The sequence below is a fragment of the Strix uralensis genome, chromosome 13 (assembly GCF_047716275.1).
Source record: "Strix uralensis isolate ZFMK-TIS-50842 chromosome 13, bStrUra1, whole genome shotgun sequence".
Classification (NCBI taxonomy): Eukaryota; Metazoa; Chordata; class Aves; order Strigiformes; family Strigidae; genus Strix; species Strix uralensis.
This window is the reverse complement of record NC_133984.1, coordinates 11,774,667-12,018,459: the sequence shown is the minus strand read 5'-3', so window position 1 is coordinate 12,018,459 and position 243,793 is coordinate 11,774,667. Positions and strand designations below refer to the sequence as shown.

Genomic DNA, 243,793 nt, shown 5'->3' with positions numbered 1-243,793 from the left:
TCTTGTTGACTGACTTAGCATCACATGAGCAGGCTTTGGGGTATTTGCTCCAAAAGCAAGAGTTGGATTGCAGTTTGACTCTGCTTCTAAACTGCAACTCCTTTGATCTAATGCAAGACTAACAGGCAGAGGTAGCAATGAGATCTGGGATGTGTGCATTTGTACCTGGTCTGCTGTGAAGCTCTCAGACCCCCGCCCAAGTCTCCAAGAAGGCACTAGATGGAGGTACACGAATTCAAGCCCATCAAGTGTTATTTTCACTGAGTGTGTCCTCACTTTGACAAATGTCTGGAGCTCAGGAGCACCGGCATATCCCCAGCGAGACCCACCACACCTTCTGTCACAGGACACGCAGCAAAACAGGCTGGCTGGAGCAGAGAGATGAGAGGATGGATGAAGGGGTTGGGTTTGAGACAACCACCTGCAAGCTGCAGATGCTCTGGGGTTGTCTTGCCCTGCCAGGCTCTGGGTCAGGGAATGCCAGGTCTGGAAATGTAGGCTGTGACCCCTTGGGGCTGCAGCAAGAGCTTGTTGTGGGGCTCTGGATTAGTGGGGTCTTCATGCTAATGGTGCTGCATGGAAGAAGCAGAAGCATTAACGTCAGGCCCCAGCAAGGGGCTCATTACACTTGTGTTTGTCAGCAACACCACGCAGCAAGAGTAGAGATAATGCAAATGCCACAGATTTGTCCCAAAATGAAAGTAGCTACTCAATTTTGAGGCCAGTTTCCATGTGTTGGTGGTTAATGTTTAATGGGAAAAAGCCTAGAGCAAAGGAATAAAGTAAGAAATATTTAATTCTACAGTGCTGGTTTGCACCATATGTTTTCCACTTAATAAATATTTTACACACTTAATGCTCAACAAAGATGGGCTGTCTTCCATGGGCTTGTGTGTCTTTGCTTCCCTTTGGTGAGGCAGGTCCTGGGCTCCCCACCCTCTGCTGATTCCTCTTCTTCAGGCAACTTGGGGCAGATTTCTGCCCAGTGGCCCCATCTTAGCCTGCAGAGCCCCTGCAGAAGGTCCAGCTTTGTCTCAGGCCAGGAGAGGATGGAGCAATGCAGGGCTCCCAGGCCACCTGGGGCCAGTGTTGTTCGGTGGGCTCCAGGGGAGCCCCCAAGGGATATGCTTCTGGTTGGCCAACCCAGCTCTGCCTTCTCCCAGGGACCCAAGCCAAAGGGGGTTGGGGCAGTGGCTCAGTGCTGTTCAGGTCTGGTGAAGTTGGGAGCCCAGTGCTGGGGGCTGAGGGAAGGGGCTCGCTCTCATGTTTCTCCTTGCTGAGGCTGGTTGGACTCCTGCCTCTTGAAGCAGCTCTCTGGGACAGATCCAGCAGGATCAGACCCCATGGCCCACAGCCACAGCTTGTTTTACCCTAGCACAGTCCCACGCGTTGGCAGATCCTCCCCTCCAAGCAAAGGGAAGCAGAGATGGCACAGGGAGGATGGGTTTACAGCCAGGGTCAAGCTCTGGAGCTTCTGCTGGTGGCTTGAGGGGCTGTGCTGGGGCAGAGGGACACCAGGAACGCTGGCATGGCCCTCTCATGACAGAGACACAGACAGCAGAAAGGGAAACCAATACGCAATGAAGGAGATGAGCTGGCTGTCAGCCACACTGTGCTGGGGCAGGGGCTTCTTTGCAGAGGGGAGAGATGTCATGGCCCATGCTCAGCCCCACCATGAGCTCAGTCCAGCACCACAGTGAAGGATGGGGTTAATTCCCCCAACCCTCGGACAGCTCTTGAGGCACTTGGGGGGTGCGAGCGGGACTTAGGCTCAAGGGCAGCAGAAACAAGGCTCCAGCAGTACCTGGCTGGCACTCAGAGATTTCCAGTAGTCCCTGTGGCCATCAAAGGCTCAGGAAAGGGAAGGCCGGAGCACTTGGTGTCCTGATGACCTGGACAATGTGCCTTTGCATGACATCCTCTGGGGGCTGACAGCAGGGTGTGGAATATTTACATGTACGGACTTTTTTAGATGGGGCTTTAGCATCCCATGTGACCTGCCACCCCCACAGGCTCTTAAGTCTGGTTTGCAGTCCAGGACAAGAAACGCTGCCATTGGATGGTACCACGTATTCCCCTACTCCTGTGGATGCACAGCCATATGTTTGGCAGGTCCCCCTGAACAAGTGTGACATGTAGCATCATACCTGGGGAGAGCAAACCCTCCCACCATCTCCTGCTGAGCTGCCCCATGGAGCGTACTGTGCTCTCAGGGGCCCTGCCAGCCAGGACTCCTCATCCCCATCCTGGGTTATAGTAAGTAAAGGCCTTTTCTTTTGTGTTGCTGATTTATTGCTACCCCCATGACTCGGTAATCCTGAGGTTCATGGTCTGCATCTTGTCAGAAGTTTGAAGAACGCCAACAGTGATTGCCAAAGAGAGCATCCCAGGGCCAGGGGTGTCACACATTGCACAATCTCCGCCACACACAGACATATCCAGTAATGTATATATATTATATTATATTTTATATATATATATATATACACATTAACAAAGAAGTTGCAAAAAAAACCCCAACAAAAAAGGGAAAAATCGTTAACAGGAAGAACAACCCTCCCCCAAAACAAAACCGAAACAAGTATGTTACATATGGAAGAGGAGAGTCTGACGGGGTCGCACGGTAACCAGGAGTTCACCACATCCCAATCTATACAACGGAGTCACCAGGAGCAGAGGAGCCAGCAGCAGCACCCACCCCCGCGGGAAGCCCCGGACTCCCCCACGGCCCCTCCACCCGTGTTCTGCCCCCCCGCAGGGCCGTGGGAATTGTGTTCATTCATAACCCCGGGCTGCCGAGCCCGCCGAGGCTCGAATTGGCTGCAACTGCTGCTGCGTCATCATACACCAGGCGGTTTTAACCAATGGGATCGCTCGCTCATGGGCTGTGGGCAAAGGCCGCCAAGCAGCAGTGGAGCATCATGTACAGAGCAGGGACCAGGGATGGGGCTGCTCCTCCCACCCTCCTGGTGACACCCGGGTGGGTTTTGCTTTTCCAAACCCAGGAGAGGAACATGCGGGTGACTCGGAAAGGGCTCCCACGCCCAGAACTGCCTGCTCGGGGTGCGGGGCTCCCCTGGGCACACAGCCACGCGAGCTCCCCGCTTCGTCCTCCTGCCTGGCCTCGGGTATGAGAGAGACGTGTGCGGCGGGGTAGGGGCATCCCACCGCGATTAGTGCAATTTCATCAGGTGCAAATGTCACATTAATGGCTCGTGTGCTCTGAGTTAATGGATGCGCTGAGTCCTCTATCAATAAGCCAGTCAAAGCGGTGCCGGTGCCAGCGGAAAGCTTGGCACCTGGATTGCAAATGCTAAAATCCATCTCCAGTGCTTGGGCGTTTGTTTGAGGCTGACACATTACGAGTGGCCCCAGATGGGACCAGCACACGGGGAAAGGACTTTCATGATAGCCCCATGCGGCTTTGAAAAAACATCCAACTGAAAATGGCAACTTATCCTCTTAAAATTAATTGTGTTTGTGTGCTTAGCTGTGGGGAATGGCAGACGTGACCCTGCTGCATCCCCACCCAGCGCTCTCGCATGCTGGGGCTAGAAGTAGTAAATAAAACCACTCGGGAGGGATGCACCACCCACCGCCAAGCACCACGGGAAAGCAGCCTGGATCAGAGGCAAAATCACCCTTGGCTTGGCAGTGCAGGTGGCAGATCCCTTCCCCTCAGGTGACACCCACCTCCCTTCCCACAGCCTCAGGTAGCCACTTACCAAAAATGTCAGCCAGGTAAAGCAGAGGGATGCTGTGCTGAGAAATAGGCTCTTTTTATACCCACTCTCCCTTGACAAAGCTATCGGCCTTGCAGCTGCCATCACCAGACTTAATGACAAGTGTCTCCCAGGCCAGGTCACTGGCGGGGGGCACCCACTTCTGGACATGGCCAACTGGCTCCAGTCAAGTTCAACCAGCCTGTGGTGCAGCCCTTGTGGGACAAGCCTCCAAGTGCTGTTACCCTGTCTGAACCGGCCACCTACCCCTCTAAGGCTGGGCTTTGAGGTAGTTCCCTATCAGCAAGGTCCAAAAAATAAAGGAAAAGGCTGGCAGAGCTAGGAGGTCCCAGGCTGACCTGACGGTCCCCATGCCATGCCACCGAGGCATCTGACAGCACCACATCCAGAGGAGAAAAAGGGGTTTTCAAACACCACAGACCAAAGCTCAAGCACCAGCCCGCCTTGGGCCACGGTGCTGCCTGACCTCCTGGCTTCCCCCGGCATCCCCACCACACCATGCTGCCTGCTGCAGGTGTGACGTGGACATCCGTATGCCCACCTGCCCCAAATCGTGCCATGGACTCTGGTTGCAGGTGCCTGCACTGGGTCTTTGCTCCCTGCGACACAGGGGCTGGTGTGCCTGGCCCAGCTCCTCCTGGCTTTTAAGGAAATGTGGAAACTGAAGCTTGGCCAGGGGACTCAGCGCTTGTGGTTACTGGGAGCACTGGTGGCAGCCAAAGAGCTCCCAGTAACCGGGGGCTGGAGCCCCTGGGATGGATTCAGTCCTTTGCCACAGAGCAAACAGGACGGCTCCACGCTCACACCACCATGGTGGAGAATAAACCAAGAGCCAGGACTTGGGGTCATAAATTGGTCTTAGGGCAGGACTTGACCATCTGCTCAGCATGGGGACATGTGTCTTTTCTGCAGGGACATGAAACTAATGGAGGTCTACGTGGAGCTGCACGTGGTGGGGCAGAGCTGGCTGAACCTGGAATCTACCAAACCTCTGTGCCGGGGCGAGACGCTCCTCAGCTTGCTCCTTAAGGGTAGGGGCCTCCCTGACTCCTAGTGGGCTCCCAAAGGAGGAGACACAGTGGGGTTCGGGTCTGCAGCTGGCTGCCCTCCACCGTGGGACTGCAAGCCCAGCCAAGCACAGGGAACATGGCCAGCAGCAGCATGCATGTGGCCAGGAGAGGCAGCAGGACCGTCCTTCCCAGCGCTGCCTTCGTTCTCGCAGACCATCCACCACATAACCAACATCCACCACTCAACCAATGCCAGCGCTCACCAAGTGTGAGGGGTCCATGCAATTATCTACCACACCAGAGAAGCTGCCGAACTTCAGCCAAACAGAAAGTCCTCCCTGGAAAACGCTGCTCAGGTCCCACCCGACTCTCGAGACAAGCTACCAATTGGCTCCAGAAAGCCAATCCCTACTTTTCCAACCTGCGCTTTGCAGGGACACACGGGACATCCCCCTGACCACAGCAGCGCCTCAGAAGGTCACCTGAAAACCCACCCCAGCCTTTTCAGCCCCCAGGGGAAAAGAAAACCATCCAGGTGACAATCCGCTTCAGGAGAGATCGGAGCACACCACCAAGGAGTTGCACAAGCTGCACTCGCACACAAGCGGAGCTCGCCAACAGGAGTTTATTTTCAGCTGCGGTTAGAGGTTCTTCCTCTTTTCCCCTTAAAAAAAAATATTGAGCTGCGTGTGGGAAGGTGCTCACTCGCTGGAGCGTTACGGCTGCATGGTGGCTCTCCGGCACGCCGACTCCGACCGCCGGCACCCACCAGCATCGCTGGTGCCACCACGGGGCACGGGCAGGGCTAGGGCAACCTAGTGACAGGCTTTCATCCCTGATACGTACGGGGACTCCTGGGGCCTGCAGTTACACTCCTGCTGCTCTGGGTAATCTATGAAGTCCGGGGCGGGCAGACCCGAGAGGATCATCAAGGATTTGTTCCAGATGGTAAAGGTTGGACACACCGGTAGAATGAAGGAGACTTCAAATGTGTGGAGGTGGAGGGAGTTGGCTGGGTCGTAGAAGGAGAGCGTGTTGTTGTCATAATCCAGGAGGACGCCGAGGCGCTTCATCTGCGGGTGGACCTCCACCAGCATCTCCTTGTTGTTGTGCCTCACCACAAAGTTGTTGTTGCAGCGGGAGAAGACCCAAGACGAGGAGTTCTTCCCGATCCACTCGTTTTTGGGGGCCGACTTGTAAGCCACACCGATGGCGTACCTGCAAGAGAGCAGAAGCTTTGCTGAGCAGCGCCCAGCCTCAGCGCAGGACGAAATCAGCCCTGACAGCTGCTGGCACCCCATGCTTTGAAAGTCCATTTGACTGTGGAAGCAGCACGGCAACAGCTTTACATAAGAGAAAAGTCACTTGCAGAGGCTTGGCTGGGGAAAAGCATCACTCCCTCCCCATGCAACCTCCTGCTGCCAACAGGGCAAGAGGAAGAGGTGACACAGCTGGGTGCTTGCAGCAGGAACTGTCTATTTTAGCCCCATTGTGCTGCACAAGCACTTTAACAATGCAGCAGCTTGATAATGCTGCTGTAATGTCTTCTGGCTCAGCTCAGTAGCAGAGGTTTTCTGGGGATCTGCCTGGTAGGGGCTTTCTCATAATAAACCCCAATTGTTTCACTTCTAAGTGTGCCTTGTGTGAAGGCATTTTTCAGCCCGGGGGGTGGATGGGAGGCTCAGCCCGATGGGAGTGAGCACTGGGAATGGTTTCTGAGCCAGGGCTGCTGCTGTGTTTGCTCCTTGAGCCCCCCTTGCCCAACAGAGAGGGGAGACAGGCACCCCCAGAAACCAGAGCCAGCTCTCTGGTGCAGGGAGAGGGGTTTCCTCTGTTAAGGACCCCTGAGCATCAGTTCTGGTGTTCTGCCTCAGGCAGCAGCTGCAAGCACAGAGGTCAGGAAAAGGCAAGAAGTGACACCCCTCTCCTCCAAACTCCCAGGACAAAAAGCTCCAGATCTGCTCCCCCTGCCACTGCAGAGCAGAGCTGCCAGCCCACTGCGAGACCTTCCCTCCTGGCTATGCCTGAGGCCCCTGGGAGAAGAGCTTCATTTCCCTGTAGTCATGTGTTAGGAGGCATGAAGAGAGCGTGTGCTGTGGCTCTTTGGCTTTTGTCTGCTGCCACTCGCTGTTCTCAAAACCCCTCTGGTCAGTTGGAAGAACCAGCAAGCTTTGGTCAAGGGCAACCTTGCTGTGAACCTCACCAGGACACAGGGCTCCAGGCTCGCTCTGAGTCACAGCCACAGCCAACTCAATTAGCTGCCTTCCAGCACACAGCCGTGCTTGTTCTCCACCTGAACGCACCCCTTTCCACAGCCCGAGGAGCTGCTATATATTTGAAAGCTATTTCCTCCTCTGAAGGTCTTGCAGTATTTGGTCATCAGCAAAACAACACCTGGAACAGATCCATTTCTTAGAACAGCTCCAGATATAATTATTGCTTGAGAAACAACTCACAAATCAAGTTGCTAAAGTCAGAAACTGCCTTTTAACGAAAGGTGCACCAGCTTGCATCCCTGACTTGTCCCTTCCGCTGCTGCCCAGATGTGTTTTGCAGGCAGGGGCTTGGGCTTGAGGGCAAGTCTGGGCTGGGGGTGCCTGCTGAGATGTAGTAGGGAGGTGCTGTGGGGTCAAGGATGCTCCTTGCCACTACTGGGAGCGAGAAGCTGTACTTGGTGCCGTGCTCCTGTGCAAGCATCTCTGACAAGGGCGCTGGGGAGAAGTGAGGCAGCAGGCTGCTGGGGAGGAGTGGGGCTAAAGCAATCCCCATCCTTGTAGCCCGTGGGAATGCTGCCTTCATCTCCCATGAAGCACAGGGAGGCTGGGCTCTCGCCCTCCCACTCTCACAGCATTCACCCACAGAGCCTGGAAACCTCAGCTGAGAGCAATCACTGCAGAGGAGGGGCTGCATCCAGGGCTGCCATTGCTCCTGGTGCTCCACCAAGCCTGGTGGCCTTCAGCAGATGCCAAGGTGCTCCAAGGTGGGGACAAAGCCCTGCATTGCTGCTGATGGAAGGGAGACATGGACTTGTCCTCCCTCAAGAGAAGCAGCTTGTGGGAATGAAGGCAGCCTCTCTTGAGGCAGAGCAGGGAGCACAGGGTGATGGGAGAGCAAATGGTGAGTGAAGCATCACCCTCTGCTTTGCCCACCCAGCCCTTTGCTATCACAGAGCAGAGATGTACGTCCCTATGAGCTGGAGAACCTGCTGCTTGGGATGGTTTCTCCTGCCAGCCTGCAATGCTGGGGTATGAATATAGGGTGAAATATAGTGAAGCAGGCATGGGACAGGCTTCCCCTGAGCTCCCTGCCCTCACAGAGTATTCCAGTGGCTTGCCAGGCCTTTGCAAACTTCCCCTGGAGACATCCCTGTTTCCTCTGCTTAGTCATGGTCCCCCTCTGCTTAGCCTTCCACCTCAGACTTTATAACTACGTCTGGCCCAGCTAAGTGGGACCTTGCATGAGACAGTCCAGGGGAGGGCACTGCACATAGGAAAACCAGCAGATTTAAAGCTCTGTGGCACTTCTGCCCTGCCATAGAGGTGAGATTTGAGACCTGGCAGGCATTAGCAGGTTCAGCAGGTGAGGGAAATGAAGATACAAGCTTCCCCTTTGCAGCCTGACTGGATCAGACCCAAAGGATTCTGGCAGAGAGGAGAAACTCACAAACCTCTTGAAAGCCACAGCCACCCAGATTTAAGGTCTCAACCACCTCCCTGCTCATAAGCAGTCCTGCCAAAACCCTGGCCTTTAACCCTAGCGTGTCCCACAACATCTCTGGGGGAATCTGAGGGTCTCTAGGAGAGGGAGGAAAGACAACAGTGCTGCCTACCAGGTCGAGGATCCCACCACCACCTCCCAGTAGTGGCAGCCGCTGTCAATGAAGACGTTGCCTGCCGCACCATAGCATCCTGTCCCACTGAACCTCTCAGGCGTGTGGCTCTTCTTCAAGGAGCTCTCGTCCTTCTCCATCTGCAGCCCGTCATTGGAGATCTTCAACTTCTTGTGAGCCATCTTGGGGTCCAGCTTAAAAGGCTGACCTGTTAGAAGACAACACATGGATTAGGATTTATGTTTGTTACCATCATCGTGCAGGCAGAACATGGTGGTAAACGTCTGCCCCAGGCTCTCTGGAGATCCTTTGGGAGCCAAAGGTTCCCCCACCAGCCAAGGACACTGGATTATAGATGCCCAGCAAGATGCCAAGGCACATCCACATGCCTTCTGCATACATTGTCATGGGCTGATCCGTCAGCCATTGGTCCCTGTGCTGCTCCCATGCCCCCAGTGTGTGCAACAGCTTCCCCACTCCTGCTGGAAGTAGAAAGCAAGTCACTGCTGCCCATGTCTGCAAGCAAACCACCACCCCAGGCATCGCCAGTGAGACAGAGGGGAGCAGGGATGAGAGCAACGCCTGCACTTTGGGCTTCTTCCCCAGCTCAGGAATCACTCACATTCCCGGACCAAACAGAGGGAAAGGAGGTGAAACTTGAAAATGCAGAGAGAAATGAGCTGCAGGGAGTGAGGTCTCAGAGCAGCCAGGCTGGGCACCACAGCATGTCAGGCAGGGCCATGTTGTCCTGGCAGGGATCCTTAAGTGAGAGGCTGGGGAACGTCCAGGGTCCCCTATTGCACATTGCCCCCTTCCAGTGCCTCATTCCCCATCAGAGCAACTCCCTTTTGTCTTCTGTTAATGATGTAAAATGTGGCAGAAGCAGGGGGGATGTTTCCAGGTAATGGAAATGGCACTGAAGATGCCATCAAGATGCACTGCGAACCAAACCTAGGCAGGGCATGCAGCCTGAATTCCTGAACAGATCCATACTCTATTAGCAATAATGAGAGTTACATGAGCACAGGGAAGGGAGAACAGACCCTTAAGTGCTGGTATAACAATACTGAATCACAGAAGTAGTACTGCAGCATCAAGCATGTCCCCGAATCCCCATCAGCAGCTGATGCAGACTGCTCCCCGTAGCGCACAGGCTGCTATTACATGCTACAGGAAGCACGCCCGAGGATTTTCAGTGCTTCTCTGCTGCCAAACAAGGTCTCACCGCTTGGAGAAGAGAGTCTGGGCTGTGCACGCAGCAGTGGAAGCAAATCAAAGGCATCAGGTCCAGCCCGTGTTTAGCAGAGGCTGGAAGGGAGGTGTGAGCACAGGGCCAGCCAGCGAGTGCACGCCCCGGGGCTTCCTCTGCAATTAACAGAATTGAGTTTGATGGATTTTTCAGATCTTTAATGCTGGCTTGAAACCCAACTGCAAATCCTTTGTAACGTTACCAGCACACAGAAAGCTAAACTGTTTCCTAATTGACACACACTGGCTGTCCTGCTTGCTTTGATAAAACTCTCCTGAAGAGCCGCAAGGCCAGGGAACATCTGTCCTCCATTGCGTCAATAAACACCATCTCTTCTGGGCACCAGCTTCACAACACATTCAACAGTGAGCACTAAGGATTTCTCTGGAAGGCTCCAATTTTTGGTGCCATGCAGCCTCGCTGCAAAACCAGCCCTCACTGGCTCCTAAGTCCAGGTCTTGTGCATGCACGGACACAGGTGGGGATGGGGGTCAGAAAAACACTGGCAAACACACTTATTCAGTATGGAGGGTCAGGGGATTTGGTGCACCTCCTGCTTGGGCTGCTCATGGGCAGCCCTGCCAGCAATGCCCAGGTTGATGCCCAGCCCCTGAATCCCCCACTGCCCTGCCAGAGCGTCTCTTCTGAGACAGGTTTAGCTTTTGTGGGGGGCTGGAATTCACAGTCCCTTTTGCTTCAATGCTTTTTTTCCTCTTTTACTAATTTAGGGTCATTTTAAGACCAGGTGTGGAAAGGAGAAGCCAGAAGTTGCATTTTGAGAAGCCTGAAACAAAGGCCTCCATTTTGGGGCAGCAAAGGGAGAAGGGCAGCTCATTTGGGGAGCCTCTCTGCTCCCAGCTCCACCATTTTCCCGTCACTCTCTTTGCTCTTGGTTCAGGACAGACTTTGGCTTCTCTGTACAGCACCATTTTTTTGGTACAGCTATATGAGTTTGTTCAGCCCTGAGGATCTTCTGGTCCACCCTCACATGGTCACAAGCTTTGGGCACAGACTGTGCCTCAGTTTGCCCCTTTGTACAACACAGGAGCATCCCTGGGGGTGCTGAGGGCTGGTGATCGACCCTTTCTGGCTGCTGCTGCAAAAGAAAAGCTACTCTGGGAAACTGCTGCTCCATCCCTGCACCCTCCTATGGGGAGTACAGCACCCATCCCCAGGGGGGCGGCAGCAGGGAGCCCCACCAAGCCCACAGGGACCATGCCGTCAGGAAGGGGCTGAGTGGGGGACAGTGGGGTCCCACGAGAGCGGTGGGTTTTCCTACAGAGAGTATCAGCAGGGGTGGAAACACTGCACCAAACATCTCTGCAATAATCTGTCTGATAGCGTTGATGACAATGTGTGACTGATGAAGGCACCAGGTGGCTGTGGCAGGAGCCAGCTCTCCCAAGTCACCAAGCCCAGCCGGGGACACTGGCAAGCGGGTGTTCTGCTCCGCTGCAGCCCCTCACCGCTGGCACCAGTGTGGAGCCCGAGGGGGCGGGGGGCGTGGGACCGCACGTTAGCGACTGCTGCATAATGCAGAAAGAGCAGGCATAAAATTAAATTGCACATGCAAGTTAATTCTGGTGCTTTTTAAATCCTGTGCTCTTGGCTTTGCAAATCTAATGGTCGTTTGTTCTCTTTCTCCCCAGAGGTTTTTCCATCTGTAATTCCCTATTTTGTTCTTAAAGGGAACTGCAAAGAGGAGTCCCGATACATTATCAGCTGCATGTGAACCCACATAGAATCACAGAATCACAGAATGGTTTGGGTTGGAAAGGACCTTAAAGATCATCTAGTTCCAACCCCCCTGCCATGGGCAGGGACACATCAACAGCACAGCTGAGCTAAAGCAGCTGCTGAGCAGCAGTGACAGCAATCTCCTTTCCACAGGACAGAAAAAAATCCCCCATGCTCTGCCCAGCAGGTAACCCCGTGCGGGGCACACACTGGCTTTCTGCAGAGCAGGGCAGCTGGGACCGTCACACCAGGGCCCTCAGCGCAGCTCTGGTTATAGATCTACTGTCACAATGTATAGGTCCTCCTGCAGTGGGGGCTTGTTCGGGGGCCGGGCACGCTTCCCATGCTCACAGCATCGCTCACAGCCCTGCCTGTGCTCCTCTGGGCTGGCAGGGATGTGACAGCACTGGGACACAGGTTATGCAGAAGCTAGACCAAACCTGGGTGATCTCCCCAGTGCTCCCCTGTCACCTGCTTCCAAATTCCAAAGCACAGACTTCACCTGACCTCCTTATTTTTCAATTATTTCCCTCTAGAAGCTCCCAGACTATCCCTGTTCTTGCAAACAAAACCCCAAGATATTGCAAAGAAGCAAACTGAGTTCTAGTGGTTTTTGTCACTATGGGTTTTCATGCAAGATACACTAAAGGACATAGAGATACTGGATAGGATTTCTATAGGGATTCATCTACTTTAGCACAAAGCAAACCAAACAGGGCAGCTGCAGCAAACACTTTAAATAAGTGCAGACAACATAAAATCCAGGCTTTGGTACCTGGAGTGTCCCTGGCCTGGCTCAGGGGAAGGTGCTGTGGTGCACAACGAGCTGTGCCCTCCTGCAAGCTCCCGTTTTCAGCTACAGACACTGAGTCTCAGTGAGGAGAAATGCCCGTGCCAATGCTTTGTAGCGAGGGGGTTTCCAAGCCGGGGCTAGGAACCATTGCAAACAGCCAGCAGCATTAGCTACAGCAAGGCTGGAGAGCTTTCAAGTGTGACCCCATAATGGAGCTCATCCGTGCTGCTCTCTGATACCTGATGGTAGCTCGCGTTGATTCTCCTCAGAGCCCAATTTGCTAGATAATTGAGTTGAGAGGCCTGAAAGTAAAGCTGCAAATTGGGAGTGACCTGCCCCCTCCTTTCCTCTAGCTATTTTAATATTTCTGTAGCTATCTTTTTCCAGCAGTAATGCAAAGAGACAAGCTCTGAGGAAGTGAGGTATAAAAATACTCGACTCCTTCATAGGAGAGGCAGTCACAGCCCTTTTTACGAAGACGACCCCCTGTTAAGGTCAGTGTGAACTGGAGTCCAGCCCTTGTTGATGGTTTGTGCTGGCACATCCTGGCCCAAGGGCTAGAGTAATGTCTGCAGGCAGCATGCTGTGATGACCAAGATGAGACTTAAAAAGCACACAGGCTGGGTTGCAAAATCTTGCTCGGAACAGAGGACATTTCAGAGGACACAGTGGATGCCTGCTCCCATCTGACCCCCCTTCCCAAAATCCACCCTGGCACTGGGAAACAACACGGATTTCACAGACTCTCAATGGCCCCAACCTCAGCTGTCTCAAATCCCCGGCATGTGAGCCCAGCAGGGTCCCTGCACCATGCACCCCAAACGGTGCTGTGCTGGACAAGGGGGGCTGTGGGGAGATGCTGGAGGATTCATGACTTGAGGACAGCATGACTGGAAGAAGCAGAGGTCCCCTGCCATGGGGCAGCTGGTGGCAGCGGGGTCCAGCCACCACTGGAGAGCCCAGCCAGGTGAGGGGGCTGTCCCACAGCTGCGGGATGCTGCCAGCACCCCACCCACATCCCCATCCTGCAGGCAGCACAAAGCAGAGGTGAAGGGAGAGGAGAGCATTACATTTTTCACAGGCAAGGGAAGACAAATCAAGAGAAAATAATTGCTTGATGCTGCCAGGCTGTTGTCCAGGCTCCCCACCACGAGAGGGACACTGCTATGCAATGTTTTTGGGGTGTGGGGGGGGCTTCAACTGCACGAGATGGAGCACGGGCAGCGCAGCCTTCACCGACCCGCTCCCTGCCCAAAGCCTCCATCACCTTCCCCTTTGCTCTCAGGTTACTGCACCTCTTCAGCCCACCCCCAGCCCCCCCGGCAGAGAGCTGCGAGTGATGGTGGTTCCTCCCGTCAAGTTTTTATTAACGTATACATCCTGGGCCAGTCACTCAGATAACTTTTATCTCACAAATTCAGCTTGCTGGAATATTCCCTATAGCCTTTCACTGATTCATCCATGGCACCTGCATGGGGCTTGAGAGCTGTGGGAAACCAGTCAGCTCTGAGGCTGGACACAGCAAGCTGCACCCTCTGGGGTGTTTATCAGCTTAATTATACTTCCCTTCCGCGAAAAGTCTTGAGTGCTGCAGTAGCTGAGCAGAGAGGAGGAAATCCTGGCTGGCCTTGGGAGTGCAGGAGCAAAGAGGGAGGAGGGGGCAGCCAACATTGCCGCTAGGAAAATGTTCAAGGTTAATTAAGCAGGTCAGTGGTGTGCCGGGAATGGAGATGGGCAGAGGGGAGGTGCTGGCTGGTGGGAGCCTGCACTGCCGGCCTGCAGGACTCTCCCAGCATCTGCCCAGCACCCCTGGACCTCAGAGAGCTTCTGCCACCCATCGAGATGAGCAGATGCACCGGCTCTGGATGTTCCCCTTGCTCCCGGGAATAGGTGCATGAGGGAGGACGGTGCACAGGAGGCTCACTCATCCTGGCTGCATATATGAATACTTAGTTTTCTATCTACCTCAGCAGTAGTCTGTCTGCAGGACAAGAGCTGTTAATGGGGCAGCTACGCCGTCAGATTTTCTTTTCTTGATGCTTCATGGAAGGAATCAATTATGGCGAAGCCCAGCAGGTCCTGCTAACCATGCCAGCTCCAGCGTGTCAAAAAAGCCATCCACAGGGACAGCCAAGACAGGACTACGTGTTGGTTTACATAAAAGCTACAGAAATAAATGGACCAAGATCCCCCAGAAGCAAGAGAACACCTCCGACACCCAGCTGAACAGATGAGGAGCAGCAAGCCCGTGCTGTCAGGGGGGTCGGTGTCGCAGTACCGCTGGTGCAGCACCGGCCCAGCCTGTGCCCTGCTCCTCCCACTGTGAGGACAAGGCACAGGGCAGAGCAGAGCAGATAGTTTGGCTGAAAACATGCTGCAGAGAGAAAGGCAGGGATGGATATGCACTCCCGCTCTCAAGAAATGAGCTCTGTCCTCATTGCAGATGTTCACCACAGTCTGCCCAGCAAAAAAAAGCAAACCGAACCACAGTAACACACTGTCAGCCCTTCTTGCTCTTCTCTTCTTCCTCTCTGCCCACAGCAGCAATGTCCCTGCTCTGACCAGATACCTAAGATGCCACCTGTGGCTCATATGCGGAAGTATCCACGTACAAAACCTGGTGGGGACCTGTGACCGTGCAGCTGAACTATCAACCTGATCCATAAGCCCTCAGCCAGCTGCCCCGCGGTCAGAAGCAAACAAGCTGAAGGCGGCTGTGGGCCACAGGACACCTCGCAGAGTGAGCTTGACAGCAGTGATTACTGTCCTCCCATCAGACATCACCTCGAGGAAGAAAAGCTGCAGGACTGTAATGTTGAGTTGTCAAGTCACAGGAAAGCAATAAATTCATCCAACCCTATGAATCTTCCAGCAGACTCCCTGTTGCACCACTTGCTGAGGGATCATCCCGCTCCTTAGAAAGCATCTGCACTAACATGGTCTTGATGCTAACAGGGACCTCAGAGACTGTCACTCAGGCAGCAAACTTGTGCTGCAGCAAACCCAGCCCTCCGGATGAGATCCGACTGCTGTTTCAGATGAGATGCAGATGTGAGCCACCCCATACAACCCAGGAGGTCTCACCAAGAGATGCATAAAACAGGAAGAGACAGAAATGTGAGTGAGAACAAGACCAGTCTGCAATGGTCAAGGTAAGGACTGTAAAAACCACCTTCCCTGCACTTTATTTACTACCAGAGCTGGGACCTGTCCCTGTATTCTGGCACTTTCATCCACTTTTGGACACTTGTTAATAAATAAGACCTACTCAGGCCCAGACTCAGCAAAGGAAGGAAGGTTTTTCTCTGTTACTAAACCAAAACTATTCCTCCAAGCTCTTCTGTTCTGGCAGTTTGGGAACACAGATTTAGTGTGCACTGACAGCACTGATGCTGCAGAAATCAATACATGTCCTGACACTGATCTTCTGATGATGAAGGAATCTTTCCAAACATCACTTCAGGAGCAGAAAGAGGGCTGTGAAATATGCTAATTGGCCCATCTCCTTGTTGAGCTGCTGATATTTCCACCAAGGTTACAGCAGTTGAAAAGTGTGCACTATCTTCTAATCGCCCACTTGAAAAGGAGAAAACCCTGTTGCCACATAACAACAAATACAGACAGGAGAAACGGCCAGCGAGGATGTGCTGGGGATGCAGCACAAAGCGGTGGCACCTTCAGCCAGCACCACCCTGATGATGAGCAGTGAACACCCCAAAGGAGCCCTTGTACACTGAGACTGGCCACAGAAAGAAAACATATAAATAATATTCTATACATATATATTGCTAAATCAAACATTCAGAAGTTTCCCTAAACACTTTTCATGGGCTACAGATAAACACCGAACCAGCAGTGGAAAGGGATGCATGCCCATTAAAGCCATGTGCCTCTCCTTCCCATCGCCCAAGCATGAGGCACTGGGATAGGTTCCTCGGTCATTTGGTCGTGTGGAAGGAGATCCTGGCACATGCAAAACTATGGTCATCCATCATAATTTGTGCAGCGCTTCAGGTGAGGCTTGCTTGAGACTTTAAACATGCAAGAAGCTGCTGCAGACACATCCCTGCAACAAGGGGAGTTCAAAACTTGATTGGGTTTTTATTTAATCTACTAAATCGAGTTCATCTCCGAAGAGGAGCTCTTAGCAGCATGCTGGCATCTCTGATGACTGACAGTTAAAAAAACAAAAGAGCTAGCCCCATCCCCTGGGAGCAGCTACTGAAGCAAACCGCCCTCGCTCCCCCCTGCGCTGCTCTGTCACAGCATCGCTCTCGGCTTGTCAAGCCACTCATTTCTTATTTCCAGAGCGAGCACCTTTCAAAGCACGGGGAAGCACTTAAAAACAGCAACTGCAGGAGGGATACATTTTTAATAAACAAGGCAGAACTAGATAGGAGTTTGCTTCTCAGCAGCTTCCCTCCAGCCCCACTACTATACTGCCTTTACTTAATTTCATTTGGTTTAAAGTCGCACAGAGAAAATGAGGAGGCGGAGGCAATAAATCATCTCAAAAGCCTAGTCAAAGCAGGAGCAATTGCAATGTTGGGAAAGGAAACACAAGGGAGGGCTGCACTCTCCAGGGCTGGGCAGAGACAGCTCAATGAGCATCTGAGAGACACAGCCACGGACCAAGCAGCTGTGGGCAGAAGCCTGGGGAGCCAACTTACTTTCAAGAGGAAAAGGCTTCCCTCCTCCCACTGCAAACCCAGAAACCCCCTCCTTGCCAGGACGGCTCCAGCTCTGCTACTCTCTGATTTTTGATCGAAGCTCACTCTGATTTCCCTAAACATATTTATCCCTCCTTGGCCATCCCCGGGGTGATGTGAAGTGCAACTTCTTTTCTGCTTTGCTTGTGGCTGTAAAGCCCCATCTACTACCACACAGACACTTTTCAGTCTCCTTATGGTGCCCCAGAATTGCAGCCCTCTGTGAGCAAAGCCACGCACAAGCACACAATTGCCCTAGGACTCCATACATCAGCCCCAAAAAGCCCAGTGATGTAAAGTGACCAGAAAGATGGACCTTCATGATCTCCTAAAATTCCAGCTGCCCCAGGGACCCATAGGGATGGATGCTGACAGAAGCACAGAGCTGATAGGAGCCCCAGGGGTAATAGGGTAGCAGGACACCATCCCTTGAGGCAGGGAAGGAGCTGAGACACTGAGTAAGATGGGCATGTTAAATAATTTATATAACCCGGGCGTCTCCATCACCCTGCCAGCAACTGTGGGCTCACAGAGAGCGGCTCAGCTGTACCCCTTTGGGCTTGAGAGCTGATAAAGCTGCTCTCCCACCACCCACCAAGACAGGGCGAGCGCCCAGGCACGTACTGTTTGTCTTGAGCCTGGCGGGTTCGCTGTTTCGGCTGCCCGCCTGGTTTATGGCCTTGACGAGGAAGATGTAGCGGGTGCCGCTCTGGAGCCCGTGGACGGTGTAGTGGTTCTGCTTGATGTTGGGAACAATCATCCAGCTGTCCATGGAGTTGTAGAGACCTGCGGTACAGGAGAATTAGGGAAAGATTTATTCACAGGAAAGGACAGAACACAAAGACCACGTGCTGCAAACGCAGAGCTCACCGACCACTCATCCCCCAGGCTGATTTACTGCCTGCCTAGGAGTTAAGAGCACCTGTAGGAAAATTTCCATCCATGATAAACCCCAGCAACTCAAAGAGCCTTTTTTATTATCACATGAAGTCAGTGATTGGTGAGGCAAAGCCAGGGGTGGGGTGCTGGCACCTCAAGATGCCACCATGGGAAGTGATGGGGAAAGGGTGCAGAGGAAGAGGAATTAAATCGGTGGCACCTTCCAGCCAGGGCAGATGGCACAGGCAGCTGCCAGTGCCTAGGAGAAGGTGGTGCCTGCCATCATCCTCTCTCCTTTCTTTGCTCTTGCAGGACAACCTCCCTGCTGCTCTGGGAGCTGCAATATGCAATGCTGGCAGCAGGAAGGGACACATTTGTACCCTAATCTTTCTCCTGCACAGTGCTCAGTGCTCTGGGGTGGGAAGCAAAAATCCATCTCCAAGGGATGCTGATGCTTCAGCTCCCTGTGTAGACTGGTCTGCGAAGTGGTTCAAAGAAAATTACAGCTCCCAGTGAAGGGAGCAGGGTCCGGATGCTTGGAAAACATTCAGAAGCCTCAATTCTTTCTGGAAATGGAAAGAAATTAAGAACCCAAAGACCTTGGAGGTGCTAAGACCTAATGCTGCAGCGGTTTGTGCTGCCAGAGCTGCAGGGCCAAGCATGTACAGAAAATGTAGTGTTGTATCTAAGGTGGGATGGCACAGTGCTTCAAGCAAGGAGAAAAGCCCTACATGGTGCCACAGATGCTGTTACTGCCACTGGCACAGCTGGGGTGAGAATAACCTGCAGACTGCACAAGTACCTTGAGCAGCCAGTGCTGGGGGAAAAGGATGCTGCTGGTTTCAGGAGCAACCTCCAGCGCTGGCACCAACGGGCTGGGGGTAGCGAGTGCTCAGGACCACCCGTTGCAGCACACAGCAGCTCTGGGCTCTCAGAAAACAGCTTTAGGGCAGCTATCACAACACAGGACTCTTGCTTTAAACCCAAAGAAGAATAAGGAGGAAGCTCAGAAGCAGTAGCTGGAGGTTTCTCAGATCCAACGGGTCTGGAGGCGAAGGGCAAGACAATACGTGAGGAGTGGGTTGTGAATTAAGGGTGACTGGAGGAGGGATTTTAGCCTCCTATCACCAGCATATGTGTGCATGGCTGGAAGGCAGGAGCCTGGAAAACGCTCCACACCTTCTCTTTTAAGGCTTACATTGGGGTGTTTATTTATCTCCGGTGGCTTGCTCAGCCGGAGGACAAGGGCAGGTTGCAGTCATTGTCAGCCTGGATTTGGTTTAAAATATACGTGGAAATGGCCTAGGGGAGCAGAGCAATGTTATTTGAAGTAGAAAATAAAACAGATGTGATACCAATTGCATCCTACACGCAGAGCTGCTTTCATCAGCCAAGCACTGGTAGGTGTTATCTCCCTGCGGACAAGGACCAGCTTTGGATCCTTCATTGGAAAGGACAAGGTGGCTGAGAGACAACAGTCCAGGAATGATTTGGCTTCCCAAGCTGGTTTCTTTCCCAAACAAACCAAGAAGGGGTTGGCCTTGAAGACTGGGGGCTTCTATCCTTGCCAAACTTAAAGAAAATCCTTTTTATTGCAGCTTTTGTCATCCATAAAAATGTCTGACTCCAGCCAAGCTCTTGGCTTTAAAGAGAGCATGAAGGGGATGGTTTCCACAGGCCAACTGTGTGCTCTTTGAGAAGGTATTTCCTTTCATGGGAAGCCTCCTTGTGCTCCAGCTAGGTGAGCCCTAGCACACTATTTCCAGTGTCTCTTCATGCATGAGTTCAGCCAGGACTCAAACGCTCTCATCACCCAGACCTGACTGTGTTATTTCAAGTGACAATATATTATTCATTTTCTCCTCTGAGATGTTAACTGATGTTTTCTTTACTCCTTTTATGAAGAGCTACCAAAGACGGCCAAGGAAGGCATTCCTGACGTGTGCTCCTCTGGGCTTTCTTCCAGAGCTGCCCCTGCTGTTCATCACCCCTGCGGTTTCCATAGCCCCCACCTTCCTAATGCCTGTGCCAAACCCACACAGCCCCCCAAAGTGGGTAGGTGACTAATTCCCAGATCGGAGTCCAAGCCACGTGCCCAAAGTGGTGTATGGGCAGAGGTGGGAGCCAGACCCTTCCCAGAGGGGCGCCAGCACAGCCCCAGGGTAAGGGCACAAGTTGCAGCGGGGGAAATCCTGGTTAGATAAGGAAAAAATTATTCTAGCTGAGGGTGGGGAAGCACCAGAGCAGGACCCTGAAAGCTGGGGAGCCTCCATCCTTGGAGATGGTCAGTGCTCAAGAAGCAAGACCTGAGCAATCTGACCGAGCTCTAAGTCAGCCCGGCTTATGCAGAGTTGGTGCAGAGACCTTCAGGTGTCCCTCCCCAGCTGAACAATTCGGTGATACCAGCATGGGCCACGTTTGTTCCTCAGTTGGCAGGTGCAGGGGAGGTGGAGACTGGTGGCCATCTAAGAACAGAGCCAGAGAGGTTGCTGAGCTCTCCCAGGCTTTCAGAGAAGAACAGAACTCTGGAGACATGTTGTGGCTGGCGGAGCAGAGGAAAACTGAGCAGGGAAATCTAGCTGCTGTAGCACTGGGTACCCATAGTTAACCTCTGACTGAGAGGAAATAAATCCTCTTGTTTTCCAAAATGAGGGCAAAGGCTGGGGATGCAAGTTTAATCAGCTTTGAAAGTTGAAAGCAGTAACTTTCTCTGGCAGCTTCCTGCATATTTTACACTGCACTTAACAGCCTTCCTGTGCCATGACACTGTGCTTTCAGAACTGATGTCTTCCTGACCAGTGAGATAAACTGACAACAGCCAAAAAGTTCACTACGAAGCATTTTGTCAGCACTTCCTACAATGGTAAGTGCTACTAAGGAAAACCAGGAATAAAACTTTCTTGCACGAGCCATGCTGTGGGGATGCTGTGCTCTTCCAAAGCACTACTTCAGGACGGACAAGCTGGAAGCGCTATTTTTGTTCTCCCATTACAACATCCATATTTTTTTCTCATTTGAAACAAGCAGTTTCCCTGGACTCTCTCCCGTAACGGAGTCCACATTTCCTTCAGGATGCAAACCCCCTCTAATTTTTTAAAAAGGGCAGTGTTATGAGAAATAGTAACACGTAGGTATTTCTGATACCTCAAGGACTCACCAGGCACCGAAAGGAACAAACCAGTGCTGCTGAGACTGGCAAACACTCCTTGGTGTAATGGCTGAAGTGCTCCTCTCCTCCCTCTGTACCTCTGTGGAAACCTGAAGAACCCCCTTTCCTGTGAGGACAATCAAGCCAGCTTTTTCTTTTTTTTTCAAATAAACCTTCTTGACAACAAACAAGATGGAAGATGAAGTGGCTCCTGCAGATGTGACGAATCTGTCCTTGGCGGGGGTCACAGTTTCCAGCCCTGGCTTTTTCAACCTGCAGTTTACTAGCTCTCCCTAATGATAAGCCATGGTGCTAGAAAGCTCAGAGTCTGAGTCTCTTTTGATCAATTTAGATGCAGGGGGAGGAAATTAGACATTCGGCACATTCCTTTTGTTTTAATCCCCAGGCAATTTCTGGCTCATTTTATCTTCAAGCCTTCAGCTGATTCGGGATGTCTGATGAACTCTGCCTGGCTAATATTAGCGCAAAACTCCAGCCCTGCTGTCAGATGTGGCAGTTTGAAGGGGTAGGTACAACCACCTGAAGCCTCAGCACGGCTGCAGGCAGAGCCTGCCCCAGGCAGCCCAGCTTTGCTGGGCCCAGCATTGTTTTGCATCCTCAGACCACGTTTGGCCCTGGCTGGCACGGTGCTTCGAGGGGCTGGCAGGAATTCTCCTGGGCACAAACCCCTCAATTAACGGGGGTGCTGATGAGCAGTGGTACACCAGAGCCCCTGCACATGGCCAGGATGCCCTTGGAGGACAACTCTGGTTTTTAAGGTCCTGATATTTGGAAGAGTGGCAGGAGGTTGCTGGCACAAAACAATGCTTTGCCAGAGCTGCTCTACCTCCCCGCAATTTGCAACAGGTCTCTCCCACCACCTCCTTTTCCCTTTGTTGCTTCTGCTTCCTCATTGCATTCACTGCTTCTGTTTTCCGTCACACTCAGGCAGCAGGACCAGGGGCAGAGTGCATCCCTTCAAAGTCATCATAATCACAAGCTCACTTTCTCCTGCTCGCCCTGGTTGAACACACACCACGCCTCCAAGTGTGCCTTGCAAACAACCAGACACCCATTGCGCGGATGTCTCTGGATCCCATTACCTCCCTCTCCAAACAGTGAAGGCAGCTGTTAAATGCACTGTTAAAATATTTGTAATATTAAAAACCCCATAACTACCATAGTCTTCATCAAATAACAAATACCCAGGAGGAAGCTCTGCATCTAAGAGGTTGCTGTTCTGGCCTTGTGGCAAGCCTGAGGGCAGGTTCAGCCCTATAAAACTTTCCTGGTGCACTGGAACATATCATGGCATGGAAAATACGCTGAGCACCACACAGTCCATAAAGCCCAGGGTCTCCCAGAGGAGCTGGATGCTGCAACCTGAGCCGCAGGTTCCTTGCTGTCTGACCACAGTGCTTCCTAAGTGATTAGGTACCACCACAGACCCATCAGCAAGAGCCCTCCTCTGGCCTCAAATCCCATTCCTGTCAAGCAAATTTGTGGCGGTGTGGAAAAATTAGGTATTGGAGTTGCTTTCAGGAAAAATTACCTGGAGACGTGCCTCGGTATTGTTATGGAGGGTATATAAATCACATTTAATTATCAGCCCACAGAGCAGCCGGCGCTGCCCTGCCTGTACGATCCCAGGGTGTGTTGTGAGATGTGCGGATCTGGTAGCTGTGAGACAGATGAGACCCTCTTATGCACCAAACATTTCACCAAGCCAGAGGTGGCAGACACCAAGCGCAGGGCAAAACAATTCAGTTACGGACCCCCAGCATGGTGGGGTCCTCCATCATGTTGATTACAGCCCTAAGCAGTGTCCTCGGAGGATCCTTTGTTGCGGTTTTCTCCCCTAATTCCCAGCCTTTAAACTGCTGATTCTCCCAGAGAACCTTTTTCTTCCTGAAGTGGACCGTGGTCCCCCAAACTGAGCTAGCACACAGTGACTTACTGATGAAGTTGGCTTGGCCAGTGAAGATGGTGTACTGCAGCTCGTAGGAGCTGACGCTGAACTCGTCCTCCGAGATCCAGTGGACAGTGATCGTGTCGTGGGAGGCTGTGCAAAGCTCCTCTCGGACAGACGGCGGGTTCGGCGCTGCGGGAGATCACAGATAACATATTCGGTAAGTTTGTGCTTTCTTTTCTTAATATACCTAGGGCTTTTTTGCTCCCTTAAGGATAAAGATGGGCTCGTGCGGGGAGCAGAGTCTCTCGACATTGTCTCATTTTATCTGTCATTGTGTTTCTCACTTAACTAAACTTTTTACTGCAATAAACTTTGCAAAAAACCACACCAGTGTGTTTTCAGGTGTGTCAGAATGACAGGGTTTTGCTGCCACCTCCATCAGATCTGACATCCCCACCCTGAAACAAGCTGAGAAGCCACTTCAAAATCCACCTATTTCTTGGCACTGGTTGAGGGATAAGTATTTTGTCCCATAACTGTTCCAGACACATGCTTGTTGTTAATCTTTCATTGCAAGATGATCTGCTTCATGATGAAGAAAATCGGATTTGGATGAGTAACGATGCCCTCACTTCTCTGGAGCTTTCATCCCTCCCTCTGCTCTTCCAGCACACAGCATGGTCCAGCAGCGGTTGGTTGTGGCAGGGCTGCTCCCAGACACTCTGCATCACCCCGGACAAGGGCAGGAGCAGCATTTAGCCTGTGCTAAAGGCAGCACCAAGAGGCCCAGCAAGGTCTCTGCCCAGAGCAGATCATAATTTATGCATATGGTGCATTAGAAGTACAATAATTGGTTAATTCACTGTTCCCTCCCCATAATCTGCCCTGTCGGATCCTTATGGGCATCAGCCTCCTCCCCAGGTCATGGAGACCATCATTTTTGACCTGCTTTCTGAACTTTTCCACTTGCACTCCAGGAGAGGCAGAGTACAACACGAGGATGGGGACACATCACTCTCCTGGTGACAGCACGGCCTCTGCTCTGCCGCAGCTGACCAGGCACTTCTTATTGGTGAGGACAAGTGGCAACCTAGTTTGCTTTGAAATACACCTGCCAGCCCTCGGTGGGGCACAGGGGAGGATGGCTGCAGGGAAGATGAGGGGCACAGGCAGTGGGGAGAACGCCTGTGCACTCACCGGTTAGATAATCCAGCCCCTCCAGCAGCTTCTTCTCTCTGGAAAAATCTAAAGCAAAGTTTTCAAAGGCATCGTTAAAATTGATATCTGGTATCAGAACTTGAGAGGATGCAGTTGCCATGGCGACCCTGAAAGAAAAGAAGAGACCATCAATACGCATCAGGGTGCACGCTGCTCCCGACACCCAGCAGCGGCGAGGTGGGGGATTAAACGGGTGCAAGCAGCCTCATGGTGACATTACATGCCATCGGGAAAACAGCTTGCACCTACTAACCACTGCTCCTGCCCCAGGAGGGTGGCCGAGCCTGGGGACAGGTCCCCAGAGAGGTAGGAGGGCTCCATCCTTAGGGGGTCCCAGCCCCGACTGCCCCCTGAGTTCCCTTTGGATTGGCATTTCCACCACTTTCCCCCCAAGGGAATGATGTTTGCTCCCACAGTTCAGCTTTGTTAGGACCCGCCATGCAACTCCTGTCCTGCGAGGGATGGGAACCGGTGACACCCCTGACTGTGGTGTTTATTTGAGAGCAGCAGGCTGGAAGTCTGCAGGGAGGAGGATGGGGCATCCCTGGGCAGGGAGCTGCGACCAGCAACATCCCATTGGTGTCCTGAGCCACGCGTGCCAGCCCACCTCTCAGCCACGTTCCTGGCTGTCTGCAGGAACCGCGCGTGGTCGTTCTCCTTCAGGATGTGCTCTGCCTGGTTGATGAGGACCGTCGAGCGCTCAAGACACTGCCGGCAGTTAGCGACCTGCTGGGCCAGCTTCCGCAGCTTCATCACCTGCGAGAGGAGCAGAGGGAAGCAAAGGTGTTCAGGAGCCAGCAGTACATTGCAAAGCCCAGAAGAAACATTCTAAGCCAGGGGCTGCAAGGAGCAGTGAAACAGCACAGAAATGTCCCCAAAGGCTCTGGGAAGGGAGAGCAGCAATGGACTTTCCATATTTTGCTTGCAGATAGGAAAGACCCAGGGAAAAGCCTCCACACTGCTCTAAGGGTCCCACGCGTGATCAAAGCAGGAGAGAGATGCATCCTCTCTCTGCTCGTTCCCTGCAAATGCAATGTCATCCCGCCTGTGCTGGCTCTCGGTAGATTTGGCCAGGAGATGAACGCTCCTGCAAAGCAATTCAGCACAGGGAAAGGAAACCTCATGCTGGCTCAGCCCCACCAGAGCTGCTGGAAAACATCACATTTGCAGCCGCAAATCGTTTTGCAATTAAAGGTGAGGTGCTGCAGTAAGACGGGACAGTTACCCGCAACACAGGGAAGCAGGAGCTGAAAAACCAGCCGAGGCACCAGCTTGCCCCCCAAAATAGGGCACGTGGCTCAAATGGGCTCTGTTCTGTCCACACCAGTGTCCCATGAGCCCCATACAGCCTGTGCTTGGGTCCAGGGCTCAGGGCTCTGCCACGTCCAGTGGAAGCTCAGAACTGGCCCAGCCACTGTTCAGAAGGGGATGAGAAGTGACTCCAGGGAAAAGCACCTCTGACACTTTCCCTGCAAAGCTCTGTGAAAGATATTTACTGATGGCTTAAGACAGCACTGAACAAGCCATTAAAGAATAAACAAAGAGAAGAGGTCTGATGGCAACTCTTCTCTCTTCTGCAAAGTACTGGTGCTCAGCAGCAGTGAGGGGAGCAAAGAAATCATAAGACACATTATTTCTTAGGCAAAATCTCCATGTCTCAGGGCAACACTGTGCAGGAGCACAAGGGAAAGCCCCTTTGAACCTCTCACGTCCTCCATGCAGCCAGGGTGAAGCTGCTCATGGACTGCAATAGTCCTATTTCCATAGGGTCTACTGAATTAAGGCATATGGCTCTATCAACAAAATAATCACAAGATGTAACCCCCTTCTTTCCCTCCTGTCTCTACACGAACACACACACACTCCCATACAGCCACCCCTGGTGCCAACTCCACGTCAGACTGCACCCAGGTAAAATTCGGTCACCCTGGGGCTCAGCCCCTGCAGCATCCCTTCATCTCCCAAAGAGCACGGATGGCACTGGGCAGGGGGTGAAGGGCTGGAAACCCAGAAGCGATGGGGGCTTGTCAGAGACTGGACAGCTTCACGCTGGAAATGGGAAAACTCAAATGTGAGCCAGTTCAGAGGGAAAAGGGAGGTTACATAGGAGCCAACACAGATTTTTGGGGTAGTTCTCCCATTTAAGCTGGGAGCACAGGGGAGCTCTGGAAAGCCTGAAGCTGGAGGTGGCTGAGGTCAACACCATGTGTTTAAGACTTGTCGTACCACTGCTCTGGCTATCTGACACTTTGCTGGTGCCAGGGACAATATTTTGATTTGGGAGGAGCAGTCCTGGGTCCTACACTGGCACCAACAAAGACACAGAAGAAAGGAGGAAATCAGCACAGTGGGAATTGCATTGGCAGCCAAGCTGGAAGTAATTCTGTATCTGGAAAGGCATCTTGAGACAGGCAATGAGGCACTTGCTAATGAAATATAAATTCCCACTGCCCTGGTGCTGTGTGCATCTGCAGCGAAGGACCCTGCAGACACCTAGGGGAGGGGAAAGCAAATTTCAGCAGATGGAACTGGGCTGGGAGTACCTGAAACAGCAGATTCTGAAAGGATAAATCTCACTTCAGACCTCTGCCCTGCGCTCTGCAGCCGCATCCCACATGAGGCTCTTCTGAACGGCACTGCGCAAATGTATCTTAAAATGAAACAAGTGGTCCTCCAGGAGCACACCTGTGGCACCAACCACAGAACACCATGTCCTCTCACTTATTTAGCAGGCACTTGCAACCAAGCATCATGCTGGACTCATCCTGTGAGAATGCAGCGGCGGAGATTTAGCCGTGTCCTCTCTGCTCCATACAACCACGGACCGCTCTCCCAGCCCACCTCCAAAGGGAGCAGCCAGTACATGTGCTGCTAGTTTGCACACCTTCAGATTATTTCCTTGTTTCCTTTCTTTAACAAAGGAGTGGTGCATTTTTGCGAGCCTCGCGAAGCTGTCATGACAGTGGCTCCTGGAGCACCTCGCGTGGCAGCTCCTTGCTCCCCACCACTGCCCTGCAGCATGCTGTCAATCCACACACACATTCCCCCTCCACCATCTGCAGTTTGAAAATCCATCAGGAAGCAAGAGCAGGAGCTCCCGGAGGTGATGGGAGGCTGCTCCAGCTGCTCTTCCGAGGTGTCAGCACTGTTAGTGCATATACAAATAAGCAGTGTGCTAATCCCTGGGCTGACAGCAGGGCCCTGCTCCCCTTGCACGGCTGCGGGCGTCCTGCTGCAGCCCCTGGCACCTCTGCAGGAGCTCAAAATGGACAAGACCAAGGGTGAAAAGCCAATAGATGAGCTCTGAGCACCTTTAGTCAAGAAAAACCTATGACTTTGCATCCTCCCCGGACACCTAAGGGTTTCCATTGCACCCCACAACATGGCTGCGTGCCAGCTGATGGAGTCCTGCATGACCAGCACAGCACCCCCCTGGCTGCACCCACTCCAGCGCAGGCCATGGAGCAGCACACCAGGCGGCAGCAGGAGGGGACCTTGGGGTGAATTACCAGCAAGGTGAGGACACTTGGGCATCCTCCAGCCAATGTCGTGAGCTCTGCAAAGGCACCCAGGGTGAGACATCCCTTGGAAAGCTTTGCCAGCACAGGTGACGACATCACCCATCAGAGGTGAGGATGCCCTTGGTACCTGCCTGCTCTACCCATCTGGTAGAAACACGTACCAGACCCTGGCACCCATCCTGTGAGATTTACTGCCCCCAGCCAGCCCCATGCTGGCTCCATGCAAGCAGCAAGGAAGCTCAGGTTAAATCTGGGAGGTGACAATGTGTGACCAGGCCGCTGTCACCTGTCAGCAGAGGTAGCAGAGCTGTTAAGTGACCAAGGTACAAGGGAACCCTGTGCATTCTCCCTCTTCCTTCTCCCAGGCTTTTGGAGGACATTAGCTCCCAGCACCATGTCCCCACCGCATGATGCTGGGCTGCAGCATGTCCCTACACCCACTCCGGCACCCACAAAGATCCCAGATGGGGCTGACCATGCCACGGCCACGGGTTCCAGCGCAGAACCATGAGCCCAGAGGCAGCTGGACAATGGGAGCAGGCAGAGGAGAGGGGGAGAGGGAAGGAGGCAGCAGAGCACATTATCACAGTTTAATCGCTCCACTCTACCCGCAGAGGCTGCCCAGCCCCGAGGCGCACAGCCGTACACGTGTAGGGCTGGTGTGCTGGTGGCTGGGAGCAGAACTAGACGAAGCAGGTAGTGCTTGTTACACTGCATGACACTTGGATTTGTTATCAGAACCAGACATGCAGCCTGATTTCACTGCAGCAAGAAGTCACAGGCTCTGACTCGCTGTTGACTTAACGCTCACATGTAGTTTGAATTACAGCAATAGCTGATAATGTTGTGAATTCAAAAACACTCCCTCCAGGGCCCTGCAGGCTGCCACACACCCAACGCTCCTGGAGTTGTCCTGTGAAACCTGTTCTCGCACCCCACAGCCCTGGCAGCATCCCCCCACAACTCCCACGGAGCTTGACGTTGTGTGCAAACAGAATCACAGACGGGTTTGAGTTGGGAGGGACCTTTGAAGACCATCTAGTCCAGTCCTCCTGCCAGGGGCAGGGACATCTTTCACTAGTAGTTACTCAAAGCTCCATCCAACCTGACCTACAACACTTCCAGGGAGGGGGCATCCACAGCTTCTCTGTTCAACCTGTGCCAGTGTCTCACCACCCTCACCGTAAAGGATTTCCTCTTTATGTCCAACCTAACCCTACCCTCGTTCAGTTTAAAAATGTTGTCCCTTGTTCTGCCGCTACATGCCTTGGTAAAAAATCTCTCTCCATCTTTCCTAGGAGCCCCCTTTATATATTGAAAAGCTGCAATAAGGTCTCCCTGGAGCCTTCTCTTCTCCAGGTTGAACGACCCCAACTCTCTCAGCCTTTCTTCCTAGCAGAGGGGCTCAGCCCTTGGACCATTCCTGTGGCGTCCTCAGGACCCGCTCCAACAGGTCCATGTCCTCCTTGTGCTGGGGACCCCAGAGCTGGACACAGTGCTCCAGGGGGGGTCTCACCAGAGTGGTGTAGGGGGGGACAACCGCCTCCCTGACCTGCTGGCCACACTGCTGGTGATGCACCCAGGACATGGCTGGCTTTCTGGCTGTGAGCACACGTGGCCAACTGATGTCCAGTTTTCCATCCACTAGCATCCCCAAGTCCTTCTCCACAGGGCTGCTCTCAATCCCTTCATTCCCCAGCCTGTACTGATACCAGGGGTTGCCCCAAACCAGGTGCAGGACCTTGCACTTGGCCTTGTTGAACTTCATGAGGTCCACATGGGCCCAGTCCTCCAGCCTGCCCAGGTCTCCTCCCTCCAGCACAGACCTGGCTCTGAGGGTCTCCTGACCAGCAGACAACAGAGGGGAATTCAGTTTTGTTTAAGCCTCTCCCAGTTCCACTGGTCCTTTACCTGGCAGTAGGGGTGCTAAGAGCCCCAGTTCTCCTCTGTGCGTCCTGCTGAGGGTTTGCAGTCTCTGCTGCTAGACTTTTCTGTAATTAGGGCTAGCAGCCTGCTGAGCCTACAGGGCAGGTGCTCAGGGCACGTTGGTTTTTGAGATAAACCCAAAGCCCACAGTCTTAGTGGTGGGACCAAATATCTAACCTCTTGGGGCAGCAGAGCTGGCACCTGACTGTACCCAAGGGGCGCACCCTTCAAAGGGCCAAGGAAGCTGGGTGGTGCTTTTCCCTACTGATATGCAATAAGCAGCAATCACCCTTAAACCCAAACTCTCCTGGCCTCTTCCCAGCAAGGTAGGGCTGAAAGTGTGGCTGCCTTGGGATCCTGCCCCTCAGCAAGCTGCCCCGCTGCACTGCCCACCTCCGAGGAGAGCACCCCATGGAGACCCATCCTGTCCCCACGCCAGTGTCTGGGGAGGTCTGGGGGAAGCCATGCAAAGAGCAGGGGTTGGCTGGCTTACAAAAGAACATATGGATGAACAAAGCCAACAATACAGCATCTAAATGATGGTGTGGATCACTCCATAGCCACTGCCATTTGCTTCTCATGTCATTCTCACTTCCAGGTGCACCAGCAAACTTATTAGTGAGCAAGATGTTGGCTTGGATGAATGACATCCAGACAAGCGGGTTAGACAAGTGGCACAGACCTGGGACAGAAAACGCAACAAGGGACATGTCCACCCAGAGCCCTGCAGTCTGGAGGGATCCTCTCGGGCTGGTCGGGAGCTCTGCAACCCCCAGTGCCCCAGCACCAAGACTAGGGGATGGGGAGGGCTGCCACCCCAGGGAATGTCCCGGGGGATGGCGTAGGGGGGAGAGGGCAGGGAGCAGCAAGCTGTGCCCCGGCAGCATGTAGCGGGGAGGAGCATGGGCTCATCTTTGCTAGCAGCAGGCGGGCACAGCTCAAAATGTCTATTTGCACAAGGAAGCAATTCTCCTGCTGGGGCCTAATGGACCAATGGATGGTTCATTTTATGACCAGACTTGTCAGAAAAAATTATTAAAAGGAGAATAAAGAAGAGAAATAAGATGACTTTTGTTTCGAGGGAGGACTCGGTGAGCTCTGGAGTAGCTGTCAGCCTCAGGCAGGGAGAGGCAGGAGAGCCCCTGCCCTTGCCATGATCACTCCCAGGAGCTGCTGGTGTGTCCGGACCAAGCTCTCCTCAGCCACAACCCTGCAATGACCACGGCCTGCAGCATTAATCCCAGGCAAAGCCTCCGCTGTAGCTAAGGGAGAAGGAACTGCAGATGCCCTGGCCCGAGGCCAGTTGGGCTGGACTGTGACACCAGCAGCTGCAGTGCCCCAAGCAGGCGACACGGCTGCTGGCACCCGCTGGCCAGATCCACGCTGTGGCAGAGTGCTCTTCAGGGCAGCCCAGCTGCCTGCTTCCCTCCTGCTCCTCCTCTCACATCCTCCCTGATGATTTTCACTGCCTCCTGGGTCCTTCCCACATACCCCCACCACCTCGGTGCCATGTTCACCATGGGGTGCTGCCAAGCTTCATGGGTGGTCATACCCAAGCCCCAGCAGAGCACAAACCTGAGCCCTGCAAGGTGTGAGCCCAGCTCAGAGCTGCACGTGGGCTCCTCAGTATCTAATCTCTCATGGGTTTCCAAAGTCACGTGCATGACGCATCCAGGAAGAGCCCTTTTTTAGGATTACTGGAATAAAAGATACCTAAAGGCTGGGCCTGGTTTCCTTACATCAAAGGTGCATTGTCCAGGAGCATGGCAGGCATCATCCTCCACACACCCTCGCACGGCATCCCTCGCTCTCACCCACAACCAAGCACAAACCTCAGGCTGCTGCTCTGGTCCTTACATCTCTCTCGCTGCCTTGTGGAGGCAGAGGAGCTCCATCTCACAGCTACCAAAGCAGCCCTGGGACGGAGTAGCCGATTCCTCCAGAACTGCACTCTGGCTGGAGACAAACCGCTGCCTCAGCATTTTTGCATCCATAAACTTTCCTTCTCAGGCCCAGGGCTGCCAGTCTTTCCAACACCGTGTGCTACTGTGATCAGGCTGCTCCATGCATCCGTTGGGCCATTTGTCAGGAAAAGCAGCCCAGAACAAATGGAAAACCAAGTGGCAATTCAGCAGGAAAGCAGTATTTTTCACTCCACAGTCGGAGCGCTTCAAACCAGCCGCAGTCTCTGGCACATCCTCCTTTCTTTTGTGTTTGGAGCTTTTTAAACACTCCAATGTTTGCGGCTGGGGCTCCTCGGAAAGGCTGCTTCCTGTTCACACTTGGAAATTGTTGCTCAGAGGTGTCGAAAGCAATGGAGGAAACCTGCCCAGCCTTCCCACAGCCAGCGTTGGCAGCATAGGGGGCTACAGAAGGGCACTGCAGTGCTGCAAACCCACGTTTCAATCTCCAGCCTGATTCCACCAGCAAAGAGGCTTATTCCAGTTTCCAGGTAACTCTGGAAACCAAACCCAGTCCCCTCCCCAGTACTGCCAGTACTGTCCCCACATCCATCTTCCACTGGTTTTGGTGCGGATTTTGCAGCTACAAAGGCACAAGATTGCTGCTCCTACCCTGGCAATTTATAAGCAGCTGAGCGTTGCTTCTGCTGATGGTTTTGGGCACTAATCAGGGCCTCTCTCCTTTACCCAGCTGCCAGTTTGTAGGAAAATAACATCTTTGAGCCTTCCAGATCCCTGCCAAGTACGGCTGAAACTGGACAACATGGTCAAAAGATGTTAGGGGGAGAGGGTGGGAAGTGAGAGGCAGACAGACAGATGGACCAGCAGAAGGCACCGTTACATAAAATATGTTCCCTGAAATGGCTGGGATAAAACCAGGCATTTCAAAGCTTCCACTCCTGCCGAGGGTGTCCGAGAGTCATACTGGCTGGCTCTCTTGCATACACACACAGTGCAACCCGCTCCCAAACCTTTGCCTGCAAAAAAATCTGTATCTGGGGCGATGCTCCTCTCTGGCTTAGCTATTGGCACTGTGATGGATGCAGAACTGGACCTAATGCACGTTCAAGCTCAGTAAGAAAGGCAAAGGGCTTGTGCATGCACACTGAAAACTCCTGTGGGCACCGCTCAGAGCTACACCCAATCCCTCCAGCCTCTCCCCATCACACGGAAAACACTGGGAAAAGCCAGAACACCTGGAACTGATAGAGGAAGGGTCCAAACACCCAGCCAAAGAAGAGGGTGAGAAACCAGCTCACCTATGGCTATGCTGCAATGCAGAGTGTGTAGCCTCTCCTTTATCTGCAGTGCAGGGCTCAGATGGCCCTTCAATAATAATTCTACATTATTACATTAGCACCGCAGTGTTAGAAAAGCCCTGAGGAAGCTGTCTGGACTGATCCAACCAAATGCACCAATTTGCCATGCTAATCAACAAGCCTTCCCTCCTCCAGCCATGTCAAGCACATGCCTTGTCCTCAGTGGAAGAGCCCTAGGGAGAGCAGCAGCGAGGGACACAGTTTGGGGTGTCAGGGAGATGAAGCTGTGTGCACCGATGGCAATTCCTTCACGGGCAAGGCAACGCACGCCACTAGCAGCCCCTCTGCACGTGGCTGGGACATCCCAGCATCATGGTCTGCTGAACTGCTGGGCTGCTCCCAGAGAGGAAAGGCAGACCCTGCAGCAGCCACCCCCCGGGTGCAGGAGGGGACCCTCGAACTGCAGACACACAAGCTGGCCCTCCTTACCTTCGTCTCCTTGATCTTGACAGCGATGACCTGCTTGCGCTGGCGGATGATCTCCATGAGCTCATCGCACTCCTCCATCAGCTTGGCCTCGTGCATGGCTGTGTTCACCTGGCCAGGAACAGCAAAAGCACATGCCATTAGGAGGGACACACTCAGCCCTGAGCCTGGCAGCCCCACGGCTCTACCAGCTCAGACTGGGAGATATAGATTATATATCCTCCATGCTGGTCCCCGGCTCTGCCCTGCAACACAGACAGGAGCAGGCTGGCTCATCCACATCCATTGCCTCTCCAGCTGGAGGAAGGGAAAAGGCCTGAGAAGGGTGTGAAGCCCTCCTTGCTGTGCGTCCAAGGTTGGCGCTGGCTGGTAGGGCTGTGCTGGGTGGCTTGTGGGGCACACACCCCTCCATAGGTACTGCCCCCTTGCTGAGACCTGGGGCACAGGCTGCGGGGAGGTGGCAGCCTGGGAGCAGTGAGTCCTCGCTGCTGCACTGTCTGGCTCAGCCCTGCCAGGGTGCTGCACCCCACAGTCACAGCTGCAGCATTTTCCAACAAAGCTTGGCTACCACTGGACAGCGCTGACACCCAGCAGGGATGCTGAGGGATCTCTCCATCTCCCTTCCTGGGCAAGCTGTATGTTTTGGGGTGCTCTGCACAGCCATGGCTGCACTGCTTGGGCTGCTCTCAGCACTCCCGAGTGACCCCCATCCTGCCCTCGGCTATGGGGCAGCTGGAGGTTATCCTGCCCTAGACGTCCTGCTTCGAGTTGAGCAGCACAGACTTCTTGCAAAAGCACCAAGCTTTGCTGGCCTCTTGTCCTGAGCAAAACTCACAGCTCTCTCATGCACCTACACCGAGGCAGTGCCTGTGTGCTAGTCAGAGCAACAAGAGACTTAAAATTGAAAGACAGCATCCTGCTTGGAAGAGCAAGGGTGGCCGTGACTTCAAAGCATCTGCAAAAGCAAGACCGAAAGCAACGACTCGGCACAGGCAGAGGGAGGGAGCACAGGCAGAGCCATGGGGGGCTGCATGCCTGCAAAGGGCACATCGGGAAATGCCATGTGGGGTCTTAATGGAAGGGCTGAACCAGCTCAGGGCAGCAACAACTATGGCCAAGTCGGGCTGGTGTAGCCACCCCTCTCTGCTCTGGCCACTCACTGTGTCGGGCTGCAACCCCAAGCTCCACAGCATAGTTCAGGGCCCTGAGGAGGAAAGATCTTCCCCCTCCTGGTGCCATAGGATGTTCTTGGCAGGGCTCCAGCACCTCCTCAGAGGTGGCTTTCAGCCCACAGAGCAGGGAAGCTGGTCAGCCGCTGGGCACACCACGCCAGTGATGCCAACCTGGCAGGCAGGGCCAGGCAGGGTGGGTGGCAGCCCTGAGCTCCATGGACACCTCCATTACCCTCATTTTCAGCCACAGAACAGTGCTTACAGTGCCTGGTGGTCACCGAGCACTCCTCAGGTGCCTCTCTTTGAGCAGAGCTTTTTACAAATAGCCATCTTCCCCCTAAAAAAATTAAAAACAACCAGATGCTGCTGGCAGCACCTGCTGCTCTAAAAAGCCCCATTTCTTCATAATGCAAAGATTTGGCAGGATGCGTGCCCAGACCATAATAAATCTTTAAGCTTTCTCCAGCTCAAGGCAAATTTCTTACTGTGCTTGCAGTTTACTTCCTAAACTGAGGCACTGTCCCCTCATGGATTTTGCTCTGGGCTCACGATGAGGGGACCCTGGTGATGCTCAAACCCATAATCTCCTCCCTACACCATCCCCTCCTAACCATGGCTCCCAGTGCGGGACACGCAGCTTCAGCTGGACCAGCCCGCAGCAGAGTAACAGAGCGAGTATCAAACGGCACTTTCATGATCACGGCCATCTTCCAGGCTGCTGCTGATGTTCCTCCCTCCCTAACCTTATTCCTAGTATTTATGGTTCAGTGGTAAAGAAATACAATCCACTACACAGCACAACCAGTTCTTCTTTCCACCCTGCCCTCCAGAATTGCTGCACCAAGAGGAGGGACTTGAGCCAGGAGATGAGGAGACCTCATGTAGACCTGAGCACCTAAGTCAGTCCTGGTGGAGGGCTGAAGATGACACAATCAGACTGGCCAGAGCTTCCCAAAGTCACCTTCAGGTCTGATCAGCTATTGCAAACCACCTTGGACACAATCTGGCCTCTTCCAGACCAGGTCTGGTCTCTTTGTGGCCTCTGTCATGTGGGCGGTTGGCCAAGATGGATGACGAAACATGACCAAGGGGAGATCACATATGGTCTCCCTCTCCAGTTGACCAGGAAGATACCCATCAGCCAGGCAGGATATTGCCAGCAGGCTGGATGGCTCTCAATGTGCTTTTGGGGAAAGCAGCGAGGAGCTACTTGAGCTCCTTGGTCATGAGGGGATGGATGCTGCAAACAGGGGAGACCAGTACGTGTGGCTCCTCCATTTAGTTTGGACCCTTGAGCGACCAATTCTGAAGCTTTGCTTTGGAAGATGCTCCTCAAGATGGCCTTCTCATATTTGGAGAAGGCACCAGTAAACCCCCATCACCTTGGGCTACAGTGCCATGTTCCCTGGCTGAGACAACGGTGGGGCTAGCAAGAGAAGGCAGCAGGACACGGTGGCAGACTTGTCCTGTAAGAGTTCAAAGAGCAGAGAAGCCCAAGTAGGAGATGCATCGACAACTTCCTTCTTCATAGATCTCCCAAGACATTGTTCCTTCAGCACAGACGTCACTGCTGTGGGTTCAGAAGCTATCGGTGCCCAGCCAGGCTCTGCCACACGGGTGCCAGGTGTGTGCCAGGAGCACCGGGTAGAATACTGGTGACCTTGGGGAGCAAGAGCCCTCCCCAAGGTGGTCAGAGCTGAGATGTTGAAGGATCTGTCCAAATTGCAGCTCCTCCAAGTAAACCCAAGCTGGTACTGCTGGTAGGGTGGAGCGTGTGCCCTTCGGAGAGATGGGATGATTAGGATGCAGGTAGTGGGGGGTCAGCAAGCTGGGAACATGGGGTCTCCTACCCTGCCCTCGAATGAGCAGAGGTGAGCGTGGTGTCAGCTCCAGGAGGCAGTATCTTGTTTCTACAAAAAAAGCTGCATGTGTCCTGCTTAATTCAGGATAATTAATCCCCGATGGACCCCCTTTTCAGGCTTCAAATACACATTTTTTTAAATTTTATTTTAAAGCTGAAAGGAAGGCATGCAAAAAGTGCAGTGAAACCACAGGCAGAAGTTTCAGTCCTCTGTCTCCAGGAAAGACCGGTATCCTTGGGGGGATGGACAGGAAAGGTGGGATACACTTTATAGAAGGGGAATTGAGCCCTAACACTTAAACTAAACCATGTACTAGAGGACATAAATAGACTCTCAAAGCTATGTGAAACAGTGGAGAAGCCTGAAGGCAACCCAGAGTTAAACACATTTGATACAAGATCTTTTTTTAAACCTGGCCAGCAGATTATGCAACACTGAAGTGGGAGACAGCTGATGGTCTGCAAAGATAACTCCACTGAGAAAAAACAGCAGATAATCTTCCAAATCTGCTGCAAGGTAGCAGAGCAGGGAAATCAGACCTAAGGTTTGGAGCCTGCAGCAATCTGTGCTGGCGGCAGCAAAGGCGACAGTGCTGCCTTGCAGCCTAGGCCGTCACAGAGGATGCTGGCAGCACAGTCGCCCCTCGAGTGCTGACAGAGATGGCCATCACTCGAATTTCCCAGGAACACAAAATCAGGGCTGTTTGCAAGTGTTTGCAGCCCCGCTGCTTGCTATTGCTGGCAGGAGGGAGCCCTGGGTGCCAGGACTGCAAAAACAACAGCAGGAGGAGAATGGGGGGTGGGGGGATTGTCCTTCAGCAAGTACCACGCTCCCTCTCCAGCCCGGCATGCCAAGCAGAAATCCTGGGCTCCTGGTTAAATTAATACTAAATCTGAAAACCTACCCAGGGCAAGAAATCTGCAGCTCAACCAGTGTTCGTACTCTGGGAGTCTGAAGGCAGATGAAGCCACAGAGGCCACTGCAGTCCCCTTCCCCAGCTGCCTTCTGTCCAAAAAGGAGCGTTTTCAAGGCGAGGGTCCCACCCCCAACGTGCCAACTGAGCACAGAGGTGGGATTTCAGACCAACACAGCTCTGCTGGCAAAAGCCCTGGCTCAGGTACAGCTAGATACTGGCCAAACCACTTTCTATTAGGATGAACCAGTTCCCAGGTAAATGCTGCATTTGGGGGTGAAGACTCAGCAGGTGCTACAATTGTAGGAAATCTGGGTGTGGGGGAGAGCTTTTAGACATAAGAAGTGGGGGGAAAAATACTTGACCCTTCTAATGTGTGTGGAGAAATGTGCTAAGGACAATACAGCCCTACAATAAAAAGCAAATGGTAAAATTCAAACCTGGAAAGAACTCACGTTGCAGCTCGTGGAGGGATGAGGAACATCATCTCAGCCTGAGGCGTGATGCACGGATAGACAAACCTCCTCCTCCACACCCAGGCAGCAGGAACCCAGCCCTGAGATGAAGCAGAGGACCCTATCCCACCCCCACAGCACTGTCACCCCCAAAACCACCAACAGGTTTTTGACTATGGAGCAAGGCACCCACGCCCCATGAGACACGCACCAGTTGCACCAAGGCCAGCGCTGGGGCTGCCATGGCACAGAGGGCCACCACCCCACTGTGCCACTGCGGCTACAGGGGCAGCAACCCCTGCTGCCCTCCCTGAAGGGGACATCGGGGTGGGTACCATCCCTGCTACCCACCCTGGCATTTTACAAACTCAGCTTCTTTGTAGGGTAGTTACCTGCTCTCTTTGGTCTACGTTTCAACTACTGCCACAGGATTTGGTCCCTTCACCCTCTCCCAGCAGCAGCCTCCCACGCGCCATGAAGAAGAGAGTCACTCCTTGCAATGCCGACGGGCAGTGCGGGCTCAGTGGCTTGGGGACACTTGCAACCCTCTTCTGTGGAGTGCCTTCCTCTGCACCTCAGGGTGCTGGTGGCACAGTTTCCTGGACGTAAAGTGGGACTTGCACTGAACATGACTTGATCAGCAAAGTATGTTGGGATCGCACGTATCTGCCTATATGCAGTGTCCCACGAATAGCTCAAAAGCAAAATCCCCTGCTTTCAGACTTACAGGGAAGCATAGAGGGGCAGAGATATTTTCTACTTCACACTTTAATGCGCTCTCTGAAAAGTTGCCTCTGAAGGGCAAGACTGCATATTTAGTAAGGCTGAGAAATGTATTTCAACTGTTATTTTAAGCAGAATGACTGACAAAGCTGAAAACTCCTAAACTATGTAGAAAACGACAGCCTAGAGGCCTGAAACTTCCAGAATCAGAAAGAAATAGCAAATAGCTTTCAATTCATCACAGGTCAGTTCATTACAATGCTGGAGCTGGATTCAGAGGAGGAGGAGTTTGGAAGGACATCCAGATGCATCCCTGCCCCATCCCTTGTGGGGTCTTGGAGTCAAAGCATGACCTGTAAGATCAGTGAGTGCTGGTGACTGTCACCAGGGCTCTGCAAGGACGTTCTGGCTCCTTCTCTGCCTGCAAGACATCCATTTGCTATCTATTTTACCATAGTCACTCCAAATCCACTTAGACCTGGGGGAAGAGGCAGCCCAGGGAGAGACACCTCCAACAAAAGCCATTCCTACTGCAGAGTCAAAAATCCTTCTCCCTGCCACAATGCACCGGCAGAAAGAGAAGCAGGACAATGCGAGCGACAAGGGAGCATTGGTGCAACCACACTCGTGAAGGCCAGCAGTGCTGCAAAACCCAGTGTGATTTTTCTGCTCCTTATCTCAGGCGTGGAAACTCAGAGCGCGTCTCAGCTCCTTCCTCCTCGCACACTGAGCTGCATCCGACGGTGGCTCGCAGCTGCTGGCAGCACACACGGCACTGCTGGCACTCTCAGAAAGGGTTTTTGCACGCTTTTCCTCTCTCCAGATCATCAAGACAGCAACAAGGACCTTATTTAGTGAGTAAAGAACAAAACGCTGATGCTTGCCTGCAGGAAACTCAGGGGTTAGGAAGCACCTTCTTGGCCTGAGAGCCCCAGTCACTCTCTGAGATGCAGATGGTGAAGAACAAGCTGCAGCTCCCCATGCAAATGCATCCCTGGGTGCTTTGCTATGGGCTAATGACTCCAGTCAGCATCCCCGCATCCCTGCCGCCTGCTTGGCCCACGAGACAGCTCGGGGAAGTCGCATGGGAAGCCACAGCCCTTGCAGCCCCCCCAGCAAGGGCTGGAGTGACCAAGGGTGAAGCAAATAGCCGTCGTGTCTGCTCAGGCACTGGCAAACTCCCCCCAGATCCACGTCAGCGATCCCTGCAGCAGCTTGGTGTTTTTATTCTCCGGAAAGGTGATGGTTCAAGGAATTGCTGCTGAATTTAGCAACCAAAAAAATCAATAGCCCATTAAGAACAAACTAATTGTGACAACCTCTCTCCATGTATCACTTCAGTAAACAAAGCTGCAAATTAATTTGCTATTAATTGGTATGTGCACTTTGAAACAACAGTAAAGTATTAACTGCCGTCTTCCTCTCGAATGTTTTCCATGGGAGCGCATCGCTTGTGAACTCCTGACTCCGGAGCTGCAGCCAAGAGGCAGCGTCAGTGCTGGCACAGCCTCCCCTGCACACAGCTCGCACAAACACTTCCCTTGGTGATGCAAACAAAAGATGCCTGATTGCACACCGGGAACACAAAGAGTTTTATAGATCAAGTGGTCAAAGCGGCAAGGTCAGCAGAGTCCCTTTCTTCAGCAGGATTAAAGGTGATCTCCTCTCTTCCTCCGATGCTTTCTGTAATCCCCTCTACAAAGCCTTTCCCACTTGCTGCTGGCTTAAGCCTGAACGTTGCTATTCTGCTACAGAATTCAGGGCTCAGGCAGGAGAGATTGCAATCGCCATCTCTGACAGCAGGAAGGATGCAGGGAGGCAGAGTGCATGTGTTTGGGAGGAGGAAGGAAAGTGAGGAAGAAGACGAGCCACTGCAAACCAGGAGAAAGGCTGGGACCAGCCTTGCCCTGCAAGTGAAAGCTGCTGTGGTAGCAAGGATAGAGACAACATCCCCACCTGCACCAAGGGGCTGGGGACTAGTCACTCTGCCTATGCTGTCACAGGGAAAGGCTGGCCCTGAACAGAGAATGAATTAGAGAGGTGAGGAAAATGGCTTTAATGAGCAGGGTAAGGTTCAACAAGGACCAGCGCAGGGCCCTGTGCTGTCCTAAGGAACAGCAGCCAGGCAGCAGCCTGCAGAGAGGGTCTGAGGTGGGATGGCTCAAAAACTACGTGAGAGACACAGGTGTGAAAATTGCAGCCACTGCCCTGGGATAAAGAAATGGGACCATAGCCCAGAGAGAGCCAAAATAACCCCTTCCTCTCTTCTCAGAGCACTGGAAGAAGAGCAGAGTGTTGCTCCCTCTGGGGAACCACACCAGTTCAGAGCACTGCTTCCCCATGAAAGCATGGACAAAAAGGGGACAGTCTGGATTGTAGAGAAACTGAGAACTGTGTTGTGAAGAAACTTGAAAAAAACCCCAATAATGAAACTATTTCAGCCCAAAAAAGAGAAGAGAGGATGGGCTATCTGCAAGTATGTTATGAGATGCTGGAGGGATGAGTAAAATAACTTTCCCCATGTCCACAGTGGACAGGATGGGGCAGAGAGTTACAGGCTGAAACTGCAGCAGTAAAGTTTCAAGTTGGACCTAGTAAAACCTTCCTGGCACAGAAGTGCACAAGGTGCCGTGGGAAGATGCAGCATCTCCGTCGCATGTTCAGGACTGGGTGGGACAGCCATCATCACGATACGCCTTGGGACAGGCACCCACGGGGGACAATCCCTTCCAGTCCTCCTTGTCTGGGACTCTTTGCTTCCACATTCATGTCACGGAGCACTCGAGCAGCTCAGGGAAGAGCAGGATGAGAGAGGCTTTCTCAGGGTTTCTGCCCCAGGTAGCAGCAAATTACACAGCAAAATGGGAATACAGTGGCTGGAGGCAATGCCTGGAAATCCTCCTTTTACAGAAAAGATCAGAAAAACACTCTCATGCTAACAGAAAAAGTAAGGCTATACCAAAGTGCTTAGGAGGAAAGAGAGACCCGAATGAGCTTTGATTTAGCCAGCAGGCTCAACCTCATCAGCATTGCTCTGGGTGCCTCAACATGCAAAGGACTTTACTCCCAAAGGGCTTCCCCAAGTCACATATGACCCCTCCCTTTATTCCCTTGGGAAGAGTAGTCCCCATTACCAGCCCTGGTTCACCCAAGCCCTGCAGAAGATGTAGGCACACCTTTCTCCAGCATGAAAGACCTGCCTGCAAATGCAGCACACCCCAGGTCACCAATGAATGCAGCAGCCCTGAGGAGCATCAGTGCCTGGAATGACAGCCCTCATGCCCCAGAAGGGAAGGCTGCACTGGAAAGCACCTCCCTCAGCCCTGTAGAGGGGAGGACCATCTCACCCAGTGCACACCCAGACATTCCCAGTATCACTGCTGTGACTCTGTCCTCAGATGTCCAGGCTGACTCAAGCTCCGTAGCTTTACTCCTAGGATAGAGATCTGCTACAGCCAGAACACATCCCAGGTGAGGGCACACCCCCTTAAATGCTTGCAAGCAGCTGTGGGGATTTTATAGTGCTTCCTTGCCACCACCTGCAGACACCCATTGCTCCCCTCCTCCTCTCCATCAGGCTGTGGAGAGGACATCTGCTCAACCCACCCCAACATGGTGGGGTCCCACTCTCTCCTTCCCAAGAGGAAAGAGTTAAAACATAATTCACACAGTACAAGCACGCTGGAGGTGAGAAGGACCTCTTCAACAGCTTCCACACCTGCCTGGGCAGATGCAGTTTTGATACAAGCTGCAGTTATGTGACCATGACTCCCTTCTTGGGCTGGCCACAGCTGCTGCTCCAACGCTGCTCTGCAGGCACAACAAACAACCTCCTTCTGGGCTTTCCCCAAGCACTCGTCACTTTGATATCCAAGTGCTTTGCAAATATTAACTAGTTTACTTTAACAGCACCACCAGACAAGAAAGAGGAGGTGTAACTAGCCCAGAGTTTCATAGGGAATTTGAAGCACAGACGCATCACGGTCAAAAGGATTTGTTGTTTCTGGGAGCGCAGCTGGAGATGCCCCAGCCTTTGAAGGCAGGGTGCAGGCTATAGCACGCTGAGCATCCAAAGCAAACTCTCACTAATGCCTTCCAGCTGCAGATGAGGTTTTGCAATACTCAGCCCCAGCAGGTCCCACCTGTGCACCTGAGGAAACAGGAGCTGCTGGCAAAACTGCACCTGACCGCAGGAGGCAGCTGTGTGAGGGGTAACTCAGCCTCCCCCCTCCCTGAGCTGAGCTGTGTTTGCATGCTCAGTGTCACCCGAGCTTCAGCCAAAAGCACCCGCCGTCCCCTGTGCACAGAGCAGCCAGCAGGTCTTCCCTTCCTGAGCCAGCCCAGCAGCCTCTGTCTCTTCCCAGTGGCTCCCAGTCATGCCACTCTCCTTCAGACCCTACAGACCCCTGGGAACCACCCCCGCATCCTCCATTATTTGGGACTAAACTCTCCAAAACAATTCAGCCTCCCACCAGCCCCTCGGTGTCAGTGATGCTTCCCACCATACACTCAACTCTGTTCTCAGAGCAGCCCCTGGGGAAAGGACACCAGAGCAATGCCATGCACCCCATCACTCCAGCCGGGAACTTCCCCGTGCACCCTCCCCATCACCCCCCTGGTCCCCTGATTGCTCTCACCAACCTCCACTTGCTGGCAGATCTGGATCAGCTTGGCCATCTGGTTTTCCAGTTCACTGTTGCGTTTAACCAGGTTGGTGAGATTCGTCTCCAAGGTTTGCTGCAAGTCCAGAAATGGGAGAGGAGAAAGAGAAAAAACAAAAAGATCAGCAAAGTCAGAGGACTGTCCCCAGTCCCCTATTAGCAACCAAGACCATTTGCCACCCAACACTCTGCCTGAGGGAGCAATAACTTGAATAACTTTGGGCAAAGGTTCTTGGGTTTCTTGGAAGCTCCTGCCCATGCTGGTGGGTTGTGTGAGTGCTCGGCCTAAGACAGGGGAGCCACTGAGCTTGGCACCGTGGTGGCCCTGAGGAGGTCACCAGCTGGAGGTGGCAGCGTGGGTGTCTGCCCTTTGCTGCTCCTTTGGAGATGGCTTGAGAAGCCAGGCTGAGTTGTGTTCCCTGGAAAACTTTACAGGCAGCCAGAAAAACATCAGGAGTATCTTAAGTTTCTCAGAAATGTTCTCAAACCACTTGCTGCTGCTGAACCCTCTGACAAGGTGGGAGAGACTAAATGTGCTGCTCCCCACGTTTCTACCAGGAAAGAAGCCAGCATGGCTATTTTTGTCAACAGTTTTGTTTTGCATATGGTAAGGATGCCAAACAAGAGCCTGTTGAACCATCAGAGAGGGACTTCTCTCCTTTGCAAACCATCTCTGCTGGAGCAACACAGGCACAGGCAGGGAGAGCAACACAGCAGCTCCAGACCGAGTCACAGGGACAGCTCGCCTGGTACAGGCAGCCAGTGCTCGGCATCCTCTGCCAAGCAGTGGAGACAAAACCCTCCCCAGGTCCCGCCAGGCTGCCCACCACTGCCAAAACCTGGCCGTGTTCGGCCATTCCCTCCCACCACGTCCCACCTTTTCCAAGAGTATAAAAAGCTATTCTGCTTTGATAGCCAGCCAGCAAGCCTGCCCGCTCTGAATGAATCGCTACTATTTTGCATCTCTGCTCTCCCCTCCTCATCCTCTGATGGTACTGGAGATAAAAGGCCCCCAGGAGAAGGTTGTGGTCCCCACCACAAGCTGCCTGTGCTTCCCTTCCCAGCTCCCCAGCTTTCGCTTGTGGGAGCAGATTACTGCCAGCAGATCATAGCCCAAGCGCTGCAGGGATCCCTGGGGAGTGTGGTCTGTTTTGGCACCCACAGGCTGCAATATTCATGGAGCGGAACGGGATCCAACAGAGCACAGAGAAAGAGCCCATGTGAAAAGATTTTGTTATCTATGGACACACAGTGGACTGGTATTTTTTTGGATATCAATAATTTAAGTGACACCGCATTTCCATTAAAATATGTGGTTCCACTAAGAGGAAATGTTTTATAACAAAGTGCTCACTACCTGTTGCAACGCTTGTCGGGAAAATGATATCCTATTAATATTTTAAACTTCAGGGCTGGAAGAGGATCCCTGTGGTGTTTTATTCATCCTCAGCTAGAAACTGCAGTCCGAGGCTTTCATCAAGACTCCAGAAGACCCATAAACACGGCCTTTCTCTGCGCGCATGGATAATTTGGGGGCTAGTTAGCCAAGAGAACTTGAATCATAGTCATGAAGCACAGGCAAAGCATTCATTCCTGAAAAACCACTGGCTCCTAAAATACTCCGAGCTCGTTTGCAATCCTGCAAATTGCTAGCCAACGGCGGGTGAAGCAGAACATAGAAACAGGCTTGAAAAATGAAATAAAACCCAGGGTGCCTTCATTAAGTGGAAAGTACTTTGCACAACAATGCTATATCGATAATGAAAAAGCCAGCTGCTAACAGTTCCTGCCACCCTCTTTCCTTATAGCTCAATATTATTAAACATAATTTGACTAAAGCATTGAGCATTTAACTTGCTAATTATCTTCCTCCTCACCAACTTGGCTGCACTGAAGTTGCAGCTTTGAAATTGCAGCCGATCTGCTTTAATGTTCCAGGGCTGTTGATGGAGGGCAGGGAGGGGAGGGAGGGGAGGTGAGCTCGAGATACACTTTTTGAAGCACACGAGTCCAAAACACACTTGCAGCATCCCAAGTTTTCCGGGTGACAGCATCACTCCTCCCCATCCATAAACATGCACAAAACCTGCCCCCGAGCCCTCATCCCTTCATTAAGCGTACGCTGATATTCCTATTAATGATGGCTCAAACAGCAAGTACCCTCTCCTGTCCTTAGCGAGGCAGTTCTGAGTGCTGCAAACCCTTCTGCAGCACGTGAAAATGCAGATGGAACCATTTCCTTCTGTTTGATTTGCTGAAACAAATAAAATATACTAGAAGCTTTGATTACACCAGCTGGTTATTTTGTAGGTATATATAAATTACAGCAATTATAGGGGTCATTTTTTAATTGCATTATAACATGCTCATAATTTCCCCATTCACCTTCTGGCCTGAAGTAGAGATAGTTGATTTCTCTACAATTGGGAAGAGAAGTGAGAAAAAGAGATAAAAATGAAACACCACCATGTCCTTGAGCAAAAGTCATTGGCACTCAGTGAGATGAAGGGGCTGGGTCACCCAGGTGATGGAAACCCGCTCGCCCGGGGATGGCAGGACTGGAGAGCAAGAGAACACAGACACAGTACCTGTGGGAAAGCAGCCGAGCCTTTCCCAGCCTTCGCTGGCTGTGGCCGTACAGCTCACAAAATACCCTGCCAGGATCAAACCCTCTCCACCAGCTTTGACAAAGCAGCTCAGCGGCTGCACACTGTTTACCTGCAGGTGACCAGATGCAAAATAAATATATCTGGCACCCAACCGAAGGAGCTGAATAACATGGCACTGATGCACAAGCACTGGTGTTCATATTTTGTCATGTGCACAATGAGCAACAACTTCTCAGTTTTCCCTTTTCTCCAAATATCAAACAAGCAGTTGAACTAAACACAGATTTCTCTAGCCCTGTTTGAAGACAGCATCAAGGTTGGGGGTTCAAGACAACTTTAGGAATTATAAATATTAGGCTTCCTCCTGGTCCACTGTGCTTTGTCAAACATGACCCTGCCTGCACCTGGCCGGAGCACATCCTGCACTCCCTGCGCTGCTGACAGCCGTACTCCATGGCAGGTTCCCACCCCACCCACCAGTCTGGAAGCTGGTCCACACTGAGAAACGCAGTTGAACTCATGGCTTTAACCAGCTGGGAGATGGGCGCAGAGCAGCCTTTGAGCCCCGAGCAGGCTGGCAGGGGAAGGGGTCCCCACAGAGCTGATCAGGAGCATCGCACAGACCTGGCTTCGTTGGAGTGATGGGGGGGTCAATTCCCACAGGCTTTGAGCCACGCGAACTTCAGATCTTCCCCGCCAGCCCTGGAGAGCCCTGTAGCTGGGGAAAGCCTTAGACATGGTTCTGCAAAGGCCTCGGGTGGCATGAGGAGCTTTTGCTGCTGCTGGCCTATGCTGATGTTCACCTGCAACCTGCCCCAGTGCTGCTCTGATGGGCTAGAGGGCTCATCCCAGTGAGCCGGGTGAGATGGCACGGGAGGCTGGCATCTGGCTCTGCCTTATTACAGGACCACATTTATCTTCATGCAAAGGCAGCCAAAACTGCAGAGTGTTTACTTTCAGTGATTTATTTAGGACTTTTTTCATTGCTCTTGTTCATTTATAATTGCTTTCAATAAAGGACGCAGGTCCCTGCCCTGCTCCCTCCACATACCACAAACACAAACCATATGTGCATCCATAAACACACGTGCACACACACGCGCACAAAAGTCAAACCAGCTGCAAAATGCTTCCCTGCACACCCGCTGGCTGGCCCCAACCTCTGGGGCTGCAAAGCAGCAGGAAAATTGGTCCCCAGATACCCACCACCATTCACCAGCGGGCACCCGTGGCAGCTGGGTGGGATTTCTGCTGGGCTGAGGATGCACGGCCAAGCCCTCGGTGGCTGAGGATGTGCTGTCAGGTCTCCTGGCATGAGGAAGGTTTGCTGCTGAGTGTCCTCTGCCCAACTGGGAGCAGCACAGGAAAGTCAGATGCCACAGTACATTACCCAGGGTATCCAGAGTCTGCCACGATTGCTCCTGAGGGAGCTGGTCAGATTTTTAAAACCACAATCAAAGTTCTTGATGGTATCCTGCAGCTGCAATGCTGCTGGAGCTGTAGAAAACCCACACTCGTGTCCCTGCTCCGCCAATATGCTGCTTTGCACTGAGCTTCTGCCCCAGGCACCCAGTGGTTTTGTGGGGATGAGGGGCACTGAGGTGGCTCATCTCAGGAATACCAGCACAGCTTCTCCTCAGAAGCAGCAGCCGGCCTGGATTAGCTGCAGCAAGTTCCCACCAGAGTCAGTCCCGACCCCATTTGCCTCCCTCTGATGTACGTTTTGGGGAGGGAGGGTGACGGGGTGGTTGTGCAGCATCCTCTCAGCTTCACTACCGACAGCTGCCTCTGCACTGCTGAACCGAAAACCTGGGCATTGCTGAGCACAGCACGGACCAGGCTCTTCTCCGTGGCCACGGGAGGTCCAGAGCCCCGGCACCGCTCCCATGCCAGAGGATGCTCCTGCTCCTGCCCGCCATCCCAGCCAGGCAGTGAGAAGACTAGGCACGAGGCCCACCCACTATTTACCACTGTCAACCCTGGTAGCGACACATCCCTCTGAGATGATGTTTAGAATCAATTCCCAGCCCCCAGCCAAAAAAAAAAAATATCAGGGGTAAAATATGATAAGCAAGTCAGCTGCCTGCCTTTGCTAAAAGAATTTCCCCAGACAATAGGACAAGTGACAGAGAGACACGACTGAGCTGCCGAGCAGCTCCCGCGCAGCTCCCGCCTTGTGACACTAATGCATTTTAAGTCGCTTTGGAGCACAACATACTGAGTAAAAGCTGAAATAAACTGCCAGCTTTCAGTGCCTGGTATCACCCTAACTGACAGAGCTGACCTAGAAAATCAAGCGATTTGTTACGGTGAGGTTCTGACAGTGTTTCTAATTGTGCTGAAGAGAGTCTAGAGCAGGAGCCTTGCACCAGGCAAAGAGGCTCTGGTAGTTACCCACCAGTCAGCCACCTGCATGGAGGGGGACAGGGACCATAGGGAAGCACTTGGTGAACAGATGAAGATGCACCTGAGGGTGCAATTCGGTGCACTCTAAAGACAACTTGTAACATTCCCCTCCATGTCCCCTGCCCAGTCAGAGCAATTAAGTGGCTCTGAAACTGTTTATCAGGTTTAAACCCTGATGATTTATCAGGTTTAAACCCTGAGCAGCTCTTCCTATGCCCACCTTTATGCTGGCTTAGGGCTCAAGCAATGTCCCCTGCCCCTAATCTGGAGTCCTGGGGGGTTCCCAGCCCATCCTCTTCACCCCACACACAGGAAGCACAGAGTTATCTCAGCCCAGCAAGACCTGGGCCTGGATCCTGCTCTCAGTGGGGCAAATCCACCATTTCAGTGGCTGTGCTTCAATATGCAATGAGATAAAAGAGAGGGAGGAATCAGCCCGGGGTCCAGAGGGAAGCTTTGCTGGGCTGAGCAGGGACACGGGTGCAGAGAGAGGGCAGGCAGGATCAGAAATAAGTTCTCTTCCACACAGCATTTCAACGCAGACTGCATTAGCACACACTGTATCTAGTGTCTCCTTGGGAATTTACATTTAGGAGATAAAAATAAAAGAACAAAAAACCCAAGTAAACAGGGCTAACTGAATGAAAAATTTGCAGCTGTTTGCTGTGCCACTGCCTGATTAGTACATATTGGATTTGCGTCTCATTGGCTTTTCTCGAGCATCTTCTTTTGGACTGAGAAAACCAGCTCTGCTTGAACTCATCTGATTATGGGGAACAAACCCCTCTACTGTCTTGCCTCATGAGAGATAACAACACCCTGGGTTTGTAACACAAACCCTCCCCACGCTGGCTGGGCTTTGCACCTACCCCCACATCCATCCGCCACGGGAACCATTACAGGAGCGCAGGTTCCCAGCAGCTCTGGCGCTTAATTACTGGATGGTCCCAAAACCAGCCTAATGAGAGCAGACGAACCTGCGCAGAAATCTGCTCAACCACCAAAGCAGCAACACATTATTTACTCCTCCTTCCCATGGCAGCTCTGCCAAAGGGCTCATGTGTGGCTTCTTCCCTTCATCCCTCGGTGCATCCGCGGGGCTCCTGATCCCTCCATTGCTGCAAAGGATGAGGAAACAACACGCTGATCCTGGAGGCCATGAGGGTTCGAGCTTGACTTGTTTCCCCACGAAGCTCCTGACCAAACACTGGTGAGCATAGCTGGACTTGGCACAGCTCTCCTCCGCTGGCATGGCGGGCTGGGAGTCAGCACCTGGCTCTCATGGGCAGCTGTATCATGCCTTGTTTTCTTTTCATTTCTAGCAATACCTAACAAGCACTGCTTTGGCCACTGGCTCGTAACATCTAGAGCTTCTCGCCACAGAGGATGCAAGTCTGTTGCTGAAGGAGGGACAGGGAATTGCCACTCAGATGCTTGCTGGAGAAAGTGCCCAGAGGGCAATCAAATGTCCTGATGTCTCCAAAACAGGAGATGTCTCAGTTAACTGTGAGCTAAATACAACCAGTTGGAGTATGCAACCCAAGGGGCAACCCTCTGCCTGCTCACGTAGGCACTGCCCAGGCCATGCCTGGGGCATGGGGGGCAGGAGCCTGTGCTGGCAGGGACCTCCCCAGGATGCTCCTGCCCCTATCTCAAGCCCTTGTTTCCTTAAGAAAGGCTGCCAGGGACTTCTTTGCCAGGCTCCCTCTAAATGACAAATGCAGTTCCTCCAAGGGGAGGCAGCCAGGCTTCTCCAAACCCATCACCTAAGGAGACAGTAAGGTTGTTTTACCCTTCACATAATTGCTGTGGTTTTTACTGCTCTGGACGTCGGTGCTGCAGGTGATCTTCTCAGCAGCTTCCCCAGGGCCTGGCTACACATCAAGGTAAAAGTCTTCATTAGAGCCCAAATTCCCTTATCCCATTGGTAGGAAAGGAAGCGCTCCTTGCCCAACACATGCACGCAGGCACGCGATCACATGCCTGATGGAGCTTAAGAGCAGCAGCATCAAAAGGTCAGAGTGAAGAGGCACTTAAAACGGACATGTGGCACTTTCACTCACCCAGGTTCGTAGCACGGTCAGCTTTGCGTGAGGATGCTCAGTGGCACCACTGAAGCAGCCCAGTGCCACAATGGCTTTACACCTCGCAGGGAAAGCCATGTCCTGCAGCCGCTGTGCTGCAAACCTGCTGGGAAACCTCACCTCTTCCAAGATTTATAACAACACCCACTTCTGCAAGCGCATCTCATCCTTCTGGCAAACCCATGCTGTGCTAGAGAGGCCCACAGCTGGCCATGGGGCTGGGGCCAGTGCTACAAAAGGCACCTTTGGTTTTTCAGGGGGATGCTAGCAACAGCCAGTGCTTGCCCCAGATGGTGGCTGGGGATGCCAAGGGGAGTGTGCTCATGGTGAAAAACCTTTCATGAATTAAAAGAGCATTTTCCTTTTCTGTTGCTAAATCAAACCCTGCAGCCTGGCAGGACTACAGCACCCATGTTCACCATGCAAGTGAGGCAACCCAGGGCTGTGGACCCCTGCATGGGGTAATGCAGCGAGCAAACCTGGGCTCCTGGGTCTTCCCCTCAGGACCTGGCTCTGAGACACCATAACAAGGTGCAGAGGAGACATGCTTGGGATGGGGGCCAGATGTGCAAACACACGAGCAAGCTTCCCTCATCTGGCACCACGCTGACCTCCTCTCCCCCTTCGCCGGATCGCCCCTCATGTTGGCTGCCCCCACCCCTGCCACCGACCTCCCTGCAATAGGTGGGACACATCCATTGGCAGGATCACAGCTACCCTTCACAGCTCTTGGGGCTGGAAGCTCCTGGAGAAGAGACCTTAACAACCAGCATGACCCAGCATACTGCACTAGAAAGATTTGCGGGCTCCAAAACACCTCCTGGACCTTTCCCCCAAGGTGCAGCAACTTTGTCAGGGCCCCTCTCCTCCCTCTGCCAGCGACAGTCCTTGTCTGCCAAGGAGGACAGCACCTCCCATGATGTCCAGCTGCACAACTGCACCTGCATGTCTTTCTGAAGCCCACTGCACTCCTCCTAGAGCTCAGCCCTCTGAACATGGCAAACAGTCAGAGCTCTGCATGGTCTTACTGTCACTGGGTGTGGGACAGCTCCTGAGCATCACTCCGTCCCTGTGGCACACCCTCGCGTACCATGGGGACACAACTGAAGCACATCCTCAACTATGACGGACATTTCAACTTCTACCAATATGCACGTACACATGCAGAGCATTTGTCTTCTTAAGGTACATCTGGTTTCTCAACTAAAGAAATGAGGAAAGAAAAAAAATGGCTGTGGGTAAAATTCACTACCTGTCAATGGGAGCAACCCAGGGTCACGCTCGTCTCCTCCCAGAAACTTGCTCTTTGGCCTCATTTCCCCAGGAACATGACAGAATGTTTCTGCTCCTACAGAAAGGCAACCTGAGGAATGGGGTGGGGAGAGCGCACTAATTCTCCTATAAATCACGGCTGTCCTGCACAGTTCCAAGGCGGGGGAAAAATCAGATGATATAGTTTAATGTTGCCATTTCTCCAAAGCTGCTGATTAGTTGGAAACTCAGTCTGAAGCATCGTTTTGGCAAGTTTTGCCGTCTGGCTGCTTAGTGTGCATCTCAAGAACTTACATTTCCCGTTTACTCTTTTTGTCCCTGTGCTACCTAACAGAAACAGGGGCTTTGCTTCTGAAAATACTCCTTCAGGCAAAGATCCTGTAAGAGCCCTAACACCTGCAAGTCCTTGGAACGAGCGGACCTCCTCACCACAGAGAGAAGAGGAATGGCTCGCTGGTGATGGATAACCTCTTGCTGCTGGAGCTTGTTCACACAGCGCGTCTCCCAAGGAACGAGCTGTTCCCTGGCAAGCCACGTTGATCCATTTTCCTGGGTAAAATGAGAAAAAGGACAAGAACAAGCCAGCTGACACCCCTCCCTGTTATGGGGTGACTAGACTTTCTCCTAAGTCATCACAAGGTGTGAGGGCTCCAGCAGTAAGTCCACATGAGGGGAAAGCCATGGACAGCCTGCAGCTCCTGGGCTTGCACATGCCTTGTCCTGGGAGTCAGAGGAAAAAACCAGGAGCTGCCCAAAGGAAAGCTCAGCATTCACACTTCCACCAAATAAACTTCCAGCAGAGACTGGTTCCCTTCATCTCACTGACAAGTCAGTGCAGGGCACAGCCTAGCAGCTTTCTGGGTGGTCTCTCTTCAGCATCCTTCATCACTACTGAGACATCTTGGGACAGATCTTGTTATGACATCCACTTCCAGGCTGTGGAGAAGCAGGGACATCTGGCTGCTCACCTCTAAGACCTCAAATCCTCCAGCTGTCAGAGGGCACATGCTGAGGCACATGGCTGCCCAATGGATGTGGGAGCACTGCAGCATCTCTCCCTGTTAACCCGAGGCCAACCCCATGGGTGGGATAACTACCTCCTGCCAGCCAGAGTGACAGCAGGCCTTGCAGGAGATAGGATAGCCTGAGGAGCAGGTTTTAATGGTAACCTGCTTCCACAGTCAGCCCTCTGCTACATGCTGCCTTGATGGGTAAGACAGGCAGAGGACTCACAGCGGTACTCATCTACTCAAAGGCAGCTGTTTGCATCTGTGCTGGTAGCCCAATTCCCCCAACGCTCACCAGAAGTGATACTCAGAAGTGGTTGATCCCCAAGGTTTGCAGCTGGAACAAAGCAGTGGAGCCACCCTGGAGCATTTGCTCCTCTCTCTGGGATGGGATGCTGCCACTGTGGAGGGCTGACCTCAGCCGAGACAGGGCTCCTTTCCGGCCACCCCGATTTGGCAGTGTGACTGACCTCCAGAACATTAATACGTTACAAATAAATCAAGAAAGCAGAAGAACAAGAGTTATTGGTGATACCAAAAAAGCTTTGATTTCCAAGTCAGCTATGAAGAGAGAAGCACCTGGGGATCAGGCTGGACATGACACCTGGGGCAGCACCAAGCCACCCTGCAGTGCACATTGCTCGGAGAAGAGCCACGCTGCCAGCAGAGCCGAAGTGGTACGTAGGAGCGGTCCTGGGAGCATCCCTGCAGCGTTAACATGGGGCCAACACTGGCTGAAAACCCACCTGTGCAGCCACAGAAACATTGAGACCTTTGGCCCTGGTGCAGGCAGAGGGTCCCAGCACCCACAGCGGCCTCTCTGATCCACTTCTGGGCAGACCCTGACCACAGAGATGAGCCTGGAGGACAAGTGTCCGCAAAGGCTTTATTTGCCTTTTTTGCCCTGCAAGGTCCGAGAGGACAGGTTACATTCTAGGTTGTACCTTATCCCTTGACCCAGTGCCAGTTGCCTCTCTCACCTTCCAGCCTAAATCCATCCAGCTACAAAAAGGAGCTAATGAGGCACTGCTGAGCTCGCTTAACAAACACTTCTGCAAAAATATGGCAGAAATGCATACGGCTTATTTAGGTCCTTCAGTGTTTACTGCCTTTAATCTTTTCAAAGCAATTCTTCTACTATTGGATATTATCATGGTTTTCTGTATCATTGCAGCAGTGTTGAAAATTGTTTAAATATTTTCTTAAATTCATCCTGACTGTGACAAGCCAGCTTTTTATTCCTGAAGCCATCTAACCATTATCTGCTTGCTTGAGCTATCCTATTTAAATACTCCGAGACTTTACTCCCCAGTTCAGGCTGTGTGTTTTTCAGCTTAAAAGAATGTGATTCTCAGACATCTTATTAAATTTGCTGCATTTGATGTAAAAATTCCCAAACTACAGTGAGTCCTGAGCTTATTTGTGTATCTTCCACTACTTTTATTTATTCCTTTAAACAGACAGAGTGGAAGGAAAAGATTCCCACTGCTCCAAGCAATGCTTTTTTCCAGGAATTTTCCTCTAGTGAGTAATTTCTAGTTTCTTCCAAACCAGTACCAGAAGGTCTAGAAAGGTCATTTTATGATGCTCTGTTGTAGGTACCACAGGCAGCTGCATGTCCCAAGGGATGGAAGGGCTTCTGGGGAACAAACCTCCCCATCTTCCCCATCTCTGAGCCCATGCACAGGGATGGATTATGGTGTGCCAAAGGAGTTGGAGCCGGCAGCAGGCCCAGCAGTCCCTCCCTAACTCATGTCCACCCACGCCAGCCCCAGAAATCCCCGTGGCTCATCTCAGGCGAAACTCTGGAAGCAGCTCTGCTGTCCCCACGGGAACCAAGCATCGCCTGCATCCCTGCTTCACCAAGAAATCCCATCTGTCAGAAAAATAAGCCATTAGTAAGTATTCTGTTTTATTCTGCCACAGTTACAAAACCACGAAAATTGAGGAGACGGGAAAAAAAAGAAAGAAGATACTGCAAATGTCACCTGCTCCTTCAGCCCTAATTCTTCAGCCTTCAGTCCTTTCAGGTTTCTGTCTCTCCCATGCTGCAGAAGTGACTCTGCACCTCAGCATCCCGCCAGAGCGATTGCTGAGACATGGCGTGGATGTGGTTGTGGGGCTAGTTCCCATCAGCCGCCTCATCCCCTACATACATCTTCAGAAGAGCAGCCCCAAAGCTCTGGCCAAGCGCCTGCTTATAGCTCAGAGAGGTCTTATCAGACCCGGATGAGCACTAGAGACTTTGAAACCTTTCTGAAGCTTCCTGCAACCCTTTGTTTTCATTGGGGTTAGCTAAATTTATCATCCTTTCGGGTCATCGTGGCAGAAAGCGCAAGCAGCCTCTGCAGTGATGCTGAAAGCCCTCCCTGCGATGGGGCACAGGGACAGCATGCTTGAGATGAGAGTGTAAGAGAATATTTGGCCAAACCAAATGTTTTCCATAGACTGAAATGAAAATTTTATTTCAATTCTGACCCACTCTCTAACATGGGGGAAGGGTGGGAGTGAACTAACTGGACTTGGGCAGTTATAACATAACCTCTACAGCTGCATAAAGTGTTTGGGCCTCCCAAATTTTTAGTGGTGAGAAGCAGAAATCATTAATAAAAGACCAATCACCTGGTGTGAGAAATCAAAAAGGAGTTGAGTGAACTGTGCTTCAGAAGCATCTTTCTCTCCACTGATGAGAAAGGACATTCGATGGATTGGCTCAGATGCAGGCATCTCCAGCACATGTGACTCCAGGCTGGGAAGAGCAAACCCACCCAAAACTATTCAAAATTAGGAAAATTTCAAAGTTCTTCTTCCTTCTTAACAAGTCACAGTTAGGAAAATAACCCTGCAAAACGCTTCACTAGCAAAAAGGTAGGAACCTTCAAAATCAAGTGATTACCATGTGCCTTCTCTGTTCCAGCTCTCCCTGACCTCCGGGCACTGAAGCATGCGGCCACGGCACGCCAGCAAGCATCTGTCCCTTCCCTGCCCGCTCATGCAGGTGATCAGATGACAAATTTGACAGCTTGCTAGAAATCCCGCTTCATTTAACCAGAAAAGCAACGTCTTTTTTCTTGATCACTCTCTGGAGGTTGCAAGGGAACAAGTTCCTTTCACCTCTCAGAGATGCTGCTGCAGGTCCCCACATTGAAGAGGGAGGATTTGTGTGCTGGCAGCAGTGCAGGTTCCTTTCTGAGATACTCAGTGTTTTAAAGACACCTGAGGTGAACAAATTCTACTTTGCGGGGCCTGCTAGATGTCCTAGGGTCTGCGAGACGCCTGTGGAGTGGAAGGCTTACATGGTCCCATGCCCAGAGAGCTACACCAGCAGCATCTCATGAGCCAGACAAGGCAGAAACCCACCCAACACCCGGCTCAAGGTTAGGCAGAAGTTAACACACATGACCATTGGAAGGCAAAGACTTCAAAGGACTTGCAACAAATCACAGCCTATAATGCGGATTAACAACCTCAGACATGGAGAAAGGATTAGAAACCAGAATATAACTGAGCATCTGGAGGACCCCTTCTGAATGCAAAGGAATAACTAGAGGACAAAGCTAACAACAATGCAGCTTGACAATAAATCAGACCATGAGAAAACATACCCTGCAAAGCCACTCTGTTTTACAGCTGAGGAAGGACTGTCAGACATGAAATAGGAGCGGGATTGTAGCTAGCAGCACCCTGTTACCATTGGCTTTGAAGCCAAAAGTGAACAAAACTCCTTTCAAAATATAAAAGATAGACAATACAGCTTCGTTCCCATAAATATGTATATCCTCGTGGAAGAATCGACTGGTGGAACAGAAGATGCATCCTTTAAAGGATTTATATGAATACATGGTAGGCAAAGACAAAGAACAACATAAAAGTTGCCCTTGGAAGCTGCCCTGAAAAGGAAGGGAAGGGAAGGTGGGTGGAGACCAACTCCAGCAACCATGAGTCTTCATGGGTTCACTAACGATACTGCAATTATGTTAACTACCCTTGCTGCAGATAATGGTATGGCTATGAAGAGCCCTTAAGAATATTCCTATGGGTATGTAAGAATCTCATGCAGAGATGGGATTTCCAGGAAAAAAAGTCTGATAAATACTGATCTGAGGCACATGGGGAGCGTCAGAACAGCAGGAGACTAAATGTCACCGATAATGCTTGGGATCAGTAATTAAAGGCAGGATAGGACTAACTAAAAGAGCATCAACAAACATTTTTGCCATTAAAGTTTCCTAAGGAAAAAAAATAAAGACCATAAATATCTTTGAACGTGAAACACTTAAATGAATTTGGACTATGAGAAAGAACAATGTGGAGAACATCTAAGGAGGAACTGTAGGAAGTCTACAAAGGAACAAATGTAGTCAGTAAAGTGGGGTCCCAATCGCTTCAGTGGGCCAGAGGTGTGGGCAGGACAACACAAAAGGCCTGGGCTGAGCATCCCTCAGGAGTCTGTTCCTACAATGTTCAAACTCCTAACAGACCAGATGGAAAACATAAGCATAATGAAAGACATAACCATTATGGAAGACATGGAAGTTTTAACAGAAGATGTAGGAAGTCCTAATGTGAGTCACGAGCAATAGGAAAAATGTGTGCTTGACAAACAAAAACGAAAAAAAAAAAGAAAGAAGTGGTATGGGTTGTTAGAGCACCAGTATGTGATAAATTAAGAACTTTTTAAAACACTTGGAGAACTGAAGCTCCAAATCAGACAGAGCGCCAGATCCACCTCTTGGGCTACTCAGTCTTGTAAGGTCTTCCTTCCTCCCTGCCCTCCCTTGCTGCCCTCCCTTGGGCTCAGCCCTCCCGCTGGAAACTCCCTCAGGAATGTTTCATCGATGAACCATATGCATTCTACCAAAAGGGTCAAATGCTTTGCTGGTCATTTCCTGAGCTGCTCTGATTGAAGACACCCTTCACTCCTCACCTCCTGAAGCTCTCAATGTGATTTGCTACCAAGAAAGCTTCATTAGTCAAAAGCTTGCTTGCATTTACTCTCTCAAAATTGGAGAACACAGTTATATGGGAAGAAGAGTTATTAGTATACCTATTTCACTTTCATGACTGAATGATAAACAGCACAGCGCCTGTGGTTCCTTCCTCAGTAAAAACTGTAATAAGTAAGTATATAAAATCACAGTGGACTATATCAGCTCTTGTCAGCATTTTAAACACGGTCTGACAGCTGAAGTGACTGTGTGATGCATCCTAAGGAGCTACAAAATCATCCAGTGGGTCATTTGCAACACAAGGCTCGGTGCATGGCTTGAGTTTTGAAAGGTCTGATGGCCTTTCCAAATTAATGACATCATCTGAAGAGCTTACACATCCAATCTGATGCTGCAAAAAGGAAATTTGGAATTTGGCTCATAATGTACACAAATTTGTTTTTGCACTTAATAAACAATCAAGCTTCTGTTGCATAAATGAAGAGATGAAATTCAATGAGCACTCACTTAACAGAAAGTTTATGAAAGTGCTAGAGAGAAATTCATGGAAGATTCATACATTTCCGAGGAACATCTGGTTTCCATTCAACAATAAAAAGACGCTTTGTGATTTTCACCAGATAGATAATGGTTTTATCAAAGATTCACTAATTACTTCATTCAATTTCTATCACACCTCCCAAACCAAATTAGCAAAATTCAAGCAAAAAGTAATGAAAAATTGCAAGGAAGGTACCTGTTATACCCACTTCTCCTCACTGCCTGGTCTGCATATCAATATTTAGATTCAGCTGTTCCAAAACTGAATATGAAATGCATAAAATGAATTAGAAGTAGAATTCACGCCTAAACACCGGGGAGATATGCTTTGAATTACAAATACAAAATTAGCTTGAAAGTGAAGCTGATGCTCCAGCATTTCAAATTATTGCAGAAAATGTATTGAATTCTGCAGAGATCAGAAAGATACAACATCAGAGGTCGATGACAAATGATGGGGGAGAAATCAATTCAAGGGGAGCTTGACTTGTATTATGACCACGACCCAGAGTTTAGCTTTACTAAGCCAAAACACTGCAGAACATGATTTTAATCTAAAATATTAATTGGCAATAAAATGCATAAATCATATCTGCAAATGTCTCATCCTCCGGATTGCCTGTTAGTCCCACCTTGTGCATTTATTTGGTCTCTCACCCTCCTTGCACTGGTGGCTTTTATTGTTTTCATCACCACTTCACTTCTACCCACCATGGCACAGGCGTTCAACTCTTTTCCCTAGTTTATTTCTGCCAGTTCCTCTGGTCGGGAGCTGAATACAAGCAGAGTTGGATACAGGCAGAGCTGTATCGAACATCAGATGGGTCTGTGCTTGAAGGGAGCGAATGCTGGAGGTGGACGACAGGAGGAGGGTTTAGGAGGAGGACAGCGCTGGGAAAGGGTTGCAAGCACTTGGTTGACCATGACCAAGGATGGGGAGAGCAGCAGGTTCATGCTGAGGGGAAGAGCTCCATGAGAAACCCAAAAGGAAGGAAACCTCCCTGTCTGCACTAGAGGAAAGAGAAGATCCCAATGAAGCTCCCAAATTTTATCCCCTCACACGACCACAAAGCAGAGGCAGCTCTGGCACTGCACATGCTGCCCACCCCTCTTCTGCCACAACTCCTTGTTTCCAGGCAGACCAAAGGGGTAGCTGGTGGCTTGGCTGCAGTCCCCCATCACCTCAGCAGGCGTGGAGCCCCGCTTCCAACCCCAGGCTGCAGTGTCACACACACAGCTCCCTTGAGGTGGGAGTCTGGAGGGTGGATCTAACCCACACCAAGTCCCTGAAAATCTCTGCCCACAGCAAAGCCCCATCCCAGACACTGCAGCTAGAGAAGGGCTGTCATGCAGCTATGGTGGGGCAGGAGCTGCCCCCTCTGGGGGTGCAACACCCATCTCTAGGGCTGCGACACCCATCCCACCTCTGGGGCATGTCCCACCGATGGGGACCAGGGCTCAGCATCTCCAGGCTCGGCAGTCAGAAGCACCAGAACAACCTGCCCAAGGGAGCATCCGCTCGTGACAGGTCAGAGCCTGTCCCAGTACAGGACAGGAGAGACATCATGAAAGCTGTTTAAATATTTACTCCTCCAGCCCCGAGCTGCTCCTGTCCCCCGCCTTTCTCATAGCCTTCCACCCTCACACCCGCTCCCTCTTTCAGGGTTGCATGCTGGAGAGTGGGTACTGAGACGGCTGCAAATGAATGATAATTAAATACAGAGCCTACTATTTAGTGCCTTCCCTCTCCCAGCGTGCCCTAAAAAACTCAGCTCCCAGTTCTGAGGATCAAACAAAATGATCAAACACTCCAGCAGCTGGTTTTTAATTCCCCACTGCTCCAACTCCTGCGCACGCTCAAGAGCTTTTTTTTTTTTTTTTCTTTCCCCCATCTCTGCAGCAGAAGTAACGGGAGTTTGCAGTCGCGGGAGGAGAGCAGGCTGAGGCATGAATAGCAAGCACGAGGAAGTCAGAAATCACATGCATCTCTACCTGCCCTTATACTGAAGGATTTCTCTCAGTCTAAAACCTTCTCCGGGAGTCAGATAGGTGGACAATGTGGATGGGCCCCAGGCCAGGTAGAGATGCTTTTGGGACCCGGCTCTCAGGTCCTCAGCATTCAGATGAGGCTGTCTGCAGAGGAAAGAAAAGCCAAGGTTTCCCCAGGGGCCCTCCTGGCATATGGCTTCCCAAGAGGTAAAGACACAGAAGATGTACACAGGGCAAGGAAAAGGATTAGAAAGATCGTAGGGTCTTGCAATGAGCACTGTAGGGACCTCAAGTGTCTGTGCACACTGCAGCTGCGCATCGCTCCCACGGCACATCAGTGCCAGAGGATCCGCAGTGGGGAAAGGCTAGAAACCTACTCTGATATTTAGACCATTATTTTAGTCCCAGAATAGATGTATAGGCACCTCACTCCACATTTAGATTTGCAAAACCCTATTTCTAGCAATGGGAGAGGATCTTCAAAAATGGCAGGTGTTGATAGACCCCTCTGATGGAAGGCACACCAGGAGCAAGCAGCACCCTCAATGGCTTCAAACACCCACATCTGCCTTGCCTGTCCCCCTAAGGAAACATCCAGCGTTGGGAGGATGGTGTCTGCTTTACACAGCCTGGCCATTCAACACAACTGCCAGCTCCTGAGCCAGCTGTTCACTGGGAGAAAAGGAAAACCCTGCACCGTTGGTAGACAGTGCTGTAGGATAAAAGATAGGAAAGTTTCCTTATTTCTCCTCAAATTTGAAATATTTAAGCTCTTGGCAAGGGGAGAAGGGGAGACAAAAGAACAGAGAAGCTCCTATGGACCCCAGAGCAAAGATCTACTTCCTTTATCTTTTGGGGCAGGATTTTCGACGGGTTCCCTTCCTTCCAAGGGAGATCCTGATGGTCAGGAGACCCCAAAAATGGGCAATATTTCACAGGGAAACATCCCTAGGAAAACTGCACCACTTGGTGGCATCATTCTCAAAAGCTTGGGCAAGTGGGGACAGTTTGCCTAATGGGTATCGCAGCGATTAGAAGCATCAAATTATCTTCTGCAGCACACAACAAATAACACTAATGGTAGGGATAATGTCAAGCAGAATTACATTGGATTTTAAACAGCACTGATAGCACATGTTAAGCAGACATATAATTAGCACTGTGGCGCCTTGATAATATTAATAACGTAGCTAATTATACTGATATAAATAGCAAGATTAATTGTCACAAAACATCAGTATCAAGATTTGAAAGGCATCCCCAAACCTTGCCACTGTTTGTCAGCATTCAGGCACAGGGCAGTAAGAGACATCAGCAAAACATTCCCGAGGGCTTGATTTATCCCTCGCCAAGGCCTTGATTTATCCCTCATGAGGCTTCTTCCCGCCCAGGATGACAGCAGCTCCCCCTTGGCACCCCTGCACCACACATGCCAAGGGAGGGGGCCAGGGCTGCCCACCCTGCACAGTACAAAGATGGCATTCAGTGAGCAAGGCAGGGACACATCCATCCCCCTGGGAGTCGGGGCTGCTCATGGACAGGCCACCAGCCAAGCAGTCATCCCGTCCCCTCCGTGTCCCATGGCACTCGGCAGGGGAGCCCCGGCCAGGCGGCTGCCCCAGCCCTGCACCCGGCAGCACCCAGCCCCAGGCTCCGATGGAAGGAATCAGCACGGCACTGGCAACAGCGGCCGGAGAGCAAAGCCCAGTGCTGAGCAATGCATAGTGTGTCCGTCTGTCCCGTTCCCCCACCCCCCTCCCCGATCAAGAACATGTTTGAACACCCTGAGGACAGCCGGGATGTTCTTGGAGCCTGTCCCAGTCCAGCCCTTGCAGTCTGGTTTGCTTTAGATTCACATCGCTCTACTGAATGGCTTGTCTGAAGGAAATAAACCCAGCTACTTTCCCTTCTAATAACCTGAAGACGAATGAAGAGAGACGTTGTAAGCCATTGCAGGAAAACGTTTTTGCACCGGGGCATTTGCTACATGGGAGCAAAAAAAGACCCCGAGGCTAATTTAGAAACCCACATCCCAGCGCTGTGCGAAGGTAGAAGGGTGACAAATGGGAACGATTAAGTAAAACGTGCCCTTTGGGAGACTTAACCTCTCATCTGCAGTTGCCTCCTGCCGTTAGGCTGCTGTGTTGAGCAGAAGGGCTGGCAGGGAGCGCAGCACCACTACCAGCAAAGGAAGGGCTGGAGGGCGACCATCGCAGCCTAAGATCTCTCCTCCTCACCTCTCTTTGCAGAAGAGCAAATCTGGATGGAAAAACTAGGATAAGCTGAGCAGGAGGGGACAAATGTAAAGCCCATGGAGGCTGCTACCTAAATAACTTCCTCACAAATTCCTGCTTCATGCAGGACTTGCCTGTTCTGAACAAACTTTCCTACCTTTCTGGCACCAGCATGTGAAAGCCTCTGGGGGCACATTCAAGATCTCCATGTTTAGTTGGGCCATTCCACATCTGACAGGGAACTTGCCCTGAATTTTCTCCCTGTCTCACTCCAAGCCACGCCACGGGGAGAAGGACCCGTTCAGCTGTGCTAGCTTTGAGGATACTCCAGGCTCCCCCTATCCCAGCACCTGGCTGCGGGGGTAGAAGCCAGGGCCATGGGAAAGCTGAGTGCCGGTGCTGGGCTTGTTCCCCCACCCCCATCCACGTCAGCCAGCCCAGCCAAGCTTTTGCTGGCAGGGCACATCACAAGTGTTGCCAAAGCATGAAGAAGGACGCAAACCCTCAGGTTTCTCTTGGAAGCAGATACAACACGCCAACCAACTGCCTGGGATGGGGCTTATTTTGGCGGATTTGTTGCTTATGTTAAGCCATGGTGAGACTGTTAAATCAAGAGTTGGAGATGTTGAGATAGACCAGTACAAACTCAGCCTCAGGGTAAATGCACTGACTTCAGCAGGGTTATGCTGCAAGAAGACTTTAACTCCTTCTGCAGATGCAAGCACCAGAGAATCCCATGCCTTCTGCCTGCTTTTTCCCTTCACTGGTGTTTTGCTGCTGGAAAAACAAACAAAATGCCTAACCCACTAAAAGTCACCGAAAACATCACTAAGCAATGGGACAGACAGCACTTCTGGAGTTTCTTCTGCAGCCAGAGCCTTAGCAGTGCTTGGGGACCCCCTTCCCCCCTGAAACATGTGGGATAGTACAATGGACTTCGTCAGAGATGCGTAGGCAACATTGCACTTACAAAGTCTGTGCATCCAAGAGTTCCGTCACACCAGCCAGCATCATGGCTGCTACAGAAATCCTGGGCAAGAAAGCTCACCAGCAGCGCAGCTGGGGCAAGCAAAACCCGCGCACTTCCACGAGTGCCAGCCTGGGCTGCAGAGCACCTTTTTTTCAGCTTATCCAGCAGATCTCAGGCACCAGCCCCACAGATTACACAAGCTCCGACGTCTTACAGCAACGGGCACAAGGGAAAACGTCTGAACAGGTTTTCTTTCCTGGAGAAAACAGCCTTGCCTGCTGCAAGCTGCCTCCCCAGCCTGCCCGCTGCTCGAGGGCCAGGGACATGGTGCAGTGCTGGCAGATGCCCCAAAGTGCCTGAAGACAGCGTATTTGGGCAGCCCCGATAAAGTGACTGTGTGCCCAGCCCTGCCTTCAGCCAGCCCCTGGAACCCTGCTGATCTCTCCAAAACCAAGACCCCACACCAGCTGGCATGCCCAGGCAGTGCCAAGCACCCCAGGAACTCCCCACCCCACTCCATGCTGCTGAACAGACTCTGTTAAAGCCTCTCTGAAGGCCACCTTGAGGCGAAAGGCCAAAAACCAACCAAAGACAGACTTTTCAGAAAGTTACAACATCTGGAAAATGCAGAGGGGAGGGACTGCTGGAGCCTTCAAGCCAAGCGCAAGGGTAACTGCTCATGCCAAAACCTGTTTCAGCTGCTTTAAGCTTGGCTAAAACTTCACCCGGTGAAGTATAAAGCTCCCATCAGCCCTTGTTCCCTCCTCAAGAAAAAAACAGTCCATTTCTGATAATGAGAAAAGGAAAAATTCTCTTTCCTCCTCCACACTAGGAGGGAAAGCCCTAAAATTTCAGTTATTTCCCTAGAAAAGTCAAAGGATCAGTGCTCTCAGTCAAGGTTGAAGTTTGGAGGGCAGGGTTACCCGTTCTTCTGGAAAAAAAACAAATGTACCAAAGCACTGTGCTGCTGCAAGGCTTCGGTGCATGCCCCAGGGATTTTTGGTGAGCTGCCCCAGAGTCTTCATCTCTCAAATCCATCAGCGCAGGCTTTGCCATCCCAGTGCCACCACTGTCCTTGCCCCAGTCACTCTCAGCTCTCCCTGCTCCTCCTTCGCAGCTCAGCTCCTGCCTGCCTCTGCTCAAACCAGGCAGCAGACAGCAGGCAGGATGGCAAGGGCCAGCACGGGAGGTTGCAGACACCCACCTGCATTGCCCAGCACATCAGGGCATGGACCATCCCTGCAGCACCAGGCACCGTGAGGGAGCAGAGTGCCCAAAGAAAGGGACTTGAGGAGATTTGGGCGGGTGGGACCGTGGCAATCTCCAAGCACATGTCACTTCAGACCTCACAAAAGCCCAGGGATGGAGCAAGACAACAGCAGAAGGCTCACAAGACACAGGACCAAGTGAAAACTTTTGTAAAGCAGGAGGCTTGTCTATAGAAGAGGTGTCCAGATTTATTTTACTTGTACTCATAACTGCCTGTGATAATCTCTGTCTTTGTCCAGCCCTGTCCTCTGATACAACCAAATCATTTTGCAAAAATACTAAAAAAAAAAAAGACCAACAAAATCCAAACCCCAGAAATTGAAAAGCCCACACCCAATTTCAGCCTTTTACTGGAAAAATTCACCCTGAAGAATGGTGATTTGGCAAAGTTACTGAAAACACCATCTAATAAAAGAAAGAAGCAGCATTAGCAACTTGCCCAGCAGCACACACGGCTGCAGGCTGGATGCACGCTGAAAAGGCAAATGCCTTTGTACGGGAAGGCAAACGCCTCCTGTATGATGTACGGCTGTAACAGAGCTACAGCGCTACAATGCAAAGGCTTCAAATAAAGCTGCTGAAGCTGTGCAACACAGAGCAGTATTAACTGAGTAGCAGGTGAGCATCCGGAATAAACACAAACCGAATCCCTGGGCCTGGACCTGCAGCTGGGCTGACATAACGCATTAATGCAACGAATAGATCTTAAACTGCATAATAAAAGCCCTATAGAAAGCATCTCGCTGCTACGTGCAGCACTGGCTTTGAGAAGCACAAAATCTTGTCGAGTTTAGAATGGAAAAACCTGACGAATTTCACGTGCAGCTTAGGCGGCTCTAAAAGAATAAGCACTGATGCCAGCCCGCCAGCAGCATTCATCCCCCTGTACAAAGCCATCCACTGTGCTTCGTCTAAGCGAGCGCCAGCCCTTCACAGCCTCTGCTGTACGACACAGCAGCATTCTGCACTGAAATGGGATTAAGCGTTGCATTCTTTTACTCACCTCCTCCTACTGCCAGCCCATACACTTGATAACCATCAGCCAGGCATTCCCAAAACCATAAGATTTACAGAAACCTGGTGCTCTTCTTATCTGCTTCCTGTGTATTGAGTCTTTAAAAGTCACAAAACTGCCTATTTAAAAAGCAAGCGGAGCTTCTCCTACAGCCCCAGGATTCCCATGGCTGCAGACTTAAGAATAATATGGATAGTTAGAGATATGGGAAGCGGAGCATGATCCAGCAGACATCCTGCTTGGGAGAAGAGCCCCCCATCACCTACCAGGTTATTGTGGACTGTGCTGTTTTGGCTGTCACAGCTAGGTTTCATGATGCTTTGCGACCCTGTTTCTGGGCACTACAGGCAACGTGCCCACCAAAAGACACAGCTGAGCCTGGATAGCCACTGCAGACCTGCTCTGCTCCCTGCTGAAAACACCTCACTGGCAGCAGCGGCATTTCAGGCACAACTTCCCCCCATGGTACCCGGGAAGCCCTGAAGGTACGCAACAGGTCGTACCCCAAACCTGCCCAGGGCCAGCTTCCAGCTGGCAAGCAGCAGAAACCCACAGAAGGGTTTCTGACCCAGGCAAAGTCAGGGCAGGACCCTCTCGTCCCTGTCCCAGCCACTGCAGCACCCTCCCACCCAGCCCACGCCAGCGGCTGAGCCAGCTGCAACGCTCCTCTGCTGCAAGGAGCACAACAAATCACTAAATCACGCTTGTTCTGCGGGACACAGTAACTCCACAATATACTATTTTTATTGCCCAAGTCAGTGGCTTCAAGAACAATGTTTTTCCAACGCGGGCTGGCTCCTATAATTTAAATGAAAAACAGGCCTCAGTGGAAACTAATACAAAGGGAAAGAAAGCGACAGCACCTTCCTTTGGTTTTGCTGAACTGACACGTAGCTACACTTGGCGGCATTCAAATCACAGCTCAGCAAGCGTGGAGGGAGAGCGTGCACTTACCTCCCTGCTGTGTTTCTATTCGGGTGTTTATCAGCAGCCTGGCAGTTGGTGGGAGCAGCCCCAGGGAAGGCCAGCACTTCCAAACTGGGGTTCGCGAGTGATGGCAAATAAGGAGCGCTCACAGCATCAGTGGGCAGCACACTGGGAAGGGAAGTCCAGCTAGCCCTTGCGAGCAGAATAATTGGTTAATTTTTTTTTTGCTTTTAGTTTCTGGTGCCAAGGCAAGGGCTCAGCCACAGGTCCTGCCCCAGGGTACCACAGATCCAGGCTGCCAATGTCTCCCACATGTTTTCAAGCTTCGAGCAGTGGTCATGGCTTCCAGCTGTCTCACATGATGGGGCTCTGCCCAGCTCAGAGGGAGAGGTCCCCCCAAAGAGCAGCCTCTGTGCATTTTAATCGGTGGGAAAGGCCTCCAGCTAAGGCTTGCATGGCCAGCAGATCTGCTGTTCCTCTCACCTGTATCACTGATCCAGTAACGGCATTACCCCTCGCTGCAAACTTTGCCTTGCTTTACCTCAGAGACAGGCACGCTGCCCTCCCACACTCACTCCTGAAGGTTTCCCTTCAGTCTAGGCGCACTTTGCCAAAGTAATTTTTTTTTAAATGGTCTTCTGAGTGCTCTAGCAAATCACAGAGACCTGCCATCAGAAAAGCATTTATTTGCAAACCCACTACCCAGCCACAAAAGGCTGGGGCAGGCATTATAGCAAAGCCCCCTTGCAGGCAGCTGCCTTCTGCTCAGCTGCTAGTGCTGAAGTCGCAGCAAAGCTGGGGTCCAAAAGCTTATCGTTTCCCTTTGCAATTTAAATCCCAAAGTCCAGCTGGTTATTTCTCGGAGATACTTTGAAGCAGAAAGCAAACAGATCTGCTTTCTGGCACAGCTGGTACAGCGGAGCTCAAAGCACCACGGGCAGAGGCCCCAGGGCCACCCACTTACGCTCAGGATGGGCTGCCGAGGGGCGCAGCACCAGCATTGCCCCCTCCTCACACACTCAATCCCTCTCCCCGCGCACAAGGTTTTCCAGTGTGGACCAAGTGGTGCTTCGAGCCTGGGGCAGCCAGCTTTTTGCCTTTGTGAGCTAAAACCCAAACACCTCAGGGGCCAGAAAGCTGCTACAGCACACACATCGCCCAGCCATCAGTCTTGGTGAGTCAGAGCCTGAGTGAGTCACGAGACTGGCTGGAAAATCCCAAGAGCTTCAGAAAATAAACAAATACCTCGTGGGTACTCTTTATTTGCCTCCTAGTTGTTTTTGCAAGCCTTTGGAGTGGATTTGAGTCAGCTTTTAAGCCTCTCTCCGACATCTCAGAATAAAACACAAACCAGCCCTGTGATGCTTTATTTGACATGAAAGCTGAAGGTCTCATGTCCCCTCTCCTCCCCAGGGGTGGGCTTTCCAAAATCCCTCTGGTAACTGGGATAAGCACCTGCACCAGTGGCACCATTTACCCCAGCAGCAGTGCCACTGGGGATAGGGAAGGCTGGAGCTTTAGCTGGCTTTGGTGGGAAGCAGCTAAGCATTAGCGGCCGCAGAGCATCCTGGCTCCTCAGGTCACAGGCTTGCTCCCAAAACACAACGGGCATGGAGAGGGGGGTCAGGCAAGCCCAAAAGCTCCTGCAGCAGCTCCCAGAGGAAGGTCAGCAGCAGAGCAGTGACTTGGGAGGACTCCGCACGTGGAAGGAATAGGGGGAGTACTCACAGCCAGCAAAATTGCAGCCTTGCCTCTCTGCACCTTTGCCATGGTACCAGGAGCACAGGAGCTTGTCTGTCATCAGCCAAGGCACCCAAAATGTTTTCTGTAGCAGATCCATGCATTATTATAAGGAAACGCTGGCACAGTAAACATGCTCCCTCCCCACTCCCCCAGCCCCCTCCCTCTCCAGCAGCTTCTTTCCTGCACATTCACCAATGGGTCAAAAGACTCTTTCAAAATTTAACAGTGTCAAGGCACAAAAATAAAACGACCACATTGATCTTCCTGGCAGAGCCCTCCACAAAGAGGGTTACTCAGAAAACTTTTATCTAGTTTTCTTTTCTTTCCTTTATTTTTTTTCCCCTAGTCCCCTCATCTTTCTTTAAAAGCTAATCTTTGCTAACGGAACTTTTTGTTCCCTATGACACTACTAATGTATGTGTTGGCAAGCATGTCTGCGAGCATATATCTTCTGTAAGAGGCCTTGTCATGGGCTTTGAAACCAGCCCAATTAGCATTTTATTTCTATTTTTCGATTGCAGTGTTTTACAACAGTTTAAAAAGAAGATATTGAGCACTAAATAACTCTCACCAACAGATATTATTATAGGTGTAAGGGATCTTTTTGCTTACCCAAGAAGAATTATCCAAGGTGAAACAAAGCTCAGCTGTGGATAACTTGAAAGATGAACTCCCTGGTTGGGCATGACTTGGATTTAAATTATTTCAAAAGCCGTCACTTTTATTACTCTCTATTCTCCTTACTTTTCCCCACTTTCCTTGTGCCTCAGCCCAGCAGTGAATGAAGCTCGGAGACGAGGCTGACCTCTCCAGCAGGACTATCACCAAATGCCCATCATTAGGGAAAGACCCTGAAGTGTACAAACCCTTCTGCTGTTGCCACATCACCCCAAAAATAATCCATAAAATCTATAGACAGTAAATTACAGTGATTTTAGATGTAGCAGCCTCTCCACACAACCCCAGCAGTGGATGTGCGACTACCACAGCGATGGAGGAACCGCCCTTCAGCCGTGCTAAAACCAGCAAAATCTTTCCCAAACCAGGAGCTTTGCTGAGCTGAGCTCCTGAAGCCCGTCCTGCCCAGTGGGCTCTGCAACCTGCCCTGGCCAAGCCCAGCAGCCAGCGAGCCGGTGCTGGCAGTTGCCACAGGAGGCTCTTCCCAGCAGGACGGGGAGTTTTAAAAGACCTGCCAGGGAAGCCACTGTGACCCAACTGCCCAGCGAGAGGGAAACCCTGAGGTTCTCCTGCTTAGTTTATCTGGGGTTTGGCTCCATGCACAGAGCCCAGGTAGAGCTTTGGAAGAGCTCTTCTCTCCTGCAGGCATCCAGGAGCTGCTGCCTGCCCCTGCATCGCCTCTCCTCTGCAATAAGCCATACCTGGGGGTACGGCAGCGCCCATCTTCACTGAATTTCCCACCAAGCTCCATAAATCCAGAAGCCAACACGCACCCGCAGCTTTGCTGTGTTTACCTCCAGCACCATGCTGAACACTGGCTTCTCCTAGCAGCTCCACTACAAGCTTTCCACACATGGAGGCATCATGCTTTAAAAAAATTCACCCCATTTAAAAAAAAAAATAAAAAATGCACCAAAATGGGGGTTTTGATATAACAAGGATTTAATGGAAGCATGCACAGGTCGGGACAGTGTCTGGCTTTAGCTTCTGCCTTCCTCACTGCTCTCTGAGCGTGGCCAGCAGTGCCAGGGAGCATTCCCACAGGCTCCAGAGCAGCACAAATAGATCCAAGCACCAAATCACACCCAGATCCCGGTGCAAACTAATTTTTAATTCTCTTTCCTTCATTTTCCTCACCAGCAAACTCCCGGGGAGCCTGCAAGAACTGTTTGCAGTGGCTGGAAGCTGCCAGGCAAAGTCCCTTGCTGGAGCTCAGTGAGACGGGCTGTGTGCGAGTGGACCTCCAGCACACGCTGGCCTCAGAAGATTTTGATTCATCCCTTCCTTGTCCCGTTTTAGACAGGAAAAAAAGGACAAGTTTTGCACCGGAAATAACATCCCCCTCCCTCTAAATATCACGCATGGTCCATCTGTTACAGAAACACTATTTTGAGAGGGGTTGTGACACGCTGCCATGCGCTGGCTGCACTCTTTCCCTGCCCTCTGCTCCAGCCACAAGCAGAAAGGGAATAAACAGATAGATAGAGCTTCAAAACAGGTCCAAGCCTTTCATCGCCCAGGAAAGCTCCCTCTCCCAGGGAGGGAAAGCTTGGTCTGTCACCGCAGTGAAAGCTCATGCTATAGCCCCCCCCCCCCTCCATTTCCAACCCACTGCCAAATCATGCCCGCGTGCTGCTGCTGAGCAGAGGGTTTGATCTGCTTACTTCAATACCAAAAAAGCCAGGTTTTTCTATGCAGAAAAGAAACAAAGCCAAACGGCCACAGTATGCAGGGGGAGAAGAAACAGCTATATCCCGACAAATCTTCCCTTCTCCTCCTTAGCAATATGCAATTAAAATTGTTACAGCTTTCACAGCCACCCCCCCACCTCTCCACTGTAACGCTTCCCCAGACCCAGACTGCACCATGCGTCCCCCCCATCCTCGCCACTCCCAGCAAACACCTTCATCCCTTAATTATACACCAAGGGAAGACTCTGAATCACCTCCTTATCGAGGCCAACTCAGACAGGGAAAGGACCCCTAAGCTGTTTTTAAAGCGTCCATTGCAAATGCAAATGAACTCAGGCTAAGAACACCAATTCATTCATAAATGCCCAGAAACTGTTGCATGTCCAAGCAGCAATTCTCCACGAGACTTGTACTCCACACAACAGAGATGTGCCAATCCTCCCAGCAACAGCACATACTGCTCCAACAAGCTTCCTTGACAAAGCCCATTGGTAAAAACTAAAAAAAAAAACATTAACATGCAGGTGGTTCTAGACCCGGATCATAACTGCACTCCTTTGGGTGGGATATTTTGCTATGTTTCAAAAAATAACTGCATATTCATGTGAAAACCCCATGTTATCCTGCTGTTGAGGCTGGCCAAGCCTTGGCCACCCCATGGTGAAGCAGCTCTGCAGCAGAGCACCTTCCCACTCTGCTCAAACCTGAGTTTTGATGAAAGGGAGGAAAGAAACCCCATCCTGGCCCATGCCATCCAAGCTGGTGTCAGGTGCAGCTGGAGAAAGCTCAACTCCTACCTTTATGCTGCCAAGCCCCTTCCAAAGAGGATGGGGGGGAAGATGGATGGGAAAGGGGGTGGTTCCCACATCAGCTTTCCATCTTCCTTTCCCAAGGTTCTGGTCCAATATAAAAGAGGCTTTGTCCAGGCTGCTGTATTAAAACCACACGACTTCCTTTTTCGGGACACCACCAAGCGACACTAGAGCAGAGGAGCTGGTTTCATTGATAATTTATGAGACAATTTATTTCAATGATACGCTTGAGTGCATCACCTCACTGGGGGCTGCCCATTACCAGCAAGCTGAAGAAGCTCCAGGACTCATTCAAACCCTGCAGCAATGGATAAAACAAGGAAATAAGGGCTGCAAAGCAGCAGAGAGATGAGAAGGCAGCAGCACAGGCAGGCTTCAACATGTCAAAATGCGACATTTCAATGGTTCATTGGAAAATCTGGCCCACATTGACGTTCAGGGCAAGGGTTTGGGTTCTTATGTGAGGAGCCCACTGATTGCCAAGCATGTGTGTCCTCCAGCAAATCCCTCCTGGGATGCACAGAGATGCTCTAACTGAAGTCCCTCTTTGCGAGTGGTACAAATTCAGCATATTGAAACCCCATGCTCAGCATTTTGACTCAAAGGCATTGTCCACCTTGTGCTCCATCAGAGTAGCACCATCATGCCAACGTTTGCCATCATCCCAGAAGTCATGACCCAAGGGAGAGCTGATCCAGTGTTCTCCATGAGCAGAAATAAACATTTTTATTTCCATTTGTCCAGGGATACGTTCTGCTTAAGGATGCTCCTCTCTGAAGCCCAGGAAAAAGCCCAGAGGGCGAGTCTGGGCCCAAAATAACCCACACAACAATGCACGTGCCCCTATGACTCAACCAGCCACGCACCCAAAGCGGCTCCGGGGCAGTCTGGCATGTGCCACAGTGAAGGAGAGGCAGAGCCCGGCGCCTGGCAAGAACCCAAATGAAAATCCACCCTGAAACCACCTCCCAGGCAGTGCAAACAGGGACCTGGCCGGCGGCAAGAGCCACCCCACAGACGCGCTGCTTTGCCTTTTCATCCACTCTTCCCTCCACACAGAAAACAAAGCTGCCCTGATTTCCTCAGAGCCCGTTCTGGGGGATGTTCAAAGGCCTCCACGCTGGTGAAGATGCTCTCTCCAATGGCACCTGGCTTGCAATAGCAGTGCAGTGGATTTTCATTTACATCTGGGACAGCGCAGACGGCAGCTTCAGGAAAAGCCACCCCACACCAGGAACAAGAAGGAGAGACTGAGAACAACCTCATTCCCCACCCCCCCACCACCCCCCCGTCACACCTGGGAGCCACACAAGAGAGCAAAGCACACAATATTAAAAGAAGCAAAGAAACACTCCATGCTCTTGCTTCTGTGGCCCTGGGAAAGGGGACCAGGACCTCTGGCATGGCATGCACGCGCAGAAACGCACTCGGGCTTCAGTGCGAAATAGGGCTGCTTGTCCTTCCCTGCCCTCTGCAAGGCTTTCAGGGATGGCAGCAGCCGCCATGCACCAAGCCAAGCTCTCACAGCCTCCCAAAACACTTGGCCAGTTACTTTCTGGCACAGCACCATTTTTCTGCTCCCAGCCCGGCTTCACCCTGTTTGCAAGCAGCAGCTCTGAAGAGATGCTGAACTGCAGCACATCAGGTCAGCAGGGCAAGGGGAGAGTTTTGCTTGTTTGGGCATGGGGAGAGGTGATGCCACATGCCCTCAAATTACCAGGGCTGTCACAGGTTTTTGTGATCTCTCCATGGCCACCTGGTCCACTTTGTGAGGGAGCAGGCACCCCTATAAGAGCCCAGTGTGGCTCATCGGGATTTACCACCCCTGCAGTTCTTGGGGTAAAGGCTTCAAGGCTGGGAGGTTTCCTGACAGTTCAAAAAGATATGCTGGAAAAGTCACCCATGGGCAGATACATTTTAAGGGAGGTTGGCTGCAGTTGAAGGATACAGGCACATCACCAGAGATGCTTGCGCCCAGAGGGAGGGTCTGCAGCCCTGGGAACTGCAGGGAACCAGTGACCCCCACCAGTGCAGGGCAGGGAGCAGCTCCAAGGCACCTACAGCAGAGCCCATCCTGGCAGGCAGCTCAGCACCAGGAGTGCAAGTCCCTCTGGAGCTGCACTCAGCAGCACATCACATCCCTCCATCTGGCTGAGCACGGCGAGAGCGGAGCTGGGCGATGATGCCCACCAGCTCTGCAACCAGGCAGCAACCACTGCAAGAGCCTCACCCCCCTACTCCCCAAACAGGGATGATCTGCTGTTTTTGGCCTCCTCCCTTCCTTTTGGCCCTCCTGTTACAGCACACTCCCGCGGCCACAGTGGCACCAACACACTTCTGGATTGCGTTAATTAAGCCTGAGTGGAATATAAAATAACTCAGCATCTGTCTGATGCACAACTCCCAGCTAGCACGGCCTCAGACCAGAATTCAGAAAATGAAAGAGAAACAGAAAAAAGAAAGAAGGCAAAAAAAAAGAGGGGAAAATTCATTAAACTCCACCATTCAGTGAGTGACATGTTTAATTGCTGATGTGGGTTTGGGATTATTCATTTTTAAGATTTTTTTACCAGCCCAGCTGGTGTCATCCTCTAATACCCAGAGAGCAGCAAACAGATTGCAGGAGACTACTCATTCTCTCTCTGAGCTTTCCATTGAAAAAAAATAAATAAAAAAGATAGATCAAAGAAGTGAAAAAACCTTCTGGTAATTTTTTTTTTCCTGTTTCCCAACTGGTCCCAAACATATTTCCTGCTGGGACTAACACAGAACACTGTCAAATTAAAAATCACAGCTTTAACCATCAAGTGGCATTAAACAGAAAGGCTACTTTTTAAGCAAGGGATGGTGCAGAAGGGTTTGAGCAAATCTTGCTGCAGCTGGATGGTCTCCAAGGCAGGGGCAGTGCAGCAGCACAGGTGCGAAGGGAGTCCCAGCTGAGGATGGAGCCCTCCACCTCCCTGGGGACCTGCCCCAGGGCTGTGCCACCCTCCTTCACCTTCTTCCCAATCCTAAACTTTAATACGAAATTTTTCCAAGTGGCCAGGCAATCCCTGTGCATCCCCTGCAAATGTTTGTGGCTGGGGGTGTCAATGGGACAGGACTACCCCCATGCCACCGGGACCACATCCTGCACAACTGCTGCACAGAGCAGCACCCTGGGCACAGCCTGTGCCACATCCCTGCCGTGCCAGCTCGCAGAGCACAAGGCGTGAAGGCAGCACTGCTGTGTCAACCCGTAGCTGCAGGAAGATGCAACCAAAGGTGCAGGTGCTCCCTGCAACACCAGCGCCATCCCTGCTGCTGAAGATGATGGCACCTTGGAAGCAACGCAAAAATCAAGATCCTGATTTACTCCCTGTTGAGTGCATGAGCAACTACAGCACTACAGGCTAGCAGCAAGGAAAACTCGATGCATCTGCCTCACATTTCATCGGGAAGAACACACAAACAAGCTCATGAAAATAACTTGTTTCTCTTCTAGGAGGTAACAGCTACAGTACAACTGAGTTAGGTCTTGAGGCTCAGAGAGCTGGTGATGCGATAGTGAAAGAGAAACCAGGACGCCCAACCTGCAGGTCCTGGGAGCACTCGACACCCGCAAAACAGCCAGCACAGCCTGGCAGACCTGTGCGGACACACGCTGCGGGGTAAAAGCTGCACCATGGGGCTGGGCTCCCCCCGAGGGAGCAGACAGCCCGTGCACAGCATGGCAGATGTGTCTAAGAAAAGCCAAAAAAAGAGGTGAAGACCAAGAAATAAATAACCAGCCCTTTGTCTCCAACGGAAGCATCAGGCCAATGCACAGACAACGGGATTCCTCTCTGAGCACCGCTTCGGTCCCAAGCAACCAACGCTTGTTTGCATTAGCAGAGCTCCCACACAGACCCCAGCAACGCCCGCGTGCATGCCCCAATAGGAAGGATGAGCAATTTCCTATGGGAAAAGCTCTGACCCCTTTGGTGGACAAGCAGCACACGGCAGCTCATGCCTGGGGCTGGGGTTGAGAAAACTTCTGTGCACCCTTCAGCCTTGCACACATCACCTGTAGCCACAGTCTGCTGTCAAACTCCTAAAATTTACCCTTTCTTCTTACAACTTTTAAGATTAAAGCAAAAAACCCACACCCTTCCAGAGCTCCAGCACTAAAGGAGTAGCACCAGCCCCCTCACACCTAGTGCCATTGCAGAGATAATCGTAACGGATGCAAATCATCTTTGCTTATGATGCACTGTAAAGAGCTGGTGTTTAGATAGTGCGGGAAGCCTGCAAGCATCCAAAGAGTAATTCGTCACTGGGACCACATCAAAGCAGTGACTTGCCAAGCATCGCACCAGTGTGAAGCCCGTGAAGGAGCAGTGGTGCAGATAAACACATGCTCTGGCAGCAGGAGCAGGCAGAGCCCAGCCTCACCTTGTGAGTGGACTCGGGCATCTCGGGTCAGAGGAAGTGGAAGCGCTACTCCATGGCTCCTGAGAGACGGCCAAGTCCCTGGGCTTCCTGGCTTGCCTGCATCCCACAGCTTCCAGAGCGTCCAAACACAGAGGGGGTGGTGGAAGACTGCAGATGTTGTGACCCCTTGGCTTCTGTTGGCAGATCGATGCTTCCCGAGCCACAGCACGACCGCAGGGGCTGGGAAAAAAGCCTGGCTGTACAGGAGACCAAATCCCAGCAGAAGCAAAGTTCAAGCCAATGTAGCAGCACCCTCACCCACATGGGAGGGGACAGGGTGTTCTCTCCTCCTTCCAGCAGGAGCATCAGCTCCTCTGGAGACAGCTGAGGAAAAGTCATTGCTTCTTCAGGAGTGCAAAAACCCACAGAAGGGCCACAGAGGCACTACGAATGCCTGCCAAGCAAGTGCTGGGTTTCTCCGAGTTCCCCCCTGCTTGCTCTCCAAAAGCCATGCTAATGGCTGGCAGGAGCAGCCCAGGAGTGAACAGCAGAGACCCTCCCAGACCAGACTGCCAGGATGCGGCCAGATTTGGCCACGCTGCTCGAGGTGTGGCTGTGTACACACCCCATCTGACCCAAACTGCCCATTCACGGTTTCCAGACAGGTCTAATTCAGCCTCAATTTATAGATTGGACTTGAAATGGACAGGAGATGGAGTAAAAGATGTAACATGAGAAGGCAAGACTCTCTCTATATCTAATGAATGATGAATTAACTGAACTTGTCTCAACCCAGGAAGAGCAGATGGAACATCGTCAAGGGTGGGGACACATCCATACATGTGCTCATGGAGTACCTCCAACATGCCTCCTGGGTGCTGACTCTTACAGCTTCTCCTCTAGAAAGGTGAACAGCAAAACAAAAGTTGAGGCAGCAAATCATTAACAGCACATAACATTTAGTCGGAAAACTGACAACTCCATTCAAAAACAAGGTAAAGAAAAATCAATAGCTCTTCCCTTCATCAGCCAAGCTCTGAGCTCAGGAGATGGGGTTGCCCTTCAGAAGGAGCTCCTCTCAGCCATCTTCTCTCTTTCAAATGCCAATCTCACATAGCACTGTTTTAAAGATAGGAACTGAGGCAGGGCAATTATGAACTTGCCACAGGCAAGCAAAGAGTAGGAGGCTGAATTACCATAAGTTGTTTTGGGGCAGTTGCAGCCCAAAGTACAGCTGGCAGAGAACAGCCCATGCAGCTAGCGTGAGAAGGACCACACGGCCACAAGAGCAGGCTCACGGCCAGGGACAAGACACTAGGACAGCATCCACACCTATGATCTTAAGAAATTAATTTAATCAATCTTGGCAAAGATTAAGTTCTTCCTCCAACTCAAAAGGCTCTTCAAGGCAACAGGAGGCTTCAGGGGAATACAGAACTTCTCCAGTTCTGCAGTCCCAGAATATAGGTCATCTCCAGGAGCCCAGGACTGAGCAAGGACTGGCAGGACCCCCAGCAGCTGTCCCTGCTCTCAGCAGAAGCTCTGCTCGCTAAGGGGGGGGAATCAATTCCCAAATGAGAAGTAGACAAAGCCAAGTGCATGAAAAGCCCCGCCGAGAGGTGGTGCAGCACCCCTTGTCACAGCAGGCCTGGGGAGAGCAGGTTCTTGTAGCTTACACTTCATGCTCCAAACCACCTGGGTTTTACAAAAGCAAAGACCTTACAGCTAATTTTCTTAGTGAATGCTTGTCAGATCAAAGTGCAGCAAGAGTAAAAGGCTGAGCCAGCCGCTACTTTGTGAGAATGAATTTAAGCTGCTTGAATGGCTCCTGCTGACATATTTGCATGGCTGCTTTTCAGGTGGGCTGCAGAGATGGACAGGCACAGGCCAGAAGAGATCCTCCCCTCGCCCAGGCAGCACCAAAGCACACCTGCAAGCCCAGCACTGCCTCTCTGCAAGTCCTCTACCAATGCAAGTCATATGCCAGGCAAACCAGACAACTGGCATTTATGATTTTTTTTCCACAACAAAGCTTCAGCTGAGACTTAACGAGATTCATATGCAAAGGGATGGATGGCACTGGGATGATCTAATGGCCTCCAGAGCTGAGACAGGTGTCCCAGGAAAAATATAATTTCTTGCAACTCTTGATGTCACTCTGCCAGCAGCATCAGCAAAGCATGGGAAGAGGCCATTGCACAAGGTGCAAGTTTCAGCAGCCAAGCCAGCGGTGCTTAAGAAGTCAGGAAAGATAAATCACTTCTCCAGAAGCAGAGTGGGTGCAGGTTGCAGCCCATGGCTCAACAATTACCAGTAACTGCAGCTGTATCTCCTTCAGCAGCCCTACTTCTGGAGGACAACACCCACCATGGTCTCCACGCCAGTGCCTGAGAGCATCTGGGAGGAGAACGCTACAAAAGCTGTAATGCGTTTCCCACCTCCCATCTTCTCCCCTCAGATGCATAAATAACCTTCTGCATTCCTCCTCGCCTTGCACATTCAAAACAAAGTCAGTACATTCATGTTGCAAACAGCGTTCCTAAAATAGCTACCCCTTGGTCCAAGCTCCTTTCTCCATGACACCATCTCTAAGCATCTTTCAATTTTCCGGCCTGCTTGGCTTCCTGCCAAGGATCCAAGTGTCAGGAGTGAGAAAGGCATTCCTCTCAGAAGCTAGGTGTGGCTGAAAAGAAATTCGGACTTAAACTCTCACGGCTTTAACCTAGTGATTAGTCTCATAAAATATTAGCGTTCCCTGGACACAGCTACGGGGTTTACGGCTTCCTCGAGACCCTTGCCCAGTTTTACGCCTGCAGATACCATCAGAGAATATCCTGCTTTAAACTTTTGCACCCAATAAACCCACAAACCTCCATCCAGCATTAATAAAAAATGGTTCCCTGCACCAGTTATCTGGTAAGAATACCATTTTAAGCAGAATGGAAGTACTCAGGGTAAGTTGAGATAAACCTTTACAAATACACTTTAGAAAGAGCTTCCAATTTTGTTGACGCCACACTGCAGACCCCCATTAGCCTTGAACCACCATTCTTGGAAATGTCCCCTTCTTCATAGTACTGGGAGAGCTTCAGGCAGGACATAATTCCTTCCTGGAGAAGCCAAAGAGGGTTGCTTTTTTTTTGTTGATGCTTTACATTGTAGGCTGGATTTTTATGGATCACTCCACCACAAGCGTCAGACGATTGCCAGGATGTGGAGCTGCAGTGGGCGTATCCATCAGGCTCTTTCGCCTCATGACCTTTATTTTCCAGTCATCGTCATCATAAAAATAAATAAAGCCAAAGAGCACACGCTGAAAGACAACCCATGCACGTTTTCTCTTGGATGCCGGATGTTTGGTTCCCAAAAGCCCTTTAGAGAAACAAGGAAGGAATCTGGATTTATTGTTTTGGCATATCCTGCACGACACACGCCTTTTTGCACATTATTTTCTGAGCTTCTCCCATAAATCAGAGATGCCCTTAAGAGCAGAAAGGAGTTCAGCAGGCTCACAAGGATTCAGCTGCATATCATGCTGATTCTGAAAATTAAAATGCTCAAATCTCGGCCCCTCGCAACCAGACGTGCCTTGAAAATTGTAGCACCGGGTGCTCAGCTGGGGGACACCACGAAACCTCCCTCCTTGTCCTAGGGCCAGCTGGCCAAGGACGCAAGCAAGCTGCGTCACAAGAAGTGTGCTTCCTCCGAGCCACGCATTTTCCGTCCCCGAAGGGAGGGGTACTGGCACGTGGAGGACAAGCAGGAAGCCAGGCCAGTCGCTTTTCGGATCGCAGCATGGGTGAGGCTTCAGAGCCTCCCTCCAACGAGCACAGCCTGCCAAAGCTGCTCCGCACGCGGCTCCTTCCTCCCCTCAGCCAGCTGCGCTCGGACGGAGCTCTGAAAGGGCCGCGCTTGGAGGAGATGGCAGGATGCAGCTGATTAACCCAACAGCATTCACAGGTGGAAAAGGCATTTTATGCTAGGAGCACCCCAGCCGGCTCCCTGTCTGCCACAGCCACCTGCACCTCTGGCCACCGGGCAGGGGCCTGTCCTGCCCTCAACCACGCGGGTCCCTCCCCACGGGAGCCCGGGGGCTGTCTCCAGAGCACGCTTAGCGAAACACTGCTTGCACAAGGCTGACAGGATCGGGCACTGTGACCCACTGATTGGAGGTGTGTGGAGCAGCACAGGTGATGGTACTAGATATCCCACCCAAGAACACTTTTTAGGCAGGTTCCCGTCAAAGCAAAATACACTCCCAAACCAACCAAATAAAAGGAAAGCAACAGGCAGGAGCAGAAGAGACGCCTAATCCACACCTTAGGGAGAGATGATCAGAAATATCTCTGCTCTTCACATCTAAGACTCCTTTTGCTCCAAGCAGCAAAGACAAGGATGTCTATCTACAACCCAAAACTGGCACATCCACTCCCCAGCTGCCAAAGTCACACCGCTCACACAGACACTTCAAGCACTGAAGGCAGCTCTAATCCTGCTGCATACAGCCAGAGCCCCATCGCAAGAGAAAGGCAGGTCAGGAGGACTGACCACCTCGTTAGTTTAATTAGTAAGCAAGAATTCACTCTCAGTGCTAACCCAGTGCTGTCATCCAGCCCAGCTGCACAGCCCACAGCAGTGCTTCTGACATAGATGCTATACGTTAACACACCGGTAGCATAGAAGCTATATGCTTACATTGCACATTGTATAGCATTATACAGTCATGACATCCTGCAAGGACAGGGCTCTCCAACTTCTACAGACGTGGCCTCCTATGGACCACCCAGCCAGGAGCTCTGAAAAAGTATTAGAGGCACAAGACCTTGTTCCTCCGGAACACAGATCAGGAGATTTTGGGGACACACCTCTGCTTTCCTCATCACAGACATACCTGTTTAGAGATAAAGATCAAAACGAGGTGAGCTGATCTACCAGCCATTCACAGAATCATTTAGGTTGGAAAAGACCTTTAACATCAAGCAAATGGTCACAGCACCCATCATGAGCTGGAGCCTGCTAGCTATGTGGGAAGTGTTCAGCTCTGCAGCAGATTATGTGCACCTTCCCACAGTGGGATGGTCTCTCTGAAGCCAGCATGCTGAGAAGGAGAAAGCCCAAAGCAGGAGCCTGGACGTTCCAGGGACCAGCCTGCAGCTGGCTGGAAGAATAGAGCAGGTAACCCCACACATCTCTCAGCTCAAGGTCTCAAGATCCATTTCCACTCCCAATACAGGAGGATTTTTATCAGCAGATGCGCTGCTATTGTACATTAATTTCTATAAAAGGGCACATCAAACTACACTGATAGGATATTGAAAGTAGTTTTTTTTAAAAAGCATGTCAGCTGTCATTGTAAAATCACTTAATAACACCTGTAAGCCTATTTAAGGGTCTAATGTGATAATAATAGCAATATTCAGCATCTCTGAGCATGACTTTGAGCCTGCTAAGAAATTCATATGACGCTCGTCCCACTGTACGCAACCGATTCTCCAAATTACTTAAAGATACCGAACGTTGCTGGGACACGTTTTCCAAGTGAGAGTATGCGCCACAAATAGCTGAGCACAGGCCTAATGAGAGCCAGTGCCTTCCCGATTACACACAGAGCATAATTAACGGAGCTATGCTAATTCACGCTCTTGAATATTCATTATTCCCATAATGCAATATATCCTGAATATTAAACAACAGCTACTCAGAGCAGGAATATTAATCTTTTGGCAAAGCTGCCAGTTGTTTCGGCGAGTGGAGGGCTCTGGGTGCCAGGCAGGAGGGAGAGGGCCAGCGCTTCTCCCTAGAGAGAGGCGAGCCTGGTGGGCTGAGCTGGTGGCTTCTCAGCAGCAGCCCCGCGTCCGTCCCAGGAGCTGCAAGCTCACGCCGGGCAGGGAGCACGCACGCAGGCAGGAGCACAGCAGGCAAGCAGGCAGCGCGAGCCGTGACAATTATGGGGCAGCAGTGCCATCCAGCCTCACCACAAAAGAGAAAAGCAGGGCTACACTCCCCAAAACTGCCAAGTGTTTTGTTTTTTGGAAAAAAAAAAAAAGAGAGAAAATAGACTTTCTTTCCCTCAAATGAGCGTGTTCACAAGGCGCTGCCTTCCAGTGCAAGCAGCCTGAGACACCTCTCCCCTTCCCAATGAGGTCTGCCCACCGCAGTTTGATTTCAGACAGGGCTTCCCACCACACAGCTGAAGTCACTGCACACTGCTGGGAACAGAAAGAGAGAAAAATCCTAATAAAGGAGAAAATGCAGCAGCCATGACCTCTCCAGAAATGCAGCCATCAGACAGAGGAGTATCAAGACTCACACCTTTCTCAGCCCATGAACGCAAGAGGGTGACCTGCAAGGGAAGGTATTTCTGAATAGGACCAGGCCAGAGCACTGAACTACTTAATAACATACAGCTAAGGGAGGAAAAAGCAGGACAGATAATAAGACCCCGCTGAAGAAACATAAGGACATGCTGCCGAAAACATTTTGGGATATGAGTGTCACAAAGGAAATATACCTACAAGTCCAAAAAGAACAACTTCCCCCATCCCAAGACCCCTGTGATAGACCTGAAGCCATGGAGTCAAGGGTGCAGCAGGGAATGATTTGGGGCACCTCAGAGCGCTGGTGATGCAGGAATCAGGGACACGAAGCACGGGACTGCCAAGAAATGCTGCCGAGAGTTTAGAAGCCAAGGGAACACGGCAGAACGCAAGATGCACCAAGTGCAAGCTCCAAGGGACTGGGTGACCAAAGCCACAAAGCAAAGAGGAAAATTCAGAGTAAAAGCTCAGAAAAGTAAGAATTAAAAAAAACAAACAAACAAGAAAAAACCACCAACAACAAAAGGCATAGGTAGCATGAGCTTGCTGGAAGGAGAAGCACTGCAGAACAGCTGAGAATAAACAGTCTTAAACAGTGTCCTGCCCTTGAGCAGAATCTGCAAGGAACAAAACCATTTTACAGGAACTCAAGCAAAGGGAGCAAGAAGCAGAAAACGTACCCGAGCACCCCAAAGAAGAGCTCCCCAGGGGACGGGCCACAAGGCAACGCTGTGCAGCTGGTGGAGCATCACCTCCCATGCAGGTAATCCTTCACCGCTGGAGACTTTCCATGGGATCTGGAGTGGCACTAACTTTTTTTTTATTACTTTTAAAAAACCTATTCATGCAGAACTGAAAGAGCTGAAGTTCAGCTCGCACCCTTACAAACATCACAAAACAGAAGCCTTGAAAAGATGACAGTTTGCAGTTGTTTCAGGAAACAAAAGTACCTGTTCTGGGAAGGAAACTGTGCGCAAAGGGTAAGTTTTCCCTGAAAGAGTTTATATTGCAGAGAAACAGCGGGAGTACATGGAGAGAAGAATCAGGATTAAATGGAAATTTAGAAACTGCAAAAGATAACACACATTTGAGGCATCCAGAGAGATGCTATAAAGAAAACTATAACATAAAAGTATCTGTATTGTTAACAAGTCTGTTGACAGAGGGGAAAAAAAGTAATCTGTTAAGTCACATGACAAGGGATGACTAGAACAAAGATTAGGTTTGATGGGAACATAAATTGGCTTGAAAAACTACATGGCCATGGCTCAAGGACTGACATAGATTTGTTTATGCTGGAAAGTAGTATTAAGTATTAGATCTCAGAGATTATTCCCCTTCTCCAGAAATAGCACTGAAAACTCAACTGCTAAACCTGTCATCTCATGCATAAGCCTCTTTGATGGACACCACACCAGCTACAGAAGAGCCCAGTAAAAGCCACAGATGTTTAAGACCTCATTTTTGCAGTGTTTGAACACATCATTTCAGGTCCAGAGCAACCACCACCTGATAGAGTTGTGCAAAACAGCATTAAGAGTAAAACCCCTTGGCACACCAACAAGATGGCATCTCCCAAACTCAACATTGCTTTGAGGTTCAGATGATCAAGGCACTGGTACTGCCAACGGTCTTGGAGAGGTGGCCACGGACAGGCCAGAGGCAGCGATGAGGTCCCAGCGCAGACTGGGGCCACCACAAAAAGCCTGGCTCCCAAGCAGGTCGCATGCTGCTGTCTTAAAATTTTCCTGCTCATTTTCACACTTCCCTCCTCCCAGAGCCCAGGGATAGATCCCTCTGCAAGAAAGCAAGAACCAGAGACTTTTTTCTGGTCATCATTAATTTTCCCTGGCAGTCTTCAAGCCCCAAGGTCTAGGACATGAGCAAGAAAACATTCACAAAGGGCCATAAACCCGAGGTTCTGCCAGGTTCTTGCTGCATGGAGAATGATCCTTCCCCTGCAACGCACCCCAGTTCCTCCACAAGCCCTTTTGAGCAGGAAATTATGTACCTGCAGTGCCTGCATTTCCCTCCACGTCCTGCCCAGCACTGGCAGGACACACGAGCAGCACCTCCGCACAAATTATTCCCACCAAACTAACCATTACGTAAGAGTCAATCATCATAAGGTATAAAGTTAAGCAAGAATTTAATACATTATGATCTGGAGCTGCAGCACTCATACAATTTGATGCGCTCATAAGTTTTTCATTTCTGACTTACCGGTGCAACAACTTCTGCCAAAAGATTCCCTTGTCCCCCTTCAGTAATTTGGACGCATTTTCATTCCTGGTTGGCCCCCTGACGAAAGCACCACAGAGCTGCTGGGAGTGGAAATGCCACGTTTTGAGCTCTGTTTATTTACAGAGTAATGAAAAAATTACATCTTCAGAAGAGCATACTCAGACTGGGTACCCAGCATCATTGCAAGAAAGTGGTGCAAAACACACCCTTATCATCCAGGAAAGTGGCACTAGAGGCACGGCAGCCCCTGGACCAGCCGAATGGCCCTTGGCATTCCATACTGATGCTTTCAAAACCTTGTCTGACCACTGCCCACGCTGGCATCTTGCCAGCAGCCCAGAGGGCAGCAGCTAAATAAAATTAAAGCAAACCACCACTGCAAATACTACTTGTGAAGAGAGCAAGGGATGACATAGGGACATTAGCAGTGTTCCTGCAATAATGTAGACTAAGCATCTGGCCTCATCCTTAGGCATGAGTAGAAACGTGGCCCACTCAGGCTCATCGTGGGTCTGTTGCCTATGTTGATGGCAAAAGGTTCAGGGGCTTCTATTCCTCTTTGTGCTTTTGAAAGCGTATCTGATGCTTTGCTGTTGCCACACCGAAAGCCTGGAGGAGACCCTCAAGCTGGGAAGCTGCAGGTGAGGCTGCGGGCACCAGCTGGTTGCAAGATTACAGAGATGGGACATTCAAATCAGCTGCATCCTTTACCATCCTGAAAGCCAGCACACAGAAGACACTGTCTGAAACTCTTGGCAGGCCCTCTTCCATCAAAAGCTGGCAACTTTCCAAGCGAGACATTTCCAAAAGCAAGTTGCTGAAGGGCCGGGGCTGCTGCCTGGGTACCCCAACATCCCACATCTGCCCTTCCCTTGCTCCCCTGACCTTGGGCCACATTCCTTTACTGAGGGATCTGTACCAAGCGCCACCAGGCAGCGGGTCAATGGCACGTTCCTTGTTGCCTTCACCTTCCCAAAACAAGTCAACTGTCCAAGCCCACCAGCCCCCACAAGCATCTTCCCCAGCAGTGTCCCGTGCCTGCAGCCTCACGCACTCAACTTTCACACCCCACCATCTCTACACTCACGCAGCTGATAAGAACCATGAATTTTGGTTTACCAAGCTCAACAAGGGTGAAATTTATTCATATCCTTAACCATCACCTTCATCACTTCCTACTGCTTGAGGCTGATGCAACAGGTGAACAGACTGACCACCGGCCACTTCCTGAAATTAAGGCATTTTGGGGGAAGGGAGGGGACAACACTTTAATAAAAGAAGGTGACACCTGTTATTTAAAAATAATTTCGTCTGCTTAACATCTTGCTTCTTCCATAGACTTCAGTTCTGGCCTGCTATCTTGCAGGACACGAAGGCTGGAGATTAATCCCTTAGTCTCATCCCAAACACAGTGTTGTCAAATGATTTGTGCACAGCTTTGCACTTTCATTTTCCATCTTAAGCTGCTCGTGAGATAGTAACATTGAAATCAGCTTGGATGTGAATGTAGCTTTGGAAAAAGTGAGAGATTAATCTAGCCAACATAGCAGACCTGAGAAACTATCTCAAGACCTGTAATAGCTTAGGTTTTTAAAAAAAAAAAAAACACAACCACTAAAAAAAAAAATCCAAACCCTCCCCAAAAAGCAGATTTCTGGAAAAAAAAGAAAACCAAGGATCCCAGCATGCAGTGCTGATTTCTGGTCCCCATGACCTACAAAAAATATTTAAGCAGTTACCAACACTTGCGCTCTCCGTGCCAATGGAAAATTTAAACTGGGAGCTACGTCAGACACTGGGGCACATTTTGATCCCTCTCCTACTGCGGGGCAAAGCATCCAGGAAAATGTTGCATTTCTGTATGACTCATGCTCCATAGGTAAATGCTACAGCTGAAGCAGTGCTGTGCTCACACACGACGGGGTGACACGCTTCCGCCGTGTGCATCAAGCAGGTGTTTTCAGTAAAATCTGAGCAAAACAGTAAGGGCAGCCCAGGCTGCAGGGAGGTGACACCAGCCCCACACGTCCTTGTGAGCCTCCTCCTGCCTCTTGGGGCTTCTGCAACAGTAGGACACAGCTCAAAGGCAGACAGACCAACATGCAGACCACCCTGCATTGCTCATGTTTCCCTCTGGCATGCCAAAAAGGAAAAAAAACCCAACCAAACCAGGGCCACAGCTCCAAGCTTTATTTTCAGCCTTATTTATTACCAACCTTATTTCCATGGCTACAACTTCCAGTGCATGGAGCTTTCTCGCGTCCAAGCAGCCTCCACCTCCATGGGGAGAGCGTGCCAGTTCCTGGGAACTGTCCCCTCCACAGGACTGCATGCACCTTTGGCTCACGCAGATGTGATGGACCTCCCAGGACCTTTCACAATTTCCCATTAAGGGATGCTCAACTGGTTGCAATTTTGACATCCAAGCCATAGCAATGACTGACTCCCGCTGTGTGGCATCCAAAGGGCACGCTGAACTGCTAGACAGAGGCCAGGGCAATCACTTGATAGGGAGACCTGGCAGAGGATCAAATACCTTTATCTGCATCAGAGATGAGGCAAGATGCTCTTTTGCGTGCATTCAACATCAGTAAGTGCTTGCTGCTCTGCAAGGCATTTGCTTGTCACTGCAAACAAAGCAATGGGAATGATGACTCTGTGCTGGGGACCCTGTTTTGGACCACACGTCTCCCCTGCTCAGAGAGATCTCTTATAACCAGTCACTAGATTACAAACTCAACACAAGTTAACAAATAAAAGCACACTCCGTTTTTTTCCCCCCCTGCTGTCTACCTGCCTTAGGAGAAAGAAGCCAATACAAAAAAGCCTCAGGAGCTTGCTAGGAAGTAGAGATGCCTGAACTCATGCAGAGAAAGCAAAAGAAATGGCAGGTAAGGCTGAGGAGAAGGCTGGCAGGAGAAGGCAGGGGCTCTTCTTGCCCTGAAATGCCTGTCAATAACCCCAGTAGCTGCAGGCCCAGCTCATTGTCCCAAAACTGTGGCAGGTGGTGATGCAGGCACCTGGCTCTCCAGCACAGCCCCAAGGGATGGGCCTGCCTGCACTGGTACTGCAACTGTTGTAGGCTAGCTTGAACTGTGGCTAAGTCAGGGCTGCGGCCAAGGGGGGCTCGAACGCCCTCCGCCAGCATGGCTGGGGCTGCAGCATCTGCAGATGGCCCCATGTCACCCTACCAGGGTCCCCAGAGCAGCAGGGCGGTTTCACCTCCCACCACCACAAACCCAGTCTGCAGCAAGCCTCAGCTGAGTTTGCATCTCCTCCTCTAAGTGGGTCTCAAAGAGAAGCAGCAAAAGCGTATCTGCTGCTGGTAAAGGGTAAAGGAGCTGATAGCTACAACACAGCCAGAGCTTCCTGTATTTTTGCTGGTTAACAGCCCCACTGTGTTCTGTGTAGGAGTCACAGCAGTCACAATTGTAACCCTCGTTCTTAGCTAACTCTTCTTTGTGTGTGGGAAATAAATATATATATATAAAAATTCAGTTTAGCCCCATGGCAGTACAGTAAATTATAAATTAAGCAGCAATCTCAGTGACTCACACAGCGCAAGTGAGAACTCATTCACAAGTCCCAAGGCGAAGAAGTCCTATATTGCAGCGTGAAGGAAGGTTTTTTTCTTCCTCATTTTCCTACCCTACCACTCTCTTAAGAGCCTTGGAATAACTATCAGCTTTCTGCATACAATTTGTCTAGCACAGGGAGTTTTTTTTTTTTTTTTAATCTTGAGGCCCACTCATGTAAACCCACTGAAGGCAGTGCACCTCTCAAAGTGTAACACACAGGGGCTTTCCACCTGGGTTACTGCTCTTCCTTTAGCAAAGAGAGGATACAAAAGTGTTACAGAACACAGCTTTCTTCTCTTCTTTTTTTTTTTTTTTTGGTATTTCCAGCCTGTCAATCAACAGAAACCTCCACAACAGCAAAGGAAAAGCCTCCTCTGAGCTGGCCTGTAACTGGTTCCTACAAAGGGAATGGAGCAGATGGAGAAGCAAAGGACAGCAGTGAATAATTAAGGCAAAATCCTTTCTCCAAAAAGAGAAAAAAACCAAACCAAAACAAACCCAAAAAACCCTCCTTCCACCACAAATCACAGACGGGAAGAGCCAGCCAGAGCTCTTCAGCCAAAGTCCTTCTTGACGTAACCGCTCTGTTGCAGGGAGCATAACCTCGCGCCCGGCCCTGGCACAGCGGCAGCCACCGCTGGCACAGGCAGGACTCAGGGCAGGGCAGCGCTCTGCAGAGAGAACCGTAATTACGAGTTTCAAGCAATCTGAATTTATAATTGGCCAAGATTTTACTCGGCAGATAATGCGCTGCTGTCCTAGGCGCTCGCTTTATCTAGGTCAAGCCATTAGTTTTGCTCTTAATCTACATACATTTTTAATTTGATCTTTAATGTTGATTTTCAGCCAGCAAGCCAAGCTGATGGACTTCTTTGCCACTGATTGTGTCGAACATCTCGACCCTTCCTGAACACCCAGAGAAGGAAAACAAGCACCGAAGTCCTGATGCACTTTGACTACTCACAGCCAAGCTGACGCATCAGGAGTGCCCACGCTGCCCCTCGCGTTGCAGAAGCAGAGGCCAATGCTATCAACGAGCGAGCCTGGCCTGCGCTGCCAGCAGATGCTTCACTGCCACAAGAAGGGCTGCACAATACGGCAGGATTGGTCATCCAAGGCTGAGCAAGGACATGCCAAGCAGCACACACCCCAAAAGACACAGGTGGCACCCCAAGACCTCCGAGACCTGATGCAGGTGGGGTTTGTGCAGCCAAAAACCCTTAAGGTGAGCTGCAAAAGGACAAGAGATATGAAGTTGCCTTCAAACATGCAATGTTAGCTTAATTCCACTTTTTGAAGGCACCACATGGTTCTTCTCGCAGCTGGACAGGTGCCACCTCAAAGCTGAGCGGGTGCTGGAGCCACCCGCTCTGCACAGACGTAATTATGTCACCAAATGAACCCTCAACCAGCAGCGTGCCCATCTCTGCCTAAAGAGCCCAGCACGTGCCCTCTGCTCAAGGCTCTGGTTGCACCCTCTTACCAGGGTAAATGTTAATGTGAATGCCACCTTGCCGGGCGAAGGAGAAGGGAAGGAACAGTTCTTCCTCTACCCATCGCAGCTGTAAATGAATAAAGGCAGCAGCACAAGGTAAGCACTTCTGGTTGAAGAGAAGTGTCTGTCGGCTCATGATTACACATGAATATTTCAGCAGGGGTCTCAGCACCACGGGTCATACTGCAGCAGGACCCAGCAACGTTCATGACTTGGATTTAGTGCAATTCAGGAAAACTGCTCACACCCACCAACTTTTTTATAATATAAACAAGTGGAGTTGAAAATGCACAAAATAAAAAGCCATAATATGCATTAAAGGGATTAAAGATGGTTCCTAGAGCACCTTGAGGTGTGTAATATGGTATGGACAGATTGTTAAAGAGCCTGTATGGGAAAGGCACACTGCACCAGATTTCTGATATAAAACAAGCTCAGAGGGGAAGGGGAGCACTGGGAGATGGTTCAGGGTTTAGACACAACAGTATGCTTTTCAGGTATTCAGCTCTTCTAAGAGGAAAAAAAAATTCCCGCCAAAAATTTTTGTGGAATGCACAGGCCTTTTGACAAAATGAAGTTACTTGGTTCAAAACCTTATTTTCCATCAAAAAAACCAACTTGAAAGGTATTTCCAGCTCACTCTAGCGACAGGATCAAAGCCAGAGATTAAGAGCAACTGCTCACTGCTCAATGCCCAAGCGTACCACGGATCTTCAAGAGCAGGCTGGCTGCAACGTAACTCACTCATTAATGACTTAGAGAGAAAGGAGGGGGCAGATCCCTGCTGTGGGGACACAGGGGGACTTTGGGCAGGCCTGGGGGTGAAGTGGCTGTGGGAGGGAGCAGCTAGCTCCATCAGCCACAGATTCCTGGGTGGCAGCATCCCACCAGAGCTCCCATCCCAGGGCTTTTTTAATGATTTCAAGTATTTCAGGTACTTGCAAGGATTTCAAGTATTGCCAGAGAGCACATTGTGGTCAGAACTATAGACTGAGACTGTACGAGGAAGATGACACAAAACACTAATTCAAATATTGACTCTGCTCGTAAAGCTCGGCATCGATTCAGTGCAATTCCTGCAGTGGAGGTAGAGCATTAGGAAGAAAGCCATCCAAAAAAAGCCCAACTGATGCAGAGCCAGAGACAGGGATTACAGACACATAATTGCTGTCCCCTCCATGTAGGAGTCATGCCTAGGAGGAAAGCCACATCTGCCACCGCTGCCCTCTCCCCTGCCCCCCCATTCAGCTACAGCTCCTGCAGTTGATTGGGGAGCTGGGCAGGATGAATAGCACAGAAAGAATGTTTCTAGCAGAGGAGAGCTTCCTCCCTCCTCGTACAAAGTGACTTAAGACTGTTATTTAAAAGTTAAAAAAAAAAAAAAAAGGTGTTCTGGCAACCTGAAAAATTTGGCTGGTTGAAGAAGCAATTTAGGTTGTCAAGGGTTCTTGTCTTCAGATGAATTTGCCTGGCTAGTTGACACGGGCTGGATTATGGGGAAATATTGACAGGGTTTTAATTTCTATCCCCAGGTTTACTGCGTGCAAACATACATGGTCATTTCTTTCTAAGGTTTCCAATTCGCTAATTGAGACATTTCCTCATGGAAGAAGAATGTCCTGGACTAAGGACCGGGCTGCTGGCGCTGCTCCGCACACAGGGGGAAGCTTAGGTGAAGCGTGATGGGAAGATGAGACAGGCACATCAAGGTCTAAAGGCAAGTATCAGCCACCACAAACTCCAGACACTTTGCAGGCATATGCCAGCACCAATACCATTTGACAGCACCTACCAAAAGACAGACCTCATGGCTGCAACATGGCGAGAGACAGAAATAAAGTACAGGACATCCTATAGCATGTTCTTCCTGCTGCCGCAGATGTTTAAGTCACATCACTGGGCGTGTCACATGGGGTTTGGAAGATTTTGGAGAAAGGCAGGTGGGAAACCAGCCCAGGAAACTGGACATCTAGAAAGAGTTCCAGCATCAGTTTGTTTAAAAAAAAAAAAAAAAGAGGAAAAATTAATTTGGCCTGAACATAAAAAAGTGTTCTGTGTTTTTGATACAGTGATAGAAGTATTTCCTCTGCCCTTAAAAAACACAAGAGCGGACAGATCGATTTTGTTCAAAACATTAACAAGACAAAGAGCCAAGAAAAGCACTTTTGGGTCAGAACAAGCTCAGAACATTAAGGGAGAAAGAACCAAGGAAGAAGCAGCTGGAAACACATGAGAAGGGTTATAATGGGAATATGACTGCTGCCATAGTTACAGCCGCACCAGCGTGACCTCTAATGGGACCAGCTATATTTTTTTTAATATTAAAAAAAAAAGAGGAATTAAAAGCGTTTTGCAGACTCATGCGGAATGCACAGGGGATGGAAAAGGATTTCTAACTTTATATAGGTCAAACATCATCCATACGGGTTCACATAATATTCAGTACAACCACAGCCACTGCATAAAAATTAAGCTTCAAAGTACTCCGGAGGGATCCCTGGGAAGTTTACTCTCTCCTACCTGAAGAGCAGCAGAACAGTAATTCGGTTCGGATCAATAACGTGCTACAAGTGAGGGGGGCTGGAGAGAATGATTGCCCATTTATGCCACTTCAGCTCAGGGGAAATTAGGACAAAAAACATGGGCTGTCACAGAGAAGAGGCTCCCCACCCCGGGAGCTCCCCGTTGCTGGAAATGCTGGTTGCGGCAGGAAGCAGGTAGAAGGGAGACCCCAGGCAACAGGACCATATCGGGGATCTTCAGAAGCTTCCAAATCCTGGTCAGCCTCCAGCCACCTTCTCCACAAGACAGCACCCTACCTTGGCCTGGTCCCTCTGGGAGACATAGAGGATAGCTCAGGCCAGCCCCTCCAGGGATGGCATCTGCAAAAAGCTGAAGTGCTGGAGATCCCATGGGAGGGCAAAAGACAGAGGAGGAGTGTGGGGCACTTGGGAAGCAGAGAGGAGCTCCATCACTGCTTCACAGAATGGAAGGGACCTTTGAAGACCACCTAGTCCAACCCTCCTGCCAGGGGCAGGGACATCTTTCACCAGACCAGGTTGCTCAAAGCCCCATCCAACCTGGCCTTGAACACTGCCAGGGAGGGGGCAGCCACAGCTTCTCTGGGCAACCTGTGCCAGTGTCTCATCACCCTCATTATAAAGGATTTCCTCTTTATGTCTAACTTAACCCTATCCTTGTTCAGTTTAAAACAATCGCCCCTTGTCCTGTCACTACAGGCTCTGGTAAAAAGTTTCTCTCCGTCTTTCCTAGGAGCCCCCTTTATATATTGAAAGGCTGCAATAAGGTCTCCCTGGAGCCTTCTCTTCTCCAGGCTGAACACCCCCAACTCTCTCAGCCTTTCTTCCTAGCAGAGGGGCTCAGCCCTCGGACCATTCCTGTGGCATCCTCAGGACCCGCTCCAACAGGTCCATGTCCTCCTTGTGCTGGGGACCCCAGAGCTGGACACAGTGCTCTGGGGGGGGTCTCAGTGGAGTACAGGGTGAGAAACCCCTCCCTCGACCTCCTGGCCATGCTGCAAGCCCAGTGAAGCACAGTCGGCTTTCTGGGCTGTGAGTGCATGTGGCCAGCTGATGGCCAGTCTTCCATCCACCAATATCCCCAAGTCCTTCTCCACAGGGCTGTTCCCAACCCATTCATCACCCATTACTTCCCAGAGCCCAGCCCTCTCCTCTCTCATAGCAGCGAAGCTTTGAGCAAGCTGGCTTAAGGAGGACATGAAAGCACTTCCTGAAGCACTTCTCAGGGCACAGCGTTCTCAGGCATGGGCAAAGCCTGCAGGGGAGGTTTTATGGACAAGAAGAGGGTTCCCGCGCACCACAGCCTGCACCCTGGAAGCCTGCAAAGTGGCCTTCCAAAAGGAAATGCCCACAGCCCAACCTGTCCTGCTCCCATCCTCCAAGAGGGCTGATCAGGCACAGCCTGAGCACAGCAGCCTCAGGGGATCATGCTCACAGGTCTCCCAAGCCAATCTTTGCCACCCCAGCTCTCTCACAGGACAGGACAAACCCCAGGGGAAAAGCCGCACTCCTGGGGCAACAGCCACAGGGCACCTTGGTGCATGATGATGTTTCCAGCTGTTTGGGAAGAATGTCCAACGCCTTGGGGAGCACACACACTGGAAGGAGAAAAATAAAATAGCAAAGACTTTGCTCTAATTGCACAAGCGAGACCCAACTTAGCCTCCTGGTACCAGGGTCCTGGAGGAGCCCATAAGCTGCATCCTGCAGCCCACATATCCTTCAGGAGTTGTTTGGCTTAAATAAGAGGTGCCACTTGGGCATGTGGAACCAGCTTCTGCTCTGACAACCATCCTCAGCAAACACCAGACCCTACAGATGACTTTGCCCGCGCTGGGTGCTTACCTTCAGCTTTTCAAAACGATCACTGAGGGATGCCACTTGGTGGTCCCGGTGGCGGCCCACCAGTTTACATAAGGCACAGATGAGCTGGTCATCAGCAACACAGTACATGTTCACCTTCTCGTTCTCGTGCTCCAAGCACGTGAGTCCTCGGAAGTGCGCGTCAGGCACGGGCTCCACCAGACGGTGGCTGGTGAAGGGCTTCTTGTTGGGGTGGGTGGCCCGCAGGCAGCGGTCGCAGTACGACACCTCGCAGGTGATGCACGTCTTCACCGCGTCCCGCGGGGGATCCTGCTCGCAGAACTGGCAGGCGATCCTCTCGCCGGCCACGGACATGGTAGGGCTGTTGCGGTACGTCCTCTCGCGGCGGCTCTCGCTGGGGGAGTTGGGGCCGCTCAGGGATGCCTTCTGGAAGCGGTCGATGATGTTTTGAAGGGTCACATTCCTCTTGAGGCCCTCCAGGCCCCGGTGGTTGAGGGAGATGACATAGCGACACGTGGGGCACTGGAAGGCAGTGATGGGCTCGATGGACTCGCTGGAGGAGCAGCTGGACACCAGGATGCGGTGGGCACAGCTGAAGCAGAGGCTGTGGGCGCACGGCAGCAAGAGAGGGTCTTCAAATAACTCCAGGCAGATTGGGCAGGTCAATTCTGACTCCAGTGTTTCCATCTTTAGTTAAAACAATCCTGATTCAGCATCAAAAACCAGGGAAGGTGGTCTGGTACCTGGGAGAGAGGAGAGTAGAGACATGAGACAGCAGCTCTCCTAGGCAGCTCCTCTCCACCAGAAACAGGCACCCAGAGGAGTCAGATCTATCACCTCTGCAACACCCCAACACTCTGTGCACCCCAACACTGTTCCTGCAGCCCAGCCAGGCTCAGGCAAGCACATCGGCATGGCTGAAGCATCTCACTATACCGTCCACCTGAGCCAAGCCACCAGCTCAAACCAGCACCCAGAGGTGCTGCAGGACAGGAGAGAAGGGAGAAGGGGCAGCAGCAAGCTCCTCTCCATCACCTTCTAGCCCACCAGGGAACAGGACTTGGACAGCAAGGCTGAAGACAAAAACAGGAGAAACCACATGATTTCATGTTTCTTTTAGTGAGCACTGCCCAAGACAGAAGCAAGGGGCCATGCTGGTTTCCCATATGCTGCTGCACAGCAAAGATAAAACTCTAAATATCCCCTCTAGCAGCTACACACCCCTGTTTCCTTTTGGTGAAGGGGAAAAGGTGAATCACGTCCTGGAAACTCTGAGCAAAGTGGGTCAGGAGCTCTAATGTACCATCCTCCTGCTCTGTGTTTCTCCCAGCCGTCGCCTTTTAGGAGCAGAGCAGGGCGGGGAAGGAAGAGCAGTGAAATTACAGTCTGCAAACTTCCATCTCTCAGCTGTCCTCTGCTGCACTCCAGCAACAACCAGGGATGCCCAAATCAACTCCAGCTGGAGGCAAACAAGCTCATATTTTTAGATCCTCTCCGCTGCGTGAGGCTGGAAACGGGTTCTCTGCAAGTGACCTAACATGCTGCTGCACTGTTTCCAAGCTCCAGTTTTGCAGAGCACCAGGTTGCACCACAAGCCCTGGACTGTCTCTGCCAGTGACCCAGCACACTCCCAAATGCTGTCCCTTCCACACACCCAGCAGCCACTGAGCTCCCTCTCCACCCAGGCTGCAGGACAATTCTCCATCCGGGCTGGAGGACAAGCAAGCAGCAGGCACTGGGGCAGCACGCTGACACCCCCATCTTAATGAAAACCCCACTGAAACCGCAGTGGGCACAGGGTGCAAACCCACCCCCAGACCTCATGCTGGCCTCTGGCAGGTCTCTGGAGGAAAAAAAAAAAAAAAAAAAAAAAAAAAGGGGTGGGGGGGTAAGAGTAACAGCCTGGCAGGTGCCAAGAAGAGAAACTGCACACTTCTCACCACAGCCACACACGAGGGCTAATTAGGGAGGAGGGGGACAGGGTGGCCTTCACAGCAGCCCCACTGACTTGAGCTCTGCTCTGCATTGGAGACAAACCAGCAATCAATTAATCGGCCCCGCTGCTTCCCTGCGGGAACCGGGTGGAGGGAAGCACTTGAAGAGTTACTCTCTGCTCCGAATTAGTGTGCCACTGCTCTGGGTTGACACTGGCTGGAAATATCTCCCGCAGGGGAGAGAGAGCGTTTAATTATGCGGTAAGGGGGAGCAGGGCAGGGTCTGGCCACACAGGGCTCAGAGCTGGGAGATGCTGGCGGGAGCTAAGCCCTCTGTGAGGATGTCCTGCACTGGAGGGAGCGTTGGATCTGGGCAGGAGGAGCTCCCAGCCGAGGAAGCACAGAAGGAGAAGGCTGGTGATTTCTTTCCAAATTCATGACAAGATGGGCTCTGGCAAGGGGGATGCCTATGAGGAAAACGGCTTGGGACTTTGGTGCTGGTACCCTGGAGGCAGGAGAGGTGAAACTGGGTGTTACTGCCTGCTAGCTGCCATCCTGGAACAAGGGATGCCAGCCCCAGTCACCTTTTTTTCAAGCCCAAAGACCCAGCCTAAAGTGCCTTCCTCTCTTCAGCCCATGTCCCAGCAGCCTTCACTGGGAGCGAGGCTTTGCTTTCTAATTAAATCAAAGTCACGAAGAGACAAACAGCAGCAACAATCACCCAGGGGAATCTGCACACTGTCATCCTCCAGATCCAACTGCACTGGCTTCTTTGATTGTTTCATCCCTGTTGCATGTCACTGCCTCTGTCCCACCACAGACCAGCAGCCATCATCAGTGACAGCTCCTGGATCACAAATTCAGCTACAGGCCCAACAATCCCTCACGAGCATTTTTCACCTTGTTCAGTTGCAAGAAGCACTGCACTGGGTGTTATTGGATCCCACTCCCATCAACTGATGAGTTCAAGCTTTGTGTTGATAGACATTGGGCTGGCTTGAAAGCTAAGCATTGCTCTGCTGCCTACAGACACCAAACAGCCACCCAAAGTCAAGGCCTGGGTAGCAGAGCCTCAGTCCATAACTGTGCCCTTCCATTTGGAGCATCAGGAGACATGAGCGGGCCCTGTTTGAGGACGACTGCCTGTCCCACTGCTTGCTGGGCTGGCAGCACAGCCCTTTTGCACCTGCACATGGGTTTCTCCCACCAGAGATGCCTCAGAGCCCAGGAGCAGAGCCTCTCCCTGCCATACCGCAGCCTTCCCAGCCCTACTCCATGCCACCCCAAAGCAAAGGGCAGCAGCTGATGGCACACAGCAACACAGGATCGAATTCAGCCTCTCCTTTCTCACCCATGCTCCAGATCATGCCCAACACCCAGCGCACACATGGTGCCTCCAGGTCTCCTTCAGCCCCAGCGGGTCAGGGTCTGAGGGATGCCCACTATGATACCCATCCCTGTATCACAGGCACGGGCAAAGTCCCGTTCTGTCACAGCCCAGCAAGAACCCCCTCACCCCAGTGCTGCTGCAGGAGCCAACCTGATGAAAAGCAACATGGTGCCCAGCTCGGCCAAGTTTCCACCCTGTTTCCACTCACTGGCAGGGTGCATGGGCTCCTGTTTGGTGAGAAGAGGAAAAATGCTGTCAAAAGGAACTGTAATTTAAGTGTGGATGGGAGGAACCAGCAGAAGCAGGAGAAGGTCTGGCTGCAGTAAGCCCCAAGAAGTCCCCCTGGGTGGGCAGGGGAGGTGGCAGCAGGGCCAGGCAGCACGTGTGGCTCAGCAGCCCAGGAGCTGGCGGGGCAGGAGCAGTCCCACCTTTTGCAGGTATTTTCCAATCCACCTCCTCCCGCCAAGCAGCTTCGGAGCCCCGAGCAATCCCAGTGCTCTGGGGGCAGCTCCAGCCTCTCCTGTAAGTAGTGCTGGCAGTTGTCCCCAACCATGGTGGGGGCCTCTGCCTGCCTGCCCCGGGCGGACGGCTGCTTCCAGCGCATGCAAATGGCAAATCACACAGGTGCCCTGCCAGGACTTGCCCGCACCGGTCCCTGCCTATCGCACCATCTCTTCCTAATTGCCTGAAATAGGATTTGCAAGTGCCTGGAGGAGATTTTGAGCTCTTCCCTGCATCAGCTCAAGGGGCTTATAAAATTAAGCAATTGGATATTTAGATATGTTAATGTTGCAGCAACCTTATCAAGGCCTGCCCAAATGCAGCCCTGCACATATATATACACATTTTTTAAATTCCCCCGCCCCAAGAGACACAGTGGAAAAGCAGCTGCTTCCAAAAAAGCTGCGGAGCACAAGGGCTCCCAACAGCTTCCTCTCTGCGGCCCCTGGTGCTTTTCTCAAGCCTTGGAGCCCATCTCAGCCATGGGAAAGTGGTGCGGAGGAAATGCTCCTGGCCGTCCGCCCAGGAGCTCTCGCACACTCCGCAGCAGCCATCCCCTGCCGCAAGCCGGATCTGCCAGGCGTCCCCCACCATGCTCCAAGCCTGGCAGGACGAGGAGGCTTCCACTGCACAGTCATAACACCACCCCATCACCATCACTGCAGCCACAGGCAGCTCCCTGCCCATTCGTTTTGGGCACTTGTGCTTAAAAATCTTACAAACTGCCTTTGAATCAGGGTTGGTCCCTTGCTTTACTGGGACAGTCCAGGTAGAGCAGCTGCCTCGCCGTAACAGCCCGATGCTCCTGGCTGCATGTACAACCCCAGCATGGGGAGCAGAGCACCTTTCACCTCCCCAGTTCATCCACAGGTTCCCTCTGGCCAGCAAACACAAAGGAGAAAAAAAAAAAAAAAAGGACAAGAACAGGATTTGTTTTAGAGTCTGACCAACAACAGGAAAATAATTTAAAAATAAGGATTCGTGCAAGAAGCTCCCCAACAGCCTCTGCAGCCACTCATCAGATGCCTCACGCTGTTGCAAGCTCCTGCCTGTCTTTGAAGCACCCGGCTTTGCTGCCATCTGAGGCAAAAAGATGCAAAAAGTTTAAACAGCCTTTTGCTTTGTTCCTGAGGGCCGTTCTTACGCTAGTCTTGTTTTCCTTGCTGGGACAACATCCTTTAGATCCAAGATAACTGAGAGGAGCCTCAAAAACTGGGCTGGAGCAGAAGCAGGCACGAGGAAGCTCTCTCAGAGATGCACCTGGGTGAAGCAGTTGGCGCTGCCTTCGAAGCCTTTCAAGCCTCTCACTTTGATGTTCGCTTTGATGTCCAGGATTGATGTGGCACGAGGAATAGCTGATTAGATTAAAATCTGCTTTGTTTAGAGTCATTAACTACCTAAATATAAAAGCTATAAAATATTAACATGGTTTACAAACAGCTCCGTGTCACTTGTGCCCAAGGGTCAGCTGGCCCCAGCCACGCTCACACCAGCCCCTGGGGAAACTCCCAGAAGCTGGGCAGGGGTGCGACTACAAGCAGCAGCGGTTTAACAAAGCAGTAACATAAACCCAAACATTTTTGCTGTGGAAATGCCTGGGTGGGATTTCTCCCATTGCATAACACAGGGAGGCACACGGCATCCTTCCAGCGCACCTTCGCTCGGCACGACGTTGATGACGAGTGGTTTTAGGTGGGTGTCAGTCGGCTGGCGGGCACCCACGCTGCTGAAGGCCAGTCTGTGCAGCAGACGAGATGTGGGCAAAGCATCCACCTGCACCACCGTGACTGCCCCGCCGTGCTGTGGGTGCATGCAGACCCAAGAGTGTCACACATCCCCACATGCTGCTCCATGCCTCCCCGCTTTCGCTTCCCGGCTGATCAAAGTGTGGGAGACACGACTCACGGAGAGGACAAATGCAGGAGAGATGCACACGTCTGCGGCCCCTGCAACCTCACCAGGATCCCTGCTCAGGGTGGTGGGAGCCCGCTGGGTGCCATCTGGAGCCCCTGTGCCAGCCCAGTAGCAGGGAATGGCACTCGGACCCTGGCCCCCCGCCTCCCAAAGGGACAAACCTCATCAGCAGCCCTTGGTGTAAACACCCCCATCCTCTGCAATTCTCTGACACCATGGGCAGACACTTCTCTGCCAAGCATACACACATACCAGCGTGTCAGTCAAGACCAAGCACCTTCCATTCACGGGATAAAAACAACCCCAGTGACAAGTTGTTGCTGATGCTTTGGAACAGAATCAGCTGCGTTAATGTGAGCTCTGTTCAAAACCCAAGGGAAATAGAAAAAGTAAAAAAAAAAAAATTAATAAAAATAAATCAATGACTGCCAAAGAAAGGGCAGAGCTGGAAGGGAAGGGGAAAGGCAGGGAGCACCAGGGCGAGCAAAGCGATGCTGTGGGTGCTATGGAGCTGGTGGCAAAGCCAGCTGCCAGCTCCACTGGGACACAGAGTGACCTGTGCTTTTACTTTGAGCCCAGCTTTTTGATGGGCTCCAAAACCCATGTGCTGACTCAGAGAAGCATAAGCCCCAGGGCTACACGGGATATCTTTAGCAAATTATACCAAGAGTTGTTTGATACAAAGGTTCCCCTACCACCTCTGACAAATTATTATTTTTACAAGATCAAAGCTAAACATGCTTCATTGCTACCTCGAGCTCAAAGGTTCATCGTGAGTGATACAAAGGTTTGCCACCACGGAAAGAAGGGAGGAGAGAGAAGCAGCAGGAGGAGATGCTGCTCAGGGGACATCCCGGTGTACTTCACCTAAGGCCATGGTCGTCCAGTCCAAAATTCCCCTTGATACCTCTGACCATCTTCAGACACCCCCAAATTTCCCCTGCTCCTTCTGCTTGTGGTTTTCCCTTGGCTTGTGGTGCAAGAAAGCTCTTGCCCACACATCCATGCCATGCAAGCCCTGTGCTGTGGAGTTCGTATACCAAAAATCAATACAACACATCATATCTGTGTTTAAAACTAACAGCTGCAATTTCTTTTCATTTCTGGGGCTTGGCCACAACTACATCTTGAAATTGGTCCTCCTACCCCTGCCCACAGCCAGACATGCAGCACAAGGAATGCTGCAGCTCTTCCCAAGCCCTGCCAGTTATGGGTTTGATTTACTTAGGATGCAATTCTAAGTTGCTCTCCAGGCATCAGCATATAATTATTGTATAACTGTGGATGGTTTATCAGGCTAAAAAAAACAGTCCTATCCAGCGTTTGGCTTTGCTACCATTTGGTGGTGACAAGTTGATGTGCCTTATGCACAGTGAGCATCAGCCTTTGCCAAACTGGACACAGCAGCACCTGCTTTCCTAAGCCACTAGAGAGAATTTAAAACCCAACAATATACATCTGCAGGTCACATTTTTCCCTCCAGCACACCCTCCTGACCTCTGCCAGCCCTCACTTTTACCAGTGTTTGCTAAGTCCACCTGAAATTCCTCCTGGTCTCCTCCAGCACCAAAACTGGGCAGGGTTTTGCCAGCCTTTCAGAGTCAGAGCCCCACACTGTAAACCATGCTGGAACTGCTTAGACAAATGCTAACTCTTCATGTTGATATTTTCCACACCATGTGCAATTCTTTTATTTTCTTCTTTGTTTTTTTTTTCCTTCCTCCCCCCCACCCCCCAAAATAAATTCAGCCCAAATTACTCAGCCACTTCCAAGAATAAGACTTAAAAAAGCCATGTTGCTCCACCCGTACATTGAAAAAAAAATAAAAAATATGGCAACCCTTTCCTTAATTGGCTCCACAACAGCAGGATATGAAATCTGGGCAGCAGTTGTTTGTGTGCTTTTTGTTGTCCTCGAGAAAATAAGTTCAAAATTTGATCACTGTTCAGGGCAAAATAAAAAACCCCATCCAGCAGCCACGTCCCATTCTCAAAGAGCTCAGGCTGCGCAGCGCAGCCCCTACTCCAGCTGAGCAGGACCCTCCCGCAGTGACAGGGATCCGCTCACCAATTTGACAGGGGAGAGGGGCTCCCCCTCTGCTCCCCCCTGCCCTGCCAATGACACCATGCTCCTGAAAACATCAGCCTTTCCAATAAATTGCCCTAAATTTGCCCTTGGGATAGGTCTGTCCCAAGAGAAACAAGAGTCCTACGAGGAAAAAGAACTCCTGTCTAATTAGCAATACCTTCCTACCTAACGAAGACACTCGAGGGAGAGAGAGGGAAGGCAATTAGGCTCATCCAGCCAATTTAGACCTAGCATTACCTCATTTTTCTGTGCTTGACTTGCAACCTTGATATGCTGGTGCACGTGGACCTGCTATGCATATTTAACACTAAATTTCAAGCTCAAAGTCCCAGACCGGTGAAGAGCATCCTTCAGCCAGGCCGTCACTGCAGTACACACCTCTTTGCCTGTTCTTTCCTCCCAGTAAATCTGAAAACATCAAACAGAATTTGGCCTTTCCTCCAACAGTTCCTGCCTTAACAATTTCCTTAATAACTTAGCGAATTTGTCCAAGGCTTTCTGAAAACCCAAATAATTCATCTCCCAACCGCCCTCCCCAATCATTTTACTGCAATACTGAAAAAAGAAGAAAAAAACCTCCGATTAAACTGGATTTCCTGTATAAAAGCCATGCGTTGTTGTCCTTAATCTATCACACTAAAGCTCAGGCATTTCCACACAAGCTTTAATTATTTTCTCAGTCAATTTTCTTGGTGCTAAAATAAAGCTGGCTGCTCTGCAATTCCCACAGTTCTTCTTGTACCTATTTAAATTAAGGACAGAGCAGAAGAGGCTGCGCTCCCATGCAGCAGTTGCTTTTAATGAGAGATTACTTTTTGCTGGCAGTTCAGCTGCTTCACTGTTAAATTCCTTCAGAAGAGCTGGCTGGAGCCCACCGGGCACTGGTGATTTGTTGCTCTTTAAATTTCTCCATTTGCACAGTACCTTATTCCCCAGGGGAATTTCATCTTCATCGCTGCCTACATTGTCTTGACTGATGGGATGAAACCGTTTCGCTTCATCACAGCATCCTATTTCTCCTGAACTTCTCCCATTGGGCTCCGGTGATGGAGCGGAGCTCCCAGGGCCGGGAAGGGATCCCACAACCTGCTCCGTACCCCTGCACTGCTGGTGGGGTGCACCTTAAACACCTCTTCTCTTGCAGCTTGCACAACTAGTTTTAGTTGGGGTCTCCCTCCCCCACATCCTAAAAAGGGGATTTATTCCCAATGTGTAAACTCTGCACAAGCCTTAATAACCAACATACAGGCACTACCCCAAGCAGAGCGCTCCAGCCCCGCCGTCAGCGTCACTGGTCCAGCACATCCCAGCAGTCACCACTCCTGTCCCCGCGGCAGCAGCTCCCAGGCTGCCCCTTGAGCTCCTCTGTTTTGGGGCACTGCATTTTCCACCACCCTTTCTCTCTCTTTTCCTCTCGATAACATCTCTCCATTTGTCAAGCAGCTCCACCACCGCCCAGGGATTTCTGTAGTTTCTGCATACACAAGAAGCCTTCACCCCAGCAGGCTCTCTCCGATACTCCCCCACATACGCTGCCCCCAGCTCAGCACCTTCCACACCCAGCATGCCCTGCTGTCCTTCTCCTCCTGCCAGCACCGGAGCCAAATGTATCCCATTGTTTTAAATGGCTAATAATACTCTTACAGCTGTGCAAAAATCAATTGATTACACTATTTGTTCTGGCAATTCAATGAAACCTTCCCATCTGCAGCCACCTCCCGTTCGCTCGGTGTGAAATGAAGAGCTACACTCCTGCGGGCCAGAAAGTATGATGTGGGAAAGGCTCATGACAACAGGGGGGTTTTTTGGCCTAATGTTAAACCATCAGCTGCTAATGTCCTATTCGCCTAGCCTGATAGAATTGCAGTGTAGGAAGAAGCACAAAGGTTGTGTGTTGTTTTAAGTCAGTCATGACTGCACAAGAATATAAACCATCACCAAGCTGTGCTCCCATTCACCAGTATCAGGTGCCAGCCTTGCAGCATATTGTTCGGATTTCATGGGATCCTGAAAGCACCTCAAACCCACCAGCACTCATGACAGCTCTCTGCAGATGGAGCTGAATGCTTCACCTGTAGACGCAAACCCTTTGGTGTGCACCCAGCACCACTCACATTTTGGATTAGCTCACCACAGAGCAGCAGCAGCTCCAAGGAGCTTGTCTTGGGGTACTGCATGGGGCATGGATGCTCTGGCCAAAGCCTACAAGGTCTCCATGAGGGAAAGACCTCATTTACCTCAAGATGTCAGAGGCAAGCACCAAACAAAGCTCATCTGTTTTTTCTTCAGTTATGTCCTGGTTGAAGGGAAGATTTTACCTCTCTCCTACAAGTGGTGCCTGGCTCAGCAGCGTGCACGAGGCACTGTGCTCTGCCCTGCTCGGTGAGGTGACAGCTCCCCAAGTGCTCCCATGGGACCTCTGCACAGCACATGCCCACCAAAGGCTCCCGAGGGATCCAGCATCTGCAGTTTACGACGTGGAAAGCAGATCAGGGAGAGATTTCCTGCAATTTGCTCACCAGCTCTTGCAGCCGTGCACACGAGAATCACGCCATATGGATTTCTCAGCAGCTGGAGCAGTTCAAAGAAACCCCACAAAGCAACAGTGCACATCAGCCCCCAGGACCCTTAAAGGGCAATTCCCACAGACATGGTGTGGTAACCTTCCCCTGCCACCTCCTTCAATGGCCTGGGTGTTGACAGGACACAAAAAGGTGCAGAGCATCTCTCCAGTCCCCTCCAATTCGGCAGGTCCCTAGAGCGCAGCACAGTTGCTTTTGATTCCTGTCAAACGCCGCAGCTCCCCAGAGCCCTCTGCGCTCCAGCAATTAGTAAAACCAGGGACCGCAGCAGCCAGGCTCACCCTCCTGCAAGCAACAGCCCATCGCAGACCTCCTCTCCACTCACTGTGCCACGTCCGTCCGTCCGTCCCAGCCTCCCCAGCCATCCGCTTCTGCCTGGCACTGCCAAAACGCAGCAGACCCCGCCCTCTGACACCACAGCTCGGGGGCCGGAACTCCACAGCCAGGGGGTCACGGCGATGCTGGGCAGCCCCAGCCCACGGTGCTGGACCCAGGGACATCTGCAGGCGCCTGGCTCCAAGGGCTGCGGCGGGAGCAGCCCCACCTTCCCAAGACCGGCGCAGATGCGAGCAAACCACTTCCAGCCCGGTCATTGAGAAAAGCAGCTGGGGACTTGGCACACCACCAAACTGGCACGTCCACCGCTCCCGTGGCCCTGGCACCAGCAGCCCTGCCATCCCCTACAAATCCTCCTTCCCCTGCCCACCAAACCCCTCCTCTGCTCCAGGTCTCACCACTTCCCTCCCTCCCTCCCTCCTTCACCTCTCCTGTGGTTATTTGCTCTCCTGCCACCCTGGTCTAACGGCTTCTCCTCCGCTGCCCAGCACTGCTGTAAGGCAGGCGAGTGAAACACAGCACTCACGTCAGCATCGGCAGCTCCTGAAAAAAGACCTGTGCCCGGCTGGCTCCTGCCAGACCACACATTGCGGCAGCTTTTCGATCCAAGCCCTTCTCCAAGCGCACCCCGCAGCTCTGTGTCCTTCCCCTCTTCCACAGCCACTGCCTGCAATGCAGCTCTAGCCCAGCAATGTCCCTGCAAACAGCCAGAGGCCCCTGGCCCTGCAAGGACAAGGGGAGGGCACGGCTGCAAATGCAGTGCAGCAGCAGCTGGTGCTTTATAATAACTTTTTGGGCTGAAGAACAAGTCATGGCTTTTATCCCCCAGATGGATGCTGCACAGAGGCATCCAGCCCTCCAAGGAGCTGCTGCAGGCAAAGACCTGACCAATATAGCATCATGTCAGCACTGCCAGGCCCCACAGCCATTAGCTACAGAGCCCCCCACATCACCGTCCAGCACCCCACTTTCTAGCTGCATCAACCATGAAAGCTCGGCTCCTTCACTAAACCAGAAGCAAGGCAAGGCAGCACAGGCAGCTGCACATAGATCCCCCACTGACCTTGGAGCAGCAGGGTGGCCAAGGAGAAGCACATTTCGAGGGTGAACCCCTCAGTCTCTCCAGAGGCTGGAGAAGCAGCAGCCCACACAGCATTCACAGCCCGGTTCACAGCCGTACTGAGGGATGAGCATCTTTCAGGAACTGCATCCCGTGAGCCACGCCAGGGTTATCCCCACTCCAGCATTTCCCACTGGGCCACCAAGCCTCAACGGAGGACACAGGCACTGCTCACCCATGGGGGAGCGGCATTTAAAGAGGTGCCCAGAAATGACTGTAGCAAAGGTGAGGTTGGGCTCATGGCAAAGTTCACTGCAGGAAAGAGCCAGAAGACACAGACCCAAATCTGGGAAGGTACCAGTGCTGCGGTGCTGCTGCAACGCAAGCGTGGCACGGCGAGGAGCCCGCCTGTCACCGGCATGCCCCAGGGACCCTCATGCTGTGCAAACATCGAGGAGACATTTATCAGGGGACAGAATGAAGACAGACCCTCAACCAAAGAAGGGGTTCCTCCTGCACGGTACAGCCCAATCCCAGCAAAGACACAGAGCCCGAGTGCGTCCGCCCAGTGCTTGGCATCCCCCCACCACGCTCCCCAACCTCTGCTGCTGAGCGGCACCGGGCAGCCCCGCAGGGAAAGGGACAAAAGTGGAACAAGGCCATGCAAGCAAGGCACAGCTCCAAAAGGGCCAGGAGCTGCTGCCTGGACCAAGGTTTCCATCAACCTCTCGGCCTGCTAAAGGGCTACGGTGTGTCCCCAGATGGCAGCTCAGACCGTGCTCCGAAGAGCACATGTTCTGCAGCACTGCATCAGCCCCATGAGCCCATGAAAAAGCAAGATGCAGACGATGTCGCTTCAGTCCCATTTTGTTGCTCAGCGCTGCCAGCAGGAAAAAGGCTATTCCAACCTCCCTGCAGAGATCTCAACCTCGAGCACTGCTAACTGGAAGGTTGTGCAAGTCAGCCCAGAGCCAGTTGCTGCTGCACAGCCTCACCGGGCTGCCCCAGCCCAGCACCCGCTCCAGCCTCCAAACCCCAAAACCACTAAACGCGACAGCCGCGCTTGCAACGGATGCCACGGAGTCGGGGAATTCAAAGGCTATTGTGCTGCTTTGTGCAAGTTTAAATATATCTGCACAGACTCCTTGGGGTTGCATTCCTGGTGAAGCGGGTAAGATAAACAAGGCTTCCTGCAGGAACTGAAGACAATGGGGAAATAATTAGCATTAATCCTCAATGCAGAAACAATGCAGGTAGCAGATATTTTAGACTTTCACACCCTCCCCCCTTGACACATTCAGGAGGAGGCACCCAGGCCAGTGTAACTTGGCCCACCAGCCTCTGCTAAAAGACACCAACTATTTAAAAGGAGGGAAGCAACATGTCACCGGAGCTATGGGATCAGCCCGGGGCTTCGCTGTTTCAGGCTCCCCCTTGCTAAAGGAACCTGGTGTGGGAGGCACGTGTTCTGGAGACACGTTTTTCCCTGAGTAAGCACCACCCAGGCTCATGCTGAGGTCTGTGGGCACCCAGATGCTGAGGGCCCCGGCGCAGAAGGTTTGGGGACGGAGTTTGCGTCCGTACCCCAGCCCTGCTTTGCTTCCAGCATGGCACAGCCTGTGATGCCATCCCGGACAGCCACAAGCAAACTCAGAGGAAAGCCCCCACATTGCAGCAGTGATGCAATAGGGAGGGTGCAACCCACTTGCAGACCCCACTCCTCCCTCAGCAGCTGGGCCAGAGGAAGTCCTGGATCCTCTGCTGCTACAGCTACCACCTCTTTATTTCAGAGAGGGACAAACCAAGGCTTTTCTCAAATCATGGCAATTTTTTAAACTGTTTTCCTACACCAGCCCCTTGGGAGTGCTCTGTGTGTGAGCCAGATTTCCCAGTCCTCCTCCCAATGCTGCAGAATGACAGAGGGACATCAGCTCCAGCACATTAAACAGGTCATTCTAAGCCTTTCAAGACGAAATGCTCCTGCCCTCCGAGGTGACTCACAACCATTAGCATCCCTTTGGAGAGGGCTCTCCAACCCTCAATCACTTCTGCACATAAGCACCTTTACCCTTCATCTCAACAAAAAAAAAGCACCCATTCAACTGGCTCAGCTTTCCCCCAGCCTACTCCACCTAACACTGAGATTATTTTGCAATTGTATTTGCACTGCTTCACTGCCACGCTTGGAGCCCTCGGCCTGGGGATGACAGCAAGGCACTGCGGGAGCCCAGGAGCCAGCCCCTACCCTAAGCACCCTGCTATGGATCTACCAGGGGCACAGCAGCTGGCACAGCATGCAGCCGGCTGTGGTGGCACAAATCTGCTGACAGGTTCACAGCTCCTGCACCTCCCACTCCAGTGACCACTGGAGAGCACGTGGTGCTGGCTTTGTAGGGGCCGGATGTTTTTGACTTGTTGATGCCCACCCACCTGCAAGCACTAAGTTCTGCTTTCTGCAACTCCAGCTTGGCTGGGTTTTATCACCCAGTCTACACCACTGGCTTGGAAAGATTTGCACTCCCACATCCAGGCAAGGGGCAGAGATGACTCAGTGTTACAGGACAGGGGGACGCATGGGCATGACATGACCAGCTCAGGCAGCAGCAACGTGCTCCCTGAGGCTCGCTCAAACCCCTCGGTGCTGCTCCAAATACCCTGGGCAATTACCCATGTGGCATGCTACAAGGCAATATCCCTGTGCAAAGCTGCTCGTGCTCTACAGCAAGAGCAAGGAGGCTCCAGCACATCAAGGGGACCGGTATGGCAGAGACACTGCCTGCCCCCGTGTCCCACCCTCTGCTCTGGATGCCACTGAACACCCACTGTGGTGGTCCCTTCACACTTTATGTGGCACATCACAGGATGCTCCACCAGCAATGCAACACTCAGCATTCTCCAGGCGCAGCCCTGGGCTCACTCCCCTGCCACCAAGAAGTTTTCTGATCAAAGCCAGGTTATCAGCAGGACACCAGTAAGGCTATGCTGCTACAGGACACCATCCACTGCATCACACAGCTTGTGCCAGGATGGGGATTAAACACTGAGCAAGCAAAGCAGGTCCTGAGCACACACAGCCAGGTTAGAAACAAGCAGCTCACCAAGTCACCTAACAGAACAGATTGTGGTGAAAGACTAGGGCATAACCCTTGAACCCTCTGCTCTGAAGTCCAGCGCAGGCTGTATCCCAGAGCACACTGAATAATTACACAATCCCAGCCTATTTCCTGGAGGTTTACGACGACACAGGTTGCCTCCATCCCTCCCCGTCCCCAGCACAGCAGCCCACGCTCCCCAGCCAGCATGGCTCTGCCATTCTGCATCACCCCGAGGGCTCCTCCCTGCTCCAGGGGGCAACCCAGATCATTTTCTCGGTGTGCAGGGGCTATGGACATCCTTGCCATCCCTTTCAGCTCTCCTTAGACCTAATTCATGAGATGAAGCAGGTAACTACAAAGGTAATTTCCTCCTGCCATCGCCGCTCCCTCCCTGCGGGCTGCTGGAGGGAGGCATAGGATGGCTTTTAGCAACAAGACGCACAGCACAGACAATACCTGCTATATAACACTGAAGTGTTCTTTTAAGAACCTGAAAGAAAAAGAAAGTGGTATGTATTTTGCATTTGTAATAATCACAGACACTATAAGAGGCTCGCTGGAGACGTTTTACACGCAGAGGCGCCTTTGCCTCCAAGAGCATCCAACTGCCTTGATTCTCCACGGGAAGCCTGCTGCATCTGGTGAAGAATAATAAATGCACGCAAATCCCGAGGATGCTAAAGGGAGCACAGCACTTTGCAGGTCACACAGGGACTGCACCAGTAGCCAGAAGCTTCAGAAAGTATTGGCAGGAATGAAAGAGTTTTAAAAAAAAATTATATATGTATAAACCAATTCAGCCTGGCATGTCCAGACCATGGTCTCTCTCAGCCAAGGGCTGGAGCGTTGAGCAGCTTTTCAGGCAGTGGGGAGGAGTCCAAGTCCCCTCGCCTGCCCATTGTCATCCCCAAATGCAGCAAGGACATTGGGGCCAGTGTGGGACCTGGATCTTCACCGATGGCAGCCCCAGCATGGCAAAGGGCATCACCACCCTGCACTCTGAGAAGACACCAGCTCCGTGGCATCTCAATCTCTGACGCACATCACCCTGCCACTAATGACCCCTGCAGACCAGCTCGAATCCCCTCCCGACAAGCAGGGCAATAACACTGCTTGATGATAATTCATGAGATGAAGTGCTGCTAAAAGACTTCAGGAATCTGATAAAAGGGATGAAAAAGGTTGAAATATTTCATGCCAGAAAAATGCAAGTGTCACATGTGGAGACAGGGGGCCAAGGCAGTGACAGCCGCCAGCACCCAAAAAAGCATCCTCCAATGACAACCAGAAGCTGGGCTTCCTCCTTTCAAAGCATAATAAAGTCAAAGACCAGTGCAATATACTCCTTAGACATCAAGTTTCACACTATAGACAGATTCTTGCAGCTGGCACACCGGCAACCCAAACACTGTGAGTGAGGTGTCTGGGATACCAAAAGCAGAAGTCACAGCATCCCTGTGCTTCACATCAGTGCCCAGGAGTAAGCTAGCAAGGGCATGCAAGAAAATTTAGCAACCTCCTCCTTAGCAGCAGAGCTTGGCACCCCAGCTTTGCATTTCGTACTCCCCATGTGAACACGCAGGGACTTGCTGCCTCCTTGCAGACCCGGTGCCCAGCAAACTCTGCCCCTGAGTGCAGCCTCCCGGGTGCTGGCTTCAGCACACAGCGAGAGGCGAGCACAGCTGAGCTCAGGAGTCACGCCCAGCCTGGGGATGGGAGAGGGGGAACAGCAGAGTGGGAAGCATACCTCGGGCATGGTGCAGGATGTGGCCATGGCACAGCAGGAGCAATCAGGAGGCCCTCCGAGGCTTGGAAGGAGAAAGGATGGGGGAACCCAGCCTGGGAGCCACCAGCAACAGGGAGAGCAACTGCAACGGGCTTGAAAAGAGATAATGGAGAGCAAGAAGATGGTGGTGGGGAAATGGGAGTGGAGGTGCCAGAAGAGAAGGGAAGAGCCACAAGAAGAGCTGAAATAAGCCTGTACTGCAAGCAGTGAACAAGAGACAGCATCTCTTGCAGGGCATGAGGAAGAAATCCTCCCAGTCCGATCACAAAATGGCTGCAGAGCATTTATCAGAGGCAGCTGTGGGGTGCCAGGGAAGAGGAAGAGCAATGGAGGGAAGTACGATGGGATGGGGCAGTACGGAACTGGGGCAGTGTGGCAGATGCTTCAGGAAGTGAAGGGAAGGACCACAATCTCAAGGGAGAACAGGGAAACCAGGAAGCTTCAAGTCTGGATTTGGGGACTGAGAAGAAGAGTCCCAAAGAAGATAAAGAAGAGGAGCCTGTCTCTGGGAGAGGCCAGCCCTCATCAATGAAGAAACAAGAGATTTCCCAGGAGGAAAGCAAGCCTCAGAGGCAAAGCACAGAAAAGCAGGGGCTCAGGAGAACCTCAGGCATGGCTGTGGGGCCAGCAGAGATCCCTGAGGACATCTCCCACCCACCAGCCATGGAGGAGAAGGAACATGCCAAGATGATTATGGCCAGGATTGCTTGTCATAGAAAAGGCCCCGAGTCATGCAGCTCAGCACCTACCACCCTCCTGCAAGACAAAGCCCAGCCCGTTCCTCCTTCCTACAGGCACACAAACACTTCCAGCACCAGGGAACAAGAGATGGACCCACCTGAAGCCAGAGAAAGACTCCAAGAAAAAAAAAAACAACAACCACACAACAAAAAAAAAATAAATCAGAGCACATTTCTGGGATGGGAGAAAAAGCAACACAGGCAGACAGAGGCATCGGCGGAGAGAGCCGAGGCCAGGTCCCAGCATGCCACAAATATACCGTGATGCAAAGCGCAAGCCAGAAGAAATCAGAGCAAATTTGCTAAACAAATGCAATCGAGTTTGGCTAATTCTCCAGCGCTCTGCTGCAGCTCAGGATCTCGCAAGCAGAGTTTCAGAGCCAGTTGGGACCCTTGCTCTGTGCTTCAACCCCTGAACAAACTGTTGAGCTCTGGGGGAGCTGCTTACAGCTATGAGAAAACACGAGTGCTAAAGCAAAGCAATCCACAGAGAAGTCCTTGGCAACACGAGCGGTGCCTAAACGAGCCTGCCATGTTTACAGACAGGGTTCAGGAGACAGCCGACGTGTGCGCAGGCGGCTCCCAGGACATGCTGCCGGAGAAACTCCAGCAGCTCCCGAGCGCCAGCTTTAAGAACACTTCGGATGCTTTAAGATAAACAAAATGCCTTTACATGGCCTGAGCCAACATATTTCTGCAACAATTCAGAGTTTCTGGATTCCTCCTGTGCCTGAAGCATTCCACTATCCAAAACAGACAGGAGGAACGGGGAAAAGGCAGCACAGCTCTTCTGCCCCACATCAGGGGTAACCAATGGGTGACCCTCGGCATGGCAGGGCAGCTGTGCTGGGCTTTGCACAAGCTGCAGCTCCACAGCTGGAGGCAGAGACAGTCCCCAGGAATGGCTGCCAGCACTGGCAGGTCCTGTGCCCCAGGGACACCCTCACCTCCATCCCTGCGGGGACATCAGTGCTGAGCTGGGGCCTTCCTGGGAGGTGGGGGGGTGGGGGGGACACCACATCACAGCCAGCAGGCTTGTTCCCAGGTGGCTGAAACCCTTGGGTGACCTTGAGACCAGCAGTTCAAGGCCAAAAGGCCCCCTGAACGGCCTGATCACACACATAACAGAGGCCACCACATTTTGCCCCCAGATCAGGTTTGCCTTGGCACTTCCCCCATTTCTCAGATGCCTTTGGACCCTGACAGAGCACATTTCTGGAGCATCACTGCCTCTCTTTTTCCAGCAATTTATCATGCATACCATTGAAAAATCCATTCTTTGCTTCTCATCTGAATTCCCCAGCTATTCTGGAGGAGCTGAGCAGGCAGCAGAGCTAGACTGACCATGCAGAACAACTCCTCTAGACACCACTTCTGCCTTTATGTGCACTGGGCTAAAAGATTAAAATTATTCTTAAATGCAGGATGCTTTCCTTGCTCAGCTTGCCTGTAACTGCCTGGGAGAGTTTTTCTCTCCTCTGGCCTAGGATGCAGGCTGCAAAGCAGGAATGTCTGACATCCACCCAGTGCTGACACCCAGTGCGTCACCCATAGGGCGCCCCACATCCCCCAGGGCCCCTTCTCTCAGCAACATCCCAGCCCTGAATTGGTTTATTATTTCCTTCGGTGTCTTCCCTCCCCAGCCATAAACCCGGCTCTTTGGGTGACTTCTGGACCCTGGGCATCAACTCACCCTCCCTCTCTGTATTTCAATGATCATTCTTCCAATTACACTGCTGACCAACAGCCCCACACTAGCACATGCTGGGCTCGTGGAGACAGTTCGTCCCCTCCTTCCTCACCCTGGAGGAGGGGGCTCCCAGCAATGCTGTCCCTAAAACAGAGGGTAATCAACTGTCCCTCCTTCGCCAGGAGCACACCTGCCAGCACCTCACTCCCGCTTTGATGCACAACCCCTCCAGACTATGGTCTCCGATATTAAATTCCCTTTTAACAGCCTGGAAATCGGCCCTTCCTTTCGTCCCTGGGCTCCACTTGGTTCCAGCATATCCCTCCAAAGAGAGGCATCACTTCTAGTAATAACCACACACTAACAGGCTGACATAGGTCTCTTGCCACTGAAGCCTACGAGATGACAAGCGCACGGCCATCACCTCTCCCAGACTTCTGTGCTGCAAGGCAAGCACTGAATCCACTGCATCCCTCCTCCCTGGGGACCACGGGGCACTGCGCTATCCCACCAGGCCCACCGCACTCCCAGGGACTCTTGGATGAGAAATCAGACAAGTCACAGAAACACTGAGGTCCACAGGGACCTCTGGGGATGGAAACCAACCCCCGCTCAGGCAGGGTCACCTGGAGCAGGCTGCCCAGGACTGTGGCCCATTGGATTTTGAATACCTCCATGGATGGAGACTCCACAGCCTTTCTGGGCAGTCTATGCCAGCATTTGACCAGTCTCACAGTAAAAAAAAGCATTTTCTTGCATGAGATTTCAGCTGAAAGAAGTAAGAAGAGGTGGAGACACCTCATCCAACCAGGATAAATCCCCTTGTGCAGGATTTCTGAAGCCTGGATCCACATCTGCTTCCTTGCAGGGGCAGCAGGTCCAGCTCTGGGGCTTTGGAGCACTTATGAGAGGGATGTAAAGCTCCTGTGTCTGTCCTTTCCCCACTGCACCGGGGCTGTAGGCTCCTGCCACCCCCACTTGCCCCCTTTCCTCTCTCCCAAACCATCTGCTTACAGTCACTGCTGGAGAGAAGCTGCTGAACAAGACAGGCAGACAACCAGTCCCACACACACGCCGGAGCACTGGACACCCTTGTCGGCAATGCAAAGCCCCGCAGCATCTCAGGCAGCACTACCACAAGACCAGCAGCCACCAGTGCCACCATCACACAGCGTCACAGTGGGGCTACACGAGGGTGCTCAGCAGCAGCACCCGGCAGCGGGCGGCAGCCTGAGCCAGTGCAGCATCCAGCAAAAAGCCCAGCCTGCTCTTTAACAAAGCATTAAGCCAGGCCGCTCTGCAGCTCAAAGCAGCCCCTTCAAATTCCTCCCTTCCAGGACACCCAGCTGGGCAGCAAACCGGAGCAGCTGTTCATAGCCTCACCATGCCAGGGTACTCAAATGCCAGTGCCATGCAGCCACCCCAGCCCACCCCCTCCTTCGGGTACTCGAGCATCATTAGATGGCCTTACCCTGCCTGATTTTAATCAGCCCAGTTACACAACCAGATTTAGTAGGGTTCTTCTGATGATTGTCCATGAAACACATTTAACTAGCTCCATGCCTCTTTGAAAAAGCAAAAAGCTAATTTATTCCACATCAACTCTGACTTGCTGCTGAAGGATGCTGCACGGCTGCATTTCAGAGGGGTGTGCGTGTACACATCTTCTCTTTACTCCCATACAGATCACCAGCCAGTTCATATTTATTACGCCGTGCTTGAATCCTACTTCAGGAAGGCCTCTGTCTGCTGTCTGAAGTTAATTTTTTCCCCTTCAGTCAACAAACTCAAAATTGCGTTTGCATATTAAAATGAAATTTCATTTCTAGGCCATTATCCCACTGTGGCCTAGCTCCTGTGTCTGCAAAAGGAGGAATAAACAAACAGACCTAGCAATTCATTTCCCTCTTACACATGAATTCCAGTTATAAACAATAGTAACACAGAACCTCTTTCGTTTCAGGATCCCAAGCCATGTCACAAAGCAGCCAAAGCCTTGGGATTCCCGACATACACCAAGTCACTCACGTGCAGAGCTGGCACACAGACCTGCTAAATGTTTTCTTGCACAGCCTTCAAAAAGCATCTCTTGGATTTGGCCTCAGTTTCTCACTAACGTAGCAGGCTTCCTATTATTTCTCATATTGGCTTTTCACAAGCCACTGGGTTTTCCTTTTCCCTCTGAAGTAGAGAGTCTAGAGATAAAAATAAAATCACAGTTTTGAGACCTGAGAGCTTGCAGCATCCAACTCTGCAACAGCTGTAAGAACAAAAACCACCAAAAAAAACCCAAAAAACCAACCTCATTTCTATCTAGTTTCTCTACTCTTAAATTTTGAGAACAAAATATCCAGCATCATTTTTAAACCGCATGGGTGAGAGCAAGTGTCCCCATTCACCCACAAGGCACTCTGGCTGATGATCACATTCGAACCAGCTCTTATCCGCACCCTCTTCCTTTCAAAGTGCGGAAATCCGGCAGGAAATGCCCAAAAGGAAACAAAACCAGCTGCTAACAACCAGCCGGGGAGGAGCAGGCATCCACATATCAGGCCAGGTTGCTTGCAGCAGGCTACCGAGCACGCTCCTCCACCTGGACGCATCCTAGCCATCACAGTTTTAAATAATAAACACGGTTTCCCTTGGGAAACACCCTTTGAATCCCACAAGCCATTTCCACTTCAATTTGAATGACTCCTGTTCAGCACAGCCCAAAACGTGCCTGGACCGTCCCAGGGCAGCCCGGGCTGACACAGGGAGCAGCCTTGGAGCCACGGAGCATGCCAGGCTTTTGCTGTGCACCTGGGTGATGGGGGGAAGTTGACGGCACCTGCAATGGTGCCACATCCCCTCCCTGGTCCCAGGCTCTCACAGTGGCCACTGGTATGACACAGCGACAGCCCGCATTCCCTACGAGCACCCCTGCACAGAAGAAGGAGATATGGGAGGAGGGAAAGGGGGACGGGGACATGAGAGGGATGACAGCTTGAGCTGTCTGTGAGGACTCAGGGGAAAGGGGCGGCAAAGGGATGTCCCCTGCCCTTCCGGCACCCAGAGCCACGTCAGGTTGGTTTGCTAGGGGAGGAAGCCAAGCCCAGCTGGTGACGTGGGGACAAACAAGCTGCGTGAAGGCAGACCGGCACCACTGAGCTGATAGAGGGCAGGGAGAGAAGAGCAAAAAGAGGTCCAGATTCACACACAGGCATGCCTGACCCCCACTCTGAGACCCCACGCCAGGTCCAGGCGCACCCCAGCCCTGCAGGGCAGGCTGTTTCCCAGCACAGAGCAAAAGGGCACAGCACAGCTAGGCTGTGCAGGGCAAAGATCTTCAACCCAGCAGGTGAGCAGGCATGCCAAGCTTTTTGTCACCAAGCCCTGTCCCCACACCGGGGTGGTCCTGAGGGGCAGCACCCCACTGAGCTGGTGGGCATTGTTGGGGGGTAGGGGGGCTGCCTTCCTTCCCCCAGCTACAAGTCGGGAGCTCCAGCTGACCAAGGGCAAGGATGTCCCCGTCCTAGCCACTGGCTCCCGGACACAGGACCCGCTTGGACCCAGGGCCTGGCGCTGCCCACAGCGGGCAGGGGTGAGGGCAGCCCACGCGCAGGAACAGAGCGGGGGCCGCGAGCTGAGGCACTGACAGAGCCTGGCGCTGCCAGCGAATACAATAAGCTATTTCCTGAGAAAGGCCAGCGTGTCCAGAGGCACAAAAGGAGCTATTCTGCCGCCAGCCGTGCTCCCCAGCCTGCTCGGGGCTGGGACAAGGAACACGGGGGGCAGGGCAGATGCCAAAGCCACCAAGCGCTGCACATCTCACTGATGCTGGCAAGGCCTCGCCACCTCCACCCCGCAAAGCCGGGGCTGCAGCGTGCCCAGCTCTGCCCCCATGTCACCTCCAAGGACAACACAAGCCACAGGCTCAGGGCTCAGCACCATCCCTCTCTCCGCACCCAGCAGACGAGAGGCAGGTCCTGGGCCGCTGGCAAAAAGAGCTAACGCAGTGTTTTCTTGCAGCCGTGCGTAAGAAAACAGGAAGGCGGCACAGGATCCGAGGGGCGAGACGCTCCCTCCCCAGCGCCGCTTGGGCTGCCAGAGCCCCGCCGGCAGCCACGGCCAGGGCCCCGCCGCCTTCGCACGGCACAAGGCAGCTTTCAGCGGCACACAGATGCCCCATTCTCCCCGCCGGTGACCTCCCTGCCCTGGCATTTTCGGGACCCCGGGCTCTGCACCAGCAAGCGATCACACGAGGAGGCAGCCGAGGGAGGCCAGTCATCGGCTTCCCCGCCGCGTCGTCTCATTAATCAGAGAGGCTGACGGAGTTGTTCGTTTGCAAAAGATGATGGTAAAGCCAGGCAGTCATTAAGCTGCAACATGCACTTGTCTTCCAGGGGAAGAATATTAAAAACAAGCAAAAGCAGCAGCACAGGTTCAAGCCCTGGCAAGGAGACCAGACCCTGACCCCAAACCTCCCCAAGGCTGTTTGTCCCCCCGCCGAGGAAGATGCTCAGTGGAGCATCCTCTACAGTCAGAAACCCTCATGAAATACTCTGCTAGCTCACCCTGAAGAGGAGCGCCAGCCTAAGAGGGATTTCAAGCAAGCAAAGGTGGGAATGTTATCAGAAGCAGTAACTCCCTCCAGAGGTAAAAAATAATCACACTGGTTATTAGCTTTGTTTAAAGAACCGGCTGTGCAGCCTGCAGAGAAAGTTCTGGTTCCAGCATCTTGGATGGGACAGCTGAAAGCCACAGTCTCTCCAGTAACCAGCCTCCAAGATGTGATGACTCCCAGAAGTCAGGAGCTGACCTGAGAGATAACAGGCTCAGACCCCCTCCACCCTTCAGACATTCCAGCAGCCCCAACCACTGCCTGCACAGAAACCCACTCAGAGCCATAGCCCAGGGGATTCAGGATGAAAAACCCAAGGGCAGGTTTAGAAACATGTCTCCTGATCCCCTGGAGGGGATGATCAAGGGCCAAGACAATCCTGATTTTAAAAGTAAGTCATCTATCAATCTCACATGGTCTTGAGGATGATCCCACCCTGCTTACAAACATATATATATGCAACAACATACAAACTGTCAGCACATCACCCCCCCAAGCTGTGCCTGTGCCAAGGAGGCCACTGGAGCACAGCCCGCCTGCAAGCACACTCTTCAAGGGAGGGAATTTATCACCCACTATAGCTTAATTTATTTTTCTAAAGCAACGTTTACAAAGCAGGCAGCACAACTCTCAGGACCCTAGCTGTACGCACACACTGCTTTCACCCAACGCCGCGAAAGGCTCCGCAGGGCACAGACCTGTCTCTAATCGCTTGTGAAGCAGCCGGCACACCCAGGGCTCTGTAGCAATAACACCACCTGCCTGAATCGATGCAACTGCTTCTTGTTGCTGACATTCATTCTTCCTCCTCATATTTCTATCCCACTTGCTGTCTTTTCCCAGGAGCATCCTCAAGGAATACCCCCTTGGGTGTGAAAGCATTCTAACACCGCTGCCTGGAGCGGGGAGACTGCCACAACCAGCCTCCCTTCCTCCCAGTTCGTGGCTGTTTTTAATACCCCTTTGCTAGGGGCAAGGGCCAAGCGAGGAGTTTCGAGCGTGCTCCTAGCAGGCGAACGCAGCAGCAACCACCACAGCACTGAGCCCACAGCACCTGCAGAGACCAGATTGCCCTGCCCGCAGCCAGGCACCCAGCCCTCTCCGGGCAGTCCTGCCACAGTCCCCCTCCAGCACAATCGAGTGTCACCACGCACCACCACCTTGCCGGAGCGGAGGGGATAAGGAAGGGCGGGCACCACTGATCTTATTATAAGGGTCAAGGAGCAGCTCAAGCCCCCACTCGACCCCATGCATGCAGGGTGATGGGTTGGCAGCGTTTCCCAGATGCTGCCCAGCGGTGACCTAGCCGCCGAGCCAATGCCAGCCAGGAGCCAGCAATGTCCCGGTGCAATGTGCAGTGGTCCAGCTGGCACCGGCCACCAGCTTCAGCCTGGCTGCAGCAGCTCCTCAAACAGAGGCGGTCTCCTTGAAGCCGCCTTCCAACAACAAAGGCTCAGTCGAGGTTTCAGGGCTCGCTCGAGAGCGTGAAGAGGCCTGGGCGAAAGCCAGACAGGGCAGGCAGAGCCGGAGCCATTAACACCCCGGCATGTCAAGACTTGAGGAAATTATGGAGCAACAAGAGCCATTTGCCCTCTCCAGAAACTCCACAACCCGTTCGGCAGAATAGCCCTTTGCTGCCCGAGCTACGTTACAACCATCTTTAGCTGTGCACATTAGAGCAATGAAATATGCGGCTGATATGTTTTTGGAGGCAAGACACATAAATAAAGCGTGAGGACGAGGAAATTCAGCTCTCGCATGTCACTCAGGCGCATTTTCTAACAGCTCAACAGATTCTCAGCACAAGCAAAACACGCTCCACTTCAAGACTAGCAATAATATCTCTAAGGACACAGGCAATAAAATGCCAGAGCAATATCCCAAGAAATACTGCCTAGCCTCTCGGTGCAACAGCCGGGTTTGCATTAATAGATACATTACACATGCCCATTTCTTTCCTCTTGCTCTGAAAGAAGCCTGCGTGATTCCTGAAGACGCCAGTCTCGGGAGAACCCATTACCTTTTAACTTCCATTTAACTAAAGTTTATCACGACTAGAGCTGTGCCACGCCGCTAGGAAGGAAAACGGGAGCAGTCGGAAGGCAGCGGCTCCACACCGAGCTCCCTGCTGACAGCAGTGGGAGCCTGGAACCAAAAAATGCGGGATTTCACATATAGTCACCGGGTTGGGAGGCAGAAGGGGTGCGATGAGCCCCACCTGGGGAAATCAGGGCGGGGGGGGGCAGGGGGGGTGTTGCTGGGTCATTAACCAGCGGGCAGGCAGAGCCGATATGGCGCGGGGAAGCCACTCAGTCTCCTCTCCCGCCGGGTAAGAATCGCTGCTGCCCCGCAGGACGGGAACAGCAAGGGCCGGGAAGGACGCGGTGCCCCGCTGCCCCCCCCGCGGAAGGAGGGGGGAAGGCGCTGGGCCCCCCCCGGGTCTCCCCGCCGAGCGGCGGAAGATGCCGGGGCGGGTTCACAAACGCACTTTGCAGCCGGGAGACCTGAGTCGGGGTGGCGGGGAGCCGCCACCGGGCACCGGCTCCCGGGAAGGGCAGCAGCCTCCCCCCTCCCACGTCCCTCCCACCACTTGCTGCAAACCCCCGGGAAGGGCCGCGCCGGGGCCCCGCGCTCGGTACCCCCCTCCCCCGGTACCCGGGCACCGGCCGAGACTCCCCCGCCCCGCTCCCCCGGGGCCGCTACCTACCAGCGGGCTGCGGCAGCCTCCCCGCCGCTGCCCGGTCATCTTGGAGGCGCGGCGGCGGCGCGGGGGAGACGGCGGCGGCGGCGGCGGCGGGCGGCGGCGGAGCGCGGGGCGGGGGGGGGGGGGGCGGTGCCGCGCTCGCTCGCTCCCGCCTCCCCCCACCGCCCCGCCCCGCCCCGCCCCGCCGCAGGTGAGCCCCGCAGCGCCGGTGTCCCCGGGATCCCGCCACCCCCCCGCCTTCCCCCGCGCCTCTCACCCGGGGGAGGCGCCGCCGCGGGGCTGGGCCGGCGCGGAGGGCGCCCACATAGCACCCCCCCCCGCCCCCTCCGCGTCTCGCCACGCGTGGGGGCAGAGCCGGCAGTCACGCACCCGCCCGCGATCCTCGTGTTGCCGCGGGGCGGGGGGGGGGCAGTGGGTGTCCCCAGGGGTGGGCGGCAGCGGGTCTTCCAGCGGCGTTGGTTTTCCATCGGCAGATCCGGCTGGAAAATAGGCTAGCGAGGGATTTTACTTTCTAGTTCAGCGAAGTGGAGGGATGTCCTGGTGTTCTCCGTACAGCAAGAGGGCTGTTGGGTGAGGTTACATTGTTATGTATGAAGTGCACGTATACATACATATATATATATATCCACGGCAATAACATCAAAGGGAAGCAAGGGAGGGGGAACCCAGGAGTGTAATTTATTCCTCGGTAACATGGATACGTGCTGTACAGGTTATTTATATTTGAAGACTGCCCCGAGTGTTAAATGAGCCGTCTCTTTAAAATAAACATGAGGAAAAATATATCCAGGCTCCTGATGCTCCTTAAGGTGAGATAGGGAGAGATTCTTGCGGATGCTGGAGGAGGGTTTTGGTGTGCAGGGACCTGCAGCCGTTTCATTTTTCTGCCCCTAACGCGCTGCGATACCATCATCGCTGCACACACACACACACACACACATAAACATGCTGTATTTTTACAGTCAGACACTGAGCACATGGTAGCTGTCACACTGTGACTTTCCAGTGGAACAAGACAGCTGTACTCTACCGAGCAGTGGAGGTCAATGCCACAACCACGGCTGGCCTTGTTCTCACCTAGTTCACCAGGCAGAGGAATTACAAATCCTTGTCCCTAGGAGGATCTGACAGCGGGACAGTTAATATGAGCCACTTATTCTGCATTAAATCCTACCTCTGCTTTTCTGGCAGTGAAAACACAGCCTGCACAGCTGTGGCGAAGTCACGTAATTCATAGCTGTCCTGGGACCAGTCCTTGTCGTCTGCATCTGTGCAGACCGAGCGAGAAGAGAACAAACAGCCAGATCAGAGCCTGATACAGCCCGATCCTCCTTTGGTTAGACAGGCAGGAAATTAAAGCCACTTTTCTGAATTCAACGCTGCTAGAAGGCCACAGCAGGTAGCCAGGGTTGGATTTAGGCTGCTCAGCGCACCCTGTGCTGGTGGCTGGGGTGAAGCAGTGAGGGCAACAGCACAGATGTGCAGCCCCGAGACAAGGCACATCAGACTGCCAGAGAAATGAGGCCACTAACAGCTAGCAGATGGCTGGAGATCACAGCAAAGCACCATCATTGAGGACTCGGTGGGTAACAGCCTGGCTACACAGGGCTCTGCGCAGTGACCCTGGCTGCCAGGGAACAGCTACCGTAGGAAGCTGACAGCCCAGCTCGACCACGAGCTCAGAGGCTCTCAGGCTTCCTCCCACAGCATGCCAGGGAGAAATACAGCCCAGACAGCAAGCATGGGGCAGCAGTAGTCAGCTACATGGTGTCATGACATCACACCAGCTCTGGTGACAGCCTCATTGCAGAGGGTGAGCAAGCTGGCAGGGCTGGGGAGCAGCGGGGGCTGGACTAGCTGCTGGGGTGACGCAGTGGAGATCAGCCTCAGCGCCTGCCTCTGCCCCCAGGAATCGGCTGCTGCTGGTGCTCACGCTCAAAAGCCAAGGAACAGTGGTGGGTGTGAGCTGTGGCTCAATCTGTAGAACAGATCTGATGCTGGGGCCCAAGTGGGCTGGGACCCACCAGACCGCAGCTCAGTGACAGAAGTATTTTCTTTTTAAGTCCCCCAAACAGTTTTCCTAAGAGATCACCAGCAGATGACAGACCCACTTACAGCGTAATGAGTGCCAAGATTAGTTGGGCCTCTGCACTGAAAGCTGGAGGTGTCAGAGGTGACCTTGGGCAAATATTTACAATTACAGTGGTGTTGTTGTACGTGCCTGCGTTCAAAACACAGAAGGGATCGGGTTCAAATGGCACTTTAATTGAGCAAGCAGGGCAGCAGGAGGGTAGAGCTCCTTATGCTAATGTACTAACCACTCCAGAGTGAGTCACATTCATTAGGGGTGGGGAGATCATCTCCATCTGCCCACGAAGTCATTTTGGAGTGGCAAGTGCTCAACAGCCCTTCCAGGAGGACCTGTGCATTTTGAATAGGGACTGTCTTGACTTTTGTAATGTGCAGCTACGAGCATGTTGCTGGGACTCGGGGAATCATGATTATCCTGCCCAAGGCTGGTATGTGTTAGCATCCGCATTTCACAAATGGGGAATGGAGATGCTCGAGTTGTACCGCGTGCCTGGGATGCCTGTTGAATAAATAACACAAGGTTATAAAGCAGGATTCCCCCTCGAAAATTTGTTCTTGCAGTGGAAAGCATAGAGGGGAAAAAAATCCTTTTAACTGCTGAATCTCTCTTCCTGCTTCTTCTGAAGAGCAGGCAGGCAGCTGTAGAGACGAGCAGGGATGGATAAATTCCCCTAGAAGAATCTCTTCTCGTCTTCTTTTTATATTTTGATGACTTCATTCTTCTAGCTTTCATTAGCACCTCCTTTATCTCCAGTTCTTCCCCAAAGGCATTCAGTTCCTCCTCCTTGCTGCTGCATAGGGAGCAGCGGCTCCCAGTTCACGGATGGGAAGTGGATGCTTTGCACCACCTCATGTTGAGGCCTGGAATTTCAGAGCCTGATCCGAACTCCAGCTCTCTCCCATGATGAGTAAACCAGAGGCCTCACCTGCCCCAAAACAAGCTCTTCTGGCTTAGCATCCACTTGCCCAACGCCTCTGCGTCTCGCAAGGAATCAATCAATTTCGGTGTCTTGCACTTCATTAAGGCTTCATGGTTAAACATCCTCCTGCAGAAGCACCGGCAGCAGGGCTGAGCTGCCCCCTCAGGGTCTGAGGGCTGATTTCCAAAGAGGAAAAAACCTTCTCTCAAGTGCATGGTGCATCTCTGCACACAAAACCAGTCCTGAATGCTTTCTCAATCCAGCCCAGCTCTTTAAGGAGGGTCAAAGGACGGGATTTTGTACCACCTTGTTTGTGAGCAATCCCATCCTTCTGCCTCCCTGGCACCCACAGAAAGGAAATGCTCACCTGGGTAAGGAGTCAGGGTTTAATACGCGAGGACTATCTAGCCAGGTTTCAAGCCATCTTCTGAACATCTTCATATTTCAGCTGCTGTTTGCATTCCCCGTATATCAGAGTTCAGCCATCCCAGTTAGTTGTAGGTAAAGCGGTTTTGCTCAAGGCGAACACAAGCATTAGCAAATCCAACCCTTGCTGATGAGGAACCCTCTCTAGGGAGGGCCCTTCCCTCTCTTCTGCTGAGGAAGAAGAGGCTTCTAGGAGGAAGGTGAGGCAATACAGGGGAGAGCCCAGACCATTTCCACAGCAAGAGAGCAGGAGCAGTCCCCAAGTTTTGCTTCTGTACTGCTGGGGAGAAGCAGTGGACGAGATGCTGAGATAAGACACCCATTACCTGGGAGCTAGCACAGGAGAGGCAAGACATGAAACGGGGAGCTGGAAGGAAGCAGGAAACTCCCTGCAATAACATCTGTGAGAGCTGCTCCTTGTTTTTGAAACTCCTGGGCAACGGGGTGGCAGGTGTCTCCAAACCCTCCCCTTGCCATGACAAGCCCCAGTCCTCCCCCGTTCCCAGACTGGGTAGGGCGGGTGCATTGCACAACGTGCCCCAGCTGGGTCTCCCATGCCCTGCCAGGGTCACCACGTGGAGCCAAAATGCTGCTCTCTGTGCTTGCAGAGGGACATGGAGCAGCACAGCCCTGGGGAAAAGACCAGCTGGATCTTAAAGACAGAAGGGTGGACTCCCACATATCCCTGGTGAGTCACTCCAGCAGCCAGGACCCTCACCAACAAAATAAAGCATAAGTTCTCTGGTCTGTATTTCTTGTTTCATCAAGCCTCCACTAATCCAAGGAGTCCTGCTGTACACTAACTGCTTCCCCCACAGTGACTCCAAGATGAAACTACTCCTCAGTTAACTAAATAGGTTCAGCTTCACAGACTTTCCACTAAAGCAAGCTTTGCAGGGGAGTGGAGAACAGAGAACGCAGAACCAGTGCCTGCTATTTTCCCTTCCAGCTTATCAAGCGATGCCCAGGAGCTCCCAGCCCGACCATCAAACCGAACAGCCCCCTTCACTTGGGTGGCGGGTGGGCAAAGAGAGGGTAACAGCCACCCCAGCCACATCAAGGGCTGGAAGAGTCTCTGGTGCCACAGCCAGAGGCATCGGTGCTGTGCACCTGCAGGGTGAATGTACTGATTATCCGCATGGGGCACAGAATGGCTTCACATGACAGTTTGATTTTCCTTGTTCAGGCTTGGTTTTAAGCCTAGAAAATGGCACAGGAAAAACACAGAGGAGCCCTCATACTATGAAGTTAGGCACCCAGAAGGGCAGTCTCTGCTCAGCCCCTTCTGCCTGTGTATCACAACCACCTTTCATTATACTTTTCTATCTCTGTGGGGCTCCCTCATCACTTGTTGCAGAGGATGGATGCTGCTGAGCGAGGGGGGGCTGGGTGGTTTAGTGAATGGGGCCACTCTCTGCAGGGACTTCTTTTGCTTTTTGGTGAAATGGAAAAATGCCTGGTTGCTACAGGTGGAAAAAAACAATGTGATAGGGTATGGGCAGTTCAGTGCCACTCTGGAGAATTTGGGGTTTATCTCTGCAACCACTACAGAGCTCCTATTTGAAAGTGGCCACTCCTGTACTGCTCGTTCTCTGAGTTCCAATGTTGGTGCAGAGCTTGATGAGCACAGCGTGACCAGGGCCATCAGCAGGTCTATACACATACAGTCCTGTCTTGCCAAGCATTTCAAGGGTAGAAAAAGGAACCCAAGTACCTCAGGTCAGGCATGCAGAGGGATCACATGCTGTCTGTGCTTCTCCCTAGTATCTCTGAGCCATGGGTCCCAGCTTTCAGATATTCATGTTGGAGAAACATTCGTTACGCTTGCAGAGCACATAGATAAGTTATAAGCTCCAGGGGAAGCACATGTGAAGACATCCGTAGTTTTGCATTCAGCACAGCATTTCACTGGAGCTCAAGAAAAACCTGGCTAGAGCCTCACATTGGAGAGTAAACAGAAATGTTGCATGGAAACCCTGACCAAATGGTGCAGGGTCCTGGGGAAAAAACTGCCAAGAATCATGTAGTTAAAGAGTACGTCGCCATACATATGCATGAGGAGAATTCGTGTAAGGTGGAAAGCTTCACTTCCCGGTGTGTACAAGCTGATCCTTGCAGCCCTGAGAACGTGCTTTTAAAGAGAGTGGTAAAACAACCCCCAATCTAACATTGGCACCAAGGAAGCAGGTAGAGGAGTGAGCTGGGGGCGAGTACAGCCCTCTCACTGTCATAAAAACCAGCTGCAAGGGCTCATAGCTGGGGGCAGAAGTTGTTCAATCACTCCATCAGCATCCTAAAGCACCTGCCATGTAAATGGTTCAACAGTGACTACCAGCTGCAGTGGCAATCGAGGGCTAGTAACCAACTACAACAGGAGATGAGCGGTTCGCAGGCCATGAGCCGCTCTGCAGCTGCCCAGCAAGCAGATGGATCTCCTCACTCGACTTTGAGTGAGGCTCTCCAGCATGCTGGAACAGGGTTAGAGCCACCCAAGTCACAGCTGGTTTAACTTATTAACCTTAGCACCCTCCACACCAGTCCTTAGTAAACTCTTAGCACTCTTCCAGTGCATGAAGAGGGTGCAGTCTTCCACCCACTTTGAAACTCGCTGATCCATCCCGCATGCGATGCTGGCATTGGTAGCCTGAGCTGAGTCTGTACCGGTTGCACAGGTAAGAAAGGTGCCCCAACCCACCCAGCCTTGAACCCAAGGAGACTATTTTGATTCCCAAACCAATCAATTCAGGAGGAAATAAAATAAGAGGGTAATATAAGAATTACTCCAGAGGTCAATCACTGCAGAACATGACAGTACACTTGATGCAGGGCTGTACTGTAAGGAGCAGGCCAGTACTACTGAAACATTTCCCCATGATCTTAGTTTCAGGCTGTTAAAGCTGCTTTACAAAGCATGCAAGGGGAACATTGTCTCCCAAGGCACCAAGACTTCCAAGGATTTTTACTGAGGTTTCTCTTTCCCCTGACACACATCCAAAGCTGCATACAAGAAAGCCCCCCTCAGACACAAGTCCCAGCGCAGGCACAAAGGGAAAGCAAGGTTACATGCTGCAAACTGCATCCCCCAGCTCCATGCCAAGAACAGCTTAGGCTACCATCATGGGGCTCCTGTAGCACATTATTCTGTCTTCTAGGATGCTTCAGGGTAACCTCTATGCCTTGCAAAAGAGGAACTGGCTCACAGCAGCCAAAACAGCCTGCCCCCCCTCCAGCCAGCCCCTGGCATCACAAGACCTATGCTGACCCTACCATACTGCAGGGAACATCCCCACACTTCACAGTTCACTGATCACAGGCACTAAGAGCAGCTCTTCAAAATTAACTTACGTCTCTCTCTCCTTTAGCCTCACATATCAACAGGTAACACGTATCCCACTGCTAGCTTTTTCACCCTAGCATTAGGCTAACTTAGGAATTAAACAAAGCAAATACATGTTTAGGAAGACCTAGGTCAGGCTTTTAAACAGAATAAAAGCAATAGACTCACTCCAGAACACTCAAAATTTTCTCAACATCCATCATCTGTGCTCTAAGGACCTTGAAGACCTCCCACCCTTCCAAAAAGCAAAAAACCTGATCCCCCAGTTTATATCCCCCCACCTGCAACACTGGTTTAAATCCTTCTGAAGGGTCCACCCGGATCTGTCTGGAGCACTCAGCAAGTGATTTCTCCTCCTTGTTCACACCTAATCAGCTGGAAGGTGAGTAGAAGAAATGTTTCTAAGCTTAAGGGAGTTTAAGGAGAAACAAATCATAGCAGATTTTCTCTTAGAGTTCAAAGTAACACCTTTGGGCAGGAGCAAGCAAGTGCTAGGTAGGGAATTGGAGAGTTGGGGCTGAGGTTTGCCAGGGCAGGGTAAAATCCCTGTTTCAGCTGAGTGGCTGCCCATATTGGTGTGTGGTGCACATAGAGCTGTCCTGAGCTTGCTGCCCACCAGCGGAAAATAAGCTGTATTCCTAAACAGCACTGTCTTTGTTAATGACGTAGAGGAGGGAGCAAAAGGCACGTTGAGGTCATTTACTAAATTAGGATGTAAAATTAGAGGCCATTGCAAAAGGCAGTGTGGACTCAGAAATCACTGCAGGGGATTGCCATGGGCTAACTTCCCATGGTTTCTTCCCAAGAGGTTGTACAAGGCAAGCAGGGCCTCTGACGAGGTGCAGGCGTGGGGATGAGCAGAGTCTGTGGCTGGTGAAGCTCAGATGTTTATCTGGGGGAGTGGGAAGGTGCTGTGAACAGGCAGGCCTCCCTGGCAGGCAGCGAGTCTTAGGAAAAGACACAGTGTATGTCTCATGTGGCTGAAACCTGGGGGAAAGCTGGACACAGACTGCAATGGGAGGTTGGTCCTTCTCCAGCAGGGAGACAGGCCAACAGCTTTTAAAGAGCCCAGTGAGAGCGAAACTGGCACTCTGATCCCACCGCAGCAAGCTAGTCAGATGAGATTTGGGCAGACGCATGGCAGAAAATAACAAAATGCAAATCAGAGTGAGAGAAGCTCATCTCAAAAATAATGTGATATGCTGCTATTCAGCAAGAGGAAATGGGAGAGGCAGTGATGCTGAAAGAAATAGAAGCACAATAGTGGAGTCTGCAGTATAAGGTGACAAGGAAAATGATGGATGCAGCTGGGACTGTGCTCACCCGACAGCTGGTGAGAGTGTGGGGAGGTGATGGTCCCTCCACCAATGGCTGTGGGGTGACTGTGCACAAAACTGTAACAGGGAAGATAATGAGGCTGGAAAGAAGTGAAGGAAGAGCAAAGTAAAAGCACAGGGGAAGAAGGTGTTGCTTTAGAGGGAATGCTTTAACCAGAGAGTTAATCTATGCCATTTCACTAAATGGTGCTGGAGGACTTGTTTGCAAACTCCTGCAAGTACCAAAATTATTTGGTACTGGTGGAGTAGTGCAACCATCCTGCAATGAACTCCTCACCCTCTGTCCTGCATCTTTGTGTGCTTCCCTTGCACCTGGGGCAGGCTCACAGATGGGGAAGTGAAAATCTCGTCAGAGCTGGAAGGAGGAGATGCTCCCAGTGGCTATCACTGCCACCTTATTAGAGGGTGTCATCCCCCATGTCCCCATCCAAGGTGTGAGTGAAGACTTCCTAAGCTCCAGCCTCTTCTGCACCCCAGCGAGCTGCATGACTCCCCCTGCATTCGGACAGGAATGCTCTGTCCTAATGCACCCTTACCCAGCAGGTCCAACTGGGAGCACTGCCTGCCGCTCCTCCCTTTGCCCTACGTGGTGCTTGGTGAATGGAGCAGGTATGTGCTGACTTTTTAAATTAAAGTAATGCTCAATCTTAATGCAAAATTAAAGTCTGGAGGAGGAGGGATATACAGGTATGCACATATATTGCCTGTCTAGTCCCTCACCTTCAATGGACATTGTAGCAAGCACCAACGCCAGTGTGACAGTGCGCAGGCATCTGCTGCTCAGCCCTGCATGGAATGAGTCTTTTCAGAAGCTCATTTTTAAATAGCAAGTTTGAATTAATTGAATGCAAGAGTTTTGTAGGAGCTGAGGAACTCGCTAGTCACTGGTGGCTGCTTTTCCAGACATCTTGCAATAACAGAGACTTTTCAGATTATGGGAAGAAGGCTCTGTCAGGATTCTCTAGAGAGGTCATATTTAAAGGTGATATAAGATAATGAGTAAGTTGATAAAGAGAAGTGCAATAATTAATGACAACCACCATGCTTACAAAATGGATTTTGTCCACCTTTCTTTCTGAGCACTACTGAAAGCCTGGTCAGTAATCCCAGGTGCACAGTCAGCACAGTGCTGGGTGGGGGGTTAAAATCAGCTCTGGCCAAGTCCAGGTTTCCTTTTAGTCTCCCTGGTGTCTGTCTTCTAGGGAGCAGCATCCTCTTGAGTAATGCTGAGCATCAGCCTGGTGGCAAGGAAACCCCTTATCTCCAAGTCTGATGCCAGAAAGGAGAGGGACCAACTCAGCAAAGCCCATGTGGCTCTGTGTCAGAGTCTCTCCTCCTCTCCCTGAACTTGGATGTTTTTTCCCTTCCATTTCTGTCTCCCTTCCCTTGCTTTTGTTAATCCCTGTTCTCATAGCATTTCTCTTGTAGCTAGATAGCTTTGATAATTCACGCTTTGTTACTGAGTTTTGGCTTTTCACCCAATTGCCAGCTGCAGTGCAACTCCCATACTTGCAATTTCTCCATTGGTTTTTGTGGTTGGGCTGTTAGGAGCAGAGGTGGGGGTTATGGAGGAGGAAGAGGATACCAGGAGGAGCAGCGAACATGGAGGATGCCTATGCTGCTGAAATCCCTTCTGGGTTGTTATGACACTGTAAGACTGTGTCCACCTTCCTCTGGATCATATGCCATAAGAAATTCTCATTCCACAGACATTTTAGGAATATGCTTTAGCACACACTTTTGCAGAAACCTCAAAGTACATGTTAATACCACAGCTGAGTTCGTTATTGATGTGCTGAACCTGAACTCTTGCCTTATGCCAAGCTGAAAGGACTACTGCAACCATGGGCATGGGGAAAGGAATTGGGAGGCAGTGCCAGGACCTTGCTCTGGTGCTGGTGGACCTTGCTGCTGCTGCCTGGCCTCCAAAGGGAGGCTGATAAAGCAAAGGAGCACCACAGACAAGAGCTGAAACTACACAGAGAGGCTTAAAAGCAGTCATGAGACTCCAAAACCTCAGTTGCTCACTGAAGCAGAGGTTATGGCTGACTTCAGACCAGCCCATGAAAACCTGTGTGGGGAGCTGACACTGACTGGGAAAAGATTCTTTCATCTAATACTGGTCTAACAGGAGACCAGAGCTGGAAGTTTCACCCAGAAATTGAGATGAGAAATACAATGCACACTGCTCATTATGAGGGCGATTAACTATTCAAACAATTTACTGAGGGATGTGGTGGAATCTCCATCATCAGAGATTTGAAAGTCAGACAGATCGCTCTCCTTTCCCAGTTAAATGAGACCCAAAGCAGAGCTGATCTGTGCGATGGAGCACCCAGGTCATCCCGGCCGCCCTCAGACCCTGGGAAGGGTTGATGGTCCATTCAGCTGACATGGCAAAACAAAAATATTTTTAACTTGGATGGAGATAAAAGGTAAAAACTTTGCATCTAAGAGCTCTGAAGTATTACTGTTGAGGTGGTTTATCTCCTTGTTTTCCTGGGAGGCCCCTGCTAGACTAAACCAATGTGCAGCTATCCAAGGATCTTAGTTTCCAGTCAGCACCAAATTCCTGCAGAACAGGGGGCTGCCTCACATATATTTTCTTTTTTAAAGCTCCAGTTCCTGGAGCCATGGGAGTATGTTCACATCTCACCTTCTACTTACAAAGTCAAGCAAGTTTCTAGCCTTCCCAGCAGCTCACAAATAAATGCAAAGAGAACGTAGATATACGTTTTTAAAGAGAAAATGACTGCTGGCAGCACTGTGAGTGTCGGCAGGCAGACAGCACTGCTGCGATGCTCGCCGGTGGCAGCAGCTCTTCTGGGTGGAGGAGCGAGGCCGGCACTGGCAGCCTTCAGCTCTTCCAGGCATGGTCCAGCGTGGCATTGCCAAGCATGTGTGATGGGGAGGATGGCTGGACAGCACTGGTGACGCTGCCCACAGAGTCCTGCCTGCCTGGACGTGAGTCTTGCTGACCATGGGACGGTGGAGGAAGGAAGTTGGTGGTGCTGATTTGATGAAAGTGACGTTTCCATAGGTGTGCTCTCATGCTGCTCGTATCCCAGGGTTTGTGGAGGTGCTTCGCTGCTCACGAGACCTGCTGTTTGAAAAGTTGGTTTCGCTCTCGTGCAGCTTATTATTGTAATTGCACCTCACAGGGAGAAGGGAAATGTGCTCCTTAACAGGCACATCCACTTTAATGGATTCTGCTTCGCTGCCGAGAATAAACAATCACAAATCACAGTCTACAAGGACCTTTAAAGAACCCTTCTGGTTCAGATATTTTTTTCACTTTGTCAATGAAAGAGCACTCCTAAATACCTATCAGCCAGCCAAGAGTTACCATTTGGGGAGCACTTGGCTTAACAGAGTGACAGAAAAAAATCTTTATTTTAAAATTTATTTTCTTACTGGGAAGAATGCTCCCTAACTGCACTGCATAACAGCTTCCCACAGCAGGCAGCTGCTGTGGAAGTACGTGGATGCAGCCCTTGTAGTCTTGCACTAACTTGGGTGGGTTTTTTCAACTTGTCATCCACCTGTCAAGGTTTACAGGCTTGAAAAAAATATTTCCACTAACTCAGGAGGAAGGGAGAGCTTTCTCACAGCGCGGGATGCTGTTTCCCCAGACAGGATCCTGCTATAAGAAGGGAGTCAGTGCTCGGTGGGCCTGGCAGCGGGTAGAGCTCAGCACCTTCCTAGGGTGTTTTGCAGGGAGGCAGAAGGTTGGGACCTGCCTGGGCCCTCAGGGTGCTACTTGGTGGGCTGCAGCAGGCTAGGGAGCTCTGGGCCGTCTGTAGCCTTTGCAGAGCATTGCCACATGTTCCCAGGTCTTTCCTGTCCTGATGGGAGCAGCAGCACAATCCAGAGAGGTTCTGAGGGACTGGGAGTGTGTTGAACCTAAGCACAGACCATGGGCTGGAGACAGAAGGACAGAGTGCCACCAAGATGAAAGAGCTGAAGCTGAGCTGAGGAGCACATGTGCTTCATCCTCAATTTCCATCCCCAGCCATGTGTGCAAAGGTATGGGACTGTGGTGGGCGCAGAGCACAGGGGTCACCTCTGGAGGAGCTATATCTGAGCAGGGACTCCAGCACTGTGCTGAGGACAGCAGAAATGGGGTAGAGAAACCTTCAAGCCCCTTCCTACACAATGGGCTTTTGCAAGGTGTGTACATGTTGAAGGACTGGCTGAAGTTGGCCTCCACTGCCTCCCTCCAGGTCACTGGTGGGACTTGCATCACCAGCAACCTCCCTTTGAAGGCAGAGATGCTGCAGCGGGGACATGGGTGGGCACACATGGAGAAGTGCTCCACAGCCCTGGTTACTCCCTGCCCTGAGATCAGCCCCTGTTTGGTTCCTACCCTGTGCTCCTGCTATCTCAGAGTGGGATCAGGCAATGCCAAGCCCTTTCTTGGGAGAGAGGCAGCTTTCCTGGCCCTGCCCCATGGCAGGAGCTGGGGTTGGGAACTAGCTGGGTCCCTCGCTGCTCCTGGCTGGAGGGTGGAGGTGCAGTGCAGCGGCGCGGCTCGCTGCCAGCCCCTTACCACGTAATTAGGCAGCTGCACACGCCGAGCCTGCTCCAACTGGATTGCATTGCTGCCGACTGAATCACCCGTGTGCAAGACCATCCACTGCCAGCCCATCTGTGGGCTTTACCTTCACAGGCTCTTGCTTTCCCTGTGTTCGGAGCAGAGGCTCTCTCCTCTGCATGCATTAAAGGTAAAAGTCATGGAGACGCCACACTCGGCCACACCAGAAGGGTTAGCACTGGTGTTTCTAGGCCTCAGGTGACCACCGACATGAGTGGCACCACTGCACATCACTGTAAGGGTGTCTAAAGTGGAGCCCCACACACCATTCCCCCTTGACAAGTCAGCCCCAAAGACTTGTCTTGTCCACAGCCTAAATGATGCCCAGTCAACATGGGAATCTAAAGAAGAGCAGAAACATAGCCTATTTTTTTCTTTTCTTTTTTTTTCTCCCTACAATGGAAAGCAAAGTTTCCTCTGGACATAACAGATTTGCTGTCAGCATTTGCAGTTGGGATGCAGTGGTGGGCACTGCTCTGCAGGAACCAGGAACCGAAACTTTCTGGAGCCCTAATGGGGTGCAAAAACAATTCACGGCGTGGAAGTTGGCAATAACTTCACACTGCTGTCATGTAGTGATGAAAGGGCCAGAGCCTGGCTTTCCCACTGACTCATTCCCCTGGCTGTGGACAGCTTTTGAGTCCTTACAAATTTAGCTAGATTCATGGTGGGTTTTTTTAAAAATCATTCATCAAATAACTTCTGCAGATAATTATGAGTTTGTTGCTCATTTATTAGCACTAGGCTATAATTATTCATTATCCAGATGATTTGCTGCATGGATCATGTGGTGTTGAGTAGGTCAGATGAGTACAAGGCTCACAAGTAGGATTTTAAAGTGTGTTTTCCCGGGAAAGTCTGCAATGCATCCTTAAAATCTGCCGTGTTGTCAACAGTGTGTTATCGGGAAAGCAGAGGCAGACAAGGTGAATTTGGGCATAAATGTGGATAAGCCTTTACAGATAATTTTGCTCATGTTTTGCCCAGTGCCAGCTATAGCAATGCAGGTGCAAGTGACAGCTATAGCAATGCATGGTGCCTTTTCCAGGGCATTTTGCTTTTTAGTGGCCAGATCCAGCATATAAATGGCAGCGTGAAAACACTTAGCAAAAGCTTTTCTCCTGTGAAGTCTCAGCTGACCCTGTGGCAACAATACCTTCAGCCCTGTTTCTGTTTCCCATCTCTTACACCAGAGGCTCTCCAGGCTCCCCCCTTTAGTGGGAGAAGGATGCCATGATGCTGGTACTGTCCAGAACACAGGGAGCAGATCCTTTTGGCAACAGTTGCAAGAGGAAGGGTTGCCCTTTATGGCTCCATTTTGACATGGTGATTTCCACAGGGAGCATATTTTGCTACAGTGATGCACCAGGCATCAGAGGCGTACAGAGAGTAAGCTCTCCAGCTCACACGGGGAAAACTGAAGCCCCAAGAACTAACAGGGCTTTTAGGAGATCACACGCATACAGCAATTAAACCTCAGGCTCCCTGTTCCCTGGCCAGTGCTGTGGCAGGAGCCTGGCTGCCTTTTCGTGTCCCCCATGTGTTGGCTTGTTGATGGTACCGATGGAGGCAGAAATCCCAGGCAGCCCTAGATAGGACATTGCATGTTAGAGCTATATGGGACCCCATAAGGGACCCCCACTCCTTATCATGGGGGTGGGCAGTGCCATCTGCTCAGCATGCCAGGGAGGAAGCTGATGGCTTCATGGAAGTCCATCTGCATGGCTTTGGCTGTGCTAGCTGGGCTTCACTGTCTGGTCTTTCCCAGTACCAGAGCAGAACAGAGACTTTCTCACACCCTGTATCTGCAGAATCAAAGAGGATTGTGGGCTGGCTTTGAAGCACTGGTTTATCCTTTTTTTTTCTGCACCCAGTGAGGGAGTTGGATGTCCCACGTATCCCAGACCAACAGTTGTTTGAGGGGGACCAAGGGGGGAATGGGGGAGCTGATGGGGGGTGGATAGCCTGGTTCTGTGTGGGGCAAGTTAGGCTGAGCTCCAGCAGCTCCCAGACCCAGAAACTGGCCTCAGCCTGCAGCCCACATGGGGTTTCATTCCCTGGAATCCATCCTCATGGCTGACTACAGCCACCCCAGGCACCTCCAATCCCCAGCACAGTCTGATTGTGCTGCAGTGAGGCCTGTGTATCACCTTCCTCTCAGCACCTTGCTCTGGTTGTGCAGGGAGGAGATGGGGGGTTCAGAGACCCCCCAAGCAGCTCCACACCATAAATCACCATGGCTTTGCTTTGCCTCCAGCTGAGCAGGGTGTTGGATGTGGCCTCCTAAAAGGCGCATTAACCTCTGTGAACAATGAAAGGAAATTAAGAGCAAACCACATGTCCTAGCATAGAGTCGACTTCAGTGTCTGCGTCTCCATCAGGGCCCATCACCCTGCTCTCCACAGCAGTATCCTCCTCCTCCCCTCCAGGCAGAGGATGCTCTACAGCCCCTTTTCCAGAAGGCAGCATGCATAACCACATCAATTGCTGTGGTATGTCACAGTTTTCTCTCTGTAGTGTAGGTGCCCAGCAAGGAGCTGTGATACATTTTGGATGACTTGTCTTGAGCAGTTAAAACCCTTTGGTCAAAATCCTCAACTCCTCAAAATCCTGGAGGGCAGCTATGAAATCCTCTGAGGAGACCCACCATAGGCAGGAACTGGGAGCAATGCTGCAAGACCAGCTGCAGGCAACAAGAACCCGTGTGCTTGACAGCTCAGAGCAGTCAGCTTAGCCACTCAGAAATGGCGACCACAAGAGAAGACCACTTCCCACAGCTCCTGGATGAAGTCCCTGAAGCCAGCTCCTTTGCCTGTTGGCTAACTGGGAATGTTGCCACTCCTCACTCTTGCAATCACATCGTATCTGTGTATCACTAATGCACTGACTCTGCGCAGGGTGGAAGGTGTCTATTTTGTTGGGTACTCTTCAAAAACATAGTGAAGAAGAACTGATGCTAAGAGCTCATTGTAATTACCTGTACCCAGAAATAGGTGGGAAGGTGGTATCCTTCCCCCATGGTGCCTGATCAGGTGGCTACCTGGGAGGCACTTGTGCTGGTTCTCTTCTGCTGGGAGACAAGGATGCTGGCTCCCTGGCCAGGTCCTCCTGTATCCCAGCAGATGCAAAAGCCCTGTGCCTCTCCCTGTGCAGAAGAGGAGCCTGTGCATCCAGAGCAGCATGGCTGGCCCGGGTCTGTCCCAGTACTATCTGTGGGAGTTTTATTACCAACTTAAAAGAGAGTAAAACTAAACCAACACCAAAGGCACTTGAACACCCCACCCATAAGAGGCTTTGGGCACCTCTAGGGTGAAATATGAGCCACAGTCATTAATAATCATCTGCTCTTTCCATGCCAATCATGTGCAGCCCTTGGGTTCCTGGCAGACTGCAGGCATCCCCCGTGGCAGAGCCCAGCCCAGCTCCCTCTTGGGCAGCCATCGGCATGCAGCTTGCATGCGCCTGCTGGAAGCACTGCCTGCAGCAGTGGACGTCCCTGGGCTCTCCTCCATGGCAGAGCACACAAGTGCTTACAGGGAGATTCTCTCCCTTAGAAGAGCCTTAGTCTTAGCTTTAGCTTTAGCCTTAGCCTGAACTTCAGCCTTAGCCATGGGGCAGCTCCCAACCAAGGGACACCTCTGTGCCCAGTGAGGCAAAAGGGGTCTGTGCCTTTCTGCAGCTATCCAGCATGGGGTCCCTGCCTTCACAAGGGCACAGGGCAGACTCCCTGTGGCAAAGAAACTTCAACCAACCTTTTTTTTTTTTTTTTAAATATACATCTTCCATTTTTTATTGAGCATCCCCATTTTCAAATGGCTGCTGCCTTGGAGGGGGAAACACTCTTCTGGACATGGTTCATGGGGTTGGGGCATTTCGCTTTCAGCTTTTCATCTAGATTTCTGGTTTTAGACATGAACCAACAGGCTGCAGATGACAGCACTCACACACTTGTACACATGCATCTTCCCCAGCTGCCTGGGCCTGGTTGAAAGTGCCCAAAATGAGCAACCACAAGCTTTTACTCCTTACTTCCAGGGCTTAAACAAACTGTCCCGGAGCAGAGGGTGCTGGGAGCGATGTGAACCTCCTGCTGTAGGACCAGACACTAGAGGGCAACGCAATCACGCAGGCTATTAAGCGATAGCCTTTGAGCGCGAATAAATTTGCTCGTTTGCACACCGAGTGCTTTCAGACCTGCACGCCTGTTTTCAGTGAGCCATATCGTATGCCCTTCTGCTGGGACTCATGGATGCCACGTGAGACTGTCAGGTCTGTCCCTGTACCAATGTCCCAAAATGCAAAAGGCTCTAGACTGATATTCTGCAAGCTTTGCAGAAAGGTTTTCAGTTGGTTTTTGATCAAAACACATCTTTAGGCTAATGTAGACCTCCAAGGGAATGTGAAAGAGGCATAAAATAAGTCCTCTTGCAATTTGGAGAGCTGTCACTGCCCATCGGGCATCCCCCATGCTGGCTGTGCCTGAAAAAACATTGGAAGGGAAAGACAAGCAGGGACATGGTTGATGCCTTCATGCTAACTCATGCATGCCAGGATGGCAAAGACCCCACCGACTTAAGCATGGCACACTGAAAACAGGATCACAGCTGCCTTTGGCCTGCGTCAGCTGCTTTGCATGGAGGACTATGGTAGGTAAATCTCAATCTGGTTGAATCCATTGCTAACCACAAACAATTATGTAAGTCAGAGTTAACACCATTAAAAAGAGAAAACATTTACCCGTCTCAGCAAACAGCTGGGAAGAAGAGAGGGTAGAAGAGCTAGGAGGTGTGCGCTGGGTCTCAGTGGAGTCCTGGCTGTGTCCGGCTGTCCCCTCCTGCTGGTGTCTGTCAGCCCTTGAGTGCCGAAATACAGAGATGTCTGGGCTGACAATTCTGTCAGAGATAGGAACCTGTCAAGAAATGAAACAGGAGGATTGCCAGCTTGATTGGTCGCCTCGGGGAATCTTCCATTAGCGGCTTTAAAAGACACGTGTCGTTTATTCTTTCCCTGTCTCTCTATTTTTCTCTCTTCTCTTTTGGAAAGAACTGAAACCTTCCTGGGTTGAAATTCCTGCAAAGATCCCCTTCCCACTCCTCGGCTTTAAAGCTTCTCTATCTGTACAGATTCCTCCCTGCATTACACATAGAGCCTAACCCAATTTTTTTAGAATCGTATTTATGGTTTCCTAATTAGGGGAAGAGTCATTGCAGAGAAGAAGAAAAAGCAGATCCAGATCAGGGAAAGTTGGTGTCCTGGGGGTGAATTCATTAGACACGAATGCCCCTAGTGAAACACTCTCAGAAATCCTTTGTACCATGGGCTCAGGGGAGTCCTCCCTCTCCAAACTGGGTACACATCCTTAAAGAAACTACCATTGCCATTCTAGCTCTGCAAATCGCAGGCTTTTCAGTTTGAAAAGTTAATTTGAGGAGCTTTTTCTCTGCAGCTCTGGCACACAGAACAGCCCAGCTAGCACTAATCCTGGGTGATCAGGTGCCCGTGTGCAGAGAAATGCTTTCTGCCCGGTCTGGGTTTTAAGAAAAAAAAAGATGCTATACTGGGAGTAAAAGCTTTCTAAATCCCTGTGATGCATGGAGAGCTAACAATCCTCAAAGCCACCTCTGCTCCTCTGGTCATGCAAAGATCATGCGAAGGCTGTGCACCCCCACCTTCCCTGCAAAACCCACAGGTCTATCCATGTGCTGGCCCCAGGGCCAGCTGGCCATGGGGTCCATTTGGCCTCATCTCTCCAGGGGGACAATCAGCTCTTCTGCCTGAGGCAGCTGCTGGCCAAACTGGGAAGAACACCCAGGGTGCTGTTATTCTCTCAGTTCAGAGCTCTCAGGCCACTTTTGGGTCTGGGGTTTGTTGGATTGGTGGTCTATGGCTTGGGATTGGCTGTGGAGCAACAGCTCAAAGGCAGGAAGTTTTTGTTTCTACGGTGAAGTTTCCAAAATGTGTGACAGAGCACGATTCCCTGGCTCTGATGGGATGTATCAAAGCTTTGCTCAGGCATGGCAGGCAGGAGCACTGCTCGGGCTGCAAGGGGGACCAATCCTCTGGTGTGATGAGAAGGTCACTGGCTGCGTCCTGGCAGATCTGAGAGATGGAGAGATACAGACCCCCAGAAGCCCAGACAAGCAGGTTTTGTGCATGCTGATTCTGATTTCTAAAACAACTGATTTGAGGCTCCTGACTCCCATTGAACTCTCCTACACCCATGTTGTCCCAGGCCAGTATGCTCCTAGATGATCCCGAAGTGGTGGACATGGAGTTGCCACTGCCAACTGCTTTCCAGTTCCTTTCTTCTGGAAGAAATTGCTGCCTGACCTCCAGTCAGCAAAAAAACTCGGAACTTGGGAACTGATTTGACTCCCGCTAACATAGTCTCTGCTTCTGTGCTTTTCCTCCACAAACTGCCTTCCCTTCCTGTGTGTGTGCCTCAAGTTAATTGGCCTTTCTGTAATTAAATTAATATTTAGTTTTATTTCTTGCCCTCATGCAAACTCTTTTAAGTTTGCAGTATGGGAGAGACTAAATAATACTTCTTTGTTTTCTTGGCACTGGGCATCACTTTGTAAAGCTGTGCTGTATATTCCCTCCCTCTCAGGGCTCAGTTAAAGCTGTCAGAAATGCCGATGTAGTGCTGGAGCCCTATTTCTTATGGGGTTGTGTGGTCTCAGGAGGAGCACACATGTTGGCAAGTACCAGGGGTGAGTTCCTGCACAGCAGGCCAGGAGGTGGCTGTAACTCAAGACTGCTGCTGAGCACAGATGTGAAGCAAACAGTGCAGTGCTGGGAGGGAGGGAGGGTCCTCCAGTGCTTTGAATACTTGTAGTTCGGTTCTATCATTTGGAAATGGAGAGCAACATGGAAGGTGTTGTCAGGGTTATATCCCCCACTCCATGACCCTTCTGCTGAAGAAAGGTCCCTTCTGTTTAATCTTTGTCCCTGTGGAAAAGGTTCAAATAATGAATCTATCATCTTCTTAAAGGAAAGTGTGCCCTTGGAGGGTTATCGGGAATAACTGCACTGTTTTCCTCCAGCTCACTCTGTAGTGAGTACCATACTCCAGGCTGTATAAAGATACGGGCTTTTCTTCCCAGAGAAGAGCGTGTCCCGGGAATAGACAGGTCTGTTGGCATTAGACAAACCCAATGTGCTCTTTCCCCTTAATCTTACAGTAGATGCAGGGGCTCAGGAGTAGAGGAGCATGAAGAAACTGGTCCAAGAGGTTCCCACCCTGAGCGTTTCAGTTCCTCTGGATGCAGATGCAAGAAAGCACAATATATTCCCTGTATTTTTCATCATATGCAAAATCTTGTGCAAAGTGAGCTGAGTGACTTAGTCTGGTACCATCTCACTGCTTTTCTGTCCTGCTGCTCTTCCCCATGCAGGGAAGTGGCTGCATTCCCCCTGCCCCATATCACATCAGAAAAGGGGAGCGTCAGGAGCCTGAAGCAGAAGTTGGACCAGGATTCAGGCATGCTACACCCCCCAAGCATGTGCTTTAGCCACAAGACTGTTCCTTGCCACTGGTTAAAGCACATTGGAGTTGGCCATGCCGATCCTGCTTGAAGGTGCATGGGGCATGTGTGCAAACAAGACTGATGCTGCAGTGAGGGGTTGATCACGGCAGGGTACACTCAGCAGACAACTCGTTTATCTGGTGACAGGAGGCCTGGATGCTACTTGGTGACTTTTAGCAAATCATGTCTCTTCCAAACACCTCAATTCCCCTGCTGTAAAACAACGATAATAATGTTTACGTACCTTGTAAAACTCCTCATCCATGGGGATGAAAGTGTGAAGCAGCAGCATTTCTCCAGCCCCTTGTTAATGGCTGGAGATATTTCTCTTTTATGACTCATGTTAGCTCATACTCTCTTTGCTTGGATTCCCAAATGATACCTTACAAGCATTAACTCCAGCCCTTGTTTACTTCTCTTTTAGACATGCAGGTCCCAGAACATTTCCAGTGGGGACAATTTTGTCCTCCCAAATATCTTTCCATTAGATATAAAAGGTGTGTTCTTTGCACCTCTGGCAGGGCTGTCTCAAGCTGTAGCCCCCTTACATGGGGCTGTTGCATTCCCAACTCAGATCTTGCAGAAGTTTGCAAGAAATTTGCAGTGTCTGCTTCAAGCAAGCCTACAGCACATCTGTGAGGTGCTGAGCACTCAATGTAACTGTGATCTATCACAACACTGGTCGGCATGTTCGCTGGGTAAGCCTACCATGTGCATGCTCGCAGGCACCTCAGGAGGCTCTGCACAGAGCTGTTTGTACTGTGCAGCATATTTCTTAATGCTTACAAGCATACAAGTATGGGAGTGAACAGGGCTTTCAGGATTTGGACCGACTGTGGCACTGCCATTTGCAAAAAGCACATTGGCATTAAGATTAGATGAATCGACATAAATTTTCATTAGTTTTCATTTGGTGTGTTTGGTCAAGTGATGTATTTGTTCCCTGTAGACAGTTCAGGGATATGTGCTTACTCAGGATGCTCTGCTCAGAGGACTGGATGAGGTCTTGCTGTGAGAGGTAAAGGAGGCGATACTTCCATCACCCTGGCCCTGCCAGCATGGCAGTGAAGGGCACATGGAAGCAAGTACCCCCTGGATTTTCAGAGCAAGCTGCTGAGCTCACCAGCATGGTCAGGCACTTGCTCCATGCAGGATGTGTGCAGTGGTCCTGAGGAGCCTAGGCAGCATGCTAACAAGACAGGAAGCCAAGAAGCCTTCAAATCTGCTGCAGCCACAGGACCAGCATGGATCTGGGGGCGGGGGGGGGGGGCGGTGGTGGAAAGACATAAAGAGGCTTTTTCCACTTCTCCTGAGCTGCCAGCATACCTGTCTGGTGTCTCCATGGCAGAGGAGGGGTACGTAAACCCACTCCCAGCCCGCGGGCAGCCTTGTCCTGCTCCAACGACAGTCTCAGAGCACTGTGGTGCTTTTGTTTTGGAGCCTTTCTCCTCTCAGCAGGGGCAACCCTGTTCAGGATCCCTGGGACCAAACTGCCTGTGCTGTTTGCAGGACTTTTCCTCCCAGAGCAGGAGAAAACGAGTGAGTGGCTGTCATGCTGCGCTGCATGCAGAGAAGTATTTGCTGTCAGCTAGATGGAGAGCCTCCTGGAAGGAGCATCATTAAACCACCTGCCACCGCAGCCAGCAGCCGTGAATCAAACCCCAAGACAAACAGCTCTGCCGCAGTTGTGCAGAGTTTATGCTCACCCTGTTCTAGCCCTACATTGTGCAATGAAGATGGAGCTTTCCCAGCAGCCCCAGCTTCTCCTGGGTAGTAAAACCATACCTTAAACATCCTTGTCAAGACCTTTTCCCTCCCCTCTCCTAAACACTGTTTAGGTTTGTGTCCCAGAAGTGTCTCACAAGACCTGCAGTGGTTTTGGTCAGGACAGAGCCTGGCTCGTGCTGGCAGTGCCCAAGGCAGGATGGAGCTCATCACCCCTCTATCCCAGCTCGCCTCTCCACTGCAGCTAGACTCTCCTTAGGTCCAGTGCAGGGCAGAAGAAACACAGGCTACTGAATGAAGCAGTCCACACTATGTAGATCAAGCAATCGCTGTCCTCTGTGGAGTGCTACTGCCTGCTACAGTGTCAGGCTGAAGCCTCCAGTGATACCTTCTGCTCATGGGCCTTCAGTCCTTGCCTGAGCCATGCTGTAGGTCTATACCAGTGGTCAGGTCTGTCTTGAGCTCAATTTCCTAGATGGACCTTGGACCTATGCTGTCTTCAGAACGGGCCTCTTGGATGTGTGTTGTAGCTTTGTCTCCATCCTGCCTCCTGGATGGACTTTGGACCCATGTTGTTAGCTGTGTCTTGACTTCTGCATCTGGCTCCATCTCTTGCTGGTCTTAGACCTGGGACCTGATTCATCAACTTGCCTCCTCTGGGACTGCTGAGGGACCTTGCTCTGGAGAAGGGAGTTTCCAAGTAGTTAAGCACTGTGTCCTGGCTGGTGAAGGTACTGCCTGAGCTGAGGTGGCTCCTGGCTCAGCAGCCCTTATGGAGCAGTGAGCCCTTTCTGTTCCCTGACATACTGTCCCTGGCTGCCCTCGGAGGCTTGGAGGTTAGACAGCAACAAAGCTAGTCATACTTGTGCCCAGATGCAACATGCCTTTCAGTATTGCATCTAGATACCTTCTTCCACATCACCCTGCTGTGTCAGCTGGGGTCGGGACTGGAGCGTGGATAACACTGAGTGGTCCCCTCTGCCCTGCACCACATATGTTCCTAACCAGACACAATTTAGCTTGGTGCTGCTGATACTTGTGTGAGCCTTGCTGGGAGGTTTCAGAGCAGCTCTGCCTTGTTGGCTTGTTGTTAGAAAAGGCCTTATTTGGGTGTGCAGTGAGGAGGGGACTCATCTGGGAGTCCTGTCCCCACTGCTGCTGCACACTTGGAGCCTGGCCCCATCTCTCTTCAATGGACCACAGGACTGATGCCTCGGGGATCATCCCCACAGAGATCAGGGCTTGCCTCTTTAGAAGACCAGAGGCAGCAACAAGCCAAGATTAGCCTGTGGCAGCAGAGACAGGCCTAGGGGGAGAAGGAGAAGCAAGAAGAAAGTTGAGCAAGAATGAAAGGGAGACACCAGCATCTGCTCCTCATTTTGAGAGTCAGTGCTAAAAGCATGGTCCCACCCCCCAGCAGAGCCGTGGGCTCTGCACTGAGCAAGGATCAGGGCTGGCATGTGTCTGCACAGGATGCTCCTTGCTCATTTCCATGCCCAGAAGCCAGCGCTCTGCAAAATTCACTTACATTTTAGGGCACCATATCCTGAGCCCCTGACTTCTTGCTTATTGCTCTCCTACATGCTCTGTATGCAGCTGGGTTCACCTTTATATTCCTCTCACCTCTCCCGTCCTGGAGAGGGCCTGCTTGTGTAAAAACTGTTGGTCAGCCTGTAGCTGAAATGTTTCCCAGAAGGTTCTTGCCGAGGAGGAAAGCCATCCCCATTCAGTGCCACTCCCGGTGTCCTGGGCTGAAGCCCAGTGAGCCCCGACTCCCCTGACATGCTCTAATGGCAGGTAGCATGGAAAGCCCCCTGAGAGTAGCGCTGCCATCCTGAATAGCATTAGCATGATGTGAGTGACAGATCTGAAACAGAGCTTGTCAGCTCCCTCATCCACCAGGTGCTGGAAATCTAAATATATGGAGATCATAAATGCTGAAAGTCATGGTTTAGAAGAAGCTTTCAACACTTCTGCTTGAAACTGGCTAACCAGGCTATAAAACCCCTTTGTCTCTCTCACAGATTACCTGCCATTCCCGCTCTGATTAATGGCGCAGGCAGATATCTGGCAGCTGCCACTTCCCTGCCTGGGACCACAGGCCATGTCACAAATGTGATGGAGGAGGTAGAGCTTGAGAGAGGACCTGGCACTCAAAGTCACTGAAGCACATGCCATGTTTTATCTCCCCCAACACCATGTTTAGGCACATGCTGAGGACACCTATGGATGTGGTAAAAGGACTCAGGATCTGGAAGCCGCACGGTGCCAGTGCTAAACAGACTGTCCTTGGTGCATGGGAGCTCCCAGGGCTGCTAGCTGGTGGTAAGGGTCACAGGGTGAGCAGCGATGGGATGAAGTCAAGGGAGAAGAGTCAGATTGCTGCAGCCCTGAGCTAAAGCCCCCTTGATGCCAGAGGAAAGACTCTCACTGCCTTTTGTGGGCTCTGAATTAGACCTGTACATGGGAACTGTTCCTGCTCGGGGTGACCACAGATGGCTGAGCATGGAAGAGATGGCACATTCCCCCTATGAATGATGGAAACCAGGTTCCTCCACCACCTTTGGTAAACAGTTCCCAGGCACAAAGTTCAGGGGCTTCTCCCCTCTACAGCTGAGGGGAAACAACATTTCTACCTCAAGTAAAGCTTCTTCCTTGAACAACACTGCCTGGGTAACGCAGGATGGGGATGTGCTTCGTACTGCATGCACAGGGCTAGCTCTCTGCTCTCTGCAGTGGGAGGGTGATCCTGCTGGGTCCCACAGCCAGTGTCCAGAAATATGTTCTCAGTAAGGTTCCCATAAGTCCGGGAGTGGACAGGGTGGAAAACAGAGCTACCAAAGCAGGAAAAGCCAAACACACCAAGCCTTCAACCTTTTCACTTCAGATTAATGTAATGGTGCCCTTCACAGGTGGGCAGCAGAGCAGTTCCACTGGTTGCGAGTTTGGCAGTGCACCGGTCAGTAAGGCTGCATGCTTGCAGTGCTCCACCAAAGCAGTGTCCCCCCAGCAGGCCTGGAGGGACCTGGGGTGAGGGTAATTTCCTGGGCCTGTGGCACTTCAGTGCTTTCCAGCTCTGAGGAACACTAAGACCAACTAAAACTTGCTTTCTTGAGCTTTTTCCCTCCCGCACAGGCAACAGGACAAAGACCAGCCCCTCATGGAGGTGAAGAGAGTTTAGGGGACAGCTGGGTGACAGTTCCTGAGGCACATGAGCTTGGGGCTGCTTGTTGCCTCTGCATCCTGGTCTCCCCCAGTTAGCAGATCCCCTTCCTAGGGTGCGCTGGCTCCTAGGGGACAGCAGGCCCCCCTTTGGCTGGAGGGTCACCCAGGTTACTACTGGATTTGCTGATGACCATAGGAGCCAGGGGATGTGTTGGGCCAGGCTGCCAGTGACACAGAGCACAGCTCTGCCACACATGCTCCCCTGCGTTGCTAGCTGGCAGTGAGTGTGTGCCAGACCTTGCCCCTGAGGTTTGCAGGAGAAAACAGCATGCAATCATGCCACTGCAGACTGCCCAGTGCTGCCATCACTCTCCAGGACTGAGCTGAAGCTGCCTGGGTGAAACGTTCTGGGAGGAAACATCGTGATGGCTGGAGCAGCAGAATGGGAGGGCTGCTGCACTCCAGCCACCCTGCTGGCCCCTCAGGAGCTCACAGGCACGTCTTCAGGCTGGGGCCCAGCTGTCAGGCAGAGCTCGTAGCTAGAGATGGGGATTCATCAGCCAGCAAGCAGGGCATGCCACAGCCAGGGCTTGGGGTGCAGGGTCTGCATGCCCTCCCCTCTGCCCCAACTCGGCTGGCTCAGGTGCATCGCTCCTGGAAGAGCAAAGTACCTGCTGCCTCTCTGAGTTATGTGGGGCCATGCTTACTGACAGACAGGTTTATGAATGAAGTGTGGAACATAATAGTGACGGTGGTGGCCCTGGCAAGCAACATGCTTTGTTTAAATTACCCCCATGCACAGATGGTTTTGGGAGGCATCCTGTCATCAGAGACAGGAAGGATTCAGGCCATATGGTTCAGCCAGTTCTGGCCTGGAGTAACAGACCCTGCTAGCCCAGACTGAGGTTCTTCCCTCCTTGTAAATATTCACAGGCTTTTACTACCTCTACCCTCTGCCTGTTCTGGCTCTAAGACATTGCTGGATTAGGTTCTGTCACCTTCCCTCCTGCTTGCTGAGTGGGGCAAGTGGAGAAGCAGCCCCCAGCCCACACAGCCAAGGCTGGGTGAGCCAGCTGTTTGCATGCTGGCTTGGAGATCATCTGGTGAACAGCAGGCAGAAAAACTCAGTGTTAGAAAGCTGGGCTGCAGAGCTGTTAGGAAGCTTCCTGCAGAGCATCTCGTGATGGCAGAGAGGATGGCAGGAGAACGCTCTGCAGATCTCCCTGCTCCAGAGCAGAGCTGCCAGAGGATGGGGCGCAGAGTCCCCCTGAGCTGCAGTGCCATCGGGACAGACAGGTCAGTCCCCAGCCGTTGCCCTGAGCCTGAGCCGTGCGTCTGTATGGTTGGGATCAGGCTACTGTGCCGTCATTCCTGGTGGTGGAAGGAAACCTGGGCCAGCACTGTTGCAACATGCCCTTGGGCTGTGGGTGCGGATGGGGAGTCTTTCACAAATTCCTTGCACTTCCCAAATTAGTGTTGGCCTGTGTTCCCACTCCCCTTCCCTGGCTCAGATTGGCCATGTTTAGCACCCCGTGTGCTCACTCTTTAGTGCCCAGAGAGCAATTACATTTCCCACACTCCTGGGTGGGGATGTGAAGCAGTGCCCAAGCTTTAATAAGAACCTGGAGTACCAAAGCAGGCACTGTTACTGCTAATGAGTGCCTGCCAGACGGGCTCTGCCAGTCCTGGCATGTTCTGCATGTGGCATGAGGATCAGAGACCTCCATGCTCCTTGGTCCACATTACCTGCTCCAGGGCACAAGGAAAATACCCGAGCAGACTTGTTTCAGCTCACACTGTTGCAACGGCACTGGAGGGACAATCTAGATGGGCCCCAGGGCAGTGACTGCAGCAGGCACAGCCTCACACCATGGGAGCAGCGTGCAAGCAATGATGCTAACTGGTAACCCCAGGCCAGAAGTCCTCCACTGACCACCAGTGTCTTCCATCCTCCCGCACAGTGTGGACCACCCTGCAGAGACCTATGGGCCACCATCTGTGGAGTAAGGTATCCCCTTCCCATGTGACAGGGCACAAATGCATCCATCCCAGCAGGCAGGGCAAGCACAGCCTGCTTGCAGGGCAAGACCAGCCACGGTGACCAGGTACTGCCAGAAGGTCCCTGTGTGACTGTTGTTCCTGGCTGACAGATTTAACACACCCTTGCCAGTGTTGTAACACCACTGCTGGTGCAACCTGGTGTGACACAACCCCATCTGACCACCACGGTCTGCTAGGGCTGTGCATGTTGGGGACAGAAGGGATTCCTGAAAGTGATCCCTCCATCTTTTGGAGAGCAAGCTGTGGACCTGTCTGCACCAAGGAAAGACCTTGGAGGATGGGTAAAGGCAGGCGGCTCCTGGTACAGCTTTCCTGGAGGCTGCCTTTACAGGCCCAGCACACAGCTGTTGCACTTTTGTGATCTGGATTCAGCTTGTGCTGAAGCCGTTTCATCCCTGTGCATGTCTAATTCCAGGTTGTTTGTATCTGTGGACAGCAAGTGAGTTGGATTTTTAATGAATGTGAAATTCCCACTCTTGCTGCAGGACTTTGCCAGGGACCACGTTATTTTGTGTACCCAGGTCGAGCTTATTCTTCCTTCTGTAGTGTATTTCAGGGAGCTCGAAGTGCTGCCCTTCCCTGCCATCTAGCCATGCTTCAGGTCTTCTCATGTCCTTACAGGATGATTCATTGGGCCAAAACTGTCTGTGGAGCATTTCCTTCCCATACAGGGGCTCCTCTTCTTTCTCACAATGGGAATTTCGCCCAGCACACCTGAGCTCAAACCTCAAGTCAAAGGCAAAAGCGAGTCAGCAGAGAGATCAAATGCATCCATGAATCCCCCGGTACGGTGGGCTCTTTGCCACAGTTGGGCTGCTCTGTCCGAGCAGGATGATGCTATTGAGGAACCAATAGATTTCAGTCCGCCCCCAACCTCTTTGGCAGGTTTGAACTTCTTGCTCATAGCAAGCAGGAGACCGACAGCTTTCCTAGGCCCGCTACTCGCTGCTGCCTGTTTGGGGCACTGCACTGTCCCTTTGCTAGAAGTGGAAGAGACCCTGGCATGGGCTGCTGGTAAACCTCTCTGAGCACAGCTTGTTTGCAGGAACGATGGGAGGTTCGGAGTGCAATAACCTTCCTCATCAACATGCTGTTCCTCTCGCCTGCTCATGTGGCTTGTTATGGGGAAGCTAAAAATAGAGCAGTGAGCTGGCTTTCATTTAGCACAGAGAAATTAAAGGAAAATGTTGGGTTTTACTTTCATTGAAAAGCATTTTTAAATGTTCTTGTGTCTGTGTCAAAAACTATAAATAATGATTGGTCTTCAAAAGAAGGTTTTGACCATCGAGAAAGATGTGTGGGGCAGGTGGGGCAGGCTTGAGCCCTGTGTGGGGCAGATGGCTTGGCCTGGCTATGTTAAAATTAGTGCCTGTAATCTGCTCTCCCCAGTGCTGTGAATAACCCTTGTCTGTAAGGTATTTCTTAGTAAATCTCCACAAAGCAAAGTACAAGTGATGACGGGACTTCATACACTGTGGAGATGGTTGACAGAAAGACAGAGATGGGAGACAGAGGTGGGTGCTACCGTGACAGCCTCTGAGGCTGCCCCTGGGTCCATCTAGCAACAGAGAATGGTAGAGACAGTTGTGATTCAAAGTCATGCTACTGACATGTGGCTTGGGAATGACGATGATCACGTTGCATATTTTCTTTTGTTTTCTTACAAATCCCTTAATCCATGCATGCTAAATCTGTAGCTAGGAGCTTTTATTGGACTAACTAGTGGAAATGGGGGAAAAATAACCTCCCAGGTAGACCTACCCTGCTTTCCCAGTTTGCTAGCTAATCTCCTTCACGAGGTGTGAAAATATTTGTAAAAGCAGGTTTTCCCACTTCAGAAAGCCATCCTAGCTTGTCATCCGGGGCAATTGCAAACGCTCAGCTCCTCAGCCATTTGTCACACACATTGCCCTCTTGCTCACACCTTCCGAAGGAAAGTTCTGCAGTCAGTATGAAATCCTGTTGATTTGCCTCTAGCTGCTGCTGAAGTTTTAGGCAGCAATCACGGTGCAGACACCATGTCATGCGATGACCTGAGACCCCACAATGGGAATAGCACAAAGGCCACCATCACAGCAAACAATTTGTAAATTGCCCATCAGCGGAAATGCTGATGTAGCAAGATGCTCTCGGAATAATTGAGAATAATGACAAAATTTCTCCAAATCAAAACCTCTCTGCTGACAATCTGCAAACAGAATTGCTGCCTGAATTCATCAAATGAATCGCCAGCCCAGATGAGCTTGCTCAGCTCTAATCCTCTTACTGAACCAGAATCAAAACTAGTTTAGAGAAACTTCCCTCTTTCAAGCACCGGCGTGAAGATGCCACAGATGTCTCCTGCTTAAGAGGTTAATTTTCCACAGCATGCTTATATGCATGTCTCAACTGTTCATTCCTGTCAAGACTGAGAGCATCCTTTCCACCCCTATAGGTACCTGGCCCTCTGTCTGAAGCTTGTTCTCACAGACACTGGCTGCTTTGCCATACAGCTTGACCTCACATGGATCCTTCTTCTTACACCCTTTGGATACTGGTGTTTCTCTTAAACATTTGACATATCCTGCCCTCTAGGAACTTCTCAGCTGAAGTGACAACAGTGCTGCGATGAGCATATCTATTACAGCATGGGGAGACTGTTTAGGGCTCACGTGTCTTGTTGGGAGATGACAGGCAGGCTATTCTATCATGTCCTTGGGATTCCTCTGGCTTCTGAGTTGCGTAAGCCCTGAAAATGATGCTTTGTCCAACCGAGCTGAAACGTGCAGGAGAATCATGGGTAGCTGGACATGCAAAGGGAAATATCACAGGAGTGACAGAATCATAGGATAGAATCATAGAATAATTTAGGTCGGAAAACATCTTTAAGATCATCAAGTCCAACCATAAACCTAACACTGCCAAGTCCAGCACTAAACCATGTCCCTAAGCACCAGTCTGCACATCTTTTAAACACCTCTAGGGATGGTATTTAACCACTTCCCTGGGCAGCCTGCTCTAATGCCTGACAACCCTTTTGGTGAAGAAATTTTTCATAATATCCAAGTTAAACCTTCCCTGAGATAGATAGAAGTAGGCAGCTGTGCCTCACCAGTCACACTGCATTCTCATGTGGATGGGTGATGGCAGGTGGGCAGCTGCAAGAGGAGAACTCAGGCTGTGCATTTCCAAGGTGACATTAATTTTGGCAGCTGACATCACTGGTTTGCTAGCAGAGGGTGTCATGAATAGGAAAGGTCACTGGAATGTCTCAGCTGGGAATGTGCTTGGGTGAGGAGGAGATCCGTAAGCTTTTGTGTGCTGGGAACCAGTAGCACGTGGTGGCCACCAATGTGCTGCTTCAGTACAAATGAAAACAGCCTCTCTCTCAAAGCCATTTCTGGGTGGGGGTCTGCAGCCCACATTGGTGGGGCAAATCCGTGGCAGATCAGGTGGGAAGAGGGGTGAGGTGACAAATCCCTTCCAAGCAGCAGTCTGAGAGGCTGTGTCCTGAGCCAGGTGTGTGGGAGGGCAGGAGCTGGGGTTTGCTCTAATTGCCTTCTCACTCTGCTGGCCTCCAGCGCTGAGGCACTTGCTCTTTAATGAGGAGAATCCGTTAAAGCATTGGTGGGTTCAGCAGCTAATTGCTGGGGAGAGTGCAGTCGATTAGGGCAGGCACTTTCATCCTTGGATAGCAGAGCAGCACTTTGAAACCTCTCCTGCTTAATGACGGTGGAGGGTCCACAGCCAGATGCCCACACCAGTGTGCTTCATTCTGGGCATGGGGTTTCGCTGCCTGCCATGCCAGGAGGATGCTGGGGTGAGTCCCTGGCCCTGCCAGCCCCTGTGCTCTGTCTCACATGGGGTACATCTGGGATAGTCTATCCCAGGCCAGACAGAGTCCACCATGCCCAGGAGCAGGTCAAAGAGGCATCAGGAATGTGCATGTGTAAGAGACATGGACCTTCAGAGAGGAGAGGATCTGCACCCAGCGCTGAGAAAGGAGACACAAGGGAGAAGATGGAGGTGTCATTTTTCCACCCTGGTCTCACCATGGTCAGCAGTCTGTTTGCACTCACCACCAGGACACTGGGCTCTGCTGCAGGCACAACTGAGAGGCTCAGGAATGGACATTTGAAAGTCTCCCAGTTGCTGAACCCTGTAGCAATGGAAAGGTGAGTCTTTGGTTTGGTGCTTAGCTGGTCTTTCATCAGTCACTTTGGGATTAGTTGGGCTCCATGAGCACTTTCAGCTAAGGGAACCTGTTGAAAGCTTGGGAAAGCCCGGTTAGGTACTGCTAACTGGATTGTCCTTCTGACAAGGCCCAGTAAATGCAGACAGGGTTCCAGCAGGTAAGGGAAGGACAACTTTTTCTTTTCTGCAGCTGTGCTGAGCTTTCTCTGCTGCATGGTCCCCATCACTTCTGTGGTCCTATTTTTACTTCTCTCAACCTGAGCCAATACCAGATGTGGCTGTCCAAGTCTTGGCTCCCAGTCAGCTCTGCTGTTCATCTTGGTCCCTATTTGCTGACTTCTGCTTGATTTGTCCAACGCTCCTCACTGAGCTCTGCCAAAGTATTTCAGTCTACAGCAAACGCTGCTATTCCTGTCCTGGATCTCCAGCTTTTCTGATGATGAACCTTCTTTCCACTCTTAAACAGTTCCTAGTGCTCCCATCCTGTGTATTCAAGTCAGCTTTTATTTAGAAGATATCCCTGAAAGTGGATGCCAAGCAGGCCTGGGACTGCGATGAGCTGTTGTGTTCTCCAATGTCAATGAGCTCTCCAGGATGCTGCATGACATGGCTTATTGACATGACAGAGCCAGTCAATGTAGCTGCCACACAAATGCATAGATTTATAGGTTGAAAAGCCTCAGGGGAACTGGGAAAAGAGAAAAAAAAGAACATGCATACAAAATAATTCTCTAACTTTCACATCATCTCCCTCTAGCCCCAAAGTTTCCAAGCAGCTCTGTTCTGCACTATGAACTAAAAGCTTGACATTTTTCATCCTAAAGTTGAAAGAGTTTGGAGTCAAAGCATCATCAAAAATGTGTCTGAAATAATAATGTGTGTCCAGCTCATTATCTCCTCCTCTGTCGTTTGGTTACAAAACACTTGTTGTTCCAGTCACCTACTCCACTCTGCCAGATGCTAACTCTAAGACATGCATGTGATGAGCTGGACTTTGCAGGCTGTTTCTGCCTGTGGGGACACTGCTTTGATACACAACAGATCCTCATCACATTATCAGCCCCAATACTTGCTCATAGTCATGGCAATCCCAGGATGTGTGCCTCAGTTTGAATCTAAAGTACACACCAAACCAGATGCTGCTGCTTAATCATGTGTGACAGGCATGGGTTGTGAGTTTGGGGACGAGGCAGAACCAGGTACCAAAAATCTCTGCTAGGCACGTGATTTCCAAAAGTCCTTGTCTTCCCCACACGTCCAGGGGACAAAGCACTCCCCATTTCTGAGGAGTGACAGAAGGGACTAACCATGCAAGTCTGCTGGCACCCTCCTGCACCCAGAGTTTCTGCCTGTGTGTGTTTACTGGTGGAGTGGACTTAGCTAGGTGTCATGAGTCAGAGGGAAAATGGCAGGGAGCTTTCCAAAGGCTTTACCAGTTGGTTCCCAGCCTAGATTCCCCTGCTTACCCTGATTTCCCATAAATAAGAAGCCCAACTAGACCTCAGGGACTGTATCCTGTGAAAGCAACAGCTTAACTGGGCATGGTTGTCTGGACTTGGCCAAGCCTGCTCTGAGTCACTCCAGAGATCACCCTAAGGTCATCTAGGATCTCATCCCAGCTCTGGGAAAAAAACCCTTGTGGGATCTGGTCACTGAGCCAACATCTCCAGACAGTGTGAACAAAACATTTGCTTTAGCAATCTTGTTTGCTAAACTTTGCAATTATGCTTCAGCTACTGTGCTGGTAGGGCTAAGTAATTTCTGTTTGTCTTGCAGGTTTGCCTGGCTGCACTGACTCGTATGAGGCTCCCTGTTACCTACCAGTGCTGGGAACCCCAGGGTGGGCAGTCTGACTTTGGTCAATGCAGACCAAGCTGGGAGCTCTCAAGCATAAAAATGCACCATCTCTGCATGTGGTAAGGGCTGTGATCATCTTTCCCTTGAGGCAGCTGAGAGGAGCAAAATCCCACCTTGGATTTCTGAGTGGAGAGAGATGGAAATAGGTCAGCTCACACTTGAACTGGGCTGTGGAAAGTATGGCTGAATTGTGGGCTCATCATATCTCCCTTTGGTCCAACCCAGCCAGAGTAAGTATGTCTGCAGGCAAGTTAGATGTGGCAAAAACTGCAACAAAGCTGAATAAATTGCAGACAATGCCCAGACCCCATCAGCCTGTTGCTGCGTGGGCAATGAAAGGGATAAGCAGAGCGGAGGAGGAGAAGCCAGCCAGCCCCAATGCTGGTGGCACTGCAGCCTCTTCGGGATGATGGGAGTGCTGGAGGTGCATTCAGCACATCAGGTCACGGCTGGTCTCTCCACGGGCCCTGGGGAGCTGGAGCTAGCATGGAGGCATGATCAGCTGGGGCTATGTGGCAAGGACCTGCAGTGGGGACTGGGGACAGTAAGTGACTCGACTGACTCCTTTTGCACAAGATTTCATGCAACCCAGAGTCACACGAGGAAAAGATTAGAGGGAGACACATCACTGGGAGCTCTTGCTATGGATCCATGACATTTAGAGCAGGAATTGCCCCTGAACTGCTGTCTCTGGAGGGAGAAGCCTCTGGTGATGGAGCTGGACATGCCGGCAGCAGGCTGGGTGCTGCACCAGCAAGGGGCACGTCCTCCCAATGGGCCATGTCACTGCCTGGCTCCATGCTGTCTTCAGCCCAGCTTTGCTGGCTCCAACTGTGCAACACACTTTGCTGAGAAGGCAAAAATTGCTGCAGGTGAGAAGCCTAATTTCAAAGTAGCCACAGATGTGTGTGGGTGAATGCTGATGACATCCCCCCTTGTTACTTGTCTGACCAGGGGCTTCACAGAGTTGGGCCAGGCGATAGAGCATAGAGGAGGCTAGGCCCCACACTGGGGTCTGATAAACAAGATTTGGCCCTTTTTCAAGGCTTTGTGATCTGCTTTGCATTTAAGCTTTGTGCCAAAAGGGCTGTGGGGTATGGAGGGCACTCCTTCCTTCTCAGTGGGTATGGATGCCTGGCCAATCCCCAAGACATGCTCCCCCAAAGGGGACTGGGGCTAGTCCTTGCCATTGAAATGATGCTCTGTTTCTTCAGGGGAAAGGCCACGTTCTTCCTCATAAAATACCAGGAGACTCCTCTGAGGTCTCAGAGACATCTAGATCCATTATAGGATTTGTGTCTTCTTCACACCATCCCTTGCCGAACCCTTGCAGCATTCAATGACCCTGCCTTTGTGCTCTGCCACAGCTTCAGACCCCAGCATATACACGTGTGTGGACACAGGGTGTCCTGTCACCTTGCCCATGGGGATGAGCACACAGGGGTCCCTCCCTTCAGTCACCACACCTCGAGCATCAGGGTGCACAACAGGCACCTTGAGGCTGCCTGCACATGCAGCCTCACACCCCCCAGGACTAGGTCCAGCTGTCCCAGACACATACAGCAAATACCCCTCTGCACCGCTTCCTGCCCACAGAGTGAATCCTCTGCCCATGACAGTCCCCATATGCTCAAGGACATCCACCTGCATCTTTGTGAGCCTGCTGCCAGCTGTTGCAAGGCACTGGTTGCCCTTTCGCCCATGCAGACTCTTGCAGGAGATGTTTGCTGCTCACCAGCGACTGGTACAAGCGTCACCCCTTTTCCCCTGGGGCTGAAGGAGAGTCACATCTCAAGAAGTGGCTCAGCATGATTTATAGGCATCTATCGGGTCTCCCAGTGGTGTACCGCAGTTTGGCACAGCATGGAGAGCTGTGGGGAATCTGTGTTTAGAGCAAATTGCTGTTTTGAAGAGTCTGTGATGAGCCACCCAAGTTGGTGAGCAGCCTCAGCTGGGATGAGGCTGACAAAACACTTCAGCCCAGCAGCAAAAGCTTTTTAATTGGCAAATGGCTTGTTTTGACATTTCCCAAACATTTTGTTTCCAGGTAGCTGTGAGAGCCCCGGAGAACTGAAGGAGGTAGGTTTGCAGGGCTTCTCTCTGAACTCCTGAGGAGAGAGTGTTCACCTCCGTGGAGAGTGCCAGAGCGCATGCCCCAGGCTTGGGCACTCTCTGTGGACATGAGGGATGCTGTGTCAGAGGGGACAAGGCTTGGAGGGAGGGTGGCCTGGCCCAGGAAGTGTGGAGTCATGTAAGGGTGGAGCAAAAATCTGTGGGGACATTGAAGTGGTTTGCAAGGAAACCCTGTCCTGGCTGGCCACTGTGAGCACAGCTCCTGCCTCCTTGACTTCAAACACCTGAAGGTGAAATAGTCCTCAGGACAGATGAAACCTGCTGTTCAGCTGGAGCTGAGATTGTTATGGAGAAGACTGGAAACTTTTTTTTTTAATTTCAGTCATGATAGCCCAGTTAATTTCTGTTTTTCAGTTCAGCCCCAGGCCCCTGAGTCCCCTGTTCGTGTCACCTTGTCTGTGCAAGCCAGCCCCATCACCTCTCCCCAGTGAGCTGGGGGCAGTGGGTGGGTGGCGTGGGCAGCCTTCTGCAGCAGCTTTACAGGGGTGGGAGCCCTGTACAGCACCCAAACCCCCAGGGAGAGGAGGGACCCAGAGCAGTGGCAGTGGGGAAAGAGGGGAAGGAGAGGGGAAGGTGTCAGGAAAGCTGTACGGTCCTTTGGGATGTGTCAGCCCTCCCTTGTGGGCAAGAGAGATACCATTAACACCAGCATGAAGCTGCTCATTACAGCCAGGATTTAACTAGCTGAGAAAATTCCCCTCTTGTTAATTAAGGGAGCTGAGCGCAAACCCCTCTACAGCTCAGACATGTGCGTTAATAACCAGAAAACAGGTGAGCTTAAGAACAATCAAACACCTTTATGGACTCCACAACGAAATTGCTGCACATCATGCCAGCATTCTTCAGCATGAATCAGCTCTCCTCGCGCCATGGACGATGCTCTCCCAGACACATTCATGGTGTTGGGGCTCAGAGGGACACTTGGCCCCCAGGCTACACCAGGAGGAAACCAGAGCCGTGGAACAGGGTCTAGGAGCCTCTGCCAGATGCCCCAGATGCCTGTACTGTACCTTAGTGCTCCCATAAACCATGCAGGCAGCAGGGACACCTAGCATAAAATCCAAACCCACTCTTATGTTTGTCCCAGAGCAACCGCACAGAAACAGGTTTTAGAGCCCCACCTTCCCTAATTATCTATGCCCAGACCAGGGAGCAGAGCTGTGAAGACTATCTTCCCCTTCAGCCCTACATCAGAAGAGAGGGAAACCCAGGGCAGAAGGGACACGTGGTGGAGGCAGGCTGGAGTGCAGGGCTGCAGGTGACGATGCTCGTGGCTCTCCACTGCAGAGCTAACCAGAGGAGTTGTTTCCAGCAGGCATCTGTTCAGTGGCATCCCCATGTCCCTGTGACATGTGCTGGAGGCAGTGACACCTTCAGTGCTAAGTCCAGCAGCAGCTGAGCCTCCTGGAGGTTCAGTGCTAAATGGCCCATGGATAACAGGCTGATTTCCAGCTCTCCTCGTGTGGCATATTAAATCAGGGCCAAGAAGCTGGAGACTGAGGGAGAAAAAGGCCTGCACCTTCAGGTTGTACTTTCTGCATGATGGATTAAGCCTCACCAGGGTGAACTTAACCAGTTCTGGGTGCTGGCTGTGAATGTGTTTCCCAGGTAGCATCAGCCTGTGATGGTTAAAACCCTTCCCACATCGCAGCAATGCCAGGATCCTACACCATGGAGCTGTACACCACTGCCAGGTCGGTGACACCCAGGCACAGCTGTAAATACTCACCTTGAGCTCATCTGCTTGTAGAGATTCATGGTCCTAATGACCATTTCACCCCAAAGCTCCTCTTTTAAAACAATGGGAAAAACACCAAGTTTATGGAAGTTTCGGTCCAGCCTTCATCCATCTGCACCATCCACTACCAGCAGAAAAAAAGCTCCTCTGGCCCCTTGTCTCTCACCCCACCAGTTTTGGTGTTTCCTCTGCCAATGTCTCAGGTCTCCGCAAGCATCACTCACTCTGTTCCTGAGCACCCATCCTGTGGTGCACCTCCCACACAGGTCAGAGAAAACCCACTTTCAGAAAGAGCCTCCAGAAGCATGAACCATGCATGGAGATCTGGGCACGAGGGGGAGTGTCTGACACTGAACTTCTGCAGGACATTGCAGCTCTGCACCATCCTGCACTCCGACAGCCAAGAGGAGCCTCTGGTGGTATTTGATACAACCTCTTCAGCAATTAACCCCCCACTATTTTTTTTTCACAGCTTATGTAGTCACTCAGTGCAAGGGGCAGAGGAAAGAAAAACAGAAAGAGAAGATCCTGGTTTTTAATTTTTTTTCCCCAAACTTTACCCATTCTGGGCATATGGCCAGAAAGTAATAAAAATCTGTTATGTTTAGAAACAGCTTAGAAACATATAAACAACAGCAGTTTGGTGTTGCAAGAGCTACAAATAAAGTGAGTTGTAAGTTCTTGAGTTTATTAACATCTGAAGGGGATAGCGGGAGTTTTATAATGTCTAATTGAATTAAATACAGTACACTCCAATTTGGGGATATAAAATCTGCAGTCATGAGGTATAATTAAATACCTTTCTGGTGCTGTTGTTTTTTTCTCTACAAGCTAAAAAATAAAATGAAGTGGATTTTTAATTGATGTAATATATGAATTCATGCCCATTGCTAAATGGGCTGGATTTATAAGTCTGGGGAGGGGAATTGTAACAAGTGTGGCTGGGAGGTATAAATATAACACACCTGTGACCATATGTGGCCCTCCTTTCCCAGCAGAAGTGGGATGGAGAGGGAGCTGGTCAGGCCAGTGGTGAGTGCAGGAAGAGAAGGGGGAGTTCCCCAACACACCCCCACTCCTCTGCTTTCTTGGTGCAGCAGGTAAGGCCTTGAGCTGCCTTCAGCTTCAGTGAAGACTTAGACCAGACCAAGGCGGCACTGCCTCTCTCTGCTGCTAATTGAAAAAAGATGTAATTTTTAACTGCATTGGGGGAAAAGTCCTCATTAGTGGGTTGCAAATGTGTCAAGCCCTTGGAAGCCTTCGTAAGAGTGCAGAAAGGCAGGGGGCCAGCCCCAGGAGAGGGAAAAAAAAAAAAAAAGAATATTTGCAAGGAGGAAGAAGGGGGAGGTAATACCAACCAGAGCTGAAAGATCTCAGTCATATGGGCCCAAGGAGAGCTCCCATTGCCATGACTAAACATGGAGCTGGGCCGGCACATTGTTCTGGGAACCAGAGCCAGATTCCGCCAAGGAGGGATGCTTGCTGCAGAGAAAGGATGTGGGAGAAGGAGGAACATTTTCCACTGCCTAGAAGGGGACGATCTGCAGGGATGTGTTCACCTCCACTGGAGTCACCAGGGGAGCCTGGCACCAGCTCCTGGCACATCTCTCTGCATAGTCAACACCCTGCAGGAGAGCTCGGTTCCCTCCCACCCCCATTTGGTTTGCTTTCTGCAGTCATCCCATGGGGAAACAGAGGGGAGTGATGGGATCTCTGCTTGTGGCATGTTGATCCAGAACATGAACATTGCAAAGCTTCTTACCAGGAGCTCCAAACACTTGGAAAAAAGTGAGGTCTTCTGGGACGAACGTAACAAAATCGTAAAATCCTCCCTGTTAGCAATGGCATACCTAAGTGAGAAGTACCAGAGCGAGACGCACCAGTGGGCTCCATGGTTTGTCTGCCTACAGGGGCTGACAAGGTGTAAGGGGTGGGGGTCTGTGCAGGAGCGTCTGTGCCTGGTCCAGCCACCGTCACCATCAGGCTGAGACACAACACCACAGAGATCTCTGGTAGTCTCAAAAGTGTTGACCTGCTCATTTAGGGAGGATGTTGAGACCATCTGAATGGTCTGATCCAAATAGGTCCCTGAAGACTTCTACCTCCCCACAGAAGAGGAGTGTCAGTTCAGGCAGAGGAGAAGGTTTTAGCCCGAGTTCCTGAGTGTGAAAAGCTCTGTATCTCTACAGGAGAGGCCAAAGCCATTGCAGAGAAACTGATTTTGTAAACAGGAAACGTTGCAGGTTTAATCCAGGCAGACCTCAGTACAGCATCTGGTTTGGCATCACTCAGGGAATGACCTGTTGGAGCTGGGACAATCGAGGACAAGGACACTGGGGACCTGGCTGGATAAGACAGTGCTGGCTTGGGACCAGGACAGTTGTGGAGATCATCTCATTTTGTGTTTCTCTTCCCAGCCCTTCCACAAAAGGCAGTGGTGTGTCCAAATTTTGGAAGCACTGTCAGTGTCAGGGAGAGCTGGGAGAGGAAGGAGGGAGCGAAGGGTCGCAGGGGCCAGTGTAGGAGAAGCAGGGTGCATGCGAGAATGCTTATTGCAAAGTGCAATGCAAGTCTTGTAAAGGAGACCTGTGGGATGAGGTGGCACCAAGCCAGAGCTTGCTGAAGCTGTTGTCCATAAACATAGCAAGGGAGGAGGTGGAGGAGAAAGCAGTTATTTGTTTAAAAGCAATGCTGGCACAAAACCAAATGAGGCTAACCCAATCAGTACAGCTGCATTTCCAACCATGAGAACAGGGAGGGCCAGGAACTGCCCAGTCCCAGGCGAGAGGTGGTCTCTACCTGCATTCCCATGGAGAACCACACTCCCTTAGCCAGAGACATGGCTGTGTGACTCGGACAGCAGCTCGGTTTCAAAGCACACACAGCACCAAACTCCTGGGTTCGCTTCTTTCTGTGCTGTTGGTTTATGTGAGTTTGGTGCAACTACTTATCCTGGTGGTAACATGTGAAATGGTGCCCAAGGAGGGAATGGGTCAGTGTTTGCAGCGTGCAGAGGAGTTCTGGGGAGCTCAGCTTTATGGTGCATTTGATGGGGGACGCTAGCAGGTTGCAGGAAATGGGGAGAGGAGATTATGGCCATGTCTAGGCTGAAGCAGCAAGAAAGTGTGGTCTGTGGCAGTTTTGCAGAGCCTATTCCCACACAGGGGAGCTGGAGCCAGTTGTGTTCACCACCTGGGCTGCCTTTGATCACAGCAAGCAAACTGCAGAATTGCAATGGCCTAGATGAAAGGGAAAAGCAAAGGGGAGAAGAAAGAAAAAAAACATTCTTATCTGCTACGGGCAGTGGTGTCACATGCTCCAGATGGCACATGCAAGAGTGGTAGCTCTCTCAGCAATGTCTTCCAACAGCTTCTGTAAGCGAAAATAGCTTCTGGTTTGCCTGAGGCAGACCCCTCCTGAACAGAGAGGAGGTCTAATGCCCTGGATTGTGTTTTCCATAGCTCATAGCTTCTGCAGCCCCAAGGACAGGCTGCTGAAAACACAGCACCAAGTAAGGATGTGATCCACAGGAAAGGTCGGTGGGAGCAGCTGGCTGCTAACGCAGAGCAGATGTGCAGCACTGGATACACAGCACCTGACCAAACACTCACAATCCCATGGAAGAACGTAGAAAGCAACAACCAAGTCATTATCTCTGGAAGTGGACAGACATCCTGAACCTGGCGAGGATTAGTGAGATACAGGGACACAAAGCAGCAGAGGGAGACAGAGAAAATCCTGATGGCTGTTAGAGGCAAAGCGGGTACGAAGCTGGCACGGCTCTCCGTGCAGAGCAGCCTGTTCTGCTGCGGTGACCTTCACAGACCACCTGTGAGGCGCTTCAGTGAGGACAATGTCCCCATGGCTGGTCCGTCAGTTTATTCCCCGCTTATTTCTGAAAGGGCTCAGACACTCCACATAGACTCAGCCTCTGCTATAGGAAGTTTGCAGAACCAATGTGGAATACAGTGCAAGTCAGCCTCGGATGGAGAGCGGGTCCCATAGTGGCAGTGGATGGGCATCGCCCAGCATGGGGGGACGCAGTTGCACCCAACAGCCTGATGCTGTGATGGTGAAAAGCAGTGCAAGGGATAAGGAAAAAGAGACAGACAGGGGTCTGACCCTTGCACTTCTAATGGGCAGGAAAACACTGCTGAAAAACATTTCTTATCCAAAGGTATCTGCCTGCTGAAGTCACCACAGTTTGTCAAAATGGCCCGGTTTTGCTGAGTTTGCAGTAGAAAACACCTGTGTGGCTCACAGAGTTTGTTTGAAAAGGAAAAAAGTAATGGTGCTGCATTCTCTGTGGAAGCATGTGGAGCACAGAATGGCTGAGGCGCTTTTGTGTGCTGTGCCTCCTCCCCACCTCTAACGATGCTGCCTCAAAATCTTCAAATTTACTGGGCTCAAGAAGTACAAAGAGTTATGAGTCTAAAAGGCAGCCTGCATGAAAAGATCAAATCTCTCCCAGTGACACCAGAAAAGAGCAGACCCACTGCAATTAAAAGTATTTTCTCCTCTGCCCAGGTTTTTTATTTAAATCCAGATTCTTTGGAAATAAACACACATCAAAGCTTAAAATCAGGAATCCTGGCTTCATCTCTGTGCTGTTTACCTATGCTAGCTTTGCTTCCCTATAAACTGGTACCTGGCATACCGAGATGGTGAGATGCAGAGCAGTTATCAGATACAAAACTGCTGTGTCAGACTGAAAATCCCATGCACTCCTCCACTATGGAAACATTCAGCAATTCAGCCTGAGTTGAAGCAGCCCCTCGCTGGGAGGAGAACCTCAGGGAACGGCTCTCCCACACACAGAGAGCCTGCTGGGAATGCTGCCCCCATCTCAAAATTATATTTCTTTGCATGTCCCTGATTTAACAGGAACACTTGATATCAGTGAAGTGGGAAGACAGTCTAAAAACTGAACTTCTTCACTGGTGTTGCTGTTTTCTTGGCGGTGTTTCCTCTCCATTCAGATATGGGAGAGCTGATGCCTTGTTTCCTATGGGCACAGTAGATGCTTTGCAACATAGTGCTAACCCTTGGGGTTAAAAAAAAAAAAAAGATTTGGGTTTAATTCTAGTGTCATGTTTATGATTATGTTTCTGCTAACTCCTTTTAAATCAAAATTCCAGTTACACTTCCCCTTTCCAAGGCAGACCCATTTTTCACACATAACACCCTCCTCAAATTCTCTAAAAAAAATAAAACCATTGGAAACATGCCAGAAATCATACAGCTTCACAGATGGGAAGTGGGTTTCCAGGGTCCCCAGCCTGGATGCCCTCTTAGAGCTGGACTGGTGGCAGCTCTAGGTCAAGGCAGCCTGGTTCTGTCCCTCCAAGGGTTGGAAACCTCCTTGTCTGGGTAGCAAACCCAACTGCTTTATATCCAGTTGAACAGAATGCTTTATTCAGCTAACAAAATGACTTTTTGTCATTTGACTTTTTGAGGTCAATGGTTGTGTAGCCCTGGGCTTAACCCACTGGACTAATTTAGGACAGAGTCTGTTCTGGGGAGGTAAGGGATAATGCTGGCTACTCTCCCCCAAACCTTCACCAGCCTTGACTGAGTCTTTGGAGCTGCAAAAGCTGATGGAAAATTAGACCTCACATGGATTATTTAAGCCCATAAAATATAACAATTTAAATCAACAAAATACGCCATTGGAGATGGCAAGCTGGTGACCGGTGACTGGCACAAGCCAAGGGCAATCAGGAGAAAGATGTTACCATTTACAAATCATGTACACTTGAATTTCCTCCTGTTTCCAGGCTGGTTGTTAAAAAAACAGATGGCAATACCCCAGGGTCCCAGTGCTCGCTGGGCTGTGCCTGTCAGGCAGGGGGACAGCACTGGCTTTGCCTGCAGCTCAGAGCACTCCCATCCTTTCCCAGCCTCTCTGCTGAGTTCCCATGCTGTCTGAAGGATGCACTGGACGTCAGGCTGGGTGGGAAATGCTGGGGGATAATCACACTGGCCACCAGCCAATGCCCCCAGCCCTCCTGGCACAGCTTGGCACAGACTTCCTGTGGCCTCAGAGACAGTTTGAGGAGTTTGTTCTTCTGTCCTTGATCATTTGTCCCCTGCTTTAGGGTCAAATATTGTGAACCAGAGCAGGGAACAAATCCAACTGAGAAATAACACTCCCCTGCCCCCCCCCCGCCCCAAAAAAAAAAAAAAAAAGAGAAGAAAGAGGGATTATTTTTCAGCTGTCTCAATTCTTCAGTCTGGTTCATTGAGTGCTGGCTCAGTGCAAGGGCAGGGATGAGCTAAGACAGAGAAGAGACAGAGAAGGAGGTGAGGACTGTGGCTAGGACTTGCTGCTGGGCTGACCCCATCCTCTTCCCTGTCCTGGACCATTTGCACTCCTGAGCTCTAGGGGAGTCCAGAGTTTGGAGCTGCTCAAGGGTTGCAACCAAGCCAAGGGACAGCCTCAAGCACAGCTCCTGAGCAAAGGGCTACATCTGTCACTCTCCTTAGGAAGAGGCAGCCATGAAGACACTCAATTGTCTGGGCACTTCATAGTTGCCTTTGTCCTGAGCATTTGTAACCCTCTTTCCATCACATCCCCTTGTCATCCAGACAGTCAATCTGCCTGGTGTGTGAGCTGCAAACAATTGTGCTTGTGTACTTCTGCAGGGAAAGACAATTTTGGTATTGACAGATACTTAATGTCTGCTCCTTTCTCTGTGAATAAAAGTGATGGGATGTGCAGGGTGTTAGCACAACGCTTTATCCGTCAAGGTCCACAGCTGTCATGCTCAGCAAGCGCAGAGGTTTGCTGAAGACTCGTGGTGTGATTTAACCACAAGAGCACAGTGCGAGGCTTCCCCTTCATTCCATCCCCTCTGCTCTTGCCTTCACCTGGCAACTCAAGTTGCTTATTGCTCACTGAAGCTGGACAGACAATGCCAGATGCACGCAGACAGTGGAATCTGGCAACACAGGCTGTGTTGCATCCCCACCCGTCCCACCCCAGCAGTTTGCCCAGACCTTTCCATTTTCTCAATGCCAATGGCTTTGATGATAGGGACTGGCTCTGAGAAAGCAGCAGGAGAGAGAGACCATTTGTGCTGCCAGCACTCCCACTGCTGCCTGTGCCCAGAAACACAGCCGGAGCCCCACACCTGCAGCCTCCATGCTGCCCAAAATTCTCCTGCCTGCTCTGTGGTTGCAGGTCTTTGCCCTGAGCAGCTCGACTGCCCTCACTGCTGCCCTGGCATCAGTGGCACTCAGTCCTGCCAAGGACACTCCAGGTTGCCTCCCTGGAGAGTGGGTGAGCTGCCCAGCTTCGCATCTCTAAATAAAAGGTCTTAAGGACCTTTGTGGGAGAATGTGGCATTGCTGGAGGCTAGAGGTGCTCTTTTCATGTGTCAGCCCCTTCACAGACACAGCAGGACCTTTCTCCCTGTGCTAAGGTTGTGTGGGCTGTTTGCTCCTTCCTCCTGGGCATGATTTCTTGCAGCAGGGAGCAGTTCTTCCCCCCATGCAGCTCTTGTGTTTCAGAGGATGGGTTTCTAGGGAGTCCTGCAGTCCTTGAGCATGGGTATGTTCTCCTTCTGCCAAAATGACCCCCTCAGGGCCTCTGCCCACAGTGTTTCAGTGAGGAAAGATAATTAGGGAAGCCAGTCTGACAGCGCGAGTACAAGCAATGGCAAAAATGCCGACGGAAGCAAAATGGAAGTGATGACGCAGCCAGTCAGCACAGCGGCAGGCTGCAGCCTTGCCCTGTCACGTTAATCTTGCCACGTGCTTCTGTGCTTTTGCAGACTGAAGTGAGTCCTTCTGACAAGGCCCAGCCTCCCTGCGACCAGCTTTTAAGTCTCTTCTAAACATCGACCTCCTGTCTGCACACAGGCACGCACATCCTGGCTCCTGAGCGAAGGCAGGAGTGGCTGGAAGCCCCTTGCAGAGAGCAGAACCTGCAGCCACGCCACCCACCAAGCCCAGCTTACCTCCAGCTCTCAATCATGCTGTAAACCTGATTTGTTTCTATCAATATTTAAAATTCTGGCAGTCTGAAACCATGCCAGAAAATATCTCTTTTTCTCCTCCAGCTCACTGATGGAGCATTTGGATAGCACCAAGTCAAGGAGGGAGGCCTGCAGCATCCCCACAGTGCAATCATCTCCAACTCATAGGAGAGCTCTATCAGCCAGGAAAGATCTAATCTGTTTGGTCTATGATTTTGTGCAGCAGGAACTTTTGAATCAGTTGTGGACACTAAGTCAAACCCTTGCAAGAGGTAAAGTGAGCACAAGGACACTTGTTAACCCAGCTTGTCACCCCATTGCAAATTATCTCAGTTCTGTTTGACAGGGATGTGGTATAGTTAACTTCACATTTAAATGATTTTTATATTTACCGTGGTGACTTGCAAGCAAGCCTTCAAATCTCCAGTTCCACGGGGGCAGAGGTGGGAACCATGGCCCACTGAGGTTGTTGGTATGCTGGTAGCACTGGGCTGGTAGCACAGCTCTGGGCATAAGAAAGGGAGCCACTGGCATTGGTGGGAGACTCTTTCCCCTTCACCCCTGCCTGGAGAGGCCAAGTCCCTGCAGTGAGCTCCCTGGGCACCTTAGGACAGGTGGCTGCAGCTACCCGTGCTGCAGGCTGGCTCTTTGCAAAGCCAGTGCTGGCTGGTCTGCACCAGCTGCCTTGATGGGGAGCACCTGCTTCCCTCCTCTCCAGGTTTCCAGAGGCTGAAGGACCTGTGTTTGTCTTCTTATTAATGCTTTAGCAGGAGACACTGTAGGACAGTATTGCCCCAGACATGCCACCATGCTATTAATCAATGTCACACCATCTCGAGCACACATCCTCTGGTCACTGCTGTGGCCCAAGGGCTCTGCTGCACTGTGCACACAGGAGATCTGGTCACTCACGGGTGCAATGCCATTTGCCTCCTGCCTCTTGCTGATGTGAATATGCAGCAAATCAGAGTGCAGAAGGGATATCGGCTAGAAAGAAAGCTACACTGATTTATTTATTGATCCTGCAAAAGTGGGAGAAGCTTCAAAAGCCTGCCCTTCCTCCCAGCTTCCCCATGGTGAAGCTCAAATGTTGACGCAAACTCCAAGATCTTGGTTCAGGACAAAGGCTTCCTTTCAAGGCATCATCACTGATGCAAGAATGGTCTCCTGCCTTGTCCCTTTCCCAGCTCCCCCTGCCCCCCGGCCCTGTTGTAAAATAGATGAGCAGCTGTGTCAGAAACCTGACTCAGGGAGGATTTGGGTTAAATCAAACGAGGCAAAGCAGAAAGGCAAGTTTTAATGTCAGTATCTCCTGACATTGGTTCCTTACAAGGCCATGCAAGCATTTCCATGGGATGAGGGGAAGACAGCACCACATCTTTTGACAGTCAAGTTTTGGAGCATTCAGGGTTTTACAAGGCTCAGACCTTGTGTAGCTGCATGAGGCTGAGTGGATGGAGCTGCGGGCAGCCATGCTCTTGCTTTTGCCCTGTCCCTGGACTCACTGGACCTTTCTTGAGCCCTTTCAGCACAGAAATCCTGCCAAAAGCATAGCCCAGCAGAGCAAAGCAGCTGCTGTGCTGGCCGGTTAGCACACTGGGGCGCTCACACAGGTCTGATGGAGAGTCAGAGCTGGGATGAGGCAGTGGGACTGGGGTGATGGGGGCTGGCTGGGGGTTACAGGAGCAACAAGGTCCAGAGACTGGAAATTAAACCCTTTCAAAAAGTGGCTATATGGAAAGAGGTGAGTTATCTCTGAGTCAAACTTCCCAGTTTGATAAGAAATGCAAACAAACCATCCAGACATGATCCTGGGCAACCAGCTCAGGGTGACCCTGCTCAGGCAGGGAGCTGGATGAGGTGACCTCCTGAGGTCCCTTCCAACCTCAAGCACCCTGTGAACTATTACTTAAAAACTAAAGCTGGGAATTTGCTCTATGGGTAAATGTCTTTTCCCCTTTATGCCTGTCGGTTGGTGACATCATCTTGAGTTTGCTTTTAAACCTCGAAGGAGTAGATATAATCCCATAATTTATGAAGCAACTCCTGTTATGTGAGGAACTGTTAGGATGTCATTTATTTCCTTCTCAAAGCCTGTTGTTCTCTACAAATTGTGTGTGTGACATGGCATCAGGAGGAAAAGGGATCCCTGAGGCAAAATACTTGGGGAACAGCGGGTTCAGAAATACTAAATGCATTTTTCAGAAAGGAGGATTACTGTTAAGATCTGTGTAGCTCAGGGAACAAAATATTTAAAAGAATCCAAGAAATGCATTCGACACCAGCACTGCCTACTGTGTATTGGCAAAAGTAGCAGAGAAATTGAAACCTAGTCCAAAAGCACGTTTGACAACGATCTGTTAGAAACGTTCCCCAGAGGCCCTGAGTGGGGGATAGGGGTTAAGGGACAGCATGAACCACCATGGTGAGGCCTGCAGAAAACCCGCAGAAGCTGCAAACACACGCCAGACCCATGGGCTGGCTGCACAGCCAGACCCTTTGCCACGGTGGGGCTAGCAGCCAGCCGAGAAGCCATGAGATTCACTGCAGCCATCGCATCGCTCTGTGGATCCTGGAATAGATGTAGCTGAAACCGATCCTGTTGAATGAACATGTTTTCCGGTGGGACTGAAAGGCAGGAGGGCACGGACTGCGAAGGGCTAATGCTGTATGCGTGTTTCCTCCTTTGTAAGCTCAAATATAGCTAGCCTGAGGGAACATCAAACGCTAACTTAAAGCAAGTGCTTTTGATGTTTTAAACTATCTTTCAACCAGGGACTGGAGAGAGGAAAGCAACACAGCCATCCAAGTGCCTGCAGAGAAGCCCCCTCCCTGCCCCTCCCCAAGAATGACTTCAAATGTGATAAACATATTTGAGAGGCCAAATAACTGATAACTGATGGCTTATAAATAAATGCATGAGGCAGTCTTTCTTGTATTGTCCTTCTATAATGCTGTTGGACCCAGAGAGGTGTGTGCTCCCTCCTCCAGCCTCTTATGTTCATGCCCAGGGCAGGTTCCCATCACTTGCTGTCCTCCTGGGGTGCGCTGGGATGCCTGAGGACAGGAATCGCTGCTAGCATGGAGCCTACTGTTGTGTGTCCTTCAGACCCCACCAAGCAGAGCTGGTCTCATCTAACAAGTGTCCGTGGCAGAACTTGTCCTTTGGGATCCCTGTAGGGTCACTACAGAGCATGGTCCCATATAGCCCTGGGCTATCAGACATCTGCAGGGGCCAGGCAGAGGTGAGGCAGGAGGGACAGGGACCCTTCGGGCAATCATGCTGTCCATCCCAAGTGATAGGACCCAACTGCCCCATGCTGAGGATAACCTTCAGCCTGCGCTGCCCGCTCCCGGGCAGCCAAGAGAGACTGTGAATTGCTTTGAGCTGTAAAACCAGTGGCACTCAGGGGCAATGAATTCTCCCACTGGGTGAGTAAAAATCCCCATCTCATGCAAAGAAATAGGGCAGAGTTAAAATTAATAATTCACACCCTCCAGTCCCTATAAAAGGGCCTTGTTAATACTGTTCAGATCTTGCTGATAGTTTTCATCCATTTTGACTGTATATTGACAAGGTCGTTTGTTGGAGCGCAGCTGTAGTGTATAATTGGTGCTTTGCAAATTTATAAACTCGAGTCATGCTGTGGTTCTTGTGCAATCAGCTAATAATGAGCAAGGGGCTTGGTCTTTTGCCCTGACGGATGCTCATTCAGCCTGCACTACAGCCCACACTGCTGCAACCTCCTCGCAGCAGAGTGGCAGAGCAGGAGACAGGGCAAATTTGGTTTTCACCCTTTTGGCCTTCAGAGAGGCTATGCCTTCTCAGGGTCTGTGTTTTCTGGATCCACATATTGCTATAGATAAGCTCACAGGACTGTGGTTAGGTCTTGATACGTGAACACAGGAGAAACCTCTGACCAAATGTTCATGTCTGTTCATGTGATGGTTTCTGTTGGGGAGCTGCAGGTACCAGATGTGCAGATGCCCGTGCATGTTGGAGCCACGCATTTTGAACATGTCCACGTCACGGGTGTTGTGTGTCATCCATAGCCACATGGCTTGTGAGAGTGTAAAGGAAAGGGCTTGTCTGTGTGCAGATTTTGCTTCCAAAAGCTCCATTGCTCTGATCAGATGCTCTGGCAGCACACATTATTGGGGATGCTAATACCGGCCTGTTGTGGGATATCAGAGATGCAGCCTGCAATTCCTCCAGAGGTAACAGCAACATTTTACTAGTCCAGGTGTGGTCAGCAGGCAGGGAGTGCCTCCTGGGGCCCCAGCCCTGCTTTCTACTCCAGAGAGAAGAAGCGCAAGTGCTGGGAACTGCCTGGGTGGAGGTAAGTCACTGTAGGTGATGGGCTATTTTGTTGAGTGCACACTGGGGCAGAGCTGTGCCATGCACACAGAAGGGGGACAGGCTGGGTCCCTGCCCCACAGCTGCTTTGAGGCTTTTAAAACCCACATACCGAACAGGCTATGCTCTGGCTCTCTGCTCTGGAAAGTGCTGGGGCAAAAGCACCAGCTCTTAGCATCTCTCTCCCTTTTACTGCAGCAGTGGATGTGAAATTCAGACTTGTGCCAAGATACAGAAGATATTCTTCAATCCTGGGAACACATCAGCACATTTACTCCCCATCTCCTCACCTCATGCTTGGTCATAAGACCAAAACAGGAGTAAAAAGCCAGTATGTGGCTGGGACAGTGAGGCTGCAGCCCCTGCTGTTGCCCCTGCCAGCCAGCAGTACATCCAAGGCTGGCTGCAGGCACAAACACACCAGCTCAGTGGTAGCTCTGAGTTACTGGCTCCCACTTTTCAATGTGCTCCTCTGTTCTTCATGTAGGCTTCATCACCAGGCAGACATATTCAGTGTTTGTGGATGATAAATCCCTGTCCGAGGAGGGATTAGGTGATGGTCAATGCTATCTCTTGATGCAGGAGGTTGCTCATTTCCCCAGGAACAGCAAGCTGCCCACTTCCAACTTTAAAACGTACAGCAGCTGTGTTAATTTTATAGCTCTTGATGACCTTCCTGTGACTGAGCTCTGCAGAGGGTTAGGGGTTAGGGGGGTTAGGGTTAGGAGTTAGGGTTAGGAGTGAGGGTTAGAGTTTAGGGTTGGGGTTTAGGGTTACGGTTAGGGGCATAAGGTTAGGTTTAGGGTTTGGGTTAGGGTTTAAGCATTAGGGGGAGGGTTATGGTTAGGAGTTAGGGTTATCGTTTAGGCTTAGGGTTTAGACTTAGGGTTACAGTTAGGGGCATAGAATTGGGTTAGGGTTAGGTTTAAGCGTTAGGGTTATGGTTAGGCATAAGGGTTAGGGGGGTTAGGGTTAGTGTTAGGAGATAGGGTTAGGGTTAGGAGGTAGGGTTAGCGTTTAGGGTTAGGGTTTAAGCGTTACGGTTATGGTTAGGCATAAGGGTTAGGGGGGTTAGGGTTAGTGTTAGGAGATAGGGTTAGGGTTAGGAGGTAGGGTTAGCGTTTAGGGTTAGGGTTTAGGGTTACGGTTACGGTTAGGGGCATAGGGTTAGGTTTAGGGTTATGGTTAGGTTTTAAGGTTTAGATCTAGGGTTAGGGGGTAGGGTTAAGGGGGGCTTAGGGTTAGGGTTAGCAGTTAGGGTTAGCGTTTAGGGTTAGGGTTTAGGCTTAGGGTTACGGTTAGGGGCATAGGCTTAGGTTTAGAGTTATGGTTTGGTTTGAAGGTTTAGATCTAGGGTTAGGGGTTAGGGTTAACGGGGGCTTAGGGTTAGGGTTAGGAGTTAGGGTTAGCGTTAAGAGTTAGGGTTAGCGTTTAGGGTTAGGGTTTAGGCTTAGGGTTACGGTTAGGGGCATAGGGTTAGGTTTAGGGTTATGGGTTGGTTTGAAGGTTTACATCTAGGGTTAGGGGTTAGGGTTAATGGGGGCTTAGGGTTAGGGTTAGGAGTTAGGGTTAGCATTAGGAGTTAGGGTTAGTGTTTAGGGTTAGGGTTTAGGCTTAGGGTTACGGTTAGGGGCATAGGGTTAGGTTTAGGGTTATGGTTTGGTTTGAAGGTTTACATCTGGGGTCAGTGGTTAGGGTGAACGGGGGCTTAGGGTTAGGGTTAGGGTTAGGAGTTAGGGTTAGCGTTAGGAGTTAGGGTTAGCGTTTAGGGTTAGGGTTTAGGCTTAGGGTTACGGTTAGGGGCATAGGGTTAGGTTTAGAGTTATGGTTTGATTTGAAGGTTTACATCTAGGGTCAGGGGTTAGGGTTAACGGGGGCTTAGGGTTAGGGTTAGCGTTAGGAGTTAGGGTTAGCGTTAGGAGTTAGGATTAGCATTTAGGGTTAGGGTTTAGGCTTAGGGTTACGGTTAGGGGCATAGGGTTAGGTTTAGAGTTATGGTTTGGTTTGAAGGTTTAGATCTAGGGGTAGGGGTTAGGGTTAACGGGGGCTTAGGATTAGGGTTAGCGTTAGGAGTTAGGGTTAGCGTTAGGAGTTAGGGTTAGCATTTAGGGTTAGGGTATAGGCTTAGGGTTATGGTTAGGGGCATAGGGTTAGGTTTAGGGTTATGGTTTGGTTTGAAGTTTTAGATATAGGGTTAGGGGTTAGGGTTAACGGGGGCTTAGGGTTAGGGTTAGGGTTAGGAGTTAGGGTTAGCGTTAGGAGTTAGGGTTAGCATTTAGGGTTAGGGTTTAGGCTTAGGGTTACGGTTAGGGGCATAGGGTTAGGTTTAGAGTTATGGTTTGGTTTGAAGCTTTAGATCTAGGGTTAGGGGTTAGGGTTAACGGGGGCTTAGGGTTAGGGTTAGGGTTAGGAGTTAGGCTTAGCGTTAGGAGTTAGGGTTAGCGTTTAGGGTTAGGGTTTAGGCTTAGGGTTACGGTTAGGGGCATAGGGTTAGGTTTAGGGTTATGGTTTGGTTTGAAGTTTTAGATCTAGGGGTAGGGGTTAGGGTTAACGGGGGCTTAGGGTTAGGGTTAGGGTTAGGATTTAGGGTTAGCGTTAGGAGTTAGGGTTAGCGTTTAGGGTTAGGGTTTAGGCTTAGGGTTACGGTTAGGGGCATAGGGTTAGGTTTAGGGTTATGGTTTGTTTTGAAGGTTTAGATCTAGGGTTAGGGGTTAGGGTTAACGGGGGCTTAGGATTAGGGTTAGCGTTAGGAGTTAGGCTTAGCGTTAGGAGTTAGGGTTAGCGTTTAGGGTTAGGGTTTAGGCTTAGGGTTACGGTTAGGGGCATAGGGTTAGGTTTAGAGTTATGGTTTGGTTTGAAGGTTTAGATCTAGGGTCAGGGGTTAGGGTTAACGGGGGCTTAGGGTTAGGGTTAGGGTTAGCGTTAGGAGTTAGGGTTAGCGTTAGGAGTTAGGATTAGCATTTAGGGTTAGGGTTTAGGCTTAGGGTTACGGTTAGGGGCATAGGGTTAGGTTTAGAGTTATGGTTTGGTTTGAAGCTTTAGATCTAGGGTTAGGGGTTAGGGTTAACGGGGGCTTAGGGTTAGGGTTAGGAGTTAGGCTTAGCGTTAGGAGTTAGGGTTAGCGTTTAGGGTTAGGGTTTAGGCTTAGGGTTACGGTTAGGGGCATAGGGTTAGGTTTAGGGTTATGGTTTGGTTTGAAGTTTTAGATCTAGGGGTAGTGGTTAGGGTTAACGGGGGCTTAGGGTTAGGGTTAGCGTTAGGAGTTAGGGTTAGCGTTAGGAGTTAGGGTTAGCATTTAGGGTTAGGGTTTAGGCTTAGGGTTATGGTTAGGGGCATAGGGTTAGGTTTAGGGTTATGGTTTGGTTTGAAGATTTAGATCTAGGGTTAGGGGTTAGGGTTAACGGGGGCTTAGTGATAGGGTTAACGTTAGGAGTTAGGTTTAGCGTTAGCAGTTAGGATTAGCATTTAGGGTTAGGGTTTAGGCTTAGGGTTACGGTTAGGGGCATAGGGTTAGGTTTAGGGTTATGGTTTGGTTTGAAGGTTTAGATCTAGGGTTAGGGGTTAGGGTTAACGGGGGCTTAGGGTTAGGGTTAGGGTTAGGAGTTAGGGTTAGCGTTAGGAGTTAGGGTTAGCATTTAGGATTAGTGTTTAGGCTTAGGGTTACGGTTAGGGGCATAGGGTTAGGTTTAGAGTTATGGTTTGATTTGAAGGTTTACATCTAGGGTCAGGGGTTAGGGTTAACGGGGGCTTAGGGTTAGGGTTAGCGTTAGGAGTTAGGGTTAGCGTTAGGAGTTAGGATTAGCATTTAGGGTTAGGGTTTAGGCTTAGGGTTACGGTTAGGGGCATAGGGTTAGGTTTAGGGTTATGGTTTGGTTTGAAGTTTTAGATCTAGGGGTATGGGTTAGGGTTAATGGGGATTTAGGATTAGAGTTAGCGTTAGGAGTTAGGGTTAGCGTTAGGAGTTAGGGTTAGCATTTAGAGTTAGGGTTTAGGCTTAGGGTTACGGTTAGGGGCATAGGGTTAGGTTTAGAGTTATGGTTTGGTTTGAAGCTTTAGATCTAGGGTCAGGCTTTAGGGTTAACGGGGGCTTATTGTTAGGGTTAGGGTTAGGAGTTAGGCTTAGCGTTAGGAGTTAGGGTTAGCATTTAGGGTTAGGGTTTAGGCTTAGGGTTACGGTTAGGGGCATAGGGTTAGGTTTAGGGTTATGGTTTGTTTTGAAGTTTTAGATCTAGGGTTTGGGGTTAGGGTTAACGGGGGCTTAGGGTTAGGGTTAGGGTTAGGATTTAGGGTTCGCGTTAGGAGTTAGGGTTAGTGTTTAGGGTTAGGATTTAGGCTTAGGGTTACGGTTAGGGGCATAGGGTTAGGTTTAGGGTTATGGTTTGGTTTGAAGGTTTACATCTAGGGTCAGGGGTTAGGGTTAACGGGTCTTAGGGTTAGGGTTAGGAGTTAGGGTTAGCATTAGGAGTTAGGATTAGCATTTAGGGTTAGGGTTTAGGCTTAGGGTTACGGTTAGGGGCATAGGGTTAGGTTTAGAGTTATGGTTTGTTTTGAAGGTTTAGATCTAGGGTTAGGGGTTAGGGTTAACGGGGGCTTAGGGTTAGGGTTAGGGTTAGGAGTTAGGGTTAGCGTTAGGAGTTAGGGTTAGTGTTTAGGCTCAGGGTTACGGTTAGGGGCATAGGGTTAGGTTTAGGGTTATGGTTTGGTTTGAAGTTTACATCTAGGGTTAGCGGTTAGGGTTAACGGGGGGTTAGGGTTAGGGTTAGGAGTTAGGGTTAGCATTAGGAGTTAGGGTTAGCGTTTAGGGTTAGGGTTTAGGCTTAGGGTTACGGTTAGGGGCATAGGGTTAGGTTTAGTGTTATGGTTTGGTTTGAAAGTTTACATCTAGGGTTAGGGGTTAGGGTTAACGGGGGCTTAGGATTAGGGTTAGCGTTAGGTGTTAGGCTTAGCGTTAGGAGTTAGGGTTAGCGTTTAGGGTTAGGGTTTAGGCTTAGGGTTACGGTTAGGGGCATAGGGTTAGGTTTAGGGTTATGGTTTGGTTTGAAGCTTTAGATCTAGGGTTAGGGGTTAGGGTTAACGGGGGCTTAGGGTTAGGGTTAGGAGTTAGGGTTAGCGTTAGGAGTTAGGGTTAGTGTTTAGGGTTAGGGTTTAGGCTTAGGGTTATGGTTAGGGGCATAGGGTTAGGTTTAGGGTTATGGTTTGGTTTGAAGGTTTACATCTAGGGTCAGGGGTTAGGGTTAACGGGGGATTAGGGTTAGGGTTAGCGTTAGGAGTTAGGATTAGCATTTAGGGTTAGGGTTTAGGCTTAGGGTTACGGTTAGGGGCATAGGGTTAGGTTTAGGGTTATGGTTTGGTTTGAAGCTTTAGATCTAGGGTTAGGGGTTAGGGTTAACGGGGGCTTAGGGTTAGGGTTAGGGTTAGGAGTTAGGGTTAGCGTTAGGAGTTATGGTTAGCGTTTAGGTTTAGGGTTTAGGCTTAGGGTTACGGTTAGGGGCATAGGGTTAGGTTTAGGGTTATGGTTTGTTTTGAAGCTTTAGATCTAGGGGTAGGGGTTAGGGTTAACGGGGGCTTAGGATTAGGGTTAGCGTTAGGAGTTAGGGTTAGCGTTAGGAGTTAGGGTTAGCATTTAGGGTTAGGGTTTAGGCTTAGGGTTACGGTTAGGGGCATAGGGTTAGGTTTAGATTTATGGTTTGGTTTGAAGGTTTACATCTAAGGTTAGGGGTTAGGGTTAACGGGGGCTTAGGGTTAGGGTTAGGGTTAGGAGTTAGGGTTAGCGTTAGGAGTTAGGGTTAGTGTTTAGGGTTAGGGTTTAGGCTTAGGGTTACGGTTAGGGGCATAGGGTTAGGTTTAGGGTTATGGTTTGGTTTGAAGTTTTAGATCTAGGGGTATGGGTTAGGGTTAATGGGGATTTAGGATTAGAGTTAGCGTTAGGAGTTAGGGTTAGCGTTAGGAGTTAGGGTTAGCATTTAGGGTTAGGGTTTAGGCTTAGGGTTATGGTTAGGGGCATAGGGTTAGGTTTAGGGTTATGGTTTTTTTGAAGGTTTAGATCTAGGGTCAGGTGTTAGGGTTAACGGGGGCTTAGGGTTAGGGTTAGGGTTAGCATTTAGGGTTAGCGTTAGGAGTTAGGGTTAGTGTTTAGGGTTAGGGTTTAGGCTTAGGGTTACGGTTAGGGGCATAGGGTTAGGTTTAGGGTTATGGTTTGGTTTGAAGTTTTAGATCTAGGGGTAGGGGTTAGGGTTAATGGGGGCTTAGGATTAGCGTTAGCGTTAGGAGTTAGGGTTAGCGTTAGGAGTTAGGGTTAGCATTTAGGGTTTAGGCTTAGGGTTATGGTTAGGGGCATAGGGTTAGGTTTAGGGTTATGGTTTGGTTTGAAGGTTTAGATCTAGGGTTAGGGGTTAGGGTTAACGGGGCTTAGGGTTAGGGTTAGGGTTAGGAGTTAGGCTTAGCGTTAGGAGTTAGGGTTAGCGTTTAGGGTTAGGGTTTAGGCTTAGGGTTACGGTTAGGGGCATAGCGTTAGGTTTAGGGTTATGGTTTGGTTTGAAGGTTTAGATCTAGGGGTAGGGGTTAGGGTTAATGGGGGCTTAGGATTAGGGTTAGCGTTAGGAGTTAGGGTTAGCGTTAGGAGTTAGGGTTAGCATTTAGGGTTTAGGCTTAGGGTTATGGTTAGGGGCATAGGGTTAGGTTTAGGGTTATGTTTTGGTTTGAAGTTTTAGATCTAGGGTCAGGGGTTAGGGTTAACGGGGGCTTAGGGTTAGGGTTAGGGTTAGGAGTTAGGGTTAGCGTTAGGAGTTAGGGTTAGCATTTAGGGTTAGGGTTTAGGCTTAGGGTTACGGTTAGAGGCATAGGTTTAGGTTTAGGGTTATGGTTTGGTTTGAAGCTTTAGATCTAGGGTTAGGGGTTAGGGTTAACGGGGGCTTAGGGTTAGGGTTAGGGTTAGGAGTTAGGCTTAGCGTTAGGAGTTAGGGTTAGCGTTTAGGGTTAGGGTTTAGGCTTAGGGTTACGGTTAGGGGCATAGGGTTAGGTTTAGGGTTATGGTTTGGTTTGAAGTTTTAGATCTAGGGGTAGGGGTTAGGGTTAATGGGGATTTAGGATTAGAGTTAGCGTTAGGAGTTAGGGTTAGCGTTAGGAGTTAGGATTAGCATTTAGGGTTAGGGTTTAGGCTTAGGGTTACGGTTAGGGGCATAGGGTTAGGTTTAGAGTTATGGTTTGGTTTGAAGCTTTAGATCTAGGGTTAGGGGTTAGGGTTAACGGGGGCTTAGGGTTAGGGTTAGGAGTTAGGCTTAGCGTTAGGAGTTAGGGTTAGCGTTTAGGGTTAGGGTTTAGGCTTAGGGTTACGGTTAGGGGCATAGGGTTAGGTTTAGGGTTATGGTTTGCTTTGAAGTTTTAGATCTAGGGGTAGTGGTTAGGGTTAACGGGGGCTTAGGATTAGGGTTAGCGTTAGGAGTTAGGGTTAGCGTTAGGAGTTAGGGTTAGCATTTAGGGTTAGGATTTAGGCTTAGGGTTATGGTTAGGGGCATAGGGTTAGGTTTAGGGTTATGGTTTGGTTTGAAGATTTAGATCTAGGGTTAGGGGTTAGGGTTAACGGGGGCTTAGTGATAGGGTTAACGTTAGGAGTTAGGTTTAGCGTTAGGAGTTAGGATTAGCATTTAGGGTTAGGGTTTAGGCTTAGGGTTACGGTTAGGGGCATAGGGTTAGGTTTAGAGTTATGGTTTGGTTTGAAGGTTTACATCTGGGGTCAGGGGTTAGTGTTAACGGGGGCTTAGGGTTAGGGTTAGCGTTAGGAGTTAGGGTTAGCGTTAGGAGTTAGGATTAGCATTTAGGGTTAGGGTTTAGGCTTAGGGTTACGGTTAGGGGCATAGGGTTAGGTTTAGGGTTATGGTTTGGTTTGAAGTTTTAGATCTAGGGGTATGGGTTAGGGTTAATGGGGATTTAGGATTAGAGTTAGCGTTAGGAGTTAGGGTTAGCGTTAGGAGTTAGGGTTAGCATTTAGAGTTAGGGTTTAGGCTTAGGGTTACGGTTAGGGGCATAGGGTTAGGTTTAAGGTTATGGTTTGGTTTGAAGTTTACATCTAGGGTTAGCGGTTAGGGTTAACGGGGAGTTAGGGTTAGGGTTAGGAGTTAGGGTTAGCGTTAGGAGTTAGGGTTAGCATTTAGGGTTAGGGTTTCGGCTTAGGGTTACGGTTAGGGGCATAGGGTTAGGTTTAGTGTTATGGTTTGGTTTGAAAGTTTACATCTAGGGTTAGGGGTTAGGGTTAACGGGGGCTTAGGATTAGGGTTAGCGTTAGGTGTTAGGCTTAGCGTTAGGAGTTAGGGTTAGCGTTTAGGGTTAGGGTTTAGGCTTAGGGTTACGGTTAGGGGCATAGGGTTAGGTTTAGGGTTATGGTTTGGTTTGAAGCTTTAGATCTAGGGTTAGGGGTTAGGGTTAACGGGGGCTTAGGGTTAGGGTTAGGAGTTAGGGTTAGCGTTAGGAGTTAGGGTTAGTGTTTAGGGTTAGGGTTTAGGCTTAGTGTTATGGTTAGGGGCATAGGGTTAGGTTTAGGGTTATGGTTTGGTTTGAAGGTTTACATCTAGGGTCAGGGGTTAGGGTTAACGGGGGCTTAGGGTTAGGGTTAGCGTTAGGAGTTAGGATTAGCATTTAGGGTTAGGGTTTAGGCTTAGGGTTACGGTTAGGGGCATAGGGTTAGGTTTAGAGTTATGGTTTGGTTTGAAGCTTTAGATCTAGGGTTAGGGGTTAGGGTTAACGGGGGCTTAGGGTTAGGGTTAGGGTTAGGAGTTAGGGTTAGCGTTAGGAGTTAGGGTTAGCGTTTAGGGTTAGGGTTTAGGCTTAGGGTTACGGTTAGGGGCATAGGGTTAGGTTTAGGGTTATGGTTTGTTTTGAAGCTTTAGATCTAGGGTTAGGGGTTAGGGTTAACGGGGGCTTAGGATTAGGGTTAGCGTTAGGAGTTAGGGTTAGCGTTAGGAGTTAGGGTTAGCATTTAGGGTTAGGGTTTAGGCTTAGGGTTACGGTTAGGGGCATAGGGTTAGGTTTAGATTTATGGTTTGGTTTGAAGGTTTACATCTAAGGTTAGGGGTTAGGGTTAACGGAGGCTTAGGGTTAGGGTTAGGGTTAGGAGTTAGGGTTAGCGTTAGGAGTTAGGGTTAATGTTTAGGGTTAGGGTTTAGGCTTAGGGTTACGGTTAGGGGCATAGGGTTAGGTTTAGGGTTATGGTTTGGTTTGAAGTTTTAGATCTAGGGGTATGGGTTAGGGTTAATGGGGATTTAGGATTAGAGTTAGCGTTAGGAGTTAGGGTTAGCGTTAGGAGTTAGGGTTAGCATTTAGGGTTAGGGTTTAGGCTTAGGGTTATGGTTAGGGGCATAGGGTTAGGTTTAGGGTTATGGTTTTTTTGAAGGTTTAGATCTAGGGTCAGGTGTTAGGGTTAACGGGGGCTTAGGGTTAGGGTTAGCATTTAGGGTTAGCGTTAGGAGTTAGGGTTAGTGTTTAGGGTTAGGGTTTAGGCTTAGGGTTACGGTTAGGGGCATAGGGTTAGGTTTCGGGTTATGGTTTGGTTTGAAGTTTTAGATCTAGGGGTAGGGGTTAGGGTTAATGGGGGCTTAGGATTAGCGTTAGCGTTAGGAGTTAGGGTTAGCGTTAGGAGTTAGGGTTAGCATTTAGGGTTTAGGCTTAGGGTTATGGTTAGGGGCATAGGGTTAGGTTTAGGGTTATGGTTTGGTTTGAAGGTTTAGATCTAGGGGTAGGGGTTAGGGTTAACGGGGCTTAGGGTTAGGGTTAGGGTTAGGAGTTAGGCTTAGCGTTAGGAGTTAGGGTTAGCGTTTAGGGTTAGGGTTTAGGCTTAGGGTTACGGTTAGGGGCATAGGGTTAGGTTTAGGGTTATGGTTTGGTTTGAAGGTTTACATCTAGGGTCAGGGGTTAGGGTTAACGGGGGCTTAGGGTTAGGGTTAGCGTTAGGAGTTAGGGTTAGCGTTAGGAGTTAGGGTTAGCATTTAGGGTTAGGGTTTAGGCTTAGGGTTACGGTTAGGGGCATAGGGTTAGGTTTAGAGTTATGGTTTGGTTAGAAGCTTTAGATCTAGGGTTAGGGGTTAGGGTTAACGGGGGCTTACGGTTAAGTTTAGGGTTAGGAGTTAGGCTTAGCGATAGGAGTTAGGGTTAGTGTTTAGGGTTAGGGTTTAGGCTTAGGGTTATGGTTAGGGGCATAGGGTTAGGTTTAGGGTTATGGTTTGGTTTGAAGATTTAGATCTAGGGGTAGGGGTTAGGGTTAACGGGGGCTTAGGATTAGGGTTAGCGTTAGGAGTTAGGGTTAGCGTTAGGAGTTAGGGTTAGCATTTAGGGTTAGGGTTTAGGCTTAGGGTTACGGTTAGGGGCATAGGTTTAGGTTTAGGGTTATGGTTTGTTTTGAAGTTTTAGATCTAGTGTTAGGGGTTAGGGTTAACGGGGGCTTAGGGTTAGGGTTAGGAGTTAGGGTTAGCGTTAGGAGTTAGGGTTAGCGTTTAGGGTTAGGGTTTAGGCTTAGGGTTACGGTTAGGGGCATAGGGTTAGGTTTAGGGTTATGGTTTGGTTTGAAGGTTTAGATCTAGGGTTAGGGGTTAGGGTTAACGGGGCTTAGGGTTAGGGTTAGGGTTAGGAGTTACGCTTAGCGTTATGAGTTAGGGTTAGCGTTTAGGGTTAGGGTTTAGGCTTAGGGTTACGGTTAGGGGCATAGGGTTAGGTTTAGGGTTATGGTTTAGTTTGAAGGTTTATATCTAGGGTCAGGGGTTAGGGTTAACGGGGGCTTAGGGTTAGGGTTAGGGTTAGGAGTTAGGGTTAGCGTTAGGAGTTAGGGTTAGTGTTTAGGCTTAGGGTTACGGTTAGGGGCATAGGGTTAGGTTTAGGGTTATGGTTTGGTTTGAAGTTTACATCTAGGGTTAGCGGTTACGGTTAACGGGGGCTTAGGGTTAGGGTTAGGAGTTAGGGTTAGCGTTAGGAGTTAGGGTTAGCGTTTAGGGTTAGGGTTTAGGCTTAGGGTTACGGTTAGGGGCATAGGGTTAGGTTTAGTGTTATGGTTTGGTTTGAAGATTTTCATATAGGGTTAGGGGTTAGGGTTAACGGGGTCTTACGGTTAGGCTTAGCGTTAGGAGTTAGGGTTAGCGTTAGGAGTTAGGGTTAGCGTTTAGGGTTAGGGTTTAGGCTTAGGGTTACGGTTAGGGGCATAGGGTTAGGTTTAGGGTTATGGTTTGGTTTGAAGATTTACATCTAGGTGTAGGGGTTAGGGTTAACGGGGGCTTAGGGTTACGGTTAGGGTTAGGAGTTAGGGTTAGCGTTAAGAGTTAGGGTTAGCGTTTAGGGTTAGGGTTTAGGCTTAGGGTTACGGTTAGGGGCATAGGGTTAGGTTTAGGGTTATGGTTTGGTTTGAAGATTTAGATCTAGGGTTAGATGTTAGGGTTAACGGGGGCTTAGGTTTAGGGTTAGGGTTAGGAGTTAGGGTTAGCGTTAAGAGTTAGGGTTAGTGTTTAGGGTTAGGGTTTAGGCTTAGGGTTACGGTTAGGGGCATAGGGTTAGGTTTAGGGTTATGGTTTGATTTGAAGGTTTACATCTAGGGTTAGGGGTTAGGGTTAACGGGGGCTTAGGATTAGGGTTAGCGTTAGGTGTTAGGCTTAGCGTTAGGAGTTAGGGTTAGCGTTTAGGGTTAGGGTTTAGGCTTAGGGTTACGGTTAGGGGCATAGGGTTAGGTTTAGAGTTATGGTTTGGTTTGAAGCTTTAGATCTAGGGTTAGGGGTTAGGGTTAACGGGGGCTTAGGGTTAGGGTTAGGGTTAGGAGTTAGGGTTAGCGTTAGGAGTTAGGGTTAGTGTTTAGGGTTAGGGTTTAGGCTTAGGGTTACGGTTAGGGGCATAGGGTTAGGTTTAGAGTTATGGTTTGATTTGAAGCTTTAGATCTAGGGGTATGGGTTAGGGTTAATGGGGATTTAGGATTAGAGTTAGCGTTAGGAGTTAGGGTTAGCGTTAGGAGTTAGGGTTAGCATTTAGGGTTAGGGTTTAGGCTTAGGGTTATGGTTAGGGGCATAGGGTTAGGTTTAGGGTTATGGTTTTTTTGAAGGTTTAGATCTAGGGTCAGGTGTTAGGGTTAACGGGGGCTTAGGGTTAGGGTTAGGGTTAGCATTTAGGGTTAGCGTTAGGAGTTACGGTTAGTGTTTAGGGTTAGGGTTTAGGCTTAGGGTTACGGTTAGGGGCATAGGGTTAGGTTTAGGGTTATGGTTTGGTTTGAAGTTTTAGATCTAGGGGTAGGGGTTAGGGTTGATGGGGGTTTAGGATTAGGGTTAGCGTTAGGAGTTAGGGTTAGCGTTAGGAGTTAGGGTTAGCATTTAGGGTTTAGGCTTAGGGTTATGGTTAGGGGCATAGGGTTAGGTTTAGGGTTATGGTTTGGTTTGAAGTTTTAGATCTAGGGTCAGGGGTTAGGGTTAACGGGGGCTTAGGGTTAGGTTTAGGGTTAGGAGTTAGGGTTAGCGTTAGGAGTTAGGGTTAGCGTTTAGGGTTAGGGTTTAGGCTTAGGGTTATGGTTAGGGGCATAGGGTTAGGTTTAGGGTTATGGTTTGGTTTGAAGATTTAGATCTAGGGTTAGGGGTTAGGGTTAACGGGGGCTTAGTGATAGGGTTAACGTTAGGAGTTAGGTTTAGCGTTAGGAGTTAGGATTAGCATTTAGGGTTAGGGTTTAGGCTTAGGGTTACGGTTAGGGGCATAGGGTTAGGTTTAGGGTTATGGTTTGGTTTGAAGTTTTAGATCTAGGGTTAGGGGTTAGGGTTAACGGGGGCTTAGGGTTACGGTTAGGGTTAGGAGTTAGGGTTAGCGTTAGGAGTTAGGGTTAGTGTTTAGGCTTAGGGTTACGGTTAGGGGCATAGGGTTAGGTTTAGGGTTATGGTTTGGTTTGAAGCTTTAGATCTAGGGTCAGGGGTTAGGGTTAACGGGGGCTTAGGGTTAGGGTTAGGGTTAGGAGTTAGGGTTAGCGTTAGGAGTTAGGGTTAGCGTTTAGGGTTAGGGTTTAGGCTTAGGGTTACGGTTAGGGGCATAGGGTTAGGTTTAGTGTTATGGTTTGGTTTGAAGCTTTAGATCTAGGGTTAGGGGTTAGGGTTAACGGGGGCTTAGGGTTAGGGTTAGGGTTAGGAGTTAGGGTTAGCGTTAGGAGTTAGGGTTAGTGTTTAGGGTTAGGGTTTAGGCTTAGGGTTACGGTTAGGGGCATAGGGTTATGTTTAGGGTTATGGTTTGGTTTGAAGGTTTACATCTAGGGTCAGGGGTTAGGGTTAACGGGGGATTAGGGTTAGGGTTAGCTTTAGGAGTTAGGATTAGCATTTAGGGTTAGGGTTTAGGCTTAGGGTTACGGTTAGGGGCATAGGGTTAGGTTTAGAGTTATGGTTTGGTTTGAAGCTTTAGATCTAGGGTTAGGGGTTAGGGTTAACGGGGGCTTAGGGTTAGGGTTAGGGTTAGGAGTTAGGGTTAGCGTTAGGAGTTAGGGTTAGTGTTTAGGGTTAGGGTTTAGGCTTAGGGTTACGGTTAGGGGCATAGGGTTAGGTTTAGGGTTATGGTTTGGTTTGAAGATTTAGATCTAGGGTTAGGGGTTAGGGTTAACGGGGGCTTAGGGTTAGGGTTAGGGTTAGGAGTTAGGGTTAGCGTTAGGAGTTAGGGTTAGTGTTTAGGGTTAGGGTTTAGGCTTAGGGTTACGGTTAGGGGCATAGGGTTAGGTTTAGGGTTATGGTTTGGTTTGAAGTTTTAGATCTAGGGGTATGGGTTAGGGTTAATGGGGATTTAGGATTAGAGTTAGCGTTAGGAGTTAGGGTTAGCGTTAGGAGTTAGGGTTAGCATTTAGGGTTAGGGTTTAGGCTTAGGGTTATGGTTAGGGGCATAGGGTTAGGTTTAGGGTTATGGTTTTTTTGAAGGTTTAGATCTAGGGTCAGGTGTTAGGGTTAACGGGGGCTTAGGGTTAGGGTTAGGGTTAGCATTTAGGGTTAGCGTTAGGAGTTAGGGTTAGTGTTTAGGGTTAGGGTTTAGGCTTAGGGTTACGGTTAGGGGCATAGGGTTAGGTTTAGGGTTATGGTTTGGTTTGAAGTTTTAGATCTAGGGGTAGGGGTTAGGGTTAATGGGGGCTTAGGATTAGGGTTAGCGTTAGGAGTTAGGGTTAGCATTTAGGGTTTAGGCTTAGGGTTATGGTTAGGGGCATAGGGTTAGGTTTAGGGTTATGGTTTGGTGTGAAGTTTTAGATCTAGGGTTAGGGGTTAGGGTTAACGGGGCTTAGGGTTAGGGTTAGGGTTAGGAGTTAGGCTTAGCGTTAGGAGTTAGGGTTAGCGTTTAGGGTTAGGGTTTAGGCTTAGGGTTACGGTTAGGGGCATAGCGTTAGGTTTAGGGTTATGGTTTGGTTTGAAGGTTTACATCTAGGGTCAGGGGTTAGGGTTAACGGGGGCTTAGGGTTAGGGTTAGCGTTAGGAGTTAGGGTTAGCGTTAGGAGTTAGGATTAGCATTTAGGGTTAGGGTTTAGGCTTAGGGTTACGGTTAGGGGCATAGGGTTAGGTTTAGAGTTATGGTTTGATTTGAAGCTTTAGATCTAGGGTTAGGGGTTAGGGTTAACGGGGGCTTAGGGTTAGGGTTAGGGTTAGGAGTTAGGGTTAGCGTTAGGAGTTAGGGTTAGTGTTTAGGGTTAGGGTTTAGGCTTAGGGTTACGGTTAGGGGCATAGGGTTAGGTTTAGGGTTATGGTTTGGTTTGAAGATTTAGATCTAGGGGTAGGGGTTAGGGTTAACGGGGGCTTAGGATTAGGGTTAGCGTTAGGAGTTAGGGTTAGCGTTAGGAGTTAGGGTTAGCATTTAGGGTTAGGGTTTAGGCTTAGGGTTACGGTTAGGGGCATAGGTTTAGGTTTAGGGTTATGGTTTGTTTTGAAGTTTTAGATCTAGTGTTAGGGGTTAGGGTTAACGGGGGGTTAGGGTTAGGGTTAGGAGTTAGGGTTAGCGTTAGGAGTTAGGGTTAGCGTTTAGGGTTAGGGTTTAGGCTTAGGGTTACGGTTAGGGGCATAGGGTTAGGTTTAGGGTTATGGTTTGGTTTGAAGGTTTAGATCTAGGGGTAGGGGTTAGGGTTAACGCGGCTTAGGGTTAGGGTTAGGGTTAGGAGTTACGCTTAGCGTTATAAGTTAGGGTTAGCGTTTAGGGTTAGGGTTTAGGCTTAGGGTTACGGTTAGGGGCATAGGGTTAGGTTTAGGGTTATGGTTTGGTTTGAAGGTTTATATCTAGGGTCAGGGGTTAGGGTTAACGGGGGATTAGGGTTAGGGTTAGCGTTAGGAGTTAGGGTTAGCTTTAGGAGTTAGGATTAGCATTTAGGGTTAGGGTTTAGGCTTAGGGTTACGGTTAGGGGCATAGGGTTAGGTTTAGAGTTATGGTTTGTTTTGAAGGTTTAGATCTAGGGTTAGGGGTTAGGGTTAACGGGGGCTTAGGGTTAGGGTTAGGGTTAGGAGTTAGGGTTAGCGTTAGGAGTTAGGGTTAGTGTTTAGGCTTAGGGTTACGGTTAGGGGCATAGGGTTAGGTTTAGGGTTATGGTTTGGTTTGAAGATTTAGATCTAGGGGTAGGGGTTAGGGTTAACGGGGGCTTAGGGTTAGGGTTAGGGTTAGGAGTTAGGGTTAGCGTTAAGAGTTAGGGTTAGTGTTTAGGGTTAGGGTTTAGGCTTAGTGTTACGGTTAGGGGCATAGGGTTAGGTTTAGTGTTATGGTTTGGTTTGAAGGTTTACATCTAGGGTTAGGGGTTAGGGTTAACGGGGGCTTAGGATTAGGGTTAGCGTTAGGTGTTAGGCTTAGCGTTAGGAGTTAGGGTTAGCGTTTAGGGTTAGGGTTTAGGCTTAGGGTTACGGTTAGGGGCATAGGGTTAGGTTTAGAGTTATGGTTTGGTTTGAAGATTTAGATCTAGGGGTAGGGGTTAGGGTTAACGGGGGCTTAGGGTTAGGGTTAGGGTTAGGAGTTAGGGTTAGCGTTAGGAGTTAGGGTTAGTGTTTAGGGTTAGGGTTTAGGCTTAGGGTTACGGTTAGGGGCATAGGGTTAGGTTTAGGGTTATGGTTTGGTTTGAAGGTTTACATCTAGGGTCAGGGGTTAGGGTTAACGGGGGATTAGGGTTAGGGTTAGCGTTAGGAGTTAGGATTAGCATTTAGGGTTAGGGTTTAGGCTTAGGGTTACGGTTAGGGGCATAGGGTTAGGTTTAGAGTTATGGTTTGGTTTGAAGCTTTAGATCTACGGTTAGGGGTTAGGGTTAACGGGGGCTTAGGGTTAGGGTTAGGGTTAGGAGTTAGGGTTAGCGTTAGGAGTTAGGGTTAGCGTTTAGGGTTAGGGTTTAGGCTTAGGGTTACGGTTAGGGGCATAGGGTTAGGGTTAGGGTTATGGTTTGGTTTGAAGCTTTAGAGCTTAGGTCAGGGGTTAGGGTTAGCGTTAGGCGTTAGGGTTAGCGTTAAGAGTTAGGGTTAGCGTTTAGGGTTAGGGTTTAGGCTTAGGGTTATGTTTAGGGGCATAGGGTTAGGTTTAGAGTTATGGTTTGATTTGAAGGTTTAGATCTAGGGTTAGGTTTTAGGGTTAACGGGGGCTTAGGGTTAGGGTTAGGGTTAGGATTTAGGGTTAGCGTTAGGAGTTAGGGTTAGCGTTTAGGGTTAGGGTTTAGGCTTAGGGTTACGGTTAGGGGCATAGGGTTAGGTTTAGGGTTATGGTTTGGTTTTAAGTTTTAGATCTAGGGTTAGGGGTTAGGGTTAACGGGGGCTTAGGTTTAGGGTTAGGGTTAGGAGTTAGGGTTAGCGTTAGGAGTTAGGGTTAGCGTTTAGGGTTAGGGTTTAGGCTTAGGGTTACGGTTAGGGGCATAGGGTTAGGTTTAGGGTTATGGTTTGGTTTGAAGCTTTAGATCTAGGGTTAGGGGTTAGGGTTAACGGGGGCTTAGGATTAGGGTTAGGAGTTAGGGTTAGCGTTAGGAGTTAGGGTTAGCGTTTAGGGTTAGGGTTTAGGCTTAGGGTTACGGTTAGGGGCATAGTGTTAGGTTTAGGGTTATGGTTTGGTTTGAAGCTTTAGATCTAGGGTTAGGGGTTAGGGTTAACGGGGGGTTAGGGTTAGGGTTAGGAGTTAGGGTTAGCGTTAGGAGTTAGGGTTAGAGTTTAGGGTTAGGGTTTCGGCTTAGGGTTACGGTTAGGGGCATAGGGTTAGGTTTAGGGTTATGGTTTGGTTTGAAGTTTTAGATCTAGGGTTAGGGGTTAGGGTTAACGGGGGGTTAGGGTTAGGGTTAGGAGTTAGGGTTAGCGTTAGGAGTTAGGGTTAGCGTTTAGGGTTAGGGTTTAGGCTTAGGGTTATGGTTAGGGGCATAGGGTTAGGTTTAGGGTTATGGTTTGATTTGAAGGTTTAGATCTAGGGTTAGGGGTTAGGGTTAACGGGGGCTTAGGATTAGGGTTAGCGTTAGGAGTTAGGGTTAGCGTTAGGAGTTAGGATTAGCATTTAGGGTTAGGGTTTAGGCTTAGGGTTACGGTTAGGGGCATAGGGTTAGGTTTAGCGTTATGGTTTGGTTTGAAGGTTTACATCTAGGGTTAGGGGTTAGGGTTAACGGGGGCTTAGGATTAGGGTTAGCGTTAGGAGTTAGGCTTAGCTTTAGGAGTTAGGGTTAGTGTTTAGGGTTAGGGTTTAGGCTTAGGGTTACGGTTAGGGGCATAGGGTTAGGTTTAGGGTTATGGTTTGGTTTGAAGGTTTACATCTAGGGTCAGGGGTTAGGGTTAACGGGGGCTTAGGGTTAGGGTTAGCGTTAGGAGTTAGGGTTAGCATTTAGGGTTTAGGCTTAGGGTTATGGTTAGGGGCATAGGGTTAGGTTTAGGGTTATGGTTTGGTTGAAGGTTTAGATCTAGGGTCAGGGGTTACGGTTAACGGGGGCTTAGGGTTAGGGTTAGGGTTAGGAGTTAGGGTTAGCGTTAGGAGTTAGGGTTAGCATTTAGGGTTAGGGTTTAGGCTTAGGGTTACGGTTAGGGGCATAGGGTTAGGTTTAGAGTTATGGTTTGGTTTGAAGTTTTAGATCTAGGGTTAGGGGTTAGGGTTAACGGGGGCTTAGGGTTAGGGTTAGGGTTAGGAGTTAGGTTTAGCGTTAGGAGTTAGGGTTAGCGTTTAGGGTTAGGGTTTAGGCTTAGGGTTACGGTTAGGGGCATAGGGTTAGGTTTAGAGTTATGGTTTGGTTTGAAGCTTTAGATCTAGGGTTAGGGGTTAGGGTTAACGGGGGCTTAGGGTTAGGGTTAGGGTTAGGAGTTAGGGTTAGCGTTAGGAGTTAGGGTTAGTGTTTAGGGTTAGGGTTTAGGCTTAGGGTTACGGTTAGGGGCATAGGGTTAGGTTTAGGGTTATGGTTTGGTTTGAAGGTTTACATCTAGGGTCAGGGGTTAGGGTTAACGGGGGATTAGGGTTAGGGTTAGCGTTAGGAGTTAGGATTAGCATTTAGGGTTAGGGTTTAGGCTTAGGGTTACGGTTAGGGGCATAGGGTTAGGTTTAGAGTTATGGTTTGGTTTGAAGCTTTAGATCTAGGGTTAGGGGTTAGGGTTAACGGGGTCTTAGGGTTAGGGTTAGGGTTAGGAGTTAGGTTTAGCGTTAGGAGTTAGGGTTAGCATTTAGGGTTAGGGTTTAGGCTTAGGGTTACGGTTAGGGGCATAGGGTTAGGTTTAGGGTTATGGTTTGGTTTGAAGGTTTAGATCTAGGGTTAGGGGTTAGGGTTAACGGGGGCTTAGGGTTAGGGTTAGCGTTAGGAGTTAGGGTTAGCGTTAGGAGTTAGGGTTAGCGTTTAGGGTTAGGGTTTAGGCTTAGGGTTACGGTTAGGGGCATAGGGTTAGGTTTAGGGTTATGGTTTGTTTTGAAGCTTTAGATCTAGGGTTAGGGGTTAGGGTTAACGGGGGCTTAGGATTAGGGTTAGCGTTAGGAGTTAGGGTTAGCGTTAGGAGTTAGGGTTAGCGTTTAGGGTTAGGGTTTAGGCTTAGGGTTACGGTTAGGGGCATAGGGTTAGGTTTAGAGTTATGGTTTGATTTGAAGGTTTAGATCTAGGGTTAGGGGTTAGGGTTAACGGGGGCTTAGGGTTAGGGTTAGGGTTAGGAGTTAGGGTTAGCGTTAGGAGTTAGGGTTAGCGTTTAGGGTTAGGGTTTAGGCTTAGGGTTACGGTTAGGGGCATAGGGTTAGGTTTAGGGTTATGGTTTGGTTTGAAGTTTTAGATCTAGGGTTAGGGGTTAGGGTTAACGGGGGGTTAGGGTTAGGGTTAGGAGTTAGGGTTAGCGTTAGGAGTTAGGGTTAGCATTTAGGGTTAGTGTTTAGGCTTAGGGTTACGGTTAGGGGCATAGTGTTAGGTTTAGGGTTATGGTTTGGTTTGAAGCTTTAGATCTAGGGTTAGGGGTTAGGGTTAACGGGGGCTTAGGATTAGGGTTAGCGTTAGGAGTTAGGGTTAGCGTTAGGAGTTAGGGTTAGCGTTTAGGGTTAGGGTTTAGGCTTAGGGTTACGGTTAGGGGCATAGGGTTAGGTTTAGGTTTATGGTTTGGTTTGAAGCTTTAGATCTAGGGTTAGGGGTTAGGGTTAACGGGGGCTTAGGGTTAGGGTTAGGGTTAGGAGTTATGGTTAGTGTTAGGAGTTAGGGTTAGCGTTTAGGGTTAGGGTTTAGGCTTAGGGTTACGGTTAGGGGCATAGGGTTAGGTTTAGGGTTATGGTTTGGTTTGAAGTTTTAGATCTAGGGTTAGGGGTTAGGGTTAACGGGGGGTTAGGGTTAGGGTTAGGAGTTAGGGTTAGCGTTAGGAGTTAGGGTTAGCGTTTAGGGTTAGGGTTTAGGCTTAGGGTTACGGTTAGGGGCATAGGGTTAGGTTTAGTGTTATGGTTTGTTTTGAAGGTTTAGATCTAGGGTTAGGGGTTAGGGTTAACGGGGTCTTAGGATTAGGGTTAGCGTTAGGAGTTTGGGTTAGCGTTAGGAGTTAGGGTTAGCGTTTAGGGTTAGGGTTTAGGCTTAGGGTTACGGTTAGGGGCATAGGGTTAGGTTTAGAGTTATGGTTTGATTTGAAGGTTTAGATCTAGGGTTAGGGGTTAGGGTTAACGGGGGCTTAGGGTTAGGGTTAGGGTTAGGAGTTAGGGTTAGCGTTAGGAGTTAGGGTTAGCGTTTAGGGTTAGGGTTTAGGCTTAGGGTTACGGTTAGGGGCATAGGGTTAGGTTTAGGGTTATGGTTTGGTTTGAAGCTTTAGATCTAGGGTTAGGGGTTAGGGTTAACGGGGGCTTAGGATTAGGGTTAGCGTTAGGAGTTAGGGTTAGCGTTAGGAGTTAGGGTTAGCGTTTAGGGTTAGGGTTTAGGCTTAGGGTTATGGTTAGGGGCATAGGGTTAGGTTTAGGGTTATGGTTTGATTTGAAGGTTTAGATCTATGGTCAGGGGTTAGGGTTAACGGGGGCTTAGGGTTAGGGTTAGCGTTAGGAGTTAGGGTTAGCGTTAGGAGTTAGGGTTAGCGTTTAGGGTTAGGGTTTAGGCTTAGGGTTACGGTTAGGGGCATAGGGTTAGTTTTAGAGTTATGGTTTGTTTTGAAGGTTTAGATCTAGGGTTAGGGGTTAGGGTTAACGGGGGCTTAGGGTTAGGGTTAGGGTTAGGAGTTAGGGTTAGCGTTAGGAGTTAGGGTTAGCGTTTAGGGTTAGGGTTTAGGCTTAGGGTTACGGTTAGGGGCATAGGGTTAGGTTTAGGGTTATGGTTTGTTTTGAAGCTTTAGATCTAGGGTTAGGGGTTAGGGTTAACGGGGGCTTAGGGTTAGGGTTAGGGTTAGGAGTTAGGGTTAGCGTTAGGAGTTAGGGTTAGCGTTTAGGGTTAGGGTTTAGGCTTAGGGTTACGGTTAGGGGCATAGGGTTAGGTTTAGAGTTATGGTTTGATTTGAAGGTTTAGATCTAGGGTTAGGGGTTAGGGTTAACGGGGGCTTAGGGTTAGGGTTAGGGTTAGGAGTTAGGGTTAGCGTTAGGAGTTAGGGTTAGCGTTTAGGGTTAGGGTTTAGGCTTAGGGTTACGGTTAGGGGCATAGGGTTAGGTTTAGGGTTATGGTTTGGTTTGAAGTTTTAGATCTAGGGTTAGGGGTTAGGGTTAACGGGGGGTTAGGGTTAGGGTTAGGAGTTAGGGTTAGCGTTAGGAGTTAGGGTTAGCATTTAGGGTTAGTGTTTAGGCTTAGGGTTACGGTTAGGGGCATAGTGTTAGGTTTAGGGTTATGGTTTGGTTTGAAGCTTTAGATCTAGGGTTAGGGGTTAGGGTTAACGGGGGCTTAGGATTAGGGTTAGCGTTAGGAGTTAGGGTTAGCGTTAGGAGTTAGGGTTAGCGTTTAGGGTTAGGGTTTAGGCTTAGGGTTACGGTTAGGGGCATAGGGTTAGGTTTAGGTTTATGGTTTGGTTTGAAGCTTTAGATCTAGGGTTAGGGGTTAGGGTTAACGGGGGCTTAGGGTTAGGGTTAGGGTTAGGAGTTATGGTTAGTGTTAGGAGTTAGGGTTAGCGTTTAGGGTTAGGGTTTAGGCTTAGGGTTACGGTTAGGGGCATAGGGTTAGGTTTAGGGTTATGGTTTGGTTTGAAGTTTTAGATCTAGGGTTAGGGGTTAGGGTTAACGGGGGGTTAGGGTTAGGGTTAGGAGTTAGGGTTAGCGTTAGGAGTTAGGGTTAGCGTTTAGGGTTAGGGTTTAGGCTTAGGGTTACGGTTAGGGGCATAGGGTTAGGTTTAGGGTTATGGTTTGTTTTGAAGGTTTAGATCTAGGGTTAGGGGTTAGGGTTAACGGGGTTTTAGGATTAGGGTTAGCGTTAGGAGTTTGGGTTAGCGTTAGGAGTTAGGGTTAGCGTTTAGGGTTAGGGTTTAGGCTTAGGGTTACGGTTAGGGGCATAGGGTTAGGTTTAGAGTTATGGTTTGATTTGAAGGTTTAGATCTAGGGTTAGGGGTTAGGGTTAACGGGGGCTTAGGGTTAGGGTTAGGGTTAGGAGTTAGGGTTAGCGTTAGGAGTTAGGGTTAGCGTTTAGGGTTAGGGTTTAGGCTTAGGGTTACGGTTAGGGGCATAGGGTTAGGTTTAGGGTTATGGTTTGGTTTGAAGCTTTAGATCTAGGGTTAGGGGTTAGGGTTAACGGGGGCTTAGGATTAGGGTTAGCGTTAGGAGTTAGGGTTAGCGTTAGGAGTTAGGGTTAGCGTTTAGGGTTAGGGTTTAGGCTTAGGGTTATGGTTAGGGGCATAGGGTTAGGTTTAGGGTTATGGTTTGATTTGAAGGTTTAGATCTATGGTCAGGGGTTAGGGTTAACGGGGGCTTAGGGTTAGGGTTAGGGTTAGGAGTTAGGGTTAGCGTTAGGAGTTAGGGTTAGCGTTTAGGGTTAGGGTTTAGGGTTACGGTTAGGGGCATAGGGTTAGGTTTAGGGTTATGGTTTGGTTTGAAGTTTTAGATCTAGGGTTAGGGGTTAGGGTTAACGGGGGGTTAGGGTTAGGGTTAGGAGTTAGGGTTAGCGTTAGGAGTTAGGGTTAGCGTTTAGGGTTAGGGTTTAGGCTTAGGGTTACGGTTAGGGGCATAGGGTTAGGTTTAGGGTTATGGTTTGTTTTGAAGCTTTAGATCTAGGGTTAGGGGTTAGGGTTAACGGGGGCTTAGGATTAGGGTTAGCGTTAGGAGTTTGGGTTAGCGTTAGGAGTTAGGGTTAGCGTTTAGGGTTAGGGTTTAGGCTTAGGGTTACGGTTAGGGGCATAGGGTTAGGTTTAGAGTTATGGTTTGATTTGAAGGTTTAGATCTAGGGTTAGGGGTTAGGGTTAACGGGGGCTTAGGGTTAGGGTTAGGTTTAGGAGTTAGGGTTAGCGTTAGGAGTTAGGGTTAGCGTTTAGGGTTAGGGTTTAGGCTTAGGGTTACGGTTAGGGGCATAGGGTTAGGTTTAGGGTTATGGTTTGGTTTGAAGGTTTAGATCTAGGGTTAGGGGTTAGGGTTAACGGGGGCTTAGGGTTAGGGTTAGGAGTTAGGGTTAGCGTTAGGAGTTAGAGTTAGCGTTTAGGGTTAGGGTTTAGGCTTAGGGTTACGGTTAGGGGCATAGGGTTAGGTTTAGGGTTATGTTTTGTTTTGAAGCTTTAGATCTAGGGTTAGGGGTTAGGGTAAACGAGGACTTAGGATTAGGGTTAGCGTTAGGAGTTAGGGTTAGCGTTAGGAGTTAGGGTTAGCGTTTAGGGTTAGGGTTTAGGCTTAGGGTTATGGTTAGGGGCATAGGGTTAGGTTTAGGGTTATGGTTTGATTTGAAGATTTAGATCTAGGGTCAGGGGTTAGGGTTAACGGGGGCTTAGGGTTAGGGTTAGCGTTAGGAGTTAGGGTTAGCGTTAGGAGTTAGGGTTAGCATTTAGGGTTTGGGTTTAGGCTTAGGGTTACGGTTAGGGGCATAGGGTTAGGTTTAGAGTTATGGTTTGTTTTGAAGGTTTAGATCTAGGGTTAGGGGTTAGGGTTAACGGGGGCTTAGGGTTAGGGTTAGGGTTAGGAGTTAGGGTTAGCGTTAGGAGTTAGGGTTAGCGTTTAGGGTTAGGGTTTAGGCTTAGGGTTACGGTTAGGGGCATAGGGTTAGGTTTAGGGTTATGGTTTGGTTTGAAGGTTTAGATCTAGGGTTAGGGGTTAGGGTTAACGGGGGCTTAGGGTTAGGTTTAGGGTTAGGAGTTAGGGTTAGCGTTAGGAGTTAGGGTTAGCGTTTAGGGTTAGGGTTTAGGCTTAGGGTTACGGTTAGGGGCATAGGGTTAGGTTTAGGGTTATGGTTTGTTTTGAAGGTTTAGATCTAGGGGTAGGGGTTAGGGTTAACGGGGGCTTAGGGTTAGGGTTAGGGTTAGGAGTTAGGGTTAGCGTTAGGAGTTAGGGTTAGCGTTTAGGGTTAGGGTTTAGGCTTAGGGTTACGGTTAGGGGCATAGGGTTAGGTTTAGGGTTATGGTTTGTTTTGAAGGTTTAGATCTAGGGTTAAGGGTTAGGGTTAACGGGGGCTTAGGGTTAGGGTTAGGGTTAGGAGTTAGGGTTAGCGTTAGGAGTTAGGGTTAGCGTTTAGGGTTAGGGTTTAGGCTTAGGGTTACGGTTAGGGGCATAGGGTTAGGTTTAGGGTTATGGTTTGGTTTGAAGGTTTAGATCTAGTGTTAGGGGTGAGGGTTAATGGGGGCTTTGGGTTAGGGTTAGGGTTAGGAGTTAGGGTTAGCGTTAGGAGTTACGGTTAGCGTTTAGGGTTAGGGTTTAGGCTTAGGGTTACGATTAGGGGCATAGGGTTAGGTTTAGGGTTATGGTTTGGTTTGAAGGTTTAGATCTAGGGTTAGTGGTTAGGGTTAACGGGGGCTTAGGGTTAGGGTTAGGGTTAGGAGTTAGGGTTAGCGTTAGGAGTTAGGGTTAGCGTTTAGGGTTAGGGTTTAGGCTTAGGGTTACGGTTAGGGGCATAGGGTTAGGTTTACGGTTATGGTTTGTTTTGAAGGTTTAGATCTAGGGGTAGGGGTTAGGGTTAACAGGGGCTTAGGGTTAGGGTTAGGGTTAGGAGTTAGGGTTAGCGTTAGGAGTTAGGGTTAGCGTTTAGGGTTAGGGTTTAGGCTTAGGGTTACGGTTAGGGGCATAGGGTTAGGTTTAGGGTTATGGTTTGGTTTGAAGTTTTAGATCTAGGGTTAGGGGTTAGGGTTAACGGGGGGTTAGGGTAAGCGTTAGGAGTTAGGGTTAGCGTTAGGAGTTAGGGTTAGCGTTTAGGGTTAGGGTTTAGGCTTAGGGTTACGGTTAGGGGCATAGGGTTAGGTTTAGGGTTATGGTTTGTTTTTAAGCTTTAGATCTAGGGTTAGGGGTTAGGGTTAACGGGGGCTTAGGATTAGGGTTAGCGTTAGGAGTTTGGGTTAGCGTTAGGAGTTAGGGTTAGCGTTTAGGGTTAGGGTTTAGGCTTAGGGTTACGGTTAGGGGCATAGGGTTAGGTTTAGAGTTATGGTTTGATTTGAAGGTTTAGATCTAGGGTTAGGGGTTAGGGTTAACGGGGGCTTAGGGTTAGGGTTAGGAGTTAGGGTTAGCGTTAGGAGTTAGGGTTAGCGTTTAGGGTTAGGGTTTAGGCTTAGGGTTACGGTTAGGGGCATAGGGTTAGGTTTAGGGTTATGGTTTGGTTTGAAGTTTTAGATCTAGGGTCAGGGGTTAGGGTTAACGGGGGCTTAGGGTTAGGGTTAGGAGTTAGGGTTAGCGTTAGGAGTTAGGGTTAGCGTTTAGGGTTAGGGTTTAGGCTTAGGGTTACGGTTAGGGGCATAGGGTTAGGTTTAGGGTTATGGTTTGTTTTGAAGCTTTAGATCTAGGGTTAGGGGTTAGGGTTAACGGGGGCTTAGGATTAGGGTTAGCGTTAGGAGTTTGGGTTAGCGTTAGGAGTTAGGGTTAGCGTTTAGGGTTAGGGTTTAGGCTTAGGGTTACGGTTAGGGGCATAGGGTTAGGTTTAGAGTTATGGTTTGATTTGAAGGTTTAGATCTAGGGTTAGGGGTTAGGGTTAACGGGGGCTTAGGGTTAGGGTTAGGTTTAGGAGTTAGGGTTAGCGTTAGGAGTTAGGGTTAGCGTTTAGGGTTAGGGTTTAGGCTTAGGGTTACGGTTAGGGGCATAGGGTTAGGTTTAGGGTTATGGTTTGGTTTGAAGGTTTAGATCTAGGGTTAGGGGTTAGGGTTAACGGGGGCTTAGGGTTAGGGTTAGGAGTTAGGGTTAGCGTTAGGAGTTAGAGTTAGCGTTTAGGGTTAGGGTTTAGGCTTAGGGTTACGGTTAGGGGCATAGGGTTAGGTTTAGGGTTATGTTTTGTTTTGAAGCTTTAGATCTAGGGTTAGGGGTTAGGGTAAACGAGGATTTAGGATTAGGGTTAGCGTTAGGAGTTAGGGTTAGCGTTAGGAGTTAGGGTTAGCGTTTAGGGTTAGGGTTTAGGCTTAGGGTTATGGTTAGGGGCATAGGGTTAGGTTTAGGGTTATGGTTTGATTTGAAGATTTAGATCTAGGGTCAGGGGTTAGGGTTAACGGGGGCTTAGGGTTAGGGTTAGCGTTAGGAGTTAGGGTTAGCGTTAGGAGTTAGGGTTAGCATTTAGGGTTTGGGTTTAGGCTTAGGGTTACGGTTAGGGGCATAGGGTTAGGTTTAGAGTTATGGTTTGTTTTGAAGGTTTAGATCTAGGGTTAGGGGTTAGGGTTAACGGGGGCTTAGGGTTAGGGTTAGGGTTAGGAGTTAGGGTTAGCGTTAGGAGTTAGGGTTAGCGTTTAGGGTTAGGGTTTAGGCTTAGGGTTACGGTTAGGGGCATAGGGTTAGGTTTAGGGTTATGGTTTGGTTTGAAGGTTTAGATCTAGGGTTAGGGGTTAGGGTTAACGGGGGCTTAGGGTTAGGTTTAGGGTTAGGAGTTAGGGTTAGCGTTAGGAGTTAGGGTTAGCGTTTAGGGTTAGGGTTTAGGCTTAGGGTTACGGTTAGGGGCATAGGGTTAGGTTTAGGTTTATGGTTTGGTTTGAAGGTTTAGATCTAGGGTTAGGGGTTAGGGTTAACGGGGGCTTAGGTTTAGGGTTAGGGTTAGGAGTTAGGGTTAGCGTTAGGAGTTAGGGTTAGCGTTTAGGGTTAGGGTTTAGGCTTAGGGTTACGGTTAGGGGCATAGGGTTAGGTTTAGGGTTATGGTTTGTTTTGAAGGTTTAGATCTAGGGGTAGGGGTTAGGGTTAACGGGGGCTTAGGGTTAGGGTTAGGGTTAGGAGTTAGGGTTAGCGTTAGGAGTTAGGGTTAGCGTTTAGGGTTAGGGTTTAGGCTTAGGGTTACGGTTAGGGGCATAGGGTTAGGTTTAGGGTTATGGTTTGTTTTGAAGGTTTAGATCTAGGGTTAAGGGTTAGGGTTAACGGGGGCTTAGGGTTAGGGTTAGGGTTAGGAGTTAGGGTTAGCGTTAGGAGTTAGGGTTAGCGTTTAGGGTTAGGGTTTAGGCTTAGGGTTACGGTTAGGGGCATAGGGTTAGGTTTAGGGTTATGGTTTGGTTTGAAGGTTTAGATCTAGGGTTAGGGGTGAGGGTTAACGGGGGCTTAGGGTTAGGGTTAGGGTTAGGAGTTAGGGTTAGCGTTAGGAGTTACGGTTAGCGTTTAGGGTTAGGGTTTAGGCTTAGGGTTACGATTAGGGGCATAGGGTTAGGTTTAGGGTTATGGTTTGGTTTGAAGGTTTAGATCTAGGGTTAGTGGTTAGGGTTAACGGGGGCTTAGGGTTAGGGTTAGGGTTAGGAGTTAGGGTTAGCGTTAGGAGTTAGGGTTAGCGTTTAGGGTTAGGGTTTAGGCTTAGGGTTACGGTTAGGGGCATAGGGTTAGGTTTAGGGTTATGGTTTGTTTTGAAGGTTTAGATCTAGGGGTAGGGGTTAGGGTTAACGGGGGCTTAGGGTTAGGGTTAGGGTTAGGAGTTAGGGTTAGCGTTAGGAGTTAGGGTTAGCGTTTAGGGTTAGGGTTTAGGCTTAGGGTTACGGTTAGGGGCATAGGGTTAGGTTTAGGGTTATGGTTTGGTTTGAAGGTTTAGATCTAGGGTTAAGGGTTAGGGTTAACGGGGGCTTAGGGTTAGGGTTAGGGTTAGGAGTTAGGGTTAGCGTTAGGAGTTAGGGTTAGCGTTTAGGGTTAGGGTTTAGGCTTAGGGTTACGGTTAGGGGCATAGGGTTAGGTTTAGGGTTATGGTTTGGTTTGAAGGTTTAGATCTAGTGTTAGGGGTGAGGGTTAATGGGGGCTTAGGGTTAGGGTTAGGGTTAGGAGTTAGGGTTAGCGTTAGGAGTTACGGTTAGCGTTTAGGGTTAGGGTTTAGGCTTAGGCTTACGATTAGGGGCATAGGGTTAGGTTTAGGGTTATGGTTTGGTTTGAAGGTTTAGATCTAGGGTTAGTGGTTAGGGTTAACGGGGGCTTAGGGTTAGGGTTAGGGTTAGGAGTTAGGGTTAGCGTTAGGAGTTAGGGTTAGCGTTTAGGGTTAGGGTTTAGGCTTAGGGTTACGGTTAGGGGCATAGGGTTAGGTTTAGGGTTATGGTTTGTTTTGAAGGTTTAGATCTAGGGGTAGGGGTTAGGGTTAACGGGGGCTTAGGGTTAGGGTTAGGGTTAGGAGTTAGGGTTAGCGTTAGGAGTTAGGGTTAGCGTTTAGGGTTAGGGTTTAGGCTTAGGGTTACGGTTAGGGGCATAGGGTTAGGTTTAGGGTTATGGTTTGGTTTGAAGTTTTAGATCTAGGGTTAGGGGTTAGGGTTAACGGGGGGTTAGGGTAAGCGTTAGGAGTTAGGGTTAGCGTTAGGAGTTAGGGTTAGCGTTTAGGGTTAGGGTTTAGGCTTAGGGTTACGGTTAGGGGCATAGGGTTAGGTTTAGGGTTATGGTTTGTTTTTAAGCTTTAGATCTAGCGTTAGGGGTTAGGGTTAACGGGGGCTTAGGATTAGGGTTAGCGTTAGGAGTTTGGGTTAGCGTTAGGAGTTAGGGTTAGCGTTTAGGGTTAGGGTTTAGGCTTAGGGTTACGGTTAGGGGCATAGGGTTAGGTTTAGAGTTATGGTTTGATTTGAAGGTTTAGATCTAGGGTTAGGGGTTAGGGTTAACGGGGGCTTAGGGTTAGGGTTAGGAGTTAGGGTTAGCGTTAGGAGTTAGGGTTAGCGTTTAGGGTTAGGGTTTAGGCTTAGGGTTACGGTTAGGGGCATAGGGTTAGGTTTAGGGTTATGGTTTGGTTTGAAGTTTTAGATCTAGGGTTAGGGGTTAGGGTTAACGGGGGCTTAGGGTTAGGGTTAGGAGTTAGGGTTAGCGTTAGGAGTTAGGGTTAGCGTTTAGGGTTAGGGTTTAGGCTTAGGGTTACGGTTAGGGGCATAGGGTTAGGTTTAGGGTTATGGTTTGTTTTGAAGCTTTAGATCTAGGGTTAGGGGTTAGGGTTAATGGGGGCTTAGGATTAGGGTTAGGGTTAGGAGTTAGGGTTAGCGTTAGGAGTTAGGGTTAGCGTTTAGGGTTAGGGTTTAGGCTTAGGGTTATGGTTAGGGGCATAGGGTTAGGTTTAGGGTTATGGTTTGATTTGAAGGTTTAGATCTAGGGTCAGTGGTTAGGGTTAACGGGGGCTTAGGGTTAGGGTTAGCGTTAGGAGTTAGGGTTAGCGTTAGGAGTTAGGGTTAGCATTTAGGGTTAGGGTTTAGGCTTAGGGTTACGGTTAGGGGCATAGGGTTAGGTTTAGAGTTATGGTTTGTTTTGAAGGTTTAGATCTAGGGTTAGGGGTTAGGGTTAACGGGGGCTTAGGGTTAGGGTTAGGGTTAGGAGTTAGGGTTAGCGTTAGTAGTTAGGGTTAGCGTTTAGGGTTAGGGTTTAGGCTTAGGGTTACGGTTAGGGGCATAGGGTTAGGTTTAGGGTTATGGTTTGGTTTGAAGGTTTAGATCTAGGGTTAGGGGTTAGGGTTAACGGGGGCTTAGGGTTAGGGTTAGGGTTAGGAGTTAGGGTTAGCGTTAGGAGTTAGGGTTAGCGTTTAGGGTTAGGGTTTAGGCTTAGGGTTACGGTTAGGGGCATAGGGTTAGGTTTAGGGTTATGGTTTGGTTTGAAGGTTTAGATCTAGGGTTAGGGGTTAGGGTTAACGGGGGCTTAGGGTTAGGGTTAGGGTTAGGAGTTAGGGTTAGCGTTAGGAGTTAGGGTTAGCGTTTAGGGTTAGGGTTTAGGCTTAGGGTTACGGTTAGGGGCATAGGGTTAGGTTTAGGGTTATGGTTTGTTTTGAAGGTTTAGATCTAGGGGTAGGGGTTAGGGTTAACGGGGGCTTAGGGTTAGGGTTAGGGTTAGGAGTTAGGGTTAGCGTTAGGAGTTAGGGTTAGCGTTTAGGGTTAGGGTTTAGGCTTAGGGTTATGGTTAGGGGCATAGGGTTAGGTTTAGGGTTATGGTTTGGTTTGAAGGTTTAGATCTAGGGTTAGGGGTTAGGGTTAATGGGGGCTTAGGGTTAGGGTTAGGAGTTAGGGTTAGCGTTAGGAGTTAGGGTTAGCGTTTAGGGTTAGGGTTTAGGCTTAGGGTTACGGTTAGGGGCATAGGGTTAGGTTTAGGGTTATGGTTTGTTTTGAAGCTTTAGATCTAGGGTTAGGGGTTAGGGTTAACGGGGGCTTAGGGTTAGGGTTAGGGTTAGGAGTTAGGGTTAGCGTTAGGAGTTAGGGTTAGCGTTTAGGGTTAGGGTTTAGGCTTAGGGTTACGGTTAGGGGCATAGGGTTAGGTTTAGGGTTATGGTTTGGTTTGAAGGTTTAGATCTAGGGTTAGGGGTTAGGGTTAACGGGGGCTTAGGATTAGGGTTAGCGTTAGGAGTTTGGGTTAGCGTTAGGAGTTAGGGTTAGCGTTTAGGGTTAGGGTTTAGGCTTAGGGTTACGGTTAGGGGCATAGGGTTAGGTTTAGAGTTATGGTTTGATTTGAAGGTTTAGATCTAGGGTTAGGGGTTAGGGTTAACGGGGGCTTAGGGTTAGGGTTAGGTTTAGGAGTTAGGGTTAGCGTTAGGAGTTAGGGTTAGCGTTTAGGGTTAGGGTTTAGGCTTAGGGTTACGGTTAGGGGCATAGGGTTAGGTTTAGGGTTATGGTTTGGTTTGAAGGTTTAGATCTAGGGTTAGGGGTTAGGGTTAACGGGGGCTTAGGGTTAGGGTTAGGAGTTAGGGTTAGCGTTAGGAGTTAGAGTTAGCGTTTAGGGTTAGGGTTTAGGCTTAGGGTTACGGTTAGGGGCATAGGGTTAGGTTTAGGGTTATGTTTTGTTTTGAAGCTTTAGATCTAGGGTTAGGGGTTAGGGTAAACGAGGATTTAGGATTAGGGTTAGCGTTAGGAGTTAGGGTTAGCGTTAGGAGTTAGGGTTAGCGTTTAGGGTTAGGGTTTAGGCTTAGGGTTATGGTTAGGGGCATAGGGTTAGGTTTAGGGTTATGGTTTGATTTGAAGATTTAGATCTAGGGTCAGGGGTTAGGGTTAACGGGGGCTTAGGGTTAGGGTTAGCGTTAGGAGTTAGGGTTAGCGTTAGGAGTTAGGGTTAGCATTTAGGGTTTGGGTTTAGGCTTAGGGTTACGGTTAGGGGCATAGGGTTAGGTTTAGAGTTATGGTTTGTTTTGAAGGTTTAGATCTAGGGTTAGGGGTTAGGGTTAACGGGGGCTTAGGGTTAGGGTTAGGGTTAGGAGTTAGGGTTAGCGTTAGGAGTTAGGGTTAGCGTTTAGGGTTAGGGTTTAGGCTTAGGGTTACGGTTAGGGGCATAGGGTTAGGTTTAGGGTTATGGTTTGGTTTGAAGGTTTAGATCTAGGGTTAGGGGTTAGGGTTAACGGGGGCTTAGGGTTAGGTTTAGGGTTAGGAGTTAGGGTTAGCGTTAGGAGTTAGGGTTAGCGTTTAGGGTTAGGGTTTAGGCTTAGGGTTACGGTTAGGGGCATAGGGTTAGGTTTAGGTTTATGGTTTGGTTTGAAGGTTTAGATCTAGGGTTAGGGGTTAGGGTTAACGGGGGCTTAGGTTTAGGGTTAGGGTTAGGAGTTAGGGTTAGCGTTAGGAGTTAGGGTTAGCGTTTAGGGTTAGGGTTTAGGCTTAGGGTTACGGTTAGGGGCATAGGGTTAGGTTTAGGGTTATGGTTTGTTTTGAAGGTTTAGATCTAGGGGTAGGGGTTAGGGTTAACGGGGGCTTAGGGTTAGGGTTAGGGTTAGGAGTTAGGGTTAGCGTTAGGAGTTAGGGTTAGCGTTTAGGGTTAGGGTTTAGGCTTAGGGTTACGGTTAGGGGCATAGGGTTAGGTTTAGGGTTATGGTTTGTTTTGAAGGTTTAGATCTAGGGTTAAGGGTTAGGGTTAACGGGGGCTTAGGGTTAGGGTTAGGGTTAGGAGTTAGGGTTAGCGTTAGGAGTTAGGGTTAGCGTTTAGGGTTAGGGTTTAGGCTTAGGGTTACGGTTAGGGGCATAGGGTTAGGTTTAGGGTTATGGTTTGGTTTGAAGGTTTAGATCTAGGGTTAGGGGTGAGGGTTAACGGGGGCTTAGGGTTCGGGTTAGGGTTAGGAGTTAGGGTTAGCGTTAGGAGTTACGGTTAGCGTTTAGGGTTAGGGTTTAGGCTTAGGGTTACGATTAGGGGCATAGGGTTAGGTTTAGGGTTATGGTTTGGTTTGAAGGTTTAGATCTAGGGTTAGTGGTTAGGGTTAACGGGGGCTTAGGGTTAGGGTTAGGGTTAGGAGTTAGGGTTAGCGTTAGGAGTTAGGGTTAGCGTTTAGGGTTAGGGTTTAGGCTTAGGGTTACGGTTAGGGGCATAGGGTTAGGTTTAGGGTTATGGTTTGTTTTGAAGGTTTAGATCTAGGGGTAGGGGTTAGGGTTAACGGGGGCTTAGGGTTAGGGTTAGGGTTAGGAGTTAGGGTTAGCGTTAGGAGTTAGGGTTAGCGTTTAGGGTTAGGGTTTAGGCTTAGGGTTACGGTTAGGGGCATAGGGTTAGGTTTAGGGTTATGGTTTGGTTTGAAGGTTTAGATCTAGGGTTAAGGGTTAGGGTTAACGGGGGCTTAGGGTTAGGGTTAGGGTTAGGAGTTAGGGTTAGCGTTAGGAGTTAGGGTTAGCGTTTAGGGTTAGGGTTTAGGCTTAGGGTTACGGTTAGGGGCATAGGGTTAGGTTTAGGGTTATGGTTTGGTTTGAAGGTTTAGATCTAGTGTTAGGGGTGAGGGTTAATGGGGGCTTAGGGTTAGGGTTAGGGTTAGGAGTTAGGGTTAGCGTTAGGAGTTACGGTTAGCGTTTAGGGTTAGGGTTTAGGCTTAGGCTTACGATTAGGGGCATAGGGTTAGGTTTAGGGTTATGGTTTGGTTTGAAGGTTTAGATCTAGGGTTAGTGGTTAGGGTTAACGGGGGCTTAGGGTTAGGGTTAGGGTTAGGAGTTAGGGTTAGCGTTAGGAGTTAGGGTTAGCGTTTAGGGTTAGGGTTTAGGCTTAGGGTTACGGTTAGGGGCATAGGGTTAGGTTTAGGGTTATGGTTTGTTTTGAAGGTTTAGATCTAGGGGTAGGGGTTAGGGTTAACGGGGGCTTAGGGTTAGGGTTAGGGTTAGGAGTTAGGGTTAGCGTTAGGAGTTAGGGTTAGCGTTTAGGGTTAGGGTTTAGGCTTAGGGTTACGGTTAGGGGCATAGGGTTAGGTTTAGGGTTATGGTTTGGTTTGAAGTTTTAGATCTAGGGTTAGGGGTTAGGGTTAACGGGGGGTTAGGGTAAGCGTTAGGAGTTAGGGTTAGCGTTAGGAGTTAGGGTTAGCGTTTAGGGTTAGGGTTTAGGCTTAGGGTTACGGTTAGGGGCATAGGGTTAGGTTTAGGGTTATGGTTTGTTTTTAAGCTTTAGATCTAGCGTTAGGGGTTAGGGTTAACGGGGGCTTAGGATTAGGGTTAGCGTTAGGAGTTTGGGTTAGCGTTAGGAGTTAGGGTTAGCGTTTAGGGTTAGGGTTTAGGCTTAGGGTTACGGTTAGGGGCATAGGGTTAGGTTTAGAGTTATGGTTTGATTTGAAGGTTTAGATCTAGGGTTAGGGGTTAGGGTTAACGGGGGCTTAGGGTTAGGGTTAGGAGTTAGGGTTAGCGTTAGGAGTTAGGGTTAGCGTTTAGGGTTAGGGTTTAGGCTTAGGGTTACGGTTAGGGGCATAGGGTTAGGTTTAGGGTTATGGTTTGGTTTGAAGTTTTAGATCTAGGGTCAGGGGTTAGGGTTAACGGGGGCTTAGGGTTAGGGTTAGGAGTTAGGGTTAGCGTTAGGAGTTAGGGTTAGCGTTTAGGGTTAGGGTTTAGGCTTAGGGTTACGGTTAGGGGCATAGGGTTAGGTTTAGGGTTATGGTTTGTTTTGAAGCTTTAGATCTAGGGTTAGGGGTTAGGGTTAATGGGGGCTTAGGATTAGGGTTAGGGTTAGGAGTTAGGGTTAGCGTTAGGAGTTAGGGTTAGCGTTTAGGGTTAGGGTTTAGGCTTAGGGTTATGGTTAGGGGCATAGGGTTAGGTTTAGGGTTATGGTTTGATTTGAAGGTTTAGATCTAGGGTCAGTGGTTAGGGTTAACGGGGGCTTAGGGTTAGGGTTAGCGTTAGGAGTTAGGGTTAGCGTTAGGAGTTAGGGTTAGCATTTAGGGTTAGGGTTTAGGCTTAGGGTTACGGTTAGGGGCATAGGGTTAGGTTTAGAGTTATGGTTTGTTTTGAAGGTTTAGATCTAGGGTTAGGGGTTAGGGTTAACGGGGGCTTAGGGTTAGGGTTAGGGTTAGGAGTTAGGGTTAGCGTTAGTAGTTAGGGTTAGCGTTTAGGGTTAGGGTTTAGGCTTAGGGTTACGGTTAGGGGCATAGGGTTAGGTTTAGGGTTATGGTTTGGTTTGAAGGTTTAGATCTAGGGTTAGGGGTTAGGGTTAACGGGGGCTTAGGGTTAGGGTTAGGGTTAGGAGTTAGGGTTAGCGTTAGGAGTTAGGGTTAGCGTTTAGGGTTAGGGTTTAGGCTTAGGGTTACGGTTAGGGGCATAGGGTTAGGTTTAGGGTTATGGTTTGGTTTGAAGGTTTAGATCTAGGGTTAGGGGTTAGGGTTAACGGGGGCTTAGGGTTAGGGTTAGGGTTAGGAGTTAGGGTTAGCGTTAGGAGTTAGGGTTAGCGTTTAGGGTTAGGGTTTAGGCTTAGGGTTACGGTTAGGGGCATAGGGTTAGGTTTAGGGTTATGGTTTGTTTTGAAGGTTTAGATCTAGGGGTAGGGGTTAGGGTTAACGGGGGCTTAGGGTTAGGGTTAGGGTTAGGAGTTAGGGTTAGCGTTAGGAGTTAGGGTTAGCGTTTAGGGTTAGGGTTTAGGCTTAGGGTTATGGTTAGGGGCATAGGGTTAGGTTTAGGGTTATGGTTTGGTTTGAAGGTTTAGATCTAGGGTTAGGGGTTAGGGTTAATGGGGGCTTAGGGTTAGGGTTAGGAGTTAGGGTTAGCGTTAGGAGTTAGGGTTAGCGTTTAGGGTTAGGGTTTAGGCTTAGGGTTACGGTTAGGGGCATAGGGTTAGGTTTAGGGTTATGGTTTGTTTTGAAGCTTTAGATCTAGGGTTAGGGGTTAGGGTTAACGGGGGCTTAGGGTTAGGGTTAGGGTTAGGAGTTAGGGTTAGCGTTAGGAGTTAGGGTTAGCGTTTAGGGTTAGGGTTTAGGCTTAGGGTTACGGTTAGGGGCATAGGGTTAGGTTTAGGGTTATGGTTTGGTTTGAAGGTTTAGATCTAGGGTTAGGGGTTAGGGTTAACGGGGGCTTAGGGTTAGGGTTAGGGTTAGGAGTTAGGGTTAGCGTTAGGAGTTAGGGTTAGCGTTTAGGGTTAGGGTTTAGGCTTAGGGTTATGGTTAGGGGCATAGGGTTAGGTTTAGGGTTATGGTTTAGTTTGAAGGTTTAGATCTAGGGTTAGGGGTTAGGGTTAACGGGGGCTTAGGGTTAGGGTTAGGGTTAGGAGTTAGGGTTAGCGTTAGGAGTTAGGGTTAGCGTTTAGGGTTAGGGTTTAGGCTTAGGGTTACGGTTAGGGGCATAGGGTTAGGTTTAGGGTTATGGTTTGGTTTGAAGTTTTAGATCTAGGGTCAGGGGTTAGGGTTAACGGGGGCTTAGGGTTAGGGTTAGGAGTTAGGGTTAGCGTTAGGAGTTAGGGTTAGCGTTTAGGGTTAGGGTTTAGGCTTAGGGTTACGGTTAGGGGCATAGGGTTAGGTTTAGGGTTATGGTTTGTTTTGAAGCTTTAGATCTAGGGTTAGGGGTTAGGGTTAATGGGGGGTTAGGATTAGGGTTAGGGTTAGGAGTTAGGGTTAGCGTTAGGAGTTAGGGTTAGCGTTTAGGGTTAGGGTTTAGGCTTAGGGTTACGGTTAGGGGCATAGGGTTAGGTTTAGGGTTATGGTTTGGTTTGAAGTTTTAGATCTAGGGTCAGGGGTTAGGGTTAACGGGGGCTTAGGGTTAGGGTTAGGAGTTAGGTTTAGCGTTAGGAGTTAGGGTTAGCGTTTAGGGTTAGGGTTTAGGCTTAGGGTTACGGTTAGGGGCATAGGGTTAGGTTTAGGGTTATGGTTTGTTTTGAAGCTTTAGATCTAGGGTTAGGGGTTAGGGTTAATGGGGGCTTAGGATTAGGGTTAGCGTTAGGAGTTAGGGTTAGCGTTAGGAGTTAGGGTTAGCGTTTAGGGTTAGGGTTTAGGCTTAGGGTTACGGTTAGGGGCATAGGGTTAGGTTTAGGGTTATGGTTTGGTTTGAAGGTTTAGATCTAGTGTTAGGGGTGAGGGTTAACGGGGGCTTAGGGTTAGGGTTAGGGTTAGGAGTTAGGGTTAGCGTTAGGAGTTACGGTTAGCGTTTAGGGTTAGGGTTTAGGCTTAGGGTTACGGTTAGGGGCATAGGGTTAGGTTTAGAGTTATGGTTTGATTTGAAGGTTTAGATCTAGGGTTAGGGGTTAGGGTTAACGGGGGCTTAGGGTTAGGGTTAGGAGTTAGGGTTAGCGTTAGGAGTTAGGGTTAGCGTTTAGGGTTAGGGTTTAGGCTTAGGGTTACGGTTAGGGGCATAGGGTTAGGTTTAGGGTTATGGTTTGGTTTGAAGTTTTAGATCTAGGGTCAGGGGTTAGGGTTAACGGGGGCTTAGGGTTAGCGTTAGGAGTTAGGGTTAGCGTTAGGAGTTAGGGTTAGCGTTTAGGGTTAGGGTTTAGGCTTAGGGTTACGGTTAGGGGCATAGGGTTAGGTTTAGGGTTATGGTTTGTTTTGAAGCTTTAGATCTAGGGTTAGGGGTTAGGGTTAATGGGGGCTTAGGATTAGGGTTAGCGTTAGGAGTTAGGGTTAGCGTTAGGAGTTAGGGTTAGCGTTTAGGGTTAGGGTTTAGGCTTAGGGTTATGGTTAGGGGCATAGGGTTAGGTTTAGGGTTATGGTTTGATTTGAAGGTTTAGATCTAGGGTCAGTGGTTAGGGTTAACGGGGGCTTAGGGTTAGGGTTAGCGTTAGGAGTTAGGGTTAGCGTTAGGAGTTAGGGTTAGCATTTAGGGTTAGGGTTTAGGCTTAGGGTTACGGTTAGGGGCATAGGGTTAGGTTTAGAGTTATGGTTTGTTTTGAAGGTTTAGATCTAGGGTTAGGGGTTAGGGTTAACGGGGGCTTAGGGTTAGGGTTAGGGTTAGGAGTTAGGGTTAGCGTTAGTAGTTAGGGTTAGCGTTTAGGGTTAGGGTTTAGGCTTAGGGTTACGGTTAGGGGCATAGGGTTAGGTTTAGGGTTATGGTTTGGTTTGAAGGTTTAGATCTAGGGTTAGGGGTTAGGGTTAACGGGGGCTTAGGGTTAGGGTTAGGGTTAGGGTTAGGAGTTAGGGTTAGCGTTAGGAGTTAGGGTTAGCGTTTAGGGTTAGGGTTTAGGCTTAGGGTTACGGTTAGGGGCATAGGGTTAGGTTTAGGGTTATGGTTTGGTTTGAAGGTTTAGATCTAGGGTTAGGGGTTAGGGTTAACGGGGGCTTAGGGTTAGGGTTAGGGTTAGGAGTTAGGGTTAGCGTTAGGAGTTAGGGTTAGCGTTTAGGGTTAGGGTTTAGGCTTAGGGTTACGGTTAGGGGCATAGGGTTAGGTTTAGGGTTATGGTTTGTTTTGAAGGTTTAGATCTAGGGGTAGGGGTTAGGGTTAACGGGGGCTTAGGGTTAGGGTTAGGGTTAGGAGTTAGGGTTAGCGTTAGGAGTTAGGGTTAGCGTTTAGGGTTAGGGTTTAGGCTTAGGGTTATGGTTAGGGGCATAGGGTTAGGTTTAGGGTTATGGTTTGGTTTGAAGGTTTAGATCTAGGGTTAGGGGTTAGGGTTAATGGGGGCTTAGGGTTAGGGTTAGGGTTAGGAGTTAGGGTTAGCGTTAGGAGTTAGGGTTAGCGTTTAGGGTTATGGTTTAGGCTTAGGGTTACGGTTAGGGGCATAGGGTTAGGTTTAGGGTTATGGTTTGTTTTGAATGTTTAGATCTAGGGGTAGTGGTTAGGGTTAACGGGGGCTTAGGGTTAGGGTTAGGGTTAGGAGTTAGGGTTAGCGTTAGGAGTTAGGGTTAGCGTTTAGGGTTAGGGTTTAGGCTTAGGGTTACGGTTAGGGGCATAGGGTTAGGTTTAGGGTTATGGTTTGGTTTGAAGTTTTAGATCTAGGGGTAGGGGTTAGGGTTAACAGGGGCTTAGGGTTAGGGTTAGGGTTAGGAGTTAGGGTTAGCGTTAGGAGTTAGGGTTAGCGTTTAGGGTTAGGGTTTAGGCTTAGGGTTACGGTTAGGGGCATAGGGTTAGGTTTAGGGTTATGGTTTGTTTTGAAGCTTTAGATCTAGGGTTAGGGGTTAGGGTTAACGGGGGCTTCGGATTAGGGTTAGCGTTAGGAGTTTGGGTTAGCGTTAGGAGTTAGGGTTAGCGTTTAGGGTTAGGGTTTAGGCTTAGGGTTACGGTTAGGGGCATAGGGTTAGGTTTAGGGTTATGGTTTGGTTTGAAGTTTTAGATCTAGGGTTAGGGGTTAGGGTTAACGGGGGGTTAGGGTAAGCGTTAGGAGTTAGGGTTAGCGTTAGGAGTTAGGGTTAGCGTTTAGGGTTAGGGTTTAGGCTTAGGGTTACGGTTAGGGGCATAGGGTTAGGTTTAGGGTTATGGTTTGTTTTTAAGCTTTAGATCTAGGGTTAGGGGTTAGGGTTAACGGGGGCTTAGGATTAGGGTTAGCGTTAGGAGTTTGGGTTAGCGTTAGGAGTTAGGGTTAGCGTTTAGGGTTAGGGTTTAGGCTTAGGGTTACGGTTAGGGGCATAGGGTTAGGTTTAGAGTTATGGTTTGATTTGAAGGTTTAGATCTAGGGTTAGGGGTTAGGGTTAACGGGGGCTTAGGGTTAGGGTTAGGAGTTAGGGTTAGCGTTAGGAGTTAGGGTTAGCGTTTAGGGTTAGGGTTTAGGCTTAGGGTTATGGTTAGGGGCATAGGGTTAGGTTTAGGGTTATGGTTTGATTTGAAGTTTTAGATCTAGGGTCAGTGGTTAGGGTTAACGGGGGCTTAGGGTTAGGGTTAGCGTTAGGAGTTAGGGTTAGCGTTAGGAGTTAGGGTTAGCATTTAGGGTTAGGGTTTAGGCTTAGGGTTACGGTTAGGGGCATAGGGTTAGGTTTAGAGTTATGGTTTGTTTTGAAGGTTTAGATCTAGGGTTAGGGGTTAGGGTTAACGGGGGCTTAGGGTTAGGGTTAGGGTTAGGAGTTAGGGTTAGCGTTAGTAGTTAGGGTTAGCGTTTAGGGTTAGGGTTTAGGCTTAGGGTTACGGTTAGGGGCATAGGGTTAGGTTTAGGGTTATGGTTTGGTTTGAAGGTTTAGATCTAGGGTTAGGGGTTAGGGTTAACGGGGGCTTAGGGTTAGGGTTAGGGTTAGGAGTTAGGGTTAGCGTTAGGAGTTAGGGTTAGCGTTTAGGGTTAGGGTTTAGGCTTAGGGTTACGGTTAGGGGCATAGGGTTAGGTTTAGGGTTATGGTTTGGTTTGAAGGTTTAGATCTAGGGTTAGGGGTTAGGGTTAACGGGGGCTTAGGGTTAGGGTTAGGGTTTAGGAGTTAGGGTTAGCGTTAGGAGTTAGGGTTAGCGTTTAGGGTTAGGGTTTAGGCTTAGGGTTACGGTTAGGGGCATAGGGTTAGGTTTAGGGTTATGGTTTGTTTTGAAGGTTTAGATCTAGGGGTAGGGGTTAGGGTTAACGGGGGCTTAGGGTTAGGGTTAGGGTTAGGAGTTAGGGTTAGCGTTAGGAGTTAGGGTTAGCGTTTAGGGTTAGGGTTTAGGCTTAGGGTTACGGTTAGGGGCATAGGGTTAGGTTTAGGGTTATGGTTTGGTTTGAAGCTTTAGATCTAGGGTTAGGGGTTAGGGTTAACGGGGGCTTCGGATTAGGGTTAGCGTTAGGAGTTTGGGTTAGCGTTAGGAGTTAGGGTTAGCGTTTAGGGTTAGGGTTTAGGCTTAGGGTTACGGTTAGGGGCATAGGGTTAGGTTTAGAGTTATGGTTTGATTTGAAGGTTTAGATCTAGGGTTAGGGGTTAGGGTTAACGGGGGCTTAGGGTTAGGGTTAGGGTTAGGAGTTAGGGTTAGCGTTAGGAGTTAGGGTTAGCGTTTAGGGTTAGGGTTTAGGCTTAGGGTTACGGTTAGGGGCATAGGGTTAGGTTTAGGGTTATGGTTTGGTTTGAAGTTTTAGATCTAGGGTCAGGGGTTAGGGTTAACGGGGGCTTAGGGTTAGGGTTAGGAGTTAGGGTTAGCGTTAGGAGTTAGGGTTAGCGTTTAGGGTTAGGGTTTAGGCTTAGGGTTACGGTTAGGGGCATAGGGTTAGGTTTAGGGTTATGGTTTGTTTTGAAGCTTTAGATCTAGGGTTAGGGGTTAGGGTTAATGGGGGCTTAGGATTAGGGTTAGGGTTAGGAGTTAGGGTTAGCGTTAGGAGTTAGGGTTAGCGTTTAGGGTTAGGGTTTAGGCTTAGGGTTACGGTTAGGGGCATAGGGTTAGGTTTAGGGTTATGGTTTGGTTTGAAGGTTTAGATCTAGTGTTAGGGGTGAGGGTTAACGGGGGCTTAGGGTTAGGGTTAGGGTTAGGAGTTAGGGTTAGCGTTAGGAGTTACGGTTAGCGTTTAGGGTTAGGGTTTAGGCTTAGGGTTACGGTTAGGGGCATAGGGTTAGGTTTAGAGTTATGGTTTGATTTGAAGGTTTAGATCTAGGGTTAGGGGTTAGGGTTAACGGGGGCTTAGGGTTAGGGTTAGGAGTTAGGGTTAGCGTTAGGAGTTAGGGTTAGCGTTTAGGGTTAGGGTTTAGGCTTAGGGTTACGGTTAGGGGCATAGGGTTAGGTTTAGGGTTATGGTTTGTTTTGAAGCTTTAGATCTAGGGTTAGGGGTTAGGGTTAATGGGGGCTTAGGATTAGGGTTAGCGTTAGGAGTTAGGGTTAGCGTTAGGAGTTAGGGTTAGCGTTTAGGGTTAGGGTTTAGGCTTAGGGTTATGGTTAGGGGCATAGGGTTAGGTTTAGGGTTATGGTTTGATTTGAAGGTTTAGATCTAGGGTCAGTGGTTAGGGTTAACGGGGGCTTAGGGTTAGGGTTAGCGTTAGGAGTTAGGGTTAGCGTTAGGAGTTAGGGTTAGCATTTAGGGTTAGGGTTTAGGCTTAGGGTTACGGTTAGGGGCATAGGGTTAGGTTTAGAGTTATGGTTTGTTTTGAAGGTTTAGATCTAGGGTTAGGGGTTAGGGTTAACGGGGGCTTAGGGTTAGGGTTAGGGTTAGGAGTTAGGGTTAGCGTTAGTAGTTAGGGTTAGCGTTTAGGGTTAGGGTTTAGGCTTAGGGTTACGGTTAGGGGCATAGGGTTAGGTTTAGGGTTATGGTTTGGTTTGAAGGTTTAGATCTAGGGTTAGGGGTTAGGGTTAACGGGGGCTTAGGGTTAGGGTTAGGGTTAGGGTTAGGAGTTAGGGTTAGCGTTAGGAGTTAGGGTTAGCGTTTAGGGTTAGGGTTTAGGCTTAGGGTTACGGTTAGGGGCATAGGGTTAGGTTTAGGGTTATGGTTTGGTTTGAAGGTTTAGATCTAGGGTTAGGGGTTAGGGTTAACGGGGGCTTAGGGTTAGGGTTAGGGTTAGGAGTTAGGGTTAGCGTTAGGAGTTAGGGTTAGCGTTTAGGGTTAGGGTTTAGGCTTAGGGTTACGGTTAGGGGCATAGGGTTAGGTTTAGGGTTATGGTTTGTTTTGAAGGTTTAGATCTAGGGGTAGGGGTTAGGGTTAACGGGGGCTTAGGGTTAGGGTTAGGGTTAGGAGTTAGGGTTAGCGTTAGGAGTTAGGGTTAGCGTTTAGGGTTAGGGTTTAGGCTTAGGGTTACGGTTAGGGGCATAGGGTTAGGTTTAGGGTTATGGTTTGGTTTGAAGTTTTAGATCTAGGGTTAGGGGTTAGGGTTAACGGGGGGTTAGGGTAAGCGTTAGGAGTTAGGGTTAGCGTTAGGAGTTAGGGTTAGCGTTTAGGGTTAGGGTTTAGGCTTAGGGTTACGGTTAGGGGCATAGGGTTAGGTTTAGGGTTATGGTTTGTTTTTAAGCTTTAGATCTAGGGTTAGGGGTTAGGGTTAACGGGGGCTTAGGATTAGGGTTAGCGTTAGGAGTTTGGGTTAGCGTTAGGAGTTAGGGTTAGCGTTTAGGGTTAGGGTTTAGGCTTAGGGTTACGGTTAGGGGCATAGGGTTAGGTTTAGAGTTATGGTTTGATTTGAAGGTTTAGATCTAGGGTTAGGGGTTAGGGTTAACGGGGGCTTAGGGTTAGGGTTAGGAGTTAGGGTTAGCGTTAGGAGTTAGGGTTAGCGTTTAGGGTTAGGGTTTAGGCTTAGGGTTACGGTTAGGGGCATAGGGTTAGGTTTAGGGTTATGGTTTGGTTTGAAGTTTTAGATCTAGGGTCAGGGGTTAGGGTTAACGGGGGCTTAGGGTTAGGGTTAGGAGTTAGGGTTAGCGTTAGGAGTTAGGGTTAGTGTTTAGGGTTAGGGTTTAGGCTTAGGGTTACGGTTAGGGGCATAGGGTTAGGTTTAGGGTTATGGTTTGTTTTGAAGCTTTAGATCTAGGGTTAGGGGTTAGGGTTAATGGGGGCTTAGGATTAGGGTTAGCGTTAGGAGTTAGGGTTAGCGTTAGGAGTTAGGGTTAGCGTTTAGGGTTAGGGTTTAGGCTTAGGGTTACGGTTAGGGGCATAGGGTTAGGTTTAGGGTTATGGTTTGATTTGAAGGTTTAGATCTAGGGTCAGTGGTTAGGGTTAACGGGGGCTTAGGGTTAGGGTTAGCGTTAGGAGTTAGGGTTAGCGTTAGGAGTTAGGGTTAGCATTTAGGGTTAGGGTTTAGGCTTAGGGTTACGGTTAGGGGCATAGGGTTAGGTTTAGGGTTATGGTTTGGTTTGAAGGTTTAGATCTAGGGTTAGGGGTTAGGGTTAACGGGGGCTTAGGGTTAGGGTTGGGGTTAGGAGTTAGGGTTAGCGTTAGTAGTTAGGGTTAGCGTTTAGGGTTAGGGTTTAGGCTTAGGGTTACGGTTAGGGGCATAGGGTTAGGTTTAGGGTTATGGTTTGGTTTGAAGGTTTAGATCTAGGGTTAGGGGTTAGGGTTAACGGGGGCTTAGGGTTAGGGTTAGGGTTAGGAGTTAGGGTTAGCGTTAGGAGTTAGGGTTAGCGTTTAGGGTTAGGGTTTAGGCTTAGGGTTACGGTTAGGGGCATAGGGTTAGGTTTAGGGTTATGGTTTGGTTTGAAGGTTTAGATCTAGGGTTAGGGGTTAGGGTTAACGGGGGCTTAGGGTTAGGGTTAGGGTTAGGAGTTAGGGTTAGCGTTAGGAGTTAGGGTTAGCGTTTAGGGTTAGGGTTTAGGCTTAGGGTTACGGTTAGGGGCATAGGGTTAGGTTTAGGGTTATGGTTTGTTTTGAAGGTTTAGATCTAGGGGTAGGGGTTAGGGTTAACGGGGGCTTAGGGTTAGGGTTAGGGTTAGGAGTTAGGGTTAGCGTTAGGAGTTAGGGTTAGCGTTTAGGGTTAGGGTTTAGGCTTAGGGTTATGGTTAGGGGCATAGGGTTAGGTTTAGGGTTATGGTTTGGTTTGAAGGTTTAGATCTAGGGTTAGGGGTTAGGGTTAATGGGGGCTTGGGGTTAGGGTTAGGGTTAGGAGTTAGGGTTAGCGTTAGGAGTTAGGGTTAGCGTTTAGGGTTATGGTTTAGGCTTAGGGTTACGGTTAGGGGCATAGGGTTAGGTTTAGGGTTATGATTTGTTTTGAATGTTTAGATCTAGGGGTAGTGGTTAGGGTTAACGGGGGCTTAGGGTTAGGGTTAGGGTTAGGAGTTAGGGTTAGCGTTAGGAGTTAGGGTTAGCGTTTAGGGTTAGGGTTTAGGCTTAGGGTTACGGTTAGGGGCATAGGGTTAGGTTTAGGGTTATGGTTTGTTTTGAAGGTTTAGATCTAGGGGTAGGGGTTAGGGTTAACAGGGGCTTAGGGTTAGGGTTAGGGTTAGGAGTTAGGGTTAGCGTTAGGAGTTAGGGTTAGCGTTTAGGGTTAGGGTTTAGGCTTAGGGTTACGGTTAGGGGCATAGGGTTAGGTTTAGGGTTATGGTTTGTTTTGAAGCTTTAGATGTAGGGTTAGGGGTTAGGGTTAACGGGGGCTTCGGATTAGGGTTAGCGTTAGGAGTTTGGGTTAGCGTTAGGAGTTAGGGTTAGCGTTTAGGGTTAGGGTTTAGGCTTAGGGTTACGGTTAGGGGCATAGGGTTAGGTTTAGAGTTATGGTTTGATTTGAAGGTTTAGATCTAGGGTTAGGGGTTAGGGTTAACGGGGGCTTAGGGTTAGGGTTAGGGTTAGGAGTTAGGGTTAGCGTTAGGAGTTAGGGTTAGCGTTTAGGGTTAGGGTTTAGGCTTAGGGTTACGGTTAGGGGCATAGGGTTAGGTTTAGGGTTATGGTTTGGTTTGAAGTTTTAGATCTAGGGTCAGGGGTTAGGGTTAACGGGGGCTTAGGGTTAGGGTTAGGAGTTAGGGTTAGCGTTAGGAGTTAGGGTTAGCGTTTAGGGTTAGGGTTTAGGCTTAGGGTTACGGTTAGGGGCATAGGGTTAGGTTTAGGGTTATGGTTTGTTTTGAAGCTTTAGATCTAGGGTTAGGGGTTAGGGTTAATGGGGGCTTAGGATTAGGGTTAGCGTTAGGAGTTAGGGTTAGTGTTAGGAGTTAGCGTTAGCGTTTAGGGTTAGGGTTTAGGCTTAGGGTTACGGTTAGGGGCATAGGGTTAGGTTTAGGGTTATGGTTTGGTTTGAAGGTTTAGATCTAGTGTTAGGGGTGAGGGTTAACGGGGGCTTAGGGTTAGGGTTAGGGTTAGGAGTTAGGGTTAGCGTTAGGAGTTACGGTTAGCGTTTAGGGTTAGGGTTTAGGCTTAGGGTTACGGTTAGGGGCATAGGGTTAGGTTTAGAGTTATGGTTTGATTTGAAGGTTTAGATCTAGGGTTAGGGGTTAGGGTTAACGGGGGCTTAGGGTTAGGGTTAGGAGTTAGGGTTAGCGTTAGGAGTTAGGGTTAGCGTTTAGGGTTAGGGTTTAGGCTTAGGGTTACGGTTAGGGGCATAGGGTTAGGTTTAGGGTTATGGTTTGGTTTGAAGTTTTAGATCTAGGGTCAGGGGTTAGGGTTAACGGGGGCTTAGGGTTAGCGTTAGGAGTTAGGGTTAGCGTTAGGAGTTAGGGTTAGGTTTAGGGTTAGGGTTTAGGCTTAGGGTTACGGTTAGGGGCATAGGGTTAGGTTTAGGGTTATGGTTTGTTTTGAAGCTTTAGATCTAGGGTTAGGTGTTCGGGTTAATGGGGGCTTAGGATTAGGGTTAGCGTTAGGAGTTAGGGTTAGCGTTAGGAGTTAGGGTTAGCGTTTAGGGTTAGGGTTTAGGCTTAGGGTTATGGTTAGGGGCATAGGGTTAGGTTTAGGGTTATGGTTTGATTTGAAGGTTTAGATCTAGGGTCAGTGGTTAGGGTTAACGGGGGCTTAGGGTTAGGGTTAGCGTTAGGAGTTAGGGTTAGCGTTAGGAGTTAGGGTTAGCATTTAGGGTTAGGGTTTAGGCTTAGGGTTACGGTTAGGGGCATAGGGTTAGGTTTAGAGTTATGGTTTGTTTTGAAGGTTTAGATCTAGGGTTAGGGGTTAGGGTTAACGGGGGCTTAGGGTTAGGGTTAGGGTTAGGAGTTAGGGTTAGCGTTAGTAGTTAGGGTTAGCGTTTAGGGTTAGGGTTTAGGCTTAGGGTTACGGTTAGGGGCATAGGGTTAGGTTTAGGGTTATGGTTTGTTTTGAAGGTTTAGATCTAGGGTTAGGGGTTAGGGTTAACGGGGGCTTAGGGTTAGGGTTAGGGTTAGGGTTAGGAGTTAGGGTTAGCGTTAGGAGTAAGGGTTAGCGTTTAGGGTTAGGGTTTAGGCTTAGGGTTACGGTTAGGGGCATAGGGTTAGGTTTAGGGTTATGGTTTGTTTTGAAGGTTTAGATCTAGGGTTAGGGGTTAGGGTTAACGGGGGCTTAGGGTTAGGGTTAGGGTTAGGAGTTAGGGTTAGCGTTAGGAGTTAGGGTTAGCGTTTAGGGTTAGGGTTTAGGCTTAGGGTTACGGTTAGGGGCATAGGGTTAGGTTTAGGGTTATGGTTTGTTTTGAAGGTTTAGATCTAGGGGTAGGGGTTAGGGTTAACGGGGGCTTAGGGTTAGGGTTAGGGTTAGGAGTTAGGGTTAGCGTTAGGAGTTAGGGTTAGCGTTTAGGGTTAGGGTTTAGGCTTAGGGTTATGGTTAGGGGCATAGGGTTAGGTTTAGGGTTATGGTTTGGTTTGAAGGTTTAGATCTAGGGTTAGGGGTTAGGGTTAATGGGGGCTTAGGGTTAGGGTTAGGGTTAGGAGTTAGGGTTAGCGTTAGGAGTTAGGGTTAGCGTTTAGGGTTATGGTTTAGGCTTAGGGTTACGGTTAGGGGCATAGGGTTAGGTTTAGGGTTATGGTTTGTTTTGAATGTTTAGATCTAGGGGTAGTGGTTAGGGTTAACGGGGGCTTAGGGTTAGGGTTAGGGTTAGGGTTAGGAGTTAGGGTTAGCGTTAGGAGTTAGGGTTAGCGTTTAGGGTTAGGGTTTAGGCTTAGGGTTACGGTTAGGGGCATAGGGTTAGGTTTAGGGTTATGGTTTGGTTTGAAGGTTTAGATCTAGGGGTAGGGGTTAGGGTTAACAGGGGCTTAGGGTTAGGGTTAGGGTTAGGAGTTAGGGTTAGCGTTAGGAGTTAGGGTTAGCGTTTAGGGTTAGGGTTTAGGCTTAGGGTTACGGTTAGGGGCATAGGGTTAGGTTTAGGGTTATGGTTTGTGTTGAAGCTTTAGATCTAAGGTTAGGGGTTAGGGTTAACGGGGGCTTCGGATTAGGGTTAGCGTTAGGAGTTTGGGTTAGCGTTAGGAGTTAGGGTTAGCGTTTAGGGTTAGGGTTTAGGCTTAGGGTTACGGTTAGGGGCATAGGGTTAGGTTTAGAGTTATGGTTTGATTTGAAGGTTTAGATCTAGGGTTAGGGGTTAGGGTTAACGGGGGCTTAGGGTTAGGGTTAGGGTTAGGAGTTAGGGTTAGCGTTAGGAGTTAGGGTTAGCGTTTAGGGTTAGGGTTTAGGCTTAGGGTTACGGTTAGGGGCATAGGGTTAGGTTTAGGGTTATGGTTTGTTTTGAAGCTTTAGATCTAGGGTTAGGGGTTAGGGTTAATGGGGGCTTAGGATTAGGGTTAGCGTTAGGAGTTAGGGTTAGCGTTAGGAGTTAGGGTTAGCGTTTAGGGTTAGGGTTTAGGCTTAGGGTTATGGTTAGGGGCATAGGGTTAGGTTTAGGGTTATGGTTTGATTTGAAGGTTTAGATCTAGGGTCAGTGGTTAGGGTTAACGGGGGCTTAGGGTTAGGGTTAGCGTTAGGAGTTAGGGTTAGCGTTAGGAGTTAGGGTTAGCATTTAGGGTTAGGGTTTAGGCTTAGGGTTACGGTTAGGGGCATAGGGTTAGGTTTAGAGTTATGGTTTGTTTTGAAGGTTTAGATCTAGGGTTAGGGGTTAGGGTTAACGGGGGCTTAGGGTTAGGGTTAGCGTTAGGAGTTAGGGTTAGCGTTAGGAGTTAGGGTTAGCGTTTAGGGTTAGGGTTTAGGCTTAGGGTTACGGTTAGGGGCATAGGGTTAGGTTTAGGGTTATGGTTTGTTTTGAAGGTTTAGATCTAGGGTTAGGGGTTAGGGTTAACGGGGGCTTAGGGTTAGGGTTAGGGTTAGGAGTTAGGGTTAGCGTTAGGAGTTAGGGTTAGCGTTTAGGGTTAGGGTTTAGGCTTAGGGTTACGGTTAGGGGCATAGGGTTAGGTTTAGGGTTATGGTTTGTTTTGAAGGTTTAGATCTAGGGTTAGGGGTTAGGGTTAACGGGGGCTTAGGGTTAGGGTTAGGGTTAGGAGTTAGGGTTAGCGTTAGGAGTTAGGGTTAGCGTTTAGGGTTAGGGTTTAGTCTTAGGGTTACGGTTAGGGGCATAGGGTTAGGTTTAGGGTTATGGTTTGTTTTGAAGGTTTAGATCTAGGGGTAGGGGTTAGGGTTAACGGGGGCTTAGGGTTAGGGTTAGGGTTAGGAGTTAGGGTTAGCGTTAGGAGTTAGGGTTAGCGTTTAGGGTTAGGGTTTAGGCTTAGGGTTACGGTTAGGGGCATAGGGTTAGGTTTAGGGTTATGGTTTGGTTTGAAGGTTTACATCTAGGGGTAGGGGTTAGGGTTAACAGGGGCTTAGGGTTAGGGTTAGGGTTAGGAGTTAGGGTTAGCGTTAGGAGTTAGGGTTAGCGTTTAGGGTTAGGGTTTAGGCTTAGGGTTACGGTTAGGGGCATAGGGTTAGGTTTAGGGTTATGGTTTGGTTTGAAGGTTTAGATCTAGGGTTAGGGGTTAGGGTTAACGGGGGCTTAGGGTTAGGGTTAGGGTTAGGAGTTAGGGTTAGCGTTAGGAGTTAGGGTTAGCGTTTAGGGTTAGGGTTTAGGCTTAGGGTTACGGTTAGGGGCATAGGGTTAGGTTTAGGGTTATGGTTTGTTTTGAAGCTTTAGATCTAGGGTTAGGGGTTAGGGTTAACGGGGGCTTAGGGTTAGGGTTAGGAGTTAGGGTTAGCGTTAGGAGTTAGGGTTAGCGTTTAGGGTTAGGGTTTAGGCTTAGGGTTACGGTTAGGGGCATAGGGTTAGGTTTAGGGTTATGGTTTGTTTTGAAGCTTTAGATCTAGGGTCAGGGGTTAGGGTTAATGGGGGCTTAGGATTAGGGTTAGCGTTAGGAGTTAGGGTTAGCGTTAGGAGTTAGGGTTAGCGTTTAGGGTTAGGGTTTAGGCTTAGGGTTATGGTTAGGGGCATAGGGTTAGGTTTAGGGTTATGGTTTGATTTGAAGGTTTAGATCTAGGGTCAGTGGTTAGGGTTAACGGGGGCTTAGGGTTAGGGTTAGCGTTAGGAGTTAGGGTTAGCGTTAGGAGTTAGGGTTAGCGTTTAGGGTTAGGGTTTAGGCTTAGGGTTACGGTTAGGGGCATAGGGTTAGGTTTAGAGTTATGGTTTGTTTTGAAGGTTTAGATCTAGGGTTAGGGGTTAGGGTTAACGGGGGCTTAGGGTTAGGGTTAGCGTTAGGAGTTAGGGTTAGCGTTAGTAGTTAGGGTTAGCGTTTAGGGTTAGGGTTTAGGCTTAGGGTTACGGTTAGGGGCATAGGGTTAGGTTTAGGGTTATGGTTTGTTTTGAAGGTTTAGATCTAGGGGTAGGGGTTAGGGTTAACGGGGGCTTAGGGTTAGGGTTAGGGTTAGGAGTTAGGGTTAGCGTTAGGAGTTAGGGTTAGCGTTTAGGGTTAGGGTTTAGGCTTAGGGTTACGGTTAGGGGCATAGGGTTAGGTTTAGGGTTATGGTTTGTGTTGAAGCTTTAGATCTAGGGTTAGGGGTTAGGGTTAACGGGGGCTTCGGATTAGGGTTAGCGTTAGGAGTTTGGGTTAGCGTTAGGAGTTAGGGTTAGCGTTTAGGGTTAGGGTTTAGGCTTAGGGTTACGGTTAGGGGCATAGGGTTAGGTTTAGAGTTATGGTTTGATTTGAAGGTTTAGATCTAGGGTTAGGGGTTAGGGTTAACGGGGGCTTAGGGTTAGGGTTAGGGTTAGGAGTTAGGGTTAGCGTTAGGAGTTAGGGTTAGCGTTTAGGGTTAGGGTTTAGGCTTAGGGTTACGGTTAGGGGCATAGGGTTAGGTTTAGGGTTATGGTTTGTTTTGAAGCTTTAGATCTAGGGTTAGGGGTTAGGGTTAATGGGGGCTTAGGATTAGGGTTAGCGTTAGGAGTTAGGGTTAGCGTTAGGAGTTAGGGTTAGCGTTTAGGGTTAGGGTTTAGGCTTAGGGTTATGGTTAGGGGCATAGGGTTAGGTTTAGGGTTATGGTTTGATTTGAAGGTTTAGATCTAGGGTCAGTGGTTAGGGTTAACGGGGGCTTAGGGTTAGGGTTAGCGTTAGGAGTTAGGGTTAGCGTTAGGAGTTAGGGTTAGCATTTAGGGTTAGGGTTTAGGCTTAGGGTTACGGTTAGGGGCATAGGGTTAGGTTTAGAGTTATGGTTTGTTTTGAAGGTTTAGATCTAGGGTTAGGGGTTAGGGTTAACGGGGGCTTAGGGTTAGGGTTAGCGTTAGGAGTTAGGGTTAGCGTTAGTAGTTAGGGTTAGCGTTTAGGGTTAGGGTTTAGGCTTAGGGTTACGGTTAGGGGCATAGGGTTAGGTTTAGGGTTATGGTTTGGTTTGAAGGTTTAGATCTAGGGTTAGGGGTTAGGGTTAACGGGGGCTTAGGGTTAGGGTTAGGGTTAGGAGTTAGGGTTAGCGTTAGGAGTTAGGGTTAGCGTTTAGGGTTAGGGTTTAGGCTTAGGGTTACGGTTAGGGGCATAGGGTTAGGTTTAGGGTTATGGTTTGGTTTGAAGGTTTAGATCTAGGGTTAGGGGTTAGGGTTAACGGGGGCTTAGGGTTAGGGTTAGGGTTAGGAGTTAGGGTTAGCGTTAGGAGTTAGGGTTAGCGTTTAGGGTTAGGGTTTAGGCTTAGGGTTACGGTTAGGGGCATAGGGTTAGGTTTAGGGTTATGGTTTGTTTTGAAGCTTTAGATCTAGGGTTAGGGGTTAGGGTTAACGGGGGCTTAGGGTTAGGGTTAGGAGTTAGGGTTAGCGTTAGGAGTTAGGGTTAGCGTTTAGGGTTAGGGTTTAGGCTTAGGGTTACGGTTAGGGGCATAGGGTTAGGTTTAGGGTTATGGTTTGTTTTGAAGCTTTAGATCTAGGGTCAGGGGTTAGGGTTAATGGGGGCTTAGGATTAGGGTTAGCGTTAGGAGTTAGGGTTAGCGTTAGGAGTTAGGGTTAGCGTTTAGGGTTAGGGTTTAGGCTTAGGGTTATGGTTAGGGGCATAGGGTTAGGTTTAGGGTTATGGTTTGATTTGAAGTTTTAGATCTAGGGTCAGTGGTTAGGGTTAACGGGGGCTTAGGGTTAGGGTTAGCGTTAGGAGTTAGGGTTAGCGTTAGGAGTTAGGGTTAGCGTTTAGGGTTAGGGTTTAGGCTTAGGGTTACGGTTAGGGGCATAGGGTTAGGTTTAGAGTTATGGTTTGTTTTGAAGGTTTAGATCTAGGGTTAGGGGTTAGGGTTAACGGGGGCTTAGGGTTAGGGTTAGCGTTAGGAGTTAGGGTTAGCGTTAGTAGTTAGGGTTAGCGTTTAGGGTTAGGGTTTAGGCTTAGGGTTACGGTTAGGGGCATAGGGTTAGGTTTAGGGTTATGGTTTGTTTTGAAGGTTTAGATCTAGGGGTAGGGGTTAGGGTTAACGGGGGCTTAGGGTTAGGGTTAGGGTTAGGAGTTAGGGTTAGCGTTAGGAGTTAGGGTTAGCGTTTAGGGTTAGGGTTTAGGCTTAGGGTTACGGTTAGGGGCATAGGGTTAGGCTTAGGGTTATGGTTTGGTTTGAAGGTTTAGATCTAGGGTTAGGGGTTAGGGTTAACGGGGGCTTAGGGTTAGGGTTAGGGTTAGGAGTTAGGGTTAGCGTTAGGAGTTAGGGTTAGCGTTTAGGGTTAGGGTTTAGGCTTAGGGTTACGGTTAGGGGCATAGGGTTAGGTTTAGGGTTATGGTTTGTTTTGAAGGTTTAGATCTAGGGGTAGTGGTTAGGGTTAACGGGGGCTTAGGGTTAGGGTTAGGGTTAGGAGTTAGGGTTAGCGTTAGGAGTTAGGGTTAGCGTTTAGGGTTAGGGTTTAGGCTTAGGGTTACGGTTAGGGGCATAGGGTTAGGTTTAGGGTTATGGTTTGTTTTGAAGGTTTAGATCTAGGGGTAGGGGTTAGGGTTAACAGGGGCTTAGGGTTAGGGTTAGGGTTAGGAGTTAGGGTTAGCGTTAGGAGTTAGGGTTAGCGTTTAGGGTTAGGGTTTAGGCTTAGGGTTACGGTTAGGGGCATAGGGTTAGGTTTAGGGTTATGGTTTGGTTTGAAGGTTTAGATCTAGGGTTAGGGGTTAGGGTTAACGGGGGCTTAGGGTTAGGGTTAGGGTTAGGAGTTAGGGTTAGCGTTAGGAGTTAGGGTTAGCGTTTAGGGTTAGGGTTTAGGCTTAGGGTTACGGTTAGGGGCATAGGGTTAGGTTTAGGGTTATGGTTTGTTTTTAAGCTTTAGATGTAGGGTTAGGGGTTAGGGTTAACGGGGGCTTAGGATTAGGGTTAGCGTTAGGAGTTTGGGTTAGCGTTAGGAGTTAGGGTTAGCGTTTAGGGTTAGGGTTTAGGCTTAGGGTTACGGTTAGGGGCATAGGGTTAGGTTTAGAGTTATGGTTTGATTTGAAGGTTTAGATCTAGGGTTAGGGGTTAGGGTTAACGGGGGCTTAGGGTTAGGGTTAGGGTTAGGAGTTAGGGTTAGCGTTAGGAGTTAGGGTTAGCGTTTAGGGTTAGGGTTTAGGCTTAGGGTTACGGTTAGGGGCATAGGGTTAGGTTTAGGGTTATGGTTTGGTTTGAAGTTTTAGATCTAGGGTCAGGGGTTAGGGTTAACGGGGGCTTAGGGTTAGGGTTAGCGTTAGGTGTTAGGGTTAGCGTTAGGAGTTAGGGTTAGCATTTAGGGTTAGGGTTTAGGCTTAGGGTTACGGTTAGGGGCATAGGGTTAGGTTTAGAGTTATGGTTTGTTTTGAAGGTTTAGATCTAGGGTTAGGGGTTAGGGTTAACGGGGGCTTAGGGTTAGGGTTAGGGTTAGGAGTTAGGGTTAGCGTTAGTAGTTAGGGTTAGCGTTTAGGGTTAGGGTTTAGGCTTAGTGTTACGGTTAGGGGCATAGGGTTAGGTTTAGGGTTATGGTTTGGTTTGAAGGTTTAGATCTAGGGTTAGGGGTTAGGGTTAACGGGGGCTTAGGTTTAGGGTTAGGGTTAGGAGTCAGGGTTAGCGTTAGGAGTTAGGGTTAGCGTTTAGGGTTAGGGTTTAGGCTTAGGGTTACGGTTAGGGGCATAGGGTTAGGTTTAGGGTTATGGTTTGGTTTGAAGGTTTAGATCTAGGGTTAGGGGTTAGGGTTAACGGGGGCTTAGGGTTAGGGTTAGGAGTTAGGGTTAGCGTTAGTAGTTAGGGTTAGCGTTTAGGGTTAGGGTTTAGGCTTAGGGTTACGGTTAGGGGCATAGGGTTAGGTTTAGGGTTATGGTTTGTTTTGAAGGTTTAGATCTAGGGGTAGGGGTTAGGGTTAACGGGGGCTTAGGGTTAGGGTTAGGGTTAGGAGTTAGGGTTAGCGTTAGGAGTTAGGGTTAGCGTTTAGGGTTAGGGTTTAGGCTTAGGGTTACGGTTAGGGGCATAGGGTTAGGCTTAGGGTTATGGTTTGGTTTGAAGGTTTAGATCTAGGGTTAGGGGTTAGGGTTAACGGGGGCTTAGGGTTAGGGTTAGGGTTAGGAGTTAGGGTTAGCGTTAGGAGTTAGGGTTAGCGTTTAGGGTTAGGGTTTAGGCTTAGGGTTACGGTTAGGGGCATAGGGTTAGGTTTAGGGTTATGGTTTGTTTTGAAGGTTTAGATCTAGGGGTAGTGGTTAGGGTTAACGGGGGCTTAGGGTTAGGGTTAGGGTTAGGAGTTAGGGTTAGCGTTAGGAGTTAGGGTTAGCGTTTAGGGTTAGGGTTTAGGCTTAGGGTTACGGTTAGGGGCATAGGGTTAGGTTTAGGGTTATGGTTTGTTTTGAAGGTTTAGATCTAGGGGTAGGGGTTAGGGTTAACAGGGGCTTAGGGTTAGGGTTAGGGTTAGGAGTTAGGGTTAGCGTTAGGAGTTAGGGTTAGCGTTTAGGGTTAGGGTTTAGGCTTAGGGTTACGGTTAGGGGCATAGGGTTAGGTTTAGGGTTATGGTTTGGTTTGAAGGTTTAGATCTAGGGTTAGGGGTTAGGGTTAACGGGGGCTTAGGGTTAGGGTTAGGGTTAGGAGTTAGGGTTAGCGTTAGGAGTTAGGGTTAGCGTTTAGGGTTAGGGTTTAGGCTTAGGGTTACGGTTAGGGGCATAGGGTTAGGTTTAGGGTTATGGTTTGTTTTTAAGCTTTAGATGTAGGGTTAGGGGTTAGGGTTAACGGGGGCTTAGGATTAGGGTTAGCGTTAGGAGTTTGGGTTAGCGTTAGGAGTTAGGGTTAGCGTTTAGGGTTAGGGTTTAGGCTTAGGGTTACGGTTAGGGGCATAGGGTTAGGTTTAGAGTTATGGTTTGATTTGAAGGTTTAGATCTAGGGTTAGGGGTTAGGGTTAACGGGGGCTTAGGGTTAGGGTTAGGGTTAGGAGTTAGGGTTAGCGTTAGGAGTTAGGGTTAGCGTTTAGGGTTAGGGTTTAGGCTTAGGGTTACGGTTAGGGGCATAGGGTTAGGTTTAGGGTTATGGTTTGGTTTGAAGTTTTAGATCTAGGGTCAGGGGTTAGGGTTAACGGGGGCTTAGGGTTAGGGTTAGCGTTAGGTGTTAGGGTTAGCGTTAGGAGTTAGGGTTAGCATTTAGGGTTAGGGTTTAGGCTTAGGGTTACGGTTAGGGGCATAGGGTTAGGTTTAGAGTTATGGTTTGTTTTGAAGGTTTAGATCTAGGGTTAGGGGTTAGGGTTAACGGGGGCTTAGGGTTAGGGTTAGGGTTAGGAGTTAGGGTTAGCGTTAGTAGTTAGGGTTAGCGTTTAGGGTTAGGGTTTAGGCTTAGTGTTACGGTTAGGGGCATAGGGTTAGGTTTAGGGTTATGGTTTGGTTTGAAGGTTTAGATCTAGGGTTAGGGGTTAGGGTTAACGGGGGCTTAGGTTTAGGGTTAGGGTTAGGAGTCAGGGTTAGCGTTAGGAGTTAGGGTTAGCGTTTAGGGTTAGGGTTTAGGCTTAGGGTTACGGTTAGGGGCATAGGGTTAGGTTTAGGGTTATGGTTTGGTTTGAAGGTTTAGATCTAGGGTTAGGGGTTAGGGTTAACGGGGGCTTAGGGTTAGGGTTAGGAGTTAGGGTTAGCGTTAGGAGTTAGGGTTAGCGTTTAGGGTTAGGGTTTAGGCTTAGGGTTACGGTTAGGGGCATAGGGTTAGGTTTAGGGTTATGGTTTGTTTTGAAGGTTTAGATCTAGGGGTAGGGGTTAGGGTTAACGGGGGCTTAGGGTTAGGGTTAGGGTTAGGAGTTAGGGTTAGCGTTAGGAGTTAGGGTTAGCGTTTAGGGTTAGGGTTTAGGCTTAGGGTTATGGTTAGGGGCATAGGGTTAGGTTTAGGGTTATGGTTTGTTTTGAAGGTTTAGATCTAGGGTTAGGGGTTAGGGTTAACGGGGGCTTAGGGTTAGGTTTAGGGTTAGGAGTTAGGGTTAGCGTTAGGAGTTAGGGTTAGCGTTTAGGGTTAGGGTTTAGGCTTAGGGTTACGGTTAGGGGCATAGGGTTAGGTTTAGGGTTATGGTTTGTTTTGAAGGTTTAGATCTAGGGGTAGTGGTTAGGGTTAACGGGGGCTTAGGGTTAGGGTTAGGGTTAGGAGTTAGGGTTAGCGTTAGGAGTTAGGGTTAGCGTTTAGGGTTAGGGTTTAGGCTTAGGGTTACGGTTAGGGGCATAGGGTTAGGTTTAGGGTTATGGTTTGTTTTGAAGGTTTAGATCTAGGGGTAGGGGTTAGGGTTAACGGGGGCTTAGGGTTAGGGTTAGGGTTAGGAGTTAGGGTTAGCGTTAGGAGTTAGGGTTAGCGTTTAGGGTTAGGGTTTAGGCTTAGGGTTACGGTTAGGGGCATAGGGTTAGGTTTAGGGTTATGGTTTGGTTTGAAGTTTTAGATCTAGGGTTAGGGGTTAGGGTTAACGGGGGGTTAGGGTTAGGGTTAGGAGTTAGGGTTAGCGTTAGGAGTTAGGGTTAGCGTTTAGGGTTAGGGTTTAGGCTTAGGGTTACGGTTAGGGGCATAGGGTTAGGTTTAGGGTTATGGTTTGTTTTGAAGCTTTAGATCTAGGGTTAGGGGTTAGGGTTAACGGGGGCTTAGGGTTAGGGTTAGGGTTAGGAGTTAGGGTTAGCGTTAGGAGTTAGGGTTAGCGTTTAGGGTTAGGGTTTAGGCTTAGGGTTACGGTTAGGGGCATAGGGTTAGGTTTAGGGTTATGGTTTGGTTTGAAGGTTTAGATCTAGGGTTAGGGGTTAGGGTTAACGGGGGCTTAGGGTTAGGGTTAGGGTTAGGAGTTAGGGTTAGCGTTAGGAGTTAGGGTTAGCGTTTAGGGTTAGGGTTTAGGCTTAGGGTTATGGTTAGGGGCATAGGGTTAGGTTTAGGGTTATGGTTTAGTTTGAAGGTTTAGATCTAGGGTTAGGGGTTAGGGTTAACGGGGGCTTAGGGTTAGGGTTAGGGTTAGGAGTTAGGGTTAGCGTTAGGAGTTAGGGTTAGCGTTTAGGGTTAGGGTTTAGGCTTAGGGTTACGGTTAGGGGCATAGGGTTAGGTTTAGGGTTATGGTTTGGTTTGAAGTTTTAGATCTAGGGTCAGGGGTTAGGGTTAACGGGGGCTTAGGGTTAGGGTTAGGAGTTAGGGTTAGCGTTAGGAGTTAGGGTTAGCGTTTAGGGTTAGGGTTTAGGCTTAGGGTTACGGTTAGGGGCATAGGGTTAGGTTTAGGGTTATGGTTTGTTTTGAAGGTTTAGATCTAGGGTTAGGGGTTAGGGTTAACGGGGGCTTAGGGTTAGGGTTAGGGTTAGGAGTTAGGGTTAGCGTTAGGAGTTAGGGTTAGCGTTTAGGGTTAGGGTTTAGGCTTAGGGTTACGGTTAGGGGCATAGGGTTAGGTTTAGGGTTATGGTTTGTTTTGAAGGTTTAGATCTAGGGTTAGGGGTTAGGGTTAACGGGGGCTTAGGGTTAGGGTTAGGGTTAGGAGTTAGGGTTAGCGTTAGGAGTTAGGGTTAGCGTTTAGGGTTAGGGTTTAGGCTTAGGGTTACGGTTAGGGGCATAGGGTTAGGTTTAGGTTTATGGTTTGGTTTGAAGTTTTAGATCTAGGGTTAGGGGTTAGGGTTAACGGGGGCTTAGGGTTAGGGTTAGGGTTAGGGTTAGGAGTTAGGGTTAGCGTTAGGAGTTAGGGTTAGCGTTTAGGGTTAGGGTTTAGGCTTAGGGTTACGGTTAGGGGCATAGGGTTAGGTTTAGGGTTATGGTTTGGTTTGAAGGTTTAGATCTAGGGTTAGGGGTTAGGGTTAATGGGGGCTTAGGATTAGGTTTAGCGTTAGGAGTTAGGGTTAGCGTTAGGAGTTAGGGTTAGCGTTTAGGGTTAGGGTTTCGGCTTAGGGTTATGGTTAGGGGCATAGCGTTAGGTTTAGGGTTATGGTTTTATTTGAAGATTTAGATCTAGGGCCAGGGGTTAGGGTTAACGGGGGCTTAGGGTTAGGGTTAGCGTTAGGAGTTAGGGTTAGCGTTAGGAGTTAGGGTTAGCATTTAGGGTTAGGGTTTAGGCTTAGGGTTACGGTTAGGGGCATAGGGTTAGGTTTAGGGTTATGGTTTGGTTTGAAGTTTTAGATCTAGGGTTAAGGGTTAGGGTTAACGGGGGCTTAGGGTTAGGGTTAGGGTTAGGAGTTAGGGTTAGCGTTAGGAGTTAGGGTTAGCGTTTAGGGTTAGGGTTTAGGCTTAGGGTTACGGTTAGGGGCATAGGGTTAGGTTTAGGGTTATGGTTTGGTTTGAAGGTTTAGATCTAGGGGTAGGGGTTAGGGTTAACGGGGGCTTAGGGTTAGGGTTAGGGTTAGGAGTTAGGGTTAGCGTTAGGAGTTAGGGTTAGCGTTTAGGGTTAGGGTTTAGGCTTAGGGTTACGGTTAGGGGCATAGGGTTAGGTTTATGGTTATGGTTTGGTTTGAAGGTTTAGATCTAGGGGTAGGGGTTAGGGTTAACGGGGGCTTAGGGTTAGGGTTAGGGTTAGGAGTTAGGGTTAGCGTTAGGAGTTAGGGTTAGCGTTTAGGGTTAGGGTTTAGGCTTAGGGTTACGGTTAGGGGCATAGGGTTAGGTTTAGGGTTATGGTTTGGTTTGAAGTTTTAGATCTATGGTTAGGTGTTAGGGTTAACGGGGGTTTAGGATTAGGGTTAGAGTTAGGAGTTAGGCTTAGCGTTAGGAGTTAGGATTAGCATTTAGGGTTAGGGTTTAGGCTTAGGGTTACGGTTAGGGGCATAGGGTTAGGTTTAGAGTTATGGTTTGGTTTGAAGGTTTAGATCTAGGGTTAGGTGTTAGGGTTAACGGGGGCTTAGGGTTAGGGTTAGGGTTAGGAGTTAGGCTTAGCGTTAAGAGTTAAGGTTAGCATTTAGGATTAGGGTTTAGGATTAGGGTTACGGTTAGGGGCATAGGGTTAGGTTTAGGGTTATGGTTTGGTTTGAAGGTTCAGATCTATGGTCAGGGTTTACGGTTAACGGGGGCTTAGGGTTAGGGTTAGGAGTTAGGGTTAGCGTTAGGAGTTAGGGTTAGCGTTTAGGGTTAGGGTTTAGGCTTAGGGTTACGGTTAGGGGCATAGGGTTAGGTTTAGGGTTATGGTTTGGTTTGAAGTTTTAGATCTAGGGTTAGGGGTTAGGGTTAACGGGGGGTTAGGGTTAGGGTTAGGAGTTAGGGTTAGCGTTAGGAGTTAGGGTTAGCGTTTAGGGTTAGGGTTTAGGCTTAGGGTTACGGTTAGGGGCATAGGGTTAGGTTTAATGTTATGGTTTGGTTTGAAGCTTTAGATCTAGGGTTAGGGGTTAGGGTTAACGGGGCCTTAGGATTAGGGTTAGCGTTAGGAGTTAGGGTTAGCGTTAGGAGTTAGGGTTAGCGTTTAGGGTTAGGGTTTCAGCTTAGGGTTATGGTTAGGGGCATAGGGTTAGGTTTAGGGTTATTTTTTGATTTGAAGATTTAGATCTAGGGTCAGGGGTTAGGGTTAACGGGGGCTTAGGGTTAGGGTTAGCGTTAGGAGTTAGGGTTAGCGTTAGGAGTTAGGGTTAGCATTTAGGGCTAGGGTTTAGGGTTAGCGTTACGGTTAGGGGCATAGGGTTAGGTTTAGGGTTATGGTTTGGTTTGAAGTTTTAGATCTAGGGTCAGGGGTTAGGGTTAACGGGGGCTTAGGGTTAGGGTTAGGAGTTAGGGTTAGCGTTAGGAGTTAGGGTTAGCGTTTAGGGTTAGGGTTTAGGCTTAGGGTTACGGTTAGGGGCATAGGGTTAGGTTTAGTGTTATGGTTTGGTTTGAAGTTTTAGATCTATGGTTAGGTGTTAGGGTTAACGGGGGTTTAGGATTAGGGTTAGCGTTAGGAGTTAGGGTTAGCGTTAGGAGTTAGGATTAGCATTTAGGGTTAGGGTTTAGGCTTAGGGTTACGGTTAGGGGCATAGGGTTAGGTTTAGAGTTATGGTTTGGTTTGAAGCTTTAGATCTAGGGTCAGGGGTTAGGGTTAACGGGGGCTTAGGGTTAGGGTTAGGAGTTAGGCTTAGCGTTAAGAGTTAGGGTTAGCGTTTAGGGTTAGGGTTTAGGCTTAGGGTTACGGTTAGGGGCATAGGGTTAGGTTTAGGGTTATGGTTTGGTTTGAAGGTTCAGATCTAGGGTCAGGGGTTACGGTTAACGGGGGCTTAGGGTTAGGGTTAGGGTTAGGAGTTAGGGTTAGCGTTAGGAGTTAGGGTTAGCGTTTAGGGTTAGGGTTTAGGCTTAGGGTTACGGTTAGGGGCATAGGGTTAGGTTTAGGGTTATGGTTTGGTTTGAAGGTTTAGATCTAGAGTTAGGGGTTAGGGTTAACGGGGGCTTAGGATTAGGGTTAGCGTTAGGAGTTAGGGTTAGCGTTAGGAGTTAGGGTTAGCGTTTAGGGTTAGGGTTTCGGCTTAGGGTTGTGGTTAGGGGCATAGGGTTAGGTTTAGGGTTATGGTTTGATTTGAAGGTTTAGATCTAGGGTCAGGGGTTAGGGTAAACGGGGGCTTAGGGTTAGGGTTAGGGTTAGGAGTTAGGCTTAGCGTTAAGAGTTAAGGTTAGCATTTAGGGTTAGGGTTTAGGCTTAGGGTTACGGTTAGGGGCATAGGGTTAGGTTTAGGGTTATGGTTTGGTTTGAAGGTTCAGATCTATGGTCAGGGTTTACGGTTAACGGGGGCTTAGGGTTAGGGTTAGGAGTTAGGGTTAGCGTTAGGAGTTAGGGTTAGCGTTTAGGGTTAGGGTTTAGGCTTAGGGTTACGGTTAGGGGCATAGGGTTAGGTTTAGGGTTATGGTTTGGTTTGAAGTTTTAGATCTAGGGTTAGGGGTTAGCGTTAACGGGGGCTTAGGGTTAGGGTTAGGAGTTAGGGTTAGCGTTAGGAGTTAGGGTTAGCGTTTAGGGTTAGGGTTTAGGCTTAGGGTTACGGTTAGGGGCATAGGGTTAGGTTTAATGTTATGGTTTGGTTTGAAGATTTAGATCTAGGGTTAGGGGTTAGGGTTAACGGGGGCTTAGGATTAGGGTTAGCGTTAGGAGTTAGGGTTAGCGTTAGGAGTTAGGGTTAGCGTTTAGGGTTAGGGTTTCGGCTTAGGGTTATGGTTAGGGGCATAGGGTTAGGTTTAGGGTTATTTTTTGATTTGAAGATTTAGATCTAGGGTCAGGGGTTAGGGTTAACGGGGGCTTAGGGTTAGGGTTAGCGTTAGGAGTTAGGGTTAGCGTTAGGAGTTAGGGTTAGCATTTAGGGCTAGGGTTTAGGGTTAGCGTTACGGTTAGGGGCATAGGGTTAGGTTTAGGGTTATGGTTTGGTTTGAAGTTTTAGATCTAGGGTCAGGGGTTAGGGTTAACGGGGGCTTAGGGTTAGGGTTAGGGTTAGGAGTTAGGGTTAGCGTTAGGAGTTAGGGTTAGCGTTTAGGGTTAGGGTTTAGGCTTAGGGTTACGGTTAGGGGCATAGGGTTAGGTTTAGGGTTATGGTTTGGTTTGAAGTTTTAGATCTATGGTTAGGTGTTAGGGTTAACGGGGGTTTAGGATTAGGGTTAGCGTTAGGAGTTAGGGTTAGCGTTAGGAGTTAGGATTAGCATTTAGGGTTAGGGTTTAGGCTTAGGGTTACGGTTAGGGGCATAGGGTTAGGTTTAGAGTTATGGTTTGGTTTGAAGCTTTAGATCTAGGGTCAGGGGTTAGGGTTAACGGGGGCTTAGGGTTAGGGTTAGGAGTTAGGCTTAGCGTTAAGAGTTAGGGTTAGCGTTTAGGGTTAGGGTTTAGGCTTAGGGTTACGGTTAGGGGCATAGGGTTAGGTTTAGGGTTATGGTTTGGTTTGAAGGTTCAGATCTAGGGTCAGGGGTTACGGTTAACGGGGGCTTAGGGTTAGGGTTAGGGTTAGGAGTTAGGGTTAGCGTTAGGAGTTAGGGTTAGCGTTTAGGGTTAGGGTTTAGGCTTAGGGTTACGGTTAGGGGCATAGGGTTAGGTTTAGGGTTATGGTTTGGTTTGAAGGTTTAGATCTAGGGTTAGGGGTTAGGGTTAACGGGGGCTTAGGATTAGGGTTAGCGTTAGGAGTTAGGGTTAGCGTTAGGAGTTAGGGTTAGCGTTTAGGGTTAGGGTTTCGGCTTAGGGTTGTGGTTAGGGGCATAGGGTTAGGTTTAGGGTTATGGTTTGATTTGAAGGTTTAGATCTAGGGTCAGGGGTTAGGGTAAACGGGGGCTTAGGGTTAGGGTTAGCGTTAGGAGTTAGGGTTAGCGTTAGGAGTTAGGGTTAGCATTTAGGGTTAGGGTTTAGGCTTAGGGTTACGGTTAGGGGCATAGGGTTAGGTTTAGGGTTATGGTTTGGTTTGAAGGTTTAGATCTAGGGGTAGGGGTTAGGGTTAACGGGGGCTTAGGGTTAGGGTTAGGGTTAGGAGTTAGGGTTAGCGTTAGGAGTTAGGGTTAGCGTTTAGGGTTAGGGTTTAGGCTTAGGGTTACGGTTAGGGGCATAGGGTTAGGTTTAGGGTTATGGTTTGGTTTGAAGGTTTAGATCTAGGGGTAGGGGTTAGGGTTAACGGGGGCTTAGGGTTAGGGTTAGGGTTAGGAGTTAGGGTTAGCGTTAGGAGTTAGGGTTAGCGTTTAGGGTTAGGGTTTAGGCTTAGGGTTACGGTTAGGGGCATAGGGTTAGGTTTAGGGTTATGGTTTGGTTTGAAGTTTTAGATCTATGGTTAGGTGTTAGGGTTAACGGGGGTTTAGGATTAGGGTTAGAGTTAGGAGTTAGGCTTAGCGTTAGGAGTTAGGATTAGCATTTAGGGTTAGGGTTTAGGCTTAGGGTTACGGTTAGGGGCATAGGGTTAGGTTTAGAGTTATGGTTTGGTTTGAAGGTTTAGATCTAGGGTTAGGTGTTAGGGTTAACGGGGGCTTAGGGTTAGGGTTAGGGTTAGGAGTTAGGCTTAGCGTTAAGAGTTAAGGTTAGCATTTAGGGTTAGGGTTTAGGCTTAGGGTTACGGTTAGGGGCATAGGGTTAGGTTTAGGGTTATGGTTTGGTTTGAAGGTTCAGATCTATGGTCAGGGTTTACGGTTAACGGGGGCTTAGGGTTAGGGTTAGGAGTTAGGGTTAGCGTTAGGAGTTAGGGTTAGCGTTTAGGGTTAGGGTTTAGGCTTAGGGTTACGGTTAGGGGCATAGGGTTAGGTTTAGGGTTATGGTTTGGTTTGAAGTTTTAGATCTAGGGTTAGGGGTTAGGGTTAACGGGGGGTTAGGGTTAGGGTTAGGAGTTAGGGTTAGCGTTAGGAGTTAGGGTTAGCGTTTAGGGTTAGGGTTTAGGCTTAGGGTTACGGTTAGGGGCATAGGGTTAGGTTTAATGTTATGGTTTGGTTTGAAGCTTTAGATCTAGGGTTAGGGGTTAGGGTTAACGGGGGCTTAGGATTAGGGTTAGCGTTAGGAGTTAGGGTTAGCGTTAGGAGTTAGGGTTAGCGTTTAGGGTTAGGGTTTCGGCTTAGGGTTATGGTTAGGGGCATAGGGTTAGGTTTAGGGTTATTTTTTGATTTGAAGATTTAGATCTAGGGTCAGGGGTTAGGGTTAACGGGGGCTTAGGGTTAGGGTTAGCGTTAGGAGTTAGGGTTAGCGTTAGGAGTTAGGGTTAGCATTTAGGGCTAGGGTTTAGGGTTAGCGTTACGGTTAGGGGCATAGGGTTAGGTTTAGGGTTATGGTTTGGTTTGAAGTTTTAGATCTAGGGTCAGGGGTTAGGGTTAACGGGGGCTTAGGGTTAGGGTTAGGAGTTAGGGTTAGCGTTAGGAGTTAGGGTTAGCGTTTAGGGTTAGGGTTTAGGCTTAGGGTTACGGTTAGGGGCATAGGGTTAGGTTTAGGGTTATGGTTTGTTTTGAAGGTTTAGATCTAGGGGTAGGGGTTAGGGTTAACAGGGGCTTAGGGTTAGGGTTAGGGTTAGGAGTTAGGGTTAGCGTTAGGAGTTAGGGTTAGCGTTTAGGGTTAGGGTTTAGGCTTAGGGTTACGGTTAGGGGCATAGGGTTAGGTTTAGGGTTATGGTTTGGTTTGAAGGTTTAGATCTAGGGTTAGGGGTTAGGGTTAACGGGGGCTTAGGGTTAGGGTTAGGGTTAGGAGTTAGGGTTAGCGTTAGGAGTTAGGGTTAGCGTTTAGGGTTAGGGTTTAGGCTTAGGGTTACGGTTAGGGGCATAGGGTTAGGTTTAGGGTTATGGTTTGTTTTTAAGCTTTAGATGTAGGGTTAGGGGTTAGGGTTAACGGGGGCTTAGGATTAGGGTTAGCGTTAGGAGTTTGGGTTAGCGTTAGGAGTTAGGGTTAGCGTTTAGGGTTAGGGTTTAGGCTTAGGGTTACGGTTAGGGGCATAGGGTTAGGTTTAGAGTTATGGTTTGATTTGAAGGTTTAGATCTAGGGTTAGGGGTTAGGGTTAACGGGGGCTTAGGGTTAGGGTTAGGGTTAGGAGTTAGGGTTAGCGTTAGGAGTTAGGGTTAGCGTTTAGGGTTAGGGTTTAGGCTTAGGGTTACGGTTAGGGGCATAGGGTTAGGTTTAGGGTTATGGTTTGGTTTGAAGTTTTAGATCTAGGGTCAGGGGTTAGGGTTAACGGGGGCTTAGGGTTAGGGTTAGCGTTAGGTGTTAGGGTTAGCGTTAGGAGTTAGGGTTAGCATTTAGGGTTAGGGTTTAGGCTTAGGGTTACGGTTAGGGGCATAGGGTTAGGTTTAGAGTTATGGTTTGTTTTGAAGGTTTAGATCTAGGGTTAGGGGTTAGGGTTAACGGGGGCTTAGGGTTAGGGTTAGGGTTAGGAGTTAGGGTTAGCGTTAGTAGTTAGGGTTAGCGTTTAGGGTTAGGGTTTAGGCTTAGTGTTACGGTTAGGGGCATAGGGTTAGGTTTAGGGTTATGGTTTGGTTTGAAGGTTTAGATCTAGGGTTAGGGGTTAGGGTTAACGGGGGCTTAGGTTTAGGGTTAGGGTTAGGAGTCAGGGTTAGCGTTAGGAGTTAGGGTTAGCGTTTAGGGTTAGGGTTTAGGCTTAGGGTTACGGTTAGGGGCATAGGGTTAGGTTTAGGGTTATGGTTTGGTTTGAAGGTTTAGATCTAGGGTTAGGGGTTAGGGTTAACGGGGGCTTAGGGTTAGGGTTAGGAGTTAGGGTTAGCGTTAGGAGTTAGGGTTAGCGTTTAGGGTTAGGGTTTAGGCTTAGGGTTACGGTTAGGGGCATAGGGTTAGGTTTAGGGTTATGGTTTGTTTTGAAGGTTTAGATCTAGGGGTAGGGGTTAGGGTTAACGGGGGCTTAGGGTTAGGGTTAGGGTTAGGAGTTAGGGTTAGCGTTAGGAGTTAGGGTTAGCGTTTAGGATTAGGGTTTAGGCTTAGGGTTATGGTTAGGGGCATAGGGTTAGGTTTAGGGTTATGGTTTGTTTTGAAGGTTTAGATCTAGGGTTAGGGGTTAGGGTTAACGGGGGCTTAGGGTTAGGTTTAGGGTTAGGAGTTAGGGTTAGCGTTAGGAGTTAGGGTTAGCGTTTAGGGTTAGGGTTTAGGCTTAGGGTTACGGTTAGGGGCATAGGGTTAGGTTTAGGGTTATGGTTTGTTTTGAAGGTTTAGATCTAGGGGTAGTGGTTAGGGTTAACGGGGGCTTAGGGTTAGGGTTAGGGTTAGGAGTTAGGGTTAGCGTTAGGAGTTAGGGTTAGCGTTTAGGGTTAGGGTTTAGGCTTAGGGTTACGGTTAGGGGCATAGGGTTAGGTTTAGGGTTATGGTTTGTTTTGAAGGTTTAGATCTAGGGGTAGGGGTTAGGGTTAACGGGGGCTTAGGGTTAGGGTTAGGGTTAGGAGTTAGGGTTAGCGTTAGGAGTTAGGGTTAGCGTTTAGGGTTAGGGTTTAGGCTTAGGGTTACGGTTAGGGGCATAGGGTTAGGTTTAGGGTTATGGTTTGGTTTGAAGTTTTAGATCTAGGGTTAGGGGTTAGGGTTAACGGGGGGTTAGGGTTAGGGTTAGGAGTTAGGGTTAGCGTTAGGAGTTAGGGTTAGCGTTTAGGGTTAGGGTTTAGGCTTAGGGTTACGGTTAGGGGCATAGGGTTAGGTTTAGGGTTATGGTTTGTTTTGAAGCTTTAGATCTAGGGTTAGGGGTTAGGGTTAACGGGGGCTTAGGGTTAGGGTTAGGGTTAGGAGTTAGGGTTAGCGTTAGGAGTTAGGGTTAGCGTTTAGGGTTAGGGTTTAGGCTTAGGGTTACGGTTAGGGGCATAGGGTTAGGTTTAGGGTTATGGTTTGGTTTGAAGGTTTAGATCTAGGGTTAGGGGTTAGGGTTAACGGGGGCTTAGGGTTAGGGTTAGGGTTAGGAGTTAGGGTTAGCGTTAGGAGTTAGGGTTAGCGTTTAGGGTTAGGGTTTAGGCTTAGGGTTATGGTTAGGGGCATAGGGTTAGGTTTAGGGTTATGGTTTAGTTTGAAGGTTTAGATCTAGGGTTAGGGGTTAGGGTTAACGGGGGCTTAGGGTTAGGGTTAGGGTTAGGAGTTAGGGTTAGCGTTAGGAGTTAGGGTTAGCGTTTAGGGTTAGGGTTTAGGCTTAGGGTTACGGTTAGGGGCATAGGGTTAGGTTTAGGGTTATGGTTTGGTTTGAAGTTTTAGATCTAGGGTCAGGGGTTAGGGTTAACGGGGGCTTAGGGTTAGGGTTAGGAGTTAGGGTTAGCGTTAGGAGTTAGGGTTAGCGTTTAGGGTTAGGGTTTAGGCTTAGGGTTACGGTTAGGGGCATAGGGTTAGGTTTAGGGTTATGGTTTGTTTTGAAGCTTTAGATCTAGGGTTAGGGGTTAGGGTTAATGGGGGGTTAGGATTAGGGTTAGGGTTAGGAGTTAGGGTTAGCGTTAGGAGTTAGGGTTAGCGTTTAGGGTTAGGGTTTAGGCTTAGGGTTACGGTTAGGGGCATAGGGTTAGGTTTAGGGTTATGGTTTGTTTTGAAGGTTTAGATCTAGGGTTAGGGGTTAGGGTTAACGGGGGCTTAGGGTTAGGGTTAGGGTTAGGAGTTAGGGTTAGCGTTAGGAGTTAGGGTTAGCGTTTAGGGTTAGGGTTTAGGCTTAGGGTTACGGTTAGGGGCATAGGGTTAGGTTTAGGTTTATGGTTTGGTTTGAAGTTTTAGATCTAGGGTTAGGGGTTAGGGTTAACGGGGGCTTAGGGTTAGGGTTAGGGTTAGGGTTAGGGTTAGGAGTTAGGGTTAGCGTTAGGAGTTAGGGTTAGCATTTAGGGTTAGGGTTTAGGCTTAGGGTTACGGTTAGGGGCATAGGGTTAGGTTTAGGGTTATGGTTTGGTTTGAAGGTTTAGATCTAGGGTTAGGGGTTAGGGTTAATGGGGGCTTAGGATTAGGTTTAGCGTTAGGAGTTAGGGTTAGCGTTAGGAGTTAGGGTTAGCGTTTAGGGTTAGGGTTTCGGCTTAGGGTTATGGTTAGGGGCATAGCGTTAGGTTTAGGGTTATGGTTTGATTTGAAGATTTAGATCTAGGGCCAGGGGTTAGGGTTAACGGGGGCTTAGGGTTAGGGTTAGCGTTAGGAGTTAGGGTTAGCGTTAGGAGTTAGGGTTAGCATTTAGGGTTAGGGTTTAGGCTTAGGGTTACGGTTAGGGGCATAGGGTTAGGTTTAGGGTTATGGTTTGGTTTGAAGTTTTAGATCTAGGGTTAAGGGTTAGGGTTAACGGGGGCTTAGGGTTAGGGTTAGGGTTAGGAGTTAGGGTTAGCGTTAGGAGTTAGGGTTAGCGTTTAGGGTTAGGGTTTAGGCTTAGGGTTACGGTTAGGGGCATAGGGTTAGGTTTAGGGTTATGGTTTGGTTTGAAGGTTTAGATCTAGGGGTAGGGGTTAGGGTTAACGGGGGCTTAGGGTTAGGGTTAGGGTTAGGAGTTAGGGTTAGCGTTAGGAGTTAGGGTTAGCGTTTAGGGTTAGGGTTTAGGCTTAGGGTTACGGTTAGGGGCATAGGGTTAGGTTTAGGGTTATGGTTTGGTTTGAAGTTTTAGATCTAGGGTTAGGGGTTAGGGTTAACGGGGGGTTAGGGTTAGGGTTAGGAGTTAGGGTTAGCGTTAGGAGTTAGGGTTAGCGTTTAGGGTTAGGGTTTAGGCTTAGGGTTACGGTTAGGGGCATAGGGTTAGGTTTAATGTTATGGTTTGGTTTGAAGCTTTAGATCTAGTGTTAGGGGTTAGGGTTAACGGGGCCTTAGGATTAGGGTTAGCGTTAGGAGTTAGGGTTAGCGTTAGGAGTTAGGGTTAGCGTTTAGGGTTAGGGTTTCAGCTTAGGGTTATGGTTAGGGGCATAGGGTTAGGTTTAGGGTTATTTTTTGATTTGAAGATTTAGATCTAGGGTCAGGGGTTAGGGTTAACGGGGGCTTAGGGTTAGGGTTAGCGTTAGGAGTTAGGGTTAGCGTTAGGAGTTAGGGTTAGCATTTAGGGCTAGGGTTTAGGGTTAGCGTTACGGTTAGGGGCATAGGGTTAGGTTTAGGGTTATGGTTTGGTTTGAAGTTTTAGATCTAGGGTCAGGGGTTAGGGTTAACGGGGGCTTAGGGTTAGGGTTAGGAGTTAGGGTTAGCGTTAGGAGTTAGGGTTAGCGTTTAGGGTTAGGGTTTAGGCTTAGGGTTACGGTTAGGGGCATAGGGTTAGGTTTAGTGTTATGGTTTGGTTTGAAGTTTTAGATCTATGGTTAGGTGTTAGGGTTAACGGGGGTTTAGGATTAGGGTTAGCGTTAGGAGTTAGGGTTAGCGTTAGGAGTTAGGATTAGCATTTAGGGTTAGGGTTTAGGCTTAGGGTTACGGTTAGGGGCATAGGGTTAGGTTTAGAGTTATGGTTTGGTTTGAAGCTTTAGATCTAGGGTCAGGGGTTAGGGTTAACGGGGGCTTAGGGTTAGGGTTAGGAGTTAGGCTTAGCGTTAAGAGTTAGGGTTAGCGTTTAGGGTTAGGGTTTAGGCTTAGGGTTACGGTTAGGGGCATAGGGTTAGGTTTAGGGTTATGGTTTGGTTTGAAGGTTCAGATCTATGGTCAGGGTTTACGGTTAACGGGGGCTTAGGGTTAGGGTTAGGGTTAGGAGTTAGGGTTAGCGTTAGGAGTTAGGGTTAGCGTTTAGGGTTAGGGTTTAGGCTTAGGGTTACGGTTAGGGGCATAGGGTTAGGTTTAGGGTTATGGTTTGGTTTGAAGGTTTAGATCTAGAGTTAGGGGTTAGGGTTAACGGGGGCTTAGGATTAGGGTTAGCGTTAGGAGTTAGGGTTAGCGTTAGGAGTTAGGGTTAGCGTTTAGGGTTAGGGTTTCGGCTTAGGGTTGTGGTTAGGGGCATAGGGTTAGGTTTAGGGTTATGGTTTGATTTGAAGGTTTAGATCTAGGGTCAGGGGTTAGGGTAAACGGGGGCTTAGGGTTAGGGTTAGGGTTAGGAGTTAGGCTTAGCGTTAAGAGTTAAGGTTAGCATTTAGGGTTAGGGTTTAGGCTTAGGGTTACGGTTAGGGGCATAGGGTTAGGTTTAGGGTTATGGTTTGGTTTGAAGGTTCAGATCTATGGTCAGGGTTTACGGTTAACGGGGGCTTAGGGTTAGGGTTAGGAGTTAGGGTTAGCGTTAGGAGTTAGGGTTAGCGTTTAGGGTTAGGGTTTAGGCTTAGGGTTACGGTTAGGGGCATAGGGTTAGGTTTAGGGTTATGGTTTGGTTTGAAGTTTTAGATCTAGGGTTAGGGGTTAGCGTTAACGGGGGCTTAGGGTTAGGGTTAGGAGTTAGGGTTAGCGTTAGGAGTTAGGGTTAGCGTTTAGGGTTAGGGTTTAGGCTTAGGGTTACGGTTAGGGGCATAGGGTTAGGTTTAATGTTATGGTTTGGTTTGAAGATTTAGATCTAGGGTTAGGGGTTAGGGTTAACGGGGGCTTAGGATTAGGGTTAGCGTTAGGAGTTAGGGTTAGCGTTAGGAGTTAGGGTTAGCGTTTAGGGTTAGGGTTTCGGCTTAGGGTTATGGTTAGGGGCATAGGGTTAGGTTTAGGGTTATTTTTTGATTTGAAGATTTAGATCTAGGGTCAGGGGTTAGGGTTAACGGGGGCTTAGGGTTAGGGTTAGCGTTAGGAGTTAGGGTTAGCGTTAGGAGTTAGGGTTAGCATTTAGGGCTAGGGTTTAGGGTTAGCGTTACGGTTAGGGGCATAGGGTTAGGTTTAGGGTTATGGTTTGGTTTGAAGTTTTAGATCTAGGGTCAGGGGTTAGGGTTAACGGGGGCTTAGGGTTAGGGTTAGGGTTAGGAGTTAGGGTTAGCGTTAGGAGTTAGGGTTAGCGTTTAGGGTTAGGGTTTAGGCTTAGGGTTACGGTTAGGGGCATAGGGTTAGGTTTAGGGTTATGGTTTGGTTTGAAGTTTTAGATCTAGGGTTAGGGGTTAGGGTTAACGGGGGGTTAGGGTTAGGGTTAGGAGTTAGGGTTAGCGTTAGGAGTTAGGGTTAGCGTTTAGGGTTAGGGTTTAGGCTTAGGGTTACGGTTAGGGGCATAGGGTTAGGTTTAGGGTTATGGTTTGTTTTGAAGCTTTAGATCTAGGGTTAGGGGTTAGGGTTAACGGGGGCTTAGGGTTAGGGTTAGGGTTAGGAGTTAGGGTTAGCGTTAGGAGTTAGGGTTAGCGTTTAGGGTTAGGGTTTAGGCTTAGGGTTACGGTTAGGGGCATAGGGTTAGGTTTAGGGTTATGGTTTGGTTTGAAGGTTTAGATCTAGGGTTAGGGGTTAGGGTTAACGGGGGCTTAGGGTTAGGGTTAGGGTTAGGAGTTAGGGTTAGCGTTAGGAGTTAGGGTTAGCGTTTAGGGTTAGGGTTTAGGCTTAGGGTTATGGTTAGGGGCATAGGGTTAGGTTTAGGGTTATGGTTTAGTTTGAAGGTTTAGATCTAGGGTTAGGGGTTAGGGTTAACGGGGGCTTAGGGTTAGGGTTAGGGTTAGGAGTTAGGGTTAGCGTTAGGAGTTAGGGTTAGCGTTTAGGGTTAGGGTTTAGGCTTAGGGTTACGGTTAGGGGCATAGGGTTAGGTTTAGGGTTATGGTTTGGTTTGAAGTTTTAGATCTAGGGTCAGGGGTTAGGGTTAACGGGGGCTTAGGGTTAGGGTTAGGAGTTAGGGTTAGCGTTAGGAGTTAGGGTTAGCGTTTAGGGTTAGGGTTTAGGCTTAGGGTTACGGTTAGGGGCATAGGGTTAGGTTTAGGGTTATGGTTTGTTTTGAAGCTTTAGATCTAGGGTTAGGGGTTAGGGTTAATGGGGGGTTAGGATTAGGGTTAGGGTTAGGAGTTAGGGTTAGCGTTAGGAGTTAGGGTTAGCGTTTAGGGTTAGGGTTTAGGCTTAGGGTTACGGTTAGGGGCATAGGGTTAGGTTTAGGGTTATGGTTTGTTTTGAAGGTTTAGATCTAGGGTTAGGGGTTAGGGTTAACGGGGGCTTAGGGTTAGGGTTAGGGTTAGGAGTTAGGGTTAGCGTTAGGAGTTAGGGTTAGCGTTTAGGGTTAGGGTTTAGGCTTAGGGTTACGGTTAGGGGCATAGGGTTAGGTTTAGGTTTATGGTTTGGTTTGAAGTTTTAGATCTAGGGTTAGGGGTTAGGGTTAACGGGGGCTTAGGGTTAGGGTTAGGGTTAGGGTTAGGGTTAGGAGTTAGGGTTAGCGTTAGGAGTTAGGGTTAGCATTTAGGGTTAGGGTTTAGGCTTAGGGTTACGGTTAGGGGCATAGGGTTAGGTTTAGGGTTATGGTTTGGTTTGAAGGTTTAGATCTAGGGTTAGGGGTTAGGGTTAATGGGGGCTTAGGATTAGGTTTAGCGTTAGGAGTTAGGGTTAGCGTTAGGAGTTAGGGTTAGCGTTTAGGGTTAGGGTTTCGGCTTAGGGTTATGGTTAGGGGCATAGCGTTAGGTTTAGGGTTATGGTTTGATTTGAAGATTTAAATCTAGGGCCAGGGGTTAGGGTTAACGGGGGCTTAGGGTTAGGGTTAGCGTTAGGAGTTAGGGTTAGCGTTAGGAGTTAGGGTTAGCATTTAGGGTTAGGGTTTAGGCTTAGGGTTACGGTTAGGGGCATAGGGTTAGGTTTAGGGTTATGGTTTGGTTTGAAGTTTTAGATCTAGGGTTAAGGGTTAGGGTTAACGGGGGCTTAGGGTTAGGGTTAGGGTTAGGAGTTAGGGTTAGCGTTAGGAGTTAGGGTTAGCGTTTAGGGTTAGGGTTTAGGCTTAGGGTTACGGTTAGGGGCATAGGGTTAGGTTTAGGGTTATGGTTTGGTTTGAAGGTTTAGATCTAGGGGTAGGGGTTAGGGTTAACGGGGGCTTAGGGTTAGGGTTAGGGTTAGGAGTTAGGGTTAGCGTTAGGAGTTAGGGTTAGCGTTTAGGGTTAGGGTTTAGGCTTAGGGTTACGGTTAGGGGCATAGGGTTAGGTTTAGGGTTATGGTTTGGTTTGAAGTTTTAGATCTAGGGTTAGGGGTTAGGGTTAACGGGGGGTTAGGGTTAGGGTTAGGAGTTAGGGTTAGCGTTAGGAGTTAGGGTTAGCGTTTAGGGTTAGGGTTTAGGCTTAGGGTTACGGTTAGGGGCATAGGGTTAGGTTTAATGTTATGGTTTGGTTTGAAGCTTTAGATCTAGTGTTAGGGGTTAGGGTTAACGGGGCCTTAGGATTAGGGTTAGCGTTAGGAGTTAGGGTTAGCGTTAGGAGTTAGGATTAGCATTTAGGGTTAGGGTTTAGGCTTAGGGTTACGGTTAGGGGCATAGGGTTAGGTTTAGAGTTATGGTTTGGTTTGAAGCTTTAGATCTAGGGTCAGGGGTTAGGGTTAACGGGGGCTTAGGGTTAGGGTTAGGAGTTAGGCTTAGCGTTAAGAGTTAGGGTTAGCGTTTAGGGTTAGGGTTTAGGCTTAGGGTTACGGTTAGGGGCATAGGGTTAGGTTTAGGGTTATGGTTTGGTTTGAAGGTTCAGATCTATGGTCAGGGTTTACGGTTAACGGGGGCTTAGGGTTAGGGTTAGGGTTAGGAGTTAGGGTTAGCGTTAGGAGTTAGGGTTAGCGTTTAGGGTTAGGGTTTAGGCTTAGGGTTACGGTTAGGGGCATAGGGTTAGGTTTAGGGTTATGGTTTGGTTTGAAGGTTTAGATCTAGAGTTAGGGGTTAGGGTTAACGGGGGCTTAGGATTAGGGTTAGCGTTAGGAGTTAGGGTTAGCGTTAGGAGTTAGGGTTAGCGTTTAGGGTTAGGGTTTCGGCTTAGGGTTGTGGTTAGGGGCATAGGGTTAGGTTTAGGGTTATGGTTTGATTTGAAGGTTTAGATCTAGGGTCAGGGGTTAGGGTAAACGGGGGCTTAGGGTTAGGGTTAGGGTTAGGAGTTAGGCTTAGCGTTAAGAGTTAAGGTTAGCATTTAGGGTTAGGGTTTAGGCTTAGGGTTACGGTTAGGGGCATAGGGTTAGGTTTAGGGTTATGGTTTGGTTTAAAGGTTCAGATCTATGGTCAGGGTTTACGGTTAACGGGGGCTTAGGGTTAGGGTTAGGAGTTAGGGTTAGCGTTAGGAGTTAGGGTTAGCGTTTAGGGTTAGGGTTTAGGCTTAGGGTTACGGTTAGGGGCATAGGGTTAGGTTTAGGGTTATGGTTTGGTTTGAAGTTTTAGATCTAGGGTTAGGGGTTAGCGTTAACGGGGGCTTAGGGTTAGGGTTAGGAGTTAGGGTTAGCGTTAGGAGTTAGGGTTAGCGTTTAGGGTTAGGGTTTAGGCTTAGGGTTACGGTTAGGGGCATAGGGTTAGGTTTAATGTTATGGTTTGGTTTGAAGATTTAGATCTAGGGTTAGGGGTTAGGGTTAACGGGGGCTTAGGATTAGGGTTAGCGTTAGGAGTTAGGGTTAGCGTTAGGAGTTAGGGTTAGCGTTTAGGGTTAGGGTTTCGGCTTAGGGTTATGGTTAGGGGCATAGGGTTAGGTTTAGGGTTATTTTTTGATTTGAAGATTTAGATCTAGGGTCAGGGGTTAGGGTTAACGGGGGCTTAGGGTTAGGGTTAGCGTTAGGAGTTAGGGTTAGCGTTAGGAGTTAGGGTTAGCATTTAGGGCTAGGGTTTAGGGTTAGCGTTACGGTTAGGGGCATAGGGTTAGGTTTAGGGTTATGGTTTGGTTTGAAGTTTTAGATCTAGGGTCAGGGGTTAGGGTTAACGGGGGCTTAGGGTTAGGGTTAGGGTTAGGAGTTAGGGTTAGCGTTAGGAGTTAGGGTTAGCGTTTAGGGTTAGGGTTTAGGCTTAGGGTTACGGTTAGGGGCATAGGGTTAGGTTTAGGGTTATGGTTTGGTTTGAAGTTTTAGATCTATGGTTAGGTGTTAGGGTTAACGGGGGTTTAGGATTAGGGTTAGCGTTAGGAGTTAGGGTTAGCGTTAGGAGTTAGGATTAGCATTTAGGGTTAGGGTTTAGGCTTAGGGTTACGGTTAGGGGCATAGGGTTAGGTTTAGAGTTATGGTTTGGTTTGAAGCTTTAGATCTAGGGTCAGGGGTTAGGGTTAACGGGGGCTTAGGGTTAGGGTTAGGAGTTAGGCTTAGCGTTAAGAGTTAGGGTTAGCGTTTAGGGTTAGGGTTTAGGCTTAGGGTTACGGTTAGGGGCATAGGGTTAGGTTTAGGGTTATGGTTTGGTTTGAAGGTTCAGATCTAGGGTCAGGGGTTACGGTTAACGGGGGCTTAGGGTTAGGGTTAGGGTTAGGGTTAGGAGTTAGGGTTAGCGTTAGGAGTTAGGGTTAGCGTTTAGGGTTAGGGTTTAGGCTTAGGGTTACGGTTAGGGGCATAGGGTTAGGTTTAGGGTTATGGTTTGGTTTGAAGGTTTAGATCTAGGGTTAGGGGTTAGGGTTAACGGGGGCTTAGGATTAGGGTTAGCGTTAGGAGTTAGGGTTAGCGTTAGGAGTTAGGGTTAGCGTTTAGGGTTAGGGTTTCGGCTTAGGGTTGTGGTTAGGGGCATAGGGTTAGGTTTAGGGTTATGGTTTGATTTGAAGGTTTAGATCTAGGGTCAGGGGTTAGGGTAAACGGGGGCTTAGGGTTAGGGTTAGCGTTAGGAGTTAGGGTTAGCGTTAGGAGTTAGGGTTAGCATTTAGGGTTAGGGTTTAGGCTTAGGGTTACGGTTAGGGGCATAGGGTTAGGTTTAGGGTTATGGTTTGGTTTGAAGGTTTAGATCTAGGGGTAGGGGTTAGGGTTAACGGGGGCTTAGGGTTAGGGTTAGGGTTAGGAGTTAGGGTTAGCGTTAGGAGTTAGGGTTAGCGTTTAGGGTTAGGGTTTAGGCTTAGGGTTACGGTTAGGGGCATAGGGTTAGGTTTAGGGTTATGGTTTGGTTTGAAGGTTTAGATCTAGGGGTAGGGGTTAGGGTTAACGGGGGCTTAGGGTTAGGGTTAGGGTTAGGAGTTAGGGTTAGCGTTAGGAGTTAGGGTTAG

The 243,793-nt window shown here is 50.0% G+C and overlaps 1 protein-coding gene across 1 annotated transcript; it reads right to left on the bottom strand.

Moving 5' to 3' along the window:
• Positions 1–2,437: 2,437 nt before the first annotated feature.
• MID2 (midline 2) lies at positions 2,438–120,286 on the bottom strand. The gene is made up of 10 exons (XM_074882783.1): positions 120,179–120,286; positions 93,773–94,494; positions 43,147–43,242; positions 33,384–33,491; positions 24,835–24,983; positions 24,207–24,334; positions 23,055–23,198; positions 17,695–17,856; positions 8,583–8,790; positions 2,438–5,971 (listed from the first exon to the last, which is right to left on the bottom strand). The coding sequence occupies exons 2-10, from the start codon at positions 94,436–94,438 to the stop codon at positions 5,569–5,571; spliced, it is 2,064 nt and encodes a 687-aa protein (XP_074738884.1). The 5' UTR covers positions 94,439–94,494; positions 120,179–120,286; the 3' UTR covers positions 2,438–5,568.
• Between the last annotated feature and the right edge of the window lie 123,507 nt (positions 120,287–243,793).

What these genes read in the sequence shown, in the direction of transcription:
- MID2 (XM_074882783.1), bottom strand. Translation starts at nt 94,438, where the DNA reads ATGGAAACACTGGAGTCAGAATTGACCTGCCCAATCTGCCTGGAGTTA. An exon ending in GCCAGGAACGTGGCTGAGAG is followed by an intron (nt 24,335 to 24,834) that starts GTGGGCTGGCAC and finishes CTTTTCTTTCAG; the next exon opens with GGTCGCCATGGCAACTGCAT. An exon ending in GTGGTGGGATCCTCGACCTG is followed by an intron (nt 5,972 to 8,582) that starts GTAGGCAGCACT and finishes GCTCTCTTGCAG; the next exon opens with GTACGCCATCGGTGTGGCTT.